A 236,981-nucleotide genomic window follows, 5' to 3' on the forward strand; every position below is an offset into this window, starting at 1 on the left:
CTGCGACATGCTGGGGACAGCAGGACTCTGCCACCAGCACTGAGCCCCGCCTGGGCTCGGGCTTACGCTTGCCTGTCCTGGCCCTAAGAAACCACTCCCATCCCAAAGCGGACGGGGGCTCAGGGCAGCGCGGTGGGGGCGGTTGTGCCGCCAGGACGAGGGGAGCGGGCACCATGTCCCTGCAGCGGGGACCACCCACCCCAGCCCCAGCCCCATCCCGATGGCAGGAGACCCTCCCTCCCTGCGGGTAGTGCATGGGGAGCACGTGCCTGTCCTCCTGATGGCGGGTCTACATCCATGGCCTCCTCCTCCTCCCCATCCACCTCCATTTCCTCATCCTCAGGCACATCGATGTCCATGGCCATCTCAAGCTGCATCCACATTTCCACGCTCCTCGCAGCCTCCTCCCCAGCCTCCAGCGCGAGTTGGCACATCCTAAGCCGAAAGGCAAGCAGAACAGTGCATTGGTCCTGCCTGCGCAACCCAGCAGACCCGTGGGACAGGGGTCTCCGCACCCCTGCCCCTCTCGCCTCCCGGGGAGAGCTGTGGGCACGTCCCCAGCAGGAGATCCTTGGCCACCAGCACCCACCAGTGCTGGCGCCCCAGTGTCTGCAGCTGGAGGCTCCTGTTCTTCCGTATCTTCTTCATTTTGGGGTGAGGCATGCTCCTGCGGATCTGGCAGAGCAGAGAGGGCAGGGGTGAGTGGCCCCGCTGCCTGCCCCATGGGGCCCCAGGCACATACCCCGGGTCCCCCACGCAGACCCTGCCCCCATGCTTCCTGGGCGCCCAGAAGCTCCTTACTCTGTGCAGGCAGCCTTTGGGCTCGGCGCTGCTGCGCTGGCAGGGCTCGGCTCCCACGGCTCCAGCCTGGAAAGGGGCAGCGCAGGCACCAGTTCAGGCTCTGGGCAGCACCCAACTGCTCCCGGCGAGCGTCCCTGCAGCACCAGCCCGGGGCACCCTGGGCCGTGTGTGGGGACGTGTCCCCCCGCGCAGGGATGCTGCATCCCAGCAGGGCATGAGGAGCCCCGCAGGGCTTCTCCCAGCCCCTGGCCTCGCAGGGGTGGGGGGAGAGGGGGAGCCAAGCTCCCGGCCCCCCGAGCACCAGGGGGTGCCCACCTCCGGGGAGTGGGGCCATACCTCTGCCAGCACACGCGGATTCTCCTTCATGGTCACAACGCTATGGGAGACGAATTGGGAGCAGGAAGGGAAGGGAAGGGCAGGGCTGGGTCGAGGGTCGGGACTGTCAGGAGCAGGAGAGCAGGGCTGTGTGGGGAGCAGGAGAGAAGGGCTGTCGGGCACAGGGCAGAGGGGATGCGTTGTGCCCGTTGCCAGGGACTGGCAGTTGCAGATGGAACACGGGCCACGGCAACGGGAGCGCAGTGGGGATGGGGACGAGCCCCCTTAAAGGGGGGGCAGCTTAATACATACATACCCCCCAAAGTTAAGAATCCCGACACATTACACTTCGTTCCTGTCTTCAGTGGCTCTTCCTAACCATCCCGTCATGCCTGGCAGTCACACACACCCCACAGGAAAGTTCTCCAGCTACTTCATGCTGGAGCTGATGTTCACCTCACATTTCATGGCCATCCCTTTCTGGTCTCTGCTCTCGCTCTGCATCTGTACAGCACGTGGGGCTGACCAGTGCCCATGGACCTTTCTCCAGTGACCAGCACATCGGTTAAGGCCACGGTGTTTGGCAGGGCTACCAGGGATGCTTGTGTTCCCTCCAGCTCTAAGGCTGGAAGAGCATTGCCCGTCTCTGCCATGGCAGCAGAAGGAGTTACGACAGCCCTGGACAATCCTGGTGGACTATTGCCGGGGCAGGAATGCTCACAGAAAGTGGTGGAAGGCAGTTAGTCGGCCATTTAACAAGTGGGTTTTGCCCAGGGCATTGCAGCCTCTCTGTGGGACGCTGGGGCAAGTGCTGCCCATCCTTCCCAAAGAGGTCTGGACGGATGGAAATGCCAAGAAAAACACAGCCTGTCTCCACATACAAGTGCCAGCCCAGTCTCCAGGCAGCCCTCATCGTTCTCCATTCCTTATGGTCTCATCATACAACAGCTCTTACGGGTTAGGAGGTGACCAGCCACAACAGAGGCCCAAAGGCAAAACCCCAGAGCAAACCCAGCTACAACTCCAAAAACCAATTGACAGGTCCCGGTGACACCAAGAGAGTCATCGCAGTCTCTGGGCAGGGCTGGAGCTTGTACTGCTGGTGGCATCTGGGCCAAGGCAGCTCCTTGAGAGCACCCAGCTCTGCTGGGACGGGCCATGCCCTCTGCGCGGGCTCTGAAGACGGCGGGACCCTTGGAGGCCGGGCAGCACAGGGGCAGGTGAGCGGCCCTTGCCCACGGCTGCAGCATCAGGAGTTCCCAGGGCCTGGGCAGGTCCCGTCCAGCGCAGCCCAAGGCCGTTTGCGCTGGCACAGCTCAAGGGAGACCCCGGCTTCTGCTTTCCGGGAGGGACAGGCGGCAGAGGGGGCTCTGCTAAAGATGCTTCCAGCTGTGTGTGGAAAGGCCTCCCACATTTCATCGAGAGCTGGCAATATTTCAGGAAAGCACCCCCTGTCGCTGCTCGGTTTGACTGCATGGCAGCTCAGGGGCTGGGTCAGACGCTCACCTGGGGCTGCCCAGGAAAGTCCCAGGAGGTGACAGCCCTTCTTTTCTACTCCCACTGCTGCTCCGCTCCATCCCTGGCAGAGGGAGCACATCCCCACATTTCAGGCCTCTTTCTGCACAAGTTGGTACCGCTTCCATCCTAAAATGGGGAGTTTTCCCTCTCTACAGCCCCACGGCACTGGGGGTGATGGGCACAAGGACCCCTGGGGGCTCCCTGCAGGGCTGCCCACATTGTCTGCGTCCCTTGCCCAGTAAAAAGGGTCCCCTTCTTGCTCTCTCGTAGCAGGGGACACTAAACCCAGGAACCAGCGCTCTGCGGGTTTTTTCGCCACAGCTGTTTCATCTGCACGTTTCCAAGGCCAGGCCTGCAGCCTGAGAACACATCCAAGGTGACACGGACGCTCTCACAGTTACACCGTTGGAGCCCCTGAAGAGAGGAAATTTGCCACTTTCCAAATGGTCCCCACGGTTTAGGGGGTGCAGCCCCGCTTGTCTTCTCCTCCTGGGCTGGTATCATTTTGTTGAGGAGTCGTCCTAGCAAGAAGATTTAAACATTCGTTAGCAAGCTTCAGTCATTCACACCTTCATTTCTGACAAAACAAAACTACAATGTAGAGCTATTGCATTAAATAAAAACGCACATGAATTATAGCTACCCTCATTTTATGTCATGTATTCAAAAAAATAGAGAAATCATATCTAAAGTTCTTTAACATTCCTTTTTCATTAGTAGCTGTATCTTCAGGTACAACATTTTAGCCACGTAGTCAGCACCCCACTGACTTCATGAAAGCATTCAATTGCTCTCATTCCTTCCTGCAATAACGTTGAGAAGAGACAAACACCTGAGCAATGGGCGCACAAGAACAACTTGGAGCAAAGCGACGCTGCTGCGCAGCTGCATCCTCCCCCCTTTGCTGGTGCAGCCACTGATGGGGGCAACCGTGCAAGGGCCGGGGGATCTGCCCCTCTTCTGGCTGCCCCCCAAGGCCGGTTTGCTGCAGGGAGCTGGAAATCCTCCAGCCAGGCTCACGGCGGGGTCCTTCCTGCCTCCTCGGCTCTCGCAGGACAACTGGTGTGGAGCCACCAAGTGAACTCCAGCTTGAAACTGAGCTGGGAGAGAAGAGGGGGGGGTTAAGCCACAGAAAAGTTTCCCCAGCTCCACTTTACAATCCACTTTTGTTATGGTTTGAGAAAACCCATAGCAATTTAGTGTTGTTTAGACAATTATTCTTCAACCTGATGACCCTCCCCACCCGGGAAGGGGAGTTGGGGAAAGCGAGGAAACACGAGGGTTGAAACAGAAATAGATTTAATAGGATAAGACCAAATAATTGACAATGACACTAAAGAAACAGTATTAATGACGATATTAATCCAAGACATACAAGAATTCTAGCCAGGCAATTTTATCAGCAGGACGCTCTACACTCCCCACGGGGGACAGCAAATATGGGAGGCCGCGAGCGCTGCGCCTTTGGGAGGAAGGGAAGGGCTCGATCGGAGCAAGGTGGGGAGCAGGTGTGTGTCTGCACTCACCGGTGGGATCCAGGAGTGCCGGAGGGGAAGAGGTCAGACAGCAGCACCCACCACAGGGGCAACGCCAAACAGCCACGCCGGCCGTGCGCCACAGAGAAACCCCCAGCCCGCCCTCCTGCGGGGACTGTCCCCACGGCACGGGACAGGCAGGGCGTCCCGGCACGGGGCCGTACTCACCCGCAGGCTCGGTGCAACCCCTGCAGCTCCACACCATCCGCCTCCTCCTACGTGGCCGCTTTCCCCCAGCTGGAGGACGCGGCCCCAGCTTGGTAAGCGGTGGCGCAGGCGGTGCCCGATGCCAGCAGCCCGGCCAGGCGCCCTGCCAGCCACCCACGGGGTCGCCGTCAGCGCCCGCACCTCGGGGGACAGAGCCCACCTCCCTCCCGGGCTCACCTGGGCCACCACCGTGCCGGTGCCACCCAGGCACGGCGAGCTGCCCCTTCCACGCAGGACACGCACCAACCTCACGCCGTCCCTCGCCCCTGCCCAGCCCCGCCGCCCTTTGCAGAGAGCCCCAAAGCGCCGCCCCGCCGGGGCAGGGAGCCCACGCGGGGGCAGCCGGGGCACCCCGCATCGGCGCCGCCGGCCCGGGGCCCAGGGCACGGACAGCCGGGGGCGCACGGGCAGCTCGGCACCTACCGGCCACACAGAGAGGGGACCCCGCATCGCCCCCCGCCTCCGCACCCCAGGGAGCGGCCCCTCCCCAGCCCGGCACCCCACAGCCCGACCCCAGCCCGGGCGGCCTTACCCAGGGCCAGCAGCAGCACGGACGTGCCCCGACGCCGCCCCAGCTCGACGACGCCGCCTCCCACCGGCACCGGCATCGGGAGCGGGATCGGGCTCCAGCCCCGCCGCCGCCCGCACCCCCGTGGCCGGCAGCTCTCCCCGCCCGCCCCCGCGGGGAGGGCGCCCGGCCCCGGCCGCCGCTAATGAGCGGCTGTGGCCGCGGCTAATGAAGGAGCGGGCGGGGCCGCAGCTCCCGAGCGCCCGGGGGCAGCCCCGTGCCCGCAGCCCCGGCCCCCCGCGTCCCCCCGCATCCTGCACCCCCGGCCCGCACAGCATCGCCCCCCCTCCGCACTCTGCCAGCACCCACGGCTCCCCGCATCCCGCCACCCTGCGCCCAGGGCCCCACCGCACCCCTGCACCAGCTCCCTCTCCCCAAAGCCCCCCACAGCCTGTGCTGCCCACTCCATGTTCTCCCCTCATCCTCGTACCAGCCGTTCCCAAGGATGTCATGTCCCTCGGGGGATTAGTTGGGATTTTGCATCTCTGGGGCCTCAGCCTGGCTCATGCCCCGTCCGTCCCTACAGGGACGGGCTGTGGCTTCTACAGCGCTGCAGGCGAGTGTCCTGCAGCCACCCAGGGGCAGGAAGCCCCTAAGGCACAGGGACTCTGAGGGTCTCCCCAGGAGCACCGCGTGCAGCTCAGCACAGTCGCCACCAAAAATGTAGCAGATTTTGGGACTGAACAAGGGATGTTTAAACCGACCACGGTGCCCATCCCTGGAAACATTCAAGGTCGGGTTGGATGGGGCTCTGAGCAACCTGATCTAGTTGAAGATGTCCCTGCTAACTGTGGGGGGGCTGGACTAGATGACCTTTACAGGTCCCTTCCAACCCAACACATTCTGTGATTGTAGGTGGGGACACCAGGCCAGCTTCCCATCCCTGCACCGGGAACAACCCCACAGCATGCAGGGGCTGGTAACCTGCGGCAGGCAAGCGGCCGCCCCCCTGCTCCTTTTCAGTTGTTCAGTCTGTCACTGCTACTTATTTCAAAGACTGATAGTTTAGATGAACCCTCAAATAAATTTTCTTAAAATAATATTAAACAATGGTTTGATTATTTTTTTTTGAGTTTTATTAAATATACTACATCAGTGTCTTGTACTCCATAATATTTTGATCACTCACAGACTGACTTGCTTAAAAATGTATTTTATAGAAAAACATCTGCAAAATTAAAGCTAAAAAAAATACGTATTACACACCTCTGGACAATCCGCATGTTAGCAAAGAATACCTTTTATTATTTGACCTGAACATGTGCTTAAACAAGGAACATACTCATGAAACAGGACACACTCCTTGAATACGGCACACTTCAAACTACTCAGACTAAAGGAAAACGAGTGCAATCATCATTAATTGCATCTAACAACGGAACAATAACAACTACTTTTTATCCTTTGTTTTTACATTTTTTCCAAACTCATTCCATTTGCTCTCCTCCCACCACAACAAACCATTCAATGGTTATTTCCGTAGATCCCCGTCCTTACATTGCGTGAAGCAAACTTCATATCGGCTGGCCCATATTGACACTGAAGCATGCACAGGAGGATACTGCAAGTATTTGCAATGCAAATCTATTCAATACATGATAACTGAACAACAAGGTGTCCCTTTAACACTGCAATTCTATAGCCTTTTTCTGTGGTGGAAGTTTCCAGTGTATGAATTATAAAACAGCATACAGTTCAGAAACAGAAACAATTTTGCAAATTGTTTGTATTATCAACTATTACATCTTTCTGAGAGCTGTGTCTAGCGCCGAAACCAAAGCCAGCTATTGAGTAGCCAGAAAGCTACAGTAATTGAATACATGATCATTTCCCTTTTAGCACGCTCTTTGTTTTCTTCTTCCAGAAGTTGTAGACGGCGATTAAGTTTGATTATCTAAAAATAAATAAAGGCTTTTAATACTTCATTGAAAGTTGCCAGACTTTCTAGATGCTTCTGAATAGCCATGCAAAATCAGTATCTCAGACAGAGGGATTTTAAACACTTGATAATTTGACTTTCTATCGTCAATGGCTAGTGATCAGATGTTGCTGTCCCTAATAAGTGGGAACAGAAACGGAGTCGGACTCTCCAGATTCCCAGGTCAGTACAGGACACGTGAGGGCATTCCAGCAGGGGTACAGAGAGGACCTTTCGTATCTGTTATGCGTACCTTTGCAGCCACACAGAAAACCTGTTCCCCCATTTTACCACTACGGCTTTTGCTTAATGTTATCAACTACTGTGCTTTACATACCTGTCTTCTTAAGGAAGCAGCATCTACAACTGTCATGTCATCTGGTGTTCCCTCAAGCGTCGTATCCAAGTTGGAAATACCGTATCTACCAAACAAGGGAGATAGCTTAGCTGTCTCATCCATGCAAAGATTAGCAAGTACCACATTGTAGCAACATTCTAGTAGATGTAATTTTTTAGTGGTGGCGCTGAGAAGAAGGATAAAACTTTTTTTTCCCAGCTTTTACAGAGTTGTCTCTTTCAATCGGCTCCTAACCGAATAAAGCACAAACACATATGAAGTGGGTAAAAGTGCTTGACTGAATCTGGGTTTGTTGCTCTCCACATTTAAATATTTTAGGAGTTTCTCCACACGGACAGACTTCTTGCTGTCACTTGGTCTCTCAAGAGACTGTTTGCAGTTATTTAACTGACTGATGAAACTTGAAAATTCCCTGAGCTAAAAATGCTAAAGTTGCAAGAGATGTGGCAACTGATTAGAAATAATCAAATGAAGACCTGACAAGAACTGGGTGTCTTATGCTCAGTTCCTACTTAAACATCCCAAGTGGACACCACTGAGATTCATGCTATCAGTCGTGTTAATCTCAGTATTTTAGGCAGAGAACCTTGCAAAGAGAGTCCAGTGCAGAGTCACTGTTCACTGAACTTTGCGTGCATTACAAAGTTTGTTCCCAGAGCACCCCTCAGTTTTCTTAATGTGGTGAGATTCGGAAAAGATATTATTCTAACTGCAGGGTAAGTTAATTAAATATGGCACATTTCTTATCAGTTGGGAAGCGGCAGAAAGCCTACAAAAAGTACGTGTTTTGATCATCCAACTGCTACCTCTTAACCAGAGTCTTTTCCAAAACCCGACAGGTAGAAGTAGTTCCTGATACTGCACCTACCACTGAGTTTCTCCTCCCTATATTAAAACCCGAGTTCCAATATCAGTTCCCCTTGACCTGCTTTCTCATTAGGACATAGCAACAACTGCTGCAAGCAGCTTCGGAAGTGGAACAAAATAATGTCAAGGCTACCAAATTCACAACAAAATACACCTAAAAGAACCATTAGTGTTTAATGTGCTCTTCACATAAATCCATCTTGGCAGCCGAAGGCAGGGGATGCATGTTGTTAGGGACAGAAACACCAACCTGTCTGAACGGCACCTGCATTTTTTTTTTCCCCTGATTAGTGAGGGCACATTTACCTGTTGTCTTTCTTTACAACCAGTGTTCACACCAGGACAAGGCAGGAAACACTTCTTTAACCACTGTCCTACACTCAGCTTCTTCCTTTCTTCCTTCAAGGGCTCAGCCGCAGTTTGCAGGAGACTCACACCATTTCAAAGGAAACAATTCCAGAAGAGTCATGGTCCTCGTGCATCTGTTGTCTCCTGGTACACACACTGCGTTTCTACGACATTTGACAGGAACATAACGCAGGTACCCGCGTTATTCCTAAGGGTCTTTCCACTTACTTGGAGTTACATTAGAACAGCTACAGATGGTGCAAACAAAACAAATGCTGATTTCACTGAATCCAATACTTCAGGGACGCGACTGCTTAAACTAAGCAGCCAAAAGACAGGAGAAAAATGAAGTACCTGCACTAAACAGGAAAAGTACCCAAAAAAAAAAAAAAAGAAAAAAAAAGAAGAGAAAGAGAAGGCTTATCGATTAGCCTAGCATTAAACGATGTTCTCCAATTTCTTTGAGTTCAGGCCTTCATGATCCTTATTTTGCTTTTTGCAAAATTTAAAATTAAAAATACACCCTTTTTCAGAGCACGCTTCAACAATAGAAACCAATGTGTCTGGCAAATAAAATCTGTATGCAAGCAGCGAGACCTCAAAAGCGCCATTTGCATTTTTTTAAATTTGACCAACACCAGCATCAATATCATTGACATCGTATGTCATGTTTTCTTAAGGTCAAGGACAAATGAATCCAGATTATATCCAAAGACTGATGTTGCACACGTAATTCAACTCATTAACGATACCCTCAAAACAATCTCCAGGGAACCCCTTACAAAACCTTTTTCTATACAGTGAGACTTCGTCACACATTATTAAATATCACTAAAACCAGCCTCCTGTGATGTATGGAAACACTTCCCAGCCAAAAGACAAAAATTCAGAAAAAGGAGACTTTTGTTATGCTTAGGAAAATGAGCAAATATTAAACTTTGTGCAAAAGTAAAAGACTTTTTATTTTAATACCGTATTTGATTTTAAAATTTCAAGCACTTAAGATCAGAAAACCAAACGACATTTTGCTTTCCTAAATACATCTATACTCAGCATGGAAGACACTAATTCTTAAGAGAAACCAGAAACATCTTTTATTATCTAGTTACTGCTGACAGCCTTCTCAGCTGCCAACCCTTGTTTGGCTTTTGAGTAATCCCAAGGTCTCCTGTTCTCTGGATACCCATAGAGCTTCCGCAGTGCCACGCGGGCAGCTTCTTCCTCTGCAGCAAGCAGCGTTTCTCCAGGACCTTCAGCTATAATCTTCTTATCGCTTGGGGGAAAAAAAAATAATTAAAAACATTTTCATCATCAAATCCTGAGCACTACTGTGTATCAGGAATAAGGGCTGCTAGACTATTTTTCTCTCCTATGTCTGTGGAAACTGAAGGTAATTTCTATATACACACAAATGTAAACATTTCCGTTGGTCTTTCCTGCAAAGATAAGTGATTGTATATTCAACAACGGAAACTCAAATCAGAAACGCGTCCGTTTCCTGGAAGAACACTACTCTGTTCATTTAGATTCCTAACATATCACTGGTAAGAAAGCATTTTAGAACTGCTTCAAAAGGATTCATAGAGAAGTTCTCTATGTTATGAAGTGCATACTCAGCTCTGTTTAATCAACATCTATGGGAACAGTTCATGAAGGGACACCAGGGACTCCAGAAGAAAAAGAATCAAAGTTCCTTTCTTTCACATAAGATAATAAACCTTAGAAGGCACATAAACCAAAGCATGATAAATCAGAACAAGCGAAGGCAATCTTCCCATGCGTTTATCTGCAGCTCACTTAGCAAAGCAACAATGATGTGGGGTTTGGTGGAAGAAGGTCCTGTTCTGCTCCAGAGGAGCACTGTTACCCCGGGGCAAGAGACAGGACAGGCACTGACCACGCCGGAGACAAGCACACCAGGGACAACTGCACTTCCCAAGTCTTGGCTAGATACAGATACTCCTCTTGCCTAGACTACAGTGCCCATGATTTGAAAACGAAAAAGCTTCTCTGGAATATAAAACAAGTGTCTCTTCGGTCCCACTTCCCTTGATGTCTGCGTCTCCTTACCCTTCCCTAAGCCCTGGATACAGTTGTGGTCCCTCCAACGCCAGTCAGTTATGGTAATCGCAAAGTTCCTATGTCAGGCCACCCAGAACATACACCCAGGCTCTTTCATGCGCCCAATTTAGACTTTGAAGCCCTTTAGTCAGAGACTGTCCTTTTATGCATCATTACAGCAAGCTACTGCCAACGCTTAACTGGCTGATTTTATGCAGAAGTCACTGTAAGGTTTCTTTTCTGTAAAAACGTGACCGAAGAGCACAAGTAGAAAAGTAAAAGACCATCTTCCCTCCTCCCCTTTACCCCAGCTTAAATCCATTTCACTTTAAATTAATACTAACCAGTACAACCCAACAAAGTACAGTGGCAGAACTGTGCTGACTCCCAACTGCCTGGTAATTCTTGGTTCTGGAGAAGAGATATTCCTCTTGGTCAGTTCTTCCACTAGTAAGCCCATAGGATTTACAACTTCCCAGATCTCAAACAGGTCTTTTCCAATCAGCTGGGGAATGAAAAAATCCTAAACAAAAATATTTAGAAGTTACAATTAATGAGAAAGGTAACGAAGGCTCTAGCTTCTGCTATCTGCTAATAAAAATACAGTATGAAGAGGCATTAATATAGCTGACAATAAAAGGCTGAAATGAAAGACTGAGAAGACGGTAGCTGCTAAAAGGACGAGGTTACATTGCATTTTAACTGAACATTTTTGGATGAAATACCTTTAAGTGCTTGCACTCCTACATGCAAAGCCTATGAACTGGGCCCCTGCTTTATATAAAATGTTTTTTTAAAATTGAAGATATATGTGACCTTACATGGAATAATTTCATTATTTGATAGTATAGTGCATGGAATATAACACTTTACATTAGCAAGTGTCAGCAAATACTAAAATATCACCATTATAAACCAGAAGTATATGATCTTATGTACTTGACCAGCCTGTGCTTTTTAATGAAGGAAAAAAACCACACAAAAAACTCCACAACCCCCAAACCCCACCTGATCACCACCATCTCCCCCCGACAGATCTCACTGTTGAATTGTCTTGTGACAGGTATTGTCAAACTTCTGCCAATCTCCCTGGATCTCTGGTCATGAAAGTATAAAACAGTATTTACATTTTTTACCTTTTTTTCCCCTGTAACTTCCGAGACCCTTAGAATCACAGCATCATAGGGTTGGAAGGGACCTCTGGAGATCATCTAGTCCAACCCCCCTGCCAGAGCAGGGTCACCCAGAGCAGGCTGCACAGCAATGCATCCAGGCGGGTTTGGAATGTCTCCAGAGACGGAGATTCCACCACCTCTCTGGGCAGCCTGTTCCAGGAATCTGCCACCCTCAAAGTAAAGAAGTTCCTCCTCATGTTTAGGTGGAGCTTCCTATGCTCAAGTTTGTGCCCATTACCTCTTGTCCTGCCCCCGGGCACCACTGAAAAGAGCCTGGCCCCATCCTCCTGACACCCACCCTTTAAGTATTTATAAGTGATGATAAAGTCCCCCCTCAGCCATCTTTTTTCCAGACTGAAGAGACCCAAATCCCTCAGCCTTTCTTCATAAGAGAGGTGTTCCAATCCCCTAATCATCTTGGCAGCCCTTTGCTGCACCCTCTCCAGCAGTTCCCTGTCCCTCTTGAACCGGGGAGCCCGGAACTGGACACAGTACTCCAGGTGCGGCCTCACCAAGGCAGAGTAGAGGGGGAGGATGACCTCCCTTGACCTGCTGGCCACACTCTTCTTGATGCACCCCAGGATGCCCCTGGCCTTCTTGTCCACGAGGGCACATTGCTGGCTCATGGTCATCCCATTGTCCACCAGGACTCCCAGGTCTCTTTCCACTGAGCTGCTCTTCAGCAGGTCAGCCCCCAACCTGTACTGGTGCATGGGGTTATTCCTCCCCAGACGTTATTGTTGTCAGTACAAAAACATATGATAAGCAATGACGTACCCTGACAAAGATCCCCGTTTTCTCAGGCCCGCTGCTGTCGAGCAAGGCTCCTATCACAGCAAAGAACGTCCTCCGTAGCACATCTGGTGGGACGGGAAACTCTCTGCAAAGTGTCAGGTCCTGTACAGACAGGTTTTGAGCCACATAAGAAACAAGTTCCTGACTGGTAAGAAAATCAACAAGTGCTCCTACCCCCTTTGCAGGTAAATCTGGGTAGGCACCTTCGAAACACTGCGTCAGGTAAGAGCGCGAAAAAGACATCCCTTGCTCAGCGAGTTTGCTATTGTCTTGTAGATTAAGAGCAACCATTTCTTTCTCTATCCCAAGTTCTCGCCGTTTTGCCTCTTCGCTTTCAATATAACAAGAATTAACAAATGCAGTCTTGAGGAGATCAAAAGAAAAGTTTTCATGCAGCCGGTGGCTAAAAGCCTGTATCTCTGCATGGTAATCCCAGTTGGGCTTCTCCGACCTGCGGACAGGGGAAAGACAACGGATTCATAAACAGAAGCAGCGGTTACCCGCCCTGCAAGCATCACGCCTTTCAGATGACAGAAAGGAACGAAAAACGGAATTAGTTTTGAAGATCCGACACAGCATTTAAAGGCCCTAAGGCCAAAGGCCTGGTTCTCTCCCTCAGCACCGCCGGTTCGCCGCCGCGGGCCGTCCCTCGCCGGGCTCAGCCCCGGGGCCAGGCCGCCCTGGGGAACGAGCCCACCGCGCCCCGCCGCCTGCCGAGAAGGTGCTGACACGTTGTGATTTCACCCATTCCTCAGCCTGCTGCACTGCCTTCCCCCGAGCCCGCCGAATCCGCCTGTCCCCCCCGCTCCATCTCCTCAGGGCCGGGCCGCCGCTCACCGCCGCTGAGGGGGCGCCTCCAGCCGCTGCTGCTCAAGGTAGGCTCGCAGCCACCGCTTCTTCTCGCGGCTCGGCGCGGTGCTGAGCCTGAGCCTGAGCCTGAGCCTGAGTCCGGCCCCGGCCCCGGCCCCGGCCCCGGCCCCGGCCCCGGCCCCGGCCCCGGCCCCGGCCCCGGCCCCGGCCAGCAGCCGCCTCGACTCCCGCCAGAGCAGCCGTGCGGCCATGGCAGCGGGTACGGGAGTACCCGGCCCCGCTCCCCCGGGAAACGCGGGCCGCTCCCCGCTCGTTCCGCCCGGAAGCGCTCCCGGCCGGACGGGACCGCCGCGGCGGAAACGGCCCTCCCCACCCTGGCTGCGGCGGGAAGGCCGCTGGCTGGGCGCGTCCTTGAGGCGGGGATAGTTCGCGGACAGACCGACCGAGCGAGCGAGCGAGCGAGCTCCGGGCCGGCTGCAGCGGGGCCTCCGCGTCTCGCGGAGAGGGGGCGGCCGTGGGAGCGGGACCTGGTGCCGTGGGACACGGCGCCGGCCGGGCCTGGGCCCCCCCCGCTTCTGCCGGGAACCGGCCTTCCACACGGGGAAAGGAAAGCAGCGGGTGTCTTTAAAGTCTGGTCTTTAGCTGTCGTTGGGGTTTCATTTGCACTTGCAAGAAAAAGCCTGTTCCCGTAAAAGCAGTTTTATTTTTTCTTGTTGCCCGTACAACTCTGTCAGATTTCCAGCAGCTCCAGCGCTTGTTTGCATCACCAAAGTTCATACAGTACAGCTTTAGCTTCAAGGCCATGCTATCAAACTAATAAAAATACAGAAAGTGTGCAAAGCAGCCCCTTCCCTTTGTCTTCTTTCACTAAAAGACAAAGGCACATGCTTTCAACACGGACGGTAAGGAAATGCGCACAGCAAACGCTGCCAACAGCCAAGGGAGCCGACACAGAGGGAAGAGGGCTCCAGAGCCCCGCACCCAACAGCCTGCGGCGGGGAGGCGGGGAAGGGCGCACAGCACCTGTGCAGCGCTGGGCGCGATGCCCTGTTGAACATGGTGGCCCATGAAACGTGTGAGCGCAGCATCACCTCGCTGGGCACCCGCAGGACCGAACCATCCAGATCCGCAGGGCTCCTTGCACCAACGCTCCCCTGACAGCCCGGCCTCACCCCAGTGCTGCTCTGGGCCACCAGCAGCGCTAGCCTGCCAGCCACCGCCCTGGCTGGCGGGGCCCCTCTGCACACAGGTAGCCACGGGCCCGGTCTGCGGCCTTGGCTGCTGCAGGGTGAGCTGAGGACATCACTGACAGAGGCCCTGCATCCTTCTCTTCTGCAGCCGCTGGGTACCATCGTCTCCTCACCAGTCTGTGTACTTCCAGAGCCCAGAAATGGCCCTGCACAGCGGCCTAGGTCAGCTGTTCTGGGACAGGACCCCTTTGAAGCACTGTTTCAGTATCACTGCAGGTTTTCTGTACACTGACACTGTTCATTCCCTCCAGCAGCAAGGGCAGCAGAAGGTTTCCTGCCTGCTTTGCTGGCATCACGGCAGGGGTCGGTCACCACAGAGCTCACGCTTGGCTGGGGACCCCTTGGCTGTTGGGGACACCACTCTCCAGCAGCCCATGAACCCCGCTGGTGCCCAGGGCCGTCCCCTCCATCAGCCGCACCCCGTCTGTGCACAGGGAGCCCCTGCCCCCGGGGCGGCCGTGAAAGCGCCCCCAGCCCCCTCCAGCCCCGCCAACCCCGAGACCCTGGAACCACAACTCTGCAAAGGCCGCAGCTCCCAAAAAATGCACACAGAGCTTGGGTGTGAAAAACATGAACACAACTCTTTATTAACAACAACACAACTACCTACAGCTACTAACAACACCACAACTGCCTACAACTACTAAGAACAACACAACCAACTACAAAACACAACTATACACAACTATATACATCTCTTCCTCTTCACACCTCCACTTTCTTTCCTCTGGTCTCTGCACATCTGCCACCCCTGGAAGAAAAACAAGTGGCACGGTCGTTTGGCTAACGCGCAGCACCTTGCTGAGCAGAGCTGGGGCTTCCCCAGCCAGCTCAGCAGCAGCAGCTGCTTCAGGTCAGGCTTCGCCCTGATGGGCATTCGATGGCCACAGCCCTGCGACATGCTGGGGACAGCAGGACTCTGCCACCAGCACTGAGCCCCGCCTGGGCTCGGGCTTACGCTTGCCTGTCCTGGCCCTAAGAAACCACTCCCATCCCAAAGCGGACGGGGGCTCAGGGCAGCGCGGTGGGGGCGGTTGTGCCGCCAGGACGAGGGGAGCGGGCACCATGTCCCTGCAGCGGGGACCACCCACCCCCGCCCCATCCCCATCCCGATGGCAGGAGACCCTCCCTCCCTGCGGGTAGTGCATGGGGAGCACGTGCCTGTCCTCCTGATGGCGGGTCTACATCCATGGCCTCCTCCTCCTCCCCATCCACCTCCATTTCCTCATCCTCAGGCACATCGATGTCCATGGCCATCTCAAGCTGCATCCACATTTCCACGCTCCTCGCAGCCTCCTCCCCAGCCTCCAGCGCGAGTTGGCACATCCTAAGCCGAAAGGCAAGCAGAACAGTGCATTGGTCCTGCCTGCGCAACCCAGCAGACCCGTGGGACAGGGGTCTCCGCACCCCTGCCCCTCTCGCCTCCCGGGGAGAGCTGTGGGCACATCCCCAGCAGGAGATCCTTGGCCACCAGCACCCACCAGTGCTGGCGCCCCAGTGTCTGCAGCTGGAGGCTCCTGTTCTTCCGTATCTTCTTCATTTTGGGGTGAGGCATGCTCCTGCGGATCTGGCAGAGCAGAGAGGGCAGGGGTGAGTGGCCCCGCTGCCTGCCCCATGGGGCCCCAGGCACATACCCCGGGTCCCCCACGCAGACCCTGCCCCCATGCTTCCTGGGCGCCCAGAAGCTCCTTACTCTGTGCAGGCAGCCTTTGGGCTCGGCGCTGCTGCGCTGGCAGGGCTCGGCTCCCACGGCTCCAGCCTGGAAAGGGGCAGCGCAGGCACCAGTTCAGGCTCTGGGCAGCACCCAACTGCTCCCGGCGAGCATCCCTGCAGCACCAGCCCGGGGCACCCTGGGCCGTGTGTGGGGACGTGTCCCCCCGCGCAGGGATGCTGCATCCCAGCAGGGCATGAGGAGCCCCGCAGGGCTTCTCCCAGCCCCTGGCCTCGCAGGGGCGGGGGGAGAGGGGGAGCCAAGCTCCCGGCCCCCCGAGCACCAGGGGGTGCCCACCTCCGGGGAGCGGGGCCATACCTCTGCCAGCACACGCGGATTCTCCTTCATGGTCACAACGCTATGGGAGACGAATTGGGAGCAGGAAGGGAAGGGAAGGGAAGGGCTGGGTCGAGGGTTGGGACTGTCAGGAGCAGGAGAGCAGGGCTGTGTGGGGAGCAGGAGAGAAGGGCTGTCGGGCGCAGGGCAGAGGGGATGCGTTGTGCCCGTTGCCAGGGACTGGCAGTTGCAGATGGAACACGGGCCACGGCAACGGGAGCGCAGTGGGGATGGGGACGAGCCCCCTTAAAGGGGGGGCAGCTTAATACATACATACCCCCCAAAGTTAAGAATCCCGACACATTACACTTCGTTCCTGTCTTCAGTGGCTCTTCCTAACCATCCCGTCATGCCTGGCAGTCACACACACCCCACAGGAAAGTTCTCCAGCTACTTCATGCTGGAGCTGATGTTCACCTCACATTTCATGGCCATCCCTTTCTGGTCTCTGCTCTCGCTCTGCATCTGTACAGCACGTGGGGCTGACCAGTGCCCATGGACCTTTCTCCAGTGACCAGCACATCAGTTAAGGCCACGGGGTTTGGCAGGGCTACCAGGGATGCTTGTGTTCCCTCCAGCTCTAAGGCTGGAAGAGCATTGCCCGTCTCTGCCATGGCAGCAGAAGGAGTTACGACAGCCCTGGACAATCCTGGTGGACTATTGCCGGGGCAGGAATGCTCACAGAAAGTGGTGGAAGGCAGTTAGTCGGCCATTTAACAAGTGGGTTTTGCCCAGGGCATTGCAGCCTCTCTGTGGGACGCTGGGGCAAGTGCTGCCCATCCTTCCCAAAGAGGTCTGGACGGATGGAAATGCCAAGAAAAACACAGCCTGTCTCCACATACAAGTGCCAGCCCAGTCTCCAGGCAGCCCTCATCGTTCTCCATTCCTTATGGTCTCATCATACAACAGCTCTTAGGGGTTAGGAGGTGACCAGCCACAACAGAGGCCCAAAGGCAAAACCCCAGAGCAAACCCAGCTACAACTCCAAAAACCAATTGACAGGTCCCGGTGACACCAAGAGAGTCATCGCAGTCTCTGGGCAGGGCTGGAGCTTGTACTGCTGGTGGCATCTGGGCCAAGGCAGCTCCTTGAGAGCACCCAGCTCTGCTGGGACGGGCCATGCCCTCTGCGCGGGCTCTGAAGACGGCGGGACCCTTGGAGGCCGGGCAGCACAGGGGCAGGTGAGCGGCCCTTGCCCACGGCTGCAGCATCAGGAGTTCCCAGGGCCTGGGCAGGTCCCGTCCAGCGCAGCCCAAGGCCGTTTGCGCTGGCACAGCTCAAGGGAGACCCCGGCTTCTGCTTTCCGGGAGGGACAGGCGGCAGAGGGGGCTCTGCTAAAGATGCTTCCAGCTGTGTGTGGAAAGGCCTCCCACATTTCATCGAGAGCTGGCAATATTTCAGGAAAGCACCCCCTGTCGCTGCTCGGTTTGACTGCATGGCAGCTCAGGGGCTGGGTCAGACGCTCACCTGGGGCTGCCCAGGAAAGTCCCAGGAGGTGACAGCCCTTCTTTTCTACTCCCACTGCTGCTCCGCTCCATCCCTGGCAGAGGGAGCACATCCCCACATTTCAGGCCTCTTTCTGCACAAGTTGGTACCGCTTCCATCCTAAAATGGGGAGTTTTCCCTCTCTACAGCCCCACGGCACTGGGGGTGATGGGCACAAGGACCCCTGGGGGCTCCCTGCAGGGCTGCCCACATTGTCTGCGTCCCTTGCCCAGTAAAAAGGGTCCCCTTCTTGCTCTCTCGTAGCAGGGGACACTAAACCCAGGAACCAGCGCTCTGCGGGTTTTTTCGCCACAGCTGTTTCATCTGCACGTTTCCAAGGCCAGGCCTGCAGCCTGAGAACACATCCAAGGTGACACGGACGCTCTCACAGTTACACCGTTGGAGCCCCTGAAGAGAGGAAATTTGCCACTTTCCAAATGGTCCCCACGGTTTAGGGGGTGCAGCCCCGCTTGTCTTCTCCTCCTGGGCTGGTATCATTTTGTTGAGGAGTCGTCCTAGCAAGAAGATTTAAACATTCCTTAGCAAGCTTCAGTCATTCACACCTTCATTTCTGACAAAACAAAACTACAATGTAGAGCTATTGCATTAAATAAAAACGCACATGAATTATAGCTACCCTCATTTTATGTCATGTATTCAAAAAAATAGAGAAATCATATCTAAAGTTCTTTAATATTCCTTTTTCATTAGTAGCTGTATCTTCAGGTACAACATTTTAGCCACGTAGTCAGCACCCCACTGACTTCATGAAAGCATTCAATTGCTCTCATTCCTTCCTGCAATAACGTTGAGAAGAGACAAACACCTGAGCAATGGGCGCACAAGAACAACTTGGAGCAAAGCGACGCTGCTGCGCAGCTGCATCCTCCCCCCTTTGCTGGTGCAGCCACTGATGGGGGCAACCGCGCAAGGGCCGGGGGATCTGCCCCTCTTCTGGCTGCCCCCCAAGGCCGGTTTGCTGCAGGGAGCTGGAAATCCTCCAGCCAGGCTCACGGCGGGGTCCTTCCTGCCTCCTCGGCTCTCGCAGGACAACTGGTGTGGAGCCACCAAGTGAACTCCAGCTTGAAACCGAGCTGGGAGAGAAGAGGGGGGGGTTAAGCCACAGAAAAGTTTCCCCAGCTCCACTTTACAATCTTACTATGGTTTGAGAAAACCCATAGCAATTTAGTGTTGTTTAGACAATTATTCTTCAACCTGATGACCCTCCCCACCCGGGAAGGGGAGTTGGGGAAAGCGAGGAAACACGAGGGTTGAAACAGAAATAGATTTAATAGGATAAGACCAAATAATTGACAATGACACTAAAGAAACAGTATTAATGACGATATTAATCCAAGACATACAAGAATTCTAGCCAGGCAATTTTATCAGCAGGACGCTCTACACTCCCCACGGGGGACAGCAAATATGGGAGGCCGCGAGCGCTGCGCCTTTGGGAGGAAGGGAAGGGCTCGATCGGAGCAAGGTGGGGAGCAGGTGTGTGTCTGCACTCACCGGTGGGATCCAGGAGTGCCGGAGGGGAAGAGGTCAGACAGCAGCACCCACCACAGGGGCAACGCCAAACAGCCACGCCGGCCGTGCGCCACAGAGAAACCCCCAGCCCGCCCTCCTGCGGGGACTGTCCCCACGGCACGGGACAGGCAGGGCGTCCCGGCACGGGGCCGTACTCACCCGCAGGCTCGGTGCAACCCCTGCAGCTCCACACCATCCGCCTCCTCCTACGTGGCCGCTTTCCCCCAGCTGGAGGACGCGGCCCCAGCTTGGTAAGCGGTGGCGCAGGCGGTGCCCGATGCCAGCAGCCCGGCCAGGCGCCCTGCCAGCCACCCACGGGGTCGCCGTCAGCGCCCGCACCTCGGGGGACAGAGCCCACCTCCCTCCCGGGCTCACCTGGGCCACCACCGTGCCGGTGCCACCCAGGCACGGCGAGCTGCCCCTTCCACGCAGGACACGCACCAACCTCACGCCGTCCCTCGCCCCTGCCCAGCCCCGCCGCCCTTTGCAGAGAGCCCCAAAGCGCCGCCCCGCCGGGGCAGGGAGCCCACGCGGGGGCAGCCGGGGCACCCCGCATCGGCGCCGCCGGCCCGGGGCCCAGGGCACGGACAGCCGGGGGCGCACGGGCAGCTCGGCACCTACCGGCCACACAGAGAGGGGACCCCGCATCGCCCCCCGCCTCCGCACCCCAGGGAGCGGCCCCTCCCCAGCCCGGCACCCCACAGCCCGACCCCAGCCCGGGCGGCCTTACCCAGGGCCAGCAGCAGCACGGACGTGCCCCGACGCCGCCCCAGCTCGACGACGCCGCCTCCCACCGGCACCGGCACCGGCACCGGCACCGGCACCGGCACCGGCACCGGGATCGGGATCGGGCTCCAGCCCCGCCGCCGCCCGCACCCCCGTGGCCGGCAGCTCTCCCCGCCCGCCCCCGGCCGCCGCTAATGAGCGGCTGTGGCCGCGGCTAATGAAGGAGCGGGCGGGGCCGCAGCTCCCGAGCGCCCGGGGGCAGCCCCGTGCCCGCAGCCCCGGCCCCCCGCGTCCCCCCGCATCCTGCACCCCCGGCCCGCACAGCATCGCCCCCCCTCCGCACTCTGCCAGCACCCACGGCTCCCCGCATCCCGCCACCCTGCGCCCAGGGCCCCACCGCACCCCTGCACCAGCTCCCTCTCCCCAAAGCCCCCCACAGCCTGTGCTGCCCACTCCATGTTCTCCCCTCATCCTCGTACCAGCCGTTCCCAAGGATGTCATGTCCCTCGGGGGATTAGTTGGGATTTTGCATCTCTGGGGCCTCAGCCTGGCTCATGCCCCGTCCGTCCCTACAGGGACGGGCTGTGGCTTCTACAGCGCTGCAGGCGAGTGTCCTGCAGCCACCCAGGGGCAGGAAGCCCCTAAGGCACAGGGACTCTGAGGGTCTCCCCAGGAGCACCGCGTGCAGCTCAGCACAGTCGCCACCAAAAATGTAGCAGATTTTGGGACTGAACAAGGGATGTTTAAACCGACCACGGTGCCCATCCCTGGAAACATTCAAGGTCGGGTTGGATGGGGCTCTGAGCAACCTGATCTAGTTGAAGATGTCCCTGCTAACTGTGGGGGGGCTGGACTAGATGACCTTTACAGGTCCCTTCCAACCCAACACATTCTGTGATTGTAGGTGGGGACACCAGGCCAGCTTCCCATCCCTGCACCGGGAACAACCCCACAGCATGCAGGGGCTGGTAACCTGCGGCAGGCAAGCGGCCGCCCCCCTGCTCCTTTTCAGTTGTTCAGTCTGTCACTGCTACTTACTTCAAAGACTGATAGTTTAGATGAACCCTCAAATAAATTTTCTTAAAATAATATTAAACAATGGTTTGATTTTTTTTTTGAGTTTTATTAACAAAACATTCAATGGTTATTTCCGTAGATGAACACAACTCTTTATTAACAACAACACAACTACCTACAGCTACTAACAACACCACAACTGCCTACAACTACTAAGAACAACACAACCAACTACAAAACACAACTATACACAACTATATACATCTCTTCCTCTTCACACCTCCACTTTCTTTCCTCTGGTCTCTGCACATCTGCCACCCCTGGAAGAAAAACAAGTGGCACGGTCGTTTGGCTAACGCGCAGCACCTTGCTGAGCAGAGCTGGGGCTTCCCCAGCCAGCTCAGCAGCAGCAGCTGCTTCAGGTCAGGCTTCGCCCTGATGGGCATTCGATGGCCACAGCCCTGCGACATGCTGGGGACAGCAGGACTCTGCCACCAGCACTGAGCCCCGCCTGGGCTCGGGCTTACGCTTGCCTGTCCTGGCCCTAAGAAACCACTCCCATCCCAAAGCGGACGGGGGCTCAGGGCAGCGCGGTGGGGGCGGTTGTGCCGCCAGGACGAGGGGAGCGGGCACCATGTCCCTGCAGCGGGGACCACCCACCCCCGCCCCATCCCCATCCCGATGGCAGGAGACCCTCCCTCCCTGCGGGTAGTGCATGGGGAGCACGTGCCTGTCCTCCTGATGGCGGGTCTACATCCATGGCCTCCTCCTCCTCCCCATCCACCTCCATTTCCTCATCCTCAGGCACATCGATGTCCATGGCCATCTCAAGCTGCATCCACATTTCCACGCTCCTCGCAGCCTCCTCCCCAGCCTCCAGCGCGAGTTGGCACATCCTAAGCCGAAAGGCAAGCAGAACAGTGCATTGGTCCTGCCTGCGCAACCCAGCAGACCCGTGGGACAGGGGTCTCCGCACCCCTGCCCCTCTCGCCTCCCGGGGAGAGCTGTGGGCACATCCCCAGCAGGAGATCCTTGGCCACCAGCACCCACCAGTGCTGGCGCCCCAGTGTCTGCAGCTGGAGGCTCCTGTTCTTCCGTATCTTCTTCATTTTGGGGTGAGGCATGCTCCTGCGGATCTGGCAGAGCAGAGAGGGCAGGGGTGAGTGGCCCCGCTGCCTGCCCCATGGGGCCCCAGGCACATACCCCGGGTCCCCCACGCAGACCCTGCCCCCATGCTTCCTGGGCGCCCAGAAGCTCCTTACTCTGTGCAGGCAGCCTTTGGGCTCGGCGCTGCTGCGCTGGCAGGGCTCGGCTCCCACGGCTCCAGCCTGGAAAGGGGCAGCGCAGGCACCAGTTCAGGCTCTGGGCAGCACCCAACTGCTCCCGGCGAGCATCCCTGCAGCACCAGCCCGGGGCACCCTGGGCCGTGTGTGGGGACGTGTCCCCCCGCGCAGGGATGCTGCATCCCAGCAGGGCATGAGGAGCCCCGCAGGGCTTCTCCCAGCCCCTGGCCTCGCAGGGGCGGGGGGAGAGGGGGAGCCAAGCTCCCGGCCCCCCGAGCACCAGGGGGTGCCCACCTCCGGGGAGCGGGGCCATACCTCTGCCAGCACACGCGGATTCTCCTTCATGGTCACAACGCTATGGGAGACGAATTGGGAGCAGGAAGGGAAGGGAAGGGAAGGGCTGGGTCGAGGGTTGGGACTGTCAGGAGCAGGAGAGCAGGGCTGTGTGGGGAGCAGGAGAGAAGGGCTGTCGGGCGCAGGGCAGAGGGGATGCGTTGTGCCCGTTGCCAGGGACTGGCAGTTGCAGATGGAACACGGGCCACGGCAACGGGAGCGCAGTGGGGATGGGGACGAGCCCCCTTAAAGGGGGGGCAGCTTAATACATACATACCCCCCAAAGTTAAGAATCCCGACACATTACACTTCGTTCCTGTCTTCAGTGGCTCTTCCTAACCATCCCGTCATGCCTGGCAGTCACACACACCCCACAGGAAAGTTCTCCAGCTACTTCATGCTGGAGCTGATGTTCACCTCACATTTCATGGCCATCCCTTTCTGGTCTCTGCTCTCGCTCTGCATCTGTACAGCACGTGGGGCTGACCAGTGCCCATGGACCTTTCTCCAGTGACCAGCACATCAGTTAAGGCCACGGGGTTTGGCAGGGCTACCAGGGATGCTTGTGTTCCCTCCAGCTCTAAGGCTGGAAGAGCATTGCCCGTCTCTGCCATGGCAGCAGAAGGAGTTACGACAGCCCTGGACAATCCTGGTGGACTATTGCCGGGGCAGGAATGCTCACAGAAAGTGGTGGAAGGCAGTTAGTCGGCCATTTAACAAGTGGGTTTTGCCCAGGGCATTGCAGCCTCTCTGTGGGACGCTGGGGCAAGTGCTGCCCATCCTTCCCAAAGAGGTCTGGACGGATGGAAATGCCAAGAAAAACACAGCCTGTCTCCACATACAAGTGCCAGCCCAGTCTCCAGGCAGCCCTCATCGTTCTCCATTCCTTATGGTCTCATCATACAACAGCTCTTACGGGTTAGGAGGTGACCAGCCACAACAGAGGCCCAAAGGCAAAACCCCAGAGCAAACCCAGCTACAACTCCAAAAACCAATTGACAGGTCCCGGTGACACCAAGAGAGTCATCGCAGTCTCTGGGCAGGGCTGGAGCTTGTACTGCTGGTGGCATCTGGGCCAAGGCAGCTCCTTGAGAGCACCCAGCTCTGCTGGGACGGGCCATGCCCTCTGCGCGGGCTCTGAAGACGGCGGGACCCTTGGAGGCCGGGCAGCACAGGGGCAGGTGAGCGGCCCTTGCCCACGGCTGCAGCATCAGGAGTTCCCAGGGCCTGGGCAGGTCCCGTCCAGCGCAGCCCAAGGCCGTTTGCGCTGGCACAGCTCAAGGGAGACCCCGGCTTCTGCTTTCCGGGAGGGACAGGCGGCAGAGGGGGCTCTGCTAAAGATGCTTCCAGCTGTGTGTGGAAAGGCCTCCCACATTTCATCGAGAGCTGGCAATATTTCAGGAAAGCACCCCCTGTCGCTGCTCGGTTTGACTGCATGGCAGCTCAGGGGCTGGGTCAGACGCTCACCTGGGGCTGCCCAGGAAAGTCCCAGGAGGTGACAGCCCTTCTTTTCTACTCCCACTGCTGCTCCGCTCCATCCCTGGCAGAGGGAGCACATCCCCACATTTCAGGCCTCTTTCTGCACAAGTTGGTACCGCTTCCATCCTAAAATGGGGAGTTTTCCCTCTCTACAGCCCCACGGCACTGGGGGTGATGGGCACAAGGACCCCTGGGGGCTCCCTGCAGGGCTGCCCACATTGTCTGCGTCCCTTGCCCAGTAAAAAGGGTCCCCTTCTTGCTCTCTCGTAGCAGGGGACACTAAACCCAGGAACCAGCGCTCTGCGGGTTTTTTCGCCACAGCTGTTTCATCTGCACGTTTCCAAGGCCAGGCCTGCAGCCTGAGAACACATCCAAGGTGACACGGACGCTCTCACAGTTACACCGTTGGAGCCCCTGAAGAGAGGAAATTTGCCACTTTCCAAATGGTCCCCACGGTTTAGGGGGTGCAGCCCCGCTTGTCTTCTCCTCCTGGGCTGGTATCATTTTGTTGAGGAGTCGTCCTAGCAAGAAGATTTAAACATTCCTTAGCAAGCTTCAGTCATTCACACCTTCATTTCTGACAAAACAAAACTACAATGTAGAGCTATTGCATTAAATAAAAACGCACATGAATTATAGCTACCCTCATTTTATGTCATGTATTCAAAAAAATAGAGAAATCATATCTAAAGTTCTTTAATATTCCTTTTTCATTAGTAGCTGTATCTTCAGGTACAACATTTTAGCCACGTAGTCAGCACCCCACTGACTTCATGAAAGCATTCAATTGCTCTCATTCCTTCCTGCAATAACGTTGAGAAGAGACAAACACCTGAGCAATGGGCGCACAAGAACAACTTGGAGCAAAGCGACGCTGCTGCGCAGCTGCATCCTCCCCCCTTTGCTGGTGCAGCCACTGATGGGGGCAACCGCGCAAGGGCCGGGGGATCTGCCCCTCTTCTGGCTGCCCCCCAAGGCCGGTTTGCTGCAGGGAGCTGGAAATCCTCCAGCCAGGCTCACGGCGGGGTCCTTCCTGCCTCCTCGGCTCTCGCAGGACAACTGGTGTGGAGCCACCAAGTGAACTCCAGCTTGAAACCGAGCTGGGAGAGAAGAGGGGGGGGTTAAGCCACAGAAAAGTTTCCCCAGCTCCACTTTACAATCTTACTATGGTTTGAGAAAACCCATAGCAATTTAGTGTTGTTTAGACAATTATTCTTCAACCTGATGACCCTCCCCACCCGGGAAGGGGAGTTGGGGAAAGCGAGGAAACACGAGGGTTGAAACAGAAATAGATTTAATAGGATAAGACCAAATAATTGACAATGACACTAAAGAAACAGTATTAATGACGATATTAATCCAAGACATACAAGAATTCTAGCCAGGCAATTTTATCAGCAGGACGCTCTACACTCCCCACGGGGGACAGCAAATATGGGAGGCCGCGAGCGCTGCGCCTTTGGGAGGAAGGGAAGGGCTCGATCGGAGCAAGGTGGGGAGCAGGTGTGTGTCTGCACTCACCGGTGGGATCCAGGAGTGCCGGAGGGGAAGAGGTCAGACAGCAGCACCCACCACAGGGGCAACGCCAAACAGCCACGCCGGCCGTGCGCCACAGAGAAACCCCCAGCCCGCCCTCCTGCGGGGACTGTCCCCACGGCACGGGACAGGCAGGGCGTCCCGGCACGGGGCCGTACTCACCCGCAGGCTCGGTGCAACCCCTGCAGCTCCACACCATCCGCCTCCTCCTACGTGGCCGCTTTCCCCCAGCTGGAGGACGCGGCCCCAGCTTGGTAAGCGGTGGCGCAGGCGGTGCCCGATGCCAGCAGCCCGGCCAGGCGCCCTGCCAGCCACCCACGGGGTCGCCGTCAGCGCCCGCACCTCGGGGGACAGAGCCCACCTCCCTCCCGGGCTCACCTGGGCCACCACCGTGCCGGTGCCACCCAGGCACGGCGAGCTGCCCCTTCCACGCAGGACACGCACCAACCTCACGCCGTCCCTCGCCCCTGCCCAGCCCCGCCGCCCTTTGCAGAGAGCCCCAAAGCGCCGCCCCGCCGGGGCAGGGAGCCCACGCGGGGGCAGCCGGGGCACCCCGCATCGGCGCCGCCGGCCCGGGGCCCAGGGCACGGACAGCCGGGGGCGCACGGGCAGCTCGGCACCTACCGGCCACACAGAGAGGGGACCCCGCATCGCCCCCCGCCTCCGCACCCCAGGGAGCGGCCCCTCCCCAGCCCGGCACCCCACAGCCCGACCCCAGCCCGGGCGGCCTTACCCAGGGCCAGCAGCAGCACGGACGTGCCCCGACGCCGCCCCAGCTCGACGACGCCGCCTCCCACCGGCACCGGCACCGGCATCGGGATCGGGCTCCAGCCCCGCCGCCGCCCGCACCCCCGTGGCCGGCAGCTCTCCCCGCCCGCCCCCGCGGGGAGGGCGCCCGGCCCCGGCCGCCGCTAATGAGCGGCTGTGGCCGCGGCTAATGAAGGAGCGGGCGGGGCCGCAGCTCCCGAGCGCCCGGGGGCAGCCCCGTGCCCGCAGCCCCGGCCCCCCGCGTCCCCCCGCATCCTGCACCCCCGGCCCGCACAGCATCGCCCCCCCTCCGCACTCTGCCAGCACCCACGGCTCCCCGCATCCCGCCACCCTGCGCCCAGGGCCCCACCGCACCCCTGCACCAGCTCCCTCTCCCCAAAGCCCCCCACAGCCTGTGCTGCCCACTCCATGTTCTCCCCTCATCCTCGTACCAGCCGTTCCCAAGGATGTCATGTCCCTCGGGGGATTAGTTGGGATTTTGCATCTCTGGGGCCTCAGCCTGGCTCATGCCCCGTCCGTCCCTACAGGGACGGGCTGTGGCTTCTACAGCGCTGCAGGCGAGTGTCCTGCAGCCACCCAGGGGCAGGAAGCCCCTAAGGCACAGGGACTCTGAGGGTCTCCCCAGGAGCACCGCGTGCAGCTCAGCACAGTCGCCACCAAAAATGTAGCAGATTTTGGGACTGAACAAGGGATGTTTAAACCGACCACGGTGCCCATCCCTGGAAACATTCAAGGTCGGGTTGGATGGGGCTCTGAGCAACCTGATCTAGTTGAAGATGTCCCTGCTAACTGTGGGGGGGCTGGACTAGATGACCTTTACAGGTCCCTTCCAACCCAACACATTCTGTGATTGTAGGTGGGGACACCAGGCCAGCTTCCCATCCCTGCACCGGGAACAACCCCACAGCATGCAGGGGCTGGTAACCTGCGGCAGGCAAGCGGCCGCCCCCCTGCTCCTTTTCAGTTGTTCAGTCTGTCACTGCTACTTACTTCAAAGACTGATAGTTTAGATGAACCCTCAAATAAATTTTCTTAAAATAATATTAAACAATGGTTTGATTTTTTTTTTTGAGTTTTATTAACAAAACATTCAATGGTTATTTCCGTAGATGAACACAACTCTTTATTAACAACAACACAACTACCTACAGCTACTAACAACACCACAACTGCCTACAACTACTAAGAACAACACAACCAACTACAAAACACAACTATACACAACTATATACATCTCTTCCTCTTCACACCTCCACTTTCTTTCCTCTGGTCTCTGCACATCTGCCACCCCTGGAAGAAAAACAAGTGGCACGGTCCTTTGGCTAACGCGCAGCACCTTGCTGAGCAGAGCTGGGGCTTCCCCAGCCAGCTCAGCAGCAGCAGCTGCTTCAGGTCAGGCTTCGCCCTGATGGGCATTCGATGGCCACAGCCCTGCGACATGCTGGGGACAGCAGGACTCTGCCACCAGCACTGAGCCCCGCCTGGGCTCGGGCTTACGCTTGCCTGTCCTGGCCCTAAGAAACCACTCCCATCCCAAAGCGGACGGGGGCTCAGGGCAGCGCGGTGGGGGCGGTTGTGCCGCCAGGACGAGGGGAGCGGGCACCATGTCCCTGCAGCGGGGACCACCCACCCCCGCCCCATCCCCATCCCGATGGCAGGAGACCCTCCCTCCCTGCGGGTAGTGCATGGGGAGCACGTGCCTGTCCTCCTGATGGCGGGTCTACATCCATGGCCTCCTCCTCCTCCCCATCCACCTCCATTTCCTCATCCTCAGGCACATCGATGTCCATGGCCATCTCAAGCTGCATCCACATTTCCACGCTCCTCGCAGCCTCCTCCCCAGCCTCCAGCGCGAGTTGGCACATCCTAAGCCGAAAGGCAAGCAGAACAGTGCATTGGTCCTGCCTGCGCAACCCAGCAGACCCGTGGGACAGGGGTCTCCGCACCCCTGCCCCTCTCGCCTCCCGGGGAGAGCTGTGGGCACATCCCCAGCAGGAGATCCTTGGCCACCAGCACCCACCAGTGCTGGCGCCCCAGTGTCTGCAGCTGGAGGCTCCTGTTCTTCCGTATCTTCTTCATTTTGGGGTGAGGCATGCTCCTGCGGATCTGGCAGAGCAGAGAGGGCAGGGGTGAGTGGCCCCGCTGCCTGCCCCATGGGGCCCCAGGCACATACCCCGGGTCCCCCACGCAGACCCTGCCCCCATGCTTCCTGGGCGCCCAGAAGCTCCTTACTCTGTGCAGGCAGCCTTTGGGCTCGGCGCTGCTGCGCTGGCAGGGCTCGGCTCCCACGGCTCCAGCCTGGAAAGGGGCAGCGCAGGCACCAGTTCAGGCTCTGGGCAGCACCCAACTGCTCCCGGCGAGCATCCCTGCAGCACCAGCCCGGGGCACCCTGGGCCGTGTGTGGGGACGTGTCCCCCCGCGCAGGGATGCTGCATCCCAGCAGGGCATGAGGAGCCCCGCAGGGCTTCTCCCAGCCCCTGGCCTCGCAGGGGTGGGGGGAGAGGGGGAGCCAAGCTCCCAGCCCCCCGAGCACCAGGGGGTGCCCACCTCCGGGGAGCGGGGCCATACCTCTGCCAGCACACGCGGATTCTCCTTCATGGTCACAACGCTATGGGAGACAAATTGGGAGCAGGAAGGGAAGGGAAGGGAAGGGCTGGGTCGAGGGTCGGGACTGTCAGGAGCAGGAGAGCAGGGCTGTGTGGGGAGCAGGAGAGAAGGGCTGTCGGGCGCAGGGCAGAGGGGATGCGTTGTGCCCGTTGCCAGGGACTGGCAGTTGCAGATGGAACACGGGCCACGGCAACGGGAGCGCAGTGGGGATGGGGACGAGCCCCCTTAAAGGGGGGGCAGCTTAATACATACATACCCCCCAAAGTTAAGAATCCCGACACATTACACTTCGTTCCTGTCTTCAGTGGCTCTTCCTAACCATCCCGTCATGCCTGGCAGTCACACACACCCCACAGGAAAGTTCTCCAGCTACTTCATGCTGGAGCTGATGTTCACCTCACATTTCATGGCCATCCCTTTCTGGTCTCTGCTCTCGCTCTGCATCTGTACAGCATGTGGGGCTGACCAGTGCCCATGGACCTTTCTCCAGTGACCAGCACATCAGTTAAGGCCACGGGGTTTGGCAGGGCTACCAGGGATGCTTGTGTTCCCTCCAGCTCTAAGGCTGGAAGAGCATTGCCCGTCTCTGCCATGGCAGCAGAAGGAGTTACGACAGCCCTGGACAATCCTGGTGGACTATTGCCGGGGCAGGAATGCTCACAGAAAGTGGTGGAAGGCAGTTAGTCGGCCATTTAACAAGTGGGTTTTGCCCAGGGCATTGCAGCCTCTCTGTGGGACGCTGGGGCAAGTGCTGCCCATCCTTCCCAAAGAGGTCTGGACGGATGGAAATGCCAAGAAAAACACAGCCTGTCTCCACATACAAGTGCCAGCCCAGTCTCCAGGCAGCCCTCATCGTTCTCCATTCCTTATGGTCTCATCATACAACAGCTCTTACGGGTTAGGAGGTGACCAGCCACAACAGAGGCCCAAAGGCAAAACCCCAGAGCAAACCCAGCTACAACTCCAAAAACCAATTGACAGGTCCCGGTGACACCAAGAGAGTCATCGCAGTCTCTGGGCAGGGCTGGAGCTTGTACTGCTGGTGGCATCTGGGCCAAGGCAGCTCCTTGAGAGCACCCAGCTCTGCTGGGACGGGCCATGCCCTCTGCGCGGGCTCTGAAGACGGCGGGACCCTTGGAGGCCGGGCAGCACAGGGGCAGGTGAGCGGCCCTTGCCCACGGCTGCAGCATCAGGAGTTCCCAGGGCCTGGGCAGGTCCCGTCCAGCGCAGCCCAAGGCCGTTTGCGCTGGCACAGCTCAAGGGAGACCCCGGCTTCTGCTTTCCGGGAGGGACAGGCGGCAGAGGGGGCTCTGCTAAAGATGCTTCCAGCTGTGTGTGGAAAGGCCTCCCACATTTCATCGAGAGCTGGCAATATTTCAGGAAAGCACCCCCTGTCGCTGCTCGGTTTGACTGCATGGCAGCTCAGGGGCTGGGTCAGACGCTCACCTGGGGCTGCCCAGGAAAGTCCCAGGAGGTGACAGCCCTTCTTTTCTACTCCCACTGCTGCTCCGCTCCATCCCTGGCAGAGGGAGCACATCCCCACATTTCAGGCCTCTTTCTGCACAAGTTGGTACCGCTTCCATCCTAAAATGGGGAGTTTTCCCTCTCTACAGCCCCACGGCACTGGGGGTGATGGGCACAAGGACCCCTGGGGGCTCCCTGCAGGGCTGCCCACATTGTCTGCGTCCCTTGCCCAGTAAAAAGGGTCCCCTTCTTGCTCTCTCGTAGCAGGGGACACTAAACCCAGGAACCAGCGCTCTGCGGGTTTTTTCGCCACAGCTGTTTCATCTGCACGTTTCCAAGGCCAGGCCTGCAGCCTGAGAACACATCCAAGGTGACACGGACGCTCTCACAGTTACACCGTTGGAGCCCCTGAAGAGAGGAAATTTGCCACTTTCCAAATGGTCCCCACGGTTTACGGGGTGCAGCCCCGCTTGTCTTCTCCTCCTGGGCTGGTATCATTTTGTTGAGGAGTCGTCCTAGCAAGAAGATTTAAACATTCCTTAGCAAGCTTCAGTCATTCACACCTTCATTTCTGACAAAACAAAACTACAATGTAGAGCTATTGCATTAAATAAAAACGCACATGAATTATAGCTACCCTCATTTTATGTCATGTATTCAAAAAAATAGAGAAATCATATCTAAAGTTCTTTAACATTCCTTTTTCATTAGTAGCTGTATCTTCAGGTACAACATTTTAGCCACGTAGTCAGCACCCCACTGACTTCATGAAAGCATTCAATTGCTCTCATTCCTTCCTGCAATAACGTTGAGAAGAGACAAACACCTGAGCAATGGGCGCACAAGAACAACTTGGAGCAAAGCGACGCTGCTGCGCAGCTGCATCCTCCCCCCTTTGCTGGTGCAGCCACTGATGGGGGCAACCGCGCAAGGGCCGGGGGATCTGCCCCTCTTCTGGCTGCCCCCCAAGGCCGGTTTGCTGCAGGGAGCTGGAAATCCTCCAGCCAGGCTCACGGCGGGGTCCTTCCTGCCTCCTCGGCTCTCGCAGGACAACTGGTGTGGAGCCACCAAGTGAACTCCAGCTTGAAACCGAGCTGGGAGAGAAGAGGGGGGGGTTAAGCCACAGAAAAGTTTCCCCAGCTCCACTTTACAATCTTACTATGGTTTGAGAAAACCCATAGCAATTTAGTGTTGTTTAGACAATTTTTCTTCAACCTGATGACCCTCCCCACCCGGGAAGGGGAGTTGGGGAAAGCGAGGAAACACGAGGGTTGAAACAGAAATAGATTTAATAGGATAAGACCAAATAATTGACAATGACACTAAAGAAACAGTATTAATGACGATATTAATACAAGACATACAAGAATTCTAGCCAGGCAATTTTATCAGCAGGACGCTCTACACTCCCCACGGGGGACAGCAAATATGGGAGGCCGCGAGCGCTGCGCCTTTGGGAGGAAGGGAAGGGCTCGATCGGAGCAAGGTGGGGAGCAGGTGTGTGTCTGCACTCACCGGTGGGATCCAGGAGTGCCGGAGGGGAAGAGGTCAGACAGCAGCACCCACCACAGGGGCAACGCCAAACAGCCACGCCGGCCGTGCGCCACAGAGAAACCCCCAGCCCGCCCTCCTGCGGGGACTGTCCCCACGGCACGGGACAGGCAGGGCGTCCCGGCACGGGGCCGTACTCACCCGCAGGCTCGGTGCAACCCCTGCAGCTCCACACCATCCGCCTCCTCGTACGTGGCCGCTTTCCCCCAGCTGGAGGACGCGGCCCCAGCTTGGTAAGCGGTGGCGCAGGCGGTGCCCGATGCCAGCAGCCCGGCCAGGCGCCCTGCCAGCCACCCACGGGGTCGCCGTCAGCGCCCGCACCTCGGGGGACAGAGCCCACCTCCCTCCCGGGCTCACCTGGGCCACCACCGTGCCGGTGCCACCCAGGCACGGCGAGCTGCCCCTTCCACGCAGGACACGCACCAACCTCACGCCGTCCCTCGCCCCTGCCCAGCCCCGCCGCCCTTTGCAGAGAGCCCCAAAGCGCCGCCCCGCCGGGGCAGGGAGCCCACGCGGGGGCAGCCGGGGCACCCCGCATCGGCGCCGCCGGCCCGGGGCCCAGGGCACGGACAGCCGGGGGCGCACGGGCAGCTCGGCACCTACCGGCCACACAGAGAGGGGACCCCGCATCGCCCCCCGCCTCCGCACCCCAGGGAGCGGCCCCTCCCCAGCCCGGCACCCCACAGCCCGACCCCAGCCCGGGCGGCCTTACCCAGGGCCAGCAGCAGCACGGACGTGCCCCGACGCCGCCCCAGCTCGACGACGCCGCCTCCCACCGGCACCGGCACCGGCATCGGGATCGGGCTCCAGCCCCGCCGCCGCCCGCACCCCCGTGGCCGGCAGCTCTCCCCGCCCGCCCCCGGCCGCCGCTAATGAGCGGCTGTGGCCGCGGCTAATGAAGGAGCGGGCGGGGCCGCAGCTCCCGAGCGCCCGGGGGCAGCCCCGTGCCCGCAGCCCCGGCCCCCCGCGTCCCCCCGCGTCCCCCCGCATCCTGCACCCCCGGCCCGCACAGCATCGCCCCCCCTCCGCACTCTGCCAGCACCCACGGCTCCCCGCATCCCGCCACCCTGCGCCCAGGGCCCCACCGCACCCCTGCACCAGCTCCCTCTCCCCAAAGCCCCCCACAGCCTGTGCTGCCCACTCCATGTTCTCCCCTCATCCTCGTACCAGCCGTTCCCAAGGATGTCATGTCCCTCGGGGGATTAGTTGGGATTTTGCATCTCTGGGGCCTCAGCCTGGCTCATGCCCCGTCCGTCCCTACAGGGACGGGCTGTGGCTTCTACAGCGCTGCAGGCGAGTGTCCTGCAGCCACCCAGGGGCAGGAAGCCCCTAAGGCACAGGGACTCTGAGGGTCTCCCCAGGAGCACCGCGTGCAGCTCAGCACAGTCGCCACCAAAAATGTAGCAGATTTTGGGACTGAACAAGGGATGTTTAAACCGACCACGGTGCCCATCCCTGGAAACATTCAAGGTCGGGTTGGATGGGGCTCTGAGCAACCTGATCTAGTTGAAGATGTCCCTGCTAACTGTGGGGGGGCTGGACTAGATGACCTTTACAGGTCCCTTCCAACCCAACACATTCTGTGATTGTAGGTGGGGACACCAGGCCAGCTTCCCATCCCTGCACCGGGAACAACCCCACAGCATGCAGGGGCTGGTAACCTGCGGCAGGCAAGCGGCCGCCCCCCTGCTCCTTTTCAGTTGTTCAGTCTGTCACTGCTACTTACTTCAAAGACTGATAGTTTAGATGAACCCTCAAATAAATTTTCTTAAAATAATATTAAACAATGGTTTGATTTTTTTTTTTGAGTTTTATTAACAAAACATTCAATGGTTATTTCCGTAGATGAACACAACTCTTTATTAACAACAACACAACTACCTACAGCTACTAACAACACCACAACTGCCTACAACTACTAAGAACAACACAACCAACTACAAAACACAACTATACACAACTATATACATCTCTTCCTCTTCACACCTCCACTTTCTTTCCTCTGGTCTCTGCACATCTGCCACCCCTGGAAGAAAAACAAGTGGCACGGTCGTTTGGCTAACGCGCAGCACCTTGCTGAGCAGAGCTGGGGCTTCCCCAGCCAGCTCAGCAGCAGCAGCTGCTTCAGGTCAGGCTTCGCCCTGATGGGCATTCGATGGCCACAGCCCTGCGACATGCTGGGGACAGCAGGACTCTGCCACCAGCACTGAGCCCCGCCTGGGCTCGGGCTTACGCTTGCCTGTCCTGGCCCTAAGAAACCACTCCCATCCCAAAGCGGACGGGGGCTCAGGGCAGCGCGGTGGGGGCGGTTGTGCCGCCAGGACGAGGGGAGCGGGCACCATGTCCCTGCAGCGGGGACCACCCACCCCCGCCCCATCCCCATCCCGATGGCAGGAGACCCTCCCTCCCTGCGGGTAGTGCATGGGGAGCACGTGCCTGTCCTCCTGATGGCGGGTCTACATCCATGGCCTCCTCCTCCTCCCCATCCACCTCCATTTCCTCATCCTCAGGCACATCGATGTCCATGGCCATCTCAAGCTGCATCCACATTTCCACGCTCCTCGCAGCCTCCTCCCCAGCCTCCAGCGCGAGTTGGCACATCCTAAGCCGAAAGGCAAGCAGAACAGTGCATTGGTCCTGCCTGCGCAACCCAGCAGACCCGTGGGACAGGGGTCTCCGCACCCCTGCCCCTCTCGCCTCCCGGGGAGAGCTGTGGGCACATCCCCAGCAGGAGATCCTTGGCCACCAGCACCCACCAGTGCTGGCGCCCCAGTGTCTGCAGCTGGAGGCTCCTGTTCTTCCGTATCTTCTTCATTTTGGGGTGAGGCATGCTCCTGCGGATCTGGCAGAGCAGAGAGGGCAGGGGTGAGTGGCCCCGCTGCCTGCCCCATGGGGCCCCAGGCACATACCCCGGGTCCCCCACGCAGACCCTGCCCCCATGCTTCCTGGGCGCCCAGAAGCTCCTTACTCTGTGCAGGCAGCCTTTGGGCTCGGCGCTGCTGCGCTGGCAGGGCTCGGCTCCCACGGCTCCAGCCTGGAAAGGGGCAGCGCAGGCACCAGTTCAGGCTCTGGGCAGCACCCAACTGCTCCCGGCGAGCATCCCTGCAGCACCAGCCCGGGGCACCCTGGGCCGTGTGTGGGGACGTGTCCCCCCGCGCAGGGATGCTGCATCCCAGCAGGGCATGAGGAGCCCCGCAGGGCTTCTCCCAGCCCCTGGCCTCGCAGGGGTGGGGGGAGAGGGGGAGCCAAGCTCCCAGCCCCCCGAGCACCAGGGGGTGCCCACCTCCGGGGAGCGGGGCCATACCTCTGCCAGCACACGCGGATTCTCCTTCATGGTCACAACGCTATGGGAGACAAATTGGGAGCAGGAAGGGAAGGGAAGGGAAGGGCTGGGTCGAGGGTCGGGACTGTCAGGAGCAGGAGAGCAGGGCTGTGTGGGGAGCAGGAGAGAAGGGCTGTCGGGCGCAGGGCAGAGGGGATGCGTTGTGCCCGTTGCCAGGGACTGGCAGTTGCAGATGGAACACGGGCCACGGCAACGGGAGCGCAGTGGGGATGGGGACGAGCCCCCTTAAAGGGGGGGCAGCTTAATACAGACATACCCCCCAAAGTTAAGAATCCCGACACATTACACTTCGTTCCTGTCTTCAGTGGCTCTTCCTAACCATCCCGTCATGCCTGGCAGTCACACACACCCCACAGGAAAGTTCTCCAGCTACTTCATGCTGGAGCTGATGTTCACCTCACATTTCATGGCCATCCCTTTCTGGTCTCTGCTCTCGCTCTGCATCTGTACAGCACGTGGGGCTGACCAGTGCCCATGGACCTTTCTCCAGTGACCAGCACATCAGTTAAGGCCACGGGGTTTGGCAGGGCTACCAGGGATGCTTGTGTTCCCTCCAGCTCTAAGGCTGGAAGAGCATTGCCCGTCTCTGCCATGGCAGCAGAAGGAGTTACGACAGCCCTGGACAATCCTGGTGGACTATTGCCGGGGCAGGAATGCTCACAGAAAGTGGTGGAAGGCAGTTAGTCGGCCATTTAACAAGTGGGTTTTGCCCAGGGCATTGCAGCCTCTCTGTGGGACGCTGGGGCAAGTGCTGCCCATCCTTCCCAAAGAGGTCTGGACGGATGGAAATGCCAAGAAAAACACAGCCTGTCTCCACATACAAGTGCCAGCCCAGTCTCCAGGCAGCCCTCATCGTTCTCCATTCCTTATGGTCTCATCATACAACAGCTCTTACGGGTTAGGAGGTGACCAGCCACAACAGAGGCCCAAAGGCAAAACCCCAGAGCAAACCCAGCTACAACTCCAAAAACCAATTGACAGGTCCCGGTGACACCAAGAGAGTCATCGCAGTCTCTGGGCAGGGCTGGAGCTTGTACTGCTGGTGGCATCTGGGCCAAGGCAGCTCCTTGAGAGCACCCAGCTCTGCTGGGACGGGCCATGCCCTCTGCGCGGGCTCTGAAGACGGCGGGACCCTTGGAGGCCGGGCAGCACAGGGGCAGGTGAGCGGCCCTTGCCCACGGCTGCAGCATCAGGAGTTCCCAGGGCCTGGGCAGGTCCCGTCCAGCGCAGCCCAAGGCCGTTTGCGCTGGCACAGCTCAAGGGAGACCCCGGCTTCTGCTTTCCGGGAGGGACAGGCGGCAGAGGGGGCTCTGCTAAAGATGCTTCCAGCTGTGTGTGGAAAGGCCTCCCACATTTCATCGAGAGCTGGCAATATTTCAGGAAAGCACCCCCTGTCGCTGCTCGGTTTGACTGCATGGCAGCTCAGGGGCTGGGTCAGACGCTCACCTGGGGCTGCCCAGGAAAGTCCCAGGAGGTGACAGCCCTTCTTTTCTACTCCCACTGCTGCTCCGCTCCATCCCTGGCAGAGGGAGCACATCCCCACATTTCAGGCCTCTTTCTGCACAAGTTGGTACCGCTTCCATCCTAAAATGGGGAGTTTTCCCTCTCTACAGCCCCACGGCACTGGGGGTGATGGGCACAAGGACCCCTGGGGGCTCCCTGCAGGGCTGCCCACATTGTCTGCGTCCCTTGCCCAGTAAAAAGGGTCCCCTTCTTGCTCTCTCGTAGCAGGGGACACTAAACCCAGGAACCAGCGCTCTGCGGGTTTTTTCGCCACAGCTGTTTCATCTGCACGTTTCCAAGGCCAGGCCTGCAGCCTGAGAACACATCCAAGGTGACACGGACGCTCTCACAGTTACACCGTTGGAGCCCCTGAAGAGAGGAAATTTGCCACTTTCCAAATGGTCCCCACGGTTTAGGGGGTGCAGCCCCGCTTGTCTTCTCCTCCTGGGCTGGTATCATTTTGTTGAGGAGTCGTCCTAGCAAGAAGATTTAAACATTCCTTAGCAAGCTTCAGTCATTCACACCTTCATTTCTGACAAAACAAAACTACAATGTAGAGCTATTGCATTAAATAAAAACGCACATGAATTATAGCTACCCTCATTTTATGTCATGTATTCAAAAAAATAGAGAAATCATATCTAAAGTTCTTTAATATTCCTTTTTCATTAGTAGCTGTATCTTCAGGTACAACATTTTAGCCACGTAGTCAGCACCCCACTGACTTCATGAAAGCATTCAATTGCTCTCATTCCTTCCTGCAATAACGTTGAGAAGAGACAAACACCTGAGCAATGGGCGCACAAGAACAACTTGGAGCAAAGCGACGCTGCTGCGCAGCTGCATCCTCCCCCCTTTGCTGGTGCAGCCACTGATGGGGGCAACCGCGCAAGGGCCGGGGGATCTGCCCCTCTTCTGGCTGCCCCCCAAGGCCGGTTTGCTGCAGGGAGCTGGAAATCCTCCAGCCAGGCTCACGGCGGGGTCCTTCCTGCCTCCTCGGCTCTCGCAGGACAACTGGTGTGGAGCCACCAAGTGAACTCCAGCTTGAAACCGAGCTGGGAGAGAAGAGGGGGGGGTTAAGCCACAGAAAAGTTTCCCCAGCTCCACTTTACAATCTTACTATGGTTTGAGAAAACCCATAGCAATTTAGTGTTGTTTAGACAATTATTCTTCAACCTGATGACCCTCCCCACCCGGGAAGGGGAGTTGGGGAAAGCGAGGAAACACGAGGGTTGAAACAGAAATAGATTTAATAGGATAAGACCAAATAATTGACAATGACACTAAAGAAACAGTATTAATGACGATATTAATCCAAGACATACAAGAATTCTAGCCAGGCAATTTTATCAGCAGGACGCTCTACACTCCCCACGGGGGACAGCAAATATGGGAGGCCGCGAGCGCTGCGCCTTTGGGAGGAAGGGAAGGGCTCGATCGGAGCAAGGTGGGGAGCAGGTGTGTGTCTGCACTCACCGGTGGGATCCAGGAGTGCCGGAGGGGAAGAGGTCAGACAGCAGCACCCACCACAGGGGCAACGCCAAACAGCCACGCCGGCCGTGCGCCACAGAGAAACCCCCAGCCCGCCCTCCTGCGGGGACTGTCCCCACGGCACGGGACAGGCAGGGCGTCCCGGCACGGGGCCGTACTCACCCGCAGGCTCGGTGCAACCCCTGCAGCTCCACACCATCCGCCTCCTCCTACGTGGCCGCTTTCCCCCAGCTGGAGGACGCGGCCCCAGCTTGGTAAGCGGTGGCGCAGGCGGTGCCCGATGCCAGCAGCCCGGCCAGGCGCCCTGCCAGCCACCCACGGGGTCGCCGTCAGCGCCCGCACCTCGGGGGACAGAGCCCACCTCCCTCCCGGGCTCACCTGGGCCACCACCGTGCCGGTGCCACCCAGGCACGGCGAGCTGCCCCTTCCACGCAGGACACGCACCAACCTCACGCCGTCCCTCGCCCCTGCCCAGCCCCGCCGCCCTTTGCAGAGAGCCCCAAAGCGCCGCCCCGCCGGGGCAGGGAGCCCACGCGGGGGCAGCCGGGGCACCCCGCATCGGCGCCGCCGGCCCGGGGCCCAGGGCACGGACAGCCGGGGGCGCACGGGCAGCTCGGCACCTACCGGCCACACAGAGAGGGGACCCCGCATCGCCCCCCGCCTCCGCACCCCAGGGAGCGGCCCCTCCCCAGCCCGGCACCCCACAGCCCGACCCCAGCCCGGGCGGCCTTACCCAGGGCCAGCAGCAGCACGGACGTGCCCCGACGCCGCCCCAGCTCGACGACGCCGCCTCCCACCGGCACCGGCACCGGCACCGGCACCGGCACCGGCACCGGCACCGGGATCGGGATCGGGCTCCAGCCCCGCCGCCGCCCGCACCCCCGTGGCCGGCAGCTCTCCCCGCCCGCCCCCGGCCGCCGCTAATGAGCGGCTGTGGCCGCGGCTAATGAAGGAGCGGGCGGGGCCGCAGCTCCCGAGCGCCCGGGGGCAGCCCCGTGCCCGCAGCCCCGGCCCCCCGCGTCCCCCCGCATCCTGCACCCCCGGCCCGCACAGCATCGCCCCCCCTCCGCACTCTGCCAGCACCCACGGCTCCCCGCATCCCGCCACCCTGCGCCCAGGGCCCCACCGCACCCCTGCACCAGCTCCCTCTCCCCAAAGCCCCCCACAGCCTGTGCTGCCCACTCCATGTTCTCCCCTCATCCTCGTACCAGCCGTTCCCAAGGATGTCATGTCCCTCGGGGGATTAGTTGGGATTTTGCATCTCTGGGGCCTCAGCCTGGCTCATGCCCCGTCCGTCCCTACAGGGACGGGCTGTGGCTTCTACAGCGCTGCAGGCGAGTGTCCTGCAGCCACCCAGGGGCAGGAAGCCCCTAAGGCACAGGGACTCTGAGGGTCTCCCCAGGAGCACCGCGTGCAGCTCAGCACAGTCGCCACCAAAAATGTAGCAGATTTTGGGACTGAACAAGGGATGTTTAAACCGACCACGGTGCCCATCCCTGGAAACATTCAAGGTCGGGTTGGATGGGGCTCTGAGCAACCTGATCTAGTTGAAGATGTCCCTGCTAACTGTGGGGGGGCTGGACTAGATGACCTTTACAGGTCCCTTCCAACCCAACACATTCTGTGATTGTAGGTGGGGACACCAGGCCAGCTTCCCATCCCTGCACCGGGAACAACCCCACAGCATGCAGGGGCTGGTAACCTGCGGCAGGCAAGCGGCCGCCCCCCTGCTCCTTTTCAGTTGTTCAGTCTGTCACTGCTACTTACTTCAAAGACTGATAGTTTAGATGAACCCTCAAATAAATTTTCTTAAAATAATATTAAACAATGGTTTGATTTTTTTTTTTGAGTTTTATTAACAAAACATTCAATGGTTATTTCCGTAGATGAACACAACTCTTTATTAACAACAACACAACTACCTACAGCTACTAACAACACCACAACTGCCTACAACTACTAAGAACAACACAACCAACTACAAAACACAACTATACACAACTATATACATCTCTTCCTCTTCACACCTCCACTTTCTTTCCTCTGGTCTCTGCACATCTGCCACCCCTGGAAGAAAAACAAGTGGCACGGTCGTTTGGCTAACGCGCAGCACCTTGCTGAGCAGAGCTGGGGCTTCCCCAGCCAGCTCAGCAGCAGCAGCTGCTTCAGGTCAGGCTTCGCCCTGATGGGCATTCGATGGCCACAGCCCTGCGACATGCTGGGGACAGCAGGACTCTGCCACCAGCACTGAGCCCCGCCTGGGCTCGGGCTTACGCTTGCCTGTCCTGGCCCTAAGAAACCACTCCCATCCCAAAGCGGACGGGGGCTCAGGGCAGCGCGGTGGGGGCGGTTGTGCCGCCAGGACGAGGGGAGCGGGCACCATGTCCCTGCAGCGGGGACCACCCACCCCCGCCCCATCCCCATCCCGATGGCAGGAGACCCTCCCTCCCTGCGGGTAGTGCATGGGGAGCACGTGCCTGTCCTCCTGATGGCGGGTCTACATCCATGGCCTCCTCCTCCTCCCCATCCACCTCCATTTCCTCATCCTCAGGCACATCGATGTCCATGGCCATCTCAAGCTGCATCCACATTTCCACGCTCCTCGCAGCCTCCTCCCCAGCCTCCAGCGCGAGTTGGCACATCCTAAGCCGAAAGGCAAGCAGAACAGTGCATTGGTCCTGCCTGCGCAACCCAGCAGACCCGTGGGACAGGGGTCTCCGCACCCCTGCCCCTCTCGCCTCCCGGGGAGAGCTGTGGGCACATCCCCAGCAGGAGATCCTTGGCCACCAGCACCCACCAGTGCTGGCGCCCCAGTGTCTGCAGCTGGAGGCTCCTGTTCTTCCGTATCTTCTTCATTTTGGGGTGAGGCATGCTCCTGCGGATCTGGCAGAGCAGAGAGGGCAGGGGTGAGTGGCCCCGCTGCCTGCCCCATGGGGCCCCAGGCACATACCCCGGGTCCCCCACGCAGACCCTGCCCCCATGCTTCCTGGGCGCCCAGAAGCTCCTTACTCTGTGCAGGCAGCCTTTGGGCTCGGCGCTGCTGCGCTGGCAGGGCTCGGCTCCCACGGCTCCAGCCTGGAAAGGGGCAGCGCAGGCACCAGTTCAGGCTCTGGGCAGCACCCAACTGCTCCCGGCGAGCATCCCTGCAGCACCAGCCCGGGGCACCCTGGGCCGTGTGTGGGGACGTGTCCCCCCGCGCAGGGATGCTGCATCCCAGCAGGGCATGAGGAGCCCCGCAGGGCTTCTCCCAGCCCCTGGCCTCGCAGGGGTGGGGGGAGAGGGGGAGCCAAGCTCCCAGCCCCCCGAGCACCAGGGGGTGCCCACCTCCGGGGAGTGGGGCCATACCTCTGCCAGCACACGCGGATTCTCCTTCATGGTCACAACGCTATGGGAGACGAATTGGGAGCAGGAAGGGAAGGGAAGGGAAGGGCTGGGTCGAGGGTCGGGACTGTCAGGAGCAGGAGAGCAGGGCTGTGTGGGGAGCAGGAGAGAAGGGCTGTCGGGCACAGGGCAGAGGGGATGCGTTGTGCCCGTTGCCAGGGACTGGCAGTTGCAGATGGAACACGGGCCACGGCAACGGGAGCGCAGTGGGGATGGGGACGAGCCCCCTTAAAGGGGGGGCAGCTTAATACATACATACCCCCCAAAGTTAAGAATCCCGACACATTACACTTCGTTCCTGTCTTCAGTGGCTCTTCCTAACCATCCCGTCATGCCTGGCAGTCACACACACCCCACAGGAAAGTTCTCCAGCTACTTCATGCTGGAGCTGATGTTCACCTCACATTTCATGGCCATCCCTTTCTGGTCTCTGCTCTCGCTCTGCATCTGTACAGCACGTGGGGCTGACCAGTGCCCATGGACCTTTCTCCAGTGACCAGCACATCAGTTAAGGCCACGGGGTTTGGCAGGGCTACCAGGGATGCTTGTGTTCCCTCCAGCTCTAAGGCTGGAAGAGCATTGCCCGTCTCTGCCATGGCAGCAGAAGGAGTTACGACAGCCCTGGACAATCCTGGTGGACTATTGCCGGGGCAGGAATGCTCACAGAAAGTGGTGGAAGGCAGTTAGTCGGCCATTTAACAAGTGGGTTTTGCCCAGGGCATTGCAGCCTCTCTGTGGGACGCTGGGGCAAGTGCTGCCCATCCTTCCCAAAGAGGTCTGGACGGATGGAAATGCCAAGAAAAACACAGCCTGTCTCCACATACAAGTGCCAGCCCAGTCTCCAGGCAGCCCTCATCGTTCTCCATTCCTTATGGTCTCATCATACAACAGCTCTTACGGGTTAGGAGGTGACCAGCCACAACAGAGGCCCAAAGGCAAAACCCCAGAGCAAACCCAGCTACAACTCCAAAAACCAATTGACAGGTCCCGGTGACACCAAGAGAGTCATCGCAGTCTCTGGGCAGGGCTGGAGCTTGTACTGCTGGTGGCATCTGGGCCAAGGCAGCTCCTTGAGAGCACCCAGCTCTGCTGGGACGGGCCATGCCCTCTGCGCGGGCTCTGAAGACGGCGGGACCCTTGGAGGCCGGGCAGCACAGGGGCAGGTGAGCGGCCCTTGCCCACGGCTGCAGCATCAGGAGTTCCCAGGGCCTGGGCAGGTCCCGTCCAGCGCAGCCCAAGGCCGTTTGCGCTGGCACAGCTCAAGGGAGACCCCGGCTTCTGCTTTCCGGGAGGGACAGGCGGCAGAGGGGGCTCTGCTAAAGATGCTTCCAGCTGTGTGTGGAAAGGCCTCCCACATTTCATCGAGAGCTGGCAATATTTCAGGAAAGCACCCCCTGTCGCTGCTCGGTTTGACTGCATGGCAGCTCAGGGGCTGGGTCAGACGCTCACCTGGGGCTGCCCAGGAAAGTCCCAGGAGGTGACAGCCCTTCTTTTCTACTCCCACTGCTGCTCCGCTCCATCCCTGGCAGAGGGAGCACATCCCCACATTTCAGGCCTCTTTCTGCACAAGTTGGTACCGCTTCCATCCTAAAATGGGGAGTTTTCCCTCTCTACAGCCCCACGGCACTGGGGGTGATGGGCACAAGGACCCCTGGGGGCTCCCTGCAGGGCTGCCCACATTGTCTGCGTCCCTTGCCCAGTAAAAAGGGTCCCCTTCTTGCTCTCTCGTAGCAGGGGACACTAAACCCAGGAACCAGCGCTCTGCGGGTTTTTTCGCCACAGCTGTTTCATCTGCACGTTTCCAAGGCCAGGCCTGCAGCCTGAGAACACATCCAAGGTGACACGGACGCTCTCACAGTTACACCGTTGGAGCCCCTGAAGAGAGGAAATTTGCCACTTTCCAAATGGTCCCCACGGTTTAGGGGGTGCAGCCCCGCTTGTCTTCTCCTCCTGGGCTGGTATCATTTTGTTGAGGAGTCGTCCTAGCAAGAAGATTTAAACATTCCTTAGCAAGCTTCAGTCATTCACACCTTCATTTCTGACAAAACAAAACTACAATGTAGAGCTATTGCATTAAATAAAAACGCACATGAATTATAGCTACCCTCATTTTATGTCATGTATTCAAAAAAATAGAGAAATCATATCTAAAGTTCTTTAACATTCCTTTTTCATTAGTAGCTGTATCTTCAGGTACAACATTTTAGCCACGTAGTCAGCACCCCACTGACTTCATGAAAGCATTCAATTGCTCTCATTCCTTCCTGCAATAACGTTGAGAAGAGACAAACACCTGAGCAATGGGCGCACAAGAACAACTTGGAGCAAAGCGACGCTGCTGCGCAGCTGCATCCTCCCCCCTTTGCTGGTGCAGCCACTGATGGGGGCAACCGCGCAAGGGCCGGGGGATCTGCCCCTCTTCTGGCTGCCCCCCAAGGCCGGTTTGCTGCAGGGAGCTGGAAATCCTCCAGCCAGGCTCACGGCGGGGTCCTTCCTGCCTCCTCGGCTCTCGCAGGACAACTGGTGTGGAGCCACCAAGTGAACTCCAGCTTGAAACCGAGCTGGGAGAGAAGAGGGGGGGGTTAAGCCACAGAAAAGTTTCCCCAGCTCCACTTTACAATCTTACTATGGTTTGAGAAAACCCATAGCAATTTAGTGTTGTTTAGACAATTATTCTTCAACCTGATGACCCTCCCCACCCGGGAAGGGGAGTTGGGGAAAGCGAGGAAACACGAGGGTTGAAACAGAAATAGATTTAATAGGATAAGACCAAATAATTGACAATGACACTAAAGAAACAGTATTAATGACGATATTAATCCAAGACATACAAGAATTCTAGCCAGGCAATTTTATCAGCAGGACGCTCTACACTCCCCACGGGGGACAGCAAATATGGGAGGCCGCGAGCGCTGCGCCTTTGGGAGGAAGGGAAGGGCTCGATCGGAGCAAGGTGGGGAGCAGGTGTGTGTCTGCACTCACCGGTGGGATCCAGGAGTGCCGGAGGGGAAGAGGTCAGACAGCAGCACCCACCACAGGGGCAACGCCAAACAGCCACGCCGGCCGTGCGCCACAGAGAAACCCCCAGCCCGCCCTCCTGCGGGGACTGTCCCCACGGCACGGGACAGGCAGGGCGTCCCGGCACGGGGCCGTACTCACCCGCAGGCTCGGTGCAACCCCTGCAGCTCCACACCATCCGCCTCCTCCTACGTGGCCGCTTTCCCCCAGCTGGAGGACGCGGCCCCAGCTTGGTAAGCGGTGGCGCAGGCGGTGCCCGATGCCAGCAGCCCGGCCAGGCGCCCTGCCAGCCACCCACGGGGTCGCCGTCAGCGCCCGCACCTCGGGGGACAGAGCCCACCTCCCTCCCGGGCTCACCTGGGCCACCACCGTGCCGGTGCCACCCAGGCACGGCGAGCTGCCCCTTCCACGCAGGACACGCACCAACCTCACGCCGTCCCTCGCCCCTGCCCAGCCCCGCCGCCCTTTGCAGAGAGCCCCAAAGCGCCGCCCCGCCGGGGCAGGGAGCCCACGCGGGGGCAGCCGGGGCACCCCGCATCGGCGCCGCCGGCCCGGGGCCCAGGGCACGGACAGCCGGGGGCGCACGGGCAGCTCGGCACCTACCGGCCACACAGAGAGGGGACCCCGCATCGCCCCCCGCCTCCGCACCCCAGGGAGCGGCCCCTCCCCAGCCCGGCACCCCACAGCCCGACCCCAGCCCGGGCGGCCTTACCCAGGGCCAGCAGCAGCACGGACGTGCCCCGACGCCGCCCCAGCTCGACGACGCCGCCTCCCACCGGCACCGGCACCGGCACCGGCACCGGCATCGGGATCGGGCTCCAGCCCCGCCGCCGCCCGCACCCCCGTGGCCGGCAGCTCTCCCCGCCCGCCCCCGGCCGCCGCTAATGAGCGGCTGTGGCCGCGGCTAATGAAGGAGCGGGCGGGGCCGCAGCTCCCGAGCGCCCGGGGGCAGCCCCGTGCCCGCAGCCCCGGCCCCCCGCGTCCCCCCGCATCCTGCACCCCCGGCCCGCACAGCATCGCCCCCCCTCCGCACTCTGCCAGCACCCACGGCTCCCCGCATCCCGCCACCCTGCGCCCAGGGCCCCACCGCACCCCTGCACCAGCTCCCTCTCCCCAAAGCCCCCCACAGCCTGTGCTGCCCACTCCATGTTCTCCCCTCATCCTCGTACCAGCCGTTCCCAAGGATGTCATGTCCCTCGGGGGATTAGTTGGGATTTTGCATCTCTGGGGCCTCAGCCTGGCTCATGCCCCGTCCGTCCCTACAGGGACGGGCTGTGGCTTCTACAGCGCTGCAGGCGAGTGTCCTGCAGCCACCCAGGGGCAGGAAGCCCCTAAGGCACAGGGACTCTGAGGGTCTCCCCAGGAGCACCGCGTGCAGCTCAGCACAGTCGCCACCAAAAATGTAGCAGATTTTGGGACTGAACAAGGGATGTTTAAACCGACCACGGTGCCCATCCCTGGAAACATTCAAGGTCGGGTTGGATGGGGCTCTGAGCAACCTGATCTAGTTGAAGATGTCCCTGCTAACTGTGGGGGGGCTGGACTAGATGACCTTTACAGGTCCCTTCCAACCCAACACAGTCTGTGATTGTAGGTGGGGACACCAGGCCAGCTTCCCATCCCTGCACCGGGAACAACCCCACAGCATGCAGGGGCTGGTAACCTGCGGCAGGCAAGCGGCCGCCCCCCTGCTCCTTTTCAGTTGTTCAGTCTGTCACTGCTACTTACTTCAAAGACTGATAGTTTAGATGAACCCTCAAATAAATTTTCTTAAAATAATATTAAACAATGGTTTGATTTTTTTTTTTGAGTTTTATTAACAAAACATTCAATGGTTATTTCCGTAGATGAACACAACTCTTTATTAACAACAACACAACTACCTACAGCTACTAACAACACCACAACTGCCTACAACTACTAAGAACAACACAACCAACTACAAAACACAACTATACACAACTATATACATCTCTTCCTCTTCACACCTCCACTTTCTTTCCTCTGGTCTCTGCACATCTGCCACCCCTGGAAGAAAAACAAGTGGCACGGTCGTTTGGCTAACGCGCAGCACCTTGCTGAGCAGAGCTGGGGCTTCCCCAGCCAGCTCAGCAGCAGCAGCTGCTTCAGGTCAGGCTTCGCCCTGATGGGCATTCGATGGCCACAGCCCTGCGACATGCTGGGGACAGCAGGACTCTGCCACCAGCACTGAGCCCCGCCTGGGCTCGGGCTTACGCTTGCCTGTCCTGGCCCTAAGAAACCACTCCCATCCCAAAGCGGACGGGGGCTCAGGGCAGCGCGGTGGGGGCGGTTGTGCCGCCAGGACGAGGGGAGCGGGCACCATGTCCCTGCAGCGGGGACCACCCACCCCCGCCCCATCCCCATCCCGATGGCAGGAGACCCTCCCTCCCTGCGGGTAGTGCATGGGGAGCACGTGCCTGTCCTCCTGATGGCAGGTCTACATCCATGGCCTCCTCCTCCTCCCCATCCACCTCCATTTCCTCATCCTCAGGCACATCGATGTCCATGGCCATCTCAAGCTGCATCCACATTTCCACGCTCCTCGCAGCCTCCTCCCCAGCCTCCAGCGCGAGTTGGCACATCCTAAGCCGAAAGGCAAGCAGAACAGTGCATTGGTCCTGCCTGCGCAACCCAGCAGACCCGTGGGACAGGGGTCTCCGCACCCCTGCCCCTCTCGCCTCCCGGGGAGAGCTGTGGGCACATCCCCAGCAGGAGATCCTTGGCCACCAGCACCCACCAGTGCTGGCGCCCCAGTGTCTGCAGCTGGAGGCTCCTGTTCTTCCGTATCTTCTTCATTTTGGGGTGAGGCATGCTCCTGCGGATCTGGCAGAGCAGAGAGGGCAGGGGTGAGTGGCCCCGCTGCCTGCCCCATGGGGCCCCAGGCACATACCCCGGGTCCCCCACGCAGACCCTGCCCCCATGCTTCCTGGGCGCCCAGAAGCTCCTTACTCTGTGCAGGCAGCCTTTGGGCTCGGCGCTGCTGCGCTGGCAGGGCTCGGCTCCCACGGCTCCAGCCTGGAAAGGGGCAGCGCAGGCACCAGTTCAGGCTCTGGGCAGCACCCAACTGCTCCCGGCGAGCATCCCTGCAGCACCAGCCCGGGGCACCCTGGGCCGTGTGTGGGGACGTGTCCCCCCGCGCAGGGATGCTGCATCCCAGCAGGGCATGAGGAGCCCCGCAGGGCTTCTCCCAGCCCCTGGCCTCGCAGGGGTGGGGGGAGAGGGGGAGCCAAGCTCCCAGCCCCCCGAGCACCAGGGGGTGCCCACCTCCGGGGAGCGGGGCCATACCTCTGCCAGCACACGCGGATTCTCCTTCATGGTCACAACGCTATGGGAGACAAATTGGGAGCAGGAAGGGAAGGGAAGGGAAGGGCTGGGTCGAGGGTCGGGACTGTCAGGAGCAGGAGAGCAGGGCTGTGTGGGGAGCAGGAGAGAAGGGCTGTCAGGCGCAGGGCAGAGGGGATGCGTTGTGCCCGTTGCCAGGGACTGGCAGTTGCAGATGGAACACGGGCCACGGCAACGGGAGCGCAGTGGGGATGGGGACGAGCCCCCTTAAAGGGGGGGCAGCTTAATACAGACATACCCCCCAAAGTTAAGAATCCCGACACATTACACTTCGTTCCTGTCTTCAGTGGCTCTTCCTAACCATCCCGTCATGCCTGGCAGTCACACACACCCCACAGGAAAGTTCTCCAGCTACTTCATGCTGGAGCTGATGTTCACCTCACATTTCATGGCCATCCCTTTCTGGTCTCTGCTCTCGCTCTGCATCTGTACAGCACGTGGGGCTGACCAGTGCCCATGGACCTTTCTCCAGTGACCAGCACATCAGTTAAGGCCACGGGGTTTGGCAGGGCTACCAGGGATGCTTGTGTTCCCTCCAGCTCTAAGGCTGGAAGAGCATTGCCCGTCTCTGCCATGGCAGCAGAAGGAGTTACGACAGCCCTGGACAATCCTGGTGGACTATTGCCGGGGCAGGAATGCTCACAGAAAGTGGTGGAAGGCAGTTAGTCGGCCATTTAACAAGTGGGTTTTGCCCAGGGCATTGCAGCCTCTCTGTGGGACGCTGGGGCAAGTGCTGCCCATCCTTCCCAAAGAGGTCTGGACGGATGGAAATGCCAAGAAAAACACAGCCTGTCTCCACATACAAGTGCCAGCCCAGTCTCCAGGCAGCCCTCATCGTTCTCCATTCCTTATGGTCTCATCATACAACAGCTCTTACGGGTTAGGAGGTGACCAGCCACAACAGAGGCCCAAAGGCAAAACCCCAGAGCAAACCCAGCTACAACTCCAAAAACCAATTGACAGGTCCCGGTGACACCAAGAGAGTCATCGCAGTCTCTGGGCAGGGCTGGAGCTTGTACTGCTGGTGGCATCTGGGCCAAGGCAGCTCCTTGAGAGCACCCAGCTCTGCTGGGACGGGCCATGCCCTCTGCGCGGGCTCTGAAGACGGCGGGACCCTTGGAGGCCGGGCAGCACAGGGGCAGGTGAGCGGCCCTTGCCCACGGCTGCAGCATCAGGAGTTCCCAGGGCCTGGGCAGGTCCCGTCCAGCGCAGCCCAAGGCCGTTTGCGCTGGCACAGCTCAAGGGAGACCCCGGCTTCTGCTTTCCGGGAGGGACAGGCGGCAGAGGGGGCTCTGCTAAAGATGCTTCCAGCTGTGTGTGGAAAGGCCTCCCACATTTCATCGAGAGCTGGCAATATTTCAGGAAAGCACCCCCTGTCGCTGCTCGGTTTGACTGCATGGCAGCTCAGGGGCTGGGTCAGACGCTCACCTGGGGCTGCCCAGGAAAGTCCCAGGAGGTGACAGCCCTTCTTTTCTACTCCCACTGCTGCTCCGCTCCATCCCTGGCAGAGGGAGCACATCCCCACATTTCAGGCCTCTTTCTGCACAAGTTGGTACCGCTTCCATCCTAAAATGGGGAGTTTTCCCTCTCTACAGCCCCACGGCACTGGGGGTGATGGGCACAAGGACCCCTGGGGGCTCCCTGCAGGGCTGCCCACATTGTCTGCGTCCCTTGCCCAGTAAAAAGGGTCCCCTTCTTGCTCTCTCGTAGCAGGGGACACTAAACCCAGGAACCAGCGCTCTGCGGGTTTTTTCGCCACAGCTGTTTCATCTGCACGTTTCCAAGGCCAGGCCTGCAGCCTGAGAACACATCCAAGGTGACACGGACGCTCTCACAGTTACACCGTTGGAGCCCCTGAAGAGAGGAAATTTGCCACTTTCCAAATGGTCCCCACGGTTTACGGGGTGCAGCCCCGCTTGTCTTCTCCTCCTGGGCTGGTATCATTTTGTTGAGGAGTCGTCCTAGCAAGAAGATTTAAACATTCCTTAGCAAGCTTCAGTCATTCACACCTTCATTTCTGACAAAACAAAACTACAATGTAGAGCTATTGCATTAAATAAAAACGCACATGAATTATAGCTACCCTCATTTTATGTCATGTATTCAAAAAAATAGAGAAATCATATCTAAAGTTCTTTAATATTCCTTTTTCATTAGTAGCTGTATCTTCAGGTACAACATTTTAGCCACGTAGTCAGCACCCCACTGACTTCATGAAAGCATTCAATTGCTCTCATTCCTTCCTGCAATAACGTTGAGAAGAGACAAACACCTGAGCAATGGGCGCACAAGAACAACTTGGAGCAAAGCGACGCTGCTGCGCAGCTGCATCCTCCCCCCTTTGCTGGTGCAGCCACTGATGGGGGCAACCGCGCAAGGGCCGGGGGATCTGCCCCTCTTCTGGCTGCCCCCCAAGGCCGGTTTGCTGCAGGGAGCTGGAAATCCTCCAGCCAGGCTCACGGCGGGGTCCTTCCTGCCTCCTCGGCTCTCGCAGGACAACTGGTGTGGAGCCACCAAGTGAACTCCAGCTTGAAACCGAGCTGGGAGAGAAGAGGGGGGGGTTAAGCCACAGAAAAGTTTCCCCAGCTCCACTTTACAATCTTACTATGGTTTGAGAAAACCCATAGCAATTTAGTGTTGTTTAGACAATTATTCTTCAACCTGATGACCCTCCCCACCCGGGAAGGGGAGTTGGGGAAAGCGAGGAAACACGAGGGTTGAAACAGAAATAGATTTAATAGGATAAGACCAAATAATTGACAATGACACTAAAGAAACAGTATTAATGACGATATTAATCCAAGACATACAAGAATTCTAGCCAGGCAATTTTATCAGCAGGACGCTCTACACTCCCCACGGGGGACAGCAAATATGGGAGGCCGCGAGCGCTGCGCCTTTGGGAGGAAGGGAAGGGCTCGATCGGAGCAAGGTGGGGAGCAGGTGTGTGTCTGCACTCACCGGTGGGATCCAGGAGTGCCGGAGGGGAAGAGGTCAGACAGCAGCACCCACCACAGGGGCAACGCCAAACAGCCACGCCGGCCGTGCGCCACAGAGAAACCCCCAGCCCGCCCTCCTGCGGGGACTGTCCCCACGGCACGGGACAGGCAGGGCGTCCCGGCACGGGGCCGTACTCACCCGCAGGCTCGGTGCAACCCCTGCAGCTCCACACCATCCGCCTCCTCCTACGTGGCCGCTTTCCCCCAGCTGGAGGACGCGGCCCCAGCTTGGTAAGCGGTGGCGCAGGCGGTGCCCGATGCCAGCAGCCCGGCCAGGCGCCCTGCCAGCCACCCACGGGGTCGCCGTCAGCGCCCGCACCTCGGGGGACAGAGCCCACCTCCCTCCCGGGCTCACCTGGGCCACCACCGTGCCGGTGCCACCCAGGCACGGCGAGCTGCCCCTTCCACGCAGGACACGCACCAACCTCACGCCGTCCCTCGCCCCTGCCCAGCCCCGCCGCCCTTTGCAGAGAGCCCCAAAGCGCCGCCCCGCCGGGGCAGGGAGCCCACGCGGGGGCAGCCGGGGCACCCCGCATCGGCGCCGCCGGCCCGGGGCCCAGGGCACGGACAGCCGGGGGCGCACGGGCAGCTCGGCACCTACCGGCCACACAGAGAGGGGACCCCGCATCGCCCCCCGCCTCCGCACCCCAGGGAGCGGCCCCTCCCCAGCCCGGCACCCCACAGCCCGACCCCAGCCCGGGCGGCCTTACCCAGGGCCAGCAGCAGCACGGACGTGCCCCGACGCCGCCCCAGCTCGACGACGCCGCCTCCCGCCGGCACCGGCACCGGCATCGGGAGCGGGCTCCAGCCCCGCCGCCGCCCGCACCCCCGTGGCCGGCAGCTCTCCCCGCCCGCCCCCGGCCGCCGCTAATGAGCGGCTGTGGCCGCGGCTAATGAAGGAGCGGGCGGGGCCGCAGCTCCCGAGCGCCCGGGGGCAGCCCCGTGCCCGCAGCCCCGGCCCCCCGCGTCCCCCCGCATCCTGCACCCCCGGCCCGCACAGCATCGCCCCCCCTCCGCACTCTGCCAGCACCCACGGCTCCCCGCATCCCGCCACCCTGCGCCCAGGGCCCCACCGCACCCCTGCACCAGCTCCCTCTCCCCAAAGCCCCCCACAGCCTGTGCTGCCCACTCCATGTTCTCCCCTCATCCTCGTACCAGCCGTTCCCAAGGATGTCATGTCCCTCGGGGGATTAGTTGGGATTTTGCATCTCTGGGGCCTCAGCCTGGCTCATGCCCCGTCCGTCCCTACAGGGACGGGCTGTGGCTTCTACAGCGCTGCAGGCGAGTGTCCTGCAGCCACCCAGGGGCAGGAAGCCCCTAAGGCACAGGGACTCTGAGGGTCTCCCCAGGAGCACCGCGTGCAGCTCAGCACAGTCGCCACCAAAAATGTAGCAGATTTTGGGACTGAACAAGGGATGTTTAAACCGACCACGGTGCCCATCCCTGGAAACATTCAAGGTCGGGTTGGATGGGGCTCTGAGCAACCTGATCTAGTTGAAGATGTCCCTGCTAACTGTGGGGGGGCTGGACTAGATGACCTTTACAGGTCCCTTCCAACCCAACACATTCTGTGATTGTAGGTGGGGACACCAGGCCAGCTTCCCATCCCTGCACCGGGAACAACCCCACAGCATGCAGGGGCTGGTAACCTGCGGCAGGCAAGCGGCCGCCCCCCTGCTCCTTTTCAGTTGTTCAGTCTGTCACTGCTACTTACTTCAAAGACTGATAGTTTAGATGAACCCTCAAATAAATTTTCTTAAAATAATATTAAACAATGGTTTGATTTTTTTTTTTGAGTTTTATTAACAAAACATTCAATGGTTATTTCCGTAGATGAACACAACTCTTTATTAACAACAACACAACTACCTACAGCTACTAACAACACCACAACTGCCTACAACTACTAAGAACAACACAACCAACTACAAAACACAACTATACACAACTATATACATCTCTTCCTCTTCACACCTCCACTTTCTTTCCTCTGGTCTCTGCACATCTGCCACCCCTGGAAGAAAAACAAGTGGCACGGTCCTTTGGCTAACGCGCAGCACCTTGCTGAGCAGAGCTGGGGCTTCCCCAGCCAGCTCAGCAGCAGCAGCTGCTTCAGGTCAGGCTTCGCCCTGATGGGCATTTGATGGCCACAGCCCTGCGACATGCTGGGGACAGCAGGACTCTGCCACCAGCACTGAGCCCCGCCTGGGCTCGGGCTTACGCTTGCCTGTCCTGGCCCTAAGAAACCACTCCCATCCCAAAGCGGACGGGGGCTCAGGGCAGCGCGGTGGGGGCGGTTGTGCCGCCAGGACGAGGGGAGCGGGCACCATGTCCCTGCAGCGGGGACCACCCACCCCCGCCCCATCCCCATCCCGATGGCAGGAGACCCTCCCTCCCTGCGGGTAGTGCATGGGGAGCACGTGCCTGTCCTCCTGATGGCGGGTCTACATCCATGGCCTCCTCCTCCTCCCCATCCACCTCCATTTCCTCATCCTCAGGCACATCGATGTCCATGGCCATCTCAAGCTGCAACCACATTTCCACGCTCCTCGCAGCCTCCTCCCCAGCCTCCAGCGCGAGTTGGCACATCCTAAGCCGAAAGGCAAGCAGAACAGTGCATTGGTCCTGCCTGCGCAACCCAGCAGACCCGTGGGACAGGGGTCTCCGCACCCCTGCCCCTCTCGCCTCCCGGGGAGAGCTGTGGGCACATCCCCAGCAGGAGATCCTTGGCCACCAGCACCCACCAGTGCTGGCGCCCCAGTGTCTGCAGCTGGAGGCTCCTGTTCTTCCGTATCTTCTTCATTTTGGGGTGAGGCATGCTCCTGCGGATCTGGCAGAGCAGAGAGGGCAGGGGTGAGTGGCCCCGCTGCCTGCCCCATGGGGCCCCAGGCACATACCCCGGGTCCCCCACGCAGACCCTGCCCCCATGCTTCCTGGGCGCCCAGAAGCTCCTTACTCTGTGCAGGCAGCCTTTGGGCTCGGCGCTGCTGCGCTGGCAGGGCTCGGCTCCCACGGCTCCAGCCTGGAAAGGGGCAGCGCAGGCACCAGTTCAGGCTCTGGGCAGCACCCAACTGCTCCCGGCGAGCATCCCTGCAGCACCAGCCCGGGGCACCCTGGGCCGTGTGTGGGGACGTGTCCCCCCGCGCAGGGATGCTGCATCCCAGCAGGGCATGAGGAGCCCCGCAGGGCTTCTCCCAGCCCCTGGCCTCGCAGGGGTGGGGGGAGAGGGGGAGCCAAGCTCCCGGCCCCCCGAGCACCAGGGGGTGCCCACCTCCGGGGAGTGGGGCCATACCTCTGCCAGCACACGCGGATTCTCCTTCATGGTCACAACGCTATGGGAGACGAATTGGGAGCAGGAAGGGAAGGGAAGGGCAGGGCTGGGTCGAGGGTCGGGACTGTCAGGAGCAGGAGAGCAGGGCTGTGTGGGGAGCAGGAGAGAAGGGCTGTCGGGCACAGGGCAGAGGGGATGCGTTGTGCCCGTTGCCAGGGACTGGCAGTTGCAGATGGAACACGGGCCACGGCAACGGGAGCGCAGTGGGGATGGGGACGAGCCCCCTTAAAGGGGGGGCAGCTTAATACATACATACCCCCCAAAGTTAAGAATCCCGACACATTACACTTCGTTCCTGTCTTCAGTGGCTCTTCCTAACCATCCCGTCATGCCTGGCAGTCACACACACCCCACAGGAAAGTTCTCCAGCTACTTCATGCTGGAGCTGATGTTCACCTCACATTTCATGGCCATCCCTTTCTGGTCTCTGCTCTCGCTCTGCATCTGTACAGCACGTGGGGCTGACCAGTGCCCATGGACCTTTCTCCAGTGACCAGCACATCGGTTAAGGCCACGGTGTTTGGCAGGGCTACCAGGGATGCTTGTGTTCCCTCCAGCTCTAAGGCTGGAAGAGCATTGCCCGTCTCTGCCATGGCAGCAGAAGGAGTTACGACAGCCCTGGACAATCCTGGTGGACTATTGCCGGGGCAGGAATGCTCACAGAAAGTGGTGGAAGGCAGTTAGTCGGCCATTTAACAAGTGGGTTTTGCCCAGGGCATTGCAGCCTCTCTGTGGGACGCTGGGGCAAGTGCTGCCCATCCTTCCCAAAGAGGTCTGGACGGATGGAAATGCCAAGAAAAACACAGCCTGTCTCCACATACAAGTGCCAGCCCAGTCTCCAGGCAGCCCTCATCGTTCTCCATTCCTTATGGTCTCATCATACAACAGCTCTTACGGGTTAGGAGGTGACCAGCCACAACAGAGGCCCAAAGGCAAAACCCCAGAGCAAACCCAGCTACAACTCCAAAAACCAATTGACAGGTCCCGGTGACACCAAGAGAGTCATCGCAGTCTCTGGGCAGGGCTGGAGCTTGTACTGCTGGTGGCATCTGGGCCAAGGCAGCTCCTTGAGAGCACCCAGCTCTGCTGGGACGGGCCATGCCCTCTGCGCGGGCTCTGAAGACGGCGGGACCCTTGGAGGCCGGGCAGCACAGGGGCAGGTGAGCGGCCCTTGCCCACGGCTGCAGCATCAGGAGTTCCCAGGGCCTGGGCAGGTCCCGTCCAGCGCAGCCCAAGGCCGTTTGCGCTGGCACAGCTCAAGGGAGACCCCGGCTTCTGCTTTCCGGGAGGGACAGGCGGCAGAGGGGGCTCTGCTAAAGATGCTTCCAGCTGTGTGTGGAAAGGCCTCCCACATTTCATCGAGAGCTGGCAATATTTCAGGAAAGCACCCCCTCTCGCTGCTCGGTTTGACTGCATGGCAGCTCAGGGGCTGGGTCAGACGCTCACCTGGGGCTGCCCAGGAAAGTCCCAGGAGGTGACAGCCCTTCTTTTCTACTCCCACTGCTGCTCCGCTCCATCCCTGGCAGAGGGAGCACATCCCCACATTTCAGGCCTCTTTCTGCACAAGTTGGTACCGCTTCCATCCTAAAATTGGGAGTTTTCCCTCTCTACAGCCCCACGGCACTGGGGGTGATGGGCACAAGGACCCCTGGGGGCTCCCTGCAGGGCTGCCCACATTGTCTGCGTCCCTTGCCCAGTAAAAAGGGTCCCCTTCTTGCTCTCTCGTAGCAGGGGACACTAAACCCAGGAACCAGCGCTCTGCGGGTTTTTTCGCCACAGCTGTTTCATCTGCACGTTTCCAAGGCCAGGCCTGCAGCCTGAGAACACATCCAAGGTGACACGGACGCTCTCACAGTTACACCGTTGGAGCCCCTGAAGAGAGGAAATTTGCCACTTTCCAAACGGTCCCCACGGTTTAGGGGGTGCAGCCCCGCTTGTCTTCTCCTCCTGGGCTGGTATCATTTTGTTGAGGAGTCGTCCTAGCAAGAAGATTTAAACATTCGTTAGCAAGCTTCAGTCATTCACACCTTCATTTCTGACAAAACAAAACTACAATGTAGAGCTATTGCATTAAATAAAAACGCACATGAATTACAGCTACCCTCATTTTATGTCAGGTATTCAAAAAAATAGAGAAATCATATCTAAAGTTCTTTAACATTCCTTTTTCATTAGTAGCTGTATCTTCAGGTACAACATTTTAGCCACGTAGTCAGCACCCCACTGACTTCATGAAAGCATTCAATTGCTCTCATTCCTTCCTGCAATAACGTTGAGAAGAGACAAACACCTGAGCAATGGGCGCACAAGAACAACTTGGAGCAAAGCGACGCTGCTGCGCAGCTGCATCCTCCCCCCTTTGCTGGTGCAGCCACTGATGGGGGCAACCGCGCAAGGGCCGGGGGATCTGCCCCTCTTCTGGCTGCCCCCCAAGGCCGGTTTGCTGCAGGGAGCTGGAAATCCTCCAGCCAGGCTCACGGCGGGGTCCTTCCTGCCTCCTCGGCTCTCGCAGGACAACTGGTGTGGAGCCACCAAGTGAACTCCAGCTTGAAACCGAGCTGGGAGAGAAGAGGGGGGGGTTAAGCCACAGAAAAGTTTCCCCAGCTCCACTTTACAATCTTACTATGGTTTGAGAAAACCCATAGCAATTTAGTGTTGTTTAGACAATTATTCTTCAACCTGATGACCCTCCCCACCCGGGAAGGGGAGTTGGGGAAAGCGAGGAAACACGAGGGTTGAAACAGAAATAGATTTAATAGGATAAGACCAAATAATTGACAATGACACTAAAGAAACAGTATTAATGACGATATTAATACAAGACATACAAGAATTCTAGCCAGGCAATTTTATCAGCAGGACGCTCTACACTCCCCACGGGGGACAGCAAATATGGGAGGCCGCGAGCGCTGCGCCTTTGGGAGGAAGGGAAGGGCTCGATCGGAGCAAGGTGGGGAGCAGGTGTGTGTCTGCACTCACCGGTGGGATCCAGGAGTGCCGGAGGGGAAGAGGTCAGACAGCAGCACCCACCACAGGGGCAACGCCAAACAGCCACGCCGGCCGTGCGCCACAGAGAAACCCCCAGCCCGCCCTCCTGCGGGGACTGTCCCCACGGCACGGGACAGGCAGGGCGTCCCGGCACGGGGCCGTACTCACCCGCAGGCTCGGTGCAACCCCTGCAGCTCCACACCATCCGCCTCCTCCTACGTGGCCGCTTTCCCCCAGCTGGAGGACGCGGCCCCAGCTTGGTAAGCGGTGGCGCAGGCGGTGCCCGATGCCAGCAGCCCGGCCAGGCGCCCTGCCAGCCACCCACGGGGTCGCCGTCAGCGCCCGCACCTCGGGGGACAGAGCCCACCTCCCTCCCGGGCTCACCTGGGCCACCACCGTGCCGGTGCCACCCAGGCACGGCGAGCTGCCCCTTCCACGCAGGACACGCACCAACCTCACGCCGTCCCTCGCCCCTGCCCAGCCCCGCCGCCCTTTGCAGAGAGCCCCAAAGCGCCGCCCCGCCGGGGCAGGGAGCCCACGCGGGGGCAGCCGGGGCACCCCGCATCGGCGCCGCCGGCCCGGGGCCCAGGGCACGGACAGCCGGGGGCGCACGGGCAGCTCGGCACCTACCGGCCACACAGAGAGGGGACCCCGCATCGCCCCCCGCCTCCGCACCCCAGGGAGCGGCCCCTCCCCAGCCCGGCACCCCACAGCCCGACCCCAGCCCGGGCGGCCTTACCCAGGGCCAGCAGCAGCACGGACGTGCCCCGACGCCGCCCCAGCTCGACGACGCCGCCTCCCACCGGCACCGGCACCGGCACCGGCACCGGCACCGGGAGCGGGCTCCAGCCCCGCCGCCGCCCGCACCCCCGTGGCCGGCAGCTCTCCCCGCCCGCCCCCGCGGGGAGGGCGCCCGGCCCCGGCCGCCGCTAATGAGCGGCTGTGGCCGCGGCTAATGAAGGAGCGGGCGGGGCCGCAGCTCCCGAGCGCCCGGGGGCAGCCCCGTGCCCGCAGCCCCGGCCCCCCGCGTCCCCCCGCATCCTGCACCCCCGGCCCGCACAGCATCGCCCCCCCTCCGCACTCTGCCAGCACCCACGGCTCCCCGCATCCCGCCACCCTGCGCCCAGGGCCCCACCGCACCCCTGCACCAGCTCCCTCTCCCCAAAGCCCCCCACAGCCTGTGCTGCCCACTCCATGTTCTCCCCTCATCCTCGTACCAGCCGTTCCCAAGGATGTCATGTCCCTCGGGGGATTAGTTGGGATTTTGCATCTCTGGGGCCTCAGCCTGGCTCATGCCCCGTCCGTCCCTACAGGGACGGGCTGTGGCTTCTACAGCGCTGCAGGCGAGTGTCCTGCAGCCACCCAGGGGCAGGAAGCCCCTAAGGCACAGGGACTCTGAGGGTCTCCCCAGGAGCACCGCGTGCAGCTCAGCACAGTCGCCACCAAAAATGTAGCAGATTTTGGGACTGAACAAGGGATGTTTAAACCGACCACGGTGCCCAGCCCTGGAAACATTCAAGGTCGGGTTGGATGGGGCTCTGAGCAACCTGATCTAGTTGAAGATGTCCCTGCTAACTGGGGGGGGGCTGGACTAGATGACCTTTACAGGTCCCTTCCAACCCAACACATCCTGTGATTGTAGGTGGGGACACCAGGCCAGCTTCCCATCCCTGCACCGGGAACAACCCCACGGCATGCAGGGGCTGGTAACCTGCGGCAGGCAAGCGGCCGCCCCCCTGCTCCTTTTCAGTTGTTCAGTCTGTCACTGCCACTTATTTCAAAGACTGATAGTTTAGATGAACCCTCAAATAAATTTTCTTAAAATAATATTAAACAATGGTTTGATTATTTTTTTTGAGTTTTATTAAATATACTACATCAGTGTCTCGTACTCCATAATATTTTGATCACTCACAGACTGACTTGCTTAAAAATGTATTTTATAGAAAAACATCTGCAAAATTAAAGCTAAAAAAAATACATATTACACACCTCTGGACAATCCGCATGTTAGCAAAGAATACCTTTTATTATTTGACCTGAACATGTGCTTAAACAAGGAACATACTCATGAAACAGGACACACTCCTTGAATACGGCACACTTCAAACTACTCAGACTAAAGGAAAACGAGTGCAATCATCATTAATTGCATCTAACAACAGAACAATAACAACTACTTTTTATCCTTTGTTTTTACATTTTTTCCAAACTCATTCCATTTGCTCTCTTCCCACCACAACAAAACATTCAATGGTTATTTCCGTAGATCCCCGTCCTTACATTGCGTGAAGCAAACTTCATATCGGCTGGCCCATATTGACACTGAAGCATGCACAGGAGGATACTGCAAGTATTTGCAATGCAAATCTATTAAATACATGATAACTGAACAACAAGGTGTCCCTTTAACACTGCAATTCTATAGCCTTTTTCTGTGGTGGAAGTTTCCAGTGTATGAATTATAAAACAGCATACAGTTCAGAAACAGAAACAATTTTGCAAATTGTTTGTATTATCAACTATTAAATCTTTCTGAGAGCTGTGTCTAGCGCCGAAACCAAAGCCAGCTATTGAGTAGCCAGAAAGCTACAGTAATTGAATACATGATCATTTCCCTTTTAGCACGCTCTTTGTTTTCTTCTTCCAGAAGTTGTAGACGGCGATTAAGTTTGATTATCTAAAAATAAATAAAGGCTTTTAATACTTCATTGAAAGTTGCCAGACTTTCTAGATGCTTCTGAATAGCCATGCAAAATCAGTATCTCAGACAGAGGGATTTTAAACACTTGATAATTTGACTTTCTATCGTCAATGGCTAGTGATCAGATGTTGCTGTCCCTAATAAGTGGGAACAGAAACGGAGTCGGACTCTCCAGATTCCCAGGTCAGTAGAGGACACGTGAGGGCATTCCAGCAGGGGTACAGAGAGGACCTTTCGTATCTGTTATGCGTACCTTTGCAGCCACACAGAAAACCTGTTCCCCCATTTTACCACTACGGCTTTTGCTTAATGTTATCAACTACTGTGCTTTACATACCTGTCTTCTTAAGGAAGCAGCATCTACAACTGTCATGTCATCTGCTGTTCCCTCAAGCGTCGTATCCAAGTTGGAAATACCGTATCTACCAAACAAGGGAGATAGCTTAGCCGTCTCATCCATGCAAAGATTAGCAAGTACCATATTGTAGCAACATTCTAGTAGATGTAATTTTTTAGTGGTGGCGCTGAGAAGAAGGATAAAACTTTTTTTTCCCAGCTTTTACAGAGTTGTCTCTTTCAATAGGCTCCTAACCGAATAAAGCACAAACACATATGAAGTGGGTAAAAGTGCTTGACTGCATCTGGGTTTGTTGCTCTCCACATTTAAATATTTTAGGAGTTTCTCCACACGGACAGACTTCTTGCTGTCACTTGGTCTCTCAAGAGACTGTTTGCAGTTATTTAACTGACTGATGAAACTTGAAAATTCCCTGAGCTAAAAATGCTAAAGTTGCAAGAGATGTGGCAACTGATTAGAAATAATCAAATGAAGACCTGACAAGAACTGGGTGTCTTATGCTCAGTTCCTACTTAAACATCCCAAGTGGACACCACTGAGATTCATGCTATCAGTCGTGTTAATCTCAGTATTTCAGGCAGAGAACCTTGCAAAGAGAGTCCAGTGCAGAGTCACTGTTCACTGAACTTTGCGTGCATTACAAAGTTTGTTCCCAGAGCACCCCTCAGTTTTCTTAATGTGGTGAGATTCGGAAAAGATATTATTCTAACTCCAGGGTAAGTTAATGAAATATGGCACATTTCTTATCAGTTGGGAAGCGGCAGAAAGCCTACAAAAAGTACGTGTTTTGATCATCCAACTGCTACCTCTTAACCAGAGTCTTTCCCAAAACCCGACAGGTAGAAGTAGTTCCTGATACTGCACCTACCACTGAGTTTCTCCTCCCTATATTAAAACCCGAGTTCCAATATCAGTTCCCCTTGACCTGCTTTCTCATTAGGACATAGCAACAACTGCTGCAAGCAGCTTCGGAAGGGGAACAAAATAATGTCAAGGCTACCAAATTCACAACAAAATACACCGAAAAGAACGATTAGTGTTTAATGACCGTTAATGGTCAACTCTGACTAATGTGGATATGAGTAGAATTCCTGCAGCTTGCAGAATGCACTTTGGTGCAGACACTACTTTTGCACTGCTTGCTCTTTCACTGCTGTCAGCAAACGTCTACAGAAGGCCCTCAGCGCAGGCAGGATCCCCCAACAGAAAGCTTGTCAGAAGCTTCCCCGTACCATTGCTCACTAATACGTTGTTTCTGAACAAGGGCTGCTGTTTCTAGATGAGCGCTGCGTTACTCTGGACTTTGGTAACAGTTAGATCCTTGAGCAACACTGTGTAAGAGATAGGAAGTTAATCAAGTTTTGGTCTGTTTTTTTGGGTAGAGGGGTATGCAGAGAGAGGGAAACCTTCTCCACGTGAGATCAGGATAAGAACAGCTAGTGAGAGAATAGTCAAATAAGCAACCGTCTGCCAACAGAGTCATAGATATTTTAAAAATGTCCTTATAAAAACACATGTGGGATGAAAAAAAAATTTGGCAACTCCTTTTGTTACAGAAAGATTTTCTCATTAAGGCTACTATTAATTTTTTATTCTAAGGAGACTTCAAACATTCACTTTGCTATAATTTATGGTATTTACTACTTGTAGTTCTTTCAGTTTGGGCAATATTAAAAAGACTGAAACTGTTGGGTTTGTTTGTGGGGTTTTAGTTTATTTTAATTTCCTCAGTGCTGTGAAGCTCACGTTGTGAACTCACAATTGTGACACAATGTTCACCTTGTGACAAAAAGTTCTCCTTACTACTACAGGTCTGAAAGCCAAAGACTTCTGAGGAGGGTCTTTTTGTAGCCATTTTTAAATTTCTAGTAGATAGCAAAAAAACCGATAAAATCCCACCAGATCCACAGCATAGTTGTCCCTCACCATCTCCTGGGAAACGCAGAGAGGCTTACCATTTCAGTGAGATGGGCACACTCCCCTCCCAGGCCGCATAAACTTAATATAAAGTCACAGTACATCACTGCTGCTCTACCAACTTCCAAACCACTGCAGGTATTAAATCAAGAGGCCTTGATCAAGAAACTCCTTGAGATCATCTCTTGGACTGTTACAAAGTCTGAATTCCTGAGTTAGAGAAGAATCACCTGCTTGGATTCAGTGTCTACTTCAGTACAAATGTAATCTCCATTTCGATGAAAACATAGAAGTGTAGAGGGAAATGGGAAAAACAGGTCTAGAAGGGACTATATTTTTTTTTTCCCTCCACCCTGACCATGAGATTGTGTAAGACTTCTGTCCGGTTCCACTGAAATGATGTCAATCCACCAAGATAACGGTAGTGAAAAGACATCCAGCTGCAACTATCAGTCACAGGCATGTTACTGAGAACTCGTGGAAAAAATAAGGTGATGCAAGGCCAGATCTTCTCGCAATAAAAACATGAAACTCACTACTAAATCGAAAATACTCAAAGTATACTGCTAATGTCATTTAAGAGCCTCCCCTCACACACTAAGCCAGGGTTCTGCAGCACATTGCATCTATTAGATAAGTGAGGTCTTTGCAGGTGACTTGGATGGGTAAGCAATAACAGCCTGAAATATCTCAAGAGTCGAGAGGGAGGACAGAAAAGAACATTGCGTTTTAAAATAAGGACACTGGATATAGGGAAACGGAAGTCTGAATGTCAGAATCTCAATTAGTGGATCATGACTAACAAAAAAATACTCTTTACCTGGTGTTGTCATGATGAGGGTTAGAGGAAGTGGTAGCAGCTGACCCACCACGTAACACCGGCCTACGGCAGATTTTTGTAGACAGAAAGCACAGGACAGGAAGAGGAAATGACAAACAGAGATAAGAGGTAAACCACACAGAGCAAAGGAACATCAAAATACTTCCACTTACATTGTATAATGTTTCAATACAATATCGTATCTATTTATTTTGTTGTAAATTGCACTTTCACATTTCTCTTATTCAAATTTAATCAACATTGAATGTTTATACAGCTAAGATACATAGGCAATTTTTTGGTGATATAGCTGCATTTATGGAAGACAAGCTGTTGGAACTGAGATTTGGGCGGAGGTTATCAGCCCTACAAAAAAAAAAAAAAACAACCATGGGAAACTTCAGGTTTAAAAAAAAATCCCCCTTGCCCTCCCAAACAAAATCCCAACAACAACAGAAAAAAAAAAATATATATCCACACATACTTATAAGAGCCTTTTTAATTATCCTCTCCTCCCTCTAGGGAAAGAGGAGATTTGTCTTTTCTTTATTTATCTACACTAGATGCAATTCAGAAAACCTGGGCTACTAGCCTAAGGACCGTATATAGCCTGAAGAGAGGTAGATCTCTCCAGAAAGAAGTGACTAAAAGCTTCAAGTAGATGGTATGAACATCCTTGTAAGTGTTGCTCTTTCACTTTCTTTTCTTTCTAGGCAGAGAGGAAGAAACGGTAGAGCTGATTAAGCTGCTGCAACTATATAATACACATTAACTTTGCAATAAGAAGTTATTGTGTCCCAATTTACAGAAGACGTGAACACCAGCAGTACCTTCTGACAAAGCCACTACTACGTGTTTTCAGAACCTCTGGTAATGAGGCATTAGCGTTTCCACATCTACGATGTGTAACAAAATGTTCAAGAGCCTGAAATCTTTTTTCAATTTCTTCCATTTTCCCAATGTCAAGAGGAGGTACTTGTGCCATGCGTTTAACCCCTGCATACTCCAGACTAAAAAAGACTATAAAAGAGAATCTAGGTAGGAAGATCTTCACAGCAGGTACATGTAGGAGGCAAAGGCTTGGTGCTGAGGTGGCTGGGAGAACACTGTGACCTGGCCTGAAAATGAGCAAGAGCCATGCAAAAATAACACACTCACTAGTTTCATTTAAAAGCATCGGGATCTAGGAGCCTTAGCAAACTCTGCTACCCAATGCAATACTTGCTGGGACTAGGTCCTACTCTAAATCAGCAGCACAAGTGCATACCACAGTGTTTCTCTGTCTAGCGCATAAAATAAGCCAGCATGGCGTGTTTTACCAAACAGAAACCCCCATTCCCAAATACATACAAGTAAAAGAATATTCTTACCTAAATGCATGAGGTCTTGCAGAAATTTATCATGGAATCAGAATTGCTTAGCTTGGAAGGAACCTTTCTAGTCCAACCATCAACCTAACCCTGACAAAAACCATCACTACACCATAACGCAAAAGGTATTGCTATTTTTTAGTTAGAGAAATAATTCAGCTAAAGTCCTGTCTGACAGATGCTAGAACTAAATACTTTGCTGAATTTCTCGTGCTTTCTCAAACAGGTCGCAGAATTTCTCTGCAAACATAAGTCACCTGTAATTAACTGGCAGATAGGTGAATGTCAGCTTGTCAGTATCCAGCAGGCATTTCCCATGCCATCTGACACAGGACAACAACATTTGCATTTTGTGTAATGAGAACGATAGGTCTCAAATGCTCTCTAAATTCTTGGCCTCTGTGGTATCTTGTGGCAAACAAAGTTTTGCAGCTGTTGTAGAACTAATCAATACAAACTAATTCACACTACCCTTCCCAAGGAAAGCCACAGGCTTGGAGGTAGCTGAGGGCTACAGCAAGGAACAAAACTAGAGCCCTCCGGGATCTGTGCAAATCAGGAACCCAATCTAAACTAAAGACAAGTCTTTAATCTCGCTTCCCAACACAGTCAGGCTGTTAAGAAGCTGCGCATGATTTCTTCCTTTTCTTTGCAGTTCACATCTTATTTACTTACAGGTGGACCCAAAAGGATCACCAGAATATTCCCCTGCCTCTCCCACACTTTTTACTTGCTTGGTTTTATCTAGCAACAAAAAAAATTCATTATATAGGTCACAGTGGCCTCATAACTGAGATCACCTTACCCCAAAATCAGCACCAAGATTTTTGGCAAATACAGAATGCGCAAGCATAACACAGTCAAGCTATTAAATACACGGTCTTCTTTAAAAACTTTTTCTCATTAAAACTTTGAATTTTCTGGCTACTTCTGTCAATTGCATCCTAAACATTAACATACGATCAGCAGCAGCCATAACTCTTGAGGCCACGTATACTCAACACTGAACTATTTCACTGCAAATACAGTGGCAGCCTGAAACGCGAAGAGTAATACAATTTAATAACAGTGGGAAAACAAGCAATAAGGCAGTGACCAAATGAATCTGGTCTGTCTTCCTCTGCTTAGAGCAGAGCATGCGATGGAAACACCACAGTAATGATGCAATCATGGACACATGGGCTGAGAGGAAAACAACAGTTTAGGTACCTGGGTCCAGCTTCCATCCTTTCTGTGCATGCACACAGGGGACTGAGGCCAGCACCTTCTCTGTGCTCAGCAGAGGCAGCAGCTATGTTCACCTCTCACTGTGCTTTAAAACACCTCTGGAAATCTCAGAAAGGCTGTAAGAATGGGCACTAGGACTTTACAGACAAGTTCTGGACATGAACTGGGTAAGAAGCTCGGCTTCCAGAATCCAAAAGGGCTGGTGCATTGAAGCATCAGTGACTAGATGAAACTGCTCTCTCCTCCCTTGTCTCGGTGCTGTAAGCAGTTACTTCACTAAAGTAACAGACTACTGTTTTTCCCAGGCTCCTTCACATTTGCAGACCCATTTCATTTTCTTCTGAACTATATCACCCCAATCCAAAGTCCTGAATAGCCCTCTTCGATGGTCTTAACTCATGTCCCATTTTATTTCTACCATGAAAAATATCATTAACTTGCTCACTATACAAAGAGATCTTGTAACACCTCAGGATATGATTACGCAGGTGAAGTTTGGCGTTTAAGAAGGACAGTGTCTGTTTAGAAAGCACTATCCCAAAGAAAGGAAATAGTAACAGATTTCCATACTTCTTTCTCCTAAATAAAAAGGTATTGACCCAAGAATGAAGAATAGTTCAGATAAAGTACAGAGTTCAACACAACTCTATTCAGATATGAAATTGCCTTTTTCCCCACATTTAAGACATGACTAAAATCTCCTTACATTTAGGTTGGTTTTTTTTAGTTTTCTTGTTGCCTACAGCATAAAAGATCAGTCTTTAAAAAACATTAGGTATAGGTCCTACAGTCATTCAACAGAAATTGAAACAGAAAAATGGTTAGAACTGGAAAACAAAACTGACCTATTGTTCTTGTCCAGGCTGAAGGAAATGCAAGAGTAAACAGACAGTGCAAACAGTGATCATTAAATTGTTGCCCATTTAAATAACCTATTATGCGAGCAGTGCCGGCTAAACTAGGCATAATTCGTTATCTGCAGCAGTACAATCAGCACCTACCGTTAGCAGTTTTAGTAGATTGGAAAATATTTTTTTGGAAAAAAAAAAAAAAAGGCAAGCCATGAAATAAGTTAAAAATATTTCCAGTGAGTAACACGTAGTCAGGTCTTGTTCATTTTAAAAGATGTCTTCTAGTATTAAGCATAAAATGTTAAAATACATAAGGTTTTGAGATAGAAAGCACGTTACACAGAGCAAAAGAACAGAGTGCAGGTTTGGAGCAATTTAAAATGAACAATATATTGCAACCATGCAAGTGGATCATCCAAATTTCACATTCCTACGCCAGCTGTAGAGTAATGGTGGGTATCCAAACACCCAGACACAAAGAACACTTTTTCACCCTATTGAAAGATTTGGGGTTTGGCACCTATTTGTTCATTGGTGACTAGAAACAGGTTTCCCATTTCTTCTAGGAAGGTTAGTAAGAGCACCTCAAAAATTAACCCAAACCAGGAAGAGTAATGCAGCTTTTGAAGTCTTCAGAACCCTAGAAATTTTCTGATAATTAAAGTAAGTTGAAAGTGTACGTATGCATCTGTGTAGGTTTTCCAGAATCCAAACATTGGGAAGAACATGCCTAAAAGAAGCCAGGAATAAAACCTGTCAGCTTCATTGCAGACCAGGGAAAGGGATAGAATTTCAGTCTATATTTTAACAAGGACTCTTGGCACATTATCTGTAGAATTCCTGGCACAAACTGTACAATTCCTCCTTAGCTGGGAGCTTTAATTTTGTAAAACAAAACAAACTTGCAATTCCATCTAATTTTTAATATTGACAATGAAAAAAGGTATTGTTGTCCAACTGTTGACAGGCATCAAAATTTTATCAGCTACAGCCTGAAATTTCAGAGTCAGGCTAGGCATCCAACTTTCAGAATTTCAAGGGTAACTACGCAGCTAATTTCTTTTGGGTTTTTTAAGTCCCAGGTAAGAACATAAAGGCCAGCAAGACCGGAATTCTATATGATTCAGGAGTAATATGGGCATTTATATACTGTCAGGTCAGCAAACATGGTGAGCTACAGGAGGTGGCAGTTTGAAAAGTAACTGCAAACACAGACATTCACAATAAGATTGGCTTGATAGTCACATTTTATCACCAAAACTAAAAAGCAAATAATTTAATTCCATGCTACAAGATACTAAGAGTGCTGCTGGGACATTAGCTCCCAGAGGCAGATGGCAAATTTCAAAGAACTTGCTGGCACAGGTCACACTGAAGGGCTGCAGAAGGAACGAGCAGTTCCGCCTAACGTTCTTGCCAATTACCTCCTCTAATTCGACCTCTTGGCAAGCCCTCGAGGTCTCAGCTAGCCCTATACTAGAGACTACCTGCGTGCAATTTTTACCTGAACCTCTGTGCTAGCATACTATTGGCATGAAAAGTGCTTTTGGTAAATTAACCTCACCATTATTAGCCTTTATAAATATTTCTATAGCATTAAACATGCCACTCTTGTAATGTTTAGAAGTGCCAAATCAACAGTCCAAGGATACATCAAGTGGGCAAAACTCCACTGAAGAAAATGGAAGTCACAGAATAATTTAGGCTGGAAAAGACCCTTAAGATCATCAAGTCCAGTCCAACTGTAAACCTAACACTGCTGAGTCCACCACTAAATCATGTCCCTAAGCGCCATCTCTACACACCTAAATGCCTTCAGGGACAGTGAGTGATTGCCATGAGGCTTGTAGTGGCTCATTACCTCTCTCCAGGTGTCAGCTTATCCATACAAACAGAGACAGCATTCATGAGAGGAGCAACCAGCTTCTCAGTATCCATTGCCTTTCTTGCTCTCAGCATCCAGCAAAGTGGTTACCATCAGTCATGAATCAACCAGAGATAACTCTTCCCAATATAAACGGAAACAGACTAGAGTCTTGACACGTTATCAACAGCAGCGTCTGCAATGCCTTGCCTAATATTCTACCCTGTTTCTGTACATCTGTTTTGATCAACATCAACCCAATCTTATTGATTTGCACCATTGCTCACCAACAGAAAAGCAGCAGACAAGGCTTCTAAGTTTGCAGTCTCAGGGTCAAGTATTAATTGCAGAAAACACTGACAATCTGGGAACAGCAAAGTCCCTCGCGGTCACAGACTAACACTTCCTATTGTGATTTTTATTTGGAAGGAAACCAAAACAATGCTACATTTGACTCAAACAGAAGCATTTTGAAATGTGAATTTTGGACAATTAAATTGCTTGTGAATAGTGAAAGCAAAGGAAAGCAAAAGCAAATAATTTCATCTCATTATTTTGTAAACAGAAACCAAACTCCACTAAAAAGGAGAAAAGAAAAAAAAAAAAAAGCAGCAAAAGCTGGCAGAATCAGTGACAACCAATCACCTGCGGTTTTCATCCAGCACATCCAAGACCTGCTGGTAAGCCCTACGAGTGGAAGACTGGATAAACGACAAAATGCCACGAGCAGAGTAAAGATTAGTTCCATCTTCAGGTAACATATTGGGAGGACAGACACGAGCCTGTTGCAGTGATGGTGTCACACTGTTCGTACAAGCATAGTAAATGAAGAGAGAAATACTATAGTCAGATTTTAAATTAAAAAAAGCTTTTCAGATAGACCCCATTCCAAAATGCTTATTGCTTGCTTTTGGTTTACCCTTCTCCCACCACTATAAGCTAACACTCCCAAATTCTAGTAGCGCAGGGATCATCAGCTACGTTTGTATAAGTTCTTCAGAAACAAACACAAGTAATAATCCAAGGACACAGTTGTGATCGTTATACAAATTAGTTTTAGAAGGTTCTTGTCCAGCTACATCTCTACCTGTTGAGAAGTCAGTATTCAAATCCTCCCCGACATCAAGGAAAGTATTTTTACAAGCACTGGCATCTTAAAGAAATCCTACCCATAGTCTCTTTCAAAACACAAGCCTTTTTCAATAAGGAAAATCTCACACAGACCTTCTCCAACAAACATTTTTCTTCAAGTTGTGACTAAAGATTAAGATAGTACTTTGATCTGCACGTGAAAAAAGCTTAAAGGCAACTGCAAAAAATTAAAAAAAAGGCACAGAATTCATATCCCAGTGACAATAAATTACATGATCTGAGTTTTTCACTACAATGAAAAATAATATTTAACATACACAGGACTGAAATTCAAACGTGACCATTTGAATTATACAAACCTCATCTCTATGAGTCAGAAATTAGTTCTGATAAACTGCCTTTGCTTTGCTCATGCTTCTTTATATTCAACCTGACTTTATCCACATTATCCTTCACACATCAATCTATTTTAAAATTTTTATTTTTTTTTAAATCAGAAAACTTTAATTAAAGTAGACATTCTTTTTTAACAGGAAGTAATTTGTGTTAACTTAACTGTAAATATTAACACAAATGCAAAACAAAGCGCGAGTCACTGTGCCCTTGAAATCTTGGGATAGTTTTTATTCCAAGATTAGCGTCCATAATTCAACACATTTCCTTTGAATTGCTGCTTGTGCTTTGCTCCAACGGTTTCTGGGAGTTAGAATGCCAATCTTCCAGCTTTTAGCATTTTTAAGAAATTAAGCAAAGCATTAGTGTCTGAGCGCTTGGAAGCTGGTTCGATATCTGGATAATTTTTAGATGGGTCACAATTCTATGGATACTCTCATTTTGCAAAGAGTTGCTCTGCAACTGGCTGTCACCGACATCAGAAAACTCAGTAAGAAAGAAAATTCAATTGAAGAGACAGATTCAAAGCACGTTACACAGCTGTCAACTTCACCCACAGAAAAGTTCAGCCGTCCTGTGCTTCAAGAGTCATGCAAAGACAGCAGTGGGTGGTCCTTGAATGATACTGGTCATTATTTATTACCTAAACTGCAAATATCTGTAGCTGTAGAGTATATTTCGACAAGAGAAAGTAAAAAAGGAGAAATCAATAAACATCTACTTCACTTCTTAACAGCTTTTATCATTCTCCAAGACTTGTAGGATCCATCTTTTTTTTTTTTTACATTTATGACTTCTACTTTGCAGTCAATGGCAGTGGTCACATCCCCACATTTTACTCTTGAATTGCATTGGAAATGCCAGTGTTCACTAGAAAAATATCAAGAAGCAGGGCCAAGTATGGAAATACTGACACTAAAGTGAATTTATGAGAATTTCTACTCCTTTGTGGATTTGCTGGCCTGAGGGAAATGAGGGAAGAGCTGAAGGCATGAACTCATAGTATGTTTTGTATTAAAAGTAATTTTTCCTGTTCATCACTTCAGAGATTTACAGAATAGGCTGAAAGACAGCTTAAAAAAAAAAGTAACAAACCGTATTTATAAATATTGCAAACCAGAAGATATTGTGGAATTCTTGTTGTCCAGAATGGTATTACTGTAAATACCACAGTAATGTCATTTGCATAGAAAGTCTTCTGTATGTACTGAAAAAAACACCCCAAAACTATTTAACTAAAACTGCACAAAATTCTCTAGAAGAAAGTTACATGTGCTGAAAATTGGAAGTGTGTATAATAAGAAAAAAAATCAAGGTGGACTTCAGAACTAGGTAATTCCTAACCCCATGGTCTAGCCCCTGGACTACTTCATGCTTGTTGTTTTATAGGTGGCCTGTAAGAAAAGACAGTTTCAAGAGATTACTTCACTCATTTTAAGATATTATTTAATTCTTACTTAGGAAAATATTTTGTTTCTTAAATTATTTAATTATTTAAGAGATTATTTAAATCTATTTGCTCCTGAATATGAGCTAAACTGTACAGCTACATGAAATTAATCAATTTTCCTCCATAAAGGCTATAGCTAACTTTAATACCCTTCTACAGTGCACAGTCTGAGAGAGGAATAATTCTATGAATGTCAGAATTAATGAACTTGGGGGGGGACATCCCCCCCCCCAAACCAAATAGGAAGCCAAATTTTTCTTCTATCCTCCTTTTTCAGGATTCAAAATTATTGTCCTGTAAACATGTGGCAGTCCTTTGGACTATGTCAAAGACCGTGGAGAAGAAATATTATGAAGCAAATATCTGATACAGATATCAGCTGAAATGACATAAGAAAAAGAAAATCTCTGACATCAGGATAATTCTCTGAGTACGACTACTTATCACTAGACATTCTGGCCATCCTCCTTATCTCCTCCATTTGTAGTTAAATAGTCTTAGTCCTAGGCATAATTTTGTTTCAAATTTCTGAAAAGAGTTCTTATTAACAGCTCCAGCCAGTTGTTATAGCACTCCCTGGTTACAAACACCAGGCAATTCCAGAGTCTGGAACCAAAACAAACAGGATTACAGAAGTTACTATGGAAGAGCACAGTAACATTCTACTATACGCAGAGCTTTTAGTTTAGTGGTAATCTCCCCTAAACCTTCTCAAAACATTTCTGATGTACACAGGGTTTATTTCAGATATGTCTCTGACTTACTGTTCTGAAAGTATCAAAAGAGAGGTAAACAGATTTAGCTGGTCAAGGTTACTTTAAATTCAACCACATCGACAGATTGTATTCTCATTAAACACGTGCACACCATAACCTTTTCCCCCACAACTTGCATAAGAACAGAATTTCTCAAACTGTAAAACTGAACTCTCTAAAGAGATGTGTTTTACTAAGGGAAGACTGAAGCAAGGAAAAAAAAAAAAAAAAAAAAGAAACACTGCCACCTTTTCCATGCATTCTTGGTAGCTTGTTGACTTCCAATGCAGAAGTGGAATCCTTGCATTCAACATTGGCTGGCAATGGCCAACAAAAAACTTTGTTTCTCCAGCCATTCAAAAACAGCCAAAGAACAAAGAATCAAACAAACTAAAGCTATTTTTGAAATTTAATTGTTCTTTACAAATTGGTTCTTAGTTGAGACTGTCCCTTTCCTTTTGCCGCCAGGTATTTTTCCCTATGTTCTTTACACAGGGAAACAATTTGGCAAAGTTTGAGAAACCCTGAAGCAAAATTAGAAACCACACATTCAGTGTAGCAAAGGCTGTTTCAAGTTTAACATTCTAAACTACAGATACTTAGCCAAAAAATTAGTATTGCAGAGAGCTACATAATTAAACACACTTTTGATTTTCATATACCAGGTAACATTTAGGCTTACGTGCAATCCTTAGTCGAAAGAGGTGACTGGAACCGTGGCATTTTATTTCTTGGGACAGTATCTGATCTGTACCACCTTGAATAATAATTGTAATCTCTTAAGTAAGCATCCTTATAAATAGAGGGATTGTAATTTAGAGAGCTGTCATTACTGCTACGCAGGTAGATGGTTATTGTACAAGAGGTACCTACTTGTTAGTCTCAGTTTTCTTAAAAACATTTGAGAATTACTGTCTTTAGAGAAGCCCAACTCCCAAAAAATTCTCAGAACTGTCCCTGCATGCATCTGGATTATGAGAAGATAAAGACAACAGAAAAGAAACAACTATTTGTACCATATAGAGAAGACTGTGATAGGGAGCCCAGCCAATTCTTTTGCTTCAATCTGACAATCTATTCCAGAATGTTTAATTTTGTCACTTTGTAGGCCAAGCACTGCAATTTTGTGCAGTACATCTGAACATTTTGTCCAAGGAGGACAACACTGTCCCAGATTAAAACTTGAGCATTATAGTCCTAGTTAGAAAACAAAGGTTTTAAAAGGCAGTGCTCCATATGCCTTTTCAGTGGGGTCCTCATCACAGCATCTGAGTAGACTATCATGTCTGTTAGGAAGTTGAACCAAGGAGGTAAGAGAAACAAGCATTTTTTTTTTTTTTTTTAAAGTATTTCTTGTGTAGGAATTAAATATTTGAAGTAAAACGCAGACTCTCTTTCCTATTTGAAAATGTGAACCAGACTCACAGAAGCACAAGGAATAAAGATCTGATCTTTGTCAAGTTAGAGTACCATAGCACTTGTTACCGCAGAAATAAACTACTTAGACATGACTGAACTTAAAAGTCAAGCCAGTTTTGATGAAGCTGCAATGTATCATTACAGTAATTAGAACAAAGATTATTTCTTTCAGCCAATAACGCTGGAAATAAGAACTTTAGGAACAGCTGGTTTCTTATATTTTTGTACTCCTGGAAAAAAACCCCAGTATTTCTAGACGGTAAAGAAATTTCAATGCGATACAAATGAAGTAACAGGTGTACAATTACTTTTTCTGTAGAGCAAAGAATACATTTGTAGTAGAATTTATCTACTTAAATGGTCTAATTTATCAATACGGAAGCTAAACTTAGAAGACATGCATCACATTTACCACGAGGCTCTAACAGAAATAGTAGTCTATGGGCTAGGTGATACCCAGTACCATCTGAGGTAGCATAATTTATATCAAAGTTTGTTTGCTTGGATTGCATATTTTGAGCTATAAAATAAGACTTCCACTTGCGTAGCTTCTCTATGTAGCTACCACAGTGAAAACAGAATGTCACCTTACCAATTTTGTTTGTAGAATGGCTACTTCTGATTTTATTTACATGAAACTTGCAGTGTGGGCCTAAATTGTGAGGAAACAAGAGCCAAGAGATACTTTTTTCCACCAAATACAAAAGACTTGGCTTTCCTGCATTTATGTGAGCCACGCAAGTCCCACCTTGAACACAGTGTTTCCATAATCTGAACTCATAGAATATTCTCCTGAGAGTTACTCAGGTACACAGTCACATTCTCCAGTTGGCAATTGACAAAGCCTGGATAAGGCAGAAACACCAGACTCAGCATCACCAGGAACGCCACAGCCTGTTCAAAGTGATTTCTTATTTTGCATCACACTGAGTCAGAAGAAGCAATGATGACAGAAAGAGAAGCAATTTCTAGGAACCTCAATGATTTCAAAGCAGATGATCTACACAATATGCACAACGTAACTTCTGTCATAAGAAAACAAGTACTTGAGAGGGCAAGAGACAAATGAAGTTCTACTAAGATACGTTATCTGCAGGTCAGCAAGAGTGGATGCTGCAGTGAAGAAAGATAACTTCTTCCACGTGAGCAGCAGAGAGCACAGACACAGCAAGCTCAATATTAGCTAGCTGTTATTTTTTGTATTTTTCATCCTGGATCTATCTAAAGTTTATATAATTTTCTTAAAAGACACTTCTTAGCATCAGAAGTTTGATTTATTTGACAGACATTATGCAGACACCAGTGTGGGCATCAAGAAAGAAAAACTAATCTCCAGATGTGTCATAATTTCCTGGCATTTGTAAATGATACGTTGAGTCGCATGAGCTACCAGTTATATATGCTCATTGATCATATCCCTTTTCAGTTTACAGGATTCCAAGTTTGTATTGTATTGCTAAGCCTCCAAAGGACTGCTAGGAGATTAATAAACTGTGACAGCAAATAAATATCAGACCATGTTAAACCAGTAATTCTATATATAGCTACTGAGCAACCGCAAAGCACACAGGTGAGTTTTACAGACTTAAGATTTTTGGATTGAGAAATTCCAAACATATGTGAGAAGTCTGACAGCAATTGGATACAACCCGTCAGAGCTGATCTTGCCAGTTTCTCAGATGGATGGCTGGGCAGATACAGTCCCTGACTTTCAGAAGACTAAACTAACCTGGGGAGCAAGGATAAAGTGATTTCAAGGGGGAGCAAGGTTTCATATACTATCTGGTTTTCTTTTAAGTCCAATACATCAAAGACTGGCAGAGCAAAGCTGGTAACAAAGGGGCAAACTTTTTCACAAGCAGCTTCCACCACATGAAGATCACCACGAGCACACATCATGTGCAGACTATCAGACAGGCAAGTGAAGGCCATTCCTGCACTGAAATTCCAGTATGACTGGTCCAACAGGACATAACTGGATGATCAATACCACAGGGAACCCGGGCACTTAGTAGGCTGCTAGGACATTTGGAGACCAAGCTGATCAGGAGCTTATGGATGTGAATCTGATTTTGCCAACTCAGTGAATATATGACTCAGCAGACTCGAGTACCCAGACACGTGCGAGCTATAAGCTTGTATGAACCAAAAGACTGACTAAGTAAGAGAAAGATATGCAAAAATACTTCCACGAAGCTCTGGAGGAAGAGAAGGACAATCATAACATGTCTGGAATGCGCATCAGAATACATTTCACCAGTTCCAGACAAACTAACAGGGAGACAGATATGCAGTACATATAGTACCTCCTAGTGCCACTGCTGTAAACAGAAGAAAACAGACATTTCTGGGACATAATTCACTTGATCTGTTTTAGACTAAAAATAGGTAGACCCTAAGTAGGCCATGCACTTATTTCCCCCTAGTAACTGAAAATTAAGTTTATGGGGCTTTAGCAACAGCGTTATACAGTTGATATTGGGACAGATGAATCCCATCTTCTAGGTCTTATATCCAAGATCCTTTCAACAAGGGGAAGTATTTTTTGTGGTAGTGTATTAGGAATCTTATTATATATGAGTTTTAACTGTTACATTGCAAAAACAGTCACTGCCGGGTAGAAAGATGCTGTCATTCAGAATAAACCAGATTAATCAAAGACTATCATATCTAATAGAAATATACAGACCTATACGTCTTCAGAAAGCACCGTAAGAATTGCTACCTCAGATGGTATCAACAGATGTAGTTCCAATTCTAAATACTACTTGCCATTTTGGTGTCAAAAAATTAAGATACATACTCACAGATTCCAATACATGGAGTACACTGGCACCAAGGAAAGATTACTTACTCTAATATTTATGAGAAATACACATAGTCCTTTTTCTATGAATGAAAACCATTACATAATATCAACAGTGAGAGAACCAGGAACACTTTCATGCACAAAACTCAATTTCTTGAAAATTTAGGGAGAAGGAAGTATTACAGCAGCTCAGAAACTGAAAAATCTCCTAAAGTAACATCTCACAATAACTGGTGAAACCAACTGTGAGCCCACGCTCCCACCCATCCACTGCAAGAAAATACTTCACAAATGAGTCACCTCACTAAACAAAATCAGAGAAATTAAGAAAAACATTGGCCTTATAATATTTAAAATTATGTACTTGCCACAACATACAAATGATGAGGAGATCAATAACAAAGGAAATATGTAACAAAGCTGTAGTTTTGTCCCTGCACCCTGTTGCTCTACTCACATGGAATCATTCCGGGCCAGCTGGCCATTCTGTCGAGTGGCATTTTCGCTCATGGAACGTTCTCTCTTCAGCCTTCCCACTGAGCGGACCTGCACAAAAGCGGAAAAAGGGGGAGATCAGAGACAGGGAATTCCAGGAGACAGCTATATGCATTGGAGATTTGTAAGTTAGATCTGCCCTCAGGTACAAAGGTACGTTTTGATGGGTTTCACAGTGATTAGGAGGAAAACAAATGATGAGAGGATCTGATGCTGGTACATGTAAAACCAGGGCCCAAACTTATTGCAATCCTGTCGTTATCTAGCGACATGATCTGATGCCAAAATTATGAACAAAGAGAATTCTGAATATGTAAGAAAGCAACACTATGTTTAATATTACTTACTATCACCAGAAATAAATGCATTTCTAATGTATTTTATGAGTCTGTAGAATATACAGCTTCATAAATATTTTTCATTTTTTAAGATGTCAATTACACATCACCCACCTGGATGACAACGTTACACCATTCTTTGAGGTTGGTTTTCAGAGTTTTGTTAAAACTCACTAACTCTATGTGGTGCTGTATCATCTGTCTGCGAATTCCAAAGGTTAATTATACATGTTAAAAGAATCTTAGTTTGTTTTCGAATAACCTCCAAATTAAAAAAATCTTGCGGCTTTCTCTTCAATCAAAAGGATTTTTTTGTTAAAAGAATTTTGAGTATTTCTAATTATGACTTTATTTTTGTAAGTACTGTGTAAGCTTACTGAGCATGGCAACCCCTAGCCATCTGCCAATTAAATATGGAACTTCAAAGTCATAATTAGAACTACTACAGTGCTAATAAAAGTATTTTTATATTTTCCGAAATTACGTTAGCACCAAGTAGAACTGCACCATAGCAGAGAAATCATTGGTCATTTCACTTTCTTTAGGAGAACACTTCTCAACTAAGGAAAAAGCAAAACAAGTACTAGCCTCTTCATTTTGAGGTGTCTGTTGTGGAGGTTTTTCTAGGTCCAAAAAATCTAGTGGTCGATCACTAAGAGAAATAACACGGGGAGGAGTTTTCAATGCCAGTGGTTTGAATGAAGTAGACTGAAGAAGGTCAAGGTCTGGTGGTCTGGAAAATGGAATGTCTTCACTATTACCTGCAAGAACATCAGTTATCAATAGAAAGCAAGCTGTTCTGAGGCCTGAGGGCTAATGCTAAAGTTCAAAACCACATCACATCAGTAGCTTCCCCTGACTATGCCAATAATTAAGCGTACCTTTCTTTAAGGGGGCTTGTGTGTTAAAAACTATGGTTAAAGCTCTCATAAAGACCACATTAATTGACACTTATTTGAGCAGTTTCTCTGAGAACAATGATCCTGAGTAACCCTGCACAACATCAGCTGTTATTGCAAGTGATATTAATCTCAAGACACGGTCCTATTAAAGGTGTATTTGTTTAGAAATATGGTGACTGGGGATGTGAAGACATCACTCTTTCAAAGCATAAAATATATGCATGTCACACATTTTGCAAATTGTAGGGCCTTCAGCAGTTCCAGGTACGTCACTGTAAAGCCCATAAATACTAAAGAAGTACTGATAGACTCCACCAAATAATAGACAGATCCTTAACATAACTAGCATTCATTCCGATTATAACCAAACACATTTTGCATGGCTAATATATAGTACGTCCCCAAAACTTGTTATAGATACTTTAGCTTATAGTTAATTAAGAAAAATCAGGTGTAAATGATTAAACATTGAATTTTTTGCTCCAGAAATAGTTTATTAAGATGAAAAGTCAGCAATTAAACTTACTGTTTATAATTCTTTCATTAACTGCCTCGACTGCAAGCTATACCACAACTATTCATGAAACATTTTCAGAGTTTAAGAAACCTCCTACGTCAAAGTTAATAAGCAATAATTGCTTGAAAACTAGAAAGCATTTTACAGGTTTTTCTTTTAAAGAGGTATCATTACATATTTTTGTCCATCCAGAAATCTGGGGAACTAATTTAAATTTTTGCCTATTTTTCTTGTCTTGAGATGCAGACATACCTGCCACTACAATCCGCTCTGGAACCTGCATAGTTACACTGGCATGTGGAAATCCTTCTTGGACGCCCTTCTCAAGGTCAGCATTTTGAGGAGCTACTTTGAGTTTTTCTGGGACCCTCATGCGCTGACTGATTCCTTCGGTGTATTCCATTTCATACTGAAGGCGATTAATTTCTGCCATCTCGGCAGCTGGAGATGGGAATGCAGCCCCACTCATCCTGGAAAAAGAAAACCAAAAGCTATAACAGCAATACAGGAAACCAGCAGCAGGTGTGTAAAGGGAACTCTTTGTTCTGATCACTAGGCAAGTGGTAGATGATCCTAACTGAACAGTCTTATTTAGAGAAACAAACTATATGATAAAACGCACAGGACATGTAGCCACAAGCAGGTGAGAGTTGAGGGGAGTGACGGAAGAACAAAGTGATGCCGTAGGCAAGGCTCAAAGCAGCACTGAGGGGTCCTCAAATTGAGCTGTTACAAAAAACTGTAGAAATTCTGCATGTTAGGTACTATTCCTGCACTGGCTGGCAGAAAAAGGAAACCAAACAAACCAACAAACGACAAAGAATTGGCAGGATTGATCGGAAATCTATTCAGGATTGGTAACAAATCTGAAATACTGATCTGTATTTACACAGATCCAGCGTACAGATATTTGAGAAAATGTATGAAGTCTTACAAAACTCCACGTTGATGTAGGGAACAAAAGAAAGGACTCCCCTTGGGCAGCAGCCTTCTGCTTGCTGCCAGTCACCCACATCTCATTCCATCTTACAAGGACAAAGCTCCTTATCAAGGTCAAATCAGCCTGAAAACCTAGTATATTCATAACCCATTCCCAATCACAAGCAATTCTGTGAACTTGTCAGTTCTGAATTTTTCTGTAAATGAAAATCTTACCTTTGCAGAACAGATACAAGATGGGCAGAGAGAGAACAAGACTTTCTTTAAAGTGTACTTCATAGATACATTTTCCTAGGAAAGGAGGGGAATTTCACATGAAGCAGTGGTAGAATTTCCTAGAAACTGGGCTGTAAGAAACTTACTAATACAGCAATTGCTGGGAGTTGTATCAAAGACAAACCCAAAATAACTGGGTTTTCTGAGGTCAGGTTTAAGGTTAAGAGAAAAAGAAATCCTAGAGCTGCACTCGGAGTTGGGCTGCAAAGGGGCTGCTGATGGAAACTGTGGGCTGGAAAGGGAACTTGGATGGCTGAGAGAAGTTGTTCACCTGGGCAGTGGCCAGTGGACACTGTCGATGGCTCAGACAGATTATGTTTATGGCCTCGGTTAAGAGAGAGACATCTTGGAGCTGCAGTTAGAGTGGGACTGGAAAGTGTCTCCCAGAGGAAACTGTGAGCTGCAAGGAATACTCGGTTGTGAGAATCTTTCATCCAGGCAATGGCTGGGGGCCTTGACAACAGCTCAGACTGAGATAATGGTTATTTTTAGGGTTAGGATTGAGAGATATGTGTATTTCTATACATATACACACAATATGTAAATAAATAAATAAACATACATACACAATATGTAAATATACTTATCCTGGCAAATTTGCCTATGGGAAGCATAGCTTACTCTAGCAAGAAATCTTTTAGTGGTATTACTTGAAGTAATTCCCTAAATTAAGTAATCTATCCTGGCAAAAAGGCAGGTTTTGCCACTATAATTGCAACTACATTCTTTTACTGTTTTTGGCAGCAAGGGTACGTCTGCTGCTGCCTGTGTGCTTCTGTAAACTAAGCACGCAGAACTTTGTGAACAAAACGTCTCAGTGCAGAACATCCATGTGGCAGGTGAGACAGACCACGAGCCATTCCTCCCACCATCACACAGAAGCGATACTTTCCATATTTATTAATAAACCCTCAAACCTCAAAGGCAAGAAGGTCACTGTTCCATGTAAACTTAAAAAAAAAAAACAAAACAGTTATAAAGGAAATACCTGAAGCAACGCAGATTTAATCTAGCTGTATTATTTCTTACTGTTGGTATGTATCAAATCAAAGGAACTGGAAGGGCACATTTAATTAGAAATAGCACTTTATAGGAGTTCAAGAGGTGCTTAAGCAGTTCTGTCACTTCAAAATTCTTAAGACTTCACTTTAGGGGTTTTTTGTCCCTGCCCTTTGGTCTTTCAAAGCTAGATTTGTCCCTCTTGCAAGACATTGGCTAGATCAGCAAGTTGCACAAACAAAGTACACAGCCTTCTGACACTTCCACATTCCAAAAGGTGCTTTTCATTTCAAAACATGGTCTATGATCAGTAAAGCACTTCCAAATCAATAGGAGTAAAAATCATAATGTCAATAAAGAGATCAAATTTCAAGAAGAACTTAAAAGTACCGAGAATATCTCCTGGCCGCAGCTTAAAGAATGGTTACTGCTCACAAGACTTGACAAAAGGTGTTTCACTGCTTGTTCACTTTCTCATTTTGAAATACCTGTATGGCTTTAATTATCGCAATCAAGTACTGCTACACTACACCAGTGTTTACACCCCAGCTTTCCTAAACTTTGGCACTGTTTTTGTACATAAGTAAGTCTGCATGACAACTGCTTTCCAGCTATAAGGTAAAGCACACACGAAAAAGGAGAGCATTAGAACACCCATTTTATAAACTATTATAAACTAAATATTACTGTGTGCGTTTAGCTGTACTTGCCAATGACCATAGATACAACACCTCAATGTCTTCCTACTCTTGTCTACTTCTCATCTACTTTGCATCATTGAGAATTGCATTTTCTGTCAATTTCATTTTTTACCCCTTTTTAGAAGAGAATAGAAAAACAGAGAGATTTCAGCAACAGAAAACTTAGAATATTTTAACGGAACTTATTAACAAAACCTCCGAGTATTTAAAAAGAACAGAAATCAGAGTTATGTTTTCTGTAATGTTCTTGTTACACGAAGCATTTTACAGAAGACATTAATAATAAATCAGGGAGAAGGAGGATTTTAAAATTGATATTTACAGAACTAAGTAGCTCTAAAGAGGCATGAGAATAGAAAAGATGTCCAAGAACGATGAGATAATAAAAATACAATCACAAATACAGGATAAATAAAGGACAGAGAGCAGCTGAAGCACAGATGAGCATCAGTGGCATTTAGTGAAAAAGAGAAAGGAAGGAGAAAATCCAGAGGAGGGTAAGGAAGAGAGAGCAAGAGAAGTTATACAAGGTGAATTATATGTGTTCAGAAAGACACAAGGATACCACCTTCCCCCTCTCCTAAAGAGGGATGGCACAGGAGAGATAGGGATGAAGCAATGCACATGAATGCAAAGGATGACTCTTTATCAGCATTCTGGCAATAAGCAGACATTGGCTGTCTCTGTGCAGCCACCAGGAATGTTACACATAGCGTGGATGTCCAAGTTAATCTGAGGTATATGAAGATGAGTCCTGGTAACGGTATAGCTATGCCAGCACTGAGATCACAGCAGGTTTTACAGCCTACATCAAACTAATTGTAACTCTTCCAGCTACAGTACTGTTTGTTCCTGAGGCAGCTACTTTACAGCTGGTCTGTTCAAGCGCACGTGAGCTACAAAGTGCTCCTTTGGCAAGTGTCTAGTTATCCTTTGGCAGGTAAAAGGGGAAGAGGACAACCTAAAGCAAAGTTAAGGACATGTATTACAGGACTCAAAGGACCCTATCAGGAGACCCCCAAACTGTCAGAACATACGTCACTGAGGCATTCAGGATGAGAGGCAATGAAACAACAGAGCAGGAACGGAACAATTTGAGAGAAAAGAGAGCTACGTGTTGGCTAAATGCTGAAAGCTGTTCTGCATAGGGCAGTTACGTGTATTGAACTTTTTAAATACGTTACCTCCTCTCCTTAGCACAAGGACGACATGAACACAAAAATACCCATTATACACAGACAAAGCTGGGGAATGATAAAACAGTTAGGGCTGCACTCTGTCAAGTTTGTTTTACTCTAGCTGGAGGTTTTAACGAAAAGAAATAATAAATACTGGAAACGTTAGGAGAAAAGAAAAACCCTGTCCCAGTCAGACAACCATTTCTCCAGAAGACCCAAATATTCCATGTTGTGGGAACGCCGGGCTCCGCCGGCAGCAGCCCCAGCCAGCCGTGGGTGCCGGGGGAAGGCAGAGGGGGAGCCGGCTGCTCGCAGAGCTGGGCACGCCGGCACCACTGGCCAGCGACAGCCGCCACCGGGGGTAACGGACGGCCACACCAACGGGGCGACGGCCAGAAGGGCCCAGGGGAGCCGAGACAAGCCGGCGGCGGAAAGCGGGGCTGGGGCAGGAGGAGCGCGGGTACGAGGAGACACGGCCCGGGGGGCACAGAGACATGACAGGGGCTGAGGGGACGGCCGGGCTGAGGGGACGGACGGCCGTGAGGGGGGGATGCGGCAGGGCTGAGCCCCCCGGGACCGGCCGCAGACGCTGCTGCCAGGCCCCGGCGGTCCGTACTCACCCAGAGCGGCGGGAAGGCGGCCGGCGGGCCCTTGCCCTGCCCCGGCCGGACCCCGCTCCTGCCTCGCCCCAGACCCCGGCGCTGCCTCCGGCGGGCAGGGGGTGATTACGCGACACGGCGCTGCCTCGCCGCGCTCCTCCGGTAAGACGCAAAAACCGTCCGGCTTGTCCCCATCGGCCTGCCGTACGGGCTGCCGGGCCGGGGACGGTACGTCACGTGACCGACAGAGGGCGGAAGCCGCTCTCACCGCGAGGGAGCCGGAGGGCATCCATTTTTAGTGAGGGAATGGCGCAGGCGCGCTGGGAGGCGTCCGCAGGCCGCGGCCTCAAGGTCGGCGGCGGGGGCCGAGGGCTGCTCGCAGTCACAGCGATCCGCGGCGAGCAGGCGGTGGCCGGCCTCGCCCGCAGCCCGAGCGGCAGTTGGTGGGGCGGGTCCCTGTTCGACCTGTCCCTGAGGCGTCTCCTCGCCGCCCGCCCCTCAGCGCGGAGGGCGGGCACGCTGCAGGCCTTGGCGCGGTGCCTCAGCCGGGCCCCGCCGTCACCGGTGGTGCCCCGGGGGAAGCGGCTTCGGGCAGGGCCCCGACGCTCGTACCGTTCGCACTGAAACGGCGCCTTGCCGCCCCGTAGCGCTGGCTGTCCAGCGGCAGAGCTTGCGCTCTCTGCTTACGTCTTTGTGCTGCGGTGGATCAACGTACAGCTGTAATGGGGCAACACGAAGATGTAATTATGTGTTAAGCGGGTGGAAGACATGTTAGAGTGTGCGATGAACCCGGCCCACCACCCTCCTGTGTGCGGGCAACAGGTCAGGTCGCTGCAGGGCTCGCTGTCTGACAGGCGGGCAGGTGCCTCCCAGCCACTCAAAAGCAACTGCATTGCTTCAGAAAACCCAGCTGCTGGTTCAGCTTCCCCTCCTACCAGCTGGAAAACTTCACTAAGGCTGTCATGCTACACGCTGGCTTCTCTCTGTCAATCGCCACCCCACTAGCATTACATAAAATGTGTCAGCAAATGCGTTTGACAGAGCCATGGTTTCCTGCCCCGCTTAACCTCAGCTTGCAGGTCAGTTCTGGCCACAGAGCACCATCTCCTCGTCGGGTAAAACATTCCAAGCACCCCATTAGGTGACCTGACCCCGAAATCAGCCTGCTGAAGAGCAGCCGTTTCCTTGTGCTGTGGGTAACTTAATCAATTTTCCAGTTCCATACAGAAAAATGAAATAAAAAATGCTATTATGTACAGCAGATTATTTTTTTTTAAAGAGGAAAGCAGCCTCTGAGCTTTCCCTATATTGTGATTTATGGTCACAATAATGTTTTGGAGGTCAAAATGAGTAGCGATGCCAGAAGCATTGAAGCGAGTATTAATCCAAGGCCCACAACTTGCTAATTCAGTTCTTTACAAATACCAACAGCACTTTTTTACAGAGGCAAGTGGTCTGAAATATGATTTCTTATTAGACAAAAATAAATGTTGTGCAACATTGAGAATTGCACATTATTTGCTTTCAGATATATGATCTTATATTTGGCCTCCTTGAAACACAAATTGTTGGCTTAAACATATCCTACCAGGCAATCCCCATCATTCCGTAGGAGAGTCCTCAGTTTTACCCCTTCTCCCGGCTCTATGATTTACAAAGTATCAACAGGAATTTAGTCTTTAAAAAAAAATAAATCATAAGAAGTGTAAACCTGGTTCTTGAAGGACACTAGGAACACGGTCCTTCTCCTATGATCCCCCGTATATAATTTTATGTTGAGATCTATTATCTATTTTTATTCCATTGAATATATGATTGTTGTTCATAAATGGAGTGGTCACACAATAAAAGCGGCCACAGACCAGGCACCTGGGTTCTTCTAATCCACAGACAATTCTCCAGAAGAGCCCTGGTGGCGATTTCTAGTGTAGCATCACATTATGAATTACCACTAGCAGACCATGACTATGTCAGCCTGTCCAGGCCCCCTGTATTCTGTCAGATCTCAAAAACAATTGCATCAGGCTGCACCCTGCTCCCTTTTATGATGCTTCTTCCATTTTTTTATTGCGTAGAAATTGTAGTACAAATAATTTTCTTTGATAGTTTTCAGATCTCTCTGCAGATATCCTTGATAAAAGGCCATCCTTAAGAATGTTGTGTACAACACTGTTCTATCAGTTTGATGTTCAGATATGTCTTATTTTCACACTGAAATCTTGATGATAATCTTAGCTGTGTCCTTTTCTGTCAGCTGCACACAATCTGCTTGTTTGTCTGTGTGCCGGGTACTGTCTTCTGTCTAGGGAAACACTACAAGTCCTGCTCTTTTCTAGTTGTTACAGGTTTTGGCCTCCTTGGTGGCTAGTCCTTTTACAGTGGTTCCTTAGGCAAGCTATGAGTGTTTGTCAGCAAGCTGCACGAGTGACTTCCTTCCATAGAGTAAGACAACCCCAGCCGAGGCAGGGCAGTCATCCCTCCAACAAGGGCACAGTCCCACCATACTGGGCACAGCAAAACAGAGCTGGGCTGGTGCCAGTGAAAGGTTCTGTTGACCGTCCAGCAACCATCAAGCAAATGCAAGGGGACACATCATATACCAGGTCAAAAACAGGTGAAGAAGTTGGGAGCAGCAGGGGAGAGGGCTGGGCACAAGCCTACCCACAGCAGAGCTCAGGCAAGGCCCCGGGATGGAGCTTGGCGGCAGTGCCTGGACCTGTGTGCCGAGGGAGCAAGCTGGGCAGCACACTCTGGGGCTGCTGGTGCACTTGCAGCCTCATCAGCCAGCCTTCTTCATCTTCCTAGCTTCTCCCTCAGTGTCATCACAACTCTTTCTCTCGTACTATTTCTGTCAACAGCAACTTGCCACCCACCTGTGCTTCATGCATAGGAATCCAGCAGAAAACAGGAATGAATGCAGGAGAAGAGAAGAACATGGCTGAGTTGTTCCAGATAGAAACCACTGTCCATTGCAAGCCCATCACAGTATCCTAAGGAGAAATATGTCTAGGAAGAAAGCGAGCAAGCAGACATCCAGCTTGGGTACCTACACTGAAGTGCCAGGCTTCTAGTGTAGTCCAAGTAGGAGAGAGTGAGCGTCTTTCTGAGGGCAAACTCCACCTACTGTCTTTTAATCAGATGACACTAGGAAGCGGAAAAGATCCTTAGCGCTGGGAAGAACAAAAAACCAAGTAAAATGGGTCTTTTATTTAGTCAAAATATTTTTATTTGGCTGTATTTAACAGAAGGTTTGCTTTCCTCCTTTCTTTCTCCCCCCTCCCCCCTATTGTTTGCTCATTATTTCCGATTTCTCATGCTTCCATTCTTTCAGTACAATATAGTAACACCTTGCACCTCTTCAGCACTTTCCAGTTAAGGCTCTCAAAGCATTTACAGACCTGAGTTAACTAATGCTCACAACAATCATTAGCAGTCGCGAAGTAAAGTGATCTGCATCTGCAGAGAGAGGTTAAGATCAACTTTTTTTTTTTCACGTTTTTCTTTGATTTTCATTGTCCAGCTTGAACGATGTTGGGCTTGATGAACGTACGTGTCTCTGCAGCTGTGTTTCATACTTTTGAAAGAAAGACTGAGTTTGAGCACTCAAAATCTAAAGCTATTTACGAAAATCTTTCTTGTGTAACTTGTTGAACGCCACACAGTAAGTGAGCAGTAGAATACAAAACTGGGAACAGCATAATTTCCAGTTATGTGCTATTCTATGAGACGTAGCCCTTTGTAACTTACCTTTGGACTTTAAAACCACAATCCATTCCCTTCTCCTTACACGTTATCCTCTACTGACCATTTCCAGCAGGCTTCAACCTCAGGTACTTACATTCTGCATTTTACTACCAAGTTTTACATGAGGGTCTCCACAGTCATTGGTTGTATACTGTATACGGTGCCTTTGGGTGACTGTAAGGAGCCTTAATGGAAACGAAAAAAACAACAACCAAACCCAATAACCTAACAAGCAATGGGTGTGGATTTTATCTTTGATTATTTACAGCAAACTTCAGAGTTTATGGAAAAATCTAATATGTGATTGTTTTAAGGAAAACACCCCCACCCCCAAACCTGGTTCAAATGGAAGACTAAATATTAACTTGAGGTTAACACCTTCTTATCAGTAGTGCATCTGCATACAGATTCTTCATAAAAACCGGCATATTCACAATTATAACTTGCAAACAGAAATACTGTGACTGTTCAAGCAAACAATAACTTTAAAATATGCATTCAGTTCATGTAAATGGTATCTTCTCGTTAGCTCCATCAGAAGATACTGGCATGAAACACAGATGAAACTTTTTCTTAGTTAGGTTAACACTGAAAATTCAAACAGACAAACACAATGCAAGTATTTTAACAGAAACAATATAAAATTTCACTGGCTTAAAAAAGATCTAAATGAGAAATCTTGGTTATTTCAATGAATTGCTAGACCCTACATTTAAAATGATGCATTTACTGAACTATTCAGATGAATTAGGCTTCTTCTATAACACTAAATACTGGAATTCTGATAGATTGTGCAAGTATTAAAAAATATCAACATTTTAAATGTTAACATTACAGTTTTAAATAACCTTGCAAGTGCAATGTTATAAATATAAAAAAAAAACCACCTCAGAGCTACAATTTTATATAAGTTATATGAATAAATGAAAGTGCTTTTCAAGTATTTATGTTTGTTTACAGTTGGAGTCTCTCATGTAAGTCAGTGCTCAGATGGTACAATTTAAATATCAGTATTATTTAAAAATTTTGGATGCATACATTTAACTGGATGGAATAAGTGGTTTCATTTGCAGAAATGTGTGATAAATATTTAAATACAGAATATAATTTGTGATAAATATTTAAATATGGAATATTATAAAATGTGAATATTATCTTCTTTGTTATATATTAAAATAAAATAGAGATCACATCCTGATGGGTGTGTGATAACCTGATAATGCCATGGGAGCCCTTGAGCCATACAGTAATTGTTAATTCCATCAAAATCCCAAATTATGATACACTAAATAGTTGTTCTTCAGTAGAGACAAAAACATGCGATCATAATAAAGGCCAAATACTGTCGACTTTTGAAGAATTTAAAAGATCTCCTGATTTGTGTCACGAGCCACGGAATCTAATGAAAACTTTCCAACACTTTCAATTAGTCAGCCGTAGTCACTTTGGAGAAGGCAGCTGGTGCATGTCACCGCTGTACTCTCACCAGCGCACGGTGTAGCTCCCTTTCTGGCTAGTCAAGAACCGTTACTGTTATAATGATACAAAAAAGGTTGTATTCCCGTTTGCCAGCCAGAGGAAGGGTGAGGTAAGTGGGGAGATACTTGTTTATTAGACAAGAAAACCAAAACAAAACAACCCTAAATGAATCAATATATATTTAAAAGTGCACTGAAAATATTTCCTATTGAACCCTATATCTCATAAGTGCCAGATTTTCATCTTAAATTATTTCCACTTTGAACACTGAACGTATGTAAGCTGATATTAGAGCATTTAGTTTGTCTTGCGGTTTGAAAAGCACGTGACACAAGGCAGCATTAACACCTTTTGTTAAAGATCTGGCAATGCAGATTGCAGTTTTATGCAGTTTTATCATGAAGATGCAGCTTAGAAACGACACAGTTCCAGAGAAGCCCCTGCAGGCGGCCATTGCAAGCTTTCTCCAACAAAGTGCTTTGTCATTTGCCAAAGACAAAAGTCAAACTGTTGCCCTACCTCACCACAGTACTGCACTGGCAATTTACAATTTTCTTTCCAGATGCAGTTGGACTTTAATAAATTATAGCTCTTCAGAGTTAGGCAATTCTTTGTAATAAAAGCAGAGTTTCATGTTCCATTAAGAGTGGCCACTGTTTAGACTGGTCTCTTCATGCAGACCTGACAGCGGCTGATGATATTTTCTAGTTCTCCTGCTTTCAAAGTCTGTGACAGAGGTCTCCTAAAAGAAAGACAACAAACATTTACTTTTTTTCTTTAAAAAACAGGGTTATTGACAACAACACTGAAATCCTTGGCTCACTTAAGGCATCTGTGCGCTACAGGATGACCCTAAACCTAACAAAGGGGAATGTCTAAACTGACCGGAATTACTAGGGGAGGCCCCACACGTTATGCAGGCAGTTGTCTCCTCAGGCACTTGCAGCATGGATGCAGGGAAGTACGGTTTACCTGAACATTCTTCTTGGATTTAATGATGCCAACCAGAAGCTGTAGGAATTTGTGTAGTAGTTGCACGTCCCCCTGCCATGGCACTCTATGAATGGGATAGCTCGAAATTCTTCCAAACAAGATCCAGGAGATGCCAATGCTTGGCCAGAAGCTTCTGAGCCGGCACTTGTATACTGTAACCACCAATACATTTTTTTATGAGAACTTGTCCATCAGCTTTTAGTATACTGCAGGCAAAAAAAAAATATCTCTTTCTAAAACATACCATGTGGTCTGTGGTACATTTCGGACAAAACAAAATGAACACAGATTAGTTGGATAAAACTTACAATGAAGCACAGAAGCCTTAGGAAAATTCAAGCACACTTACGGCATTTCGTAAGTCCGTGCAAAGGCCTTTTTCTGCTCCATGAAAAGGCATGAAACTGTAACCAGTACAAAGACTGGAAAGTGGCTGGCTTTTGTCCAGTTGAGGACTAGAGTAACTGAATTACAAATAGGTCAAATCCCCTATTTTGTGTGTGTTCCTATTTTTTGTTGCATTTATTGCTTCTCCAAACACAAAAGGCAAAGGCGTTTTCTGATGTTGGTAAATGCTTGTAGAAATAGCTCTAAAACAATTTACGACAGTAGAAAATTGGCTAGAAAATACCATTTAAATTTGGTGATGTTGGAAACAAGCAAATGATTTTAACCAGATGCTGCAAAAATTCTCTCATTCTTTTCCAAGATTATTATTACTCAGGGCCAAATCCCAGGAGACACAAGTTTCACACTAGACCCAAAATGACTTTACATCATGCAAAAAAAGAGAGGTTTTTAATTCTTTTACTCTCATTTGCTGGCACCCCTGTGACATCCCACAGGCATAGATAATAAAGATGAAGTGCTACATCCCCTAATATAGATACACCCTTATTCGCATAATCAGTTCTCAATTTGCAGTGATATTATGAACTTTCTTCACTCACTTCTCATTATAGCATCAAAATTGCCACGGCAATCTTTTGTAGACAGCGTACTGCAGTTGTTTGGATTTTAGCTTTCTGCTGAGTTCAGCCCAAGATCCGATTTATAAAAGAACTGCCTGGCATGGAAGTGGGTCAGTTATTTCTGTGTATTTGTGTTCAGGACCGGTTTAACCACTCCACTCCCCAGATCTGTTTCCTAGATCTTAGCATGACACATGAAAATGACAGCATGCAGTTATTTTCGTCAGACTAAAATCTTATGGTTCTCCTTTCATCTTTTCCCCCTTTCTTCCTGCCACCTATTTTTTGAGGACAGATCAGAATAGCTGTACCTATGCTTCTGGCATTAAGTAAGAGTTAACAGAATTATTGTCTACTTCTTGGCAAAGTAAAAAAGAAAAAAAAAAGAAAAAAAAGAATTTAACAATTATTAAGAAACAAACGACCTATGAGCAGATGAAAACACCAAGGAAAGTGAGAGGACATAAAATTGATAATGCAAGTCTTTCGATCCTTACCATAACAAAAGAAAAACCCTTCCAGAGAGATAGCCAGCCTTCTGGACACGGAGGAACTGCAGTTGTTTGGCTGTGAACTGCTATTACCATTGCAGCTCCTTCACAGACAACACACCTGTAAGAAGAAACTGCATTCACTGCAGATATAAGGAAAAACATGAAAGCAGACAAAAATTGTCTCCTAGGATAGTAGCTACCTAATGGCAGGGTAGCTGCCTGTGTGAGTTGTAACATAAATGGTACAACTCACACAGGTTTCTCTGTTTAATGAGGAGATAAGTAAATGGAAGGTAACTCAAAATACCTTGCTTTGCAATCTCTACTAGTAACACCAGACAAAAATTGGTGTAACGATGGGAATTAGTCCCAGAACATTTGAGCTTCCTTATTTTACCTTTACTGAAGTAAGAAGCTAAATTTTACCTTCTTCATGTGCCAACTACTTTATATTGTTGTGGTTTAGATCAAAGTTCTGTACCTCTATTTGCTAAGCTTAGAAAAAGTAATCTTTATTTCTTAAATGAAGAAACTACGAAGCTGAACTACTAGATTGCAACAACTGGGTAGGGCAGGCTAGAAGACAGAGTGCAAAGCTCGCCTTCCCATCTTTCGTTTTGCTGCTTTTGGTCTTCCATGCTTTTAGAGCTTTTCCTCTTAAGATGCTCTTCATCCTTCTCAGCTGTTCTAAAGCAACTAGAAAGGGCCACATTTGCACAAGGGTGTTTCATAGCAGAGAACCTTCAGCCCCAGCTTACAATATTATTCACCAACTACAGTAAATGTATCACACATAATTGAAAACAGAACTTGATTTGTACTGTATTCCAAATAATGAAGCTGTCTTTATTTCATTTTAGTCTGCCTCTGATATACACAACAATAGCTTTTCAAAAAAATATCACTGCAATCAGTAGGATTGTGGGCTATCTTCTCATGTCAGCTATGCAGATTAAGTCCTGTGGTGGGACGCTAGGTTTAATCTAAATTTTCTTAGAGTATCACTGAATATCTGACATATTCAGGTAAGTGATCAAAAAAATAAGGTGTTTAAAACCAGTGCTTGCACCGACTGAGATGGGCAGGTCTTTGTCTAAGATTTGCCATTCAAAACAATTTAGGATGTCTTTGTGGTTCCAGGCCAGAACTGCTAAAATTCTTATACTCTTACCTGCTTATATGGGGTTCTAGTGCCCTGCCAGAAATCGGTGCCATATCTACTGGCATTACTGTTGCAGTTGACAGCCAGTATGAATAGTCATTGCGAGAAGCAAAACTACAAACATCATTGGTGCTACAGAATAAGAATGGCATGGTGGTAAATCTCTGCAAGCAGCTACCAGCTGTTCCTAAAAGACAAGAGAGGAGAGGTTCGTGACAGACAGGACATTATGTTTACTGCAGCGTACAGAAGGGAGACATGATGGCATCCAATCTACTATAGTGAGAATTAAAACAGTTGGTAACTATAAAGAGAGAGGTGTCTGTACGGTGGAATTATCCAAAAGCGAAATGCTTCTGGTGTATATAAAAATATGTATATAAAAAATAAGGGCTAATAACAAAATCTGTTAAAATAATAGTATCTTTTTGAATGCTGTCAGTCCTTGACACAGTGGTAGGGATTCAGCTGCTTAACAAAACCTTCTGGTGCCATTTTTGACACCCTACAGCATCCCATTTGGTCTCCAAAAAAGCAAGATTCTCTCTCAGATCCTGTGTTACTACTGTCAGCCCTGTGCAGATATTGTGAACATTTATACTTGACTCTCCTCCTCAAAATGTCTAGGGATAGCAAAAAGGGAATACAGGAGTGCAGGGAAGAAAGGTGTCTTTTAAAGCCACAATTCCTGAATTGACTCAGAGCAGCAGACGACTCTGGAGACTGATGGTTGAAACCAGTGTTCATCTCAGACACCTACTGTCAGTTTGGTTTCATGACAACTTAGCATTACTGGACTATAAAGAAAAATATGCCGAAGTTTTTACCAATACAGTACCAAGATCTTGTCCATGTGCTCGTTCATTTCCTTGTACAAAAAGCAGTGAATAGCCAACATAGATCTGCGATGTCCCATGTGGGCATGAAGGAATCTTTGTTGATTGACTATGCCGGGTAAAGATAAAACCTCTTCTTGTTGGACCAGCAATGATAGAACCTGGTGATCCAGGTAACCCCTGTAGACCTGGAAAGCCAATCAGTCCGGGTTCTCCTGTGGAGAGAAAGAAATATGACTGCAAATATTAAATTATTTTTTTAATTTTTACTTCATTTAAATTAGTGGAACCACTTGAAAGCTAACAAAAAAATTATCAATAAGAAGATACAACTTGAAAATTGGTAGTATTTGTTGCTAGATGTATTAACTCCTTCAGACCTAGCTCAGGTAGCTTTTACATTGCATAATTTCATGGAATAGTGAGGTATTTTAAAGAATCACGGCCATTTTACCAAAAGAGATGTAAAGTAAAAACATTTTATGGTGACTAAATAAAAATATTTAGTTCTATTTTGATGTTGTAAAAAGCCACACTCATAGCTAGGGATTTCAAGTGGATAAATAAATGTGATTAGTAACAGAGGAGCAAAGTCAAGGCATATTTTTGTAAATTATTATTTCAGTTGTGAACATATATCTGTTAAAAGCTAGGAATGTGCTTACATGTGTTTGTGGCCCTAAAGGTACTGTACATGTTACAGAATCTCAATACATGCAAGAGAAAGGATTTAGAGAAACAGGAATACAGTTTATCTGCAAATTCAGTAATAACGGTCAAACATAGATGTCTGCTTTCCTGTACCTCTTTGTCCTGGAAATCCCCTGTCTCCTTTTGGACCAGGCAGTCCTGGGTGACCTGGATGACCAAAACTTCCTGGTAAACCTTTTAATCCTTTAGGTCCTGAATTGCAATCAAGAAAGATACACAATCATATAGCAGTAGTTACTCTGGATTTTAATAACTGTTAATGAATAAAGTTAAAATCCTCATGTAAAATGTAGCTGCATTATCAGCATGAATTTACTAAGTTTTGAGACTGTCTGTAGTGTTACTGTCACCATATTTCCTGTCAGGATAATTACAAGGAAATACTGAATGTATTGCAGAAATATATTCCAATAAATGTTTAGAGAAATCAGAGCAAATAGCTTTTTCTTTTAGCATGTGTTATACAATAGAAATATTTCAAAAGTATAGTAACAGGCCATAAACATATTGGTCACAGTTTGTAATTCTATTAATTACTTTATATTTTTTTGAAAGCAACTTTAAGGAAAGCATAGAAAACAATTCTTTAGTGCTTGTTTTGTTATGCTGGAGGCAACTGCCATTCCTGAGTGGGGCATGCCTTCTGGCAAGCCTACCCCCTTAGGAGCTCCCTTCCTGGGTTGGAAAGCTGTGGTATTGAGAAGGGCGGGCAAGTACCCACTGCACATCAGCCTCATCCTACCTGCTCCTTGCTTCCCCATTCCTCACAGCCGTGGCAGGCTTCGCTTCCAGTGCCAATGGAGAAGCAGCCAGCCTCTTCTTTCCCTTCCCATCCCTAGGCTACAACAGGCAGAATCACTTTGTAGCACATCTAGAATACTTCTATTAGGTGTGGTAATTTCCCCACCCCCAAATGACAAACATCCTGAGCATGGTTCTGGTTGTATAAATATGGCGGATGCTTTGATCCAAGTTTACTTTTTATGCCATTATTTTGCTTAGGCTTATGTTGAGGGAGAATCCTGCTCACTGACTGTGAGGGAGGAGGGCAGATGGAATGGGACAGGTTATTAATATATGGTTGTTAACAAGGTACAAAGAGTTATTTTTAAATACGGATAGGTATTTTTAAAGACACATCAATTTTCTATGCAGAAGCATGTTTTCCCACCAAACCAAAACATTCTGCTAAGCAGCACACACAAACATGTACAGAGATAAAAATATAAATGACCTTGTAGTCCAGGAATCCCTTGAATTCCTTGATCACCTGGTGCTCCTGGGATTCCTGGCAGTCCAGGAGGACCCTTGCTTCCTGGGATGGAGAATATTCTCCCAGGGACTCCAGGTGGACCTAGCAGCAAAAATATAATGAAGAGCTATTGCTTTATGTTAAAAGAAAGCAAAGAAACTACAAAACAAAACAAACAAATCAACCTAAATCTACTGGTATTAGAATGAGAAGGGTTGGTTACCACGCTGGCCCTTTGGTCCCCTTGGTCCTTCTACACCTTGTGGTCCAGGGGGTCCTCGATTACCCTTTTCTCCTAAAAAAGGAAGATCGAAGATACGCCTGTTTGGTTTAAAATGTCAAAACAACTGTCAAAGTTTCAGAGGCTTATTTAAGAGTCTTGCATGATCTATGCAACCTTCCCAAAGAGTAACGCAGCCTGTAGACTCATTTGAAATGTGAAAGTGGACTTCCACATCTCTACTGTTACTGTATAATTTATAGCCAAGTGTATTCAGTTTACAAGATGTTTCCATACCTATCTTCATATAATGGCTGGTCCCATAAACCTAGCTTAAAATCTCAGGATTTTAAGGACTACGTCCTTCTATCTTACATGTTTTTGTCACTGAGTTTACAGGTCAAGCGCTGCTTTCAGTGATGCTGTGCTGTTCAGCTCCCTTTAAACCCTACTGTCAGTTATGCTGATGGGTGTTAGGAGGGTTGTATAGTTTTTCAAGTGTTTCCAACTTAATAAGCCAATTATTTTCGCTGTACAAAAAAAGAGTTTACATTCAGATTACTCTCCAAAGCTCTGCTGGAAATAAAAAAAATTAAAATGTATTTTATTATCAAGTCAGGAGGTTTGACTGACCATGCCATGAAATAAGAGCTTTTTGCTTAAGAAAGTACAATTACTTATGGTGACTTTTCAAATTAGAAAAAATTTAAACACACACAATAATTTACATGGAACACAAACCAGTAGGTTAAACAGGTAATGACAATTTTGTGTGACTGTAAATCATGCAATTGGAAAATGAGAATACTGGAGTAATGAAGACCTATATCAGACTTAAATCACTAGAAAAACGTCTAAATTAAAAGGATTTTTAGACAGCTACTGATCCAACCTAACCCTCAGGAATATGAAATTAATGAAGCCAATACATTTAACAGTTCATCTGCTGATAAACTGGTAAATAAGATTATAACTGAGACTATTCTGACAGCAAACAGAGGACCCAGTGCTCTGTGTATAATTATGATTAAATACTCTTGACTTCTATAGCTAAGAGCCAAAAAGTCACATCATCTAGCAGTGGTGTGGCATTTCTTACTAGCAGATTCAGTCCCAAAGTCCTTACACGTTATTAGTCACTAAGGACAAACTTGTTTTGAATTTGCCTGCAATGGAGGCCATTGAAGTTTCAGCCCTTCCTCACTTAAACATCAGTTTGGACATATCCATAGCATCCAACTCAAAGAAAATGTTCTCTTAGTGAACGCTTTCATTTATAGCTGACCTACACCCTGCTCTTGATGGAAAAACCTCGTCTTTAGGACCACACCTGGTACTATTTATTAAACACATACTATTATAACACAAACTGTAAAGGATTGTATTTAGCACAGATGCGCGTATATAATAAATACATTAATACCTTTTACACCTGGGAATCCAAGAAATCCAGGGTCCCCTCTAGCACCAGGATAACCTGGTCGACCTTCAATTCCCTGCAAATCAGGTAACACCAATAATAAACATGAAGCAGCACCTGCACGCTATGATGTACATTTTCTGTTTTCAGAATATTCAAAGCATTATGTTCACAGAATATGCTACAACTAGAATTATCTGCTCCGCTTATGAGCATGTTAGAAATAGTCATATCATTGTTAATGTTATTCTGTAATACAGAATGGCCAAGGAAATGACATGCCAGAAATTCGCAGTAGTTTTTTTGGTCCACTTAAGTCCATAAAAACCGCTTTTTGTATCCATTTTAATATCTTTCTTCTATTAGAAGATTTTTTTGGGAGAATGTGGGTTTTTTTTTTTTTGCTTTGGTTTGTTGTTTACTTTTTATTTCGATTGTCCTGGGTGTTATTTTCACGGTAAGAACAAAATTAACAATGGAGCGAGAAACAAACAATATTCCTTTCACTGACTTTTGGACCGGGAGGACCAGTGTCGCCGGCTGGGCCTGTTGACCCTGGTATGCCATCTGCCCCTCTAACGCCTTTGATTCCTTTCATGCTGAGAGTGGGAAGACCAGGAGGCCCTGGAAAACCAGGAGCACCTGTACAGAAACATCAGAGTAAGTAAAGACTACTGCCAACAGCATTTCACATACATTACACACAATGCAGTACAACATTCAACAACTCTATAATGGTACTCCTGTTTACCACCTCCGTAGTTCCCAAGGAAATATAGCTATTTTTTAAAAATCAACTCATTTTTCCTAGCCTGCTAATTTAATCGGAGATCAGAGCCGAGTTCTTGCAGAACTCTAAAGCACTACAGTTTTTTGAATATTCTCTAGTTGTAGTTGTGACTGTAATCACACTCATGCTTTCTCACTTCTTTAAAGTTGGATCTCAGCTGCCCTACAGACTGCATGGGAAGAAAGCAAAATAATGCAATTGAGTGGGCTGCAAAGCTTAACATTATTTTAATTTACATCATACTGCATAGACCCATCATGGTGTTTGCAATGGTAACATTGCATTAACTGGTAAAGGAACTACCTGTTTAGTTATGAAACTCTTGAGGGAAGACCTCTTTTAACCTTTAGTTCTGGACAGCCTGAATTCTGCTTTCAATTATCAGTGTATCATTTCAGATAAATAAGGAGTTATAACACACCTGGTCTTCCATCTGCACCAGCAATACCTCTATTCCCTTTTTGGCCAGTAATTGCCATGCCTGTTGCGCCTTGGAATCCAGGTAACCCCACTAAGCCAGGAGGTCCAATGGGTCCTTGATCACCTTGATGACCTTTCATACCTGGTGGCCCAGGAAAACCAGGCAGTCCCATGTCCCCTTTGATTCCTGCAAAGTATAAGTATTACATTTGGGGAAAGCTGTCAAGATGGTAAGATGATGTGACGACACAGAATGTGGGTATTCACTATACTGCAAAGGTGGAATTCAACCTCTGTTTTTAGTACAGAGAAGTCCCCAAAGGCACCTTGCTACTGTAAAGCAAAATAGTTGTGAGAAGACAGGACTAAGGTAGTGTACACACCACTCTTTTCTCTATTATTTTTTTTTAAAAAACCCTCCACTTCAGAGATTGCTCATAAAAAGGAATAAACTTGAGAGGAGGGCAAAAAGACCAGAGCAGGGAGTATTTCTTTTTATGTAAGCAGAAGAAATGCTTCTTTGAACATCGGAACTGGCAAATCCTTTTAAACTGAATTCCAGCTAAAAGCACCAATGTGAGTACAACAAAATAAGAGACTACTCCAAAAGATGCTGTTCTAAGGTTGATCTTTGCGTGCATGATCTATATATGGAGGATATGAAGACAGAATTTTTTATTTTTTTTTTTTAAAGTCAAGCAAATCAATGGATTTCTACCAGTATTAGAAATACAATGCAAAACCTAAAAATTGGGAAGAACCCCCTCAGTCAACTATTCATAAATATAAAAGGAGAGATGAACAAAAATGCAATCACTGTAGCTTTCTTACAGCATACTTAGTATTTAGCAGCATTATGTTTTCATTAGAACATACTGTTAATCAAATTGTGCATCAAAATAAAATTTCAAAAGCTCTAGAATGCATATATCACTTTCACAAAACCACAGAAGTTAGCTTTTCTGTTCCCTTTTTAGAATAGTCTTAAATTTACAAGCAAGAACTCTTGACATTTAATATATAGCACCAAATCACTCTTGATTTCCTCTGACACTCTTAGTGCCATTTCAAGCATCCAAAAGCAGGAGGCAACTTGAAGATGAAGATAATGATTCTGTTATTTAAAAATTAAGCTTTTGCTTTCTGAAAAGACAACTCACCTCTATGACCAGGAACACCTCGAAGGCCAGGGATTCCTCTCCCTGGTGCTCCTATAAAATATTAGGACATGTCACACTCAAAGTCCTGAATAACTGTTAGAAAACATCATAGTTGTCTAATATTTCATACATTTCTTCAGAATTCACTGAATCAAAATGTAGATTTTAGTTATACATAAAATATAACTTATGATGAATCACATTTATAGTAGAGTAGTGACAGATGCATTTGGGTTGTTGACAGCACATACAACAGTTACATAGAAAAACCTGTGTAAAAGTGAAAAACCTCCTACTTATAAACTTATCTTTGGCTCTACAGAAGCTCTTTATTAATCCTTCCCAAATAATCCTTGTCAATTTAACTAGGGAAAAAAAACAATTGTAAAACAGAATGAAAATATTTCACTGGTGTTACCTGGTTCTCCCTTTACTCCTGGGGGACCAGGCATACCATCCTGACCTTGATTACCCCTTTCACCAACAAGTCCTTTTCTTCCAGGGTCTCCAGCAGCACCTGTGAATTATAATGGACCACAATCTCATTTTCACTTCTATTATTTTGCACTTCAAAGGGAGAAGATAAGAGTGCCCTTTATTAAAATTTAATTAGTTCAGCTACTTCAGAGATAGATGTAACTGTGTTAGTATATAAACATTTGTAAAAAGCAGCATATACATTTTACTGAGCTCACTGGACTTCAATGGATTTAACACCCCCACTATTTTCACAGGCAATAACTTCCTGTCTTTCAAAGACATTTTAGGACCCTGCCTTTGATTTAACTCATGCTGGTGGGAATCCACACAGGCAGTGTGGTTTCTCTACCTGGCTTTATTATAAATTCAAAGTGTCTTTGAACAGGGAACTCTGCCAATTAGTCAGTGCAAGTTCACTAAGTCTACAAAACCACAACATCATAATTTTGATGAGGATCTCTAAATATAAGAGCATCCAATGTGCTTTTTAAAGACAATAACTGGCACTCACTTTAATAAAGTCTGCATTGCATACCTCTCTGTTGCTGCATATTTACACACTCCCCCTTAGATATATTTTGAATAGTTTCATCTTTTCTGTTGCTTTAACAAACAACTACAACTCTCTCCCTTCTTTCCACTCTAATTCATTTTCCTCTCCTCCTCGTCTAGCTACATCTTAGTTTATTATTCTCATTTAGGAGATAAAACAAGCCTTTCTTACAATTGTGTGGATATAGCATCTTAAGACTTCTGGATGAAAAAAAAAAAAAAGGGCAAAAAGCTTTACAATAGTCAAACAAAATTAAAACCTCTTGCCTCAGCTAAACTGGTAACATTGAAAACAGGCTGTTAAAGACCTTAGCTGGAACCAGAGAAAGTAATCAAAGCCTTGAACTAACATAAATGGAGGCTGCAACTGCATCAAATTCTAAAAAGCTCAGAACAAGAACATCAACTGCCTCACTACAAAGAAAATAACAAAGCAGGGGGCAGTGATTTGGGAGAGATGCTATGTACCATACCAGGAGGGCCTGTAATGCCCTGTTGTCCTGGGCAGCCCTGCTGTCCTTTGACACCAATATCTCCAGGAGGTCCAAGCTTCCCTGTAATAAGAAGGAGTGTGGGAGAGGAGAAAAGGCATTATCACTAGATCCAGACTCAGTCTGAGAACTTTCCTATAATTTCTGCTTTGGACAGCTGTGAAAGATCTCCAGGTGACATAAGCTAGCCTGGCTGCACTCACTACAAAGGAGCTGTTTAGGTTTACAGCAGTCGAATATTAATGTGTCACCCCAGAGGCACCCTGTGTAGTTTATTAAGAAATTATCTTCTTCTAGAAGCATGTCAACATCTTGCCACTCCTCCAAACCAAAACATACCTGGGATTCCTGCACTTCCAGTTTCCCCTCTGATCCCATGTGGTCCTGGTACTCCTTTATGACCTGGATGACCTTGGGATCCTTTTTCTCCTTTGCTGCCCAAAACTCCCGGGGGGCCTGGATCTCCCTGAGAAATAGCAGTTGCACAAACAGGTAAAGAATCGCCTTATGTTAAATATGTTACATTCCATATTCGAACAACAGAAAAATCATATGTAATTTTAAAGGTTAAGTGTAATCATGGTTCATTATGATTTTCAGACAAAAATCAAAGTAAACTAATATGAAGTCTTATAATAGCCACTGATCCTTTAGACATAGCTAAGAAAAAAAGATCTTTCTTTAATCTGTACAAACCAATTTAAGTCTTTAGATGTTTTCACCAGCACGTAGACTTCCCTTCAGTTTTATTCTAACAGCTCCTCTTTTGATCCAAATGTACATTCCCTACATAATATGCAGCTATACAAAATACTGAAATGCATATTTTTCCTTGAATTCGTAGTGACTTTCACAACAGTAATCTCATTGTGGCTACTCAGCTAAAATAAACAGTCAAACAGGTAATTTAGACAGATTACAGGAGTTACAGTACAGTTTGCAGCCTCAACCATGTATTTCAGATAATCTTATATGTAAAAGGACTCCCAGTTGTTCAACAACCAGAATATATGGAGTAAAATTCTATCCAGTTGACTTAACTTAAAAGATACTATTTTTTTCTTAGCAAGATATATTATTGAGCATAATATATACTTAACATATATTGCTAAGAAAAAAACAATTCATCTAGTGTAACGATATTACTAGACTGTCAAAAACCAACAGTACAATTTTAGATTACAAAACTTTCACACTTGCTAAGATTATATTTTTCTGTACTTTTTCACGTACAAGTATTCCTACTGCTGACTTTTTAAGTGCAAGTCGTTGTTTTTAATGGATTAGCAACTTTTAGAGAAGAAAGGTATTTCCAAGGTGTTCCATCTTTACAAATAAGACACTCTTGCACCAAGAGAAAAATGAAGTACAATGAACTCAAGAATTTCTTCTGAGTAATGACACAATAGAATTTTCATATTTCTTACCACTAACAAATCATCTACTTCTGCAAACTCTGCAGCTCTTGCTTACATGTTGTTCTGTTTCTATAGTCAAAGGCTCTGCTCATTGCCTAATATGACAGCGTTGCCATTGCCTTTATACCTTTGGACCAGGTTCTCCTGGAGGCCCAGCGGACGGGTACCCAGGATCTCCCTTGTCACCTGGAAAGCCACCATAGCCTGGTGGACCAGGGTCACCTGATGGTCCTGGAAAGCCGGGAGATCCTTTGTCTCCATTTGGACCTGGAAAAATACAGATACTGATACCATTCTTAAAAGGATCATAATTGCATGCCATACCTTATGTTTTGTGATTTACTGCTTGTATATTCAGATATTCATTCTTCATTAAAGTAATTTACACAGCCAGGTGATTTTATTTCTAAACACATTAAAAAGAGGTTCTCACATGTGAAAATACATAAACTAAAGAAGTTATATTTCATTTAGAGAGAGGGAGAACTGCATTCTGCAAGTCAAGCAAATGCTGGGGTGGTGAGAAGTCTATAGGTACTGCAAAGAATAAATCCCAGCGTAAGTATTGTGCTGTGTGCTTACAGAAACTGCTCAGATCTGTGCAAATGCTTCTACATAGCTCTATGAATTTGTAATATGATTGACAGAAAATGACCTGGAATTCCCATGTCCCCTTTGTTTCCTGGTGCACCTGGGAATCCTTGTCTTCCAGGAACCCCTGGAAGACCCATAAATCCTTTGACGCCTGTAAGACAAAGAAATAAGTGTCATCTTCACATGTTTGCATTAGACACTGGCTGGCTGGTAGAGCTGTCACGAATACAGAATCCTCTACTGCACACCTTGTCATGGCACCTTATTATTGTAAATCAACCTGCAGCCTCTTGCCCCAGACACAGATACAATTATGATTATCGTTGTCAGAAAGTCAAGGAAATAACAAGCATCTTATGTATCAATATTAAAATTAAGCTTTATGACCACAGCACTTAGGGTCAGCAACTGAAATATACTTTTGCAAATTTTGATCAAGATCATGATTTTGTATTTACACACTGGACTCTCCTTTCATTGTCCCCCCAGGTTCAGTCAGGTTTCTGGGCATGTCACAAACACATTGCTACTTACTCATTATGCATTTCTCAGGACTGTTATACTCAAGAGCTTTTTCTTATATGGCTTAGGCACTTTTTTCCTACTCGCTTATCTTTCGCTTACTTTAGCTAAATTAGCATTCAGTTTAATGACTACAAGATCTCGTTGCATCTAGAATGTCCAGACATCTAAATTCCAGGGTACTAGCAATGCCTGAATGTTTATGCAGGTGAGGTCTTATTTTCTTCCATAAAAAGTTAGGGAGTAGTGGAACATTTGCAGTTTTTCCTGTGATGGCTACGCTGCAATGACTACAAAGGATGTTAATGACAGAATATTGCAGTGATGCTATAATGACATACAGCACAGATAATTGCCATCATGAGAAGAGACATTTTGTTTACAAGTTTAAAATTATTTCTGATTGTTAGCATTTTTATGTATATATTAGATCGTGTCATATGGCTTTCTAGAAAGAAGTTATCTTAATCAAAAATACAGAATACAGAGAGGTAAAGATGTTTTATTAGCATTAATTTGAAAAAGCAGACGCATTGTCTTGCTCAAGGGTCAACATGTATCGTTACGTATGAAGTTATGGTAATGGCAGAGCACAACTTTGTAAAATAGCTTAGGTAGGTTTATAATTTATGCAGGTTCATTTTCAGTCTGCTTTTCACTGAATACCTGGTAACTTTCAAAATATAAGCCAAACATGCAGGCTTTGAAAAGGGAAATAAAATCAATCTGAAATTAAAAAAGCTCCTGAAATATTTTTGTGCACAATTGTAATGTTCGTATTTTAGAATTCTTACTTTTTTTATAATATTGGGAATTCAAACTTCTCTTCACTCCTATAAATACCAATTTTTATTCATTGGCCTCATCAGCTTTTAGATTTTAAAGTTATTCAGGATTTAGTATTATTTTGTATTTATGATCCCAAACAGTGACCTCTATTTGGAAGGAAACAGAATCATCTGGCACTAGCTGCTATGACTTTCAAATATCAGTTTTTGAAATGATTCAGTTTCAGAATTGCCATAAAAGCTTCAAAGTTAATACAGAGAATGTACTGCTGCTGCTGGAGCGGAGTTAATGTGCTAGCAGTAAGGTAATGTTATCTCTGCTTTCCACATAATACAGCAGTCTTCAATATACATATTCCATACCTGGTAGACCAGGTACTCCTTCAGACCCATCAAGACCTGGGGGACCTTGCACACCGGCATCTCCTTTCTCTCCTCTTAGACCCATTCTTCCTTGAACTCCTAAAAAAAAGTTTCATTTTAAAAAAATATTATGAAACAAGATATTAGAATATAAGTTTTATATAAAGTTTAAATTTTTTATAACTCTTAAAGCTAATGAAGCAGAAGTGCAGCATAGGATTTTCACTCTGTGAACACATATAAGCAAGACACAACCTCACAGTTAATGCCTTCTGTATTTCTCGTATAGAGACAAAAGGAAGTTTCTGAAAGTTTCCATAGGAAAATGTCTACACAAATAAATCAGATAGCTTTAGTTATGCATGTACAGCTCATATACAGAGAGTCTATATTAATATTGCAAATAAGGAATACTTCTGACAGTCAAGTATTTCTGAGCAGACTCAATTTCTTTGCAATCCAGCATTAATTGGTAAGTGCACCCGTTTCATGTGTAAAAGCATGAATGTACAGCATATATGTATATAAGCCTCCTAGTACTCCTGACATATTATTACTGGTTTAACATTACAGTAAGAGGTTTTTTAAGCAACATGGACTTGTTAAAATGTAAATAAATGTTCGGTGTAATATCCAACTATCCCATAAATAAAAAGGCAGTTACAGCATTCACCAAAGATTATTTCAAAGCCATGAGAATACTCTCAATAGTAGAGTCAGTTTTCTTCCATGTTTTCGAGTCCACTGGAACTGCAACATAGATGACAACCCTAACTAGTTCTGAAGGACAGAACAATGAACGTGTACCTTTTAAGCCTCGTTCTCCTTTATTCCCAATACCAACCAAGGTCTCAGATGGTCCAGGAAAACCTTTATCACCTGGTTCACCTTTTGCTCCAAGAAACCCTTTTCTTCCTTTTAGTCCTGGGATGCCAGAAGAACCTGCAAGAAAACATAATGAAATTTTCTGAAGAAACCTGACTAGACAATAGCATAAAGGAAGCAATGAAACTCCTGTCTCCAAGGACAACTACATATGTACATAAACATTCCAAATCAACAACCTAAACTAGTTTCTTAATTACTCCAATCATCAATAAAACATCTATGAGCACAGATTATGGCAAGAGATGGTAATTATTTCTTATCCTGAATATATGTATAATCTATTGAATAGATATAGTAATGATATTTGAAACACGAATGGGATGGGAAAAAGTAGAGCAAAAGAGCTCTCTGCTCTTCACTTAGGAAATCATCAGCCACTTTTACAAATACCAATGAAATAGAAAAGGTGGCAATTCAAAATTGCTAAAAAAATTAAATAATAATGTTCTCATTCAGTCTGTAGACTGCATACATACAGAAGCCAAAGATTTAACAAGACTGAAAGAAATTATGGTATGACACGCATACTCAGGAGTGATAACATACATCAAGATGGATCACAAGACCACTTCAGCATGGAAGTTTCTATATTCTACGTAATAATGAAGGCAGATACTATGGCCACTTGCCTCTGATACCCGGGATGCCTGGTCTTCCAATTGTGCCAGGGGGTCCAGGAATTCCTAACAGGCCCATTATACCTGGCTCTCCCCTCAAGCCTGTGGAATTGAAGCAACAGAAGCATATTTGTTAGTATTTGATCAGTGAAAAAGAGTATTACTTCAGAAACTATGCATGTGCCTGTCATTTAAGTGTTTAATTACTTATTTTATTTTTTCTTCATTTCTGTAACGTATTGTCTAAGCCAGTTTACCAGTCTTTAATGACATGAACAGGTCTTACACACAGACTAACCCCCAAACTACCTAGATTAGTAGCTGCAACAGCTTCTGTCAATGAATGAAGTAACTGACAGTGAGGATAATGTAGCTGAGATACCCACACAGGGATGGGAGACCTGTCATGGGATGTATGGGAAAGGCACTCCTTTCTGCCTCAGGAGTTGAAGGCTAGCTGGGACACAACAACTCCCCTCAAATGACATCAGAAATCTATGTTTGCATAACTAAGTCAAGTACTATATGTTTATTGTTAGTGTTATAGGTTGTATATATAGAAAGGTACATACCATCTCCTTCTCACAGAATAATGGAGGATTTGATAGCAATGAAAAACTTAGTTAGAGAAAAGAAGCATTACATAATATTTTTTTATTCTACAAATCAAATTCGAACACATTTCTGAGAAAAAAAAAGTAATACAGAGATTACCTACCTTACTTAAAGTTAGCTCTGGTTATCGTGACAGACTGATCTGACTTACTTAACTCTGTCAGACTCAATATCTGAACTTGCTTTTTAAGAAAAAGATGATAGCATTGACAAGCTATCTGTTTGAAAAGGGATGTTGAGAAAGAACTAAACACTTTACACTTCCATTGTGCTGGGTAGGTGCTTTAAATGTTAACTATTTCATGTCCTATTGCAAGGACATTATTTACAGAAAACCATGTAAGGTAGCCCTCTGTTCTCAGAAGACTGTAATAGAAAATTCAGTACTATGGCACGACAGCTTCAAGATATGCTTGTCATTTAAGGAATGATGATTTTTTTGTTTTCCATATAGATAGATCTCAGTGATACATGAAAGCTGTTGATGGAAAAGTATTTCAGCATCTTCAATTTGGAAAAGCATGACTGATACCTTTCTGCAGAGACTGACTTAATTTCTATGTCCATACAAGTATTTGGGGAATCCTTACCTGGCACACCAGAGATTCCTGGCCTTCCAGACTGTCCCTTGGGACCAGGTAATCCTGTATTTCCCTGAAGACCTATTAATCCAGGTTCCCCGGGTTTTCCATAGATTCCCGGGATACTCAAGCCAGGAGGGCCAAGTTTTCCTTTTGAACCTTGCAAACCTCTTCCTCCTAAGAAAAACGCATGACAGCGTAGTATAGTACATCTGTCTGGAAAATAAACCTTCCTCTACATTTTACCATGAGCATGAAACTCTTCTTGAACTAGCCCTGTTTGAGGGCTAAACATTAAATCTGTAAGACAACATAGGCATTCAGGAAATCTTTAGAGTTATGGGTTTGTTTGTTTTTTAAAGGGGAAAACAAAAAAGGCGAGAGTAGACAATTCTGTTCTTTCCCAGAAAAAGAAGAAAAACTCAAATATGAAAACCCCACCAATTCTGCATTCATCCTCTTAAAAAAAAAAAAAATTTAAAAACTTCCTTTTGAGATCATATACAGGAGGACTGTGCTGGGTACCCCAGTGTGTTCTTTTAGACTGAGAATCATACACGGTATATGCACGTACCTTTGAGATCTTAAACTGGTTTTTATCTAGCTGAGCTCTTCCTCTGTTTTGTTTCTTTATCAATCACATTGCACCAAAGAATCTAAGTTCAGCCCCATATAGGAGACATGATGGAAATATCCTTTTTCCTGTGGAATTTGTGCCACTTTGTGATTACTCTTTACATTATACAATGGAATCTGAGTTGTAATCCATTTTAATCAGTGCACGTTTGCTCCCATCTGCAGAAAATGCATCTTTTAAATGGGCTCACATTTTCTCGCATACTATCCTATAACCAATATCCAGAAACAACTTCAGCTCCCTCAGGCCATTGGAAGGTAGAAACAAAACCCAGACCCACACAGCCAAATGGCACATTTGATTCAGAAGGTCCTACCTGGTGGGCCTGTAGCTCCCTGGCCACCTGGCAAACCTGGCAGGCCAATAAGACATTCAGCAGGTTTCCCTGGAAAACCTGGATCTCCAGGAACTCCAGGTGAGCCATGATCTCCTAAAAGAAAGGAGACTGGATTCAAAATGATTTAAGTAGAATTTTCAAGCTTTGAGTGAGCACTGTTTGAGTTGGCTTCCCTTTCCCTAAAATAACTTGCTGTGCTCCTTGAGTGTGTTTGACAACAGTACCTCTTAGGCCATCATCACCATCACGTCCAGCACTCCCTGGTAGGCCTGGAAGTCCTGGAAATCCAGTATCACCTTTTGAGCCAGGAATGCCACGACCTCCTGGTGAACCCAGTCTACCTGGCTCTCCAGGAATAACCATGCCTGGGTCACCCTGCAACACAGAGAGAAATGTAAACAATCCACTATGTTTTGCTAAATTTGCCAAAATATTTTCTCCACTGTGTGATCAATTAACTTCTTTCACAATGTAATTTTTAACGGCTCCAATTCAGCAGATCAATTGGATGTTCCCTATTGACCAGTTGCAAGTTCCATACCAGAGGAGTAATTCGTCTAGACAGCTTTTGAATTTTGTCTCCTAACTCTTAAGAAATTGCTACCGAGCAATGCAAGACACAATTCCCTCCATTTGGCCTTAACTGCTTTGTGATGCTTGCTGTAGCTGTGAAAAACTTTGGACCAGTATCTGAAAATTTGGTTGCAGTTTGTGCAAATACAACTTTTCCTTTATTTTTATATGGTAGTCATATTTTTATCAAAATCTTTATTTAAATAATCAAGGTCAGCAACCAGATATGTATTGGAATACTCAAAGTTAGTTACTGGGTTTTTTTAAATCATTCTTCTGAACATTGTTTTCCATGAAGACTGGTTTTATCACAAATGTCCCAAGTCTATTCCCTGAATGGAAAGTTTGAATTAGTTTTTTCTCAGCTGACTGAACTGCTGGTTGTGTTGAATACTAGCTTTGAGTACCAGCAAATCAATATGTTCATAAAGCAGGTCAGTAGAGCTGAGCTTATACCAGTCACTGATGATATACTTGAACCAAAAAGGCTACTCCACATCCAGTTGTTCTTAAAAAAAAAAAAAAAAAAAAAAAAAAGAAATCCACAACCTTAAACCCCACACTTTGTTGTGTCAAAAAGCATGCAAAAGAATGACATGCTAGCACACAAAAAAAAAAGTCACTTTTTCAAAACAATTAGCTGCTATTATTTTGTCCAAATTTGAATTCTGATTACAGAGTAGCCAAAAATTCTATATTTACATATGCCATCAGTACGTTAGCTTCTGTTAATCAGCAAGAGTGGCTGCAGTATTACCTCCAACCTGCTTGCTTTTTGCTTTGACAGAGCACTTGCCGTAATTAAATGCAAACTTACTTGTCACTGACCTCCATCAAATGCATGCTTAATTGCAACTTCTGAATAGCCATCTTTTCAGAAGCTCTGGCCTCAATTTTTCGCTGTAAGCAATGCAATATCCTCCTACTGCTCTGAAAATTGCAGTACCAAAACATCCCAGACACTTGGGAGTTCTGAAATCCTGTATCTGAATTTAAAATTTTGGCTTGAGCCCCTTTTTATATAAAGAATTTAATTTCATAGTTTGTGCATCACTGGTTAGGAAATATAGGAACTCCTATATTCCTTACACTTCTTAATTTATTTGCTCAGTGTCACATTTAATGAATGAGACTTATGGAAAAGTCTGTGCTGTATTTCTAACCAAACCTTTTCTCCTGGTTGTCCTAGGTTTCCAGCTCGGCCTGGATCTCCGATCTTTCCTTCACAACCTGGTGACCCTCTGCCTCCTGCAAGTCCTTTATTTCCTGCAAAAGGAAATAAACGGCAGTACAGATGTGACTGTTATCACCATATTTTACAAATGGGTATTTGTATGGATGCAGTTAGGAGCTTCTGTACTAAAGTAGCTTACATGAGCTGAAGACAGTATCTTGATTTCAGAGCTGATGTGACACACCGCATCTTGTTCCTTACATATTCACTCAATGTTCACTGTAACACTGCTTAGTTACTTGCTTTAAAATCAGTTATTTAACATGGATTTTTTTTTTTTTTTTTTTTAAGTGAAGCTGTTCCGATGTCAGTTCCCTACTGTTTGCTTTGACAAGCAGCTTGGTTGTAGCAGTATCAGAACTTACTCCCCTTGTCCTGACAGGATTCTGAGAATTTCTTAATATTTCTAGTGTCCAAAGGGGAGTATGGCTTCGCATGAGGAATGGCCAAATTCGCATTATTCAAAATACTTTCTATTACCTGCAGATTAGAGCAGGTATTGCCTTGTACATAACTAAAATTGATTAAAAACAAAGTACTGAAACTTATACAGCTCTGTCTCCGTAACACATATCCAGGTAAAGAGAATCCATCTGAAGTACATGTGGCGCTCAGATGGGCTGCACCTGTTTGGGAAGTATTCCAGGAAGCATCAGTGTCTCTTAAAATACTTTCCTACTGCTAGCTTTGGTACTTGATTCTCTGAAATACTTAAAAATATTTCAAAATTGCAATTTATAAGCCCTAAGGCGGTAAATTACCAGAATGCTAAAAACACTTCCCTTTATGACTAATGTTCACTGATACTTTTTTAAAAATATATTGATTGGTTTTAATGACGACTGAAAAAAAAAGAATATATTAGATTACTTTTTGTTTTGCTTTTTTTGAAAATCAAAAAGCGTATTTTACCTTTTGGACCTGGGTTTCCAGGAAACCCAAGCCCTGGAAAGCCTGTGTCACCTGTTGGGCCTGGATGTCCTGAATCACCTTGCTGGCCTCTTGCTCCAGCTCTACCTGTACAAAGAAAATAAGTAAACTGTGATGTATCTTACCACAGAACATCAACTTGTAAGATTAGGTGCTATACAGTTTGTCATTATTAACTAGGACACCACTGTAGATTATATTAGAATTTAGACACTAGTTGTCCTGCAGAGCAGATTTTCACAGTTAAAATGCTAAATTGTGTTCACAGTATCAAAGCAGGCACAAGCCTGTGAATCAAGTTTTTATGCAATCTCTCCAAATTCCAGAATTCTAGGAACAACTATGTGCAGATACAAATCTTCCACTTGTTGAGAAGATACAAACACATACTATACGGGTGAGGCTTGGAACAGAAGCAGCTATAAGAACAGAAACTACCATAAAGCTGCCAAGAAATCTTCCTATGCTATTCAGGGCAGCTTTAAGGACTATTGTTCTACAAAACCAAAGCAAAGATGCCTTACAGTTAGCCTGAATGTCACTTACTGTCCTTCAGCGCATTCAAAAATTACGCAAAAATTTAAAACACCAGCAACCAAAAAAATCCCACCTAGAACCCAAGCCCAAAACCCACCCAAAAAAGGAAACTCACATTCTTAATATCTTAGAACAATGGTTAGTAACAGTCACATCAAAAAGGAACCGGGAAACTTAGTAATACGGTTACTTTTTTTGACTGTGCCCCTGCGAAGGCTGAGAAGGGCCAAGGGCTTCGGGAAGAATGCTTTAACCTATTTTTTTCCTTTTTTTTTTTGAAGGCAGTCCCAGCATAATTTTGGATATGCTTTTGTCAAGATTATGCCAGAGGTGCCTTTCTGGATACTACAAGCTGCACCATATGCACCAGATGTTTCTGGTTCTTGGAGGAACCAAGCCATAGCATAGGACTGCTTGGAGTCTCTGCCATACTGCACACCATGGACGTGGCCCTTTGTGCCCTTCCCTTAGTTTTCTTGAAAGGGAATGTTACAGCTAATTCCATAGTTTCTGTACCACAGAAATCCTTTTTACAGTTATTTCAAAGTAAGCCAACGGCTTTATCTGGCCAGAGCTGGGAGAGAAATCCCAATCAGATTATCTCTGATTTTTAGCGTATTTAGTGCAGATGTACTCACCAGGCACTCCTGGGGGTCCAGGTAAACCATCTGGTCCTTGAGGTCCTTGAGGTCCTGGCAATGCAGGTAATGGAGTTATCCTACTGGTCTCTCCTTTCAGACCTTCAGCAAATACATAATCAAAGATTACAAAGCCTTTTAGTTTGGCAATATGTAATCTTAAACATTAAATATATTAGTGATCAATCTACTCGGTTAAAAATGCAGTCGTCTACAGTTTCCATATTTCTGAAACTCCAACAGGCTTTGAAAAGCCTTCAGATCCTGGCTTCATAAAGCAAAAGAATTTTATTGACACCAAGTCCACCTGCAGTCTTCCTCTCAGCTCTCCTGCAGTCTAGTGGAGACTCAGAAAAGGAAGCACAAAGTCAGCACGAAAATGATGCAATTGAGAAATGCTTAAACTGCACCTCCATTTCAGAGAGATTTAATGGGTATTCTCTTTAAGAAACATTGACTATATCTGCCATCCAGCTTTGTGTTCTTACAGATTATGCTGGCCTATAAACATACCAGTATATGTTTCCAGCACTCAAAAATCATTAAGTCCTTCATATTTTCACCTAATTACTTAGCTCACGCTAATGATGATGACTGGATGCATATTTAAAGACTTTTTTTTTTTTTTTTTTCCCCCATGATGAAGACAGTCAAGCACTGGAACAAGTTGCCCAGAGATGATGTGCTGTCTTTGTCCTTGGAGGTTTTCAAGGTCCAACTGGATAATGCCTTCAGTAACTTGGTCTGAGCTCATAGCTGACCCCGCTCTGAGGAATTTGGACTAAAGACCTCATAGGGTTACTTCCAACCTCAATTATCTGACGACCCTTTTGCTATTAGCTCCAGTGGGACCAAAGTTGGAACAATGCTGTGTAAATCGTATCGCAAGAAAAACTTCTTATGTTTCATATGTTATGTCTTTCACTTCGATATGTCTTTTACTGCAATTTCAACCAAGTACTCTTTAAGATAGGTAAACCATGTTAAAATAGGAAGGTACAAACCAGCTTCTCCAGGTAATCCAGGTGGACCAGGTATTCCTTTAGAGCCTTTGAAGCCTCTTATTCCTTGTGGTCCATATCCTGGCAATCCAGGAAGCCCCATCTCTCCAGGAAGACCAAGACTACCGGGCAATCCAGGGAGTCCTCTATCTCCTTTTGAACCAGCCAATCCCTATTAATGATTACATGTGTGTATACCAAGCATTACCTGCTTTCTGCACCAGCTTTCATAATAAAATGCCCAATTCTCTGTCTGACTATAATCTTGCATTGCTTCAGTAATACAGTAGCTCGGCTAATTTAAGAGGAATTTTTCCTCTGATTTACTTAGGATTAAAAGAATATAAATTTTAATATCAATGGTTACAAATAGAGGGCTATTAAGAGTGAAATAGCAGAAATAAATACAACAGCTTGATTTTTCAATCGCTGTGGCATTACACTGTACACTTTTTTTCTTCTTAAAACAGGTTTGGTAAAAAAATCAAAACACCTCAGAGCTCTGATTCTCCTTGAATACCACAGAGTCAGGTTTAGAGATAGTTATATCTGAATCGCTTTAACAGTTTCTCAGCTGACACAACAGAACAGTTAACTGTTACTTTTTGTTGCTGCTGAACAAAGAGCTCTGCCTTATTGATTCTAGTTTTATGGTCAGTCCTCCCAGATTTCGTGGTTTCTCTCACCCCTGTCTGAAGGTTAACTCCTAAAGACTGAACAGGAACTATTTGAATTACTATTTCCTTCTAATCATTTTAAGTAGCCAGGAAAATTGTCGTTTGATTTTTTTCTGTTGTTGTTGTTTGTTTGTTTTAAATTTTATTCATCACAGGAATGCAAGATAACGCTCCAGTATAAATATCCAAATTAACACAACAGACTGCTGAGGTTTTTCAGCAACACGTACCTACAGTAGTCTCAGCTCTCTCTGGTATTACATAAGAATATTTACCCTCATTCTTTCATGCATGTTGGTTATGCATATTGGTTGCTATAGTTGAGCATAGTACCTTAAGTCAGGTACTAAGTCAGCTAAAGTATCTGAGTAGATTAAAAAAACCCAAACTGTTGTACAAGATGTAAATACTAACTTAGTTTTTCATGAATTCTATATTAATTGCAAACAGTCCATACCCACCTTTTCACCTTTAGAGCCCTTGGATCCTTTAGAGCCAGGTCTTCCCAGAAATCCACTTGAACCTTTTCTTCCTTTGTCTCCCCTGGCCCCTGGATCTCCTCTCTCACCTTTTGGCCCTTCTGGATACACATATCCTGGCTCACCTTTTGATCCTTTATGTCCTTGATCTCCTCTAAAACCTGGAGGTCCCTGGAACAGAGCAATCAAAAGAATTTCAGTGCTAGACTTGTATCAGCTGTTTTCAGGCTTTCTTTTGTTTTAAAATTAAATACCTGAGAACTGTTCTCTTTATTCTCACCTTTATTCACTGTAACAGCACACATCAATGAACAGGGTTCTTTGGAGCTTTTTTGTTTTTTCTTTTTCTCTTGCCTCCATTTGGCCTGATTATCATTTCATTTAGGCTACTCTAAGCAGGAATGATGCAGGACATTTAATGGATCAGACTGTTAGCTACCTGGCTGTGCTTTGGTGGCACAAAAAGAAGGACAGGAAAGTAACTTAAAATCTAAGTATAGATTTCTCCTACACATGGGAGTATCTCCCCAGGGACACTGTAACTGCCACAGTTAGCTGTATTCGTAGTTAACTTCTCCTCTCCCTTCTTTCCCCCTCATGGTAAAAAGCGGGTACTCTATCACAGCCAAAACCAGTACAAGCTGATAACACACTGGGCTCTAGTGATCTTGGGCTCATGGACTCTTGGAAGCCCTCTGCAAAAGCCTGTTAGTAGACTCATTCTGCACCTGTACAGCAACCACCACAATGAATACTTGTGCATGACTTTTTTTACTGGACAGCACCAACTGTAATTTCCCATAAATAATTACCACTACAGGCATAAGTCAGAACAACCAAATGGTATGTCTGTGGCAGCAGGTGTCAGCCTTCCTTCTTCATAATGTTTCCCAAGAGGGAATTGTCCTTTGCACCCCTGAAGAGGGTATTATGAGAAGGAAGTTTCTCTGCACAGCTGGGGCTTGAGCAAGTCCTGACTATGCTGGAAACAGAGGTAAGAAGTCTGATGAAGATCACAGCACAGAAAACTCTACATATGCTTTACAGACACTGCCATGATTATAGAATTACGAAGATGAGCGGTTAACTGTAAACTACCCATATCAGGCAGAAGCAGCAGCCTAGCCATCATGAAATGCAGCACAGATCAATCACACAGGTATTTACCTGCCTCAGTGCCTGGGCTGAACTTCTTGCTGCACTGAGCAAAACAGGCTCATGTAAAGCTAGGTCAGCCATACATTACAGTCTCTACCTAGGCCTCCCATGCAGGCACATTCATTACTAGAGAAAGAAAACTGTTGAGATCACACAGCATGACACTGCATGTAACAGCAATCATGAGGTTTCTTTGAAATAATTCTTGTGCAATCTGAAGAATAATCTGAAAAACCAAAGTCTTACTTGAGCTCCTGGAAACCCTGGTGCTCCTGGAGAACCTGGAGAACCTTTTGGACCTGTTGTTCCTTCTCTACCTGCAAAAGAAACAGCGTATTTTGTAAAGAAAAATGAAAACAAGGATATGGATTTTGACAAACTCTGATAATCACACCCAGCATTGAATGTTTCTGCTTGTTACATTGACTGCATCATCATAGACTGCCCTGGCTTCAGGCTACACCTAAGTCTATTAGCATTCTGACTACACCTCTTTTAGGGCTTGGGCTCATATCAGTGGATGGAGCTGCATCAGGCTCTCACACTCATCACAACCTTACCGCTAGTTCAAGGGCTGCACGCTGCAGAGATGGCCATACCTAATTCTCACACTAAAAGCAAGATCATTGGCATTTCCTACTATCCTGTTAGAAACAACAAGGTAATTTACCAGGCATGCCATCCTGGCCATGTGGCCCAGGAGAACCAGGACGACCAGGTATTCCTGGAATATAGCTGCAATCAGTACACACGCGAGCTTCATCACCTAGAATGAAAATAATTCATTAGTTGTTCCACAGCAAGTGATTCCCAAGCTTGACTAATGTGTTACATAGTTTGTTATAGAGGATGGCTAACACTTTTTGGCCAGGCAGCAGCAGGATCATGGCTTTAATTTTGTTGGAAGATCACTTCCAACGCAGTACAAAATTACCTGTGGTCAGACAGTGAATCAGAATTGATTGCATTTAATTGAAACTGCAGGAACATCCAGTTTAAATTCAAGTCTAGTTTTAGTAAACCATTTGGATACAGTCATTCTACTGATAAACCAAATTCTCTCAAAAGAAGAAAGGGACGTTGGCTTCAAACTAGTGTAGCTCCGTAACAGCCTGGGTAACTTTAATGGCTAGCAAGTGGCAAAGAGATTCAGCAGCTCCTATGGTGAAATTCGCAGAGGGAACTTTCTCTCAGAGAACAACTTTTAGTGTTGAACATAACAATATGAAAACCCTACCAATCTGTAATAACTGTTTGTTCCAGTGAAGATCTAAACCCTGCTGCAGTGCTGTACAACGGGTGTGCAGCACTGGCACATTCACTGCTCTTTTAGCTGCTGTTTACTGTGAGGGGAGGAAGACATCTTGCTATACCTAATGAATTTTCTTAAATCTCTGAACTCAAACGGCCTAAGCGAATTCAAAACTTCATGAGAATCCGTGAAGATTACTGGATTGCACCATCTACTTCTGAGTGATAATTTTCTGAAACTGACCTTTCATGCCAATATCTCCTGGAGGTCCCGGAGGTCCTGTGCACCCTGGCTCTCCAGGAAGTCCTGGCAGGCCTGTTCGAAACGTTACTCTACCTGTTAATTGAATGAGCATGGTACCATTACATCAGAAGATTATTCAGACAATTCTCTAGTTGCTAAGAGAGAAAAAAGTTGCAGGGATGAGCTGGAAGACAGTATTATGATCTTTATGGGTCCCTTCCAACTTGAGATATTCTATGATTCTATGATTCATTTTAAAAAAGAGAGGTATCTGGACAAATACAAAACACCTGAAACTGGAAGTACTTGAGGATAAATATAGTAATGCCAAAGAAAATCTCAGCAGATTGTTCAATCGATCTGTCTAGGCTGTTAAAGCATAGTCCCTTCTGGGGAAAGTATTTCCATTTTATTTGAATCAACAGAAACATAATTATTTTTTTTTCCACCATGAATGGAAGGGAAACTTTTTTTTTAAATTCTAAATTATTAATGTTGCTCATTTATCTTTGACAGAATCATTCTAGGGTATTTACTATTAATTTGGAAAAACAGAACATGCATCAAGCTCTTCCTAAGGTAATACATTTAGGGGATAGATATATTTTTCAAAGAGAGAGAAAAGAGAAGCACTACATTGGTATTAGTTCATAAAAACTTGTTTTGGCCATACCACATATAAAAGAAACATGATGCTGTTGGTATTCCTAGTTAAAGAGGTATTCCTAGTTAATACATTTTCTGTAAGTTTTATGAACTGCTACTGCTTTATTTTCACGCTGCCAGAACTTCAAACCTGCTCTAAAGCCCACTAAGACCTCTGGAGGCATGCAAGTGATTTCTCTAGCTTTCAGATTAGCCCCTTCTGAATTTAGTTTTACAGATTCACTACAGCTTTTGGAATAATTCATTTTAAGAACAGATTTTCTCTCATTAGCCTTCCCTGGTTTTATGCAGCAGATTTTTATTGTCAGAGTTACACAAGAAGGTGAGAAATCTTTATACTGGGAAGTCATTGCATCTTCCCCGCAGAATCTCATTAGCACTGGAGCACAGACCTTTGCTACATATGTTTTCATGAATATCCTAAAACAAAATTTACAGAGAGAAATTATATTCAGCCATATTACTCAAAATATACTCTGTAAGTAATGTATTTATATAATCTCATATATTAGATATGGAGATGACTCTGGATGTGTTCTTGTTCACTATATATTGAATACTGAAACGTCACCTGGTTCTCCTGGAGGACCTGGTAATCCAACAGAACCAGGTTTGCCAGTAATACCAGGTAGTCCTGGAGGGCCTACAACACACAAGCCAGTTTGTCCTTTCTCTCCTTTTATTCCTTTTGGCCCAGGAAATCCAGGGGGACCTCTCAGACCAGGTCTTGTCACACCTAACCAAAGAGGAAAAAATACAAAAAAGAAGTTAAAGAAGAAATGGAATTTCAAAGCAAAGTAAGTACTCAATAGGATAAGTGACAGACAAACATAGTGAGTTCATCCCACAAATCTTTTTTATCTTGTAATCTGTTAAATAATCACAATGAAAATGTAAAGACCTTTAAACATTTTCTTTAACCTCTCTTTAAATACTTGGCCCATCAAGGCTTTGGGGTGAGAATTTTTTACCACTCAGAGATATGTTTCTAGTCATCTGAAGTTAAATTTCACAAAGCTGATACAGTATAAGAGGCAGGAAAAACAATGTATTTTATTATTGGTACTACACATACCAATCATTACACATACCTGGTCTACCAGCATCTCCAGGAGGACCCTGTGGCCCTGCAAAAGCAATGTATTTTGAACTTGAGTTAGACCACTGTATACTCTGCAAAGTCACTACTCAATAATATTGATTGCAAACTTTGGGCTTCTGCATTTTAAGCTTATTTTATATTTTAAGAATTTGGGTTTGCCTGAGTAGGCATCTACTACTTATGCAACTGTTGCATACTGACAATTCTCACTGAAATCCAGCAAGATACGGATGTTTACAACAGGTAGGAATAGGACCCACCATATTTATCTTAGGTGAGGATGCACTCAGTTACTTGAGAACAACTTTACAGGCCTGCAAACTTACTTCTTTTTGCCACTATTATTTGCTCTAATAAATATACCACCTCTTACCAATGCATTTGGTAATTCTTTGCAAGGCTCAACTTTCCCATTGCCATCCCTTGGAAGTATGTAAGTAGATTTATAACAACAAAGTGTATTCACTGAATGCAACACAATCACTTGGATACATAAATATTCATAAAACTAGAACATCAAAACACAGAAGGCAAGGACTTGCTAGATGAATATGAGATGTAGTCTACATCCGCTGCCTCAGAATTCAGCCCATACCTCCTTGTTATACTGTGATACAGCTCAAATAATAAATCAGTACATTTGAATTTTACATCATGGCCAAAATAAACAAACAAAAAAAGCTTTCAGATCTTTATTATTTTGGAATGATAGGCAATAAAAATGTCAGGAGACAAACTATGAAAGCTACCAAAAAAAAAAAAAAAAAAAAAAAAAGAGAGAGAGAGAGGGAAAGAAGCACATGACCTTTAACAGAATTACAGCCCTGGTGGTTTGTCTATGGTGTATACAAACAATGTGCTGATGCAGTAGTCCACTAAGGTCACAAGACAGGATGTCCATGAGCTTAGGTGCTCAACTCAGCTAATCTGCGCAAAGAAGTGTGCCAGCTTCATTATTTTTAAGAGGAAATACATCCATAAATCAAAGTCTTAAGATACATTTTAATTCTGCAATTAGCTGGAAGTAATTTAGAAATACTCTTGTAAAGGCAGAAGCAGGTTGCTGGGTGCTCAGAAATCTAGCCTGCAACAAGCCCTTTGAGTGGACAGCTCATGCTAAAAGATTGTAGTTGTGATGTCCCACCCACCAGGCATGCCACGTTGACCTTTTGGTCCTGGAGGTCCAGGGGGTCCTTCATCTCCTTTTTCACCAACCACATAATCATAATACTCTGTCTTAAGAGAAAGATGGTAACAAAAGAGAATAATAAGAATGAAGAGAGAGGCACAATTATGATCTCATTCATAATTTTGATGTTGTGACACCATGAGACCTTTCTAATCACATGGTAATTACAAGCAGCCAGAAATGAAATCATAATTGTCATACACAGATAATGTCAAGAGACCCATACAAATAGATAGGGCAGGGATTTCAGCTCAATTCCTCAACTCCCAGACAACTCCTCTGACTGCAGATGCAATTATACAGGAAAGGTATAAGTTGGAGACCCAATCACAAATATTACAGCAGCATGAAATAGAAAATATTCTTGAAATAAATCTCTAGGAATCACTTGGTCTTTTCCATTGGCTCAAACCAGCATCAGCTATATCACGACTACTCTTTTCAATAATCATACATGAAAACAGACAAAAATCAACTCTTAAATCACACACGTATTAAAAAAGTCATTCCCATAAAAATTAACACTTAATTTATTAACGTTTAATACTAAGATGTTTCAAAGTTTCTACAAATTACAGGCAAAATCAAAAGGCAATTTGCTGTAACTCTTTTTTTTCTTTTATAACTCCGAATGTTTGCTCTTTTCTGGATTATTTTGCATGGGTACCATTACTGACAAATCAGTATTAGAATAATTATTGTGCCTTGATATATAAACATCACACTGATTATTAATGAACCAATTTTAAAAGGAATAAAAAACTGCTTAAAATTAAATTCACCATTTTTACTTTTCTCTGTCAATACCACAAACAACTCACCTTTTTACAAAGTTCTTTCGTTTGAACAATTTGGGCAGAAGGTTTCCATTAGGTGCACACTAGCAAGGCAGCATGACTAGACAGAAATCGTACTCATAGCCTCTCTTGCTTTCTTTAAAAAGTCTTATTAGGATTTTAAAATTAACACCACCTGTCCTGGCACTGATCAGAGATTGGTTTAAAAATTGTTGGAACTGAGTGAGGTCTAACCAAGCCCTGACAGTGCATCCAGCTTCACAGGAAGGAAGATGCCGTCTCTATGAGCCTCCCTGCAACATCAGTACTTTGAGAAAGCTATACCTCGATGAGAGCATCACAGAACATCCAATACTGCCTCATACAGACAGTTTGTCTTATTCTTAATCTAATGGTTTAGAAAAATTATATGATTAAGATAATTTACACTTACTCGACCACAAGCTCCAGGCGGACCAGTGTTTCCTTTCATCCCCTTCGCCAGAGGACAGAGATGGGTTTATTAAAAACAATACATGACATTTGGTACCCACTGTTACTTCAGTACATTGCTCATAGCATTAAAGAACTTCTGCTCCTGACCAGTCGTTCACCACCCCGTCTCTGTTCCTTACACAACTATTCAGCTACATACACCAAAAAGTACAGGAAGGCATCAGCAGGCATAGACAGACACCAGTTCAAGCACACAACCTATTTCAGCTGATCCATTCCCTATTCCATGATATCATTACTTGCCATCTGTTAGGTAAAGTAAAACACATTATATACACAGTGATAAATAAAACAATATAATAAAACATACCTTGTCCTCATCCCCCAAAACAACAACAAAACCATTAGACAATACCTTAGCTCCTTGCCTGCCAGCCGCTCCTGGTTTGCCCTGTTCACCCTTTTGTCCCTGCAAGTGACAAAACACAATTTTACGAGGATTAATCTTTTAGCATGGCCATCAGGAAGACCTAAAATGGAAAGTTTAAATCTTTCATGGCGATGGCAAGTGAGTGTGACTTGCTCAGGTGAAGAAATCCTAGGGCAAGACTCAGTTTGGGGTAGAATTCCATGTCTGTGGGAAATACCACAGGTCTCTCATCCAAACCTGCCTTTATAACAGCCCATTCCACCAATTCCAAAGTGGAGCTGCTCTGGATAGCAAAGTGTAGGAGGCTCTGATTTGTTCTCCCGCTGCAACTACTATTTCTGGAAGGGGAAAAACTGAACACAATGTGAGACACTCACATTCAGCAACTCCCTCTCCCAGAACTTGGTCAGTCTGCATGGTGCTGATCTCAAGAATTGTAAGCAAGGCAAGACCAGGAGGGAAAATAGCGCAGACTGCTGCTAAGGCTTTCTGCAAATGTATACATGCAAGGAAAAGGGACTTCCTGGAGGCTTATGCAGCTGAATGCACTGCTAGTTAGTAAAATTGAAATGGGACCAGAGCAATGACATGTCTGTCATGACACAAAGTCTTCTTTCTGTTAGCTGAGGTAGTAGAGCTTTGTGGTCTGTCATTCCACGTTCTTTGTCAGACTGGCCTGTGTTTAGACTGTCTGCAAAGGTCATTTTGGTATAATGAAGATGATGTTTTAGTAAGAGATATGTGAAATGGGCTATTCTGATGCTAAGAATTTTGATATTTGTAAGGTTACTGTGACCCTAATGATGTCGTTAAAGTGGAACTGAAGTAAATATAAAAGAATTTTATTTTAACCAATTGAATACAGTATTCCAAATACATTTGAACTTCAGCTTTTAACTTAGTACACAAATGAGATCATTTTCGTTATAAAATGGCATATTTTAAGAATTACATGATGACAAGATGACAGTTTAATATCTATCAGTCATCTTGTTTCAGGACAAGGCAGCTGTGACTTTCACAATAACTTTTCTTTGTAAAAGAACTTATTTGATTCTAGTGATTAAGAATTATTCATTTTACTTCTTGATTTATGCTGAGGTGAAGATATAACACTTTTGCAAAAATTTCAGTGTGACTAACTAGAATTAAACTCAGTAGAATTAATTTTGCATAACTTGAACCGTGTCTCAAACTCATTAGATAGCCAGCAGCAAGCAATAGGTCTTTTTATTTTACACAGAATAGACAACATCTATGAACTGAGCCTTTCCCTCCTGCATGGTATGTCCCAAGGACAGCTGCGTGAACGGGGATGTTTCACAGTGTATGCAAATTAACATTTGCAAACACATTCTGCAATGAGAAAAAGCGGTGACAGGAAGATATGACTGTGATAAACAGACAACTATTACTCAGAAGACGTTTAGAAGGCTTCCTTCATTACCGGTAAGCCAGGTGGACCCGGGGCACCTTCTTTTCCAGGTTTACCCTACAAAGGAAAAATATAAAATCAAATCAAATTGATAAAATAAAATAAAATTATCAAAAAAGGGGTCATTGCATTCAAAGAGCATAACAACTAAATACTGTGCATATAACTGTATTTTAGGTCTTTATAAATTTTGAAAAGCCATTAAGGCTATTTTTCCAATGTTAATTGTTTCTAATCATAACTAGTGTTCATAAACCTCTACAAAACAGGGAGTAAGATATTCCCTGGACATTCCTCCTCCTGTGGAGGATTAGTTGAGGCAGACACTTCACCAGCACAAAGTGCCAGACAAGTGCAGAAAGCTTGGTGCAAAATCAGGTCCTTGCAGAAGCAAGATAAATGACAAAACAATAAAACAATACAGCAGCTAGCAGCCCTTCTAATGGTGAGCATGGAAAGATACCGAAGGGAAACTTTTCTCTTACACAAAATGGGGTTAAGAGATGACTTAAAGTGAAATCATTTCATGAAAAAGAACAGGGAGGGCACTTCAAAGGTATTGGAAGTAGGGCAATAAATGGAGAAGTGAAAATAGAAGGAGGCAGTGTGCCAGAGGTATCTGCTGTTTTCTATGGTGCACAGCACAGTGGGAAGCTTTCTGATGGGGTCTTGGTATCTACTGTGGCAAAAATACACATTAAGCAATTCATAACACCAAAAAAAGAAGACAAAGGGAAGGAAGAGAAGGGACGAAAATGATAAGAGAAACAGAACAAAATGAAATTTGATATTTTGTGATCACCGATACAATTCCAATAGCAAAAGGAAACATTTTGTTTTCATTTTAGAATACACAGGCAGTCAATGTCTTAACACAAATTGTAATTCCTTAGCATTCTTCAAGGTCAAGAGGCAGAAAATCAAGGGTGCTCTACTACTTCCTCGACAAAGAAGGGAGGGAGAGGTCAATTAAGAAGAGTTCTAAAAAATTCTGCATGGCAGGACAGGGCTTTTGCAAACAGAAGACATAATATGGAAGAAACACAGAAGAGAGAGGAAGAGTAACACACATTGGATATCAAGAACTTTTAGTACTTTACACCAGTGACTCAAACAGAAATTAAAGTTTTCATAATGTATAGGAATAATAAAAATAACATTCAAGTTGCTATATAGCATCATCATTATGCACCATACAACTGACGAAAGAGAAGTCTCCAGGTAGTACTGGTCTTGTCTTGCTGCCTTTCCTTGTTGAAGAAAATTTATTGCAACCACAAGAAGTATGGGGAAAGTTTCCAAAGACATATGGTTGTACTGAATTAAATATTTAATTTGAAAATTATTTTTCTTAATATTGCTTTCAAAATGTGTTTGGAATCAAAATATTTTGTTCAGCAATTGTCACAGAACGTTTTGATTTTTTTTCCCCCTGATTACATATAGGTAAACTGTTATGAATTCAAACAGTTTTAGTTACTGAGAACATGCATCTTTCATTGATTAGTTTTTATTTGGAAGCCATTTCAATGCAAAGTCCTAACTTTTTATTTAATTATCTTCAAAATGTAGATATACTCAAGTAAATTATATTTTAATGTGTATGGTTTTTAAAATAAACATATCATTTTTTTCTCATATTATCCTGTTAACAGAATAACTCTCTTATGACAACTTTATTCATGTCTCCACATACCTGCTGGTTGAGCATACTAATTTAAGTCTGCTGCCTTAAGTAAAGCCAATGTTTTTAATTCTCTTCTACATAGACACTGGCACTCTAAAGCCCGTATGTGTTCAGAAGAGCACTTTTTTTTTTAACTAAGTTTCAACAGTAGAACCTTTACAGCAAAACAGAGAGAAGTGCATCCACCATCAACTGACCCCTACTTCATGTACTTATGGTATGTGAGCCTATGGTATGTGAGCCTATTTAACTTTCAGCTCTCTAGTGTGGTTTACTGGATGAAAGAGCTTTTGAATCTAAGAAAATTCACTCTGAGTGGCATTGAAACAAAAACAGGAGAGCAACACTAGTGCAAAACTGCTTTTAAGACAAGACTAACATACGTGTATTCAATTGTTTGCACTTACCTGTGCTCCGGGTTCTCCTCGGTCACCCTTTTCACTTTGAGAATCACCATCTGGCCCCTGTAACAAAACCACCCTCAAGATACACATCTTTTAAGACTCACATTTTCTAATTTAAATATATTTTTTATGATTTTGTTATCTTTTAAAGAAAAGCATAAAAATAAAGTACAGTTAGAATGCTACTAATAGGTATTCTATTGTATTCTTTAGTTCTATTCATTAAAAGTTAGAATAAGTACTGTAAATACTGGACTCTAAAGAGTAGCATTTACTAGGTGGTGCTGCCTGAACATCTGGATTTAAAGGATTTATTTCTGGTCACTTACTGTAAACCCCACTGGTCCTGGAAGTCCTCTTGATCCTTTTTCTCCTTTCTCTCCTTTCAAGTCCTATTACACAGAAAAGCAAAATTTAATATGGTCTCTTGAATTTTTCTGTGCTTGCCGTAACACTCAAAGCTTTACAAATAGGAAATCCTTACGTTACCAGCAAGCTTCTTTAAGCAGAATGGTTCTACTTAAATGACTAAGAAACAGAAACTTCCTATCAGCACTTCTGCCTAAGTCTATGATGTTTGAAAAAGAAACTGGCTCTGAACATAGCGAGTTCAAAATGACCTACCTGTGATTGCGTGCAAGGGGACTGGAGTAAATATCCCCAGAAACGGCAAAAAAATCACAAGAAAAAAACAAATAAACCTTAGTTGTTTCACTGGAGCTACAGTTACTTCCATGGTAATGGAGGTACAGTAAATGCAGTGGCTACCCATGCAATCCATGCCTCTGTGGGCTCAAGATTAGATTACCCTTCTGTGCAGTACTATTATGTATTGGGACACATCCTAATGTCATTGTAAAGACAAAGTTTATGGACTGCCTAATTATTACCTGGTTAGACACATGCCCCAAACTATTTATTTAAGGAACTTTGAGAGGGTTTTAAACCTTAATGCCCAATGTCTCTGAAAAATCGCCATTCCCCTATGACACACTGCCACAGCTGTGACTGGGAAGTGTTCCAGGTCATCCACATTTGATTTAAACAGGGAAGAGCAGCTGCTGTGCCTGAAAGCTGAACCTTGCTTCTGCAATCTTTCTCTTCCCTCCTCAATACAGTCTTGATGTAAAATTCACTTTTTACCTTAGCACATAAAGAGAGAGTTTTGATAATTCCATGGATTAGATACAAATTAAATAAGGAAAACAGTCACAGTCTTGTTCTGTTAATACGTGAAGACTTAGAACTGTGTATCAACTACTGCTGCTTAAGTTCTATATATGGACAAAGTGCAAGAATTTTAATTCAGAAAGCAATACTTAACATGAAGCTGAACCAGAGTCTTTCGTTTCTCCAGTACTCATTGTTTTTCCAAAACTTTCCATGATTACTAGGGTTCCAGTAAAAACAATGAGAAAATAAACCATGAAATGTACATGAATGTGTTGCAAGCTTTTGTGAAACTCTGGTAGCTCAGTCCTGATATTTTCAGTGACAAGGCCCAGGGGTGGCCTGGCACTTGACCCTGACAGGGCCACAGCTGTGGCTTTAATACCCATTCAGAAAATCCATGTTGATTTGGTGAAGCTAAAAGTGATTTACTTTTCATGTACTGAGAGATCCACAGCAGGTGGATTACTAATAAGCATTTAGCATTCCACTGGCATTGTGCAGATGTGCACGTGAATACACAGGCCTCAGCTGAGCTCGCTGTACAGACACACTCTAAGAAGAGCTTAGTATCTAACTAAACAAGTCTGAGAAGTGTTTGATGCATGCACTTGCAGCCCAGAAGTAGGGGGCTGCATCAAAAGAAGTGTGGCCAGCAGACCCAGAGAGGTGATTCTCCCCCTCTGCTCTGCTCTCGTGAGACCCCACCTGGAGTACTGCGTCCAGCTCTGGAGCCCTCGGCACAAGAAGGACATGGACCTGTTGGAACGGGCCCAGAGGAGGGCCATGAAGATGAACAAAGGGCTGGAGCACCTCTGCTATGAGGAAAGGCTGAGGGAGCTGGAGTTGTTGAGCCTGGAGAAGAGAAGGCTCTGAGGAAACCTTACAGCAGCCTTCCAGCACCTAAAGGGGGCCTACAAGAAAGCTGGGGAGGGGCTGTTTGCAAGGGCATGTAGCGATAGGACAAGGGGCAATGGTTTTAAACTAGAGCAGGGTAGGTTTAGATTAGACATTAGGAAGAAGTTCTTTACAATGAGGGTGGTGAGACACTGGGACAGGTTGCCCAGAGAGGTGGTGGAGGCCCCATCCCTGGAGACATTCAAGGCCAGGCTGGATGAGGCTCTGAGCAACCTGATCTAGTTGCAGATGTCCCTGCTGACTGCAGGGGGGTTGGACTAGATGGCCTTTAAAGGTCCCCCCCAACCCAAAACATTCTATGATTCTATGTTAGGACGGGTAAAAGGAAAAGTTATGGGCACAATGAGGACGAAAATGTCCTCTCAAATTACAACGTAGTAAAATCGCTAATCTGAATGTGATGTTTAACAATTTTACTACCGTCATGTTGTCTGGTCCACTTAATGTCACAATAACGGTTCCTGGTGGTCCAGGGGGTCCAGTTAACCCAGTGTCACCCTTGACAGAAAAAAGAAAAACAGAGCAATTACAAGCAGTCTTTTTTATTATTTCAAATTACTATTGCTATACTTTTGACATCGTGTCTGTCATTACACTTAGCTGTTAATACAGTTAACATTTCTCTTTGCTTGCTATTTATCTTCCAATAAAAAAGGCATATGGAAGACTTAAGACTACTATGACCACCTTCTCTCAGCTGAGATATAAAAATGCATATGCTGATTTCTGTTAAAGCATCTAGCTTAAATTTTTAATACTATTTATTTAAAAGTTATACAACCATTTTAACTCTAAATCAAATAAAAATATCGCCTTGATTATAATTTTTCTCTCAATTAGATTAAGTCAATCAATAAAATACATGCCCTGCCTTTGGTGACATCCTCAAAACTGCAATCTGTGTATTACAGGGAGATGATTGTAACATAGTGCTGACAGATAAAATTAGCTTTCATGCGTTCTTAACCAAAAACATTAATATTGCAGTACACTTTTTCATTAAGGATCTTTTAGAACAGGGAAAGTCCTAAATGTGATCCTTCCTGTGGAGGTAAACAAAACAACATCCATAATTTCCAGTGATTTTAAGCCAGTGGAATGCCTTTGTGTGCACTCTAACAGTCTAACAGCAAAAAATGCATCACTCTATCATCTGGAAGCAAGATGCTCCATGGTCACCTGAGCTAATGTTAATGAATAATCAGTTTTATTTACAGAAATTTTCCCAGGAAACTTTTAGCACGTTCCTGGTGGCAATTACAAAGTTAAAACCAGTCCCACTGTGAGATAGTGCTGTTTCAGTTCACAGCCGAATCTGTGCAGGTTAGCCTAACTGTGAGATGCCCCAAGCTGTTGAAAGCATCCTGTAAGGACATTCAGACTCACTACATGGGTCCTCCCACATATGGATTTGTAGTCATTTCTAGCTTGATGTCAGTTATATAGGATACAAAGTAAGAACATGGATGACAAGTCATCCAATTTTTATTCAAAATCTGTGAGGTTTTCTGGCATCATAAAGGCTGACACTGAAAAGTTGTTAGCCATAAGAAGCTGTGAGTCTACAGGTGCTATATATTTACCAATGTTTACATGCTTAGATAAGCGTTTAGAAACGCTGTGAAAGTGATATATAAAGGACTTTAATGCTATGTGTTAGTAAATATTAACTACTGGCTCCTCTTAGGTTTCTACCATTCTATCAGGAAGTTTATATTATTGACTCTTACATGATAACAGTTTGTCCTTAGATATTAATTGCCAGGTTTCCTTTTTCCAAGAAAAGACTTAAGACTTCCACACATTTCACCACAGTATATCACAAAAAGCAGAAAACAGAAATAAAACTTAAAAAATGTTTTAAGCATTTTATACAATTACCTTCCTTCCTTTGGTTCCTATTACTTTCAGTCCCATAAGACCCTGTAAAAAAATCCCCAAATATTATTTTTTATTATTTTAAAAGCACCTATAAAATGAGTTAATTGATGTTACACGTAATAGGAAGTTTTCATTTTTATTACCAATCTGAGACTACCTTAGGTCCAGGAGGTCCCGCTTTTCCTGGCATGCCCTATAAAAAAGGAAAAAAAAACCCAAAACTTTCCTTAATTTAAAACATTACAATCTTCAGCACCAACGTAGGTGTTTTGAAGTACCCAATTTTCATGTGAGTTATATCACTATTTTTATTCTTTCCTCTACCTTTACAACCACAGTTTGTTGTGAGTGGGTGACAGAATGCTTATACAGTGTAGTTGCAAGCACACATCTCTCTTACTGTTATACACATTAGTATTTAAAGTGAATTTATGGGTAATTATTTGAAAATTGAAAGTTATGCCTGCATGGACAAGGATGCTTCTGAAAACATGGAAATTATCATGCATGAAAATAAGAAACTTAAAAAAAATAATCAGATGTGTGTAGAAGGATATGGATTTTGCATACACGTGCCTCTAGATCTCAGTCAAGTCTGGGAGGGGCAGGTAATTGCGTTTGTGTAATTCCATAGGTTTCTGGGAAAATCAAAGGTTAAAGTAACAAGTGAGACATAAGTTCATACTCACTGAAGGTCCTGGAGGGCCCTGTGGTCCAAGTTCTCCCGGATATCCTTGAGCACCCTGGGCACCCTGCATATTAAAAAAGGAACAGGAATAAATCTCCTGGCAAGATTATGAGCAAACCACAACACTAAGTTCAATGAAATGAATAACAAACAGAGGAGCAGCACTTTCTCTGGATTTCCTTTTCATGTGCCAGGATTACACAGAAGTATAATTCCTTCTCACTGCTTCATTGGTTGGCGTATGTTTTGAAACATGAGGAAAACATATCTTCTGTAAAATTAAACTACTCAAGTGAGGATATATGTCCTGTTTATCTGTGGACATTCTCATAATCCTTATAGTCCTATTGCTAGCCCTCATAAGCCTTTATTCTTTTGAATATTCTATGCAATAAATTCTATACCTTAAAACTTCATTTTCAAAGAAATGGAAAAATAAAGATTTTGATTTTACTTTTAATTTGATGTCCTCCATTTATTGTAACAGTCAAAAGAAATGTCTGCTCTGGCTTCTCTTATTAATCTCCATTTTTAAAATATGGATCATACTGTCCTTTGTTAGTCCTCTAGAGGTTGAGCTGGTCTAATCTGTTCAATCTTAATTCCTGGGTAATTTTTACAGTTGGACAGGTCCCTTCCAACCAAACTATTCTATTCTATATGTAGAGGTAAACCCCTAAATCTATGACCAGTTTTTCTCCATTTCTAAAGTATTGTTGTTCGTCTGCAACCTGATTTCCCTATCTCACTTTACTAACACATAATGGACAATATTGGTTCTGATGGCAAAATTAATTACTATTGTCTTGGAGTACTCTGTTTTGTAAAGTCAGAAGAAAGACTCTGAATATATTGTATTAATCAGATTATATAAAGTTAATAATTTTTTAAAGACAGAATTATTTTCTGGCTTGCAAATGAGTGAGATAATTGTAAAAAATACTATATCTATATAAAAAATATAATACATGAAAATATTTTATATACATACACTCACACATTATATATAATGTGGTTTTTATATATATATATATATATGTATGTATGTATGTATGTATCTATCTCATATTCTGAATTAATTCTGAATTACCTGAAGTCCAGGCATTCCTGGTAATCCAGGATCACCTTTTGCACCATACCCTTGGTTATATACCTCTGCAGGGCACCCCTGGACAATCACATAAAAAGGAAGATAAAAAGTTACGTTGTAGAAGTCTGTAGTGGAACAAATCTAATAGAGTTTGCAAGGAAATAAACAACATCAGAATTGCATAATGATGTCAACTATCCTCTATGGATAGTTCTATGTTTAAAAAAGATTTTATTAAGCAGAATATACCCTTTTCAGGCATTCCAGTTCTCTGTTAGGAGCAGTCTTCATTTCTGACATACCTATGTTACTTACCCACAGTCCCAACGTTCAAATTTTTTTGGTACTTTTTATCCCTTTAAAATACTCTTTAGTGCATCTACAGATTTCCATATGAATTCATATGCTGTTTGGGGATGGGGCTTAGTTCTTTGTGTGCTTGAGAGTTAAATTCATTACATGCAATAACTAGTTAAAGGGGAAAAAACTGTTTTGTAATCTGGAGTGAATACGTCTAGTTCAGACGAAGCAGCAAAGTTTGTAGTTGCTTCTTCTGGAAAGTAAACCTTCCGTTTCCCATGAATTAAGACCTTAAGAACTCTTTACCAGCAGTGAACATACACACAAACTGTTGATCACCAATAAACATTTCACATAATATGGTGTAAATAACTGACCTTCTCTCCTTTGATGCCAGGAATACCCTAGGGAGAAGAACAAGCATATTATTAAAACAGAAAAGTAAGAGAGACCATGGTGAAAGGACACATTCTAAACATTCTCTAAGCTCAGTGCTCTTGAAGCAATTTATTTTCATGGACATGGTGTATCGCCAGGTACATGTTTACTATGCCAGACTTCAATTTAAGAAGAAAGGGAATATTGTTAAAAAGTAGTCCAGTCTCACAACTCTACAAGTGAAGGCAAAACAGTTTTGAAGCCTGACCTTAATAAATAAAATCAGGAAAACTAGTAAAGTAAAGATCATGTTTAGAAGTTATTAGATTTGAAGCCACTGGAACTTAATAGATAGCATTCCTTTTCCATGTGTTTAGAAATTACTTTTAAAAACACATTTCAACAGAGAAAACCCAAATCCTAAGGTTAAAGCAATGCAGCCACAATAAGAAGTTCTGGGTTTAATTCCTGGTTCTTATCGACTTAATTAGGCCATATCCTCCAAGATATTTAGGCATAAACTGAAACTGCAATCTGTTAAATATATACCGGACCCCTTTAGAGATGTCAGTGGCAAATTTTCATTAGTATCCCTTGAGACACTAAAGAGTTAACACCAGTCAGTGAATTTGCACGCGCTCATTAACTAAGAAGTTGAGGCCCAACGTGCAGCCAATAAAATGTTACTTTTAACTTTGGTTTCTTTACCACACAGTTTTCATATTAATAAAATGGGGATACCTATATATTTCAACTGTTGTCAATACCAGCTAATGTGAGGCTCTACACTCCTCCAGTGAATGGCTTTATGAGGTAGAAATGTACACAATCATGAAATTCAGACACCTACTGGAATGCCTGGAGCACCTCTTCTACCTGGAGGACCTGGAAAACCTTGATCGCCCTGGAAGTAGTAAGAGTGACTGTTAATGCATATTATTTTTTATTATTTGGTCTGATTTTAGCAAATGTGATTAGAAAAGAAGTTTTTTATGTTATCATACTAAAATTGTGAGTTGCATTACCACCATATTTCATAGAATCATAGAATCATAGAATCATAGGGTTGGAAGGGACCTCTGGAGATCATCTAGTCCAACCCCCCTGCCAGAGCAGGGTCACCTAGAGCAGGTTACACAGGAACACGTCCAGGTGGGTTTTGAATGTCTCCAGAGTTGGAGACTCCACCACCTCTCTGGGCAGCCTGTTCCAGTGCTCTGCCACCCTCAGGGTAAAGAAGTTCCTCCTCATGTTTAGGTGGAACTTCCTATGTTCCAGTTTGTGCCCATTGCCTCTTGTCCTGTCCCCGGGCACCACTGAAAAGAGCCTCGCCCCATCGTCCTGACACCCACCCTTTAAGTATTTATAAGCGTTGATAAGGTCACCCCTCAGACGTCTTTTTTCCAGACTGAAGAGACCCAAATCCCTCAGCCTTTCCTCATAAGAGAGGTGTTCCAGTCCCCTAATCATCCTCGTAGCCCTCCGCTGCACCCTTTCCAGCAGTTCCCTGTCCCTCTTGAACCGGGGAGCCCAGAACTGGACACAGTACTCCAGGTGCGGTCTCACCAAGGCAGAGTAGAGGGGGAGGATGACCTCCCTTGACCTGCTGGCCACGCTCCTCTTGATGCACCCCAGGATGCCATTGGCCTTCTTGGCCACAAGGGCACATTGCTGACTCATGGTCATCCTGTTGTCCACCAGGACTCCCAGGTCTCTTTCCACAGAGCTGCTCTCCAGCAAGTCAGCACCCAACCTGTACTGGTGCATGGGGTTGTTCCTCCCCAGGTGCAGCACCCTACACTTGCCCTTGTTGAACTTCATAAGGTTTCTCTCTGCCCAGATCTCCAACCTGTCCAGGTCTCTCTGTATGGCGGCACAGCCTTCCGGTGTGTCAGCCACCCCACCCAGCTTTGTGTCATCAGCAAACTTGCTGAGGGTGCACTCTATCCCCTCATCCAGGTCATTGATGAATATGTTGAACAGGACTGGACCCAGTACTGACCCCTGGGGAACACCACTCGTCACTGGTCTCCAACTAGACTCTGTGCCCCTAATCACAACCCTCTGAGCTCTATCTTTCAACCAGTTTTCTATCCACCCCACTGTCCATTCATCTAACCCACACTTCCTAAGCTTCCCTATGAGGATGCTGTGGGAGACCGTGTCAAACGCCTTGCTTAAGTCAAGGTAGACCACATCTACCGCCCTCCCCTCATCTATCCATCTAGTCATGCCATCGTAGAAGGCTATCAGGTTAGTCAGACATGATTTCCCCCTGGTGAATCCATGCTGAGTACTTCTGATAGCTTTCCTTTCCTCCACGCGCCTTGAGATGACACCCAGAACGAGCTGTTCCATCATCTTTCCAGGGATGGAGGTGAGGCTGACCGGCCTGTAGTTCCCCGGCTCCTCCTTCTTGCCTTTCTTGAAGACTGGAGTGACATTGGCTTTCCTCCAGTCCGCAGGCACCTCGCCTGTTCTCCAGGACTTTTCAAAGATGATGGAGAGCGGCCCAGCAATGACTTCCGCCAGCTCCCTCAGCACTCTCGGGTGCATCCCATCAGGGCCCATGGACTTGTGAATATCTAGATGATCTAATTGGTCCCTCACTCGCTCCTCCTCAACCCAAGGGAAGTCGTCTTTTTTTTATTTGCTAAAAGGGGCACAGCCACACCGTATGGGTCTTGACTTCCATTCCAGACACCAGGTTTTATTACCTATGTCAGATCAGTTCACTGTTTTACTAGAAATGTATGATTTTCTGTAGCAGGCTTTCTTCTGACTCCCTCTTTCAGAATGCTGGAAGCATTTGTTCATAGAGCAAAGGAAAACTAGTAAACCTGTGACTTACAGTAAGCCTTTTCTTTTAATTGATTTCAGGACTTATGGATTGTCAACTGCAAGGTAGATACTGGTAAAATAAAATTAATTAACTATCTATCTCTTCTATTTCAACCGAAGGACAGGCTGAACAAAACTAGTTAGGTCTCCTGGATTTAATGAAAAAAGTTTTATCCGTCAAAATATTAAACATTGGTCTTAACTTTTTAGCAAAGGTCATTAGCATGTATTATTTAACTATCTATCTTAAACAAAAAGGCAGCACTTTTCCTTTCTCTAGCTTTGCGATTCAAATTTTTTGTAGTTGATAAAGTCACAAAACACAACAAATAAAAGTTACTGTATATCGGGGGGAATACCAGAATGCTTTTTGGCCATTCCTAAGCATAGCCAAACACAATCTCTGTAACATTCCGTTTGGTTTGTACCTTTGTGCCGTTGCATCCTGGAACACCCGAGCGCCCAGGAGGACCAACAGTTCCCGGTTCACCCTAAAAAGAAGTGCAATATTGACACAAGCTTTGTTTTTGCACATTCATATTACCCTGCAGCAACACTGAAAGAGTTTATGTTGGAGCAGTGTTTCACAAGACTTGACAGATTACAATGTGTTCTTAAATCATTACAATGAGTAAGAATTGCTGATGCTAAGATTTTTATCTCTAAGCTAATTGACAGAGACAATGCTGACGTTGAGACTAGCGTGAGCACATTTGGCTGAGGATAATTGTGTATGGAAGACTGTAGTAAGAGATAAATGGTTAAATCAGCGTCATTTTTACTTACTGGAAGGCCTGGGGGACCTGAAAATCCAGGTAGTCCTGGGAGTCCCTAATGGTATAAAAACAGAGGAATAATATTACAAATATTAAGCAAACGCTCGTGATGCAGTTTTTCTTTTGATCACATTCATAAGACAAATGAATGCAAGTATGATTGTATCAAAAGATCACTATTTCCTCTAACCCTTCTGACTTTGAACCAAGTATAATGGTAGCTTATGCACTGTTAACATAGACTCCTTTTGCATGCAGAAAAAAACTCAATAAAATAACTCTTCATGGAATTCTAGTCTGACTTTTTCATAGCACACCCCAACACTAAATACATACAGCATGAACCCTATACATAGAGTGTAGCAAAAAAGGCAAAAGTTCTAAAAACCAGATAATGCATGTGCATAGTCCAGGTCATACATTTTAAAAATACTTTAAAATCATATATAATGTTTTGGTTTTATTTTTCACAAATTATTGAACCAGGCTTGCATTTAATGATATTTAATACACACAAGTTTGTTTAAAACATAAATACTTACTCGTATGCCTTTGGGCCCAACTAAGCCAGTAAGCCCTGGAGAACCCTAGATCACAAATAGAAAACAACATACTTCAATATAATTGAGAAAAAGCACACATATGTCAAGAAGACATGCAATATTTTAAATAGTAATACCAACATGTGCACATGAAACTATGTAAACATGATTTGCCTACTACAGACACTAAAGCAAACAAGCATTTAATACAACTTGCATAAATCGTGGCATCTTGCCATCCCTTTCAGTGTTTACAGGGGATATATCTCATCATAGGTCAAAAAAATAACAGTCAGGGTTTGTTGAGAAAGCAGTTGCTATGGATCTGTTCAAGCTGTGAGACCTGGAAGTGCTTCCCTGTGAGGAAAAAGCTGGAATGCTCCCACATATGGGTGATGTCCATGTAATGATCAGGTATATGCATGTACCAGCCACCCTAAACTATGGCTTGTGCATGGAAAGGAAAGCCAGGGGCAGGTTGAAGGAGGCTAAGCTGGATGGAAAAGCAAGGCCAAAAAAAAGACAGCAAAGCATGCCACAGCACAGTCTAGACAGAACCTGCTAGAATTGTTTCAAGACACTTAGAGCTTTACTGATAATAAGAAACTTTTATTGTTCCCAGAAAGGAAATGGGGAATGTACAGAACTGCATAGCTTCTAAAATCCTGGGCAACATTTCATTTAAGATAAGGAACAGGCATTGAATAGGAAAAACTAACTGGAATACACTACAATAGATGGCACTCAGGCTAACTGAGATGTTCTTGCTAGATAAATTATCCTTATTTTTTGTTATTCTTGCAGAAGTTATTATCACTTATTAAAAGGGAAATGCTCTACTAAACACTTTTCAATGAGTTCAAATAAACAGCTCATCAACATGTAAGAGATCCACCATGAGCATCAGTTCCATAAAGTATTGTAAAAATGAGACAGAACAGAATAATGCAACAATACTCAAACAAATTAAAACTATAAAAGACATTTGTTTAAAGGTATAGATCAGTGCTGGAGACACTTTAGTGCAGGTCCTAGGCATAATGTGATTGTGGCAGTACCTTCCTTATTTATACTGCGGCTGAGTTCAGGCCATATCTACACACAAATGATTTATTCACCAGAGTCAATTTATCGGTGACAGCAGGAATGCTGTTCCTTAAGACAAATATAAATAAAATGTTTTTTAATGAGCAATTTGTTTTTTCTGCTCGTGCAGGAGTCACTGAAAATTCATATTCGGCCTCAGTTTAGGTACACAGGAAAGAAAGAAAGCCCAAGTCACCGAAGTCACTCTCTCCATACTGCAGGCAACTGAGTATTTCCTAAACCAATGAAAATTTATCTTAAAAATGATCTTTCCCTTCACATTTTCTTAAATCTGTTTGCCATATTCGTAATAGCTTATTTCCTCTCTTTCCATCAATAGATGTCAAAGTATATTGCTAAGACAAAATTGAGGTTATGCTACTAAGATCTATTTAGACCCATGTTCATTGCCTCTGGCAGTTCAGTCCAGGTGCTTTAGCACTGGCCACTGAACAACTGACAACAAAAGTCCATGTTCATATCAGCTATTTCAACTCAGTCAAAAATGACCACTGCAGCTGGTGAGCACACAACTTCCCTCACCAAATACATGACTCTGAAACAGGTTTTGCTTTGGTTTGGTTTTCTAAAGCAGAATGCGCTACCCAGTCATAGCTCACTTTCACAGTCAAGCACGGTAGTTTCTCTGTGTGTGTCTTTCTGTCTCATATACACACCTACCTTTGGTCCCTGTGGTCCTGGAGGCCCTTCTGGACCAGGAAAGCCTCTAAGACCAGGTGGACCTGGAGCACCAGGAAAGCCTTTTTCACCCTGTAAACATTAAAAGAATGAAGTTCTTAAAATATCCATGAATTCTCCTTTTGGTATCTTATTTCTAAGGCACTCATTACTTTCAGTACCTCTTACCTACAAATCTGTTTGCTACTGTGGTAGATAAATTACCCTTGCCCATACTGACCTGTTTTTGTGGCCCAGCCTATGTGCTGTCTAGGCCACTGGAGGAAGACACTCATAAGTATGGCTGAAGATATCAGAAGACAACAGTACTCAAGATTTTACAGAGTACTGAAGTTAATTGGCAGCATGAAAAGTTTAAGAAAGCTTATACATATTCCTTGTTAATATTTCTATATCATGTTTAGTCCCTACAAGCAAAACAAATCCAAATCCACTATAGCAGCCCTGATTTGCAGTTGGCAAACTTAATGGCAGCTGGCTGCTGCTATACAGCAAGGTCAGTTCCAAATCATCAATACCTCTCTTCATGCAACCCATGCAAAGAAACAGCGTGAGTCAACTGCAACAAAACCATTCAGATAGAATAAAAGAAGTTTGCTTTAAGCAATAACTTTTTAGAATTGTTCTGAGCTTCAGAGATTAAGACACCCCATTACTTTTTCATGTGTTTTTTAAGGTCAAGTTGAAATAACCAAACCAGTTTTGGTAAAGGAAACAGAGAAGATTAAAGCTACACAAATAGAATATAGGAGGCTAAGTTACAGTGGAAGGGGAGTTTTCAGTTTTTTATTTAAATATAATGAAGATGCAATTCTTATCTTAGTTAAAATAAAGTGCTTCAAGCCTAGAAACTTGAACAAGCCTAGAACAGAAAAGGTGTTTCAGCTCTTTAGATAGCAGCAATTTAGCATGTTCAATTTTACATCAGTGAAGAGCTGCCTGTTCAAGACCTTTTACATCACACCATGACTTGGGAGAGAGAAGATGGGGTTATCGATTCTCTCAATTTTCTGATTGCTTTACCAGGGGAGAGTTACACAAAAAAGCATTTGGAATTCTGCTGTACAGAATTTATGGTATCTTATTATTCAATGTACAAGATAGGACCCAAAAGAAGTCTTGGGGAAGTCAAAATACCTTGGCTTGTCCCTCCACCAATTCTTGCCCCTCAAAATCCCACAAATTTACCAGATTTTAAATAGGTTCTGAATTTAAAAAAAATAATATTAAAAGATAGAAAATAATCCCAGAATATTTTAACATAAATCCAAACAAGAATTGCATTATGAAGTGTCTGTGAGATCTCTATCATAAGCCGGCATAGCGTTTTATAACAAATCATTTATTTCATCCACGAGCGTCCAAAGAAAGGCAAAAAAGGATAATGCTATACCAAGACGTGCCACTGGAGGGAGTGTAGTACTGATTTACGGAAAAACGACCGAAGTCCTTCATCTGTGTAAACAATCATTAACTCTTAGCTACCAATTGTTTAGTTGCCTTAACATGGAACTGTTACAAGACAAGTTGCGTGCGTTCATTCTTATTAATATTTCCCTTTTAGCGGGCAGCTTATTTTTTTCTAATTTTTCAACTGCTCTCAAGTTTACTGGTTAGGACAAAGTCAGCTTAGCGCAACTAAAAACATGAAAAATAAGCACCGAGATTTTACTAAAGACATAAGAATTCTCCTTTCCCACTCATGAAAACATGTTTTAATAACGAGCATATATATTTTGAGAGAACTTTTCTCCACCGTTGAAATGAAGCTTCCTAAAGGCAAGACTAGCAGTGTTTACTGTGATGCAATATGACGCTTTTTCTTGGTAATAAAGGTACAGAAGGAAAGTTGTGAGTAATTCTTTACCAATCAGATATGTTGATCAGTAGGACTGATCACAACCGTAACTCTGTATAGACATCTGGAATCTGCTGATAAGGTTTTGTATGGCAATCACTGTGTCCACAGTTAGCCTGGATTACAACCATGACTTCTTTAATAATGCCCCTTTCATTTGTGAATCAGTTGTTTTTTCAACTACAAACAGGAGTTTGAAAGAATTTTTGGCATTTGCGTAATTCAGGTTTGTATAAAAGCCACTCCGAGCCTCTGCCAAGCTACTACTGGCAACAGCCAGAGCTGCGGCTCTGTTACTTTTGATGGATTTGATGCTGTTCCCTCACTACTGGCAAGGCATTCACGATTAGGACCCAGAAACTCATCCCCTGTGTCGGTCTGCAGGAGATTTATCTGTTTGCTACCAGTGCATGTAGCTTTCCTTCAGAAACCGGAAAAAGGGGGGAGATGGGCAAGGTCCAAAGATGGAAAGCGGGAAGCACTGAACATGACACTCTCGATGGCATTATGAAATTTGTAACAGGAGAGCTGCATCCAGGGTAATGGTATCTGTGGGCATTTGTTAGGAGTTTATGAAAGGGACCTAGTGCTTTGGACAGTTGTACTTCTGTTGGTGTTCAAACATCATGCAATGCTGTAAACTAATGCATTTAAAAAAAATAGATTTAAAAGTCTTCTTAGTTAAACAGTGTGTCCTTTCACAATTCCCTGTAGACTCTGTTGACAGAATACTGTCACACAATAAATTCACTCACTGTATCAACTAAACTAATGTATTAACAATTTCCAGGGATAAGCTAATCTTAAAAAAGGAAAAATATATTTGTTCTTACCTTATTACCTTTCATGCTATCGCAAAAGCAGGGACTTTTACCTTTGCATACACAGCTCTGGAAAACAAAAAGACAAACTTTATAACAAAACTATTTTTCTCATTGTGTTGTTTGGTGAGGGGCAAATGAGATCTCAGTGGTTTTAATAAGGTAATTATTTCACAGATAATACAACTTTAAAAAAAAAAGTTCATGAGGAGTGTCAATTCACAACAGTGGAAAAGAGCTCATTATTCCTTTGTACTGTCTTTTGAGACAGGTAAGGGCACTAGTTTAATTTTATAGTTGCGGTAAAGGCCAAGAAGCCATACTTAACACCACCAGGATTATAATACCAGTGTAAAATTCAAGAATTTGGTCTCTCAGCACTAAACATTCACGGAATCATGGAATTTCAGAGTTGAAAGGAACCTCTAGAGATCATCTAGTCCAACCCCCCTGCTAAAGCACATTACACATTACTGAGGACTGCATCCAGGTGGGTGTTGAAAGTCTCCAGAGAAGGGGACTCCATAATCTCCCTGGGCAGCCTGTTCCAGTGCTCTGTCACCCTCACCGCAAAGAAGTCTTTTCTCATATTTGAATGGAACTTCCTATGTTCCAGCTTGTTCCCATTACCCCTCGTCCTGTTACTGGGAACCACTGAAAAGGGTCTGGCTCCATCCTCCTTCAACCCACCCTTTAGATACTTGTAAACATTAATAAGGTCTCCCCTCAGCCTTCTCTTCTCCAGGCTGAAGAGTCCCAGCTCTCTCAGCCTTTCCTCATAAGGGAGATGCTCCAATCCCTCAATCATCTTCTTGCCCTAATTGATGATTCTCTAAAAAACTTACTATAGAAACAAACACATATACTGATATTGTTTTAATTACAATTATATTATTTTTATTTTAATCTCTTAATCAATAATTTTCTGACTTTTTGTAGCTGCGTTCACTTCCTGACCCTGGCTTATAGTACCTAATACTATTACAAAGGACCCTCAACTTTGTTGTTTATTAATTCTGGAGGTTTTCTGAGCCAAGCTGCGTCACAGTGCGATCCGTCACAGAGAGATATCCCCACTCCTGCAGCAAGTCCTGGGCTGTAGCTGCTACCAGCATGTCTGTGCCTTCAGGTGAACCTGCAGTTCAAAGACCTCCTTGGAGGGCTGTGTTGAGTCTGTGACCTCTGCTGCTGGAGTATGGCATAGCTATCTGGGAGCAACTACAATTTGGGAAAATTCAATGATTAATCAAGTCTGAAGAGATACGGAGTTTTTTATTGGTCGCACTTAAGTGAAACAAACAAACAAACAAACCCAAAAAAGGACATTCAGTATAGAATCGGATGGACAGCATGACTAAATTAGCTAGCTTATGTACTAGGTAGTCGCGGTGTCAGGGAGCTCAGCAAAGCACATCTGAGATCCTGGGTGAATGTGAGAACACTTAATCCTTCTGTGCCCTGCTCCTGCTCCAGTTATCCTGCACTCAGTACCTGAGCTAGCCCAGTCCAGCTGGGATAACTGCAAAGGACTTTTCTACGCTCACTTAGATATATCCTATTTCAGTGGAGTGGAGGAGAAAAAAAATAATTCTTTGTTAACATAAATATTATACATAATAAAGTATCACTGAGGTTACTGAAGCCATATATTTCATACAGATGTGGAGTAAACTGCATTTATTGTATACTTTTGTACTTTGTACACTTAAATTCTTTCCTTTGTTTTTGAAGCTCTTGTTGAATGACTTTTTCAATTGTACCGCTGCAGAAAGAGAGCTATTTCAGTTTATCCTCTCACTTTAGTATATATGTTTCTCACAATGACAGTATGCTATGATACAGCTACAGACAGTAAGAAAGGGACAAATATCACAGATAGGTTGTGAAGATGTTTTTCTAAGTTGCATAAAATTTAGAAAATAAGGAAGAAAAGTAATTTTTTTTCTTACAAGATTAAAGCCTTTAAGATGGTATGAGATGAGCTTTCTATTTAGATCTTGAAGACAGAATTAATTAACCCCTACAGCTGGTCATAATACAACAGCAGCACTGTTCCAAATTTGTAACTTTTCCAGTGGCATTCTCAAAAAACAGAAAACAAAAGTCAGAGGAAAAAAACATTCTCCATTACATTTTGAAATTATAACGTCAGATTGCCATTAAATTTAAGTTTTCCTGTAGCAATCTGTTCAGGTAAAACATTTTACAGAATTGAAAAGTATCTTTTCTTCCCACAAGCTGCGATCAATTTCTTCTATCTATATCATCCAGAACTGAGGTATGCAGTATCAGCTAGCTGCCTTCATTTCTTACATTGCCCATGGTGTTGGTCTCTTTCCATTGACTACAGAGGAAACTTGACATCTAGTTTGGAACAACTCCTCCAGTCTCTTCAGGTGCCCCTTTTAGGATTGTGGAGATGTTGCAAGTACTTGCTGTTCTTATGGGCTAGAAAATTACTGACAGTAGCTGCCTGTCTTTCAGATAGCTGTAGTTAGTTGAGATGACGATGCCATCTATTAATTTAAAAATAGATGCAGGGGGTATTCCTCCAGTGAACAGCTATTTAAACATTCATTTACAAAATAAAAGATAAATGAGAATCAGTTGTCCATGAAAAGCAAATCCCCCAAGAAATGATTGTGTCTGCCTGTGCTCTATAGACAGATCAGTACGATGATTACGGTGTTTCAAGCTAGAGAGTTGCAAACATTAAATACTTAATTCTTTGGCATATTTAAAGAAGACTCTTTCTTCCCCTAGTCTGACAGCTAGAATTCAAGTGGTACTGCACCAGAAAATTTGGAAAACAAAGGTGTCATATAAAACAGAAACCATATGACTTTGCTACCTTTACTATTACTTTAATCAATGTGATTATATCACCAGGGACACAAGAATAAACACTAGTGCAGAATTAACAACAAACAGTATCCTGATTTATTCTTGTTGAGGTCTATCAGTTTGGCACTGGATAATGTAAGTTCACCAAGTTATATGAAAGATATCCTAAGCCTTTAAGTATAAATACTAGAGGATAAAGTGACACATATCCCAAAATAAATCTGGAATAGTCTGTAAGACAACCAATTTTCTTGTTCCCTATTTGATAAGAGTACCTTCATTCCCAACATATTCTCTTCAAAATAGTTGACACAGGCTATGAGTACATCTCTGCTAAGCAGTATAAAAACATTTAACTGCTCAATGTTCAGCATCCCAAGGAAAGATGTAAACACAGGACACAATAAAAGTAGTCTTAAATTGCAGGCGCTGCCTTTTACTAAGGTACAGGGCTGGTGAGTGACTCGAGCTACTGCATTCTTAAGGCTTGCATATGAACATTGTAAATTAACTACAAGACCTACAAGAGCCATTTTTTCAGCAATCTCAACTGTTGAAGCAAAGATTTAGTAGACACATGTCTGAGTCCAGGAAAGGTGCTGTTTACTGAGGAAAAAAATGCTTACGGTATTCCAAATTCTCTGAATTTCCTCAGTATAACTGGGATCATATCCTGGCTGACCATACAGAGCTTTCCTGAGAAATAGCCACAGCTGGCTTCTAATCTTCCTAGGACAAGTTATTTGCCATTATAATTCTATAGACCTTCATGGAGTTGCACCTTATTTCTACCTGTGAAAGTAAAGCTAGAAGCAGATTATTTACAGTATTTGTATACAAAGCAGTTTTCAGAACATGTAGAGAAATCACCAAATGAAAAGACTCTTCTATAATAGGTATAATCTGCAGAAGACTTTATATGTACAAACACAGAAGAAACTTTTAACTTACAATCACAGATAATTCAATGTGAACTTAATGCATGAACATGCAGAAAATTGTGATGCTACATAACTGAAAAAGGGTTATGAAACTATTTAAAGAAAGAGAGCCTTTGCTCTTCCAGAAGTCAAAATGCTTAGAATGTGTTTAATTTGCCATTAGTAAGCTTTCAGATCAATTTAGGTCTTTTTGTGTATGCATATCACATTAAACTAAACTGAAAAGACCAAAGATGATTTTACATTACACAGTCGGTTAGTTGGATAATACTAAATGTTTTGGCATATGATTTTTACGTAAGATTAGATTCTGCCTTCTGTAAAGGAGCCTTGAACCAAAAAATCATTGCTCTCTCACACTACTGGATATTTCCACATCCTTGTAAGATGCCTGCAGCTCCTTTACCAAAGGACCATAACAAAACAAGAGTATATTGCCAGGTTATAAGACAAGGACATTGAATATTAGTTATTAATGGTTTATTCAAAATCCTCACAATAACATCTACATAAATAAATTCATTAGCAAAGCCACAGGTTTACTGCATGGTTTTCAGTTTTGTGATTTTTATAATAATCACCTACATTTATTTTAAATATTTAGATACGGTAGATGGCACTGGATTTTTTTATCTAAAAATCTAGGCCAACAGGTAAAGCCAGATCATTATATGAATAACAAATCAAATGAATTCACCAATGAACCAACATTTTAAAAAACCCAACCCTTTCTTGGAGTAATTTATACAAAGCTCCTTTCAAAAGTGTTTTGAGTAATAGTAGTAATATTCTATGTTCTTTAATACACGCTGAAACACATTTCCTGCAGTGGTTAATTTTTTGTTCAGTGGGTGCCACCTTATCTAGAACACTGAATTGCCCTTTGTACACTATGGGATTGGATTCTCTGGGCTCTGACCTCTTCCTGCCCTCAACGCAGAGACTAACTTAAGCATCTGCTTAAAAAGTGTTCCAGTCCTCTCCTCCACTGAATCCATACGACAGTCTTATGTTGTCACCTATACAAAGCATACTGTAGATTCAGCATGGCACTGCTACTCCTACCACTGCAGTCCTGGCAACTTAATTTGGCTTATCAGAATCTTACATAGCTCACAGCACTTTGCCAATAGAGCTAGTTATACAAAGGATATCAGAGAATGCACTTAGGGATGTTATCAAACCTGAATATGCCAAAGGATGTCAAAAGGTGTTAATGTAAGGGAAAAAGCAAACAATGATAGGCATTTCTATCAATAGCATTTGTGGGGCAGTCCAGTCATACTGGGAATGGTTTAAAGGCAGGAAGATGGGGAACAGAAAAAATGAACCAGTGGCAATGATGAGCCAATATTTCTCCGTTGATCTCTTTTGAAATGACATATATGATGACAGAACAGTATTTGCTTGCTTTTCCAGATCCAGAAGACCAGAGGAGGTCAGCTATGATTTCAAAATATATACTTGTATTAAAAATACTGCACGAAGGACAGAGAGGCAACAAAGTGTGCTGCTGCAGGCAACAGGTACTGTTTTCTTTAAGTTTCAGATGAAGACTACATCAAGACCCCACAAGATGAGTAATAAAGACATTCATATAAAAGCTGAGATGAAATTAAATGTATTCTGTAGGAATATAGTACTCTGGTTGCAGTGGGGCTTAAGTTTACACTTTTGGCCTGATTGGTCTTTAATTTAATGGGTGAACTCCACTGATTCCAAAGGTAAATCCTGGTTAATGTAAATGAAAGATGACTGTGTGACACGAGGCATTTTAAGATGAATTAAAAGCAGTGCAAGTGATATCCATTAATTACTCTGGACAGTAAAAATAGCCCACGTATCCTCTCTCAAGTGGGTGGTGAAGCTGTCACTTTCCTTCATTGGTGGTTCTAAGTTTAAGTCTAAGTTTAAGGCTTTAAGTTTTTTTTAAGGTTTATTTAAACTTGATTTTTATTAGCATTTCACCTATCCTGCCATTAGGTCTTTATCTTCTAACTTCAAGGATCACTAAATTACAACTCTATCAAAACATGGAATAAGACTTAGGGGATAAGATCTATTTTTATGTGATGCTGTCTTTTTTTTTTTTCCCTTTTCCATCTTTCTCCTCATTAAAGGTATCCTGAGCAGCCTACAAATATGCAGGTCATCACAGTGGTCCCTTCCGAATAAAAGCGAATTATCAGCTAATTTCCAGTTTTATGTAGTTTCTCTTCAATTCCAATACCTATTAAAAATTATGTATCAGTGAGCCAGCTCCTTTAAGAGTCTTGATTATGAATTTTCAGGGCTTCTGACACACTGAGATTTCTGAATTCTTTCTGAGCTGTCTCAGTGCAGAGCAATCACTTTACAGATTTCAGCAGTGTCTATAAGCCACAACTGAGCACATAGAATTAATATTGCTCAAATAGTTAATGTTAATATAGTGCTTTAACTACAAAGGGCCCATTTCTCTAATGTTCTTGACTACATGTGTTCTATTACATCTAATAAAAGAAGTTGTAAAGCATTAAGATTACAGTAAAGGGAAAGTTTTGCTTTAACATTTATCTACAGTACAGAGTTGTGTTGAGGTAGGTACGCTGCAGAGATGTGAAATGCTGCACTTTCAGAAGGATGCTATGGTGATAGCTAAAGCTTCCAGCTTGGACACAGTTATGTTTTTTGAAAATGTATTCTAACATGCTCAAGCAGAGGATCTGAGAGCAGAGCTGTATAGAAAAAGAGTTCCCAGTGTGGAAAAGGCTATATAAGGAAAATCTTTTTTCTGAGTCTGATGCACGTGTGTTAGGATACTTAGCTGGACTAACACAGTCAGTAATTCTATCTAGACATGGTTAGTAGATACGTGACCCTGGCAGCATATTCCTCATGTTGCACAACTGTAATCATCACGTAGCATACAAGGTACTGGAGAATGAAGTACCCTCACTCCAAAACATTGCTATGAAAACAAAATACCAGTCCCACCATTAGAATCTGTATACTAAAAGTTTTTCATGCATTCTAAGCATCAAACATGAATTCATTAAAATTATCAAAGACCACAAAGAACTTTGTGTTTTTTTAGTGATTGCTGGACCAGTACAACAAAACCAAATTATTAAGCCTTCAATAAGTATAGACAACATAGAGCACAAATAGGAGATGATGAGATGAAGGAAAATATGTCAGTTCCCAAACCCTGAAACATTGTGTAGTCACTTGTGAACCGGAAGGCAGCCAGACATTCCTACCTTAGAAGACTCCTGTTAACAGCCATGTGTGCTATCAGAATTCACTGCATATTGCCTACCAGTTGAATACCTAGCACCTGACAAAAATTATTTCATTTCACTTTCCATTATAAAGAAATACACCTGTAACTTTAACTAATAAACAACTTGGTCAATAATGTCTAACACAGGGAGAGTGGATCTCAAAGGCCACAGTGGAAGACAACTGTTATGCTACAGAGAGTGCAGTTGTTGAATAAGCTCCATTAAAAACTTGTAATGGGAATAACTACTGAATCAACATCCCTTCTTGGTGACATAGGCCTTTTATTACTGGTTATGTGCTGCTTTCAGTGTGAGATTCAGGCGAGAAGTCCTAAGCATTTATGATCATAGGAAAAAACTTTCAGAATACTTCACAGAAGCAGGATTTTGTGTCTAACTTATTGCGATCGCACAATGTGAACATATAGCATGTCTCTATCTGAACTTGGGAAGAATTTCATTACTTACTATCCTTAATTTTAAGCTGTCATGAGTTCTTTTGGAAGGGATTATTTTCTTTTTATGTAATATAAAAATTTATTTATAATGGTATTTGCAAACCAACTATGTGGAGAAATGGAAGAAACTGCTGTAGATGAACATCTAAATGACTTACTATTACGTCAAAGGAATGTGTATGAAAACCCTTTTTCACTTCAGAGATTGAAACTGTTTTGAAAACCTTCTCTTAGTTTTTAAAGCAAAAACCTACTCACTAAGAGCTTTGTATAATAACAATTTTATGGTGTTAGACAAATCTCTTCATTATAACTATTCATATTTATCACAATAAAAAAAAAAGGTAACATAAACCTTAAGTAAAACAGGATACAAAGATGGCAACAAAGTTTTCCTAGAACTTTGGTATCTCTTGCCTATGTTTAAATGGAATGAATTCTTTCCTAGGGAAAAAAAACACACAACCAAACACCAAAAAAACAAAACAAAACTCGTAAAACACCCTGCAACTCTTTGTTTGTAACATACTGTATAGCATACCTTTTTTGCAGTGAACAAGGCTGTCTTTATGGAAGTTACAAGAAACTACCATAACATAACTGTTCATACTATTCTTATGAAAGCACACCATTCTGTCATTGTGCTCATAGTTCCACATACAACTTCCATGGTGCCAACCATATTCTTGTCCAAGCAGATACAGTACAATTAATTATATGGAGCTCCTCTCTTCTCTCCAACTCACTGACAATAAAGAGTTAGAGCGCAAGAACGATAGGGCTTAGCAATCTTCACTGTGCCTGCATGTTATCATCACTGCATTAGGATAAAACAGGTAAAGTGTTGTAATTTAGAAAAAAATCCACCACCTTATATTTTCACAAACTCAAAGTTTGTGAGCTCTGCAGTGATGATCACCGAGGCCTGTGTTGTAGAAGCTGCCTGAAATTACTCAGTATCTATGTACATAGGGCTGGCATGTTGTGTGCAATTTTGGAAAATTTTAAGTTGAGGCTCTCAATTGAATGTCTGGGGTTTTTTTGGAGGGGGGTTAATTGCTTTTGTTCTATAAAGAGAAGATACAGAATTACTCCATCTTTAAACAGAGAGAATGATGGTTTACGTTCCTCTGCTCAAACACAGAAAACTTTGATACTTACAATGACCAATATCTTACTCTACAAATAATCTCACTAGCGTGGAAGTCTCTGTTATAAGAACTGTCAGAAACTGGACCAAACTGTTATGATACATTCGGGAGGGTAAAATCTGCAAAGGCAAACCCATAAACCCCATCTCTATGGGTTTCTTCTCCTGACCATGAACAGGACATGAGGACAAAAGAAATAAATATTCTTCCTTTCCACAAGGAAAAAAAGATTAGGCAATTCAGGCCACAGAATTTTGTTTTGTGCAGCAAAGTCTTAAGGGTGTTTAATCAGCTTATTCATCCGTGCTCTTCCTTCCTAACAGAGGGTCATCTTAAAAGAGCAATCTAATAACAAAGAATACACACCATTTAACTAGTGAATTTTTGCTTACCTACCATAGTATGGTTAGCATTACATCACACAATTTGTATTTCTTCCCAACTGTTGACTGTGGGAATGGTATTCACTACAACTGTTGTCTCCTCAGGCCTGTATATTTGTATATTCATAAAATTCCTGGTGTGCATCTTCTGTTAAGTGGTGCAAATAGCAATGAAAGCAACAGTAGCTTGTTCAGAGAATCGTTATTGCACAATTGCACATGCTTTGGTTTCTCCTTTTTTGAAAGGCTCTGTGATTTCACAGATAAAAAAAAAATAATAAGCTACGTTACTTTTTCTTGCAGCTTCCTCCAAAATAATCTGCAGCATAAAGCCCTAGTTAAAAAGCCTTAATTGAACCACACCAAATGGAAAAATCTGTAAAACTTTGAGATTTGTACCCTGTTACAGAACTGTTAAGTTAAAAAAAAAAAAAAAAGACAAACAATGAAAACAGAACTAAAAATACACTAGGTGTGGCAAAATGGAGCTTTTCCAGTGTGTGCATGAGAGATTGGGGCTATAAACAGTTAAGAAGAAAAAAGCCTTTTTTGTATTTCACCTTCCTCCTAGGCTCCTGTAATCCATGCCAACATACTGAGCCTTCTAGTATTACTTTGTTAGGCGGTAGGGTGAGAATGTGACAGTAAACCAGATGACCGGACATCCCATACTAGCTGCACTTAAGAGCAAAGTATTTTGTTTCAAAGACGTGTTATGATAAATCAGCTCTAGGTATTGCAGAGGAGATTGCTAGCACAGATCTCAAAATAAAATGCTGTTACATCTACATGAAATGCAATAAAATGAAGAAGGAATCAGCGTTTGCCTGCCTACTTTGATCATTTCAATGATATTATTCAGTCAGCAAAACAACTTGAGTTACAGAGTTCTGCTTAAATGTGTATTTACCTTGTAGATCTGTTAGAAAAAGGCTATAAATCTAGTGTTAACAGTTCAGTTGTCACAGGTGTGAAAGATCACCTATGGAGGTTCATCTTCTTTCAGTTGTATGATGCAGCAAACGCATAAGCACACATTTCTTGGCCATCAGAGCAAGCCTCCATGTGGTATAAGACAGCAGAACTCCATAAATTTTGATGCACAAACATTAGGGCAACTATGATAATTTATGCTAACTCTCTTGGCCATGTAGGAAAGGCATGGCTCTGCAGTGCTCTGACATTGGCCTGTTTCTCTATGGACGTGACGGCTGAATTACAACTAATTATAGAGGCAATCAGGATCAGAACAGTCTAGTATAAATTGGGCCAAATTATCAAAGTCACACCCCCATTGACTTCAGTGCTGGGATCATATTAACCAAATCAAAGAGAGCACTTCACAAAGGACTTGTTTTTCTAACATGCTCAGTGAACTCTCTTTTGTATATTCAGGTGCACATCTTCCCTTCTCAGCTGCCTTGTACGACAAAAGAACCTGGGTGCTTCCAAAAGCCGGAACAGAAGGAAAATTCTCACTGTGACACTTTGTCCCTCCAACATTTTGATTCCTAGTTAAACAAAGCAAGTCAGCCTGCACCCCATTCTCACCAGCCTTGGAGATGCTCATGGCTGAGCTAGAATGCTGCATTTTTTTCTTTCCAGAACCATGTATTAAGATCTATTTGTGACAACAATATAGTTTGCATATAATTAGGAAAAAAATATTGCATGAAGAGGAAGAGACATTTAAAAGTATTTGCATACAAATTCTAACACTTGTAAAAAATGCAATTAATTAGGAAATATGAACACTTGCATCTAGTCACAGATAATAAGCAGAAGTGAGAAAAGGGATGCCAAAAAAACCCAAATAAACCAACTCAGTGACTATAAGGCTTGAGAAGATATCTCCCCTCCTTTGCCAGCAGCACACGATGAAAAAATGCAGAGTAATGACTGAGGCAAACGCAGAATATAGAGCAGTTAACTTTACCCTATGAGCTAATGCAACATTTCAATTGTATTACAATGAAAATCAGAAACTGGTAGTAACATGAGGTGCAGCTAACTTGCAATCAAGTAATCTTGCTCAAGTAGAAACCCTCTTTTTTCCTGTTCTGAACACATGCTAACGTGATGCCATCATAAAAATGATCAATGCCATTAAGAAACAGTATTGATTCAGTACTAATGAACTTGACCTATGTATTTTTCTTATTAGCGTAATTTGAAATGGCAAATTTCAGGGAGTTTTTAGATTAGTGTTTAATTTCAACACATACAAGAAGTACGTGGATGGTATCAAAAGACAAGACACAGCAGAATTAACTGGATTGTGCATGTGCATCAAGACAGTATCAGCTGCAGGTGCTGTTAAACAAAATGAAACAACGAGAAAGCAAATCAATTTTTTTCTGAGAGGAAAAAAATAAAATGAGGAATGAGAAAGATCTTGTTCCCTGAGGAAATATATTGATAATTTTTATTATTCTTCTAAAGTATTTAAATGAACATGGGAAAATTCAAAGAATTATAACATCAGTATTTGGAGTGAAGGAATATATCAAGCAAGCTGAAAAGCCTTTGACATGGGAAGATGCGACTTCTGCTGAGTTTTCAGATGTGATTAGAGCATGCCAGTGGCCAAGAATGCAGATAATTATACTCCCTAGCAGGTGCCAGAGAGTGCAGCCTCCTAAGGGCAGGGAAGTCTGGACTCTGTGAAGGGCTGTGAGGAACAAAATTTGTTGTATAAACAACAGCAGGCACAAATTAATAATTTCTTTCTTGTCTTTGGGAATGAATTATTTATGGAGTTATTAAGAGACATACACTTAAAACTTTTCCATGTTGAAACATTTTTTAATTTATGCATACAGCAAAAATATTGCTTGCTGGTCAAATATCAATTTATTTTCATATGAAGGTGTAGAACGATTTTAAAACACAAACAATACCTATTTCTTTGCAATGGACAGTCCAGACAAGATACAATGATTTATTCATCAATCATTTCATGTCAATTAACATTAGCCATTAATATTTAATTAGAAGTTTAGATAAAATAGCTTTTTAAAAAGTTTTTATTTCCTCCATGATCTAGAAAATTTTTTTAGATTTTCTCTTTCGAAAATACCAGCATTTTCTTGTAAGAATAGACATGGTGACATATAACTCTTAAACTGATCTGTTATCTGTTGCAAATCTAGTTTAAACTAACCTTAGCCAACATTTGAGATCCACTAAACTTTCAGAGCACCACCGAATCAATAAACTGTGTTCAAACTTTGCTTAAACAGCAAGATTTCTGTAGAAGATACTGCCATCCCAAAACGTGTCTTTAAGACCTAAGTGTAAATGAGGCTCTAGTAATGACAACGCTCTAAAAAACTGGTATCTCAGAGCTTCATTATCTGCCTTAAGTAGAAAGGCTGCTAATGAACTGAGGTACATGAGTCTGACAGACTGGCAAACATGCTAGGATCCTACTGAGGTTGCTAAAAAGTGTTGAAATGCTTTACTGGGCCATATGTGGGGTCTTACTTGTCGATACATCTCCTTTTCCCTTCCTTTTTAGATAAAACCATGAAACAGGATGACAAGATCAACACAGCCAGAATAGAGGCTTAGAAAAAGTGTGAGTGTGTGTGTTGTGGGAGACAGGGGAGGAGTTCCTGGTACACAACCTGCGCCTGTTAACAGCCATCCAGAAGCGTATATGATGATGTCCACCTCTTGGGAGCAACAAGGGCAATGGATTGGAGGTACCAGCAGCCGAGGAGAAGAATGGAATAAAGAACAGCAAACTGGGTAGAAGAGAGAGGCAGGTCTTGAGTTTATTCACCTTCCACATCTTGCTTTAGAGAAAGAATCAGACCTAGGCAGAGCCTGCAGAAAACACATATTCTGCAAATAGATCTGATACCTCTGTTCTACATAAGGACTAAGAGGTATTTTAATGCCATTACAAATAAACAATTAGATCTTTGTTAAATGACTAAACTTGACTGCAAGTTGGAGTGCTATGAAAGAAAACACGTTTGGTGAGGTGCTTATGCTGTTTCCAGACACTTTACCAGAAGGGGTGAGTGAAAGAGCTGCAATGTTTTAGAAGAAACATTATTACTAAATAGTCTGCTTCAGGTAATTACAGCAGAATGTGGCTCTATTTTTAGCAACAACGAAGTAGAAGATCAGAGTTTTTCCTTATAAAGGTGAACTGCAAAATGTTTTGATAGGCAGTAAAGGATTTTGATGTACTGCATTAGAGTTTACTTACACACGTAAAGGAGAAATTAACACAGTTGACTATTACGGGAGAAACAGAACTTTAAATTATATATAGAAACTGGCAGTTTCCTGTGTTTGATGCCTATCAGAAATTTACTGAAACTGGCAGTTTTCCGTTTGGTAACTCCCAGACATGTTGAGAGCTACATTGACACATTTACCCCCACAGCTGACTGCGCTTCTCCCAGTTGAGAACGTACAATCTAAATGTTATAACCCTAGGAGAAAGGCACGGCAAAGTCTACAATACGAGCCGGGAGAATTTACCGACCCAACGGTGATGAACACTCACTGTTAAACCTGAAAGACAAACTGTAAAGTGAGTTTGTACCGAAGGCGGCACAGGTGGTCCGGGCGGCGGGTGCTGCTGAGGGCGTTTCCCTCAGAGGCCATCACGGCCCGCTCTGTCCCTGCCGCCCACCTCCACCGCCTCCTGCGGGGCGAGGCGCGTCCCGCCGGACAGGCCTCCGCTGCCGCTCCGCATCCCCTCAGGGAGCGCCCCCGGCCGAAGGGCGGGAAGCCGCCCCGCGACCCGCCGCGATTCTCCTTCGCGCCCGAGACCAACGGTGAAGCGGCGCCCGGCGCGGGGGCCTCCCCGCCCGGCAGCGGCACCGGGGTAACGGTACCTCGCATGTCCCTCACCTCGCCGTGCCCGGGTGCCGCGTACGTCCCATGGGAGAGGCGTATCTTTTTAAATACCATAAATTCACCTTTTCTTCCTCACAACTTGACAACGCAGAAACGCAACGAGAGATGGCCGAGGGGCTGAGTCCCGCTCTGCCCCAGCTAACGCCGCGGGACCCCGCGCCACCGCCCGTCCCGGGCCGCCCCAGCCCCTCCGCCCCGCGCTCACTCACCTCAGCCCCCGCGGCGCGGCCCGGCCACAGCAGGGCGAGCAGCAGCAGCGGCGCCAGGCGGCTGGGGCAGCCCCTGCCAGCCATCTCGGCGCTGCCTACGCGGCGTCCCGCGGCGCTCAGACTCTGCCCCCCGCCCGCCCGCGGCTTTTGGCCTGGGGGCTGCTTCGCACCCGCTTCGGCGCTCCCGGCACCCTGGGGTGGGGACAGGGACCGGGGCGGGGCCTGGCGGGCCACCCCTCTCCTCTCCTCTCCCCCACTCCTCGTCTCCTGCTTCGGGCACCGCCGGCAGCCGCCTTCCGTCCGTCCGTCCCTCCTCAGCGGGCATGGAGTGAGCGAGGAGCCGGGGGCTTTCCCGCCTGGGAGCTGAGGTGAGCGCCGCGGAGGGGCAGCCCCGGGCGCCGGTACCTGCCGCTCGTCACGGGTCGTCCCGCCCGGCCTCGGCGCCTGAGGGGCGCCCTGTCCCGGGACAGCTGGTGGTGTCCCTAGGTTGCCGGGCTGCCTTCGCCCGCTTCTCCCGCGCCGCCGTGAGGGCGCAGGTGGTGGGCACCAGCCGAACGGCCGCGGGGCTGCGCGGCGGGAGCGGAGACCCGCCTGGGCCGGCCCCGAGCACCGTCTGAGCAAGGGCACGGCCTGGGGTCGCCTGTAGCGCCCCGGCAGGGAGAAGGGGTCGGTTAAAGCGAGGTGGGAGGCGGCAGCGGCGAAGGCCGGCATCAGCCCCGGCCCTCAGGCGCGTCCCGCCGCAGCCCCGGGCGCTGCCGGCACTGGCCGGGGTGTTTCCTTTTCAGCGGCGCTTTCCTCTCCCTCGAGTGTTTTGCTAATGAGACAGCGGACACCAAGAAGGGACAAAGTGCTGCCCACTGCATAAATGTAAATCAGTGAGAAACGTTTCTCCCCAGGCTTTCCACATTTGCTTGGCGTGATATAAAGGTTTTCTGAATGGAAGTGTGGTTTGTACAGCGTTGGCAACATGTAAAGTTTTATTACATTTATGTTATTGACAAAAGTAATGCATGTTCAAGGTAACATCTCATCAAATAAATTGTTGTTCTGAGATGGCACAAACTTGGGAAGTATGTTGGCCAGGCTGGCCACAGCGATTTTACCTTATCTGTAGTGAATGCTGTAGAAGAGGTCCCACATTGCGGGTTTTATTAAGCACTACAAGTGATACAGAAAAAGCAACAATATATGTATATAAATCTATTTAGGGTTACTCATGAAATAACAAATCTGAAGCCTTTCATGAGCATAAAGCTAACCACAGTTGCTTGTAAAACAGCTTCTCTTACAAGCATGAGAGTAGAGCTGGATCCCCATTCAGTAGATAGCACTGTCAACCCCCTATGAAACCTGCTGTGAAAGCTAGTTAGTAGAGGCTACTGTTCCCAAAAATTTGGTACTAGCAGCAAGAATACATCTCTGGAAGAGCAGAGCAATATGTTCGGTGTCAAAGATCTTGTACATCATCACAAATGTTATTACCTTGGCTCTAAAATCTCAAACATCAGTGAGAGCAGGCTGGCAGGGATAGAGAGAAACAGGAAAAAATCCCCGGTTTTCAAGCCAGATTGATGGTGACCATATAGAGGTAATAGTATCTTAGGGATAAAACCACTAAACTAATGCATTTTATTTGCCAGATTCCTAAACCTGTTGACTGTAACGGTGCTACATTTTTTTACACAAGAATATTGTAATAAGGACAAAAATGGTGTCTACAGTTGTTTATAAGCCATAGGCACCTATAAATTAAAAGTACCTAAATCCACCACTGAAATGTAACGTTGGAACAACCGGTGTTAGACAGAAGGCAGCAGAGACTCATTTACACAAAAGTGAAAACAAAAGGTGCAAGGTTCTCTGAGACAACAAAGTCAGAGCATGCGAGACTACAGTGGAAGAAAGTGGTCAGTCTTCAGAAATTATGTAAATTCAGATGCAGGAAGAACAGTATAACTCTTACTGAGTAAAGAAGATGGTACTTAAAAGGAGAGCTCTTGAATACTAGAACAAAGAAATATTGGAAGAAGCAGAAGGCAGCAGGCAAACCATTATTAGGAGAAATAAATGAATATATGCAGAATACCTTGTGAATGAAATACTGCTATAATAAAAAGGTGTTGAGTCAATTTTCAGACGATGAAAACCCTGTGTGGAAATTTAAAAAAAAAGAAGTCAGCAAGCTCAAAGCAAAAATGGGAAAATGCTAACAAGGGAGAATCAACAGAAAGAGTGTTTTAAAAAAAATCCTCTTCGAGCCCAGTCTTATTCCAGTACCACCTGTTTCACTGACTTTGAGCAGCTGTCTGCTAAGTAGTATGGCCCAACTGGATGGAAGTTGTGTGTGTGTTATAGTTAAGAAACAGCAAGTAATGTTGCATTATGAGACTGTCACGTAGAAGCACATATGCCTTTATGTGAGTTTGTAGGACAGATAAGTGACTTCAAAGTAGCATTCAGCTGGAACAAAGCTTAGATCAGCCGCTGATGTTCCCTCTGCTGTTTGTTGCTACCGTAATTGATGCCACCCATCCAAAGAAAGTCTATGAAACCTCGGTGCAGACTGTGTTGCTGATACTGTTGTAGTCCATAATATCTTTAGAGAGATGCTCTTGTCTGGCAAAAGAGCAGGCCAGGTAGGCTAAACATCAGTCGTGTCAAAATGTATACCTGCAGCTGCCTCTAGAGGTACTTTACCTAAAAAACATCCAGGCATGAACAACAGAGAGGTCAACCTTAATACTAGAAAGCAATTGAAAGCTGCAACAAATTATAGCTTGGCTTTTTTCACAGTAATAGATAGTTAATGATGTTAGCTTTGATTTTGTTTCCTGAGTTCTCTATGGTAAAACAAGGATAACAGTATTTTCCTCTTTTTACCGATAAGGAATATTTTTGTAGGAAACATTACAGTTGAATGAATTTAGTGTGAAGTGCAAAGTTTCATAGGACACTGTAGAAGAAAAAATAGGGCTTAAGGAAAAGGATGAAAAGAGCCCTAATTTTTATTTCCTACCTTTTGAATCCTCAACTTTGCAACTTTAATGGTCTTGTTACACATGATGTTGGTTTATTTGGATGTAATGAGAATATAGTTAGGGCTGCTCTAATTTTTTATACCTCAGTAACTGTAGCTGTGTGTCTGCCTCAAACTATGTCTGGTGGTCTTATTTACCAGAGTCCCTAAGAATTAAATTGTCTTCCTTGTTGGTCCTTGTCTAGGAACTAAACACCTAGGTTATGTTATGGGGCCAGCTTTCCCTTCTCTGGCTTTTGAGAATTTTATGAGCTGAGGTTTGGTGATGCTTATATAAAACCTATTCCTTTGGTGGTATTGAGTGTTTTATCCCGGGGATATTTTATCTTCTTTTGAATTAGGTAAGTATTCTATTGAGGTAACTTGTGATTACTACAAAATATAAAATATGAGATCAATTTGATACATCAATCTATATAACACTTTGTAGTCCTTATATTGTACCGGCTGCTGAACAATTCAAACTATAGGAAGTGCTGAACAATTCAAACTATAGGAAGCTTGTTCAGAAAACAATGAATTTTAGATAGCCATGGTGAAGTACCAAGCAGAGTGGTTTGTCTTCGACTTGTGTGTTAAGTATGATTTCAAACTGGGTTAATAGGTTGGATCAAAATGGATTTTAATTTTAAAATAAAAGGTTGTCTGTTAATACAAAGCAAATATAAGAAATTTCAATTTCATCTTCAGAAACTGTTTGAATAATTAAATAATGAGATGGATGGTGGCAACGGGAACAAATTTCTGCAAAGTCTGACCCTTTATGACTGGCTTGGATTTTCCTTTCAATTTACAATCTTGCTTATATTGTTTATATTATTAATTAAAAATTCATGAATGTTATTGGAATATTATGTTATTATTAGGAGCATTGTTATTTTAATTTTTTTTTTTTTACAGGCAGGGAACTGGGGCGCAGAAAGACACTAAGAATTTGGCAGATGAATGGGGCGCTGTACAGTACATGTAGGGTGTGATCTTGCAGCATAGATCGGCTGCTCTTAGGGTATTTATTCATCAGTCATTGTACAAAGCTTACAAAGTCTCAGCTTCATACTGTGGTATATGAATATACTGTGCATACACATACAAGTCAACATTATTTATAGATTAGTTCTGGTTAGGAAGATGTTATGCTATCTAAATAATGGAAAACAAGACAAACAAGTAATGTTTCAGGAACTGTACGCTGATTTGTTTTACAAAGAAAAGATACCTGCTTGTTGAGCAGCTATCAGAGAGCAGCCAGTTTGCTGTAGGTTCATATTCTGCTCTCTTGTCAGTAATTCATTGTCTTTGCTTACTCAGGAGACTTCTACAAAGGAAGCAAACCCCTGTCAGTTCACTCTAGTCAGTGTTCAGTCTCCTCAAAATTAACCTCCCCACATTTGGAAGACTACAGCACTAAAAAATAAAAGCCTGTGGTAATCTGTGCTATCCCAGGAAAAGCCCAGCCTCTTAAGCCCTCAGTTTGAAATAACCATTGTGAGTCATTTGCCAGATGGGCCTTATTCCAAAGGGTTACAGCTTTTTTCTTATTTGAGGGATGTAGAAGTTTGCACAGGAACTGACCGTTTCTCTGGATTTGTGAAGAAAGGTTAGTGCAGCACATTTGCACATAAAACTGCATATATGCTGTTGGACCTAAGTCAGAGGTCACAGGTACACTGTGTAGTTAATTTCTGCTTGCAAAATTTGACTGTCTGGGACTGTAGAGGCCTCTGGTCAGTCCCACGCTTCAGGCTTCCAGCTTCCTAAATCCTGGCAAAAGCTGTGGAGAAAATGGTCTAAAAATAAAGCTAAAAGAATCTGGGTAACATTTCCAATGATTGTCATCTATCCATACGTATGGGTAGAATTCTTGAGCCAAAAATGCATATGACATTTATGGGTGCCAGTTACTCCTAGGGAGATTCCAATTGGACACAAAATTAAAATTTTTCACAATGAGAACAACCAGCCATTAGAATAATCTGCCCAGGGAAGTGGTGGATTCCCCAACATTGAACACTTTTAAGATTTGGCTGGACAGGGTGCTGGGCCATCTTGTCTAGACCGTGCTTTTGCCAAGGAAGGTTGGACCAGATAATCCTTGAGGCCACTTCCAACCTGGTATTCTATGATTCTGTGATTCTATGATGACTTTTTCTGCATTCGGAATAGTCCTCCTTTGCTCAGATGCACACTCAGACACTGATCCAGCCCAGTTTGCAGGAAACACTGTCTTGAAAGTATAGAAAGGTGTCACTTTTTTTTTTTTTTTAACGCTTTTAGCTAAAATGGTAGATATTATAGCTTTTTTAAGAAATAACAATGCAAGATCCTCTTTGTTCATTATTTCAAACACTGAGTGAAGACTATCTCTTTTCTAGGCTGAAATCTTGTACCGTTTTTATATTGATCTGTAGTTTCATATATAGTTCCCTTGAAATAATTGGATTGCTGATAAAATAAAACGCAGCCTGAATAGGAATAATATAATGTAGTGCCAACAAAAAGCTGTGCAGTATGACATATGTAAATGGTTAAGACATATTTTGGTTATCCAGTAATTATTAATGTTTGTACATCAAATGTATGTTTTAATATAAACAGGTTCAGAGGGGAAAACAACAACAGTATGGAACAGTGTTTATAGACTATCCACAAACAGAAGGAAAGAGAAGACCTGCTGTTTAAAAAAAAAAAAAGAAAGAAAGAAAAAGTGCTGCATATACAGATCCTCAATCAGTGTGAATGGCATTAACAAAGGATTCGTTTGAACGGATTAAGTGGCTTATCACAGCTGCCTGGTGAGTTTTACAGATCACTAAATTTTTTAACTAGGGTCATTGAGATATATTTTTAGCTATCAATTTAACAGTAATAAGAAATCACCAGTTAAATCATTTGTAGCCAGTGAAATTTTATAAGCCTATGCAATCATTTATTGTATTTGATTTTATTTTCTGGTCTATAAGTTTATACCATTTAAATTTCAGGTACTACACTATTTAAAGAGTAGGAAACAGGACCTATAATTCTGAGTCTGTTTTAAGAGGAAAGATATTCCTACATTCTAGGGATGAACATACTTGGAGAAGAAAAAGTAATGACCAACTCAAACCTGAATGCCTGTTCCAGAATAATTTTGCAGGTGAGGGAGAATTATTAAAAGGCATGAAGAAAACTTTTAGAGACTGTGATGGAAATACCTGCTAGCAGCTGTGGCATGAGTTCTTTCTATAGAAAAATGATCCTTCGGAGAAGATTAGGATCAATGTGGCCAGGAATTTTCAGAGTGGTGTGTGGGATCAATGATTGCATCTCTATACTATCTTCTAGGAAAAGTCAGTGCAATTTTACTTCTTGCTTGAGGTCTTTATAAAACTTCCTGCACCAAGCTCTTTAGGATTGTGAAATTATGCTTTTCTACCTGAGAACCCGGCCCAGCAACTGCACCTTGCTTGAACCTGACACCCTCGCTGCTAGGCAGTCTTCTGTCGTGCTAATATGCCTGAACTCTCTCCAGTGTCTTTTTCATGTTTATTTGTGCAGATCCAGGCTACTTGTTATTCAGGTGTTCCCCATGTCTCCAAGGTAGCTCTTCTAGCATTTTTTCTGCGTTATTTGTGAATTACTTACCTTTAACCATCTTGCGCTGATTTGAGTACATAGGCAACGTCTGTCTGGCTTCAGGAGGCAGGGATTGTGAAATGACAGAGAACATCTGGCAAACACATGCCTATCGTGTATGACCGGAAAAAGGAAGACTGCAGCGTCATGCATCAAGAACAGCATAATCAGATTTCCATTTCAGTTTTGCAAGGGCTTTCATGAGAAGTTGGCATTTTCTTAAATGAAAAATAACTCACACCTGGCCAATGTTGATATGAGAAAAAAAGTATTTACACAGTCTGTCTGCAAGTTCAGATGGTTAGAAGCAAAAATGGCCTTAAATTAGTAACAAAAGCACGAACCAATGCTATTGTCTGTAACCAGGTTGAAGTGTTCCTGTGAAGTTAAATCCTTTCTACACAAACTTATTTGACGCATTAAAGGATGAACTATACTGGGATGCACATACCTTCTCCACCATTTACTGCTGTAGCTGATCATCTGGCAATCTCACGTTGTTTAATCAGTCCTTTGTTTCTCATTTGGAAAGAGACAGTCTGAGCTTCTGTCTTCAGTTGCCACTAATTATTTTAATAAATTTTTTTTTCTATAAAATCTCTGTATTTGGGAAAAAGTAGCAGGCAACACAGGTTTAAAAAGTATATAGAGTAAATGTACATAAATGGCTAAACTATCTCAATAGAGCTTTGGAAAATTTACTAAATTCCTAAATATTTGCAAGGTCGGACTAATTTTGATACAGGCTTCACTGTAGCCTGGAGAATAATACACAGTAGTGTATAAATTATGGCTGTATCTATTTTATCATTTCATATAATGAGTGAGCACCTTAGTTAATAATGATATTAGTATTAATAATAGTTTATAATAATGCTTATTTCCTGTATTGCTGCAGAAGTTTTGGGCTACCTTTTTGTTTTACTTTATCTTCTTTTTTTGCATGTGTAAATCATAAACGACATGATTTCAACTTTATAATCCATCACTAGCAATGGTTGGCATGGAGATGGGCTTCCCCAGCAGCTGCTCTGGGATCACGTGGCTGTTTTGAGTACTGCTTTGCTCCCTGCCTTCTCTCTCTGTCTGACCAAAAGAAAACAGCACCAGTTAACTCATTTTGAGGGAGGTGCACATCACCTCCATCTCTACTCAGTCTTCACTTCATGGTGTCTGTGCAGATGCAGAAATCTGTCTGGAATGGTTTCTCTCTGGTCATTACTAATTGTGGGACTGGAAATAGGTCACAAGGGAGAAGTTACAAGGACTTTTGCGTGGTCTTATTCATGCTTATCTGTTTGTACTCAATCTCACGAATCCCAAAAGACAAGTATATATAGCATGTGCTGACCATTTCTTGATGATGCATGCCCCTTATAAATATACTCTTTCTAAAGAATCACCCCAAACAGGACTTAATCACATGCACACACTTCTCACCTTTTAGAGGCTACATTTTTTTGAAGGTTGGGTGTTGGAAGTTTAGATTTAATTTAGCTTTCTCCTTCTTTTAAATCAGGTGGCTGCTGATTGTTTTTTCAGCACAAGAAATTGACGGGGTAAGTGACATTGATATTTACTTTATACAGGTGATAAATAGGATGTAAAGTTCATACAAGTAACATTATATAAGGCCAAAATGACCTATAGTTCTATGGGAAAACTGTGATGGTTGTTTCAGTATTTCTGCAGTTTCTTGCTGTTCCTGTTGCTCAGCTTAACTATTTTGTGATTTTCTCCTTTGGATTCTTCTAGGTTCTAACTTTGGCATCTTTAGATGCTGTTGGAAAGCTGCATGTATAAGAACCTTTCTCATGCACTGAGTCTGTTTCCTTCGTCATGAAGTCACTTCAATGGCTCTACATTATAGCATATATCATACTCATTCTAGCTTTCAAGCCATTGTCTGGATGTTAGCCTAGATCTTAAACTGGCCTCCCGTCTCTCTGAAGCCAAAATTTCACATATAATAGACTCTCAATATCTATGTTATTTTCCTCTCTGTACTGTCCTCCATATTAGCCCTATGCTTGCAATTCCCTCACTGAAATGTCTTTCAAGTCCTTCCTCTTTGTTTCTTTCAAATATTTAAAAGCTTGTTTTTGTTGTTTTTTTTCCCCTAAAGTCATCCCTTTTTAGTTGAAATGTTGAAAACTGCAATTTTTTTTTAAATAAATGTATTAAATTAGAACAAAGGGTAACAGCTTACATGTTATTAGAAACTTGCATTCTGTTGACATTCCAGTAGAGGCAAGTTTTTAATAACTAGGTGGGAGACTAGCATGGTGTAGATTAGTAATTTCATGGGAAATCCAGTGCGTGAAAGAGAAGCAGTCTTTGAGAGAGACCATCATACTCTTTTGTTCTGAGGTTTGGGAGTACCAGATATTCTAAAAATATTGTAGATAGAAAGAACAGAGTTTTTCCTCCTTATCTGATACTTGTCAGTGTTTTCTCCTTGAAAAATTGAAATATGAACCTATTGTGTTCTGTTGGTTATTAAAACCAGTAACAAAACAACATTGACCTTGATAAAAATGAAACACACACTGAGCAAATATTTTCATGTTGTCACTGTTTACTTGTCTACCTAAATTATTCTTAAACCTTTTAAGTCCTTGTCATCCGTTTTGAAATCACTTTGATCATTTACACAATTTTGACAAAAAAAAAATGTCACCTAGTGGACATTCCAGCCATCTACATGAGTTTATAAATGTATATGCCGGGTATAATTGTTATATTGGGACAATACACATTGGGAAATAGAAAAGAATAATAAGATCATGTTCACTTACCACACAATAAATTAGTGAATTTACCTTTTGTTGTGTTTTAGTTTCTGCTTGAATACTTTTTTTTCCTCGTTGCAATTTGAAGAAACAAAGTAGTCACTTCTTTGCTATTAAGAAGACAGTGACAGAAAGTTTTCATACAAGAAATAAGTAAATTAATGATAGGCAATGCATAATTACACCATGCACATACTTCTTTTTCATTTAATAGACAAGAATTAAATACCAGGCTTTATCGCTGAGTGGGCTTGTTGCTCTTCAGCCTGTTTTGCCTTTTATCATTTAATCATAGTTGAACAATCTCCTAACCTAATTGTGATGGGATAAAAATTCCACATTATTACAAATTAATTCTAACTATGTTAAAATATTTCTAGATGCAGCCTATTTCCTCAGTTGTATTTAGCTGTAATACTTAGCATTACTAAACATAACTTGCATGTAATGTCTTTCACCTTGTGCTGCAACAGTAACAAGGTTTTGCTTATTGTCTCTACTTTGCCAGTATGTTTATGCTGCTGAGAGGTCCAAAACATTAGGAGGGTTTCAAATGTAGTATTGGTGTTTGTATTCTGATGTTTATGCTATGCCAAGTTTCTTCATCACCAAGAAATTGCCCTGTGGGCATGCAAGGGTAGCCAGATCTTTTGCCTTAAAAATCACCTAATTGGACAAAACGTCCAGTTGATAATATTTGATGAAATGATTGTTGTCTGTTCCATATTAATAAATCCATAAACTTTTATTTTTTAGGGAGGATATGCATATATTGACCCTTGTGGGGGACAGGATTGTTCAGTTTGCCGGTGCTTTCCAGAAAAAGGATCAAGAGTAAGTGATGATTAGAACTAATGATAATTAGTGTTGTAAATACTGGTCATTTTGTGCACATTGCTGTTCTTTAAAATTAATATGCTTGACATAAATCAAGAAATCAATGTTCAATAAATCAATATTCAGACATAAACAATTCTTAATATAGCAAACTAGCATAATTCTCTCACTGGTATGAAGTACAGCCATCATTGAAGGAAGTTAAGAGTGTAAACAGGTTTGCTGGCAAATTAGGTTTGTAATAATCATGATGCCTTTTTTGTGTTAAGAATTCTTTGAGATCAGTCTAGTAGTTAGATAAAGGTCATTCTTAATATATATATATATATATGTATATTAAGTTTAGAAATCTATGCTCATATTCTTCTGGGTTGGTTAAAAGAGAATGTCTCTGCCATTTACCAGTTTTGTGAGATCTTAGGTGTTTCTTATTTGGCTTAGGTGATTCTGAAAAGCTTCCAGACTTTAATTTACTAGCTTAATGCACTAAGGAAAAAAAAATAAAGTCTGAATTGTCCCTGCCTTATACAAATAATTATAAAACATCGAATGAAGCAAAGGCATTTTCATATTATACACTAAAATTAATAACTGTGAGTGTTGCCATTTGTTAATTTAAATATAGTCCAGTGAGGGCTAGTTTATCTTGGCTGTTTTTTCTCAAAATACATCTCTATATAGTGATAGCAAACAATTTAAACGTTATATGAGGAAAGTACTTATTTAGCTACATGCTCAGATTAGTGTACAACTGAAAATTGTCAGTTAGTGATGGAAATGATTTTCTTTCAAAGTACTAATGTTAAAGTTTAGGGTTAGAAAGCTTGAACACGGTGGAGCAGTTTTTAGAAGAGCTGCATGCCTCATTTGTTTGTGTACAACCTGAGTCTCCACAAAAGCAAGATGCACCTTTTCCTTCCTGTGCTTCTGCAGTTAGCTGCATGCTTTGCTGTGTCATGATCACTGCCCTGGTGTCCTTGGATCCTATCCTAATCCTCCAGGATTATGTCTATACGAAAGTCCCCCATGCCATAGGATTTTCATAATAGAGGCCTAGGATGCGTCTATCTCTGTAACATTGTGTTAACAAAAGGGCATCCCAGGAAAAGTATTTTGACTAGCAGCATTGCAGCGTCTCTCTGAATAGACTGTTTTGGATACCAAAAACCTCATCTGAAGTGCCATTTAAAAACAACTGACTTTGAAACTGCAGGAAATTTCCCTGATTCTGGTTCTCTCTCAGTAGCTTGGAAGTTCTGAATTACATGCCCGTAATCAGTCAATAGTGAATACTCACTGCAGTTGTTATGGCTCTTTCCTAAGCTGTCCTCCCCACCACAGGTAAACTGAACTATGAACATTTGCAATTAGTTTTCTAAGTACTTCCAAGGATTTGGACCTAAGTGACAAATAAAAGTGTAATAAACATTTCAAAATAAATTTATTGTCATTATGCAAATGTAAGTCTGAGAATTGTACCGTTTTTTGAAACAGCTCTGAAATACATATGCACACAGATGGATAAAGTCTCTCCAATGTAATATGAATTTATATTGCAAGCAATCATTTTTATTAATCAATATGCAAGAAGTACTTTTCAGACCCTAAATGAAATATGGCTTAACTAAACACCACTTCAGATAGATTGTTGCAAATGTTTTCTATACTAATGTATGGTGCTGAATTATTTTCTATAGGATTACTTTTTTTTTTCATCCTACAATCCTGTTGATTTCTAAACTTCGCTGTGTTCACCTTTACACTCTAACACACTAACATTGCTTTCCTAGCTTTTGTGGAGACTACCCATTACAAAATAAAAGATTTGTTTATCTTATTGTTAGCTTCCTAGAATGCAAAACATCTGCTTTATCTACTTTTCTGTCTGAATCCTGCTCCCAGGCTGGCTCCTCAAATTTTTGTGTTTTCCTTAATCCTGTCTTTAAAGTGCAAGAAATAATAATTGAAAGCCTCTGGCATTGTACAGTACGCAAGCCTAAAATTTCAGAACTGTACAGTTTATTAAATAGTCCTTCTCTGTAAAGAAGCTGATATAAGGGCAACAATATGAATTTGGTTGCCTTGCACCATATTTTTTCCCTTTTCACTACTTTGCATAGCCTAGCTGTCAAAATTAAGGGTGACCTGGCCCCCTCAGCAAACATTTGCTGAAAGTGATTCTAGAAAATTCATGTACGTGCTGGCAAAAGGCAATAGAACAATAATCTCATCCAGACCAGCTGGAAAGCCAACCTTATAGCAGCCCTCAAAGTTAACAAGTCTTTATTCAGCTCTGTTAAACCAACTGCAGTATCAGGGGCTTTTGCATAGGCTGAATGAGAAAGACAGTGTCTGGCCGAGCTAAATCAGTATATGTATTGAGTTACATTGATATATGTAGGCCAGTCCACCTATTTTTTATTTTTACTTTTTATTTTTTAATCTTTTTTACCACAGACAGGGAGTCAGATGTAGGGGATTCCCTTCATGATCTTTCATTGAACATGGTAATCTAAGATTTACAGGGGAGCAAGGGCAGATTGTCTCATTATTGTACTACAAAGGTATCATCTATGTTAGAAACACACAAGGTCAGAACTATTATGAATTGATTAAACATGTTATTCAAACTCTTCCAAGAACTGCAACCAAATCCTTCATTAGACTAGCTGGAACATGACCATTCACATGTTATTCTGAATCTTTGTTGTTGGCTGAACACTCCCAAATAGAGTTACAATTTCAATGGAAAGTTGCTGTTAACTTTTATCTCCCCTAAAAAGTGCACTGCGGGAGAAGCTATTTAGCAAAATACATTCTTTGTAATACACCTGGTGGAATGCATAGGAATTATTATCCATAGGAATAACACTCGTATCATAATGTAGACTTTGTGCTAGATAGATGTCATATGTCCCACTTAAAAGTGATGATTTAACATCTGGATACGAACCTAAGCAGTTTGTTTTGCACATTGCTAATGGTCACTTCCCTACATCCTTCTCCACATACTAATGAAAAGCAGATTTTTAGAGAAGTCAGAATATCTATCTGCTGATAAAATAGCAGTTGTATAGTTTCAAATTTAAGGTGTGCCCATCTAATAAGGGTTTCACTTTGTTATCAGACAGATTTTTGTCGACATATAAAACACTTTGGTGGGTATTTGATGACATGCCATTTTACAGATTTTGGAATGTTACTTTCCTTTTTAGACTTTCAATGGAAGCATTGCCCACTGGAAATTTAGCTAGTAAAGTGAACAAACAAGTTATTTCTATGTTTGGAGATGACCTATAGTCAATCCATGAGACAGATTTCTACTAAAATTAAGGTAGAACAAAAGTTTTAGAGCTGATATGAATCAGCTTTGTTTATTTGTAATTACCAGTGACAAGTAAATCGTGTTCACATTTTATAAAACTAAAAACATTATAAGCTGCGTATGACATAACTGCAGCCCTTACCCTTAACATCTCTCCACTAAAATAGTAAAAAACCCAGGATAATAAGAGAATAGACACCTAAAATTAAACTCCTAAATATGTTTAGGTTTATGAGTTAAGTAGAATGGCGATCAGGAGTGTGGTATACTCTGAAGTTTTCATAGGAAAGTAGGACCTCAAATCTTGCCCTACTGTTTTTGGCATAATGACCTTTCTTTCTACACATTTTTTTAATACGGTTTAAATATGATTAATTAAAGCTGTGGTTACCAGGACAGCGTAAGAAAACTGTGCAGCTGACTGTGAATGCAATGGGAATTAAGACTTTGCCCTCTAGTTGCCCATTTGAAAATCTTTTAGATGTCAACGTAGAAAGCCGCCATTGTAAATGAACAAGATAATCGAGGTTTTAGCTAGAGAAAAGATGACCATGGGAGTAAGAAAAGGAAACTGCCATGGCCATACCTGAATGCATTGAAATTGGGCAAGTTGGGAGAAAAGTGGAAGCAAATATCTGAACTTTTGTTTAATATTAATATAAACCCACTATACTTATGCACTCGTTGCTATATTGGGTTTTAGAAGAGCTTGTGTACCTGTTTTTGTTACCTTAGATAACTTTATGCTATAAACAGTTTTGCACTACTATTCATTAGCAAGAAATCACTGTCTGAAAAACATTCTGGTCACTATTGCTAGTAGTATATCCCATTCTGATATCATTACAGTTGTCCACATCGCAATGAAAGTTCTACTTCTGTTTAATTGTCATTACAGCCTTGTTGGAATTAATTTTACATTATACTATTTATCTCTTGATCTCATGTCACAACTCAAAAGGACTCTTTCTTCCATAGGACACCATTAAACTGTGCTATTAAATCTCTGCGCATACTGCATGCTACTATACATATTCATGTAAGAACTGTAGAACAGATAAATAAGAGGAGAAAGCCAATAGTTAAACTATATAGGCCAGTAAGTGGTTCTGCATGATCCTTGGTGCCAGCCCAGAACAGCTGAGACTTTCTCCTTTTATTCTTTCCCAGTCAAGATGTATGGTCTTCCAGGGGGCAGTAGCATTCAATGTTTTTAATTAGAGGCAAACAGCAACCTCATTGTTTTAGATTTTTTTTTTCCACCTCCTGCTTCCTCTTTGGTCCCCCGATGAAGTTTGTGATTTTAATTTTCTCCTGATATGTCAAACCAACAGTGAAACCTTTCCTCCATTTCCCCCTCTTTCTCTAACTTGGAAGGTACTTTCCTTGATAACTCTTGCAGTATTGTATCAGAGGCCTCCAAAAATGCTGGCTGCTCTAACTGAATTTAGATTAAAAAAATGTTTGCAGTTAGCACTGACTGATTGTAAACCTGTCCTGTGCCGACCCCAGGGTTTGATCCCATTCAATTCCTTTGGCTTTGTTTATAGAATTAAGTGGATTTAGAAAGCAAGCGTCTATTCATGACCCAACCTGATCTAGCTTCTATGAGATCATGTGAAATGCCTGGAGCAAAGTAATAAATATAACTCAGCAAGACCAATGTTCGTTCTTTTGCAGATTGAAGTGGCCTATTTTCATACTAGTGTAGGAGAAAACCTAGCAAACAGAAATTTTAGAGGGAGGTCTCACATTTTCTGGCATATGAGGCGTAAGGAGTAAGCGTTCACAAGAGATACTAAGTCAGTTGGTTGTCACAGGTAAGTTAGAAAGTCAACTGATATATACTTCAGGCCAGTGGGGTAAGAATGGTGAAATTTAACTCAACAGTAAGTCTGTCTCCTGGCATCACTTCTCTTGTAACAGATCTCCCTAAGAGATGTTGTGGGTTGTCACATCTCCCTAGTAGATTCTGTGGGTTAACTGAGTCCCATTTACAGCACAATGTAAACATATTTAAGATTCACTAACTGGGAAACTGCAAATTCTGTCTGGTTTGGGGAGTAAAAGACATTTATTAAATCACATTTTTTCACGTGCCAGTATGCAATGGTAGTCTGTCATTCACATGGAATATCCAGCACTTGTATTTGAATTTTCAAGCTGCACACTTGGGAAATGAATATGTAAAATCCATCTACTTGATCTCAAATACATGTGCTTAGTTGAATCCACCATCAGAGATGTACACACACTAGCATCTGCGGGAACCCAGATCTCTCCCACTATTTGCCTCATATGTGTTGATCATTTTTCCCAGTATGTTAGCTATGATACAGTTTTAAAATAGAAGATTCCCGAGACCAGTTATACATTTCTGTAATATTTCTGTTGCATTTCACTTACAGTCACTGAGAACCATGGAAAAACAGACCTAAAGAAATGAGACCCCTAAATCCACATCTGAAACAGACCACACATTTTTTTATAACTGGGCAGAGCAGTAGACAGTCCTCTGTCTCCAAAAGTTAGGATTTTAAATGGTAGGGAGCCTGCTTACCAGAATGTGGACTAGGAACATTCTCCATCCATTCTCCTCACTGTAAGGTCTCTTCGAGGCTGTTCATATACAATGTCCAGCTACAGCATCTGTAAATAAGCATTTTTCATATTAGACGTGTTTCCAAATTTTTTGAAAGTTTTGATCTTGTTAAATTATCCCTCCTTTTGTTCTCAAGCATCTTTCTTTCCTTAATACTTTTGGTTCCCCTGTCCCACCATACTAAAAAGAAGTTTTTGTCAGTTGCTGCAGGTTAGCAAGCTTTTCCACATCAGGCAAGGCAAAACTCTACAAAATCATTCTTTTTCATAGATTTGAATCAAGCAAAAATTGCCAATCAGTGACTTTTTCAATAAAATGAATCAAAGCAAAAGTTAATTTTATTTCATTAGCTAATCTGATGTTAATTATTTGTGGTCTAAAATGCTCAATTTTCATTTCTCTGCTTTGAACTATTAACAGTGTTTCTTCGAGTTTCAGTGCCAAATTCTCTCTTGTTCAGTGTTTGTTTAACACAGTAGTGACACCCACTGGCTTATTGGATACTTTCTCTTTTCATGGTTGCACAGGGTTAAAACACAAAACAAACTACAGTGTGAAAAATGTTTTCAGCACTTCACTGTGATTTGTTGTGCTTCAGTGAAGTATCACTGTGAATACTAAGCTGCATTATCAGGTCCTATGTTCCTCTAGCATATTGGATCATTGAAAAATATGTTAAAAGAGCACAGAATTTTCCAATAGCTTGCAGCAATATCCACATACTAAGAAAAGTCAAACACTAAACGTTACTATTGAATGTAATTGGCTCAAAACCTGACTGCAAAAAAAAGCTCTCTAATACTGGAAAGTCATTATGCGATCTGCTATTTCTGAACAAACTGAGAATAAAGTACATGCCATATGCTAGTCTGACTCACTGTTTAACCCACAGTCACAGAAAAAAAATTGCTCTATTAAGGACAAGAGAGTGGATTTAATGCCAAGTTGTGTGCTTTCTCAGATTTATCTCATCTTGATATAGTTAATATTTAGGTTTATTTTGGAGCTTTGACTTACAGTGAAAATGGTTTTGGTCCCAATCCTACACAGTTACAGTGAAGGAGTGGAAACTTCCCAGAATGGACACCCCTACAAGCCCTGGAAGTTGTGGCTTTGCTGTGTAATGGACCTGCTCTTTCAAAAGGGGAGAGGACATGGGTGGAGCTTAGAGTAGGGGCAGATGCTCCCACCTCACTAAGAAAATTACAAAAGAAAACAAATGCCTTCATGTGCACTCCTCTGTTACCCCCCCAAACTGCTCTACTTTCCTCCCTTTCTCTGTCCTGCTGCTGATAAAATGAGGAAGACTGGTTACAACCCAGAGTCTAGTGCAGAATGAAAAAGGGCACAATATTTTTTGCCTCCAGTCTGATTCTGTGGAGTTGCTGGGCATTTTCATTTTTGTTCATGTGAACAGAAGGTAGATGCATTTCACATATCACTGGTACATCCACATAGCCTGTCACATGGGGTACTGTCCTAATTGAAGGCAATAATTGGACTTCTTTTGACTTTATTGATAAGGAGAAGCAGGACGCAATTCACTCTTAATAGCATGAACCAGTTTTTTGATTCCCAATTAAGACTCCTTTAAAACATTGTGCTTTCAGACAATTAGGTGCTCAGGGCACTAAAAATCAGGTGCTCTTCAGTGTATCAGGCAACCAAAAAGAGTAATTCCGAATAACCTTGGCCATTGCCTTTTCCAAACAGTATTAAATGCTTTGCTGCATGATTCTGAAGTATTTGCAGTCTGAGTCTTAAGGAAGCATACTTAATTAAAAATAATATAGTCTTGTTTTGTCAAAAGTCAGTTTCTTACTGCAGGTCAAGCCCAGGATATGCTAAAATAACAGACCATAGTCTTGGCATGGGTAGTTCCTGACCTAGACAATTAACAAGGCATTGAAATCCTAAAGGAATTTATTGGCATCAGATGGCAGAGCAGGCATAATATTCTGTTCGTTTTAACTGAGTTAATTTGTCATTTCCACATGAGCATGACTACCTTCATCCTCTTTATTTGTACAGCTGTCCTGAGACTGTAATGCTGTGGTAGTCACATTGGATGGGCACAAATAATAGATGTGATAATAGATGTTATGACATGGTATCAGTTTTGTCTTAACAAAGCGCCCAGTCATTATCAGTCTTTGAGCTGAAAGAAAGAGAGACAATCCACCAGCTTCACATGGCATGCTAAAGTTGTATCAGCTGTCAAACCTATTGTGAATTCTGGATTCAGTGACTCCGATTTATGACATCACTACCTCCTACTGAAGACATAAACCGTGGAGTCAATTAAATTCACAGTGTAGCAACTAAGGAAGACATTTTATGAGCCTAAAGGACTACATGTCCTGGAAGTGTTTATTGGTTAATTATGATAGATAATTACCACAGAATTAACACAGTGTCTCAGCTTTTTTCTGAGTACTATCAAAATCATGTTTCTTCAGCTGTCCAAAGGATATAACATGATTTGAAAATTTTCTCTTTCAACTCTTGAATGCAGAGCATATACACTATGAATTAAAAATATTTGAATTGCTGCAGAAACTTGTCAACAAAATGCATTGTTGAGACAAAGGCATTAGAGCAGTGGTGAGAAAAATCTTGTGCCTTTTTTTTTCTTGCTGATGAATGTTGCATTTTGCATGGTAACAGCTAGTTCAGTGTACTAAAGAAACCGTACCGCTTCCAGTAGAGTGAATGGTTCAAACGGTTACTATAGTATTAGTCTCATTCATTTCACTTTCCTTATACTCAAAATTATGCTTTAATTAAACTGGTTGTCCAGTCTTTTTTGTCAAGTATTTAAAGGATGTAATAGCTGCTTTAGGAGTACTTCAATGAATAAATTCAGTTTTACAACAGTGGATGTGCAATGCACTGCCAATAGACAGGCTGCGATTGTTCATGCAAGCAAATACTCAAATTAAACACCCAGAATCCTGACTGTCCATTCATTGTTAACAAGGATGCAAACTCAGCAGATTTTAATACTAGTAGACCTTAATTTGCATAATATTTTACACAGCTCAAATTATGGTATCAAGAAAATTGTAACTGTTGCTGAAGACATGCTGATTCTGCCCTGGTATTTTTACCAGTGACTTCACTGGAAGCAGGATCAAGGTTTAAGTGAGAGGATCCAGTAATGGCAAACAGAACATGAGTTATAGGAGGATACTTTTTCACATAGTCCTTATTTGCAAGTGTAGGACTTCTTTTCGTAGCCTCTGGACTAAATTCCTGTTCATAGCTTCAGGGCCAGTGGTGATCCAGTCCTGCTTCCAGTAAAGCATAAGCCTATAGTATATTTCTGTTCCAAGCATGTAGTGAGTTACCTTCTCATTATTCTGTTTCTTGGCTAATTTGATTGGATGATGAACACCATACATTCCTTCCCTTCATGTCCAACTGTTAAATCACACTGATTATATTGACATATTTTAAGAGATAAATAGAGAATAAATAAAAAGAAAGAGAGTTTTAGGTCCCTGCTTGCAATTCACAAGGTAAGATTTTGTTCAGATTCACTCTGGTGAAATGTTTACACTGAGAAGCAAGGAATTTAGTTCTGTTGCTTCAACATTATTTGAGTCATGAAGCTAACATATCTGCTTACAATCACCTTTGATTTCTGTCATTTTGTTTTCCTTCAGTCCATTCATAGGAATAAACGTATGGTCTGTCATTTCTGTGAATGGAGGTTGCACTGAAATATCCTTTACTGCCCTCAAGTGGTCTAAGAGCCATATGCTTTTCTTGGGGCTGCATGGGGCTCCATTTTGCTCTCTTTTTTAATAATGTGGTATAATTGATTGATGAATTCTGAAAAGAAAGCAAAACATTCTTCAGCTGGGAAACAAAACAAGTTATAGCTAAACAAAGATAACAATACAGAATAAAAAAGATGAGTAAGAGAAATAAAGACCTGTAAATATGCAGATTTTGTAGGGTGAAAGTGTAGACAGCTCACAAGTCAAGTCTGAAAAACATATGGTGCTCAGTGGAATCTCATGCTTGCAGAAGGTGATACTTACATTAGTAGAGCCAGGAAGACTTGCAATTTATCCCAGGCATCTCAGAGAGGTGATGCTGGAGGCCTGATGAAGGTGAAAAGAAATTATCACATTGAGCAAGTTGTTAAATGTAAAGGTCATGTTCCTATAGCATCTAATGCATGGAACAGATCTGCAGGCTGTACAGCAAACTGTTTAGAATCGTAAGTATGTATACATTGTAAGCCTTGTTTTATCTATACAGTCATCTCCAAAATGCTGCCTGCTGTGAGGTTTACAGCAGTAGTCATTAACTTCTTTGGACTCTTTTCAGGGTCGGCCTGGTGAGCTGGGAGCTCAGGGTCCGATTGGGTCCTTGGGATCTACAGGACCAGCTGGTCTGCCAGGGGAAAAAGGACGGAGAGGTGAGAATGGGCAGCCTGGGCCAGCTGGAGAAAAAGGTGATAAGGTAGGAAACACCACAGGCAGCTCTTCTAGGTGCATACAGTATGTGATGTTAAATATTGGCAAGTGAAACAGAACCTGAATGATCAAAAAGCATTTGCCGAACTATACTCTTGCTCACACAGAATTCTCACTGAAATTAATTACAGCTTCCTTTGAAAAAAATGTTTCAGGGGATTTTTGCTGTGGATTGCAAAATTAGAACTGTCAGAAGACATAAAATAAAATGAAACAGACCCAGTCTCCAATTGTTACATAGCATGGCATTCTCCTTAACCTCAGAGGGCTGTGGGAGGAATGTGGAGCTGGAAGGAGGAGTATAGTGCTTTTAAAAGTGCTGCACGCTAAACAGAATTTTATTAACAGTAATTAATTAATGGATTAATATTAATTAAATAATCCATAATTAATTTATGGATTATAAATTGCTGTTCAAGTCCATATCTTTCATAGCTGTACAATCCCGTGCTTGGCTCTTGGTACTTTATATTAGTTTTAATGGTCTGATTCCACTGATCTCAGTGGATGACTGAAATCACTAATGTCAGTGTCTAACACACCTGAAATGTAAGGCCCATAAATAGAACTTGTGCTGCTGGTATTATCAAAACAGGAGCAGGGTTGTGAAATTACATACAGAATTATTTTATAAGTTATAGGCAACTCCCCCTTCTCTGTCATTTTATAATCTTTGGAGAATGAATGAGTATTAGACATTTGTCCTGTACTGTACTGTCTGCTACATGGGTAGCTGTTGGCACTAGTCTCCTGCTAAGCACATAATTTCTGACAATTATGGTTTTTTATTCATATTTCAAACAAGACTGATACTTTTTTCTCGCTATATAGCATCACATATTCTTGTTTTTCATTCTTTTTAAGAGTTAATGATCTCTGCAACTTTGTTTTTTCATGTCAACTGTTTTTAGGGCCCAACTGGAGTCCCGGGATTTCCTGGTTTAGACGGTGTTCCTGTATGTATTGAATAAATATTACTTCATAAAAATTACAGTTTCTATACAGTCGTAGCAACTCCTCTAATAAAATAATACACTTAATAAATTGTTTGGCTTTATACCTATTGATATCCTGTCACCTATAGAATTACATGTTTTGCAAAAATGTAAAATAGCCAGGTTAACTTCAACTGTGTTTACTATTGATAACAAACTCCAAAAAAACCCAGTGAGGTAAGTACATAATTTTTATGCAGGAGTAGGGTGGTGAAGGTAGAGACTAACCCATGTCCATGCAGCATGTGTCAGTGCTAGGATTAAAAACAATGAGTTTGTTTTCCTCAGGCTGTATAGAAGGTGTAGTCAGATTGCAGCATTCTTAACATCTCTGAAAGTATCTCAAATGATGTATGTTTTCTGATCAAACATTCTGATTTTTGCTTGTAGTCCTTTTGCAGAAAAAAAAGAGCAACTGAGTCCCATAATTTTAACCTGAATAGGGACTGAAGAAGGAAAGTGGGTCCTAAATATATCTTTAATAAGCATGTGATTTTATAGTTTTCTGAATGTCTTCTTCAGTATGGAAATGGATGTGGTAAAAGAAAGATAGTATCTCTTAGATACAGTATTTGAAAAATGCTGTTTAGTAGAACTGAATTCCTATGCTGTTATTTGTTTCATATGGATCAAAGTTAAAATGTTGAATTTTGAATGTGAAAACAGAACCAGAAACTGAGTGGGTGTCTTAGCATCTGCTTGTCAGCTGTCCACACTTGACAATGGCACTGTTGCCAGAATGTCTGATTAATGTAGAGATCACAAGTGCCACAAGGCACAAAAAAGAAGCGCTCCTAAGAAATGTATATTCTTTTTATGAAAAAAGTGTCCACAAATTGGGATGAAGAACCTTAAAGATAAGAAGAAGGTAAAATTGACAAAAAATATTTTAGACAAACAGCCAGGATGCTTTCCTGATGATTTTTCGGAACTCCACCTTCCCCCCCCCCCCCAAAAAAAAAAAATTAGGTCAAAATTACCATTTATTATTTATAAAAATGTTTAATTCTGTCAAAATTATTTTTCCTCCAAAGGAAAGATTATTCCAAGGAAAATCTCAGTGTTTGTATTGCCTAGTCTCTAATTTGGAGTAGAACTAACCCCTGTCTGGACATTGGTTAGTCCTTGCTACGTTAGAAAATCGCTTCCTCAATTCTTGAACATAGAGGCATAATCTCTGTAATTACTGTATTTACTGTAATAATTAAATAATTAAATACTGTAATTAATTAAATAATTAATTTTAAAGTAATTAATAAAATTAAATAATTAAATACTGTAATAATTTGAGTCAAGCCGTGTCCTGTTTTTCTTTGTTTTATCCTATGAATTAAAAAATATGAGGTGGCTTGAGATGTCTTTAATGTGTTTCTTCAGCTTTTCTTTACAGCCACAGAAAGATTATAGTTAGAGGGCTAGAGCTTTCTCTGAGAAGATAGCACGTTACTTTTTGACTCAAGTGAGAGCTCAGTCTAGCCCTGTTAACAAGTGCTGTCCTGTAATATCTGCTATGCATCAAAGAACAAGATATAAAATACTTACATCATTTGTTACACATGAAAAAAATTCTGTTGATCACAATAGAAAACATTTCTAATGCAAAATGAAACAGACCACTATGAGATGTCCTCTGTTTCAGATTTGAGATACTTGTTTCTGAACTGTTCTGTTAATTTAAAAAGTAATTCCCTATTTATCATGGTGTATCTCTAATAAATATTAAACTGTCTTTCAGGGATTACCAGGAAGTGAAGGACCCAGGGGCAAGCGTGGTTTTGATGGCTACAATGGCTCAAGAGGAGATCCAGGACTTCCAGGAGAAAATGGCTATAGTGGACCAAGAGGTCCTTATGTACGTGAAAGGCATTCCTACTGTCTGTGAACACTATACATGTACATTCCCCCTCCAAGCTAACAGCTCTTAAAATGAAAGGAGTTTTAGACTATGCCAGTAGTTTTACACTGCACAATGAATTTCCAGGTATTCTTACTAAGGTTAATGGGAGTGATGGACACTTGGTGACTTAACAGGTTCAGTTTAAGCTTGAATGTGAAATAAGTTTCTTTATCCTTAAAGTATATATATCTACCGTGTGAGTTAAATTCTACTTTGTTTCCCCAGTATGTAACCGCACCAAAGCTAATACCATTTCGTGGAAGTACAACTGAGGAGTAGCTTGAAACCATCATACCATTTATCAATACTTGAACTTTCTTAAAAGCCTTTATTGTAGGAAAATACCCGAGATGAATTAGCAGTAAGTGGAAGCTTCAACAAATCTAAGTCCTGTAACACTTGAAGATTTTAGTGGTTGATCACACAAATATTAGTAGATCTCTTCCAAAATCATGGTCTTACAGTTCCATGTGCCACTTTTTACACATACCTATTCATGACTGCTCTGTGCACATCTAATCTTGCCTGGTCGTTTATCTGTATACACAGAGATCATTTCAGTTAAAATGTTTCAAATTAGCACTTCAATATTGTTTACTTTTGCTGTTAAAATGGAAAGCATTTTAAAGTTGTTTAAATAGTTGTGTTAGCAATGAAAATAAAACACAGATTCATGTCAGTAGGGGTTATAAATTACTGTAGCTCCAGCGAAATTTTGCTGAACACATCTAGTACCCAGTCTTTGACTTTTCATGGAAACAAGTTTTAGTTCTGAATGATTAATAGCTGCTTAGTTGTTCTAAGAGCTTCCCTGAAATTTTATAAATAAAACAATAAAAACAACTGCAATTTACATGAAAAGTCAAATGTGTTTAGTAGGAGCTAAATAAGATGCTGGTTCAGCCATAGGGCATCAAAAACTGTGCGGTGAATGCCAGAGTGAAAAGATGTTATCAAAAACGTAGAAATTAGAAAAAACATATAATTTCAGCCTTGGACCTGTAATAAATGCTATGAAATACATAGCCTGATAAAAAACTTGATAATAACCTCATTTGTTATACCTCTCAAAGTAACCTATTAACCCTCCAAATGGTAAAATGGCTTCTGCTCAAACACTAATTTTACGTGTATTTTCTTACTTATTATTGCTTTCAAAATAGTTTTGCCTTTTATAATTAGCCAAATGACATAAAGGAAAAATGAGTCATGGGACAAATTACAGCATAAATCCTCCCAATTCCAGGAGCGTGCTCTTTGACAGGCCTAGGGAAGTATTTGCAACCTACAAAGAATGGGAGACATGATAAGCATGTAGCCTTGGATACACACACTAAAATTCCAGTGCAAATTAATTTAGCTACCCAGAAAAACAAGACATCCTAACCATATTCGCTTGTGTACAAGAATGCTATTCCAATCTCTCTATACATATTGCCTATTTTTAAATCAATCTGTTGCACCAAGTACAAGCTTGACTATATATTACAGCTACCACTATTATGTTATTCTTATTTATAACGTTGTCCCATATAATTTTATTTAACACTATGAACACTTTCATCAGCTTTACTTCTTTTACCTCACCAATAAATTGGAGAAGAAAGTAGGTTCCATTTGTAAGCCCTTACCTAAGTCATGGCAACGGTAACACAAACTGAATCTAATAAAGATGTTTTATTACACAAAAGATCACATGTAAAATAACCAAAGACAAGTATAACTTTTGATGTGTTTAATGTGTTCCCTAGTAGCTGTCGTTTGACCTGTAATCTGCGTCCAGTCTACTGTAGCTATATCCAGCTGCAGACAGCTGTAACTCTTTTTATGGTACCATTCCAGGGCTAAGTACTTTCCCTGTTTCATTCTGACTTCAGGATTTGAGCAGTGTATAATATCGTGAAACCAGTACAGTTTTAAAGTGTTTAAATTCTATGAAAAACAGTATCTCATTTTATTGAAATCAATAGTTAAGTGTTATGTTTGGATTTCAAATGAGAAAACTTCAGAAATAATGTCTTATATATCTGTTCTTCAGATATGTACATATCATGCTCTTAACAGTCAATTGAGCATTACAATTAAATTTTGCAAAAGCAATCTTCTGTTCCTGCTAAGTTAGATTGAGGTTTTGAGGGTGTTTGTTAAGACTGGAAAAGTTTTATAAAGGACTCCCCAGCAAGTACCATGGAAACTTAGTTTTTAAAAAAACAGGGCCTTTAGGCTTCAGATATTTTTTTAATAGACTGTGAAACATATTTCCTAATAGATGGAAATGTTGAAGATTATACATGTAACACAGTCCATACTTTCAGGTTTTTAACTGTATGCAGAATCACAGTAGATTCTCCTAAATCACAGCATGAACTTTTGGAGAAGGCAGAGTGCTAATACTTAAAGCCACTGACTCACTGAAAGAAAAGGTAGGCATATTGATATACTTGACTCTAAGGGCAAGATTTGTGAAGATTGTAGATACTGAAGTACCCAAAGAGCTAAGGAGCATCTAACGGAGCAGGAGTCAAGCTGTGAGGAGCTGCTTTGCTCAACTTTACAGAAGGCAATTTTACTTTTAAGGGTCTCGTTAGATAAAAGAACTGCAAAATGCTCATGCGGTGATGGTGGTTCTAGTGGATTACCTAGTAATGTATGGGCACCAGAAAAGCACAGTCTGAGAAATTGTTAGTCAATCTCCATAGAAGTGTAGGATATCAGTAGGTGGATCATGTTTTAAAAGACTTTTTTCTTTAAAGGGAAATCCAGGGCAAAAAGGAGAAAAAGGAAATTCCGTGTATGTTTCATATTTTGGAAAAGGACCTCCGGTAAGTATCTGATTGTGAAAAAAATCCTATCTTATAGGAAAACATGTATGGCAAATATAGTTGTTCTTGTAACTCCTCACTGTTTAATAAAGCTTGATGCAAAAAAAGATTAAAAGCATATATACAACTGGAACAGATAGCTTGTAATCTTAATAGTTATAAAGTTAGAAAATACCCACAACAAAGCTTATAATGATTCATTTGTTAAATGGTTGTCATTACAGGGAGACAGAGGTGATCCTGGACACCCTGGCATTCCTGTAAGTAGCCAGTGGTTCTACATACGCTTTTGGTCATGAAGATCTTTCAACTTTTTCTTCTTAGTACAGTAGAGAAATATTGGGGTTTCTCCCTTCCTGCCTTAAATAGCAAAATTCCAGAACACAGTCTAACAAACTTTGAGTCCCTATAGTCTGTGCCCATGACTAATATGTGCTGGCTGAAAAGGAGCAGAAACAGACCATACCCAGCTGTATTATCTGTGCATTGAGCAGTTGTTGCCCTGATACTCACAGTTTGCAGAGCATTTTGCCCATGAAATTCAAGATGCATAGAGATGGAACAACTACTTCAATAGTATCTGGTGGATCTCCCAAAAGCATGTAGCACACTGCCATATTTTGGCCATAAAACCATGTGAGAAGAAAAGAGAGATTAATTTTATGCTGGTTTACACTCTTAATGGCTTTGGGTTCCTCTTCTTATGCTCTTCAAAAAAGTATTCACTGATGAACTGTATCAAGTCCCCATATGGTAGCACAATTACTGGCAAAGTATTCTTTCAATCCATTAATAACATATAACTGTGCATTGTCCAGTATCTGCACACTATTATCTAGAAACTGGTGCTGAGTTACTCTAGTGACAGTGGCGTGGTACAAGCTTCAGGCAACGGGGGAATGCAGTGGCCATGCAGAGACTGAGTCCAAGTGATGCAAGCATTTTGGAGGGACTAGTTTTGTGGAGAAAAGGGTATGCTCTTGGTATTTTCACAGACAGTCCTTTTGCCATCTTTTCCAGGGACCTAGAGGGTCGAGAGGTACAACGGGCCCATCTGGATACCCAGGCCAACCAGGCTTGCCTGTAAGATCACCGCAGTGACACAGCCTCGCATTTTCAGGATATGTATAAATTCTGGCCTACTAGTTTTAGAACTTGCCTTAATATGAATCAAAGCCTAGAAATAATTTTTGAAGCAGATGGTAAAAAAGAGAGATTTTTTACCTTACCTTATAAGTTTGGAAGTTGAGGAATTGGAGCATACGCTGTTCCTTCCCATGCCTGCTTGAATATGTTTCATCCTGGTAGACTGTGGTCATGCAGGAACGCTGCTAGTGCTCTCCCCTTTTCCCAAGGCCACCTTGTGGGAGATAGGGAAATGGGAAGCCAGAATTCAGCCCTCATGAAAGCAGTGACCAGGTGAAGTAAATTGCACATTGGGATAGCTACATCGCAAGAGGAAAGTCTGCCTCTAGGTACAACTGGCAAGAGGAGGTAATTTTGAAAGCAAAGCTGTCTCTAAATCCGACCTATTAACTTGTTTTCATTCTCTTTTAAAGGGTATTCCAGGTTACCCTGGTTTGCCAGGTGAACAGGTAGGCAATAACTTTTCCTGAAGTTGTTAGATTCTGATCCTGTTAGATCCTGAAATAATAGATTAATTTATATAAGTATTTGAAGCATCCCTTGTGGTTATTTCTTACCAAGTTTTTCAAAGAAATTACTTGATTAAATTCTAATGTCAGCATTTTCTGATTATCTTCAAACTGTGTACATCTTTTATCAATTAGGGAAATCCAGGTATTGGAGTGGATGGACAAAAGGGGGAGCCGGTAAGAAAACAAATATTATTAAAGAAATCAAATATTATTAAATATATTATTGCTGTAGAGTTAGAAGTATAATAAAGTCTTGTTGGGTTCCCTGTAACCCATTCATTTGCGGCTGTGTGCTCCCACTAATTATGTTACAATGGAAGAAGTAATAGAAGTTATTCAATCAGTTAATTCTGTGCGGAAGTGATTACTTCAGTGAGCTGCCTACAGGAATCGAGCGTATTCTGGAGGTTTTGAAAAGCAACAATCAATATGTTAGTTAGCATTTACATAGCAATTACCTTCTGTAGAGACGCTGCCTAAATAATCCCAAGAGTACCCTCCAGTAACAGTGGCTGTACCAGATCAGTCACTGAATCTCATCTCTTGCTATGTCCAGCAACAGATGCCAAGGAAAAAGTGTAAAAAAAGGACAAACATATAATAATAGTTCCTTTCCCAGTCTCCACCTGTTAGCGTACTCAGGACTTACAGAACCAACGTGGAGTATTTGATTTTCTTCTATGAGTATGTCCAGTCATTTCTTAGAATTCATGTAAGTTTCTAACATGCACAACTTTCCATAGCAAATCAATAATTTCATCTTTACATTCACAAAGCCTTGTGCTCAAAGGCTTTGGTCTGGAACACAAGAGGCTGTATATACACACAAGAGATTTGACAATCCTGTAACCATCTCCACAGCAGACTTGGAGCAGGAACCATAAGTACAGAGTTCACATTTATTTCCTTAGACATAACATTATTTTTAATGACTGAAGAGAATAGGAAGGGATTAAGATAGTCAGCCTCGCTCATCTCAGGAGACGGTAGGGAGACTAACAGATCTCAGTACCTTTATTTATCTATGGGTATTAGTACAAGTACACATTCAATGAGTACAGAAATATGTAGTGCTGTAGTACAACAGGAAAATATGCTGAGTCTCACTGAAACACTGCATGGAACATAATCTCTCTCTTCTGTTCCTTTGGCTTCCACAGGGTGACATCGGACTTCCTGGGCCACCTGGGTTACCACTGTTAGTTGGACCTCCTGGAGCTCAGCTGTTCAAAGGAGAAAAGGTGTTAATTTGTCTTCGTATTTCACTGTGCTCAACTTGGCAAGTACAATCCTCTGATGTAATTTTTGCAAGGATGGCATAGGAAAAATTTTTCTGTAATAAATCATCAGCTTCCGCAGAAATCCTGTTCAGCACCCTTCCTACAGGTTTTCAGGAGAGCAGACCCCATGTGTACTTTAGCTCATATCCTTGATAGAAGACTGTCTTGATGCATAAAGGAGATAGTGCCCTTGCTTTTGTTCTTTTCACTTTTTGTCATTAGCAAATCATATTTCAGGCATCCCAGGTTAAGTTGGTTCATTCAGTACTTTGGTATTGAATCTCTCTTGTGGCTCTTCACTAATGCTTTTATTTTTCAGATCTTTTGGCAATTATTCTCTTTGAGATTTTTCCAATGTAATGTTTTGAACTATCAACGCTAACCCTTCTAGGGTTCTCTTTTAATATGAAAATTAAGTGTGATTTTGTTGTCTATTTTTAATGCAAGTTCCTGTTATTTACTGTACTTCAATATCACAGCTACTGTAACTTCAGTTGTGTACCTTAAAAGATTAGAATGTTTGATTAAAAAGAACAGGAGTTACAAAAATTGCATTACAGAGCCCTATATTGGAGTTTCTGGGTCCTCAGGTCTGATTTACTCGAATACACAAATGAAAAAGTAAATTTGGCATTGCCAGCTCCTGCAACCTCAACTCAGGGAGCCAACAGATTTCACATATTGTATCTTAGGCTTTGATTATGCAAATGGTGTCTAAGTACAGGTGTTTGAGGAAGAGGGAAAGGACCAAAATAACTTATATAAACTCCCCGTGCTGCCGTGCAACACACGACGTGATCATGACCATGTAGCCAGCCAGGCATGCCGTTCAGATTGGGGCTATGCACAGAAGTGTAGATTTATGTGCGTGAATACTTGCATCAAACTAAATAGAGCAGCAAACAAAAACGAACTACTGCCATGCCTGTTTGCAGGAACAAAGCCCCAGTTAGCAGTTCCCTGCAAAGATACATCTGTCTCACTCCACAGTCATTATATGCTGGTTTGACAGTGTTAACAGAAATAAAAATCAGTACAGAATTGTTTTTCTTATTTTCTTCTCCCTGGTACACCTTGAGGAACAGGAAAAGTGCTTATGAAAATACTACTTAACAGTTGTAATTCAGAACAGGACTTAAAAGTTAAACAGCACATAGGCATGTCCTGCATATTAATATACACAACACCTTTCCTTGTATATGTAGGGCCAAAAAGGACTACCTGGAGTAACAGGATACAGAGGGCCACGTGGACCCAAAGTAAGTAATGCGATGATATTAATTTTTTTTTCATGCTGCTGGCAAAGTCTTTCTGTGGTTATTAGGTTAATCTTTTAAAGAACAAGGTGATTGAAGAAATAATAGCATTTGTGCTGTGAAATTTAATCACTACCCAAATCAGTGTGAAAGCAAAAATATTTCAAAACCCTTTGGAAAACCTTTCTGAGTTTGTTTTATACGTACCTATTGAATGTTGCCTGGTAGCAAAAGGTCAGCGTTGTTTCCAGTTTGGCTATTGACACATAAAAGACTGGGACTGTGAAGAAAATAGACGCACAGTTTAGTTTTTCTCAAGAGGAGAAATAGAGAAGATGTCTATGTGTTCTTAATGGGCCATGATGTATGTTTCCCTAAATATGTTAGGGAAAGACTTTAACTTCACATTACAGGTACCATAGAATCATAGAATGTGTTGGGTTGGAAGGGACCTTTAAAGGCCATCTAGTCCAACCCCCCTGCAGTAAGCGGGGACATCTTTAACTAGATCGGGTTGCTCAGAGCTTCATCAAGCCCGACCTTGAACGTCTCCAGGGATGGGGCCTCCACCACCTCTCTGGGCAACCCGTTCCAGTGTCTCACCACCCTCATTGTAAAGAACTTCTTCCTAATGTCTAATCTAAACCTACCCTGCTCTAGTTTAAAACCATTGCCCCTCGTCCTATTGCTACATGCCCTTGCAAACAGCCCCTCCCCAGCTTTCTTATAGGCCCCCTTCAGGTACTGGAAGGTATCCTCAAGAGTAGAGAAGTCAGAGCCATCTGTTTGGATAACGAATTGCTGTTTGCTATCTATTCTAGCTTTTCTTTTCTTTCTGTCAGTGTAATTAATTTAAACATTAGTGTGCCAGTAAGGAGTTCGTGGATGCTGAGCATAAGCAACCACAAAAAATATTCTGGAGTCTTTACTGATGATAGATTTGGAGAAGGAAAATCCACAGGCAGGAAACTACCAGATTTCAGAAAAACCAAAGATAATTAGCGACAAAAGAATGAGTCTAGTTTATGTTAAAAACTTATTTAGCTTGGCAGGCAGAAAAGAAGAAAAAAGAAGCCTGAACATCACATTCCTGAGTTCTAAGTCTTGCACTTTTTCACAGATTCGTTTTGTATCATAAAAGGATCACTGTTACTTAGCACTGGAAAAGGAGACAAAACTGATCTTTCTATATCAGATTTACCCTGAAAAAGATGGGCTTTATATGCTTGCTCCAGTACTAGCTGTCTATGTAGATAATAGTACACTTGTTAGTTATAAGTAGGAACTGAGAAATTGACTGATGCAGCCCAAAAGATGCCCAGAGCTTTAAAAAAAAAAAACCCAAAAATGTAACTGCTGAAAGCACATTAAGCTTGGAGAAGAAACCATAGCAAGTTCCTTGAATAACTGAAGCTACGTAGGCACTGATAGCAGTGCTGTATGAAGTAAGGCCCAGTGATTGAGCCTAGCAAGTGAAACAAGAACCGTTAAACTAATATACACATAACTTAATAAACATGCACAAACCCAAAAATTTATGGCAAACTTCACTGAGCATCTTGTTTAAACAATTATTTTGAATGTTCCAGGGTGTACTTGGGAGAGGAGAAAAGGGTGAAAAAGGCATTCCTGGATTCCCTGGATTGAGGGTAAGGAAATCGCAGAATAAATTATTTCACAAATTCACTATAATTAGGTTCATAATATATTTAGAAGTTTAAGTTTGCATTTCCAAGGAAGATTTTATGCATTTTTTTTAAACTGATCTATCATACTATCTGTGTAGAATACTTTGGAGTCCTTCCCTGGGACTCACCCTGTCTCAGACTTAAACATACGTTCATACAGACTTTCTGTCCTTGGAAAGAAGGTAAATCTGTAGAGTTACCCTCTAAATATTTAGGGCTGCACAAAGCTTCTCTGGAGTAGCACAGTACTAACAGTAAATTTAATGTATTCCATACCTGCCGATGGCAACTTTTTACAGCATCTTGTGCTTGATTTACATAACAGTGCTCACATGGAGCAACATGTCCACTACTGTACTTTGTGCAATATGATAAAAAAAATTAAGTGAAGACCTGTCTGGTTTACTTTGGGCTGTAGTTCAAATTCATGCGTTTCTCTCATATAAAGTATTTGCAAAAGCTTTGCAAAGTTTTTGGGAAACATACCAAGTAATAATTATCTAAGGAATATTAACTGCTTAGCAATTCTGAATAATAATATTACTGGGAAATATCCCAAGTAATAATTAGCTAAGGAGCATTAACTGCTCAGCAATTCTGAGTAAGTGTTACTTTGAATAAGCTTTTACAAACAGTAAAAGCTCACATTCTGCTTGCTTTTATCAGGGTGATCCTGGTTCTTATGGACCTGCAGGTTTTCCTGGAATGAAGGTAAGAAGATACAAAGTATAAACAGCTCCCTGAACAGCGGGATCAGTGAGATTTGGTTTTCTGTGGATTTGTGCAGATTTGGAGTTTCCGCATACTTGATAGCAGACATTGCATTCCTTCCTTTCTCTCCTGCTACCTGTTGCCACAGAGGATGTATGAACTCTTTGTCTTTGGTTTCTGCCACTGAAATTTGGCTGAAATTGGCTAATGGGATCTGAAGTTGCAAGCAGGAGGAAAAGCCAGTAGGACATGCATATAACATGATAGAAAAGTTACACAGCATGGTAACTTTGGTTGCCATGGTGACACTGTTCTTGTATTTTGTGTTATATGCATGTTTTGTTTCGATTTGTGGCTCAAGAAATTCCAGTTATGCTTTTAAGTCTGCTAAATGTTAGCTGTGAACTTATGACATCTTACTGGAGTAAACAACAGATAGAGGTATATAGATCTACATCTCATCCTTTTCTCTGTTTCCTCTCTCCATCTCATTTTCAAATCTAGTTCAGGTAATGATTGCGTTATTCATAAATAACATCAATGTACAATTATTTGCATCTAGAGTTGTGTTCCAGGTGATTGTTTTATCTGCAAAATTGCTTTTTACTCTATTTTTTACCACTGTCTACCTAAAGAGTTTGAATACTGGATGGATGAATATATTACTATATCATAAAAGGAGAGGAGGAGCTGATATGCAGCTGTCTGCCATGCAACAGTAGTTCAGCAGGCAGCAAACCAATTTCAGCTGTGTTAAGCAGACAGTCTATTAGAGTCTGCTGATATGTATTCCAGCTAGTTCTGTGCCCCAGCTACACTGAATCTGCTGGCCACTATCTAAATAACCTGGTGATACATGTTGTGGGTTGTTTTTTTTTAACAGAAGAGATTCTGTGAAACATACCATCTCTTCTACACACCCAGAGAATTTTCTGAAACAAACTGCAGATGCTATTACAACATGACAGTATTGTGTGACTGCCTTACTGGGTTTTGTTCAATTACTTATATTAGTGTCTTAACAGATTAATCAAATTATATTTATGTGACGCTTTCCAGGGGGAAACAGGATTTGCTGGTTTTCCTGGACAACCTGGCTCTCCAGGCAGACAGGTAAAAAAGCCACCAAACACACATGCGCACGCATGCACACACACACGCTCCCCTATATAAATGCTAATGATTCCTTCCAAATGTACCTGCTTATCAGACCCTTTCCTTTTCTACAGTTGTAACTACTTTTAAGATTTACCATTTTCATGATAGCCATAGTTACCTAACCCAGTGGCATTAAATAACAACGTAAGTAAACATTCCTGCTTGGTGCATATGAGAGTGGAAATTCCATTTTGCATACCATAGGAATTGGTTAATCCCAATTGTCAATAGTTACCTTTAACTATACCAGTATAGTTGTCTAATCCATGAGTTGTAGTACTCTGCAAGTTATTCGTGGTTGAAATGCATTTCCCAGAGACATATGCTAGGTAAATGAACCTGCTATTTAGGTAACAGTACAATCCTGCAAACTTTGGTCCATGAACTAGTATGATAATTGGCATCAAATGAGGTGGCAAAATTTGATTCAGATGGGCTTGTTTGCATGAGTTACCAAAGTCTCTTTGCATGTGTTCAACCTGTTCACATAAGCAGCTTTTCCAAGATGGTTACCAGAATGGAAATTGGACTCCTTCACACCAGCTTTGATTAAACATTTCCTACTTTTGCTCACTTAGATGATACTAGCCATTTTTGTTTGTTTTAGAATACATGTTGCTTTCCTGTAGTGTTTAGAAGCTTAAGTGTCATATCTGGGGAGCTAATCAGTTAGAGAGGAGAATATTCATCTGAAAAGCATGGAAGAGATACTTAATACCATTTCAGAAGACCCAGGTGCCAGTCTAGTGACACTTCAGAGTATAAACTCATGGAATTCTCTTCTTCAGGCTGCAGAACCAATGATCATATTGTAATTCTGACTAACAACAGACTCTTGAACGAAGGGAAACTATTATATTTTCTATGGAATCTAAAATGCTGAAGCACATTCAGAATGAAAAACCAGCTCTGGATGCTACTCTAGAAGGAGCAAAGCAGCAGTGAATCTAGCCAGGGGAAGCTCTAGGGCGTCCCTGGGGTAGGGTCCAGGTGGTACAGTGTATGAGCAGCAGGAGGAATGAAATGCTGCAGTGAAGAAGATGGGTGACAGGATCATCAGTAGAGACAGCAGGGCTGAAAAAGCTCATCATCGAAGCTATTATCAAGTTATCATCAGTACAGAGGATAAAAAACCAATACTGCAGAAATTGTGACACTGATGAACTTACCTCTAAATATTCTGAAATACAAAAGTGAGGAAGTGTTTATTTCTCTCTGAAATAATCTTTTTGGAAAGCGGCATATAAAACAGTAACTTTCCTTCAAGCACAAGTGGTTGCATCTGTGAAATCAGAGGAATGACACTCAAGGGATTTTAGTAAGCATCACCTCTGTTATAAATTTAAGGTTAAGATGGGAACACGCTCTCCATAATCTGTGATGACAAAAAGAAATAAACTGTGTCTGGTCCAAGCTTCCCATGAGTAGTATACTGCTAAAGACACAGCTGAAAGTAGAGAAATAAAAAGCAACAAACAGGTTTTCAAGAAGCAGGTTTACAAATGAGAAATGACAAGCACATGGAGTAAATAAGTAAAAGTACGATAAAAACATCTGTTTTAGTCACAGGCTTACTTGTTTGAAAGCTAGGACTGCCAGGAGAGTGCTAGATCAACTTCAGCCAAGATTTCGTTAATATAGTCATACTTGGGGAAAAAATAAGTTGTCCATGGATGTTTATTTTTCTGCCATTTGCCCATTAGCAGCTTCACAACAACGTAGGACCATTCAGATACTGATTAGACATTGCATGTCTGTCTTAGTAACAGAAAGATCATGACAGTCCATTACTCCCCAAAACTAGAATCAAACCTTAATGTTGGGTTGTTAAAAAGTTCTCACCCTGATGTGCACATTGTTTTAGTCAGGGGCGTCATTAATAAACTTGAGACAAGATGTTGTATAGGCAGAACGGTGCATTTTTCAGTCTCCATTGATAATCCCAAAGCCTGAGAAGCCATCAATTAACACTACAAACAGTAAGCAAAGAATAATTAATTGTTGGTAGATTATACTGGAGAAAAGTTTGAATGCCTGTAGTAATAACTTGGAAAGATGAAATTCCAATTGCTAATACACGGAGCAAAAGAGAATGATTCAAGTATGGACACAACTTTAAAAAAAAATCAGGTTAACTCACACAGGTGTGCAAAATTCAGAATGATTGCACACATGCTGTAGTTTTTCTTGAAAAGCAACTGAATAAATCTGATTATTCCTGAAAAGTGCAGATCTAGCTAGTCTGTATCAACTGTTCATCTGGCCTCACCAGATGTTGCTTATGATCTCACATATACTGGAGGAACAAGGATATGATTAAAATCCCTCCTGAGAATAACCCACCCTCATGTAGATTTTCTGAAATAAACACATTCAAATAGAATCTAAGATACATTCAGATTTAAGAGAAAGAAAGAGTCAGGAAAAAACCAGTTGCGTTCAAAGTAGATTTCATCTTTAAAAAAATGTTAACTTTTACTTAAAGCAAAGAATGGAATTCAAGGAATTCTTGGCATACCTTTGGGTCCTTAAGTCTGGACATTGGCAACACTGTGTGCCAGCAACATGCCCTTGCTGCAAAAGCAGCTGACGGTATCCTGGGCTGCATTAGGAAAAGGATTGCCAGTACACCGAGGGAGGTGATTTTTGCGTTCTGCTCAGCACTGGTCTCCATCCTTGGAGATGCTCTAAAGCTGCCTGGACATGATCCTGGGCAACCGGCTGTAGGTGGTCCTGCTTCAGCAGGGGAGTTGGACAAGGTGCTCTCCGGAGGTCCCTTCTAACCTCACCCATTCTGCGATAAATATGAGAAAAATACAGAAGGCAACTTTAGACAAAATACAAGCGAGGATATGAGTCCTGTTGAAATCACTCTGAGACCATTTGTCTCTGCTACTAATGGAATGAGTCTCATTAAAATAATGAATGGTCTTTACAGGAAGTGCAAAATGTTCTTGGCCATTGACATTATATAAAGCTACAGAAACTTACAGAACAGTGTTTAATGCTTAATAGGGATATCAATAAAACTGATAAGTGATTTTAAACTTTCATTTTAAGAAGACTCCAGATTATACATGAGAGAGATGCTTCCACTGGATGTTTTTGGCATTTTTGTTTTTTTTCTTAAACTGTTGGCGAGTCAAGTCTCCTGAAATTTTTACGGGAAGAGGAAACAGTATCAGTCAACAAAATAATCCAAACATATGTATGCCACTATGTAGGAGTGTACCAACAGTGAAAAGACAGCAAGTATAAAGCTGCCATCCAGAGAGGGTCATAAGACCTAACAGCCTAAATACAGGTTTTCAGAGACCACCACTGGAATTTGGCACTTAAGGAGATACCAAGAACTGAAATTTTTGACCTTGGCTCATTGACTCTTGAGTTCTTTCTTGTGTTCTGGTTGTGTCATTTTAAAACAAAAGTCATATAAGACTTGGGCCATATCCACCTATTATACAAATCTTTGATAGTTTTATCATCGTTAAATTAATTTTAAATGTCAGAATAATTTGTAAGTTTATCCAGGAGAAGGAAAAATGCTAGGTTTATTTTTTTTCTTTCCTGCCACACAGAAGGCTCTTCTCTGTCATTAGGGAAGATAAATTTACTTTCCTCTTTAAAATAGCCAAAGATGACACAATGGTGTTATTTCATTATGTGAGATACAGTCAAAGGAAAAAGGCCAACCAAAAGGCCAAAGGTCAAGAGGACCTTAACAAGCTGTAAGTGACAGCTCCAGAACTGTTTAAATATCATATAGTTACCAATTTAAAAGAAAAAAAAAAAAAGCCCAGAAAGAGGCATGGGCTCTTTGTTTTCACTTGTGTAAGAATGAGTATCCAGTTTTTCAGTCCCAGTTCTCCTTGTCCGTGTCCTAAAAGGCCCTGAACTCCAGTCCCAGGAATGCAATCTCACTACGCGGTTCCCACATTCACATTCTTGTTCTCTCAGTTCCCGTTTGCTGCAGAGAGCAGGGTTGATTCCTAATCTACAAAGCAAAAAGTCTAATACAATTTGCCACATAAGAGACTTCCCCGAAGTCCACTTCACTTGCAGTTCTACATATCAAAATCCATGCTAATTTAGAAATCCTCCAAGCAGAAGTGATTTTCCTTGCCATTAGTAGGCACTTTTATGTTTCCCCAAGGCAGATATTTTAAACTTCTTGTAAGAAGTTTGACTATCTCTTACCATCAATAGTTTCTGTCAGACTGTGAAAACTCTCTTCTTAATGCTTATCTGTCATCATAGAAATAATTTCCAAATTCTGGTATAGAATTTTAAAGCAAATAATTACAGCTTGGTTGTTAAATCAAAACATCTCAATTAAATAAGGTACTGATTTACTGTAATTGATTTGTCTTCACAATACATGAATGAAATCAAGTTCAGCAGTTACAAGTTCTGAAGAGTCAAATATATATGTGCGATAGGTATATTAGTGTTTAGTCATTGGTATCCTGAAAGATAATGATTATTTAAAATCTTGTTGCCTGGTTTTAAATGCTGTGAAGTGTCAAAATCCAGTTTCCCAGGCGATATGTGCCACATCCTTACATACCCCACCATTGTTGCAATTTTCAGTTACGTGCTAGCACACTGCATATTTGTATCCATCAGTAAAATTTATTCTTGGACTCTTACAGGGGGATCCAGGAGAAAAAGGGCCCCCAGGTCCTCCTGGAGCTGTTGGAACTCTGCTGCCTCCTATAAAAGGTTATAGCTAGTCTACAACTATAACTAGTCTTTCTGCTGTATGAAGTGTGTAGGACCTATTTTGCTAAGGTGTTTGAAAGTGATCGCTAGGGATTCAGGGGACAGAATCATAAAACATTCTTTTCCTAGTGGCCACATTCTGTGTTTGTTTCTCACTGATCTAGAACTATGTTAAGCATTCAAGTTTCAGATTAAATGTTTGCATGATAGATCTTTATGCATGCAGTCACAGGTAGATCTGCAGGACTATCCCGTTATTGGACCTAAGCATATTGAGGAAAAAGCTATGAAAAATAATGGTGGATAATGGATGACAAATAAGAAAACCAAGCATCCCGTTGTAATATAGAATTCCTATTTTCAGAATTGCCACAACACACAGATTTTAGACTACAATTAAGCTTCCTATTGCATAGCATGGGTGAAATCCTGGAATGAGTACTCCCAACAGAATACCTTCCTACTTAAACCTCAGGCTGGGTTTTTATGTCCCAGCTCCCTTTATCCCCATCTTTGTAATCTAATTGGTGAAAAGGTGTGTGGAAGTTCTTACCTCATAGCAGGATGCAGTGAGGAACAGCCAAGCCTGCTGCCTGGAAGGGATTTTCTTTGGCATCTCGCACTTGGGGAACCTGTATTGTAAGAATATTTTATCAGAGAACTTCTCATAAATTGTATTCCTAGTGCAACAAACACTGGTCATGAACACAGAAGTTACAACACAACCCCAGTTCAGCAGAACCTCCCTATTAGATAGGGGTCTCATCTGAAAATCAATTAAATTTGGTTTCCATTGCCTTCTGCGTGTTTCCAGCCTATGCAACAAAAGACTTAATCCCATGCTTCATATCTCAACATATAAAATTAATTATGTGCATGGTGTGTCAGTAGATACATTCTTCAGACAGAGGGGCCTTTAGCAGAATTGTTTGAGAACAGAACTACTACCAATGTTTTGTTTTTCCAATTTAATGAAGCCATTTATATCTGATTCTCATTTTCTTTATCACTATGTAATTGCAATTTTTAAACTTACTCATTATAGCAATTTTGAAAATATAGTTTTTAAAATTTGGGTCATTTCAACTAGGATGATCCTGAAATGACCTCCCTCTGTGCACTGCCAAATGTGCATAACATGAGATGCACATTTATTTTAAATGCTACGTGTATTTATTTTGGGAAAACATTTCTCTCGGCATTCTGAAATGCGTAGCACAAAGATACTGCTACGGAGTGACAAAGACTTAAAACTTTGCCCACAAAATGGTCAGGAATCCATAGAAAAGTAACCAAATCCTCCCACCTTAAAATTAAGTTGTTACACATTTATTCAAAAATGTTTCACAAAGACGAAAGAAGTTCCTGTATTTTACTTTTGTGTAGTTTCCAAATTATTATTTTGGTTGCACTTTAATTTAGATTTAAGCTCTCAATTGCATAAGGTGTTCAATTCACATGTTTTTATAATTCTGTGTAGGTCCACAAGGAGATCCTGGATTTCCAGGTCCTGCTGGTGATCTGGGGTCAGTTGGACCAATTGGTCCTGCAGGCCCACTAGGAAGACCAGGAGATGATGGAACAAGTAAGAGAAGTAGGGGATAAAATGTGAACTATATACCAGTAGGAGAGAAAGCAGCTAAAAGAAAACTGGTTTTTGTTCTTGCTTGAGGCAAGTCACTAACATGAGGATTTGAGCTCTACAAAGAGTCGGTAAAAGTATTAGCTCAGCACTTAGTGGCCATAGAAGAACCAAAACAATCCAAACAGAACATTAGGAATTACTAGAACAGAAACGGAAGACAAAAGCAGAATGCTGCTGTGCACTGTAAATACATGGTATGTCTGTAAATGGAGTGCTGTGCTCAAAAATTCTATTCTCCATCTCAAAAAGATATAAATGAAGGTGAGAAGGATGACTTTGCTCTGTATAAGGAACTAGATTAACTGGGATGCCTGGAAATTAGATAATGGGGAGGAGGAGAAGAAGGATTTGAATGTCTAAAGCAGGAGCCCCTTTTCCTGGGAATCCTGGGAAACCTAAAGATTTAGATTTAAGTCTTTGTTATATAGGCGTTCTTCTTCAGGACAGTTCTGAATGGTCTATAATTTCCTCCTTGGTATCTTGTAGTAGTTGTTACTATGAAGCTGTATGGGCCATATACCATTATTTTCTTTATAGGTCTGCCTGGACTGCCAGGAGTAAGTGGGGCACCAGGACCTCAAGGTTTTCAAGGTGACCCTGGTTTCCCTGGAACAGGTGAATCAATTCCAGGAAGACCTGGATTTCCTGGACCACCAGGCCTACCAGGACAGCCAGGAAGACAAGGCTTACCTGGACTACCTAGTAGGTTTAACGGCAATTTATATGGCGAGAATATTCTGCATGCTAATAGATCCATTGCTTTCGTTACTCCTACAAAAAACATAGAAGTGAAAAGTGGATTTTGACAGATTTATCAAACTTTACGTTTGAAGTAGAAAATTTTTTTTCCTATTAGTTGTCCGTCAGTGAGATGTCAAGATTTTCATAATTTTCTGTGTGATTTAAACCCACAAAGTAATATACGAGAAAAATGTTGCTAGAAATATATCACCTGAAGTAAGAAACACAGCAAACTGTGTAGGAAACCCAAATCAGCATCCTTTAGTAAAGAAACAAGAGTCGTAAAATTCTACAGTGGATAAAGGAAGAGATAGTGGCAATGGAAACAACATGTGTCAACATCAGCTGTAGCCAGACTGACTCTTGTAGTATGATCTATAAGCAACAACTTGTAAAGCATTTCATAAGATCTCTAGTTTTTCACATGGGTATAACAAGAGAAGGGAGAAGAGAACATGTGATCCAAGTTATGGAAACAGTCAACCCAATTTATACTAGATGTACAATTTGTTTTTTCAAAGGTGTCATCTGTACTGACAGAGGGATCCCAGGAGAACCTGGAGCAAAAGGTCAGATAGGCCTTCCGGGAAGAAAAGGTGAAAAAGGAGAAAAGGGTAAGTATGCCTGAATAGCAACAATTTAAATATGAGACCTTCGCCACATACATCAGACCTAAATTTGCAAGAAGGTTATGGTAACTTGGAGCGTAAGGCCCATCGAAGTGTGGAGTTAAATGGCCTGTTAGCACTGGGGCTTCTAAGTCGGTAGAGTCATGTCAGTGCAGCGGTTATTCAGCACTGTAAAAGGAGACTGATATGCTTCACTCCTTTGAAGGCCATAATGAGATAAAACCGTCTGTGCACTGCTCACACAGAATAAAAGGGCCGTGTTATTTTTTTTGTATTAACTTTGCAGCTGTTTCAATGTAGTTTTGATACATTCACATAGGAAATCAAGGCCTGTGCTCATGTAGTGCTGGTCCTCCTGGTCCCCGTGGTGTGCAAGGACCTCCAGGTACTCAAGGAAGGAAAGGACAAATGGGATATCCTGGAAGACATGGAGAAAAGGGTGATCCAGGCTTATCCGGTGCAGTGGGATCACCAGGGCTCCCTGTGAGTAGCTTTCATGAGCTTCAGTAAATAAATAACATCAAGTTACCTTTTATGCAGGAGGCATTTAAGCAGAGTGGTGGAGAAACTGCCTTGGAAAACTACCTGAAACTTTTATCTACTGTTGCTTATTACAGTCTTGTTGGAGGATGCATTTTATTGGCTTCTGTCTGATTTCTTTTGCGGCAGTGGGCAGAGTTTTACACCGAGGGACAGAATCCCATACTTCCTTTTTGGGGTGATCAGGAGGCTTAGGAAAGCTGGTCTATGTTCATTTTGGTTTGACTTGGTTTTACTTTTAGTTTTGAATACCCATTGTTTTTCTTGAAAACATTGTAGATGCACAATTTGCTCCACTGAAGATGATTTTTCAGTTATTTCAAAGGAAAGCATTTCCAGCAAAACCTTATCAAGGTAAAGAATTGCATGCTCTCAGCAGGTCAAGATGGATTCTATGATGCAACATCTACCTGGGGGGGACAGGGCCTGAAGAAAACGGAACCCTCTTTTTTTCAGGCATTTCAAGTCATTTTCTTTATTCCCTTTTTAGAAATTAATTGAAAAACTTAATTTATTTGATATGCTTAATTTATTTTATAAGGCAGTCTGAACATAATGTAGAGTCTTCCACTCGTGCAGACTCTGAAAGGCATTGCGATTTGTTAGGTTTTATCCCTTTTACGGTTCCATGTTGCTTCATAATCTCCTGTTTTCAGTCACTACTCAGCCAAAGTATGTTCTCCACAAGGATCAGCTACTATAGGCAATGCCTTGTCCCTCTAAGCATACATATTATAAACGAGGCTGAAATGGAATAAAAATTTGTGCTTCATATAAGTTTATCTTATTCACCACAGCGAGAAATAATTCCAAACACCACTTTAACTCCCTTAGGAGAACATTATAAGATGATTTATTGGACTTGCTGTGATTTTGTTCCACTTGTTCAGGTCTGGCATGTGGACTGTACATCCAGGATGCTGCATAGCAAAATGATGCCAAATAGAGGTTTTTTTTAATATATTTTCTTGCGTGTGAGACCAATTCTTTGAAAATATAGGTAGATATGCTTGGCTTTATGACTCTTCCATTATGTTTTATTTTGTTTGGGGTTTTTGAGGTTTTGTTTTGTTTTAATAGCAGAACTCTTTTTCACATGAGGAATTGCTTAAAAGTTTCCAGAACATTTTATTTCAAAAGAAAAAAAAAAAAACCCAAACATTGTGAGACTGAAGGAAGGAGGTCAAGGGGCTCTGCCATTTGAGTTCCAATGGTTCCACTACAAGCTTTGCATTTGTTTTTATTTTTCTTTTATTTGTTGTGTTACTTTTGAAAGTATGTTTTAGCACTTGTGGTTCTGAAGTAAAGCTTGAAGCCTTGTCCTGAACACTTTGGTATTCTTAGGTTGCTTAAGTGGGAAACAAGGACAAAGTAATCATTTTGAAAAGAAATAATTCACCTCAATACAGACATGCTTTGGTCTAATGGATTTCCTACACATATATACTTTTTCCATTTTTCTGCTCTCTTTTCCTCCCAAATGTATCATTTCACTTTTCAAACACTAATAACTCATCACTGCCAACATGACGATCTAGACATTTTAACAAATAGTCACTGCTTGTTTCAGATACACCACATTTTTCAGAAGTCTCCTGCCTGTTTTATTGTTACAATGATTTACAATTACTTTATAAATTGTGTTTTCTCCACCTATTACAGAGGAAACTGGCTAAATAATACCCCAGCTTTTCAACATTAGTGGCCTTTTACTTCTGTGTAAATTTCACAAGGTAAAAAACATATTTACCCACATGTACTGTCGCAAGATCAGACCCTTACCAATGACGATATGCAAACCACACTCTGCTTGAAGAACTGAGAGCATAAATCTACAGAAAAACATACAAAATTACTTCTTTTCCTCTCTAAACCTGTCAAGTCATAGATTCTTCTGACAATACCAGCTACGTAACTAGATGTAGATGAAATTTTTTTATTGGCAGCTTTGTGGGATTTAACTCAGCAAAAAAAGCGTCACTTACCAACTACTACGTTCGCATCTGGGAGGACAGCCTTATCCAGCAGTCACCACACTCCACAGAATCCCTTCCTGTGTAGCCTCGGTGGATTGTGGGTTGAAGTCTGCAGTGGGAAGAGTTTGTGAATTGTTTGCATCTTAATATTCTTGCATTTACAGCCACAGCTGTATACGGCCATGGACCTGATTCTTCTTGCATCTTATAGTTGTATGTCTGTGCATTTGGCAGAGTCAGGCTGAAAAAGCCAGGTGCCATTTACACACATCTTCATAGACACAGAGAGAAGTGTTTCTTTTTGGCATGTTACTTAAATTGGCCTGGGTTTGGGAAACAATGCAAGAGCAAGACATAGATACCTAACATTCCCCTCAATTCCCACATTGATTCCTTGCTAGAGATAACTGACTTTTTCTTCAATGGTAAGGGTATACCTGGTTCTGCTGGACAACATGGTGAAAAAGGAGAGAAGGGAGATCCAGGAAGAGTTAGAATAAAAGGTAAACACACATTTTATTATTAGCCCTTTTGTTTCCTATACAATGCCTAGGCAATAGTGTGAGAAAACCATATTCATCTACTCTTTATTAAAGTCACTAATTTAGTAAGTGACTGAAGCCTAGAGGTCATGTATATCCTGACTGCTTTCTTGGTACCATCTCATTCGTTTTCTTCTTGCTGAACGCAAGATCAACACAGGATTTTGTGGTTTTTATTCTACAGTTGAGCTATAAAACAGTTTTAACAGCTCGTTATTAATGCTAACAAATGACTTTTCATGTCATCTGATTGATAATCAGGGTCTTACAGGGGTCTTTATAGCAAAGATTAAGCAGGATACAATTATTGTGAAAGCATGAAGAAATACTATTGTATAGAAGCCACTCAAAGTCTCAATGTCTATTAAGATTCCTGCTCCTATTTCTAAAAATTACTCTTGACCAGGCATTGAAGAGAAACAATAGGCCACCAGTTGCCCAACTGAAATTCTTGTAATTAAATAGATCAAAACCTCTCCACAGTTTGGTTATGATTTGCAAAAGGGAAAGAAATAGAGAACAAGAAATTACAGCAATCTGGTGGCTAAGCTTAGTTAGAAATGCTAAACTAATTATTCAGACAAAAGATTGTCCATCTTATTGTTCGTGAAAAGTTAGCATAGCTTTGGATGCCTGTGTTTGTTTACAGATGTTGGAGCAAGGAAAACATTTGCTGTTTATTTGCAAAGGATTTCTTGACATAGCAAAACAAATCTTTGGGTTAGAATATTTTTACTGTCCTTTATGCAAAAATTACATTTTCATACATATCAGTGCAAAAGAAATCTAGGGGTAAAAAAAAAAATAAAGAAAAAATTAAAAACGTTTTTGGGAATATTGATGAAAATATTCTGCATCATATGGCATTGCTATATCCTGATTTCACTGAAATCAAGAATAAAACTCTGAGTGACTTCTATAGCAAAACATTTTCACTCTGTATATAGCATGAACAAAAGCCACATTCTCGTGGTGCCTGTGAACATGTCATTTACAGAGAGACCAAGTTGTTCCATGACGTGCCCAACTACATACTGCCTTACTAAGCCTAAAATACCCCATTAAGGAAATGTGAATTCAAGAACCGGAGATTATCATACCGATACGATGAACGCTTACCCAGCATTTACCTGAGCAGAAATAACAAAACCCCAAACTTACTGCAAATATTATGCTTAATTTTTTAAAAATTGTTTTAAGGAATAAAAGGTGAAAGAGGTCCTCCTGGAGTTCCAGGATTTGCAGGCCAAAGAGGTAACGATGGCAGAGATGGGGAACTAGGATTGCCTGGGGAAAAAGGAGCTGAGGTATGTTTGATTTTCTCACAATTTTTTTCTGTTTCAATTAACATATTGTCTTATGAAAGGGCTAGCTACTTGAAGAAGAGTACCATTTTATTCCATATTCCTAGCAGATTAATCACTTCTATCATTTTATGTTAGGCTAATTGAAACATTATTTCCTTGGAAGTATTACTGTTTATTTTGGTATTCCTGAATATAATTTCTGCATGTACTGTGTGCCAGTATTATGGAATCAGGTAGAAAAAAAACCCTACAAAACTCTACCCTTTGTTCCTATTGCCTTTGAATATATAAAACTACTAATATCATCCATGTGGTCACTTAATTGTGGAAGAATGTTTTCTCCAGATAATGGTCTAACATGGCTTTTGATAATCAAAGACAGGAAAGAAAATAGGTCTTGTTATTTCTTATCAACAATTTGTTTCTTTTAGGGCGATTCTGGAGTACCGCTACCAGGTGATAAAGGATTCCCTGGGGTCCCAGGACTTCCTGGGATAAAAGGACAGATGGGATTGCCTGGTTTGGGGTTTCCTGGCCCTCCAGGAGTCAGAGGTAGCCCTGGAGACTTTGGTGACACTGGTAGTGTTGGGCCACCTGGTCCAAAGGGCCAGAAAGGTAATTTTGAATACTTACATTAAGAACCAAACAACAAAATACATGTTTGGAAGCATCCACTACAGTTTCATATGTATTATATACCGCGTTATTAATTTATAGTGAAATCAATTTTGGCAAGCTCAGTGGTCATGTGAAATACAGCCACTGAAAGGTACAATGCTGTCAGCATTTAGCAGCAGACACTAGTGAGAATATGAATTGCTGGGGTCTTAAACCTGCAAAGCGCCACTTGCACACTATCAGAGGAATTATTTCCTGGACTGAAGAGTATTCCTGAGTGTAAGGATTTGCATGGCAATGCTTTTTTGCTGAAAAATACAACTTTTTTTGCAGGAAAATACAACTCATACTTAGGGCTTTTTTTTAGGGATATCAATCCCTATATAAATATATTATCCCTATATAGATATATCCCTATATAAATAAATATTAAATATATATAAATATCCCTATAATAAATACATTAAGGCTTGTTTTTAGGGATATAAATCACTACGAAAATAAAAAAAAAATCTACACTGATAGCAATAGGTGTGAATCAAAAATGTACATAGAACTGAGATGAAAATACTATTTTTTTCCTGCAACAGAGACTATTGCAAAGACAAATTTCTGCAACAAGTAAAAAAAAATCTTTGTCTTTACAGAATACAACTGTATTAGAACAATTTTAATCACTACCAATATTCTATACAAAATAAGTGTCAAGAAAAATATATTTTAAGATTCTCTATTAAACACTAAGTAATATGGAAATAACAATGTGCATAAACACTCCCTTCTCTTTACCTTTGCACATCTGGTTGGTTAGTTGCACGGAAATACTACAGTAAGTGTTCAGACTCCATTTATTCTAAAATCAAACAGTCCAGTTTCTTTCTCCCTCTCGCTTCAGGTGAGACTGTCTGCATTACGCTACCATACCCTGGAAATCCAGGTCCCCCAGGTTTTAAAGGTGTTCAAGGTATGTTTACTGATGGGAGAATTTTTTGAAATGGAGTTTTAAGTTGCTAATTAAAAAAAAAAAAGAAAGCTATGTTAAAAAGATATACTGTTCTAGTTTTTCAACAGATACATGTTGCAATGCAAAATTGCAAATCCATAGGAATATACTCATCTAACAGAACCAAGGGCTAGACAGCTGCAGTTTGCATGATCAAAAGGCGTGCAGGCTGCCTCCATAGAAATGACTAAATGAAGGTACCTTGAAACTCTGTCCTGCCTCACTTAAAATGCATGAGAGAGTCTGTAAAATATGCAGATGGCTGGAGTCGGATAAAACCTAGAATATGTACATCTGGATACCAGGGGAAAAAAAAGGTGTGCGAGGCAAAGATATGCTGCAAGTCTATAATTTCTAAAACGATATTGCTCGTGGCAAGTTGCAATTGAGCCCTAAAATCTGAATACTCACTAACATTACTTCAACTTTTTCAACTTCATTTATATTCAAAGAACTCTTCCAGGAACTGGCAAAACGTTAGTTGTGATCACCTCCAAAACATTTGAAATGCCCAAGAAAATCCTGATCAGAACAAATGGAGATACTGGATTTTCAAGCTCCTTAATATGGTGTTATGCAGCTTCCTGACATCAGTATTGTGGGTGGTAGCTAAAATTTAGACAGACATGAAAGAACAGGGATTAGCGTATTGAGCTCATCTGCACCATTCCAAAAGCAGCATATAACAGAGGACAATATAAGAATTTGAAACGATACCTGTCATTCGCCAAATTAATATTGTTGATGTCCTGTAACACTGAAACGTTTCAGGAGGTATTTGTTTTTTTTTCTAATTTACTCTGGTGATTTTCAGTCTGCTGTTTATGGATTAGGGAACAAGTCCATTTATAAAAACAGCAACCATACATTTTGGTTGTGACTTGGATGGTGGTACTTGCTCAAAATGCCAGAAGCAGATGACATCCACTTGTCTTCAAAGTACATGAATTTGGATGGAATAAAAGATGCAATGCTGTTCCTTACATCACACATTTTAGAGCTTTTGTCAGGTTTTACATATTTTCTTTCTGTTTCCAGGACCAAAGGGTTTAAAAGGACTCCCCGGTGGCCCTGGACCAAATGGCTTTGATGGGCAAAAAGGCCATCAAGGCAGGCCAGGAGCAGGAATCCCTGGGCCAGAAGGTGAATTGTGCTTTTCTTAATCCAGGAGACCTGCTGGTCAAGCTGTAATGCGTACATGCAGGGTAAGGTAGCTACCATGGTAGAACAGAAGGAAGCACATTTCAATGAAAGCTAATGCAGGACAAATCTTTACCTGTTTCCCGTTCTTTCCTCCAGCATTGCAGGTGCTGCAATAACCTGAAGTTCAGTGTCCAGAACAGGAATATTCTCAGAAAAATGAGAATAATTAGTACCATTTTAGCAAAGGGATTGAACTGGACAAGAGTGATAGTACACAAGATAGATGCTGCCCCAAAGAAAATCACTGTCACTTTCCACAGGAATAGTTACCTCCTTCAGTCCTAATGTATCATTAGCTGTAAATGAGAAACCTGAATTTTAATGTATGTTATTTTCCTTTGCAAAGTCATAATTTAATTCTGGTTATATTTGCATTATAATATTCCACAGTTTGGGGAAGAAAAACCACCCAACTTCTGAATTATGCCTTATTTGAATTTTAAAATCCTATCAACAGGCTTTCGAGGCGAAGCTGGTGATCCTGGTGATGAAGGTGAAAGAGGACCTACAATTGATGGTAAAAATGGCCCTCCAGGTCCACCTGGCATAGGTGGTCAGAAAGGTGTTCCAGGTGATACCACGTATGGTCCTCCAGGAATCCCAGGCAACAGGGGACTTCCAGGACCCCCTGGTGCACAAGGAGCAAGGGGTGATCCAGGCATTCCTGGACTTCGAGGTATGAGCCAGTTTTTATGAAGCATTTCCTTGTGTTCAAAGGAGAAAATCTGAGCAAAGTCAGGACTGATTCAGATAAAACTTACTCTTTACCTGGATCCATAATGGTGACTGTGAGCGGTACACCCTATTTTTCCATTTACACTTTTACAGTTAAGGTTGATCAGACACTGAGGAGATCCGCGCTGCAAGAAGGGGAAGATGCCTTTACCCAGTCCATGGAGTAACAGTGCAGCTTCCTATTCTTACTACTGTTACTTGCTGCCTAGTGGCCATCTGTGCGTAGGGCCTCCTGCTCTGCCACTCGGATAATCCCTGCCTCAGATTGCTTACTCAAATCTGAAAAACTGGCAAAAGGTGGGAGAACACTCAGGGAGAGAGGGGTAAATTTCTTTGCCCAGAGTTATACAATATAATCTTCAATACCTTGGGTGCCATACATCTCATTTCTGAAGGGGATTTTTGCTGGTTGCCACAGATGTCTCCACAGTGCCACTTCCTTCCCACTTCATAGCAAGTATTGCTGTTTCCTTTTATAGGTTTTCCTTTTGCCCAGCCCTAAGCAGACACACACCCCGTCCTGTGCAGGGAACACCTATAGAACTGACCCCAGTGCTGTGTAGCTGGTGCAGGCCAGCGAGCAACTACCGTTCAGCTCCTACACATCAGAAACTAGTTTTTGTGCCATACAGTCATCCTTGCCTATAGGTGAGAGTTGAATTTGTATTTGTTCCTTAAAGAAAGAAGCTCTCCACAACAGCCAATTCTAAATTGCAGAAAAGCATGTTTCCACAAACTATGCGAAAACTAGAGGATAAGTAAGATACTATAACTGAGCATGTAAATTTTAAAATTACAATTAGGAATTCTGAGGGATGGCGAGTAATGGAAGTAAAACATTTTACAATGTATTTTGTTTCCAGGACAGCCTGGTACCCCAGGATTTCCAGGTGCCAAAGGTTTTAGAGGCCCAGAAGGTGATAGAGGAGCACCAGGCTGTCCAGGCTTCCCTGGCCCACCATGTGACACGGGCTTACCAGGGCCACCAGGACTCAGAGGTGTCACGGGCCTGCCAGGACCTCAAGGTACGCAACATCCATCAGGTTGCCTCAAAGCATCTTTTCTAGCAGATTTAATCACATGATTTTTGTGGCTGGCATGACAAATATTTCCATGGGGGCTGCTCATTAGTGGGAGTGTACATTATGTTTTGCACATTTCCTTAAACTCAAGGAATGTATCGTGTGCATCTCAGATGTTTCCCAACTTTCCTTCCCTTCCAGTACTGCTCCTTAACTGGCCAAATCACAGTGTATTCACTGTCAAGTAATAAACAGAAGAGTTATCTCTTATTCTGTCATTACTGTGATAATTTTATCTTCCTTATTCTTAAATGGAAGGGTTTAGGGAGAGCTAGGAGATATATATATATCAAAAGTATTTACTAATTAGTAGGGATTTTTCACAGGGCACTTCTACTGATACATCTCTCACTAAAGAAATACAAGAAAACAAACATTCCAGGTGAAAAATCTAGGCAGAGCCAGGATTCCACCATGGTAGCAAAATTTCCAAATTATTTTGCCATGTTTGATGATATTCAAATTTATACCAAAATCTATCACTTTCTACTTTTTAAATACAATTGCTGAACTTTTTCTGAACTGAGCAAACTGAACAACTTCCTGCATTTACCTACATAAATTAAAGCTCTTTTTCTCAGGCTTACCAGGCTTTAAAGGTCAGAGGGGAGACAGGGGCCTAGCTGGGCCACCAGGAATCAAAGGTCTGAAAGGCTCACCTGGCTCACAAGGTCCTCCAGGTCCTCCAGGCTCCCGAGGACTTCCAGGATTTCCAGGCAATAAAGGACCACCTGGTTTGCCAGGACAACCAGGTACGATAAACATCCTGCAAACCACCACATCTATAACTTCTCTTGTAGAGGGAGCCATTTCTACTCCTGTTAAGGCTGGGAAGTACTTTGCACCCTCCTCCTTTTCCAGCTTCGAGAATAAGACCCTGCAGCAAGAAAGAGGCAATAATAATAGCATCCTTTCTTATTTCTCTTATAATAAAAAGAAAGGGATGGAAATAGTTTGATGCATCTTGGTGCTTTAGTTGTTTTACAGCACTGATATACTTCCCTGTATTATTTCCTGACTATTTGTAATAGGTTCTTGTTATAATATGCTATTATAAGAACAATATGCTTTTTATTACATCCGGACTATATCCTTTACTGATGCAGTCTGTGATTGTATGCTGATGAAGGTGAGGAAATACCTTTACATTATGTCTAATACCTATGAAAAAATGTGACCTTGGTCTCAAATCATCACTGGCTAATGGGCAAAAGTTCTGAGTAAGTGTAGCAAAATCCTGTTCTCCTCTGTCACCTGGACAGTAGGAGTCATGACTTCCAGTAGCCACATGCAAAATCTGGTGGTGTCTTAGGCTATGCATTGTATTTAAAGTGTGCTTTAGTAGGAAATAGTCTCCAGGGGATGGCAGCAGGGAGGAAGAAGATGTTTGTTTGCTTCAAGGCAATCTGGATTTCAAGACAAGTTTGATCTTGGCATGAAAACATGCTCCAACTATTGGTTCTCTTTGCTAGGAGAGTCATTTCTTAAGGAGTCCTTCTAAACTTCCTGCCTTTTGCTTTATACTCTTCCTTAGAATATGAAAGCAACAGCGTAGCAGACTGAATATGTAAATAAAGCATTTAATATTACCAGGAAGCAAAGGGATTCAAGGACCCCAAGGATTCCCAGGACTCCCAGGAACACAAGGCCCAGTGGGAATCTCCGGCGTAAAGGGCGAAGAAGGAAAAATGGGTCCACCTGGGCCTAGTGGAGAACGTGGAGATATGGGATTAAAAGGTTTGTGAAAACCTGCTTCACTCTGTCGTTATGTTTGCTATGTTTAGCTTTGTTACTACTGTGTCAGGAATATATTTACTTTTTCTTCTTTTTATAAGGGTATATTCACTTCTATTTTCAGAGATACTAAATACTAAATCCAGTTATCTCACTCACGAATGCATAATGAAAAATAACTAAAGAAAAATTAATTCCACTCAGATCATTAGGTGGCATTTACTACTAAATCAAACAGAGTATGATCAAACAAACCTTGAATTTTGTCCTGTACACGTTAAACTTTAGATTTTTCAAGTTTCCTATCCTATTGTCTGTGTTCTTCAATCTGTGTAAAGCATGCAGGAAATAATCTCTCTAAATATTTATATATGAAAGGGAATAACCATCTCCAAGGTGCAGTCACAGCCAGTACACTGTGGAGTGGAAAATACAATTGCCATCTTTCATATTCCAGACAAGCAAGGAATAATTCTGATTTAGCATCTCCAGGGTTACTACTGAATTAACTAAAAAGCAAGAGAAGGATAGTAAATTCTGTTAGCAGCGAGCCTGCTGAAACAACTGAGAATTGCATTAGTATTTGAAGGTTTTCTCTGTTAGGGAAGTCTTCACTAATTGTTTTTCAGGACATGTCACTTATGAGTATTTACTTACATTCCATCTGTTTGGTTCAAAGGTGAGAGAGGGCCTCCAGGAGACAGTGGCAGCATTAACATCCGTCTCGAGAAAGGACAAAAGGGGGAACCAGGGTTTCCTGGTGAGAGCGGGTTTAGAGGTGAAAGAGGTAAGTTCATAAAATAAAGCCCTGCGTACATACATTCATCTGATATAAATCCCTGGTGTTTTTCAGAGCTGCAGTAACATCCAGCAACTTTATTGTGTTTAGAGATTCTTAAACTAGCAGGCTAGTTTCTTTGGACAATTACTAAAGCAATGCACAAAGTGTGAAAGCATAGCTAAATAGCCAAAACATAGCCAAAGCATAGTCAAATAATGGCTTGACTACATTGGTCATTATTTTGTTCTGCAATTAACTTCAGGTGAAAAAGGCAATACTGGTTTCAGAGGCACTCCAGGCTTTCCAGGGAAGAACGGTGTCCCAGGACTGCCAGGTGACCATGGTGACACCGGACTGATGGGGTTTCCAGGATCACGGGGTTTCCCAGGACCAAAGGGCTTTAAAGGAATTACGGGTTTTCAAGGACAACCAGGTGACCAGGTAAACTGAAAGTGGTAGTGAAATGTCCTGGACTTTGCAGTTATCTCCTGCCTCTAAGAAATACGATGAAGGGTACTTACTTGTATTGTGGTGACCCATTAGATGTTCCTCCTGAGAAGAGATTGTCAGTATAATAAATAATTAAATTCCATTAAATTCCTTAATGCGATAGTTCAATGCTTTGATGACATTTTAGCAGGAACTGTAGTCAGGGTCAATGGAGGGCCTCTCCCCTTCTCTCCTAGCTGCATGTTGTGTTTTTGTTACATTGCCACTTGGAAGTCCAGGCTATGCTGCACTAATTAGGGGGGTCAAAAAATGGATGCAGTCAAATCTTTAACATTATTCCTAATAACAGATGGTTAGTCACTTACTGCAGAGATCATAACATAGCAGCAGCACAAGTATGAAGTCAATATATAGCTGCTGCTTCATATCTTGCTATATGGAGCAGTCAAGCCAATAGATGAGACAAACCAAGTCTTTTGTGCCCATGCCAACAGCTGGCACAAAACAGAACCCAGGCAAGCAATATTGCTCAAGAACAAATACACAAAACCACACATATATATCCCATATGAATAGAAGGTAAAATTCTTCTCTGGCTTGTACGCCAGGTAGACAGGCACTAAGATTACATGAAGCATAAAGCACAGTTGGTTTTTTTGGTAAAGTGACAACATATCTTTTCTTGGCTTGTCTTTTATTATATTTCTTTAAAGAGATAATCTGTTTTGCTGATTATAGGTCATTATTCAAAAGGAAACACGGAAAAACCTTTACATTTTTACTGTTGCATCACAACATATTTCTGGTTAATGTTTATAGTAAATTTTGGGTAACACACAATAGTATTTGGTACATTTTTATGGTACCTTTTAAATCAAATTACTCAAGCCATCTGTGGGGAATTTAAGCCGTTCAAGCCAAGAGTTAGCATAAACTATAAAAGCACAAATTCAAGATGATTAGCAAGTCTAATCTTCAGTTTCTTGGAGGTGCAAATGGTCAGTGTTAGACATGTAACAAAGACAACCTGCTTTTCTGTTGAGCTTAAGATACAGTTTTCCTATTCGTATTGATTTCTGGTCCGTTTACCAGTGTAAGAGAACCATATGCTCTTATAGATCATTACTACTACACAGATCATATATCAAACATTTTTATTTTGTTTTTAAAAAAAATCAGGGTGACGTTGGCTTACCAGGAATCCCTGGAAATCCAGGACTGACTGGCCCAAAAGGATCTAAAGGTAATGAGTTTATATAGACATGCTTTTGAAAAAGGCAGTATTGTTAGGGTGTATATGCTCTGATAGATGGCAAGTACTCAGTAGAAAAGGGAAAACAGGACATAAGTGAAAATAATTAAAACATGGATGTCATTAGAAACAAGTCTGACTTACCTGAAGGCAAAATTTGCATTTCAGTATATTCTTTAGCACTTTATTCCTTATAAAGTAGGTCTTACTGATTTAGAAGACAAATTTGTGTCAAATTTTGTGGAGTGTTTTCCAAGCTATGATTTTTGAATTCTTGGAACTTCTGAAAGTGTAATGTAACAGATCAGGCAGAGTTCATAGTCATGCATGCAACATTATTTATATGAAAAGATTAAGTTTGCATATTGTTTCTCACATAGGTACAGATTACTCTGAAAGATTTATCTATAAAATTTAGATTTTAAAAAGGTTTTCAAAGAAATACAGAATGGTGTCATCCATATTACAAAATTTCCTTGGAGCAGGATTTCATTACTAATAAATAATGAAATTAAATCACTGCCTGAAAAAAAAGCATTAAAAGGACAGGAGAAATTGTTTTCTCAGCTACATTTTCCATTTCATCAAAAATTCAAGACCTTTTCTGCTAGGGAATATATTCACACAAAAAAAGAAAGAACAATACTCAATATATAAGAGAACTCATATCAAATGTATCGAAAACAAATTTACTGGAAAAGTTATCATTAAAACTAAAGCAGGAAACAGCCAGTAAAGGTGGGGATTGCTATGGCAGGGAATTTCTAGCAACACTTGAACTCGATATTTGCTCTTAACTCTTCAGACAATGAAGCCGAAGACAGCATTAATTGGTAGGAGAGGCCACACGTTTGTACAGGCAATGTAAGGCAAAATTGCTTGGAATTACTGATTTTGAGATAAACAGAAATTTCAGCACAGACAGACAGAATTGTCCTCAGCTAGTCCTTACCAAGTTAATAGACTCATGCTGTATTGATTTTGTACATCCTCACAAAGCTATGTAAGGAGTTCTCTGTATTTAATAAAGTGTTATGGGGAATTTATGCAGTATCTTTCATTTTCAGTATATGCTGTCAGTAGTGGGAAAGTTCATGGAATTTTTGGGTTTTTTTCATTATGAGAAATTTACATGAATACTGCCAGGAGTCATAAGAAACACAAACTGAGTTAGTACTTCAAGACAAGCTGAGCTGGCAGATAGTTTGCATATGCCAAAGCATTTTTCATTCTGTGTCTTCTCAGTCCCTTTTATAGCTGTTAATATCTATGAGTAAATTATCTAATCTTACAAAATTGTCCAGCTTCAGTTTTGTGAATGAAAATTATACTTGCATGAAATTAAAGTCATTGTACCTCAACAGGCCAGAGAGGTGACCCAACTCCTCTGCTTGGTTCACCTGGTCGAAAAGGGCCTCCCGGAGATCCAGGATTACCAGGTACCTCTGTCTGACTGAAGAAAAATTTGGACTTAAGAACTCATTTTCTCTAAGTTTTGTTAGCGGAGAAGGGAGCTCTACTTTCTATGCATATTGAGCAGTATTTTCTATAGTTATAAACCCAGGGATTGGAGAGGTATCACAATGTGTAATGTCTAGCATTGTTCACGGCCAGCATGAACATAGGAGGTAGAGTCTACTATTGTCTAGTACAGCACCGATGAACATACCAATACTTAACCAGAATAAAATCTGGCTTGGCTATATCTTGCTGTATCTTTCAGATATAACCAGAAAGATCAGTATAATTCATTGCTAATAAACAGATGCAAGGATCTGAAGTATTTTAATGAAATTCTTTTTCTACTCAAGAAACCCCTTACTGAACATTTATATTTTTAAACTTATTATGAGATGAAGAATGGGTGACTTCAAATAAATGCTAGATTTATTTTTTTTTCTTTAAGGACTCTGTGGATTCCCAGGAGAGAAGGGTTCACCAGGTATCCAAGGGCAACCTGGAAGACCAGGATCCAAGGGTGACCCTGGATACCCAGGAATACCTGGATTTCCAGGTAATCCCAAAGTTTAAAAAAAACAGTGCCATGTGACACCTCAAAAGATATAGGAAACGAGAAAATGCAGCTCCTCTGTGGAAGAGGCTAGCTAAATCAGAGATCACGTGAAGGTTTGTATTGAAAGCTATTTCAGCACCTATAGACAGCAGCAATAGTCTGCTCAGAGTGTCAGAGCAAGACCCGTCAATTCTTCATACATTCCCAGGCACTTTCAGGGACCTCTGCATAATGCAGCGTGTGCTGGTGTAGCATTAAAAAAAAAAAAAAATCAACATGTTAATAGATTTACATATTCACAGATTTTATTTTTTTTTTCTGTTCTCAGGAGCTACAGGTCCTCAGGGATTTCCAGGAGAACCTGGAGAAAGAGGGAAACATGGCATTTTGGGACCCCCAGGATTGCAAGGATTACCTGGATCCCAAGGCAGGAAAGGTAAACAGTATACAGTGCAGTTCTACTGGTAACGTAACAGCATCAGACTTAAACACCCTTTTAGTAGTGAAAATGGAAAAGGCCTAAACGTGTGCATAATTTTGATTCTGTATTCTCTTAAACTACTAGAAGAATTAAGCCAGTTCCCATCACCTTTGAAAACATCAATGCTACCTCAGAAAATTGGGCTACAATCTAAAATGAGTAAGAAAGAAGGTAGAAACTGATTCTGGCTCCACTGATGTAACCGAAAGCAGAAGCTAAGGAAAGGAAAAGCAGTTTGCAGTAATTCACATCTTTCACTTCAATTATGCTGTGTTCTACATTTTCACCAGGGAGTGCCACTGTTACTCTACAAAACCAGCAGACTACTATGGACAGTTTTGTCTTACAAATTTGTTTTGACAAATTGTGATAAGATGCCTTGGGTTGGGTTTTGTTGTTATTTTGTTTTCTCCAAAACCTGACTTTTGGTGGATTTAACATAAAAATGTTTCCCCCAAATCCTAATTTACACTTCTCACAATGATTGTTATGTTTAGATTGAACAGCAGTTGTTTTTGTTGGAGAACATTATTAACATTTACTATACTCAGAATGAAATATTGAAAATAGAAGTTACATTAATATTTTATTAAGAAAGGTAACCAACTATCTACCTCTCTGTCTTATAGTGTGCTTCATACCCAGTTCCTGGATAGGAAGAATAATATTACTGACCCATATACAGAAATCACAGTAAAGTAACGCTTGGGCCTGTGATAAATTATTAGAGGGGACAATAAATCCACTTTTTCAAATTCAGCCTAAGGAAAAATTGAGGTTTCTTATAAACTACTGAAAATCTAAATGAAAAATGGAAACCATTTATGATTGCTTGCAGTAAAGTAATGGTGCCGATTTAAACTGTCATGACAGATTCCTTGCTGGTGCATAATCTGCAAGAGAACATTTAATTTTTGCAAACAATATTTGCTGTAACAAAAGCAGAGATCTGCAGTGACACGGATGTCTAAATTGAGAGGGGTCAAAAAAAAAAAAAAAGTATTCTTCTGCTGAAAACTTCTTAGTAGCAGATGGACTCTTTCCTTCTTGTCATAAGTGGTAAGACATTCTCTTCTATATTGTATAGAACTTATCCCAAGTCCTGCACAGGAAACGTAACAAATTAACACACGTGCTGCAGGGGGAAAAGTTCAGCTCCAAATGGAAATTCATTAGAGACCAAGTTGTGTGCTAAGCCTTAGGATTCTATGTGTTACCAGCATAGCTGAAAAGAAGGTTAACACCTTTGAAATTATACCCTGTAATGAAAACTGAATGGAATTTGTATTCCAATTCAATGGGAGAATATAGATGTCGACTCTATTTTCAATAAATATTGTTGCTAGCATTAGAAGTGAAATGGTTAATTGGCTGTTCATAGCTAAGTACACGGCCTTGTTAGTCTAATTGCTTCTCATTTACATTAAATGCCTTGTGCCTGAAGAACTTTCAGATTAAAAAAAAATTAGTTAAACAGCATCTACCAAAGCATACTCACATTTTCTTTATTACAGAGATAGTTTTACTTGTTAAGGGCTCAGTCTGGCAAGCTTTACTTGTGTGAGTAATCCTTGATGAAGCAAGTAATATTAAGAACATCAGCGGAATTACTTGTGCGAGTAGAAGCTGAATTGGGCTGTAAAATACAGAAACAGTGGTTCATGCATAGGTCAGCCAATTCAGCTGTACCTAGAAATATGGGAATATAGCAATCCAAAAATCTAGAATTACAAGTGCTGATATTATAATGGATTGTTGGCAAATGTGTCAGAAATTCCCTGGAAAGCAAGTAAACCAAGTCATCAATCTTAACTGAATGAACTAAAGATCAAAAAAGCTTTAAATGTGACCTGGGTGCCAAAAATCGTTAGAAGTTTATAATCATTTTAAAATACTGCTGTTAAATTCCCCAAATTGGCATGCAACTCTTAACATAAATTTGAAAATGGGAACATCCCCAAAGCACAAGCAGACTACAGAAAGCAGGACTGAAACTTAGAATGTCATGAAAAGTTAAAAGAGCAGTTAATTAAGGACGCAAAACATACTACAGGTTGGATTACTAGTGTCCCGTATTAACAGGGGATTGCTTAGAGAATATATTATCAATGTCTTGCAGGTTTTCAAACAATCTTCTGGATTTAAAATTTTTCGAGACTGGTGTTTGCTACAGGCTGGATTATTTTTATTTTTTTTCCTTTCTTTTCATTCCTTTGTTAAATTTTAACTGAAATAATTCAGCAGTTTCTGAGAACAAAGCTATGGGAGTATTATTTTGGGTGTGTCTGTTAGGAAAAATAAAGAGACACTAGAGTTCTCTTTGTCAGGTGACCCATCTTTGAAATAGGGACCATTAAATTTGGCAGGTGAAGCACTTGATGAAGGACATTTGTGTTGCCGTTCCTACAGCAATTTGTTCCTGCCAAATTTGACCAGCTTATAAACTTAAAAAAAAAAATATATCCGTTCATATGTGCTTAAGTAGAGCAATAAGTTATCCCATGATTCATGCTCTGGATATACAGCAGATTTGCCTGCTGCAGGACACGCTGGGATCAAGCACAGGAACGAGAGAACCCACATCTTCTATGCCAGGAAGTAGCTAGACGGGATAAAGGAGACAGACAGAAAGATAATTCAGACCTGTGGGAAAAAAGCACTGCAACTGGACTGGGAATGCTACATGGCAGGGAGAGGAACTGGTGGGGAAGAAAACTAGGCAGACATAAGCAGCAAAGGTGGAAGAGGCACTGACAGTATTGTTCAACTTCTTGATGATCAGTGTCGTCTCTGATCTGTACTTCTCTGGAGCAAGAAGCATCCCAAGTCTATTGCTCTATCTGGAACCTCTTTGAAACCTGTTACCAAATGACTCATCAATTCTGCCAAATCTGTTCCTATCGCCAGGTGATAGGCTGCTGTCTCCATTTAGTAGTTGTATGTCTTCACATTTGATGCTTCGTCTATACAACTTAGGAAACTATAGACTGATAATGATGTGGAGATATTTTTACCCTCCACTGCAAACAACAAACACAATCTCAGATTAGTTCCGCTTTAAAAAAATGCATTCAAAATGCCATCTATGTTTTTACGTATTGTATTTTAGCAATTTTCAAAACAGCACAGATTATAAAACAAAAGTTATATCTGACTACCATGAACACTCAGCTTGTGATCTGGGCATCTAGTGAACATCACTAGTGACAAAGCTACTGTATGCTATCACATCTCAGCATCGGTCTCACTTACAGATTTGTTGCCTTCAAAGACTGTGCTGTTCAGTTTAAAGAACTTTTTTAACAGCGTGATGCAAAAAAGCCTAGTTTTCTGTGTGAAATCTGCAGGACCAGGGAAAAGAAGCCAGGGGAAAATTTCGCTTCCTTGTAGTGCAGCTAGATTAAATTGCACTTACATTTGTAACAGAAGCAGTAAAGAAGTTCCAGCTTTACAGTTATTTTAGGTGGTGTCTGCATCCCAGTCACCTGGTGATAACACAGCTAACTTTGGGCTAGTTAATCACATGTAGCAGTAGTAGTCTAGCCACAGATACGAGGTTCACAAGAATAAATTAGCCCATACTGAGCTTCCTGCTGCTAGCTGCAGTATAGAAAATATCTAAAGGATTAAAAGGTATGTTTTTGGATTGCTTTGATGTGAAACTGTATTATGATTGCTATTTTTGGATTTTTCATTTCCCTTTCAAAAAGGCTGCACTCCAGTACAATGTGATTTCGTCTTCAGTTGCCAAGAATAATCAAGTTTGGCAAATACCCTGTCTTGATCCAGAATGCGTTGTCAGAAAAAAAATGGCATAATTTTTAATTGTGACTTTAAAGGATTATTGTGGCACCCAGTCATGCCTGTAATATCTCTCAGGTCTTCCTGGACTGCCCGGACTGGATGGCTTGGATGGACTAAAAGGTCAAAAAGGTTCTGCAGGAGTTCCAGGTAAAGAAGGGAAACAGCTATGCGGAACAGAAAATCTTCTCTTAAATGACTGAATGTGCAAGGAATGATGCACATTATTTTGATACTTGCCTTGCCCAGAAGATATCAGTAAGGCTCAGACTAAACTTTCAAACATAATCTGAAGTGTGCCTAATGACACACCTGCAGTTATTCGTGAGGAAAACTTTAAAACTTCCATTACTCACATAGTTGTCTTGGAACCTTTCAAGACCATTTATAAAATGAAAATGTTCAGTGCAGATGATTCAAAGTAGAGCCAAGTCTCCAGGTTTTTTATATGTAAAAGATTAACAAATTAAAAGGAGACTTGTGAAATCCCAGCCCCATTAAAGTCCATGGGAGTTGTGCCACAAACTTAAGAGGAACCTGGATTTCACACACACTGATCCATTTGCAACTTTCATAAGGTGCTTTTGAAGCAGTATTAAGAAACAGTGCTCACCATCTACCTAGAGATTAAAAACTTATGCTGATAGAAAATTAAATTTAGGATCATGCAATCAGTTTACATTTCAAGTTACAGACAATAATGACACCATATAAAATAACCCCTGAAGAAAAGCATTAAAGCAAAGAGATTACTTTCTTTGAAAGAGATGAATTAGGGCCAGATTCAACAAAACTCTATCCAGCTTCCAAGAGAGAACCAGAAAAATAGCACTAGGCAACCCTTGCAAGGAGGAACATCTGCAGCTGGTATTTCTATTCTGCACATCTGTATTTGTATTCACTGTAAGCTTTATGTACATAATTGTTTTCCTATAAAGGTCAAAGTGAAACAGGGCCCCCAGGATACCCAGGAGAACTTGGACCAAAAGGAGACAGAGGTGAACCTGGATGGCCTGGTATTTCTATTCCAGGTTCCCCTGGAGAAAGGGGATTCCCAGGATTCCCAGGTAAGAAAGGGGTTTTCTCCTTAGTGGTGCCCTGAAGAGTTGAAATGAAGCTCATACAGGCTCTTCCCCTGGTTAGTATGAACGTTAATACATACCCAGAAGATTCCCTCCCTAAAAACAGTTCTATTGCAATAACATGCTGATGTTTCCTGAGTAGATACAGAGACCCCAGTATTTTACAGTATGTTACAGGAGAGAAAGAATAAGAATAGAAAATAATGGACTTGGACAGACTCAGGGAAGTGCTAGGTGGAGTTGCCTCTTGGGAAGAAATTCCTAAAGAAAAAGAGTGCAGGAGATCTGGTAGTCACGGAAATATAGTAAATCTGATGTAAATGCAAGATGGAACTGTATCACAAGATTGCTGTGATTATTTAAGAGCCTTGGTGATATAGGAATTGCATAAAAATAGGAAAAAGCAAGTGTTTGAGGAAGGGCCCCTAAGAAGGTTAAGAGATTGGAGTGCCTGTTACATGAGGAGAGGCTGAGGGAGTGGGATTTGCTTAGCCTCCAGAAGAGAAGGCTCAAGGGGGATTTTATCAATGTGTATAAGTACCTGATGGGAAGGACATGGAGACAGATTCTTCATAGTGGTATCCAGTGATAGGACAAAAGGCAACGAGCACAAACTGGCATACAGGAAATTCTACTTAAATGTTAAGGAAAAGGCTTGTTTTTCCTGTGAGGGTTATTAAGTTATTAAGTGTCTATCCTTGGAGATACTCAAAACCCACTCAGACAGAGTCCTAGTCAACCTGCTCTAGCTGACCCTGCTCTGAGGAGGGGGTTGGACTAAAAAGTTTTCAGAGGCCCATTCAAGACTTAGCAATTCTGTGATTAGAAATGACGTTAGCTTTACTCTACCAAACCTTGCCAGTGTCACATAACACACAGAAGAAAAATAGCAGAGGTGAATTATTCTAAGATGAAGACACAGTCATTTTTCTCAATTCAGTTACTAGTTCATGAACTGTGGGAGTCAACAGAATGGTGCTGTTGAGGAAAAAAGAGAAAAAGTTTCATTCCAAGATGTATTTACACTGCTTGACGTAGGACGGGCAAGGCTTCCCATGGTATACTGTGTTCAGCTTTGAGAAATTAGGGAGGACTCACTAGAGAGTAAATATAAGGATGGGGTCAAGTAAAAGACTGAAGAAACTAGATTTGGTTTTTTGTAGAAAAGAGAAGGCAACAGGGTGCAACGCATGCTAATAAGCTGTGACTATTCCAAAGTGTTACTCTGAGGATGATAACCTGTAACTCTTCCTGCCTGTCACACGTAAGAGCACTAAAAAAAAAATTATCAAAAATCCAGATTAAAAATTAGGAAAAAAAAAAGTTTAAGGCTAGTAAATTCATCTTGTTCCCTGAGGTATTTAGGACATGGTTGAACTCACTTTTGCTGAGAACAATCTGTGAATACTTGGCCTGTCCCAGGCAGAATGATTTCATAGTCCTCACTCATCTTACATTTTTACCATTTCTCACATTGTTAGAATACAGGAGAAGACCGCTATTTGTGGCAATATGCCAATGTGTGATGATGAATTCTTTAGTTTAAATAGATTTTATGGAAAGAATTAAAAATTTTAAAAGATAACAAATATTTTCACTTCTCTAAGATGTCTTCATTAGCCTAATCATTGGTATGTTCAGTATGTAAGAGAGAGCATACATTACCTCCATGACTTCACGTTAGCATTCTTTTAGTTAGTAACTTATTTATGTAATCTAAAAAAAACCTCATATTTCTTTTTCCTTTCCTTTTTTTTAGGTAGAAGAGGACCTATTGGACCCACTGGACCTATGGGAAAATCTCCTTATAGTGCTTCTCCTGGTCCTCCAGGTGATCAAGGACCACCTGGTTTGGATGGCATCAGAGGTATTAAAACCAAAAATACCAAATTTGATCATGTAAAAAAAGCCCCTGAGGCTACTAAGAATCACTGGGTTGCTGGAATAACATATAAAAGTGCATAGGGGACAAAGAAACCAATCAATACCTCAAGTGAATACAGAGAGAAGTGAACACTGGAGAGGATCACCAGAGCAAGGATAAAATACACATCTCCAGATTGAGTTTTCTGGCCTTTGTGATAATTCTGTACAAGTCCTGCTGCTACAACAAATCTCAATTTCCACAGAAGCAAATGGAAATAAGATTACTGGCCTCTCTTCCTAGCAAGAAGGATAAAACGCATTGCCCAGAGGCCTGCCGTTGTTGGTAAACCCACAAAAAGCTTTTCAATCTAAATCCAGCCCTGGGAAAGCTAAAGCTGGCAACTCTTTTGTAAGCATTTCCATAGACCTCACTTCTGTTTCAAGCAGGGGTTGCCAAGGGATCCAGTCAATTCCTATGGATGCTGGTCCTCAAATGCATCTCTTTCAAGTTGTTCTGACCCCCTACATTAAGTCTTATCTGAACCCTTCCTTACCCAGTACAAAGACTTACTTCCTATTGGGAAATAGGGGACGGAGATCACAAGCGTAAGCAACACTATAATAAATATAGAGAAACAGTGTCTCAACGCATGTAACATTAACTTGCTGCCTTTTGCTTGCACAAATCTACATAGTTTTGGGAGCTATTCCTATTATTGTCTTCCTTACAATGCCTTGGACAAAGGCTAATGCTAATGTTTCCAAAGACATGCAAGGGTTGTCCTGTGTCCCAGAGAAAAAACTCAAAAGCAATGGAACATGGCTATTTTTAGATGTTTACACTTTGTGCATATATTAAAAATAAAGTTCTTTTACTATAGGTCATCCTGGGAATCCTGGTCCTCCTGGCGAGACTGTCTTTGTGCGAGGAGATCCAGGCGATATTGGTATTCGAGGGGCACCAGGTAATCCTGGGCAGCGAGGGCAACAAGGAGCCAGAGGTCTTCCAGGGAACCAAGGAAGAAGAGGCCTGAAGGGTATGATGTGAGATATTTTTAACTACCACATGCACTTATGCCCAGCCCCCTGCAACTGAGTCTTGTGCACAGGGGATTGCCATTGGAGACTGAGCCAGACAGAAGGGGTAGGCTGGGCGTTTCATAGCTCTGCCCTGTTAGCTACAGATAAGACAGGGCTGGGGTAGAAAGTCATAGTACAGAGAGATTCACATGTACTGATTCCAACATGTTGGAAGACTCCCCTACCAACCTGAAAATGAGGCAGTAAAACTTTTGAGTCTGCCAGATAAAGCAAACCTTGACCTCTCTGCAGGGATCTTGAGAAACTATGGAAGATGCAGATGCATTTGAACTAATAGTGTCTCATATCTGCCCCATACCAATAGCTTTGGGCTTTCAACAGATTCTTTAGTTTGAAAACAGGAATCTAGATACTCTGCTTCTTCCACACACTGTACAGAAGTCCTATCTACACCAATCCCTTCCAATCTCTACAAAAAGAAAAGTCATAAATTTTAATTCAGTTCAAGACCAGGGAGAGAAGAGGAAAATGTGCATTCTTTCTGGGAGAGAACAGAGTTGAGCTGTCACAAGCATTTTTTGTTACTCAAGCAGCCAAGACTTCATCTTATTTATGTATTCAGCTTCTCAGAACACAACCACATGTAACTGCACAACTGTTTTCCTTCCAGGTCCTATGGGAGTCCATGGCCCGCAGGGTCCACCTGGTGCTATAGGACAACCAGGAGACCAGGGTTCTCAAGGAAAACCTGGACCCAAAGGTCCCCCAGGTACATACGAACCCGTTGTTCATTGTCACTCAATTGTGACCATGATCTTTCTATTCATATATAATCTTACCAATGTCTACTTGCATACATACAATGTAAACAATATCAGAAAAAACCCGACTTAATTGATTTCTCATTTGAGTTGTGTAAAAATTTATGAACTATGTGTTTGTTTCTAATGTCACCTCACGTAAGTGACTTGGGTTCTCATTCCATTCTTTAATTTACATGCCTGAAACTTGTTTCCACTTCCACCACAATGGCCGCAATCTGCTTTCCGTTTTTCACATCCTTCAGGTTTCATAGGTGAGTTCATGACTATTGATTATTGTTCTTTTCATGTGGTGTTCCTTCTGTATAGATACATTCCACTTTTGTTAGAAGATATTCTTGGCTTGGCTGCTAGAAGTAGTAGATAGTGCTACAACAACATAGTTCTAATAGATTTTTCACATAAATAGCTATCACTCCCAAGCAGAGCAGTATCATGATAATGCTACATTGACAAGTCTCATCCTATGATGTCAGTTAGACTTGTAAAATACTTTTGTTTCAAATTATCTCTTTGGTTTTTGGTTGTCAATCAAGATGCTTTCTAACCAAAAACTTAGTGAAAGCTTGAATCCTAACCCTGGATTACTACAAACACTGAACTCTTAATCTGACTAAATTGATCCGATTCTGATTTTGCTCCAATATGTAGATAGCCAAGAGCTCACAGTAACTTTCAGTACATAAAATGAGGCCATTCTTTATTTTTTATTCTTATAATTATTTTAAATGGATATTGTGGGTTAGCTTCTTTGTCCTGCTTATTGATGGTTTTGCAGCCACAGAATAGGCACAGTACCATAAATCTTCACACATGCCAAGGTGTTTGTGCTGAAGTTGGATAGGCTTTAGGCTTTAACTCAAATCAGTTTAGGGCACGTTAGGACAGAATCTGTACACCAAATATTTGAAATATATCAGCTAGCATATACTTGCTAACACATGCTTGCCATGCTGTTAAATGCTGTGCTAAAGGACTAAGAGCAAAATTAAAAGCAATGAGATTCAATAATTCAAGATTTTTAAAATACTTATACGCTTGAATACCAAAACCAGCCAACAGGTGTGTTGATTTTTCACATGAGAACTATTAACCAATCTTCTGTCTAATTTACTTTCCTATTATACATTCCAGGTGACCCTGGTGAACCAGGAAAAATAGATGATTCATGCCCTTCCATCCCAGGGCCTCCTGGGGACGCAGGGCAAAGAGGACACGATGGCTCTGTAGGATTACCAGGGCCAATGGGCCACCCTGGACCCCAAGGTAAGCTCGTGTTTTGAAAGCTTGGATGGCTATTTTAGCCATTTAGACAACAAATTGAAAAGGGTCAAAATGTGAGTGTTACTTCTCTGTATGTTTTACTCCGTCTCTTCCCCTTAAATACTTATTAGCAGTCTCCAGAAACATGTAGTGGGCTGGTTAATGTTGAGGTGGTAGATCAATATAGCTGAACCAGACTACTGAGCTTGCCTGCGCTGCATTCCCTTTTCCTAGGCCAGGGAGGGCAAAAGCATCATGCACTGTTGAGAAAAGAATTCTTCAAATGGTATTTTTTCTTTTTTACCAATAAATGAAAAACCAATCCCTCAAACCACTCCTATGGTTTAGACAGGTTATATTTAGAGGATCTTAAAAATATACATGCTTTAAAATTTAGCAATATTGAACCACAAAGCTCTGCTACCCAAAGTCCCAAAAGGACACTGAAGTCAGAGAGGTGGCTACAATAGCACTTTTTATCTGTTCGAACATGCAAAAGTTACCACCAAAAAAAATGGCCAAAGAGATCTTAAAAAGAAATTATGAAAGACTGAAATATTCTTCTGATAGATAAAACACGGGTGGTGCTGTACTGAAGATTCCAACAGAGTGGCCATCTTCATATAAATATGGCGTAGCAATTCTGTGTAGTGGCTTCAGTTTAGGTTGTGTCTAAATGTGGTGTCTTCAGTTCAGATAGTGGAATCCCTCGTGTGGTTTTAGGTATTTCCTACTTGGGAAACCGAAGTTTGTTGTGGTGGCTGCACTAGACATCCAATGTCTCCAGCGAGAAAATCTCTGATTTTCTCCCAGGAGATACACTGCAGTACTCATTCCCCTCATGAAAGTGAACACAAGGTAATTTTCAGTGAACTATTTAGTTTTACATATGTTAATTGATTTGCCAACTGTAAGGTGTTTCTGGGGTTGAATTGCTGTGTTTCCATTATATACAGCATTTAAAAAGTTTCTGTAAAACCAGATGATATGATAATACATACTCACACTGGTTTTATGAAAGAAACAGTAATGCTTTCCCTTTCATTAAGATAGCAGAATTCCAATTTTCTCCTGGCTTGGAAGGCAAACTGGAGGTTTTACTGGCAAAAGCAATACATATTAGTAAAACTTCAGTGTACTTGAGCTTTGGCAAAATAACCATGCAACCAACATTGAAAAGCTGTTAAGTTGTTAAAGTAAATTGTTTTGACTGGTTTAGATTTTCTTAATGAATCTAGTAAAAAGTGGCATGAGGAAATTTTGAATGTTGTGGGACAACCCTGAATTACTCAGTCTGCACGTTAAGTAGCAAAATTTGCAAGGAATGAAACACACACCATTAATGAGAAACAACTGTGGTGCTAGAGAAACATACTCATCTGAAAACTGTTTTTTTACCAAAAGAGGAAAAACACTGCTGAGTGCAATAATACCTGACAAGTGTAACTTCGCTCAACGTAGATCATGTTTAAAGCAGCCAGTGAGCAGGAGCATCACTATCTGTGCCCTGTATACGAGCCGTAACTTTTACTGTCATGGCCACACCTCATTATCTGCTAATGTATAAAAATGCCCATACATATGAGAAATATAAAAAGGTCAGGCCGTCAGGAGCCTAAAATATCTTTACCCTTCCCCACTGGATGTAGTCCAATTCTACAGTCCCTCCCTGTTCTGCGAGTACTCCAATACATGCATTACTTCACAGGAAGTTCACTGCAGGTTTAAAGACTTTGGTGAATTGGGTCCTAAAAGATGAAGGCCTGCCATAGCATGAGTTATAACTCATTACACCGTGTAGATACTGATGGCAGTTCTGCAAGAGGCTTGTCATGATAATATTTGTTAGTAGTTTGATTTCAGCTGCAAATCACGCGAGTTCTGTAGAGAGGACATTAAAACCTTATCAGCAGTTGCTGTTACTAAAGTCATGCCTCTGAGCTACCACTCTGGCCACAAGGAGAATAAGTTGTAAACATAATTCCCAGCAGAACGCAGTTCTGCACTTCTCTGTCCTGAAGCGGCATTTCTTGATATGTATATATATATGTTTGCACAATGTCTAGCCTTTAAATGCAGCCATATGAAGGGAAAGTGCATGCTTTGTATTTATCTAGGAGCAAAAGGAGAAGAAGGGTCATGCGGCCTGCCGGGTCAAGATGGCTTACCTGGGGCACCTGGGCCACCAGGTGACCAAGGGCATGTAGGAGAGCAAGGATATGCTGGGCCGCAAGGTAAGAACAGAACATGGCTTTTGGGGGAGAGATGTGTGAGATGATGTATAGACTAACTTTTTTCTCTACTCCCCCAATTCACACATGGATACCCCCACCTCTGGCTTGAGATAGCATGACACTTCTTTCCCCCTCACTGTTCAAGCCCTGCCAGTGACATTTGTGACCGATTTCATAACACATAAAAAGACCTATTTGAATGAAAATTTATCTCGGCATCCATTATTAACCAGAAAGGCAATTAACCACAGATGCTTAAAACCCATATATCAATAGGTACGCATTTCTCAGTCAGGGCTAATGGTGCGACTGTCTGTGAGTAATTAAAATTGTATTTTAACTGTGACTGCTGTTTAATAAATTAATGTTTTAATACATGTGTGAGGAAAGGGCATCGACAGTTACTGCAGGGATTCAAATTCAGTCCAGACAAGTCATCCTAGTGAGTTAGTCTGGGAAGTCGTTGCCCACCTCCATTCATTTCTCAATCCATCCAGCACAGGGCAGAGGCACAATAGAGAAGCCAACTGTCAAGCATTCAGTGGCAACCTAGTTCATTTCTCTCTCAGAAGGAGGGTAACAAGAATCTACTGGTGTCTCTATTGCCCACGACAACCTGTATATTTCTTTTACCTTTTCTCCTGTGTATAAGGTCCACCTGGCCAGACTGGTATCCCAGGACCACCAGGCCCCCATATTAGATCTGCGAGTGGATTCTTGCTTGTCCTTCACAGTCAGTCAGACAGAGAACCACTCTGTCCACAGGGGATGCCAAAATTATGGACTGGCTATAGTCTGCTGTACCTGGAAGGACAAGAGAAAGCTCATAATCAGGATCTTGGTATGTACTGTAGTACATAATTGCTCTCTAGTTAAGGTCTAACATGGTGCGATCTATACAATGAAAGACAAGTCGAATGGAGCACACTATAGAGTCATCGATTACTTATTTTCTACAGACTCAAAACTAATTTACACTGATCATAATGAGCTTGGTTATGCTGCCCTATTATATGCCCCATTTAAAATGGGTTTCTGAATGAAAAAAGTATTTCTACCTTTAAGTAATTTTGAATAGAAGTTGGAGAGATGAGTGGTTTATTTCACTCATCCTGGCTAGTCATTTTGGGCTGCCTTTGAAATGACTGGAGAGGTTTTCCTAGATCAGGAATCTCATTTGGCCACTCTGAACTAACTCCCTGGAGGATCTGCTCCTTTTTACTGTGAAGGCAGCTCGGGAAAAGAGCTGGCTAAGTTGGATTGTATAAATAAGCTTTATAAATAAAATTGTGCATCACATGTACAGCAGAATTGTGTGCTTTTGAGAGCCAGACGCTAATGTTTTTTTGAAAAGACATTTCTCCCAAAGCGTGTCTCCTTTTGGTGTCTTAGATAATTTCTTCTAAGCGTTCTACAACTCTGACTGAAATGAGCTGTTTAAATAAGCCGGCTGACTTGCAGCCTGAGAAACTGATTGGCTGCAATTTGCATAGAAGAAATTTCCTAAATTTTTGTTGTCTTATTATATGAGAGGCAGATAAGTCTCCCAGGAGGAAAGATCAAGGACCTAATAAGCTTGACAAAAAAAAAAAGTGCTTAAAAGAGTAATAAAAAGATATATTTTTAGTACTGCAGTGTTGTTTTGAAATGTTTTCACTATTTGGCATTCCCCAGGAGAGCCAGTTGGTAACAGAATGCCTTATAACAGCATTGAAAATAAGATTTAAAGAAAATGAAGTCCTTGTTCCCTGTGACCAGTGTGTTCGTTTTGCAGGCATTTTCCTTACTCAGGCTGTTCCAGATCCTTTGTTATTAGTGGAATAGAACAGTATCAGTGAAAAACAAAACTGGCTTCTGTATAGGAATGTCACATGTCTTCTTTAAAGAAGGCATTAGGGTTTGGGGTCATTACAGAAATAATACGTCATGCGCAAAGTTCAAGGCAGAACACATGTGCAGTGATTGTTATTGTTAAATAAATAGGTCATCATGAAACTCACTTCTGGGAGAAGAATTTCACCTCTGAAGTATGCTGAAGTATGCACTAGTCCCTTCTTAATTCCCACTGATGTCTGCCTGATGAGAATTTTGCAGGACTGGCTCTGCAAAATCCCTCAATCCTTTTATTTCACTTTGAGAGTCTGAAACCTTTCTGGTAGGCAGCAGAACAGCTGCTGAGATTTCAGCTTAATGCACTGGTAGCAACGGCTTGTCATACTTTACGAAAATTTTCTATTTATCAGCTCTGGCATTTGGTTTCTCACGGCTCCTAATGAGTTTGTAAATAGCTAATCTCCTTTTAAACCAGCTGCCACCTCTTGCCTAATTTATTTTTCACTGTTGGCACAGCTAAGAAATTTGTTATCATAACTGTTTCCCATAGTGACAAACTACATCATGTTTAAATACTGGGTTGTGACACAAAGATTATTGGCCAAAGGAAGATACTTATGGTTAAAAAAAGTTTCTGTTTTCAATATAACTAGCTATTTTGGTAAAGAGCCTGGGAGGTTTAAAATCCGTGAATTACCTAACTCCTGTTAAGATACATAGCATTGCAGCGACATTGGCCAGAATACTATTTTCAGTTTACCTAGAAAGAGGTGGAGTAATTTTCGTCATTTATTCTTATTTTCAGGTCTGGCAGGATCTTGTCTTCCCGTGTTTAACACCATGCCCTTTGCTTACTGTAACATCAACCAAGTTTGTTACTATGCCAGTCGAAATGATAAGTCTTACTGGTTGTCGAGTGCCGCTCCTCTACCGATGACACCACTCTCTGAAGAAGAAATACAGCCATATATAAGCAGATGTGCTGTGTGTGAGGCCCCAGCCCAAGCGGTGGCAGTTCACAGCCAAGATCAGTCAATTCCCCCCTGCCCAGTGAACTGGAGAAGTCTTTGGATAGGATATTCTTTTTTGATGGTAAGACTCTGGGCACGCAATCATATATATAAGTTTCTTTCATACAGCTTCTGTGTGCTAAAGGTTCAAAGATATTTAGCTCTGAGAAGTAAAGTATCTAATGTCATTAGATATTAAACATTGAAAAGGAAAAGTCACAAAAAGAAACAAGACAAGTGTTGGTTCCAAAGTGCAGAGCCTGGCTGTAGCTATATATACACTAAAGTCACAGCCTTAAGCTACACATTTCTTAAAATTACAAAGATTTTGCTTGCTTGTCTTTAATAAAAAATGGGATTTTCATATACAAAGACACTGTTCAGAATTAGAGATCCAGGTCTTTTTAATACTGTCCTCTAGTTACATTTGCACTAGTGTAGATAACAGCTATCATTTAGAATCCACCTGGATTACTCTTTCTTTCAGTTTGATAAATACCAGAAAATTAAGTGAGCTGGCTCTAGACTTTTGAGATTAACTCATTACAGAGCAAATTAAGATTTTCTCCAGCAAAGGGAGTTTACTCCAGTTTAAGATCACCAAAAATAATGCAGTTAAAAGCAAATAAAGTCAGAAAAAGACAGATTAATATAATTTACCTATTTTTCATGCACAGCTATCAAGTTCTTTCATTGTTCTTTCCAGCACACTGGATCTGGTGATCAGGGTGGTGGACAGTCTCTAATGTCACCTGGAAGTTGCCTAGAAGACTTCAGATCAGCACCATTCATTGAATGCCAGGGTCAGCGGGGAACATGTCAGTTTTTTGCTAATGAATACAGTTTCTGGCTAACAACAGTGATGCCTGAATTGCAGTTTGCATCAGCCCCTCTGTCAGGAACTCTTAAAGAAGGACAAGAGCAGAGGAAAAAAATCAGTAGATGCCAGGTATGTCTGAGACATGGCTAAGAAGCGAAACAAAATGAACAGCTAGAGTGAGACTTGCATAAGGATGAACGACACACCAAAGGTTTAAACAGTACTTAATTTTGGAATACATTTGAAAGCGTGCAGCACTGTTCTTTTTCTTTATATGGATATGTAAGACTGAAAGATGAAGGACCTGTTAAGCCTCCCCCAGCCATGTACACACAGCTACAGGTAGCAAACGACTTAATTCAAAAGAAATGAAACTTGGTCACGCTGGAGTCCGCTGCAATAACATACAGGTAACAAGGTCAGCTTGGAGGGTTGAATCAAGTCGGGAATACCACGGAAACCATACATGTTGTGCAAGACAATGGATTTTCTCTTAGAAATGACACTGACAACAGAAAGAGTATGAGCGTTTATATGGCGTATTATAAATATTTATCCTTACAGATACAGATGTGAGAACATACAAATGTCTTAAAGCCCTATAGCTGAATTCCCCAAGCTAAAAAAAACCTGCACGTGCTGTTTCTGAGGGAAGGGGAAAATGTAATTGTTAAAAAACCCCATAATAAAAACAACAAAAATCAAAGTCTTTTACCATTGCAGCACTGAACCAAACTGCCAAAGAACTGTTAATTGGGCTTTCATAAGCAAGAAAAAGCTACAAATCCATTTAACAGCAGATTATGTAAGAAAATAAAATTAGCTGAGATAACGAATCCTTAAAAAGCTGTATTTATATTCACAATTAATTTCTAAGAGCAGTTAAATTAAATTATTAAACTCCAAGTAGCTGAAGAAACAAAGCAGTTTCTAATATTAACTGAAAAGAAATAGTAGCATGGTGATAAAATGGGTGAACTTATCTGAGTGATGAATATAAGTAGTGTTAGGACAATTGCCTAAACTCGAAGCTAATAAATGTTCATTTTTTGCTTCTTTTTTTGTAAACCATCAAAAAACAAAAAAGAACCGTCACCTTCAAGATCCTTATGGAATCATAGCTCTAGAGATGCTTTTTATATTTAAAGTGTTGACTGTTAAAATGTTTATAAGCTAAAGCACTAATCACCTTTTCAAGAAGTTAAACACATCTATACCTCCTTCGTTCGGCGATAAAACCAGAACTATTTAAATGCATATTTGAATTATGGTGAAACTACTGAAACCACAGATTGCAAATGGAGAATTCATCATGTGCAGGAGGGTCACAAATGCTCCTTTTACCACTTAAATAAACTACATTTTACTAGAATGGAATAAAGTATTTTTCCCACCGCTTCTAATTTCAATTTGCGTTCACTAAGAGAAGTGCCCCCAGCAAAAAGATTTTCAAGGAAACCGAGATCCACATCCAAGAGTCCTAATTCAAAGAGAACTCCCTCTGAAGCCATCACGAGTATAGCAGCCTGATCAGCCAATTTAAGAGTTGGATACACAAACTCAAAGAGCAGGAAAGGCAAACATTCCAGTCTCAGCCAGAGGAAAATAAAATAGTGGGAGGGTAAGTCCATTCAAGTGTAAATACATCAGTCTGTGCAACTTCCTTCTGACAAAACCAGCCAAAGCTTGCTGATCTGCTCTGCCTGCATGGTGGTCAACTGACCCTCCTGCTCTTTCACCTGGGAAGGGGTCACGAGCCCCCTTGCGGCATGTCCCAGTCCCCAGCTGTCTCAGGGAACATTCCCCTTTGGTCCTCGTGGCCCACTGGGACAGGGCACAGCTCGGTTCACTCTTCAGTGATCCCAGCTGCACGCCTCACATCTGGTGAGCCACACGGGCGTTGGAGGAGGCACTAATCCCGGCCGTTGGACTGTAGGAAAGAACGTAATCCCCTCCTGCTTCAGACAGCATCCCAGACGCAGGTGAGACAGCATCCCACACGCTTTCCAGTTTGAAGTAAAAACCAACATCGTGACTCTCCAAGGTGGTGAGTGGCTTCAGAGCTTAGTCCTGTAAGAAGAAAGCGGCACGTGAAGGGGAGGACCGTGCCTCAGTCACCTATTCTTTGAGGTGCGGAAACTCTTATTTCCAAAAAGGCCACCAGTAAAACCACAACGGGCTAGTAGCTTCAGCTTATGTTCAAAGTAGCAGACAAATACCCCACTTCCTCAGGTGATGCTCCCATTCCCACGGCGGATTTAGGTAATTCAACATTAAGGTCTCAGGAGCTTTTCCCAGCAGTACTCCCCAGCTCCTCGGTGCTCAGCGGCAGCCCCTTTCCAGGTTAGACACGCTCTGGAGAAGGGCAGTCACCCTGCTGCAAGTATTCACAGCGGAGCTCTTGGTACTAACTGCACTTGGGTAACTAATAAAGAAATCCCTATACACGATGTTATTGCAAGCTTTGTCATAATAAGACAAAGATAAATAACATGGAATAAAATGGGATTTTGGAACTGAATCTGTGCTCATCTAACTTGAACAAGTACACAGTAAAATCATAAAACCATCTGCGAGAATTAACAAAAAAATACCTGATAAACTAAATGAGGCGTTTCATGGCACTTTACCATCTTGCTCTTGGTTGATTTAAAAACGTCATGCAAAACAGTCCTGTTTTTCCTATTATTTTGATGCAAAGATTTTGCACCTGTGCCAGTTACATTTGACTGTGTTCTATAAGAGATGTATTTTTAAGCTGCCACTGGAGAAGAGAAGGTTGAGGGGGGACCTGATTAATGTTTACAAGTATCTAAAGGGTGGGTTAAAGGAGGACGGAGCCAGGCTCTTTTCAATGGTTCCCAGTGACAGGACGAGGGGCAATGGGCACAAGCTGGAACATAGGAAGTTCCGTTCAAATACACGGAAAACCTTCTTTGCGGTGAGGGTGACAGAGCACTGGAACAGGCTGCCCAGGGAGGTTGTGGAGTCCCCTTCTCTGGAGATTTTCAAGACCCACCTGGATGCAGCCCTGAGGGATGTGCTCTAGGCAATCCTGCTCTAGCAGGGGAGTTGGACTAGATGATCTCTAGAGTCCCTTCCAACTCTGAAGATTCCGTGATTCCGTGACTGTCTGCTGGGTGCGTAAATTCCTGTTTCATGCTTCGCTGACTCTGTAAGGCATTTGTCAGAAATATTGTACTAATTCAAAATGAAATTGCAGATAAATTACTTAATATTCTAAAGCGAGTAAGACAGACCAAGGCATAAAGCAGCATATGCTTTAATTCTGCAGTTGTGTATCCAGTGACTACCAGCAGAAAATAATTGGTAAATTATTCATAGGGGACCTAATTATGAAATTATGTTGAAAAGGCATAGTTGCAAGTGTTCACAAAAGTTAAAACGCCGCTAAAGGCAGTGGCCTTGTGCTAGTCCTTATAGTCCCCGTTACCCTTACGATTGCATGCAACAGCTTTGGGTCTTGCGTAGGCCCGGTAAAGAACTGAATTTTACCCTAATCAGCAGGCAGGACACTAACAGTGACACACGAGATTATGCTGGCTACCCCCGGAGGTCACTGGAATTAGAGCCATTTGGGGTAAACCGCCCTGGAATTTAATTTGGACCCCCTGATTTACAGCGAGGGGACTTGCTCACCCATCAGCCTCGCAGTCCGTGGCACCGGAACGCCTGGGAAGCAGGGAAGGTGCCTGGCTCTAACTCCAAGCAAATCCTCAGGGCAGTTGTCAGGTTCTTCTCTCTCCCCATCAGGATTTCTGGGAAAATGGAAGAAAAATGGTGCCCAAGCACTGAACCCTGATCCACTGTTAAGAAATGTGGTCATTTTTGCTTCATTTGCTGTTTTTCATAAGAAAAGGAAAGAGGTGCACAGGCCTAATACTGAAAATGTCTTTTGAGCTGAATTTCATCTTTTGGTGTATACAGAGGATGTCAAACAGGAGACTGAAGCAAAACTGTCTAGCAAGAACCAGATAGCAAAAATGGCTATCGCTCATTTTATCACAATAGTGCTGTTTTGAGAAAATGGTATTTCTGAAGTGTACTTTAAATTCGTTTGTGTACAACAGAATTTCTGAAGTCCACAATTCACATGCCAGAAACAGGAATCAGAATGAGATTAAGAGACAAGATGCTTAAACCCCAGACAGAGAGGTTTAGCTGGGCGCCTGCGAGCAGACCCAAACTTGCAGCTTCCTGCGAGAGACGCGCGCCTGCCGCGGGCCAGAGCTGCTGCTCCAAGGCCCCTGCTTGTCACCCGCCGTCACACCAGCAGCATCACGCGCCTGGGAGCTCTTGGAGCCCTGTGGTGAGGTGGCCCTGGCCGGCAGCGAGCACCTCCCCAGCTGCTTCCCTCGCCCCACGCGGGAGAGGGGACAGGAGAGAAAACAGGAGGAAAAGGAGTAAGAAAACTCGTGGGTTGAGCTATAGACAGAGACATCACTTAGCAAGTGCTGTTGTGGGCTGAACCGACCCAACTCAGGGAATTTAACTTCACAAACCATATCCATCTGGGGAACTTTCTTTCTAGTGTTCCACATGGAGACCGCTGTAAATAACGTCACTTTACACTGACATCCCAGACTGAAGCCTGGCCTTTTCAGGTCTCGCAAACAATCCTGAAGTAACTTGTCATTTAATTCCGGACACCGTACATAGAAAAAGGCTGCAGATACGAGGACTTCTGTTCTAACGCTTTACGTGCATTAGAACTGTCTGGGCAAGAAAAAAAAAAAAAACAGCCATTCAAAACCATGAGGAAGATTTGTAATGGGGAACGGGTGTTTGCAAGAAAAAGGATGGCTCCGAAGCCAGCCGTGGAGAGGAGCCGGCAGGCAAGGGCAGAGCTGAGCTGCCCGCACTCGAGCAATTTCTGACAATGACTGTGGCAAAAACTTTCCAGCAGGTGAAGCAACTGCTTCATCAAAGTGGGGATATGTGTCATGACTGGATCCGATTTCAGAAATCTGCATTTTAAACCAACCAAACAACAAAAGCAGCTGTGGAAATTCCACCCACCTTACCCAGCTGGCAAACCGGCCAGGTGGAGGAAAAGATCACCATCAGCATTCAAACAGATCCTGCTCCATATTCACACTCAACAGCTTTCCCCTCGTCTAGTCATTTCATCCAGATGTTCCAGAAGGTACTGGAAGTCCAATTGGAGGTGATATTTTGTAAGTGTAAAGTAAAAAACAATTCCACATTTATTGTTCTAGCATGAATGCATTAAACAAACATGGTTCCTCCATGTGGAGCACCTTCAGCATCTACCACCACCTCATCGCAAATCTCCCCCCATGCTTGACCACACAGTGCTCACCCACTCCTCCAAAGATGACAGGCTTGATCTTCACGGCATTTGAAATTCCACGTATTTTAATGTCTTCCACAGATTCAGTGAAGCAGAAGTGCGAAACGCAGGAGAGAAAATTCTAACCGGTTTCTAAAGAAACGCACATAGTAAGGACCACGCTAATGAACTCTCCTAAGGAGAGCCAGCTGCCAAGCGGAGAACGACCACTGTGTGTTACCCCCAGCAGTTTATAGGAAGATTTGGAATGAAGCACTCGAGCCCCAGACCGACATCATGTTCCGCTTTGGTAAAACAAAGGCTCACTACGCAGAAAAGCGAGGTCGTCTTCAGAATTGAGTCTTCCACACACTGATTGCAAATACCACTCCTGTTGCAGACAGATGCTCCTTCTTACCCAATTTAGCATAATGGAGACAGAGGTGTTTTCATTAAAGTGGAGATTAAACTGTTTCAGAGGCAGAAAACAAATTCTGATGGGAATTGAAGAAAACTGTATTAGAAATGGCCACTCGGAGGCGGTTGCAACTGTAGTTTGTTAGATTCTGCATACCGTATTTACAAAACTCTAAAGCAAATTGTTGTTTCCAAATATTTTAATTTTGTTGTGCTTAAATATTTAAGATGCACGCAAAAAGTGAAATCCAGGCACTAAATGGTACCAGCGTTACAGGACTTTTGGCCATACACAGACAGGTTGTGTCTGTGCACACCCAACGTGTGCCTCCCGATGATGATGATGATGATGATGTGCAGAAACGGAGATTTGAAGCATCCTGCCTAAACCTTCTATCGCTACAGCACCTGCCCAATGAAATACATCCCCCAAAGGGTCACTTACCCTCTGTCCTACTCAGTTCACCTACAGAACCCAACTGAAAATACATTTGTATAAGCTAACTGCTCATTCCGGATTTCAGGTCTGTAGACGCACGTAGCAGTGGAACAGGAAGGAATGATGTATTTTTAATACAACTGGAAGCCTCAGCTCTAAACAGCAGCAGAACAATTACCTTGATTCCTCCAACAGACACCCGCAGTGTCCCCGTACCCGTCACGGCCCTGGCCCCCCCCAGGGAAACCCCATGTGTTTACAGAAGCACGTACTTAAGTGCTGTTTTGAACAGCAAAGCTTTCCAAAAGAAGGGCCACTCTGACCTAAGCTCTATTTTTTTTTCAAAATGTTGGAGAAAATGAAAACGGGAGGTTTGACCCTTGCACACCAGATATTTTAAAGCTTTTCTCAGAAGTTGCTGAATTATATTTTATACTAATGTGAATGAAAAGAAATCTGATGAAGACCAGCTGAGCTACAGTGTTAACATTACGGCTGAGTCTTTCTCTTTACCAACACTATGATCCACCTGTTAATTGGGCAAAAGAATACACAATAGCCTTCTCAGATGCGCAACTGAGTACATATATACTTAGTTTAAAATATGATTTTAAAAAGTCAGCAAACAGGACATTCCTTAGTCATTAACATTGTACAGATTTAGGAGCCGTTCCTTGTTAGATGGGTAAGGAAAAGTTCATGATCTACATGGTTAGAAATCCTTTGCTTACATTCGTTATGCTGCAAATTAGCCCAATCTCTTCTTGTCAATGGACAAAGAGAGATGAATTTATCACTGTTCTCATGCAGCAGCAGACTGCTATCACATGTATCCTCAATCTTCTCCTTTAGTAACCCAATTGCTTTACTGTTCCGAGCACACATCATATAAACAAAAAATCATATTAATTTTGTATGGCAACCTCTTTTTCCCATTTTCACAGCTCCTGAACAAGTAAATAGATATCAGTATTTATTAACCAGATTTAGACCCTTCAGAAGGCATGACAGCCCTTTGGAAACAGTTCTACAACTGAACACCGAGAACTGTTAATATTTCCTTGCCCTCTGAAGTCTGGTAAGAAATAGGAAACAATTAGTATCTTATAATAAAACCATGAAATGATTGGGCCCGTCATGTCTGCAGGCTCCTTCGAGCAGGCACAGCACATGGACACGAGCATCTGTGAGGCAGCTCTTTTGCTGGATTTTGCTGGGTCCAATCTTTTTGGATTCACACTCAGTCACTCAGTGCTCAAGAAAAGATGTTCCAGTTCACCAGCTGCAGAATCAGACGAGAAAACGAACTGCAACGCCCGTTCCCAACACGTCCCGACAACGGAAAAGGTGGCTGCACCTGAACTGTTCTTCAAGCCGTGTGTTCAAGCGTCACCCCAATTTGCTGTGCCGTCTTCAGGCATTGTAACGGCACACACCTACCGAGCTCCCCGGTCGAGATACAAGCAGGCGGTTTCAAGGCTCAGAGTACATACGCTTAGCATAGATGGGTATCATAATTAAAGAGGGCAGTGGATAACAAAAAGTCACTTTTGTCCTGCGGGCATTTCTGATCATGTAATTATTACACAGGAGAAAAGGCAAGTCATTTCGCCTTCGTTTGGCCACCTTGGACTAACAACGCTCACAGCTCCTTTGCTTTATCGCCTGCAATTTAAGCTCCTTTGAATTTGTATTCAAACATAAAAACAAAGACAAAAACATCTGCCATAAAGACTGTTGATATAAAAACTTTACCAGTATCACGTATGCTCTCTTTTCTGCTTTTTTAGCATAAGCACTATCAAAACTGGGACTTACTTCAGCTCAATCAAAACAGTCTCCTGCAAATTCTGTTTTAATAAAGAATTTCCTTCTCTCCCCAGACATACCATCTTTCCGTGGACTTTTGTATATATATCTTTAATTTAATGAGCCAATATTTAGGCTCTTTTTTTCCTTAGCTGCATATATGCGGTATGAACATATTCTATCTAACAACGGGAGAGTTAAATTCTCCCTTCACTTTCAAACAAAACCAAACCGAAGAACTCCAAGGAAGAACTTCTGGAAGCGGTCGGTCCCTTCACTGTCTCCTACTACACCCTTTATACCAGCGGAGTTCTTGGAGGGATTTTAAGGTATGTGTGAAAATAAACAAGGTGGCATTAGTCAAACCTTTTAAAAACGAAAAATTCCAGCTTTTATTTTCAGCAAACACGCGAGCAAAGCTTGTTTGAAAGGTGACCGTGGAAACCAAAGCTTGAGGCAGGACGACTTCTCTGAGGGGAGCCACAGAGCAGAGCCACGTGCTCTCCCCACCTGAACGCTTCCCCGGGCACCAGCCTGTCATTGTAGGGGGGGCAGGAGAGGTTTTGATCTCGCTTTCAGCCTGTGTTGAGAACACTCGTTCCACCTACACTCACCACCTAGCACAGTCTCTCCCGCTCTGGCGTGGAACACCTAGGAGTACTGTTTTCCCAGGATTTTAAAGGGCATTTTCCCCCCATAGCAGCAGTACTGCCAGGGAAAAATCCATACATACACAAGAATATATTATTTGCCTGGGCTTAACGACAAGACAGAAGAGAAGAATTTTAAGAGTTAAACGCGGTGTTCTTTCACCGCATTTTAATTCTGGACTGCGAGAAACCCCTATTTATTAGCAGTAACATGTTAGGACATTCAACCGTTTAATTTCAAGGATGTGCCTGTTAACAAGTCTGCTGATTAGGATTAATTAAGGGGGTGGAATTTCTTACATGGTACCTGATCACAGAGTTTAGAGGAAGTACCAAAAATTCACAAGAAATCACAGCTCCTGCGACAAAGGAATCAAACTTCAGATCTTCAATATTTTATACAAAACTACTTTTTCTTAAAAAAATCCTTACTTTACATAGAGTCAGTCAGGCACTAAACAGTGCCAGAAAACACGCAACGTGGAACCCTCGTCTGTGTAGATTGCCCTTAATTTTTGCCGCTGAAGAGATAAAGTGCAACAGATCCCGTGGCAGGAATTCATCTGCGGCTCACATCCACCATCACCGCTGCTCTGAAACCTCAGCTGAGGGACTTTCTTAATGGTAAAAATCCT

The 236,981-nt window shown here is 43.9% G+C and overlaps 4 protein-coding genes across 11 annotated transcripts; 1 reads left to right on the plus strand and 3 right to left on the minus strand.

The window, feature by feature from the left end:
- Positions 1 to 8,801: 8,801 nt before the first annotated feature.
- LOC134517169 (large ribosomal subunit protein mL44-like) lies at positions 8,802 to 13,570 on the minus strand. The gene is made up of 4 exons (XM_063338412.1): positions 13,304 to 13,570; positions 12,449 to 12,917; positions 10,841 to 11,019; positions 8,802 to 9,708 (listed from the first exon to the last, which is right to left on the minus strand). The coding sequence occupies exons 1-4, from the start codon at positions 13,525 to 13,527 to the stop codon at positions 9,537 to 9,539; spliced, it is 1,044 nt and encodes a 347-aa protein (XP_063194482.1). The 5' UTR covers positions 13,528 to 13,570; the 3' UTR covers positions 8,802 to 9,536.
- A 46,056-nt stretch (positions 13,571 to 59,626) lies between these two features.
- Positions 59,627 to 84,257, minus strand: MFF (mitochondrial fission factor). Of its 8 annotated transcripts, none has more exons than XM_063337928.1 (10): positions 84,014 to 84,257; positions 79,306 to 79,523; positions 78,223 to 78,395; positions 77,259 to 77,347; positions 73,256 to 73,330; positions 69,529 to 69,687; positions 67,014 to 67,031; positions 63,572 to 63,634; positions 60,814 to 60,898; positions 59,627 to 60,452 (listed from the first exon to the last, which is right to left on the minus strand). In XM_063337928.1, exons 2-10 carry the CDS (start codon positions 79,520 to 79,522, stop codon positions 60,321 to 60,323), a joined length of 1,011 nt encoding a protein of 336 aa, XP_063193998.1. In that variant the 5' UTR covers position 79,523; positions 84,014 to 84,257; the 3' UTR covers positions 59,627 to 60,320. The 8 variants fall into 8 exon arrangements, with proteins under 8 accessions (XP_063193998.1, XP_063193997.1, XP_063194000.1 ...); XM_063337927.1 differs by lacking the exon at positions 84,014 to 84,257 and adding an exon at positions 83,767 to 83,984; XM_063337930.1 differs by lacking the exons at positions 73,256 to 73,330; positions 84,014 to 84,257 and adding an exon at positions 83,767 to 83,984.
- Positions 84,258 to 88,578: 4,321 nt separating this feature from the next.
- On the minus strand, positions 88,579 to 154,576 carry COL4A3 (collagen type IV alpha 3 chain). The gene is made up of 52 exons (XM_063339015.1): positions 154,329 to 154,576; positions 140,208 to 140,264; positions 137,499 to 137,588; positions 135,732 to 135,776; positions 135,200 to 135,244; positions 134,842 to 134,904; positions 132,423 to 132,476; positions 131,572 to 131,598; positions 130,895 to 130,972; positions 129,806 to 129,868; positions 129,274 to 129,309; positions 129,117 to 129,158; positions 127,656 to 127,733; positions 125,477 to 125,539; positions 125,151 to 125,207; positions 123,069 to 123,113; positions 121,607 to 121,660; positions 121,190 to 121,231; positions 119,919 to 120,006; positions 118,760 to 118,795; positions 118,240 to 118,404; positions 117,003 to 117,095; positions 116,178 to 116,273; positions 115,754 to 115,824; positions 114,332 to 114,520; positions 113,197 to 113,365; positions 112,193 to 112,294; positions 111,000 to 111,104; positions 110,022 to 110,119; positions 108,505 to 108,655; positions 108,260 to 108,373; positions 107,316 to 107,483; positions 106,123 to 106,212; positions 105,413 to 105,547; positions 104,606 to 104,704; positions 102,994 to 103,083; positions 102,466 to 102,605; positions 101,260 to 101,386; positions 100,903 to 100,983; positions 99,816 to 99,914; positions 99,398 to 99,448; positions 98,239 to 98,424; positions 97,539 to 97,669; positions 97,031 to 97,103; positions 95,611 to 95,682; positions 95,370 to 95,489; positions 94,229 to 94,327; positions 93,427 to 93,639; positions 92,598 to 92,775; positions 91,430 to 91,544; positions 89,941 to 90,113; positions 88,579 to 89,710 (listed from the first exon to the last, which is right to left on the minus strand). Exons 1-52 carry the CDS (start codon positions 154,410 to 154,412, stop codon positions 89,626 to 89,628), a joined length of 5,025 nt encoding a protein of 1,674 aa, XP_063195085.1. The 5' UTR covers positions 154,413 to 154,576; the 3' UTR covers positions 88,579 to 89,625.
- On the plus strand, positions 154,575 to 229,056 carry LOC134517476 (collagen alpha-4(IV) chain-like). The gene is made up of 48 exons (XM_063339014.1): positions 154,575 to 154,696; positions 159,961 to 160,157; positions 162,500 to 162,539; positions 164,529 to 164,606; positions 174,878 to 175,012; positions 175,938 to 175,982; positions 177,757 to 177,873; positions 180,672 to 180,740; positions 180,965 to 181,000; positions 181,761 to 181,823; positions 182,300 to 182,335; positions 182,531 to 182,572; positions 183,559 to 183,639; positions 184,884 to 184,937; positions 186,524 to 186,583; positions 187,289 to 187,333; positions 188,393 to 188,446; positions 193,144 to 193,213; positions 194,694 to 194,798; positions 195,396 to 195,560; positions 196,121 to 196,213; positions 196,548 to 196,711; positions 199,175 to 199,247; positions 200,487 to 200,593; positions 201,025 to 201,208; positions 202,107 to 202,175; positions 203,253 to 203,357; positions 203,875 to 204,093; positions 205,016 to 205,177; positions 205,816 to 205,986; positions 206,828 to 206,971; positions 207,648 to 207,755; positions 208,012 to 208,190; positions 209,379 to 209,442; positions 210,816 to 210,890; positions 211,358 to 211,465; positions 211,794 to 211,901; positions 215,826 to 215,897; positions 216,686 to 216,814; positions 218,589 to 218,696; positions 219,577 to 219,732; positions 220,407 to 220,505; positions 220,803 to 220,811; positions 221,692 to 221,823; positions 223,938 to 224,054; positions 224,707 to 224,895; positions 226,693 to 226,979; positions 227,604 to 229,056. The coding sequence occupies exons 2-48, from the start codon at positions 160,102 to 160,104 to the stop codon at positions 227,865 to 227,867; spliced, it is 5,046 nt and encodes a 1,681-aa protein (XP_063195084.1). The 5' UTR covers positions 154,575 to 154,696; positions 159,961 to 160,101; the 3' UTR covers positions 227,868 to 229,056.
- The last annotated feature ends 7,925 nt before the right edge of the window (positions 229,057 to 236,981 follow it).

The sequence above is a fragment of the Chroicocephalus ridibundus genome, chromosome 6 (assembly GCF_963924245.1).
Source record: "Chroicocephalus ridibundus chromosome 6, bChrRid1.1, whole genome shotgun sequence".
In the NCBI taxonomy this organism is placed as follows: domain Eukaryota; kingdom Metazoa; phylum Chordata; class Aves; order Charadriiformes; family Laridae; genus Chroicocephalus; species Chroicocephalus ridibundus.

What these genes read in the sequence shown, in the direction of transcription:
- LOC134517169 (XM_063338412.1), bottom strand. Translation starts at nt 13,527, where the DNA reads ATGGCCGCACGGCTGCTCTGGCGGGAGTCGAGGCGGCTGCTGGCCGGG. An exon ending in AAACGGGGATCTTTGTCAGG is followed by an intron (nt 11,020 to 12,448) that starts GTACGTCATTGC and finishes ATTTTTGTTTAG; the next exon opens with GATTTTTTCATTCCCCAGCT. An exon ending in TACTTTGTTGGGTTGTACTG is followed by an intron (nt 9,709 to 10,840) that starts GTTAGTATTAAT and finishes TTTTCCCCCAAG; the next exon opens with CGATAAGAAGATTATAGCTG.
- MFF (XM_063337928.1), bottom strand. Translation starts at nt 79,522, where the DNA reads ATGAGTGGGGCTGCATTCCCATCTCCAGCTGCCGAGATGGCAGAAATT. An exon ending in AGACACCTCAAAATGAAGAG is followed by an intron (nt 77,348 to 78,222) that starts GCTAGTACTTGT and finishes GCTTTTGTGCAG; the next exon opens with GTCCGCTCAGTGGGAAGGCT. An exon ending in CCTCATCATGACAACACCAG is followed by an intron (nt 60,899 to 63,571) that starts GTAAAGAGTATT and finishes CTTGTTTGGTAG; the next exon opens with ATACGGTATTTCCAACTTGG.
- COL4A3 (XM_063339015.1), bottom strand. Translation starts at nt 154,412, where the DNA reads ATGGCTGGCAGGGGCTGCCCCAGCCGCCTGGCGCCGCTGCTGCTGCTC. An exon ending in GAGGTGCTCCAGGCATTCCA is followed by an intron (nt 131,599 to 132,422) that starts GTAGGTGTCTGA and finishes TCTTCTCCCTAG; the next exon opens with GGTATTCCTGGCATCAAAGG. An exon ending in AGGTGTTCCTGGTCATAGAG is followed by an intron (nt 98,425 to 99,397) that starts GTGAGTTGTCTT and finishes TATACTTTGCAG; the next exon opens with GAATCAAAGGGGACATGGGA.
- LOC134517476 (XM_063339014.1), top strand. Translation starts at nt 160,102, where the DNA reads ATGGCATTAACAAAGGATTCGTTTGAACGGATTAAGTGGCTTATCACA. An exon ending in GTGGACCAAGAGGTCCTTAT is followed by an intron (nt 177,874 to 180,671) that starts GTACGTGAAAGG and finishes TTTTCTTTAAAG; the next exon opens with GGAAATCCAGGGCAAAAAGG. An exon ending in ATTTTGGAAAAGGACCTCCG is followed by an intron (nt 180,741 to 180,964) that starts GTAAGTATCTGA and finishes TTGTCATTACAG; the next exon opens with GGAGACAGAGGTGATCCTGG.